The 285,735-nt window shown below is 30.9% G+C and overlaps 9 protein-coding genes and 1 long non-coding RNA gene across 16 annotated transcripts; 4 read left to right on the top strand and 6 right to left on the bottom strand.

Moving 5' to 3' along the window:
* Window positions 1-4,054: 4,054 nt before the first annotated feature.
* Window positions 4,055-7,245, top strand: LOC131846334 (small ribosomal subunit protein uS15m). Its single transcript, XM_059195615.1, has 5 exons — window positions 4,055-4,277; window positions 4,747-4,880; window positions 5,601-5,674; window positions 6,172-6,293; window positions 6,690-7,245. The coding sequence occupies exons 1-5, from the start codon at window positions 4,090-4,092 to the stop codon at window positions 6,991-6,993; spliced, it is 822 nt and encodes a 273-aa protein (XP_059051598.1). The 5' UTR covers window positions 4,055-4,089; the 3' UTR covers window positions 6,994-7,245.
* Window positions 7,246-7,981: 736 nt separating this feature from the next.
* LOC131846315 (SH3 domain-containing protein Dlish) lies at window positions 7,982-11,868 on the bottom strand. Its single transcript, XM_059195592.1, has 7 exons — window positions 11,711-11,868; window positions 11,292-11,485; window positions 10,566-10,753; window positions 10,007-10,173; window positions 9,367-9,465; window positions 8,684-8,844; window positions 7,982-8,409 (listed from the first exon to the last, which is right to left on the bottom strand). Exons 1-7 carry the CDS (start codon window positions 11,757-11,759, stop codon window positions 8,245-8,247), a joined length of 1,023 nt encoding a protein of 340 aa, XP_059051575.1. The 5' UTR covers window positions 11,760-11,868; the 3' UTR covers window positions 7,982-8,244.
* A 1,709-nt stretch (window positions 11,869-13,577) lies between these two features.
* LOC131846083 (rabphilin-3A) lies at window positions 13,578-51,725 on the bottom strand. Of its 2 annotated transcripts, none has more exons than XM_059195304.1 (9): window positions 51,558-51,725; window positions 40,448-40,593; window positions 36,455-36,599; window positions 32,311-32,479; window positions 28,685-28,816; window positions 16,397-16,748; window positions 15,847-15,991; window positions 15,105-15,338; window positions 13,578-14,733 (listed from the first exon to the last, which is right to left on the bottom strand). In XM_059195304.1, exons 1-9 carry the CDS (start codon window positions 51,623-51,625, stop codon window positions 14,436-14,438), a joined length of 1,689 nt encoding a protein of 562 aa, XP_059051287.1. In that variant the 5' UTR covers window positions 51,626-51,725; the 3' UTR covers window positions 13,578-14,435. The 2 variants fall into 2 exon arrangements, with proteins under 2 accessions (XP_059051287.1, XP_059051294.1); XM_059195311.1 differs by having other exon boundaries at window positions 28,685-28,813.
* A 1,647-nt stretch (window positions 51,726-53,372) lies between these two features.
* On the top strand, window positions 53,373-81,011 carry LOC131845987 (RILP-like protein homolog). 3 transcript variants are annotated; one of them, XM_059195194.1, is made up of 9 exons: window positions 53,373-53,752; window positions 62,538-62,655; window positions 64,570-64,709; window positions 72,969-73,043; window positions 73,778-73,876; window positions 77,025-77,206; window positions 77,658-77,783; window positions 79,796-79,889; window positions 80,806-80,890. In XM_059195194.1, exons 1-8 carry the CDS (start codon window positions 53,453-53,455, stop codon window positions 79,860-79,862), a joined length of 1,107 nt encoding a protein of 368 aa, XP_059051177.1. In that variant the 5' UTR covers window positions 53,373-53,452; the 3' UTR covers window positions 79,863-79,889; window positions 80,806-80,890. The 3 variants fall into 3 exon arrangements, with proteins under 3 accessions (XP_059051177.1, XP_059051168.1, XP_059051159.1); XM_059195185.1 differs by lacking the exon at window positions 79,796-79,889 and having other exon boundaries at window positions 77,661-77,783; window positions 80,806-81,011; XM_059195176.1 differs by lacking the exon at window positions 79,796-79,889 and having other exon boundaries at window positions 80,806-81,011.
* A 10,776-nt stretch (window positions 81,012-91,787) lies between these two features.
* Window positions 91,788-172,469, top strand: LOC131845534 (nuclear speckle splicing regulatory protein 1). Of its 3 annotated transcripts, none has more exons than XM_059194621.1 (9): window positions 91,788-92,066; window positions 110,959-110,978; window positions 124,303-124,349; window positions 137,550-137,588; window positions 149,146-149,342; window positions 150,763-150,944; window positions 159,411-159,670; window positions 161,391-161,618; window positions 170,102-172,469. In XM_059194621.1, the coding sequence occupies exons 5-9, from the start codon at window positions 149,178-149,180 to the stop codon at window positions 171,214-171,216; spliced, it is 1,950 nt and encodes a 649-aa protein (XP_059050604.1). In that variant the 5' UTR covers window positions 91,788-92,066; window positions 110,959-110,978; window positions 124,303-124,349; window positions 137,550-137,588; window positions 149,146-149,177; the 3' UTR covers window positions 171,217-172,469. The 3 variants fall into 3 exon arrangements, with proteins under 3 accessions (XP_059050604.1, XP_059050589.1, XP_059050596.1); XM_059194606.1 differs by having other exon boundaries at window positions 159,411-159,685; XM_059194613.1 differs by lacking the exon at window positions 110,959-110,978 and having other exon boundaries at window positions 159,411-159,685.
* A 1,426-nt stretch (window positions 172,470-173,895) lies between these two features.
* Window positions 173,896-218,698, bottom strand: LOC131846690 (uncharacterized). The gene is made up of 8 exons (XM_059196057.1): window positions 218,373-218,698; window positions 185,962-186,037; window positions 182,336-182,551; window positions 180,448-181,868; window positions 179,242-180,075; window positions 177,761-177,970; window positions 177,157-177,317; window positions 173,896-176,410 (listed from the first exon to the last, which is right to left on the bottom strand). The coding sequence occupies exons 3-8, from the start codon at window positions 182,549-182,551 to the stop codon at window positions 176,130-176,132; spliced, it is 3,123 nt and encodes a 1,040-aa protein (XP_059052040.1). The 5' UTR covers window positions 185,962-186,037; window positions 218,373-218,698; the 3' UTR covers window positions 173,896-176,129.
* Window positions 218,699-226,492: 7,794 nt separating this feature from the next.
* Window positions 226,493-257,423, bottom strand: LOC131847465 (uncharacterized). 2 transcript variants are annotated; one of them, XM_059197056.1, is made up of 3 exons: window positions 256,085-257,406; window positions 228,787-228,920; window positions 226,493-228,431 (listed from the first exon to the last, which is right to left on the bottom strand). In XM_059197056.1, the coding sequence occupies exons 1-3, from the start codon at window positions 257,273-257,275 to the stop codon at window positions 228,428-228,430; spliced, it is 1,329 nt and encodes a 442-aa protein (XP_059053039.1). In that variant the 5' UTR covers window positions 257,276-257,406; the 3' UTR covers window positions 226,493-228,427. The 2 variants fall into 2 exon arrangements, with proteins under 2 accessions (XP_059053039.1, XP_059053046.1); XM_059197063.1 differs by lacking the exon at window positions 226,493-228,431 and having other exon boundaries at window positions 228,783-228,920; window positions 256,085-257,423.
* An 18-nt stretch (window positions 257,424-257,441) lies between these two features.
* Window positions 257,442-265,384, top strand: LOC131847584 (uncharacterized). The gene is made up of 4 exons (XR_009357719.1): window positions 257,442-257,513; window positions 260,059-260,251; window positions 260,508-260,653; window positions 265,308-265,384. It is a non-coding gene; the product is annotated as an uncharacterized LOC131847584 (long non-coding RNA).
* LOC131847439 (protein Red) lies at window positions 260,709-273,214 on the bottom strand. Its single transcript, XM_059197031.1, has 11 exons — window positions 272,982-273,214; window positions 272,406-272,603; window positions 268,882-268,945; window positions 268,723-268,797; window positions 268,039-268,146; window positions 266,963-267,027; window positions 266,107-266,350; window positions 265,293-265,440; window positions 263,308-263,514; window positions 262,675-262,841; window positions 260,709-260,830 (listed from the first exon to the last, which is right to left on the bottom strand). Exons 1-11 carry the CDS (start codon window positions 273,128-273,130, stop codon window positions 260,756-260,758), a joined length of 1,500 nt encoding a protein of 499 aa, XP_059053014.1. The 5' UTR covers window positions 273,131-273,214; the 3' UTR covers window positions 260,709-260,755.
* Window positions 273,215-274,085: 871 nt separating this feature from the next.
* Window positions 274,086-276,277, bottom strand: LOC131847573 (macrophage migration inhibitory factor-like). Its single transcript, XM_059197170.1, has 3 exons — window positions 275,979-276,277; window positions 275,107-275,279; window positions 274,086-274,691 (listed from the first exon to the last, which is right to left on the bottom strand). The coding sequence occupies exons 1-3, from the start codon at window positions 276,084-276,086 to the stop codon at window positions 274,613-274,615; spliced, it is 360 nt and encodes a 119-aa protein (XP_059053153.1). The 5' UTR covers window positions 276,087-276,277; the 3' UTR covers window positions 274,086-274,612.
* Between the last annotated feature and the right edge of the window lie 9,458 nt (window positions 276,278-285,735).

The raw sequence follows: 285,735 nt of genomic DNA, 5'->3' as shown, positions 1-285,735 counted from the left end.
TGCGTTGTAACTTGGTGCGGGTGACAGTTACTAATTTAATGATTTAATATATTAAGAATGTGGTACTGTTGAAATATTAAATCATAATTTGTAAATCGCGGCAACTTTTAAGAATGAAACGCAACGTTAATTTAACTGTCACCCGCACCATGCTATAGCGCACATAGTATAGAGTACTAAACATTGAGCAAGTAATCATTACGTTTGAAGGTTCGGTATCGCATTATGCAAGGGGTACAGCCTAGTTAGACTTACAGAGTATAGAATGTCAGTCTGATAGTTTCTGTGATCTGACTGATCTCAGATCTGTGGAAGTATTAATTTTTGAGTTTTTAGTCGCTTCTATTTTAATTAAAAATTTAATTTAATAATATTTCATTATACAAAAAAAAAATATGTATTTGTTTGTTTCTTAAGCAGTTTTATTTGAAATCGGCAAACATATAATTTCAATTCAAAAATCTCGTGCCAAAATTTGGCTTCATAATACCACAGATAACATAATATTACATACAGATACCCCATCCCATACAAGAAAATGGTTCCTTCCTAACTCGGGCTATTCTTCGGGCTATTTTATTTCGCCACCGTAGCCGCTAGATGTCGCTAGATCTGAAGCAGTTCGGATTACTAGTGGGTGCTTAGTAACAAAGCATGAAAATAGATGGCAGTCAATTCAGTCTACATGACATCTGTTTTGCAAAGATATGTATATAATAGATATGTAGGTAACTGTATCGTGTACCTCATTAGGGACGATTCAAGATTCAATGTAAATGTGTAGGTATAATATCGTTAGCCGACACTCTGAGCTATGGCTTATGTGCCAATGTATATACCTATTATGTTATGGTTTATTTTACATTCCATGCCTATTTTTTTGATATGTTGTAACGCGTCTGCGCTATACGTATAGCCTGATTTTGATACGTTTATACTCGTACGTATCAAAATCGGGCTATACGATTTTTTATTTTAATCGTTATATGTATGAGACTGATTTTAGCTACAATTAATTTACTGGTATATACCTCATGTATTCTACGATGTACCCCTCTTTTACCTAATGAGAATTCCGCTATATCTTATATATAAATTTTGTATCACAGTGTTAGTTGCCATATTTCTCCCACATTTTGATGAAATTTGATATGTATACTTGCCAGGTCTGAGGTAGGGTTGTTATCTATTTTTTATACCCCTAAGTCATATGGGTGGCCTACCACGAAAAAATATTTTTTTGTATTATGGACAATTTTTTATTTATTTATAATGTTACATTGAAAATACATACACGCCTAAATTTTCACCCGTCTTTCACCAACCCCTATTTTTAATAGCGATATTCTTACAAATATTATAAATGCTAAAGTAACTCAGTCTGTCTGTTTGTCTCGCTTTCACGCCAAAACTACTGAACTGATTTAATTGAAATTTGGTAGACAGATAATGTAGACCCTGAGAAAGGCTACTTTTTAATGCGAAAAAGTATTGAAAGGGGAAATGAAAGGCTATATGAGGATATCGTAATTTTTAAAGTCAGATCTTGTAAGATTAAGTGAACAGGGTCGGTCTAGGTTTTTCATTATTAGAAATGTGTAACGGGGTAACACGTTATTTAGTGCGAAATTGTGTATATTACAATAAAATTTAACGAGAAAATATTATAATGATGTCACTGGGACACTCATTGCCTTACTACTATATCGTCCGTTAGTCGCGAACTTTCTGGAAACACGAGAGGCGCGCTCCTATTGGTCGGTCGGCGCGGTTACCGCGCGTAGATGAGTAGATGAGGTACCTAGACGAGTCTCACGGCGCCGCAGCGTAAGTACTTACTATACATACGTAGTATATGGGTACATATGGGTGTTACAAATGTTTTTATTACGAGTAATATTACTGTGTTATCTAAGCAAGTAATGTGTGCTTATTTTGAACTTGATAACATTCTGAATTACTCGTATATCTTTCAATATCTTTAGCGGTATAAACCAGGTTATGTACTACTACTAGTATTGTTAGTGAGGGATAAAGTTGATGAACAAAAATAAAACAATATTCGTATTAAAAATATATTCATCTAATATTTTTGGCATTATTTTTAAGTTTCTTCCAAATACAAGGGGTCTGACATGGGGTGTTATGTACCTACATTAAAAGATACTTTTTGAAATGTATGTACCTACATTAAAAGATAATTTTTGAAATATATGAAAGAAACGTATTGTATGAAATTTTTGAAATGTGTGAAATGTATGTACCTACATTAAAAGATAATTTTTGAAATATATGAAAGAAACGTATTGTATGAAATTTTTGAAATGTGTGAAATGTATGTACCTACATTAAAAGATAATTTTTGAAATGTATGAAAGAAATGTATTGTATGAAATTTTTGAAATGTATGAAATGTAAGGACCTACATTAAAAGATAATTTTTGAAATGTAAGAAATTTTTGGAATGTATGAAATGTATGAAATAAATGTATGTACCTACATTAAAAGATAATTTTTGACATGTATGAAATGTATATACCTACATTAAAATATAATTTTTGAAATGTATGAGATGTATGAAAGAAATGTATGTACCTACATTAGAAGATAATTTTTGACATGTATGAAATGTATGAACCTACATTAAAATATAATTTTTGAAATGTATGAGATGTATGAAAAAAATGTATGTACCTACATAAAAAGTTCATTTTTGAAATGTATTAAATGTATGTAAGAAATGTATGTACCTACATTAAAAGATAATTTTTGACATGTATGAAAAGTATGTACCTACATTAAAATATAATTTTTGAAATGTATGAAATGTATGAAAGAAATGTATGTATGTACCTACATTAGAAGATAATTTTTGACATGTATGAAATGTATGTACCTACATTAAAATATAATTTTTTAAATGTATGAGATGTATGAAAGAAATGTATGTACCTACATAAAAAGTTCATTTTTGAAATGTATGAAATGTATGAAAGAAATGTATGTACCTACATTAAAAGATAATTTTTGACATGTATGAAATGTATGAAAGAAATGTGTGTACCTACATTAAAAGATAATTTTTGACATGTATGAAATGTATGAAAGAAATGTATGTACCTACATTAAAATATATTTTTTGAAATGTATGCACCGTACAATAACAATACACGTTAAACATCATACCACACAGTCATACGCAAGTTAAAAACAAACTGCTATGATATTAATGAGAAAGGAAAATCAACTTTATGGCATTCGAGTTAGGGTCGATTTCTCTCTTTTTTTTAAATACTATTTTAATCTTACCAGTTGCCAGTATTCGCAGACAGCTACGATTCGTACTCGATATTTTAAATTATTATGTAATCGATTTTTCAGTACAAATGTAAATAACCAACGATACTAATAATGTACTACTATATTCCGTTCTTTGAAACGGAACACTGCTATAATACAAAATAATGAAAATTTACTGTTCACAACGACTCATTAAAAGCATCATCGAATAATGCGCTGTAATAAAATCCTGTTATCGATTATTCAAAAAAATCGATAATACATGTAGTTATTTTTAATATGACAACACTTCATACAGAAGTATTATTGGAAATAGTATTACTTGCTTGTTCGGCTATTTTTAATTTACTTAAAAATTTTTTATATGTTTAATTTACAATAATAATATATTAAGTGCTTATTATTGGAAAATATAAAACAGACATTTAATTAGGCCGATACAAATGACGACAATGCCATCTATGAAAGCATTTTGAAAACATTGAGCCCCATATTAGCACTGATTAAAGTGTAATTAAGTACTGGAAAATAACAAAATGAGTAAATATATGAAAATTACTTTTCTAAACGCATTATTTCATTTTAACATGTATATATAACTTTTTAAAAATTGATTAAACATTTTTGAAAACACAGTTTTGTTTTTTAAAATGTTTGCAAAACTATGAAGAATTCCATCGATACCAATCACGCCATCTATATGCAACTTTTAGCAATAATAATGGCTACTTCCTCATTGAGTGCCACTATAATACTACATTTTATAGAATTTAAGTGAGAATATTCAGAATGTTACGTCGTTTCTCGGCTACATTTATACAAAGTCGGGGCATAAAACACCAAGTAAAAATTAAATGGGTTCGACCTGCCTATGTGCCGGCTTACAAACCTGAAAAATCTGGTGACTTAGAGAATATAGCCAACATTCCGCAGGGTGCTCTAGGAAAGGACTACGCGCTAAGCGATGAAATAAAAGAGTAAGTATTTAGATAAATGCATAATTTAAGTCCAATATTTGTAATTCAGACATAATAGATTATTTGAAATAGGTTAAATTGAGAGAATTAGAATTAATTTTCTATTTCCAAAAAATACTATTAATTGGTTCTATCACAAAAATGTCTACACTACATACTTATACAAATGGGTTCTACCATTGTTATTTTCCTGTCAATTCACAATAGTACCTGACTGACTATATACACTCATATTGTCTTACACTGGTGCCTTAACCTACCATGTTTCATTGTGTTCTTAAACCATCCCAGATCCCATTGAAATACACACAAAATTTCATCTAAAACATTGCCATAAACAGTGTCTAAAGGATATAAGACAAACATAAATACAGAATAATTATAATACTACATGTATTATAATTATTCTGTATATTAATTTAACAACATATTATGTATATTAATTTATTTTTAATTAATTTGTTCACAGTGCACCAGAATCTGTGAAAAAAATATTTTCTGTTGCTCATCTAGGCCAAAAAGAATACAATGCTCTAGTGACAAAGGATTTGATTGATAGAGTACGACGACATAACTATGATGAGAACACTGCTGAGACTAGAAGTAAGATAATTAGAATTAAAGTCTTTATTAAACTCTTTAATTTAATCAAAACTCATATGGGGCCATCCATAAATGGAGTTTTTGTGACTTATCCAATTCACATACATTTTAATACTTAGATATATTTGATTTTTAAATGGGACATATTGAAATGTAGAACCATCTCACCCTCATATCACATAATACCTGTTTTGTCATACTTCAAGCCCCCTTAATCATAATTATGTGACATATCATATAAAATATGTATGGTCCCTAAATTCTGCAACATGGAAAGTGGATTTACTTAATACATTAATAGTATTTAGAAGAAAATAACATAACCATACTATTCTTCATAAGGAAATATTATTTATTGCCTTATTATATAAATGGTTCATGCATGTTGTATGGAACATTGTGTGCTTGTTTAAAAGCAAATATATTAGATGTTTGTTTTATAAATTCATTTCCATGCCTATAAGTTAGGCGATCACCGTTTTTATGTTACTTTCTAGGTTTACTTTTAATCCATACATCATATTTTTATATGATTATAGTTACTATAGTAAAGTAAAGCATTATTTTCTGTAAGGTATATATTTCTAATGTAATACATGACCTTTGTTGGTAATACGAAAATTAATCAAGGATATTATTGTAGCAAAAAAACTAATTTACTGTATAACAATCTGCATATCACAGTAAACATAACTTAATTCTTTAATTTAATCATTCCAGTTGCAAGACTCACTGGACATATAAGATGTCTACAAGAAACCATGGAAAAGTATCCCAAAAATGTCAAGGCAAAGGTATATATGTATAAATATAAAAGTATATTTCAATATACTCAGTGTGAGGGCATATAATGCCATGTTCATCCAGATATGTGATATAAACAATTCCTTTGACTACTCCATCTAAAATTATATTGCTTCCATGACTAAGAATATAATTGTTGTATATATTATATACATATATGTAGTAACTATTTATTACTTCATTCTTAACTGTAGAATTAAGCCTTAAGGCTTAATTCTACAGTAAGTTCTTAACTGTAGAATTAAGCCTTAAGGCTTAATTCTACAGTTAAGAATGAAAGAAATAGTTATGTTAAATAATCTCAATCAAATTAAATTGTTATAACTATTATTGTATTCAAATTGTTTTTAAAGATATAATGTTTTTCCTTTCCTTTTACTTAATGATTTTTGTCACATTTTTTATCTAGTTATTTACTTTCAAATCACTATTATATGTATATATATAGACCACTAACAAATAATAAAACATTTTTCTGACATTTCAGCAAACAGTCCAAGAACTGATTGATAAGAGGAAAAAGATGCTCAAATATCTACGACAATATGATTATAAAAAATTTGAATGGCTGTTAGAAAAACTGAATATTGAATACAAGGGTCATCCAGAGTATGTATATATTAAAAATAACACATATAACATTCCTTAATAATTTAAAATGCTTAAAAAATATAAATAAATTATCCATGTAGCATATTAATATTATAAAGAATAGCAGTAGACAAAACTAGAGATGTATTTAAGGATAGAGGCAGTTGCAACTGTCTATGATATGGATAATACTTGAAAGTCAACAGATCTCCAGGCAAATCATCATTGTTATGGAGTTATATGCACAAAAATTCATGTTAATTATGTTATACCTATACAAGTACTATACATTATACAATATAACTAACATTTATAAATAAATAAATAAATGTGCCTGTTAGTTACTTTAAAAAAATATTTTACATTTTACCAACTATGATGTGCAAATTTTGTAAGACTTTAATTTTTTTACAGTACTTTTCATAAATTGTCAAGAAAAGAATCACTAAGAAAACTTACAGAAATGCACTGTGAGGATATTCGTAATAAGAAATTGACAGATTATAGGAATCTATTAGAAAGTCAGCAGGGTCCATTTCTAAGCTCAAAGCTTGAAGCTTTGAAGTTCATAAAGAGTGAACAGACAGAATTGCAACTTGCAGTCACTGTTTCGGACCAAGACATTAAAAAGGTGGAACAACAATTAGAAGAATGGACAATAAAAGATCAAATCAAGCAACAGTCTATGAAAAGAAAAAAGCAAGTTATTTTAGATTAACTTTGGTTTTATGTATAATGTGACTAATAGGAAATATATCTAAGTTGTAGAAAAATTGTTTGTAATTATATTTTCTGTTGTGGCCTGAACAATTTAGTTTTGTTTACAACCTTAAAAAGTAGATTGTCTTGTACTAAAGTGTATTAAATGTACGTCAAGATACTGTGAGTACAGTTTGCCGAGATGAATATCGAGCGAGTTCCCGTAGTAGCAACAAACGAAGACGTGTGAAGGTAGACGCATATGTCTGCCCATAAAAAGATTTCATTTTCACTCTACCCGCTCCTCTTCAATTTACCCGTGATCATGGTAGTTAAAACACTGTCGAAATATCGGGAACTCAGCAAATAAATATAAAACGTGGTAAGATCCCGTGATTTTTACTAATTATACGTATAAATAATGACCGCGTCAAGTTTAAAACAGTATAGATAGTCTTGGTTGCCATTTGTAATTTTATTTCGCCATTTTACAGAAACACAGATTACTTGTATAACATTTATTTTCAAGAATTACATTAATAATCTTAAAATATTTAATTAGACATTGTCATTCTTATAAAAAGCGTAATGTCAAAATCAGTCGAATTTGGACGGATCATTTACATAAATGCTGTTTTTATAATACTTATTGTATATCCTAAATATAAAAATCAATTATAAGAAACTTAGTGTGTATTAAGGAAGACAATTTTGTTTAATATATTATACATAATAAAAATTGACCATAATTTTAAGGGCTAAGTAAAGCATTAGAGATTCTAACTTTTAGGAAAACAAGAATACAATATACATACTTAATGGCAAAACAAATTTATTCATTACCTTATAATGAAAATCAAAATAAGAAATCAGCATAGTCACCTATTGTAAAACACTACGCGTTGCTTTATAGTATACGCGATACTTATCATAATTCATTGTGTACATTTTCCTTGTATCCTTTTGAGATCTAATTTTGTTCTTTACTATTTTTTATTTAGTAATGAATTACTAAATAAAAAATAGTAAAGAAGAAAATTAGATCTCAACTCAAAAACTCTAAAGGGCCAAACATGACATGTAGAGTCTTGTACTACGTACTCCTAAATGTCACAATAGTCCACCACATAAATGCTTATGTGGTGAACTATTGTAATGCGCTTTCCCGAATCGAAGAACCCCTGAGAATAAGCTAATAATAATTCTTGTTGTACTAAAAATTTCACCAAGTTAATTTGCGTGTTCATGTTTTTCGATATACAATTGGATGTCAGAGTGACGTTGTATGCGGCGCACGCGCATATGCGGTTGGTATGAAGCCGGAGCGGCGTGATTTGGGGGCGTGGGCCCACAACCAGCCCTCCACTGTTTGCTGGGTTAAGTCTGCATATACCCACTCGCCTCTTTTTACTGACAGATCATCTGGGGCTTGTGCCTGCAATACATTTATAATTATATATAGTTTTTATAAAAGTAGTACTTGTAAATATTCGGGGATACAAAGCCTCGGTGGTCTAGAGGTTTAGCACACCGTACCGCCTTACTTCCGAACGTCGCGGGTTCGATAAATCGCACTGTACAAAATTTATATTCAAGAGTATGATTGTCTGGTTGTTGTCATTATATATATATCTATTATTTGAGGTTATAAATTATTAAGCAGCAAAAGTTATTTTTAAGTGAATTAAAATTAAAAAATGGAAATATACCTTGTAATCATAAAGCATGACTAGTTCAGTTCCATGATATCGCCCGTCAGTGTCCTGTTGCGTAGTTGTTGTATTCAGGCTGGTATTGTTTGTCATTATAGTAGTGTTCGGGTTCGATACCGGCGGAGAATTAATTTGTTGCGAATTATCTTGTTGAGCAGCTGTAATAGGATTGTTGATAGTAGAGAATTCAATATTACCTTTTCTGGTAGTTTATTTGCATATTTTTAGTATTAAAATATTGATAGTGCATATTATTACCAAATTTTTATGCTAATATTATAAAGAGATTTAGTAGTGAGGAAAGTAAACTTCGGAACCACTACACAGATTTTTAAGAACATCTTACTTTCTATATTTTTTTATAAGTAAATAATTCTAGTGATCTAGACATATATTATGCTATTTATACAAAGCCCACATAGTTACGAGCACAGGGACCAAGCCCATTTGGAATAAAGAAAATAAAAATTGTATAAAAGAAATATGTTTTATAAATAGGTATATAACTCTTTTCTGAATGTAACATATTTTATCTGTTTTTTACTGTTCTTAACAGGGTTGGTAGGCGAAGGTACATGTGATGAACACACCTAACTTTACAATCTTCTAACAGCTCAAGTGTTTTATATCACAAGATATAATTTACTTGAAAGAACTACTGTATTACTGAAACTACTAACTTTGGACTACTGCAGGATAAACAAAGCCGGATGGTATAAATCCTTCTTGACCATCACTCCTCACTATCCAGTACCAGTCTGGATCTTCTCTGTTGAGAACTAAAAAAAAAAGTAAGGAAAAGTATTTAAAAATATGTGTTTAAACATTTTTAGGTAACAGTTGCAATAGCATATGCTGGTGGTCACTCTATTCTTCCAAATTTGAATTTATAATGAATCTGTATTATTGTAAACATGTATGACATTAATTTGGAAAGAATACAAGAATATACAAGCTTCTTCTAGTTTCTTGTCAGTTCTTCTCATCTCAAAATTATACCAAACTGACGGTAGATTTGACATATCATAAGAGTCTGTAATAGACCTACATGAATAAAGATATTTTAATTTTTTTTAATTTGAGTCAGTGAGTCGGCAACTAACTCTTATAACCAATTTCCTATCAGATGATACCTTGTAAAATGATGCTAAGCATCACATAGGGTATCCAAGCTTTTACATCTATTTGGTGGATAATATAATTTAACAGTTTAGCACTAGCACCCCTCAAGGGTGGTAATGCAAAAGTTCTCTCTGGGTTTATGGAAAGTTTTATTTTAATTTGAAATGTCTAATAATTGTTCCTTAAAATAAAACATACCCGTAACAAATTCTCCTCTCTCCACATCTACATCATTCTCATCTCTTGCTGTGAATGTGTACAATACTACATAGCGGCCAGAAGGATCCTTGCTAAATGGACATGCTTCACCTTCACTTCCGAGTTCTGAGTGTCCATCATTTGTTGCCCCATCTGATACTGATAACCTATGGGAAATAACTAATCTTAAAATATATTTGTAACATTTTGATATACATTTTTTAAAATAAATGGTACAAGCAAAATAATCTTAAGTAAAAAGGTCATAGATATATACTGTTTTATTCTAACTTGTTTCTCTTCTATTCTTCCTCTTCCTTCTGTTATTGTTTATAACAAAATTACTCGAATAATCAGTCTTAATTGTAAATGTATTGTAAAAAAAGTAATATTAAATTATTTAATTGCTATTTTTGGAATGATATAGTGAGAATGAAAATAATTTTACTTTCTGCTGTAAAAGTGGGCTTCTTTTTCCCCACATATTTATGTATTTAATAGTACTATAATAGCCAAACTTACTACTACTACCTACATTTTGTCATTTAGGTTTACTTACTGGGATACATCTCTGTGTGCTAAGTCCGTAGGGGATCGACTTCTTGGCAACTTTTTCTTCAAATCATGGTGTTCACATGGGGCACAATATGAATGTGGAATGAAACCCTCTCTTCTTGATTCAGCCACTATTACATATACCCAATCATTCTCCCTGTATAATACATTAACAATTTGTCCCCGTTTTACCTGAAATATAAAAAATAATGTAATTTAAATAATACATAAGATTAACATTGTATTGTAGTTAAGGTATAAACACTACACACATATTCTGCAAATAAATTATTTGATTTTTTACAAAGGTGAAATTTTGTGATTAGCATGGATGTTTGTCACTCTTTCATACAAAAAGTACTAAACAGATTTTAATGAAACTGTACAGTAATATAGCTTATACATCAGAATAACACATAGGCTATAATAAACTCCATGTACTTAAAATGTGGGCACAGAGAATGTAACATATACTGTAAAAGAGGCTATATAATAAACATAAAATCTTGTTTGGTACTATTGAAGGGTGAAGTGTGGCAGTAAAATTACAGGGTTCAAAAGCATCTTAGTATGGAGTAATAGCAATGCATGAGAGGTTCCACAGGCAACACATGATGATATGTGTTTGGTACTGTTCAAGTTTAAGGTGGGGCAACAGCTTGACAATAAAATGTTAAAAGTGATGTTTCAAAAAATTGTTTCTATGAAATATGCATATGCTGTTACATACCTCAAGTTCATCATCCACACAAGGCGCAAAGTCATGTAACACCACCATTTTAGAATCTGGACTTAAGCCATGTTCCTTTTCAATTCCCACACGAACTAAAGTTTCAATACTGGCAGATCCGGTGATTCTGCCCATTCCAGGGCTCAGCCCTGAATTTGGTCTCGACGGATCCTTATCTGAGTCTCCACTATTCGCTGGAATTAGTATTGGAATGTGTGTTTTATTGAATACATACGTGTGGTCTCAAAGTTAAGATTTCGTAAATAAAAATTTGGTAAATATACATTAAGATGAAATAATACGAAATCTGTAATATAGGTGTCAATAATATTTCTCCATAATAAATTATTAAATTTATTTATGCTTAATTATGTTGAAAGTTTGAGGTCAATGACTTGAGTTCTAGAAATTTTACTTACATTTCTTTTTCTTCCCCCTTCTAATTCGCACTGGACATAAGAATGCCATGGTTAATACAATTTATATTATCACATTACTCTCATGGAATTAATATTAACGCAGTAGTAAATATTTTTAGTTTGCCCACCAAAGTTTTGCTTGAGTATTCACGTTCACGCACAGTTTTCACATAATTCCAAAGCTGTCAAAATCCAACAACAAGTTTTATAAACGTCAGTGAGTCATCAGTATTTAGCAAATAATCACTAAGCTACCTCCATCATAAAACTTCCAATCGTTAAATGTTATATTCACACACAGCCTTATTTTCTATTTAATATCCGTTTATTTCTCTAAATTAAACACCGATACAGGTATTACACTAAATGTAATTTTTGATGGATGAACATGAAATTGTATACCCGTTTAGAGCCCTTTGCAGTTGTGCCAATTTTAGTCAAATGAAACTATAAAGAGCAACTTCGACCAATAGGGTTAGAATAGTTCGAAAATAAGATATTCTAGGTAAGTAGGTATATATAAACTAGGTATATCGATTGTAAAATAATAATGCTAAGGAGAAAACATACATGACGACTTTCATCCCCGATGGAGTAGTCAGAAGCATTGGAAATTATCGACGTCATGGTGGACGGTTCGCATTACGTTGGGTATATAGGGGCCAACCTACCATCCTCGGATTAATTTTTAATGTTGTTATCGGTGTTTCCTTCAACGGAGCGTTAGCCCGTAAACGACTCATTTTTTGTTTAGTGCCACACACACTACAATATAATACATATTTCAATATCGTTAAATCACAAAATTGAATGAAAATTTTACAATTTATAATACATAAAAAAAATTATACATGTTTTATTTATGTTAAGGAGATCTAAAATTATATTTTAGTTATTTAGGTCATGCGTCCGTATGTATCAATCTTCGGAGCAGCTTAACTGATTTGAATGCTGATTACCTACTGATATAAAATTGCGTCTCGTAAAATTTCGTTGTTTAATATAAAAAAACTTACTTACAGTTAGAAAAAATAAAAAACAAATATTATTTTAAAAATATTTACTCATAATGTGTTTAGGAAACTACTATGACAAAGGCAGTCAATTCATTATTTTGCAACAGGGTTATTACAATATCAAAATTTTAAAATTTGGCACAATTTGAAACACATTTTAAATTATTTATAAAAATAATTTAAACACTTTTAGTGACTATAATACTTTCATACAGAGTACGGCGGAGTACCCTGAGAAGATAATCTTCCACAGATACTCCACATTTTTTTAAATATAACAACATCAACATATCTACTTATTAATTTAAATTTATAATTATATAGAGGCTTGTATACCTACATACATACTTAATTTCTAATTTTATCTATTATAAATAACAATAGAATTTATTTGGCATTTACTATAAATATACAATTTTTATTAATAGTAAGTAAATATTATTATTTTGAATTTAATTAATATATTAAGTAATTATCTAAAACACTAGTGTTATGGGCTAATGAATGATTTAACTTAAATATATTGTACCACACAGGTATGGAAAATAAAATAGCATAGACTTTGGCCCTTGTCACATTACCTAACAGTCGAAAATAATAAATTCAAATATTTAAAAAAAAACTAGGACAAAGTAGGTACTAACTACGAAGTTGAAACTGGGCCGGGAGTAAACTGACTACCAGAATAGGTTAAGAATTTTTTTTCAAATGTCTGTGTAAATTTATATTCTTCGATTGACGATTGTACATGTTTAAAACAATATACAATACCAACAATACATTAGATATTTGAATATCCTAACACTAGCACCATTCAGTTACGAAGCTCTCATTCCCATAGGTATACTTTTTGTGTATTAGAGACGTACACATAAAATAATAATAATATGTATATATACATATACATTATAAATAATCCGCACATTTATAATATTAGCGTGACTAGCTGCAACTTCAGGTTTAATACGAATTAACATAAAAAGTAATTTTAATACGAAACTAAATTAATGTTACGTTTGGCTTATGCGTAATTGAGGCAAAGATCAAAGTTTATTTATATTTTTACTAAATTTTTGTATATAAAAAAACACCTACCGAATTCATTACTTTGTTTCAACATTTTAAGACTTTATTCAAAATTTATTTATGTTATTTCAATATAAAAAAATAAATTTCATTTAAGGTATATAAGAATATATTCTAGGAATACGTATACAATTTCTGATTATCGAGCAGATACTAATTTTTTAAAAGTACCACACTTCTCAGTATACATTTTTTTAAATTTAGCAGACAGTTTGTCATTATCCTACAATAAATAAATAGTAAAAATGAAAGTAATGTACGTATGCATAAAAAAGTTTATTATTATGTTAAACTCGGCGAAATATTTTTGTTTGGATATCATGTGCTTATTGATGGGAACTGACCAGTAAATAGTCTATGATATCATTAACGTGTTAATTAATTTTGCACATTGTTAATTAATTCGCGATCTCTCAATATAGTTCGTAGCTCTTTTGATAACTAGTTCGTTATTATAGTTCGTCTGCTTCCGACTCGATCAGCTAGTCAACCTATCTGTATGTATTATTTTCTACAAATATGTTTTCTTGTTTTTTAGCAAGTCTGTGTTTTATCAAACGAACTATGTTTTGGGAACGCGCTCTTCCGAACTAGTCCGTTCGCGAACTACACAAGCCTAGTTCTTATAAATGTTGTGTATCCGTCAAGGAATGCCACTGTTCATGACGATGATCCGGGAATTTTATGCAGTCCATCCAGTGCTTCAGTCTTCTGCCCTTACTGCTAAAGCCCAAAATCAGACTGCCGAGGAAGTCATTGGGTTTCCCGTAATCTTTGTCCCAAACTGTCAGTGTTAGATTTTGGCGGGAAAGCTCAGTTGGACGTGTTTCAAAGAGAAACTCTTCGTTCCACACTGGATTCAGGTTACGCCATTTGATTGATGTTTTATGCTTTTTGTGGTACGGATCAGGATCTAAATGTCTGAAATATTAAGATTAAGTAAGATTTACCTTTTAATTTATTTAAAGTATACCTTCTAACCGTCGCCATATTTAATTTTAAATTGCAATCGAGTTAGTGTCATTTCTCGATTGTTACTATTTACCGAACTATAGATATACGCTGTTACTAATAATTCGCATAGGAAAGAGATTAAAGCATTATAAATGCGAATATGTAAGTCATATATTATATGATTAATATATTAAAATGTTACAAATATAATGATATAATTCATAGTTATACATAAATGCGAACCATACAACTGCATCTCTCAAATCAATGAATTAAATCTGTTACAATTGATAATTTTTGTAACAGCATTACATAATTAATAAGATAAATATACTTACAATTTAACAAATGGATCTGAAAAGCCATTACTGTCTTGAGGAGGTAAATCCGCAGCTCTACACAAAGTGACAACCAACGCCCTCTTCTTGGTACTGTAACATAGTGCCAGCAAGATTCTGGGACCTGCAGGTTCTGTGCCGGTCGCCCCCGATAGTGCAAGGCGTAATTGCGCGGGATTTTTCGCGCATTCTCGTAACGCTACTGTTGCTGAACCCATCTCATCACATCCGTATCTGTAAAGGCAATGAATGTGGAGTATTTTTTTGTAACGAGAATGATAAAACACCTAACGGCCGGTCTGGTGTAAAATGGCGCATATACGAGTACCACAACTGTGTGGTACTCGTATATATATACCTTGTATAAGAGGTATCAAACGTCACATCGTCATGAGGACACCAGGATGTGACGCCCGCTACGTACGTTTACTTAACCCTTGCAAATAATGGTATTGTAGGAAAATTGCAAGCTACGGATGCTTGCAATTTTCCTTGAAACCAGAACACAATGTATTTGGGAGAGAAATGGACGAAACAGAGGTATCCACACAGAAAATTTTCTCTAAAGTCTACTTTGGTAAATATAATTTCAAGACGTTTTTATATTTTGGAGAGAGATGAAAAAGTCTTTCCCTTCGACAAAATGTTTGCATGAAGATTACTAATGATTGTAGTTTTACATGTATTTACTGAGTTGGTGAGATGATGAAACGTAAAAGTATAATATTTCTATTGTACGTACCTATCGTCATCAAACAATACGATTTCTAGTGATTTTGTTGAGAGATCAGATTCAGTGATGCCGAAGAAATGTAGCGTTTCATTGTACTCTGGATTTTTGGTCTTGTGTACGGTCTTCGTTCGTAATCTGTTGGAGTAGATGCCTTCTGAAACGTAATAGAATGAAACAGGTTTATGATTTTAAATAACTATCTTGTCTGCTTTAAGACACAAGTCGGATGATGACATTTCCTAAATTTTATCGACTACTCCAAAGTAAAAATACGTACCTTTCTTTCACCGTAATTTATGGTATTGTTATTATTACCTCATTCAATATTATATCATGAGCCATTGATTAATCAGTAATATAAGGTAAGTAAAATTATATTTGTCAAAAAATTTTTTTTGTTGGAATACCTAGATTTTGTACCTATTATAATTATTAATTAAGAGAACCTAAGAGATATGCATTCAATTTTCGAATGTTATAAAGGCTTTGTTGAAGCCCGTATCAAGATAGAAGAAGTACATTATATTAATATCGAGGTCATTTTACTATTGATCCTTACCTCTAGGCAAGACTTCTAATCTACAGAACGGATCTGAGAGACCTGTCATGTCCATGCCGATCAATCCTCTAGCTCGCAACACAGTTACAGCTAGTGAAGATGTACCATTATCGTATGCTAATTTAATTTCCAAAGTGCCAAATCCCGCATCAGGTATTGTTGTGGGTCTTTCAATTTGTGTAGGTTTGGCAAGTTCTTTTCTTGCACTCCGAAGACTGTACGCACTCCCTTTACTGCTGGTTCGTTTTAGGGCTGCTAAGGGTCGCTGGTTGAGGCTATCTGTGCGATGCAAACTAAGACCGCTAACACCGTGGGATAGGATGTCGGTTTCGTTCCAGTCGTAATGGGTGTCCTGAAGAAAAATAACGAAGTTAAAATTTACCGTAGCAAGTCACAGGAAAACTGGGTCCCTTCCTCGCACGGCGAATGGTTGTAACGTTCCGTGAGGAAGTACAATCTGCGGCAATTCTTGACACCAACAGAAAACGAATTTTATTTTGACCACTAACACTTTGAAGTTCACGCAATATATTATATATTTAGCTGTTTTCTAAAATGAATGTCTAACTCAAATAGAAATCATAATAAGAAATAATGATGGGAGTACAATTCTAAACAAATATTTAATCAATTAAAATATTTTACTCATCCTTTTCATATTTATTGATATGGGAGACTAAACTCAAAGTTATTTTAATGTTATGTAAATTAACAGTACAAAGATCAGGTTTAAGTAAATGAAAATGAATATTAAACGTTTAATATTAATATAGTTTGATGAAAGACTTTTGAAGGCAGAAAGGCATAAGTTTTTAAGTAAATTAATTCCAAATTCCCGTCTAGGTAAACAGTAAAGGTAAAGTAGAACTTTTAAAATTCATCTGGTCCGAAATTAAACATTTATTACGTACACCACGTATTATACTAGTGTAATAATTATACAGTGAATAAAATAATTAACATAATTGAATTATTTTGTTCCAAGTGTAATCTTAATAATAACACAGCTAACATAATAATAATAATTATCTTAGGACAATTTATACATCGTCCCTATACTGTGTTAGGGGTACTATACATCTTATATAAATACGTAGAATTTGTTTTGTAATATTATGCATAATACACCCAGACTAATACTAAATCATAGTCATCAATACAAGTGATGTACCGTGCAAGGAATCAAACCTGCGACCATCGAAAGTAGTAGTTTGTTAAATATACTAGACAACAGAGGATGTAAAAGAAGGATTTTATTTGAAGGTTTTATTGCAAGCTCGCCTCAATAAAAACTGTTTTTGTGTGAGGTTTAATTTTAGAACTAAATCAGGTTGTTTAATGGCGATGCAAACTATTATAAAACATGATGTTAATTACTCTGTGATACTACCCTTATTTATCTACTGTTAATTATGACTTTCGTGTCAGAGTTCGAAGTTTCCTACTTTCAAACTGAAATAACATACGGTTGGCTGCTCGAGACAAACTGGGTAGGGTTTTATTAACTTTGGCGACATGCTAGTTATCGGGAGTTCATTGACCGGCTGCATGTGTAGCAGTAAGGAGTAAATTTATTATTATTTTCCTGAACAATTGTTATTATTATTATAAAATTATTGTGAATTTACTAATAGTATCCAATATATTATTGTAATTCAGTAGACGGACTAAAACATCAGTTAGTTGCATTTTTCCAGAGGTTAAATATTAATTAATCGTTCGTATTTGAAAATATTCTATCGCCTATGTTCATCAGGGATGATGTAGGTATGCAGGTCTATTCAATGCAAACAAACAAACAGTAAAATCTTTCTTCTTTATAATATTATTGTAATAGATTAATTAATAAAAATACAGCTGTGACCAAACTGGTTACCAATCAACTTTATGTATAGGCTCTATGTCCAAACGCTGAATTTCAGTAGAAATGGTGGGAGTAGCAGATGGGATTTATGAAACAAATTAAATCGTGTAGGTGCTTTAATGTATATGTAAATATTCTTTCTTTATATTGCTATTAATATGCGATGACGATGGTGGTTGGTGTGTCTATTATTTGATGCTTGCGTGCTGTGATTTATTAATATACCTATGTAGATATAATGAACCTGAATTTCTATTAAAATCGCTTAAATACCTTTTGAATTTCATCATATACTTCTTCCTAATGCTACTCATTTGGGGTCGGCCTAATATGTTTTTCTCTTCCATTCATCCCTTTTCGTAGTGATCTCATTATTTACTCCGTTTCTTGCCGTATCATCTTTCACACAGTCCATCCATCACGTTTTCGGCCTTTCTCTGCCCTTATAACCATCCACATTCATATGTACCTAATACATTTTTTTTAAATATTGTCTTCATTCCTAGGCCAGATGATTACTTTTCAACTTCTCTGACACAAAATTAAATTCCTTTGGAATTTGTCCGTTACAAGACATCATATCTTATCGTATTAAAATGTTAGGTTACATATAAACTATTTCTTACAAATTTGTAATTTCATTGCTGAATTATTCTAGATGATTATTATATAATTATAAATAATACAACAATTAAATCAAGTCTTATAAAGAATATTTAATATACCTGGAAGTATTCAAAAGAATTTTATGCGCATTTTTTAAAGTTCACAAGATGTTGAGCATGATTTGCGTGTAAGAGACATCTGTCACAGTCACTCGGTAGATACGGGAAAATTGTAAAGGTACGGTACGGTAATGCAGTGAATCTAGACTTATACATATAATATAAATTAAATGACGTCATTTCATCATTTCACGATATTATTCTCGGTAAAACTCGAGAACGGGTTGACCACTTTGGCCGGTAATTATAATTTTAAATATTTGTGGAAGTCGAAAATAAGCTTAAAAAGGTGACAAAATATTAAAGCATTGCAATTTTACTATTTTAAAAAGAAAAATTATATTTTACCATACAACTGGTAGACAGGTTGCATTTAGAAATAGGTTGCAAATTTTGTAACCAAACTTACAAAGAGAAATTTAGATATTACTTTCCATACTTGTTTATTTTATTGTATGTATGTTTTAGTTACTACCAAAGCAGATATTTTTTGTCCATTTTTGTTTGAATTGACGTAACTTTCTTTTTAAAATCTTTCGGAGATACAGGAAAATTTTAAATATGCTGTAGTATTAGACTACCGTTAAGATGTGGGTAATATTTATACCATATACGAGGCATTACATATTAATATGATGTTAGTGGTGCTCTTCATGCATATAGGCGATAGCTACCACTTACCATCAGATATGTCGTCAGTCATTTCATTAAGTACGTAAAAAAAGGTACCGAAATTTTATTACCAATCTAAATTAAATGGTCGTTAAGAGTCCCATTTGCATGTCATACCGTGGAAATAAATGTTTGAAATAAAATATAACTCAATCCACATCAGATTGAGTTATAGCTACTGTCAAATTGATTGATTACTCACACATATCCATGTAGGTTATTTTAAACATATGAATATTTCTTTACATGCCAGTAACAGTTCTACTGAAACTTCATTACTCATGAAACATATAGATATTGATCTTAACACGAGCCAACATTTTATGCACTGTTCTCATGGAAATTTTTTTAGAAGAAAGGCTTCTAACTATAAAGTATTGAATAACTATGAATCAAATGTATTATATATTTGTATAGTAGGGACCTTTCGCATTATTACTATGCCAAAATAGTTTTTCTTTGTTACTTCACATATTTAGCTACGCTCATTTCAAATAATTTCTATATAAAGAATACTTGAAATTCAATTGTTTGATGTTAAATTACTTTGTCTAAGCATTGACCAATAACTATTACGAAACTAATTATACTTTGTTCATATATTGTGCACTGCGGTTAGGTGAACGGTTGTACGGGTATATTCAGTATGTGTATTTCAAAACATAATAGCTAAGTATTTACTGAAAAGCTGTATGCATAAATTCGAAACAATGGTCATGTAGTTTCAGAAAGTCATACAAATTATAACTTTGTAAATTCATTAAAATCTTAGAGTACACGCAACACAGTTATTAGTCGTTTAAAACTTTGAATAAGTATTGTACGTAAAGTTGGAAACAATTGGCCTTTCTAAGTTGAAGTTCATTGGTTCGAACTAAACTGAGGGAGAATGGACAGTTAATACGGTTCGCATAGTCTATATTGACCTGGATAATTTTTTGTCTCCAATTCTGCTGAATCTGTGAAATTGCTACTAAAATGTTTACTATTTTCTATAATTAGAAGAGATTTCCGAAATAGACTGTACGAAACCCTAAGTATGTAATGGGATAAGGCAATAATGCCGGCAATGATGATGATGATGTCATCATCATCATCACTCTGCTTAATTTGGGATTAGATAGCCTTTTATGTAAAAGTCTATCTAATCCCAAATTAAGCAGAGTCCCTATTGTGGGCAATCAGTTATTTTTATTGGTATATATTTTTGTGCCCAAGCCTATATGAATACATACATTCTATTGAATTACATGGTTCTGGTCTTTAATTATTATGCCTTTTAATTGCTTTTAAGGGTTCTGAGTAGGGCCGTGAGAGATAGTATTGATGCAGTGTTATATGTGGTCGTTTGCCGTGAAATAGCAATGTTAAAGTATAATATCGTGTATTTCGACGAACTTCATAAGAGAGGAACGTGTAATTCATCCGTATATTTCAAATGACTGACTGACTATAACGAGAAGATATCCTTTACCTAAAAACTGTCTTGGTTGGCAACCTAAAACCACAGACAAGTTAATATTACGTACCTACTAAAACTTAAAAGTGAAATAGTCAATGGAATATTTACCTTACAAATATAACATTATCCTTCTAATCTGAGAAAAATCATAATAAGAAGTTTGTTATAACATAGTTAGTTAAATGTCTATAATGACCAAAGGATTGTCTGTCATTACCTAAAAAAAGTGCTTTTTGTTTTCTTATATTTTTAGGCAAAGGATTTTAATGCAGTTATCAGCAATAGATAGAGTGATTCAAGAGGATAGTTTATATGTATAATACATGTGTGTTATTAGTATAGCATAAACCGAGAAATTTAAAAATATTGTAATTCACCTATGCGAACCCGGGGCAGCTGGAACTAGTGGAATATATGTAAATAGCACAACACATAAGTGAACAGGAAACCTAGGAGAAAATGCAAGTAAGTTAAATATTGATATATTAAAACATGTATTTCCGAGGGCTAATTTGTAATTGGCTGGTCTACGATCCACTTTCAAATAAAGAAGCAATATTTATTCGTAATTTGATTTTGTTTCGTTTGAATTCTACATCAATTATGTACATAAAATATATTTTCGTAATAAAGATTGAAAATTTAATTAAACATTTTACAGTTTACAATCATAATGGAAACAATGAATCTTTATTTATTGTTTATGTTTAGCTCTCTAGGTTTAAATAGCTAAAGTGATTTTTTTGATGAGTAATTGTTGCAATAATGTTATGCTATGCTATGTTTATTTGTTAAGAACAATGATATTGTACAATAATATATTCCATTAGTAGGTACGTTTAGATCTACACGTTTCACTTAAGAGAAGACATGCAAAAGTTTATATGTTTGATTATACTTTTATTCCGATGAAAGTTACAATAGTAAATTAATACTATACTATATCGTTTCTAAAGTCACAGTAATGTATCATTCCATAGTTAGGCCATTTATCAAAATAGTGAAATAAAAAAAAAATCTTAAAATACCTCAATACAATATAATTAAAATACGTCAATTCTGAAATAAAATATTAAACCATAATTGATTTAGTACTATTAAATTCCCTTTAAAATAGAATTCGAATGAGAAGTTCTCACGTAATACACAAAAACATGTTATAAAACATATGCAGGAGCAATATATACATAACATGGTCTATTTAATTACAAATCTTATACCATTTTTAGATCAAACCTTGTTAACTACCTTGATTCGTCTATAAATGTATCAATTTACAGAATATGGATTTCGGCACGTGTCTTCGTATCTCTAAACGAAATTGATAGTGCATCCATGTTTGATTTTTTGGCCATCCCTAATAAATAAACGGCGCCCTCAATTAACTTGGAATCAATAAAACTCTCAATGAGTGTCCCCCCATACCCCAATTGTGCCAAATGGCCTCTATCCCCTTTTCAAACCGTTGCTGGATATTATGACGCAAATGTGACGTCGTGACGCGACGGCACAGCCTATAAAGTCATATCCTCCTTACATATAACTGTTTATAAGTATCAGCGACATAAACTGAAAGAAGCAATCTGCACTCGCAAACTTAAAAGAACTTTGTTAGATACGTAGCATGTTTTTAAATTGGTTAAATTACTACGACTTCCAACAACAGTTGTAATTTTCGAATTATTTTATCATCAAAATTAACTACAAATATATTGTCAAGCTCCAATAAGAATTAGTTATTAAGATATATGTAGACAGATAATTATTTATCGATACATTTTTGAATTAAAAAATGGTCTTGACTATACAATCTATTTTCATGTCTTTCGTGAATAGGTAGGAAATAGACAGATTGACACGCTTTCATATTTATAATGCTAATATTGATTATCAATTTTTATATATCACTATTTTGGCTACAATTTCTTGATCACTGTAATAACGGGTATAGAGAGAGAGAGAGAGAGCTTCCACAGAGGATGAATAACGCTTTGTCCATTATATGTATTTGTAGGGATATTTAACAAAAATAATAGATATTCAGTAGTTTGTAAACTATATAAAATCTGATTCAATTCTAGGATACACCATAAGGTGTTCAGCGCAGTGTAAGTATAAGTATAAGTAAAGTATAAGTTCTTATTCATTTAATGACGATTAATAATATGTTACAAATTAATTTCATGCGAAAACTAATTTCGTAGGTGATATATTTTCATATACACAGTTATTTCTAGGAAAATCTACTGCCTATAGTTAAAATCTTTACTCGGTATTATTACCGATAGCAGATTCATATCACGTTTAGTAACGATGAAATTTGTTGTCAAACAATAGTAAACTAGAAATTGCACGGTGCACGTGAATATGCACTTATTACAATATTCGAGGCTTATTCGTGAAATTTATATGCTGTATAAATATTGTTTATTTTTATTTAATTATTATATTTGCTTTTAAGAGAAGAGTATAGTAGTCTACAATAATCACGAAACCTTGGTATACGATCTTATTTACCAAGTTTCCCTTCTTATGCATCATTTTTACAGTACTATTTTCTTATTTAGATATAAGTGAAGTGAGTGCATGAATCTGTCACATAAAAGATGCTGGACACGTATCTCTAATAAGTTTGGTACACAAATAGACATCCAAAGTGTATATACTATATTTTCTACCCAAATAACGCAAGTAACGCCGTTGCATGCCTACAGCTAGTAAAAAATATTGATTATGCTGTTTGTTAGAATCACATCAATTAGTACTTTATTGCTAGATTATTACATATTTTCTTATGACTGTATTGTCGCCGAACATGGAACACGGTTCTCCACTTGACCCACAAAAGAACCGCTGAATCAAAGAATGCTTTTAGTTTTGTATAGCAGTTATTTGTATGCTATTTACAAAATACAATGGTCATTGGGAAAATCAACCGTACAATAATAGCTTTTGTATATAAAATATCTCATATTATAATGCAATCCTTTTTGTGCACACCAAATTTGTCAAACGTACCTACCCTACTTCTCTTAATTTCTTCTCATTTTTATGCAGGTGATAAATAATGTGGGTAGGCACGTGTGAAATGGTTTGATTCTTTTATCTATAAATTGATGTTACAAACAGATAATTGGGAAAAGATTGAATGGATGTGAAATGGCCCATAATACAAATAGTCTATCTAGGAAAACAACATAAAGATTTATATTCGTAAAAAATATATTGTTCTCTGATAAGTATGAGTATGTTTCCCATATTTATCATTGGACAATGTCCTATTTTTACCGATGATTTCTCAACAATGTATGTAGGTATAAAATAAAGCTACTGACTTAAACCTTGTTGTTTTTCATGATATATCCTCGAGCAACATAAGTCTGTTAACTCCAGAGTTGTAAACTAAATCGTCTAACTGTCACATTCTTGCCCCTTTTCCAATATACAAAATATTGGAAAAGGGGCAAGAATGTGACAGTTAGAGAGAGAGAGAGAGTTATTTAACACATACTTTTAGGAACAGTGGAAAATTTATTTATAAGTTTTCGTACTTTAAAATCTCGCACCTCATTGTACGTGGGTAAATACGTCCTCGTGTCGTACGCACTGTATAATAATTTTATTATTCAGCTTTCAGACTAATTTGTAACGCGAACGTGAGACTCCTTTCTGTTCGCCACGTGAGGGCGCGGTCTGTCTCACGTGCTTCTCTTTAGAATCTAATATCAACCCATCAATTGACAGATAGAAATAGCTGAATGCCTAATTACTTAATAGCATATACAGATGAATAGGAAACGAGAATTTCTGTAGAAAGTGAGGTATCTATATTGGTATGGCCTGAGACACTTTCTAGTAGACTTAGGCATTATGTATCACTGGGACAGGGGTGCTAGTCTTGAGGGAGAAATTGCCCCAACTAAATAGAACCGGAATCATGCGCGTATACTCACATACTTAAATAGGACCTAAATACCTTTCCCCACAGTAAAAAAGGCATTAAGTCATGGTTAACATAGATATTATATACCTATTAACTTGTATTGTATTAGGCAGTTACTACATCTACTCAATACTGTGAATTTATAATATTGGGTGTATTAAAAAGGAATACTAAAAAAATATAAGTCTCTTTGTACGTCAATTTAATAACTCATATACTTTGTTAACTAAGTGACCTATTTTTATGCAATTGGAATGGCAAAAAGCTAATGCTCACCCCATGGTAAGTAGCAAACGTCGCCTACACACAGTACCAGCACTACAATAATCATATGATCATGTGATTCCCATGGTAATCCTAATGCGTTGCCATTCCTTTGGACTGAAATATTATGCGTCCGTACTTTGTATTTGTGCACTTACTATTTTATTCTTACACATGCTACATTCATTACATTTTTATACTGTTGTTATTACTAAAAGTTATAAAATAAATAGTTTATGAAAAAATACAGTAGAAAAGAAAAAGAACCTATCAAAGGAATATAACCTTACAGATGTAAGTTAAGGATTATATAAAAATGGGTATAAAGTTTAACCAACTACATAATATGAATATATATGACAAGGATATTGGGTGGCCTTCCTCTGTATATCTCGTCATGAGTGTGAGATTTACCTATCGATTGTTACAAAATTCATTACAATCGGTTGACTGCCTCAATGGTTTGGGACTTTTGGGGTGTAGAGAAACTACACAAAACATGTTTATCACAGCTACCTATTGTGTAGAGTTGGTGTTGTGAAGTTATGAGACATTGATTCTACATGTTGTACATATTGTGTTTTTTATACTCCTTCGGAATAAATAATGTTACATTGTAATAAAACTATATCAAGCTGAAAATTGTACAACAAATTATATTTTTAGGAAAAGTTGTTTCAGAGAAACAAAAAGAATGTGGACTAGACACAAGAAAGGTGTGTGTGTAACTAACTAGTAGGTACTCTGTGCCTACTTAAATGCTCGAAGTTCGATTTTCAATATACAAGTTTACACCTACTATGTTCATCTGGAAGCAAAATTTAATATGTTAAAATATTTACTATAATAGGTACAGTGGTTTTAGATATTATCTTTCTACTATTGTTATACATAAACTCAAAACAGTGACAGCGACTTTGTTTTATACTTTGTAATGATTTGCGCCAAAGGACATTGAATGATATGGTGTACAAAACACATCCTTCCGTCACATGTTCCATTTAGTAGTATATATACCTACGTACTATAAAGGTTAGAATAAAAAATGTAATGTTATTATTCAATCCATATGAATGTCCTCTCTTTCACTGTACCTACACAAAAAGTCAATTATAAATGACTTTTTCTACAAAAGGGCTTACAGTAGTCCATTATTGCTCTTGAAAGGAAACATGTAAGAATACTGGCTATTATAAAATGTAAGTACTTAACCATTGACACCCAATATAAGCTTTCAACGCTGCAAAACATTTAAGAATTTTTATAACACTGAAAATACTCTAGTTCTGCTGAATTATTTTGTAGCCTCCAAATGATTTAAAGAGTATAAAAAAGAGAACCATACGTAATTCGACTACGTAAATAGAATGCCCTAAACCTTCGGATTTACAAAAGTAAACTAAATTAATATGACAGAATTAACATGCGGCCGTAATTTAACTGCGACAGAGAAAATCCAGTGAAATTAATTTAATTTAGTTTAATGGGGCACCGAAATCCATTATGTCTATTTATAAATAAACGAGTCACCCCCAAAGAGACAGCTCAGGAGATTTGCAATAAACTAAGCCCCATTTCTTTGAAAAGCTTTTATGAGCGTTCCTTATATAATGTCGGCCAGTCAAGTAAGGTATAGTATTAAATCTTGACGTCTGTTTACGCCATCGATCAACTGGGCCTTGAAATTGGGAGAACCTATTTTATTAAACACTAGTTGTGACCTTGACTTTGTGCGCCCGTGCATTTGTAAACGATAAATAAAACGACAAAAATAAAACGAAAATCTATGTTTTTATTAGTAAACTAATTAATTCTCACTAATAATTGTTACACCAATACATTTTCATCCTAAAGCTACAAACATACATATTAACGAAATCTCATCACGACAATTGGTGGTGAAAATCGTGCACTAATACAACTATAATAAAACCAACGAATTTCATTTAATTTGAACTGGTATTTACTATACAATTAACATTAATGCTTTTTATACAAATCACGTAAGTGCTGTACAAATCACTCTATATACATATTTAGGTACATATATACAGTCACAAGTACTATACAAATTTAAGATTGTTAATAATTACTTTCGAGATACTGTAATGGCAATGAAACTTTTAAGGCATTGTATCACACTTCAAAGTAGTAATTGTAATAGTACTAATTAAAAAAAATATTAGGCATCGATCATTTGTATAACTGAAATTATTACAAAGCATCATTTAAAAGCTTAGCTAACTCAAAAATAGAGAACAAATAATTTAATTCTCTACTATTTTTCAGTTATAAAATATTTAGCTTTAGTACAATTATGTATAATGTGTAATGTACTGCCATGTAGTTTAATCAATATTAAATATCATATTTAGTTATTAATAATGTATATATATACATTTATTACCGACTGGTGAGTTACTTTACTTTACGTGACCATATTCATAGAAAGAGTATCTATTAACATTCATTCTATGGCGCTTGCATGTTCTTGAAAATTATTTTGCAGAGTGGATTTTTTTGAGCGTATATTTGTCAAAAAGATTGTTATTTCCACATGAGAAAAGCCGAGTACAGATTCTCTTCTGAACGTTCACGTTTTCCTGTAAAACCTTTGATGCTTCAAAAAATTCGTCAATTTTTAGACTGTGTAAGCAACTCTACAAACGCAGAGACTCTGTGTATAAATATCAATAGAGAATTCAAATAAGCAATGGATACGCGAAATATTCATATTGATAGTTTATTTGTACCTTAAATGCATGTATTAATATTTTTTTGTATACACAGTCATTTTTTTACATTTTAAATCAAAAGCTGAAAACCATACGTTATAAAAAATGGTAAATAAATCCGATTTATATGATACTAGCTACTCGCCCCGGCTTCGCACGGGTGTACATGTATTATATATATAAACCGTCCTCTTGAATCACTCTAACTATTAACAAAAACCGCTTCAAAAACCGTTACGTGGTTTTAAAGATTTAAGCATACATAGGAACAGACAGCGACAGCGAGTTTGTTTTAAACTATGTAATGATGTTCAGATAAAATAATATTAGATATTTACTTACTTTATCATTCATATAAAACACACGTAAAAAACTTTCGTAAGTAAGTTTTAAAATAAAGCCATCACTCACTTTAGAAAAACTAAGTGAACAATACAAATACATATAACAAACATACGAATTCAGCGATTTCATACTATAATACTTATAGACCTTTGAAATTTTAAGCCCTAACTTTGAACCTGTGTGGAGATTGGGCCACCAGTATACAGAAATCTATTTAAAATTAAAAATTAAAGCTATTATTTGTATCAGATATTCAGACAAACAAATAAGATACTTACGTGGGGTGATCCTATAGATTTTCTATGGTCGTTGTTGCTTGCCTGCCTGGAGAACGAGGGAGCATGTATGCTTAGTGGAGAACCTGGTTCTGAATCAGTCTTGCCTTCGTTACTACTGTTACCACCGTCCTGCTGAAACGAAACATAAATTTACACTGTTTGTTTATTTTAGTTTAAACACTGCTTTAAAGGGAGAAAACTTTATTCTGAGATTCTTTTTGAACCCACGTATAACTGAGCACTTTATTTATTCTTGTGTCTATTAATCCTATATTTTTACTTACATATTAATGAAGATTGTTAAAAGATTTAACTTTCACTCTGCTTAAAAAGACGTAATAAATCAGAATGAATACCCCTGGATAATTAACACAACGCCATTTAGTCCCACGGCAAGCAAAGCTTGTGTTATAAATACTAGACAACTGATATAAATTCATAATTTTTTAGTAAACACATACATAATTTTCTATGCGAAAACACCCATACCGATACAAACAATCATATGTATGCTACCGCTAGACTACCGAGGGCGACAAAAAATATATAATAATGTTAAGTAACAGTAAGTTGGTAATAAATAAAATTTTATGGAAAATAAGACTAATTTGACATAACAATGCAATGATGTAGCTATGTGTAGCATAATTCGTTACTACTTATTGTTAGTGATGAAACCTCTTTGTACTATTACGTGTATAAAATTTAAATATAATAATGAAATATGACTCTAATTTCTTATATTTACCACTGCACTCACTCACTCTATTCGCTGCACTGTACTTACTAATAAAAACAAAATTTGGGGATAGAAGTGAAGCAGAATCTAGTATAAAGCAAAACAAAGACTAATATTGCTATACAAAGGCAAACAGAGTAGGTATTTAATAATTATACCAATTTTCGATGGACGACATAAAATATTAAAAAATCATAATAGAGTTATTATATTAAGCTTCAAGCCAATAGTGTATTCTTCTATATTAATTAATTACGATAAAAGATACCTTATATCATCTTTATAAATAAAATGACGTAATTTTAAATATAATTTATAGAAGTACTAGCGCAAACCCGCGACTGCGAATATTTTTTATTATGTATATAAATATATATAAATAAAATTTAAAGAATAAAAGTAGCCTAAATGGCTTATAAAAAGCCACCACCATTAGCTATGTGCGAGTGTCCCGTCTAAATCGATCCAGCTGTTTCAGAGATTAGCCAGTACAAACAGACAGAGTGAAAAACAGACAAATTTACTTTATGTAAGCACTGTATTTTAGTGAAATAGAAAATTTTGTGAAAAGCTGTTAATTTGCAATTATAAGCAGATATAAAGTATTTTATTTATTTGTATATATTTAAATTGATACATACATTACAAAGTGTGGCTTCTAAATATTTCATAACAACATTTATGCACTTATCTATATGAAAGTTTGAAGACAAGTCCATTACAGTAATATAGACGTGTCATACGTGTCAGCATACATAAAGTTTCAGCTTTCTCAGTCAACAAGACTGACGTGCAGTATCAGTATTATGTTAGAATACAAAGAGTTATACTAAAGTATAGCTATTACATTCAAATTACTTAAATATACAAAAGTAAAATTTAAGCACAAAAATAAGTTTCATTTTCATAAGAGGATATTTTTTATGATCTTTTTACTTTGCAATAATAAATGTACCTTTGACAGAATACAAAAAGATACATTTTAAATACTTAATTACAATTCTAATTTAGTAGTTACGTTTGTATAACTCGTTTGTATTTAAATATTCGAAATAGAAGAGAAAATGTAGCATCGACTACGAAAATACATTATCTCTTTACGTAGCTAACTCTCGTTGACTTATTATATTGTTGTTAATATAAATTGTAGATAGAAAATGAAACGAATATATTATACTGTTGTATTTTGCATCTAAGTACAGTTCAAGGCTGCAATAAATGCAGAAAAGCTGGTATAGCTTAACTTGTTACATAATTTTAGTGCTAATGGTATGTAATAAAATCCACTCTGTAGTGTAAGCAGCCAGATATTGCATATGTAGTCGCATGAGATATTTATGTCGTAACAGAGTCTTCTTGTAAATTTTGTTATGATTTTATACCATTCTAAAATATTTTTCCGAAGTAATTCAATTTACAATAAAATATGGTTAAATAAATATTTGGAGTCATTTATAAAATAGTAGACATTTAATTTCATTTACTAATTCTAGAATTCAGAATAACTGCCATATATACACGAATATTTATTACGTTGATCTAATAAAAGTACATTTTATTTCAGTATAGAAAAATGCCATTTCTAGCGATATTACTGGGAGATGTCTAAAACAATAAAGCAACAGGGGACTTTCTGATGAATTATGAACATATAGTTCATTTATCTTGTCTAAAGATCTATCTGAACTATAATAATAAAACATAATAAGAATTGTATTTGAAAGATAATATTTTTTATGGCAAACTAGTAGGCAAGATACACTATAATATAGTAATATTATAATGTACGTACCCTAGTTTTAATGACATCCGAATTACAAGAATCCTAGGGACCTATTCCGAAATCACATATTCAAATGTTAGAATGTAAATACCTAAACAGTGAAATTGACAGTTAAATTAAAATTGTTGGGTGTAGAGTAAGATATTGAATGTTAAATATAGTTTAATCGGTCCGAATAGGACATCCGTACCAGGGTTGTAGCATAAAATATTAAAGGGTCGTATATTAGCTTAATTTGGCTTTAAAACCTCATATCATGAGGTCAATATCTCGTACAAACATGTATGAAGATGGAAATGGCCACGTTATGAATATCATCAATATGTCGTAAGGTTACTAAATTTACTCTCTAATCTCATACTTCATCGTATTTTGATCTTTTTCTGTAGGTCAAAACCTGGTACAAATTCGTACAAGGATGAAAATCTCCTCGTAGCGAAGGACGAGTTTTTTCGTACGATTGGCAGCTTTGGTCCGTACTGATCACATCCAGTGAAGTTTTTAATAGAAAATGTCCGAACTTTTGTCAGATCCTCGCACTTGTTATTTAGTAGTATGTAGTAGTCCCCTCGTTCGATTATCGCATGAGCAAACTTAGGAAATTAACTTTCTCGTTATGTGTGATATGACTTCTGTCAGCAACTAATAGCCATCGAAGGACTTGATAAATATTAGTGATATCTCGGGCACTTCGATTATGACTTATAAGTTTTATAAAAAAATAAAATAGTAATATAATATAAATAGTTTGGATATTTTATATAAAAAGTGAATAGCGCAGTCCTCAAGAGATCATTTTTTTATTTTAAATTTAATTCAACTACAATAATAAAAATTTAACTACAATAACATGTACCATTTAGGGGATTATAACAGACGTACTTTACTTTGAATTGCAAGGTGAATTGTGTCAGTTACTTGAATAATACATATATAACAACATCAACTATCTTTTGTAGTATTTTTTAGTCAACTTCAAAAGAGAAAAAAATATAGATATTAAAATTCATCACTGTACAAAATTATGGAGGTAAATATTACACGATTTCCTTTTAAAAGTAGGTATTTTTTGTTACGAGTAAATGTTCATTTATATGTACATACCTGTAGAGCCCGCGCCAGTTCCAAATCATTATACCGTCCCGTTGCCCTTCTCTCCGGTAGAATGTACTTTGGCAAAGACTTAAAAAACCAAGCTCCCGACTTCTTCCACATCTCCCTAGTCTCCGCACAAAGGTTGCACATGTACTGCTCTCTGGAACGAATGGGAGATCTACTCCCCAATGTTTTTTATTTATATATTATTTACTGAGGTAAAAATTATACATTTTTGCTATGTACCTATTTCTGCAGCCAAGGAGGTTCTTTTGTAAGCTGTAACTGTTAGTGTAATAAAAATAAAAAAAAACTTTACTTATCTTCTATGTAAGCGGTGTACAAGGAAAATAAATCTACAGGCCATTTTGTGCAAGATGACCCGTGATAAAATTGTTTGTTTTGTGATTAATTAGTACGTGATTTATCTCGAAATAGAGATACGATATATTTCCAGCTACCATAAATCTATACAAACTAATGGCGACATTATTAAAGAGTCTAAATATATTAAGAACATCTTCCTTAATTTCAGTTTTATTTAAAACTAGCGCCCTCAGCTGCTTAGGGGTGCAAATATACTAGTAATAATCTCATCATCCATTACAACCAGATTCATTTTAGTTATAAAAACAATTCTTTATAATATTAATATATTTCTTGTCATATAAGTTTACATGAATAAGTTTTTAGTTCTAAATATATATAATAATAATATTTAAAAGTAATGAAAATAACAAGTAAAACGCGATTTCTGACTAAATAAATATAATATACGGGTAACTTGGTTCACAGTTTTCTTCGATAGTCCTGATCATCAAATAGGGTTCTACAGAATGCTAGCTGTCTCCTAATTCATACTCAGGTAAGAGTACTTGTTGTACTCGTTTACTCTTGCTTCGTAGGCACTTGTTTGCTCTAGAGCCGAAGACATTACATTCCTTTTTTTTTTAATGGATGTTTTTATAAATGGATGTTTAATATGTCCATACATATTATTCTCTTATGTATATATAGTATTTACACAAAATATTAAATTTGTATAATTTTAAATTGCTCACAAAAGAAAAATAACAGAATTACTTTCAGATTTTTCTTACCTAAACCGACATTTCAAATCAGTAATTAGATTTTTCTACAATACAACATATTTATAAGTGTAAGCTGAAGTAAGCTTCATATTATAATGAGATATATTATTGAAAATGATTAATATAACTAGATACTCTATAGACTTAAAGAATAAATAAAAAAAATATTAGTCACGTCTCTTCTACAGTAATTACAATATGCTACTAAAGATAGAATTAATTGATTTAATAACTAGACAAGTTTAAAAATAGCGTCATATTGTTCATTGATTCTATGGAGAAGCACTGCGGCTTCGCGATTGATAAAAATTAATTAATAAAGTAAGCAGATTGAATTTCTTTGAACAATTTAATTTACGTATACGACAGTATAAACAAGTTTGATTGCTCGATACACACCTAAAAATTAAATATCTATCCCACCTTTAGAACATAGTAAACAATTTAGTATATAAAGGTTTGCTTATATTGTACCCTACACCTATATACTTTTTTATTAAATTGAATATAATTAAAATATAATATGTGTAGGTAGATATTTAAATAAATTTGATATAATTAATTTTGTACGTAGGCGTAAAATACGAGTACTTGTTAGAATGTTGAGTTTTTAAATTTCGGAAATATAATTAGACAGTTAAAATGAAGTTTCTAATTTAAGTTTCAAAAATTAGATATTGATAACCGTATAAAAATCATATTATACTTATTATAATAGAAAGGATTACTATTTCTGTTGTGAAATATTATCACAATTATTCATACTAAACAGTATTAATTTAAAAGTAGATAGGTATGTCTCTTCGTTGCCTTTACAAGACTAAAAGGCTGAACGGATATTAATGAAATTTATAATCAAAATAGATTTTAACATGATAACAGAGATACTATGTTTCTTCTTCGAAAATAAAATGAAAATTTTAGTAAAGGAAGTCGCTTTTTCGAAGTCGCTGAGTTTATATATACCCATAAATACAGTATATATAGATAGAAATAGTACAATTTTTTCTTAACTTTTCTGAGATCATTTAGTGAAATATGCCGCTCCGGAAAAGAACCGTTCTCACCGCCGCCCCCGTCATTTTCGAGTACGGCCGCTGACGTAAGGAATAGAAACCTTAGATATGCAAAATGTAACATTATGTTTTCCTATACACCATAGCTTCAAAATCTAAAGGAATATTATAAATGCGAAAGTGTATCTTTCTGTTTGTTATTTCTTCTTGACTAAACGGCTGAACGGATCTTAATGAAATTTTACGTGCAGATAGATTTTCACAAAAACAGACATTAGACATAGGGAATTATTTTAGTTTAAATACCATATAAATAAAAATAATTTTTAATGAATTCTATTCTCAATTTATAGAAAGTAATAAATAAATTACAGTTGATTATCAATATTGCTTTCCCGTTGTTATAATTGTTTCGTGAGAAATCAGTTTATATACCAGTGCTAGAACAAGATTTAATACAATCGCTTTATACATGCTAGTAGAATAAAGTAAAAATATCTTTTCCCGTTATTATTGATTCATAAGGAAGGTTTCGGGAGCTCCACTCTGCCTATGTCTATATTTACCTAGTAACCTGCTCCTTGTTAATAATTAGACGCTCGGTAACTATTTCAAGGTTTTGTAAAAGGTTTTTAAGGGCGCAAGTATTTTTACTTGCCGTTAATTATGAAGTAACGTTTATAAATAAAGGTTTATTAGAGATATAATTTTTTATATGTTTATTTCTGATAGGACTTATATAAATATAAGAAGTTGAGCAAAAATGAGACGTGAAGTAAGAATTTATTGACATAAGTCTCCTTACCCTAAGGGTCTACTCCGAAATTAATAACCCAAATGTTCATATCCGGACTGTACTCTATCAAACTTTGCATTGCTTTATCACTGATATCCGGGTCTGAATTACATAACATTGTTATTAACAATTCTCAAGTCATCCGAATTAAATAAAAAAAGATGTCTCTTTGAAATTAGACAACAGTGGTATTTTAGACATTAAATGTACATACATTTAATGTCTAAAATACCACTGTTGTCTAATTTCATTAGGTCGTATATAGCAAGAACTAAAAATACCGACACAATTGCAGAATTTTGTTATTTACCGATTAGTGCAAATTGAAATATCATAATTTTTATATTCACTGCTCTTATTCATGATTATACCTATAACAATATTTAAAAAATTGTCTAACAACATTAATTAGACCTCAGAAATATTTGGGGTTTAGTATCAAATTATCAAGTAAAAATTCATATATATTATTGTTAGGAATTAGTATTTATTGTATGGTTTGCATTATGTGGGTTATAATTAACATGTGTTCTAAATTCTAAATCACGATAATGATTTATACGTTGTCTCTTGGGCAAACCCCGGCAAATACCTCGGCCCGAACCCGAGTCTCCGTGGAAAGGTTTTCACATGACTAACTGTATATAAGTAGGTATCTCAAACCGCACTTTAGTTATAAGACATTGTTTTTTTTTAAAACTTTTCTGGAAACTCACTTGAAGAAAAATGTAATTTATAATAAATAAAAATGTAAATGTACCTATACTCGTACTCTTATAATCTTTCAAATAGTGAAAAACAAATATTTCTATAACTGCTCTAAGGGGATATATTAGGTAAGTCAAATTGCTTTCGAAGATTATATCCTGCATTTATAAAATCATTTATTGTGTTATTATACAGACAATATATTATTTAATGAACCAATGATGAAGATGTAGCGGTTATGAATAACGAAAATAAAAAAGTTAAGATCTCTAGAACCCAACAAATGCGGTTCCAACAATCCTGGGCCGCATTCCATAAAAAGATCAACTAAAACTACATTACAGACAGTATATACCTTATTGTCATAGCTTTATTCACAATAGGTTACATACACATTACACATACATTTACATACAACCAGTTCTACCTATACTTCACTACAGTTCTTAACTTTATTATTATGACGTTAACACCCATAGTCGTTAATTTTTATGCCGCTGTTATTATTGTAAATAGAGATGTTATTACGAAGTAGTTCTTACCTATGTAGAGGAGTCTCTATGACGCATTTTGGACAGGCGGACTGGTTGCATATCGCACAGGTCCTTAAAGGAGCTAAAAGCCTCGCTGTTTCACCGCACACCAAACATGACCTAGGAGCAGGGCCTTGTGCCGACCGTCGCATTCCTGTGTTTGAAAATAAAATATGTTAAATCGTTTCAAACCTCAGTCATAAAGTTTTTCATAGTTTCAACTATACGTGTATGTCCATTTTATTATTGTATTTGACCCTACGGTCTAGGTTAGATATAGACATAGGATACTAGTTTAAAATTATTGAAATGACAAACGAGCTCCTTATAGATTTTTTAATGTTTATTTAACAAACAGTATCATTAGAACCACCAGTATCACTGGGACCTATTCTTTTAAATTCATATTTTTTTGTTATATTTCAGGACAAACCCTGCTCAGTTTGGGTCGTCTCAACTAAGAAGAGCTTGCACTACGGTACATGACAACTGATGTAATTTTTTACATACATTTTATTTAAATACGTATAAAATATACATAGAAAACATCCAAACCAATACAATCCCACTCAATCCTATAATTGTTTGTACCGTGCATGGAATCAAATCCGCTGCTATTGAAACTAAGGCGGTGTGATAAAAAGGTAGACCAAGAGGCTGTGCGTCGTGTTCTTTATTTTAATTTAGATAATATAATAAAATAATCAGTAGGTACTAATTCTATGAAGGTTTTTTTTATATTACTTACTAATACTTCTCTGTATGTTATAGTCAATATATGTACCTACATATATAAAATGTGTTAAAAACTTAGAAAATGTGATGCGGATGAAGTATCGGTTTATATAGTATATTATATAGTTTTATTATTTTTATTTCTCCAGCTGTTAACTGGTTTAGGCATATATTTTTTTAAATTTTATATTACATGTATACTAGTCTATCAGTATTATGCCCACATGAATTATTAACATTTTAGAAAGACAAATTAAACCTATTGAAATAAGTATATATTCTACAACATAAATAGTTAAAAAAAATCTGTAATAAAAATATTTTGCCATTACACTTATAAATAGTCTTTATAAAAGTGGGATATAATGAAAAAATAGATAATTCTTTGATAAAAAAAACTCTATCATTTATTAAGAAATAATTGACAGTGATACTGTAACTAGGTGGTACGTATTTTCATTTGAATAGATGCTAATGAAGAAGCTTTCATTTCATTAATTTATTAAATTGCGGCTCAGAGCAGACAATTTTATTATTCCTACGCAAATTGGCCCGGAAGCACTCATGATAATAGAGTTTTGAGAAATAATCAACCGCCTATATTGGTGACCTTTTCTAAATAGAATTATCCTTAATAACTTTGTATGTAATACCTATATGTAATAGTATGCTTCATTAAGTACAAGCTACTCTCGCGACTTCGTATTCGAAATTACAATAAATAAATAAAAACTAATACCTACTAATATCATCTCGCAAGGATGCTTACTATATTATCAGAGAAAACTGCATTCAAACATAGGTTAAAACAAACCTGAGAGTAGTATGTACAAATGCATTTTTTTCGTCTTAATGTGTAGTGCAATAGTTTTTAATCTTGCTTCACAACTTACTTTACTTTCATTCTCATTTCAGAGTGATTGTTGTAATGTAATGCTAGTCAATAATCGCGAAATAAAAGCGCAAATCTATAACTATATTTTTTTAAAGAATAGTACTATACATTTTGTTAAAGTTAGTCTATCCGCATCATGTATAAAACATACAAATATGTATACGAAAGTCTCAATAGTATCATACAATATTATTAAGATTAAATACAGTATATTATATAGTACCCAATTTAATAATACGACATATAACAAATATAAACAGAAATAAAACAGAATAATGTTTGTTTACATAAGACATAAATATTTTGTTGATTGTTTTCTACTGAACTAAGCAAATACAGTCCTGGAGTTGAGAAAGAAAAATACCTTTCTTTCTCAGTCGAACGGTTCAGTTTGTTGGCATGGAAGTTTTTTTTATAGTGACGTCTTGTTTTAAATTTACATTATAATTTATACAGTGGTTAATAATAGATGTGAAAAATATAAAGTAAATATATATTGACGGCTCTAGCTGTAATTATGTTTAGTAGGTTTAGATTATTGGATATTTTACAGCCTACGTGCAGCCTATCTTTTTTGAAATGGATGAAGATAGTATATGGTGCATTTACCTGCGGTAACGATATAACGGTTGTGGATCATGAGTGAAGGATGATAGGAGAAGTATGAAGTCAGGTCGTTACAGTGGAGAATTCACGCAAAAAGCGACCTAACATGCTACATAGCTAGTCATTTTCTCACGCTTACACTATACATTATTAAATCAGTAGATATTACATTCAAGTAATTATATTATAGAGATACTTGTATCAATTAGAGGTTATAATATAGGAAAGTAATTGTTTTATTAATTGTTACTAATTGCTTTTTATTCTTTTTAAACATAAATCGTTTACAGTTTTAAACATAAATTAGTTAACAGACTTTTAAAAGAGGTGGTTTCGCAGTTACACTGTTTTTTTACTACTTTGTATTATACTATGATGCGAATCTATATTTTTTCCAATTGACAGGAACATGTACTTGCCATATACCTAATAGAATTGATGTTTGGATTAACTCGGAAATCACTATGCAATGAGAATCATTAATTGACACATCGAGTAAATACCCAAAGAATAGAGTCTATATGAGAACTGGATATTTTTTGATGTAGAGATTATTTTGGAAAGTTAAGAAGTAAATTAAATATACATACATATATTTTTCTTTATTTAAACAATATACCTATATATAAGATCTATATTATGGATAAGTTTACCTCTTATTGCCGCTTATTAATTTTATTCCCTAATTACTTTGAGTGCAAAAAAGTATGTATATTTTTATTATAAATACTCTGAAGGCACAGCCTTCTGTAATTTATAAATGTTAGTTATTTACATATGTTTAGGATTACCCCTTGCCTCTCATGTCTCATCCCACATAATTGGTCATGAATAATTCTTATTAAAGTTTAGCAAAACAGACACAAATTCAAGATAAAATGTTCTCCCGTTGACCGTACTTTGAATACTTTTAATGGTGGGGGTTCTTTTTGTGGAAGCAAATAATGCCCACTTAATAGATATTGACATCGATGTTGACATCAATCTACAAGTATAAATATAGAATGAAAAATACATATAGATGTCGAAAAACATCAGTGTTGCGAACCCCTTGGCTTATTTGTGTTCTTATTTTTTTGGTTAGAACGTATCTTGTTTTATTGCGACCTCCCACTATGAAAACACGGATATTTACTCATTAAACATTTACTATTTTTATAAAATGTTATTATTGTATGGAAACTTAATATTGTTGTGACTGAAATGATAAAAGCAGTAATTCATAAAATTGTAGAAAAATCTTACTTAAATTTTTAAATATTTGTAAAAAAAAACGAACTCAAACAACTGGAATAGATCAATTTTTAGCGATAAGGCCGCCTTTGTCTTATTTATTATTGTTTTTTTTATCATTTTATATATAACTATATACTCTCTCTGGCTTCGCCCAGGTGTACATGCATTATATATATAAACCTTCCTCTAGAATCACTCTATCTATTAAAAAAACCACTGCAAAATCCGTTGCGTAGGTTTAAAAATTTAAGCATACATAAGGACAGACAGCGATAGCGACTTTATTTTATACTATGTAATGATTGTGTGTGTAACTGTATTTTCTGTGACAAATACAGAGTTTCATTCATAACGCAAAAGGTCTCACTCCCTTATATTATGCGATATTTTTTGCGTGGACATGATATGATATAATAACATATCATGTCCACCCAAAAAATACAGTCGAATCGAACCCTATTTTTTAGGCCAGATAGTAAAGGGGGAAATAGAAAACTTCCTTATTGCTAACACTTTCAAGATTAATTCACCTTCAAGTCTGGCGACTAGACGACCAACTCGCCTGGCCTCGACCTCGTCCAGCTTTTCAGCTCGCTTGACAACTGCGGCGATGGCCTCCCGCTCGCCCAGCGTCAGCGGGGGCTCGCTGCGTGCGGCGCTCCATCCAGTCCTGAGTCTGTAACAACGTACCTATTAAGGCATTGCTAAATATATTTATATCTATGCACAAATACTTCGACTTTGCACCCATGTACTACTATTTAATGTATTTATGTGTTCTATAAACTGAAATTATTTATACGTTTGTTCAAATATTTTCTTTATTATAAACCATCTTTTACTTAATTACAAATACAGTAAAAACAAAATAAAACAGAATATGAAGACTTAAAAATATAAACGTACTCACTATCTCTATCATTATTATTATAATACCCTCAGGCTAGAAATACACATACTAGTAAATACATAAACAATTTTGTGGTAACAAGGCTAGTAAAGATGTAATTAGTTTATGTATTGTCAACATAAATTGTCTATCCATCAAGTTTTTACAGATAAGATACATTTTTTATTACAACAGTTTAGTAAGTTCATATTTCTAAATTTCTAATGTTTTGTCCTGTATGTAACTCTTTTTATTGGATAAAAAATATTTTTGTTCATCTATAATTGTAATAACAAACAACCTTATGGTCCACTTGATACTAACTATTACCCGTCGCATATACCTATGCATGGAGAACCCATGATTGACCACTCATGCGATGTCATTCCAGACGATTGAGATGTCATGTCTTGTAATATTACTGCCTTATTTCATTCTTCAACTGATATACAGCCTACAAAGTAAGTTGTTCTAAGGCTGTAATACGTTAAGATACTCAAGCAGACTGCTTCTTACAAAGTGTATGTTGGCAAAAAATGTACTCTATATATATTTATAAGTAGGTTTGTTATAGGGAGAGTGAGCATCGATTACAAGTATTGACGTACTGATAGATAACGAACTTATAGGGTTCCGTTTGAGTTTTCAGAATACGAAACCTAAAAATAGATATATCGAAAAATAGGTATAAAAATATGCCATATGCTTATATTTTAACCCGTTACATATATCTCCGATTATCCGTGACATCTTAGGTTTCAACAGTGTAAAGTACAAAATATATCTACTAAGCTACTCATGTCTATTGGCATAGTAGGTATATTCTGGAGAACATCTTGTTTCCATAATTCGTGTCAATACCTTGATGTTTTTCCAAGTTATACAATACTGATAATTATACCCGAATAAATAACTAATACGTCCTCTACACACAACTAAAATCAGGAATAATATTGGGAATAAAATAGGCTTCGATTTCACTACACACGAGGTGATCTAGAAAGTGATGCAGGCTGCTCACCACCACTGGTCTTATATTGCACTTGATTTTATTATCGTGTGTAGGATCTTAAAGGTTCATCAAAATTTTGAACGGCATAATAAATGATATTGTTAGACTACATATAGTATGAAATATAATTATTTAGATAGACGAACAAGCGGATATAGGTATATAAGTGGCGTGTTTTGAATTAGCATGTTAAAAATATCTTTTTGAGTAATAACATCGATTACGAGTCAAATACATGGTACGTCGTTACACTTTATCTCCCCTTCGGATTATGATAGCGAGTTTCAATCAATAAAATTGCAAATATATCTCTGCTGTTGTTTTTCAATTTTTATTCATAATGCCATTTACATGTCTTAAATCGTATAACACGTGTTGTAAATTAGAAAATAAAGCCCGAGTTATGAAAGCGTTACAAAGTTTTTATTGAGTTTATTTCAAAACATAATCGAACTCTTTCAATATTTATGCAGATTAGTTAAGCAATTTCAGGGGTCTACTACGAAATAACATAACCAAAGTTTCGAAGATTCGGATATTTTCTAGTTGTACTTATCCGGTATAATCAAATATAATCACTTGCCTTCTAAGAAACAATAACATAATTGTATAAAAACAAATTCTTAACCTCAATTGTTTGCTATTTCCACTATCTACTTGAAAAAAGTTGAAATCCCTGGCAAGTAAATGAGAACATAGTTCGAATAGAAGTAGATAGAAGATAAAGTATAGAATATATACCATAGAAATAGAAATGGGGTAACTAATTATTATAATTTAAATATTACTTTTGGAAGTACTCTTTGCCAGAATTCAAGTGACTACATTTAACTAGACTAGATGTAATGAATACTACTGTACATCAAACAATCATGATAATTTGAATTAGAACAATGTATGTAAGTTGGCTCGACTACCATTAGATTCGATTATTCTGAGTAGTCAATTCGAAATAAAACCCCTGATTTTCGCACAATCTATATCATAAAATGTTTGTTTACGCACATAAACACACATTTTGTAATAGGTATAAGTTGTTCGCTTGATTAGACCTGGGAAAATGTTGTTTTGATGTTATGGTTAAGTCAATTTGTCAGAAACGTGTGGATATCATTATGCAAAACTAGTGTCTTTGATTTTATTTGCTATGAATAAGAATAAATCGTCCTTTGTTTATTTTAATTACACGCGTCTCACTTAGATTGTGGGATGAACTACCAGTCGATGGTTTCGCGAGACACTACGGGATTTTACAACAAGGATATATTAAGGTTTCGGCGTCCATAAGTTAACTTAGCCATTTACCGTATGCTTATTTTCCACCTACGTAGCATATAAAAAAAATGTATATTATTTTGTATATCCAGGTAACTGCCGTTTGAAGTTAAATCTAGTTTGTAGCTCGTAAGTTCTACTTTGCGCAAACAGGCAGAAATGGTAGTTTAATACTGAACGGAACTCCATAACATGTTTAATTGTTTTTGTTCCTAAAGCTACTGTAGCAATACGTATTCAATAAGGATTTGTCACATATTGCTGTATCTACATTGTTCCCCTAGCCACCTACTGAGAAATGAAAAGAATGGTCTTTTCCTACTTCATAACCACACGAAGATTTAGTGGAATTACGGGCTATAAAAAGCAATATATATAAAATTACTACTTTCCTTGACCTCAAGGATTGTGTCACGAGAATTCCCAGGGCAAGGGTATTGTTACTGATCGCCTTGACGTCACCCGCATTTCAGACACTTTGTTTGTGTCCACATGTAACTCTTGAAATCATAAATATAAATCGTAAACTGTATCTTCTATAATAATAAATACGTATAGACAACAATATAATCGTGAAATTTTAAATATACTAATAATAGGTGAATATCGATACTAAATCTATGAAAATAAAGTACTCATATCATTTGGAAAAAAACCACCTGAATCTGATACATTACATACATTTGGCGAGAAAGTCACGTAACTTACAAGAAGGAAATTCAGTCGAATTGACAAGCTTATACAGAATATATTCGTTAATAAAATATTCCGTAAGGTACGCGAGATTGCGTTTTATCAAAATTTTGCGTTGCATATTTTTTTTCGTTATATATTTTTTTCGTATTATATACAATAATTTGGATGCTTGAATGCGTAAATAATCTAAAAAAAGAGAGATGAAATTTTTGAAACCCACAAAAATAATTACAATAAGATTGGATCGTAAATAATCCAATACAATCCATAAATAACTATGTTAGTATATAAAGACTGTATTGCAGTTATTCAGAACAAGTTACTCTTACATTTAGACAAAAATAAATAAATATAGCTTTGTAAAGTATACAATTTTAGATATAGATACATATATACTAAAGCTATATAACAAATCACGTAGATGTTGCCCGACAGATTGCATATATAAGAATATTCTACAATAATTATTACAATGCAAGATGTGATAACAACAATAACAATGACACATGTAGTGTGGCCATTGAAATTCCAAAGCAAATAAACTGAATAATTTTCATATTATGTATAGTATCCATAGATATCCACGGTAACTATGTGCCTTATATGTGTGCATCTATTATATATAATCATATCGAAATCAACATTTATTCATATTTCAAATACAATATAAAGACACAATAACATTAGATTAGGCACGTCATTCGTTTCTTAAAGAGTAACGTACTATAGTGTACAAATGTACTAGGAGAATATCATATATACTATGTAAGTAATATATATTATAAAAAAAATTCTTTAATGTTGACCTGACAGATTAGAATTAGAATGGCAAAGAAGTTGACAGTTCACATGATGGTAGGTGGGTAGGTGGTAACCATCTCTACTATCATACTCCAATGCCATACTTCAATTTTGTTTTAAAAATATAACTAACCATTAATTTCTTTGTGTTGTACACATTACTATTTAACAAATTGGAAAAACTGTATCAGTCAACAACCTAATAGATGTATATATGTACATTAATATTCATTAATTCTGTCATAAAACGCAATTTGACATAGGTGATGACAACATAATCTCCAGTTAGCACAGTTTATAATTGACACCAACTACCAGCTCCTACTCTCTTGTAGCCACATAATAGGTTAATAATTTTGTGAAACTAAAAGTTAACAATATCTATCTATAGATATATACTCGTATACACATATCTTATTAATGTTATAAACGTGAAAGTTATATGGATGGATGGAGTATGGACGGATGTTTGATACTCTTTCACGAAAAAACTACTGAACGGCTTTTGATAAAACTTTACAGCAATATAGCTATACATCAGAATAAGTTTTAAGGCTATAAATTTCACGCGAGTAAAACCGCGGGCACAGATAGTATATAATAAAAATGTAACGCATCAGTCTATAGGTGAAATATAAATGAGACAAAATATAAAATTATCAAACTATGACATTTTAAACGTGAACTCATAACAATCGTTACAGATTTTTATCTGTTGGTCTACGCGTTTATAATCTTTGTAAAAATCATTTAAGTTATAAATGATTTTTCTGCAGTTTTTACTAATGTTTAGCTTTATTTCTTGTGTTTGTTTTATTCCAATTTGTTTACGCGCCGAAAAGTTATACCGGTACGAATTTGCGGGCTCAGCTAGTACAGAATAAATAAATAACCCTACAAATTCACGCACAAAGGCCCAGATGAGAGGCTAAATGCGGAGAATAGAGTCCATATTACAACCCTACAAATTCTATACATACAGTCACCTGTAAAGGGTTTGCATCGCTTTCAGTTTGAATGGTACTGCGATGTATATTTAAGGTACTGTAATATATTACAATATATTAATGTTAAGGAATATTTAATTATAGAGAAATTTTCATTTCGCCCAACTAAATATCCATCCCACGAAAATATTTTGACTCACATTTAAAAAAAAAATGGATTATATTGTAGGTATTTATTACATTATATTATAATTTTTATTTAAGAAAAAAGAGTGTGGATGCGTTTAAAAAGTTAGAACATTATTTAATAACCGTGAAACAATGTTTTATAATTACATCTGGAATAAATTGTTTTAGCTTGGCAATTGGATATCGTTAGAAGCACATTACTAACAGATGGGACACAATTTAATTTAAAATTACAATTCTTTTTGCCATTATGTTAGAGATTTTTTCATTTGTTTCAATTCCAGGGAAATGTTTTATTGTAGGCGCCCCAAGGAGTATTTGTCCAGACCCTATTAGTGACTAAGCGATGACTCACCGTATTTTTATATATATGCATAATATCACAAAAAGCTATTTAAAACAATTGGGTATTTATTATAGGAGTAACCAAACAATCATAGAGAAATGTACGATGAATATTTTGTTAGATATGAGAATTTCAATTTCCTTTTAAGAAAATTCAGCAACTAAATAGCTTACTAAAACAGCATTGTTTATAAATTTGTCTAGGACTAGTGGTCCGCCTCGCCTTCGCCCGGGTGTTGTCATTATTGAAATGCTTGCAGATAAAGATAACTTTATGTACTTCTGTATTCTTTAGATGAGTTCGACAATACCTACATAAAAAAGCGACGCCAATATGTTACAACATTACTAAATCAACAGAGGAGTCCCTTAGAAAACTAATCATGAGAATAGGTTTATGGAATTGACCGGATTTTACTTTTTTGTGGGTAGATAGTAACTTGTCAATCAGTCGTCAATACGCGGACGAAGTCGTGGGCCAAACTAGTGTTATATAATATGTACAAATCCACTCTGCTGTGTATCTTGTATCGTTGTATCTTGTACCACCTACTAAGGTGGTAGAAGAAAGAAACCTTGAAAACATATATATTATACGGAAGACCCGACATTTTTTTACCTGTTGAATACAAAATATACAGGAATGTCTGCAAACATAAATCCCAGTAAAAAAATAATATAAATTAAGTACCGTGTAACGAGCTTAACAAAAAGAAAATGTTTACTAGATAAAATATTAAAATAATGAGCAACGTATACTAAAATATAAAAACCGCAACTGCCTCTGCCTCTCGCACTAAGTAGGAATGGAACTTGCATCAGATCAGTGTCATTACCTATGAATATGCTAATACCCTCAACTTTGGTCCCATCGAAGACTAAACGGACTGATAAATTCCATTTTTTCTTTATCTTCTTTTAAATGTATTTTAAACAAATTATATGACAGTGGCGTTACATGGATCGTCGTCGATTGTCTAGATATAAAAATATCAGCGAAAATAATACAGAATTGGCAAACCATAAAAAGGTAGTCGTATTAAAATTTGAAATTACATCTATGACATCACTAGTTATTTCTTACTTATGTATATATAACGAGTGAAATATTAAAATTATATTTTATGACTAATATTTTATTATGACTAATACTATATTAATTTACACGAGGATGAAGGAAAAATAGTTTTACATTATTCTACTTAGATAATAGGATATTGGGTTACGGTTGACGAAGGGTGCGTCTCGAGTCGGGTGTTATTTATTGGAAAAAAGTCATACTGGGTTTGAAGTGATTTATATGGGATCGTATAATCGTTAGTGTCATGTGTAAATATGATTCCAATGTCTGAGACATTTTAAATAATTAGTAGGTACTATAGATTTGTAGATGTCTCATTGGAAGACAGTATGTATGTAGATATACTTGTTGGAATTATGAAAATTCCTTCGCGAATATTAAAAAGACCTGACGACTCGAACATTTGTCTTGAAATTTTGCACCATATTAATTTCGGTAAATATTTTTTTGAATTGAGCTTTCACGGCGGTTTCGTACAAATGCGTAAAAGTTGTGTTGTGTTGTGTCCACCCTTTCTTTTAATTTTATATTGAAGTAGCTCAACATATCTATCTTTTAGCCGAAAAGGATATATCTACATAAAGGTAAAAGAGCATTCCAATCTCGGAGATAAGGGGCATTAGACGGCTTAGTGCTCGGCTTCAGGCTGACTTCGAGTATCCATTGTTGGGAGATCAAATATATCAAGTGACTACTACTATAGTGAATTGTTTATTAAAGAACAGTAATTCCTGTATTTCTAGTACCACCATTTTGAAATAAATGATTTCCCTAAATATCATGACTTGGTTTATTTAATTATTTACATACTGCGCCGACCCCACATAATGGGATAAAGGCAAGGCAATGATGATTTACACAAACGAATAGAAATGTTGTTCTATACTGAATAGAGTCGACAATTATGTATAGTGTACTAAACAGCACAAAAAAAAACTATGTTTTCTATAGATAAACACATAGATTTTAGCATCATACGAAGCTTGGTGATGTAATAAATGTCAAGGGAAAGATCTCTATCTATCTTTCCCATGACCTTTATTACATCACCAAGCAAAAGAAAAATTATAAAGTATCTGCAATAGATGGCACAGTATTTAGTGGGCGGTAGTGAACAGGAATTTGTTTATCAATATCAAAGGATTAGGCACGTCGCACAATATATAGCTATAGTATGTACCTATCATATTCTAAAAATATGTTACAAGTAACGGAGCTGCTTATTAATTTTAATTACCTACTTATTATTACGAATTTAAAGAACTTGGTATAAACCTCGTAGGGGAATTAGGGGCGAAACAACTTTGCTAAAGTTACGAAATACACTTTGTAACTTCATCAAAATTTTTGACCAAGTCTTTTTAATGTAGTTGCCAGGATTATACCAATTAATTATTACAAATTTGGAAAGTTATTACAGGTATTCATAATTAGCTCAGCTTGCGACTTCGTACGCGTAGGAATAATATATTTTTTCTAAGTGTTTAAAATAAAACACCCACAAATTTATTATTATGTGACAGTTACCAATATATTAGTGAAAATTGTAGCTAATTCAATTGAGCCGCAGCTGAGCCGTAACCGTAGTTAACGTGCATAAAAAATAAAAAATCCAACAATAATTGCCATGGGTTCTATAAAGTTGATAATGACTCCAGTACTGCTTAGTTAGTCTTATATATCTTTCATGTACAAACTGCGATTAGTTACATAAACATATAAATATATTTAGCAATTTTAATATTGTATTTTACTTTGATGACTTACTATGTGCTAATGACTATAAAGTATTATAAATTGAATCCTCCGCACAATTACATTAATTGACTTCTCGGATATATTCTGTTGTATGTACTTTCCTTTACAGACATTGCACGGTAAATAAGCGACAGAATCTAATAAATTGTCAAGTTCTTGTGAATTCTGATTTGTAAACTATAAATTGTATTTATCGTCTTCATTTTAATACATGGTCATTTTATACCTATAATATATACATATCTTTTCAATAATCTCCCCTTCTATCATTTTTATACTAACCCCATGCATGCGTTCTTTATTATAAGACTTAAAGGAATACAAAAATGTCCATGTCAATCGCTCTTGTCTATGTATTTTTTCAATTTTTATGTCGTATAAACTTGATAAGAGCTTTTCATTATATAGTATAAAACAAAGTCGCTGTTTGTCCCTATGAATACTTAAATCTTTAAAACTACGCCATGGATATTGAAGCGGTTTTTTAATAGATAGAATGATTCTAGAGGAAGGTTTATCTATATAATACATGTATACCCGGGCGAAGCTGGGGCGAGTAGCTAGGAAGTATATAAAAAATATTTTGTACTTTGTCCTTTCTTTATTTCATTACTTTAAGGCAACTTCTTTCTTTCTACATTTCCAAGTTATTACATATACACTCATTCTTCTTTTAATCTCACTTCACTTTCTAGATTATATTTAGGTATCAACTAAATCAGGCGTTGTGCTAAACTGGTCTAATTTAACACTCAATCAGATGATACTGACAAGTAAGAAGAAATGTGATAAACAATGAGAAATACAAAAGAATCTGACGATGATCTAAATGCGCATAGAACCTTTATGGTTCCTCGATGTGAATGGACTGTAACACAAACAGGAAACGGATACGATACAGCACAAAGGGAGATAAGTGAATTACGCGTATGTAACATGCAGTGCAAGGCCAATACCGTCTGAATAATCCATGTTGACATAGCCTCGGAGTATTTTTAGAAACATATTGTTTTTCCTTTCCCAAAAGGCATTTAAATCAACTGAGTTCACAAAAATAGATGCAAATGTATTAGATACTGGTTTTTACCCGCGATTTCGCTGTTTTACTGCTTTTTAGATAAAAGATATGTCCATCCTTATGGTACAATATACCTGCATACCAAATTTCATTAACATCCATTCAACTGTATAGTCGCGAAAATATAACAAACAGACACACTTTTTCCTTTTTAATGTACACAAGGAAATATTTTATTATAAATTATCGACAAGTATCTCCACTATTCACCACTAATTAAAGTAATTAGGTATAATTCCAAAGAGCCTTAATAAATATCACAGGACAATTTCACACAGCGTCATCTAATCCAAAGCTAAGTAGAGCTTGTGTTATGTGTACTAGACGACTGATACAAATATATAGGTATATTTTTTGTAAATATATACATAAAATACATATGATCAAAACAGATAGAAACAATTGAAATCCTGAATACAAATGTATACGAACCTGCGCCCTGCGACATTTAATTTTATTTGTAAAAGAGATTTCCTATGTGCCTTAGTATTACTATGTAATATTATGTTATCTGTGGTATTACTCTTAAGTACTTAAGTACTACCTACGCTTGTCGGCAAGATACTTTACTACATTATTGAGATACTTCGTGGGTAAAAATACCACTCTTTTTAAACTATTCAAAAAACCGAAAGATTTGGTTAACAATATCTGTGTATAAATATGACAGTAAAAAACTATTAAAATAATAGTATAATATATATTTTTCTGTGTTTAATATTTTTTTTTATGATTTTGATTTCGAATATATAGTGTAACAAATTACATTGCAGAGAGGGTCTTGTCAGCTAGGCGATTGCCTTTACTTAAACAGTAACAACACCAGAGATGTGGGTACAAATTAGGTACACTGTGATGCCAGTTTTAATTACACTACACTTCCTGGAGCATGGGGTGTCCTGTCTCCATAACCTGCTTGTCATGTATAGCTGTTTTAAGTAGATATGCTAGGCCTGTGCTCCCCCATTTCATTGCCATCTCGTACATTTCATGGTATGACACAATAGTTTGAATGAATGCTCATCTAATGCACTGGAGCCCTGCCAGCTATTACCGTTAATGTACCATTCCATAATTATACATAATAATAATAATATTTCCATCGGAAATAAATGATATAAAGGTAAGATTTTGTTCAAAGCCACCCCTCGGTGTGAACTACCTACAAATACACTTTGAGGCCTTAACCTTTAGCTACTTCATTTCCACGTGTTTCTATTATGAGCTATAAATAACTGTTTATCGTTTTTTTTTTATAAGAACATAAAATGTTAACATTTAGCTTTTCAATTTTACGCAACTACTTAAATAAAACGAACATATGAGACGAAATTTGTTTAAGTATAAGAAGAGTACCTAACTATCACGATAACTTTACGTATAACAAAAACAAAAAAACGAAGTATCTATAAGTATTTATCTATAGATATTTATAACTAGATTAAAATGAGACCGTACTTCAGTAATTATTTAGGTAGAATAATTAAACTGTTAAATAATTTATTATTCAAATTTAAGCAAGTACCTATAAAAGTTTTTACGAGTTTTTAATACCAATAATTTACTTACTTGGCTCGCAACGAAAGCTGTCGGTCGTTAGGACAAACGAATTTGTTAGCTTTACTTTGATAGTTCATAATTTGTTCTCGAACAATAAATTTAATAAGCCTGAATTGTAGTAAACAACAGCTAAGAATTTAAAAATGCGCGCGAAAGTCGTCCCGCGCGTTCGCGCCTGTTGATTCCATCCAACTGTTGCTTCTCGTGAATCTCGCATGGTGTAGACTGTGGAGTGGTGAGTGGAGGCTGCTAATAATCGATATTTTAACAGCGCTCTTAGAAATAGTAACGTGTGTGGCGAATCTCGTCATTTTCATGAAATAGAACCCTTTCTTCAGATTGGCTGCAAATTTATGTCGTAGCTACCTGCTTTAGAGGCAATCTATGCAGCGACATAGCTATCTAATTATGAAAATAAAATTGGTAAACTATATGAAGTAGTAACATGTTTATATTTTTATATCTAATAGTCAACTGATTATTATATAATTACGTTACGATTTCATATTACCACTATTTTACTGATTAATTCATTCAAGTATTGTATTAAGCATTTAATGAACTAACAAAAACGTTAAACATGATAAGATTAATATACAACCAAAATAAAGTATTTTGGTTCCACAAAGAGATAATAAAATTGAAAATCTATTAATTTTTTAAGTAGGAGAGAAGAAAATCGTCTGGTCTATTATATAAAAATATGTTTCATTATATGTAGACAGAACAATGAACTTTACAGGTTCGATTTCATAATTCATTGAGTGATGATAAGATTCAATAGGTTAATTTTTTATTTTTTAGTCATGGATAACATAGAAATAATTCTAGGTACTAAATACAATGTAGTACATACAAATAAGTTGATTTAATTAACTCACACACCAGTATGAGCTGTCAAAGAAATACCCACTATGTTAATAACAGTGTAAAATTTAACTTTATTATTTCAGGAATAATGTCTCACTAGAGTAATAATTTGTAGTAACCTGCTCGGTGTATTTATTCTAACATTTACAATATATCCGTTCATCCATACAGTATGTTGATGTAGTTGTACGGTTTCGGAACCAATGAATTAATAATACTTGACAATATCTGTTGTTGATATTCATGTTTACAAAAAGCTTAATTCATATAAGTATCAAACTATGGTATAAAGTGAGAATTGCTATTGCTTGCATTATATATTCATGCGGCAAGAAAAACTTAGTCTACCTTGCCGAACAAAGAACCACTGAGAAAATAATCACTACATTTACTTATTTTTTTTATCAATCACACGAAATTAAATCACCTAGCTAATAAGTAAATAAAACAATCAAATAGATAATCATAATCCTTAGTTTCGGTACGCCGCGTCGCGGCGCCGTAGTAAGAAAAATGTTAATCCTAAATACAAAACAACATTTTTTGTTTTTTTACTAACTTCATTAATACATAAAATATATTCTAAAAATATCTTTTGTGATTTCATAAAGAAACTATACAATTTTTATATTCTTTATACCTTGGCAATATAATTTTGTACTGGTAAACGTGTGAAGGAAATAGAAAGTTCGAAGTGGAATTCTCACTCGTCACTCATTACTTATTTCGTCACTGAATAAAAAATTGTGTTTTACCGCTTGGACATAAGATTTAAATTCTTTTGCTATGCATATCACGTGCAGCTTCTAGTTACGTAGTGAATGAAAAAATTGTTACTTTATCATTACTCTGTCTAATAGATACTACAATAATACTACTCTGTATAATTTGACGTTCCTAATTTCTTTCGTTCTCCGTGTCATTTATGTTTTTTTTTAGTAATAATGGCGCACTTGCCAAAAGTGGTTATGGTGGATAGTTTTCTGTAATCTTTATTTTATGTTGTGTTGTGAAGTGAAAACAAGGTGATTTTAATGCCGTACCCAAGACGTTTCTCCGCCAAGATGCCAGACTACGACGACGATGTAACAGTTGTCGATGTTTACGATTTGGCATCGGACATTGGCAAGGAATGTGAAATAATTATCGAAAAATATGGCCCTGACGCTGTAACAGCTTTATTGCCGAAGGTGATAAATGCACTGGAGCTGCTGGAGAACTTGGCGGTGCGTAATGAGAAGGAGAATCAGGCGCTACAGGAGTTGACGGCAAAAATATCACAATTGGAAAACGACAAGATAGAGAAGGCTGAGTACAGGCAACGGTTCGAAAAGGTACGTATCAAAAGGTCATTGTTTATTAAATTGGTTGTTTAGTGCGTGCTGCTGAATTGAATGTATGAAATATTCGTTGTTTCGACACTTGCATTGAGTGCAGTTGCAAAAGCATGAAGCGGCGCTCCTATTGCGCGACATTGACATCAGAGCCATCAGACGCCTCGCTGCACGATTATAATTACCTAGACACTAAATTTGTGCGTGTCTCACTTCGATATACTACTGCTGACAGCTCTCGTTATGTTATTATTAGGTAGTGTATCTGTGTATATAACTACAAAAATTTTTCGACATAACTATCTATTAATGATAGATTACGTTGTATGTAAATTTTCTTATATCTATAGTTCTTTATTTTTTCCAAAATAAACATTATAATATTATTGATATGCTTTATTAGTATCCTTATGTCTTTATTTCCTGTAAATTATTATTTAATCCAAATTCAAAGCTTCTTTTAGATAATAGATGTATTAGTTAGTTATATATGTATATGTTACTTATAATTCTGCATATCAATCTCTGAGTTAACATGTCCTTTAGACACAAAGGCTTCCTCCAGCTTTTTCCATGTGTTCCTATCTTTTTCCAATCATAGCCACAGTGAGCCGGCAATCATTCTAAGCTCGTAAATTTTGATTATTTAATTAGTTAATATAATATGTTTTTATGTTTTAAATATAATCTGTTATATTATGATTTATTAGTTCAAAAAAGTATTATATACTAATTTATTGAAATTAGTAATTAACAACAACTAAGTAATCTTCCAGTTAAAATTGTTCATAAAAAAATTACTTAAAAAATATCAAATTTGTATTATAAAAAATGTATAAGTTAGGTAAGTATAAAAATATCACATAAAGAATAAAGACAAAAAACTTTTCAATTGAAAGAGGTTTTTTTTATATTCACATTTAATGACTTAAAAAATCCTCATGGAATTTTACATTTGGAATGGAGAATTTACATTCTGTATTTATATTACAAGTAATCATGATCACATAACTCAGAATATAAATATGCATATTGCAGCACATACAAATCAGAAATCAAAACAATTGAGGTATAAGTACTTGAGGAATACTATCAAAACATAAAACATAAATTGAAACAATGTAAGTTGACTTACAGTCATGACTGACGTTCCTAGACTGCCTAATCAAAGAAACATACAAACTGAAGGAAAAACAATGTGACATTGTGATGTCAGCCTCCCTTTTCACAGCTTTGATTTTATTTGTCAGATATCCACTAAAATACAAAACCAAAAATGGACACAAACCACAGATTATAAACAATCAAAAGTGGCAATTCCAGAAATAAGACGTAGCACCTACACCACATCTGTTCATAGTATCCAACTGATTGCAGGATAGGCACAGAAAAAAAAAATCCCGAAATAAATCAACACTAACAAAACGGCTAGTAAACCTTAACAAGAAAATCTTCAATATCCATTTAATTTGAAAAAATACTTATACTGAAGGTGAAGAAATGGTTGCTCACATTTTTCTTGTATGTGTAGCAGTAACTATACAGTGTACACAAATCCTCGGAATAGTGCGGTTGGTCTGTGAAGTCTGTGAATCCACCAGGAGCTTTCTGTAGTTCTGGGAGGAGCTAGGTTCATCATACTCAGCTGCTGCTTGCTACATGACAACAGCCCAAACGAGAGGCTAAATGTGTGTATGTAGTCCAACATGCAATACATTGTGTGATAATGAAGTGGACAATATATAAAATTAATTTGAAATCAGTTTTTGTACAATATTCTCCAGGAATTAACAGGGATAGTTTTCAAAGGGGAACATGTGGAGGTCAACCGGACATAGTACATTTCTACAGCCTGCAAGGCTTTAGTGAAGAACTAACAATGGAAATTAAATGAAAATAAAAAAATAACTTCTATGGAAACAATGGAACAGAGAAAAATAGAAAATGTGGAGGTTTATACATATTTTCTATTTTACTCTTATTGAAGTGGACCTCATTAAGTAGGTAACAAAAGGCTATAATGAATTAGGGTACATTATGAATTTATTATGAGTGTTTTGTAACTACAAATACATGTTTTAATATAATTGTGTCCCCAGTGTATATTGTTAGTGCAAATGGGTGTAACATACCATTATCATCCACAAAGAATATATATATACACATAGTATCATATTGATAGACAGTATTATATCTATATATAATATAATAACTGTCATATGAATACTATCGGTTGATATTCCATTTGAAATAAATCTAGAAACCTATGTGTATGAATTGGTAATTTACAGACCAATAAAATATTTTTATGGTTAATTGAACAATTTCATTGAATATTTCCTTTCATGTAGGTTGTAGGTATTTACTCAGATTAATCACACATGTATATTATGTTGCATATATGCATAGTATACATATATCAATTAAATAGGAGTATGTATACACTTAATGTATCAACTACTTTTCTTAGAGATAGTACAGATAGTTTTCTTACGAGGATATGCTATGTTTTAACTCAAATAAATGAGACAAAGTTGAAAGAACAGCTAGATTTTAAAAACATCTTTTCTAATATTTCAAGTACGAAAATGTGTCTGTCTGCGTTGGTTACTTTTCACGTGTTCAACAAATTTAAACGAAATTTTACATGAAAATAGATAGAATCGTAGATAAGCTAGTAATGCAAGAGTATAATAGTTTTTATGGAAACTCACTATTCATCCAGAATATTTATTGCGATATTTGGAAACGGTTAACACAATTAAATATAATAAGTACATATACATTATATTATACCTCTCTGAATAGTGATATTTTATGGATTATTTAAACAGGTATATAATGAGAAAATAAACACACAAATTTGATTCCTTTAGAAAGTATGGAAAATATTTGTGTATTTAATATCATCATGATTGCCTTATGATGCCATGTCCACAAATAAGCTCTGCTAATATTGTCTGGGTTAGTTTGCGTTAGAAAGTTCTCTCTGCATGATCTTAGAGTTTGATATCGAATATCGTGTACCTTTCACTGTACTTTAATTTAATGGAACGGCTTTATCAGCGGTCATATTTTTTATAGGTTTTTTCAGTAAATCATGAAATACGTTTATAAAATTATATTTCTAATTAATCGTATAAAATAGCTTTACATCCAGATATTGTGGTTACACGCAGTAGAAGCTCTGTGTTCACCTCGTTCGATCAATAAGTTCACACGCAAACTGCAAATTGGAAAATATAAAACTATTATAACATTATGCCTACTGAAATCGTATATTTTTTTGCACTAAAACATTAAGACTAGCCGTTACATGACATGTAATGAAATAATATCAAATGAAAAAATAATGATCAGATTGCATCCAAAATGTCTAACTGTCGCATAAAACTACGAAAAACATACGTACAAATTGAAGGCATCTATTTATTTAAAACAATAAAAAGCTAAATAATTCTCGTTCATTTAATTTCTGAATTATTCTAATTACTAAAACAAATGTATGAGAAAAGTCCTACAACAGATTTATATTGATTGAGTTTTAGTACTTAATGCGAATTTGTTATCTAATTTTATTATCAGCAATCAATATGATTGAGTGCCGTATACCATAAATATGGGTTCATAAATCATACATACGAGTATCATATTACTTGAAATAACTTTTTAGTAAATACTTAAATTTTATACATAACATATTTTGCTTAGTACTTGAAGTAATTAAAATTAGTCGAGTGAAATATTCTCAATAAAAATTAGGCTTAATATATTTTATCACCATACATCTAGACTGATAATTAAAAAGGAAAAACTGTATTTTGTATGTTTATTTGTAATAGATAAACTAAAAATAAACATATCGCGCGCATATGACAGTATTCGTAGATGCCATAAGTTGCTTTAAACAAACGTAAATACGTTTGTTTATGCAAGCGAGCTTCATAATTGATGATATGATGTGTCTGAATATTTGTGCTGTCCCCTTATGTTATTTTGGGAACTCGCATAAAATGTATACCTTTAATATCTCTTTCTATGCATAAATGCCTGTACCAAAGAATCTGATTTTATCATACCAGGAAACAAATAATCTGAATTTATTTTTAATAGATTAAGTATATAAGATAACATTAAAACGATATCAAATAAATTTATCAGAGATAACCAATTTGGACTCGTGGAATGAGGTTAACTATAAAGTGTTTATTATAGAAGTGCTTCTGTTAGTTTGGTATGCAACACTGACGCATTCCGCGTTCAACGACATTCTATGTTGACATAGTATTATAAATAAAAGGTGTAAGTAGTAGATGTTATAAAGTATGAACAAATATGAAAATTAAAGTGTTTTGTCTTCTAATTATTAAACTTGAAAACTAAGAGAATCCTTATATCATCTAAATACATCTTAACCAATTCCTATGCATCTCTTTTCTGTGCCGTTTATTTTAGTATGCTCTTGGTCTATCTCGTTAAGAATCGGTTTTTTCGAAGTACCCTTAAAATAAGAGGGTTTCTATTGGAACAATATTTTTAAGAGTAGATATGTTTGTATTGTCTTCTACTTCAGAATTAAATTAATTACTATCGATAAAGTACACTCTACTGTTCGCTACATATACATAATTATTGTCAGATTTAATAGTCAAGCGTCTTGTGAAACAATCTATATTTATTTCTTATGAAATAAAATTCTTAATTTTGTTACGATTGTTTACAACAGTGGTTGTTAAACTTTCAGCGATGATTGTGATCATTTGTCAAATTTTTTGTCACGCTGTCATCATGTTTAAGGGTTCCATAGAGTTCCTAAATATTAGTTAAAAAGTTTGCTCTTAGAATTATAGAATCCTATATTTTATATCATAGCTCGTAGACATATTTTTCAAAGCTAACAGATTTTTCATTTTATTTTTATTTTTGTCCTATTTAAGGAATGGTCGTGGACCAATACCTACGATATGGACCTCAGACCACCGGTTAATAACCACTGGTTCGAGTTTGTTTAATATTGAGGTCTATAAATGCCATTTTTTTAAGACATAATTAAAAAAAAAAGATTTAATTACATGTAAAGAGTCAAAGTTCCTAAAATGTAAATAAATATTTGACTATCTTAACACACATAATATACTTGTTCTGTTTGTTTATTTTTTGCCCTGCTTATACTTCAAAATATTAAAATATGCATAATGGTCCTGGTAGAATTCTTTGCTGTTGTTATGTAAACAAAGATGTTGAGAGAGTTTCATTATGACAACCTAAAGCTCAAGTCCTTTACTTTTTCTGTGAATATATCCATAATTATGCAATGTTTTGCATATTTTAATTAGAATAACTTTTTAGCTGTTTATTTTTGTAAAAGCATTGTATTTCAGCTTGATTTAAAAATAGATTGTAATATAAAAACAAATCCCAAAATAAACATAAACCTACATATTTTTATTAATCTGTGCACTGAACTGGACGGTAGGGAAGAAAATAAAATTATAATGTATAAAATTTAACGTTCATAAGCGGCTAAAATATCCTACATGAATAAATGATTTTGGAATTTTGAATTTTGATTATTAATTTACAATGCAATCAAAAATAGCATGCGACATATAATCACTTATTAAATTTCCTTACTTTGGGTCATTTGTTATCTTGTATTATGTATTTATCGTTAGAAGCTTTAGACGAAAGGTTATGTTGACTGGAAAACAAATTGGTAATTATAATTAATTTAAATTAGTCCTTTCTAATGGATTTCAGCATAAAATGTTGCTAAATTGTTTATTATTGTACGTTCCTAATGGGATGAACAATAATATACTATTGTTTCTAGTAAATATAATTATTTAATGTTTAATGCGTCACTTCTTCAAACATTTTTCGATAATATTTCAGTTTGTAAGGTTAAAATATCTTTGTCACCATACAAAAACAAAAATCCATCGCTTTGTTGATTATGTTTAGAGTTATTCTTAAATAAGATTTCAGTTTGGAATGTTAATATTATACCATGTTAGTGCGTCTTATTAAATAATACCTCTGTACTTTACAACTGACTGATATTTCTTAAGGTCGAATTTAGAATATGACGTCTTGCGTTATCAGCCAACTATTATATTATTATTCAATATTGTATCTCAATTTGTGTAGTAAATCAGTTCATTTACATGAATTATTCAAAGTGATTTACTTATTGTATATAATGAATGCTATCTGCATTTCTACTTTGGGTTTTGAATGAATAATAATAATGTTCCTTAAAGACTATTACATGGTATATTGTGTATATCATTTGTCATTGTTAATTGTTGACGTAACGTTGAACGCCCCTTCATTCGATCCCTCGTCCAATTTAAACGGGGATAGAAATTAAGACGATAAGAGTTGGCAGTTGTTCAGATTTTATAAGTTTTTCCGCGGGTTTGGAGTGCCATCTGCACTCGCCCTCTTTCGACCAGTCAAGCTGTAAAGACTAGAGCTGCGGCCAACAGCATTAAAGTAGTCCAAAAAAAACTAGCGTTGAACGCAACTCTTGCCATGCTCGCATATCGCTGGGTATATTTGAATCCAACGAGCTTTACTCTGTCTCTCGGATTAATATTTGACTTGCTACAAGTCAGTCAGGAATAGAAATTAATACACATAGATTTTTAGTTTTAGCCCGATTCGAACTCACAACGTATTGGTCTAAGTCGGAGCATAAACAATTGTGCCACGGCGCTCTCATAGGTTTTAGGTTGCTCTCTTGGGTTTTAAAATAAATTATGTAGTCGTATTTTCATAAGTGTCCATGCAAGCGAAACAGTCAGTTTACACCGTTTTATAATAACACGTTGTTACAGTGAGGGGCCCATGGTCATAATATTACAAATATTACAGCAGACACGAAATACTTGTGTTACATTACACGACACAACTGATTGAGAAAATGTTGTGTTAATATTGCATAACGCTGTCTGTTAATGTAGACAAACTAACGGCATCCGTCATGCATATCAAATTATGTTATTTCTTTACACCCTGATTACCTATCAGTTTTTGTTGATATGATTTAAGAAATAAAAATATTGCCTTTTATTTTATAGAATAAAGAATATGTTTTTCTTAAGTAGTAGTGCGATGGCGTATGTTTTGTTTACTGTGCCGTTTATTTTTTTATGGATGATAATGGAATGGTTTTTCCGTCGGCACTAACGTTTTACGCTGGCGGGGCACCAGTGGAGGATGATAAGATGAGCACGAAGTCAGGTCACTTAGCCCTTTGTGACAAATTCACCAAGAATTTATCACGATGGTTTTCAGGGGGAACCGCGTGGAAGTTAACCTGATATAGCTAGCAATAAGATCATCAATCTACGTTACTAAAAATCCCTTTTCCCCCTGTGCCGTTATATTTAAATCACAAAGCAACTTATTCTATGAATCACGTAGTGACGGACAGCTCATTTGATTTTTCTTCTATTTCATTTATTATGATTATCATAATAATACAATTTTTACAATATAATATGTGGCTAGTAAAGGTATTACTAAATATGTTACTATCAAATTTCAAATTGGTCGATTACTAGAAACAGTGTTATTAAAATATGCAAGTTTTTTCGAGAACTGGTGCTGAACAATAAGTCATATATAAAGTTAACAACAAATACATAATGATCGGTGAAGGTGAGCGTTGAAGTAAGTCGGCACGGGGTCTCTTAAATCTACACCCGGGTCACAAGTCCCGGGAACTGCTCGTTTCGAGCTCGCTTGCTCAATCGTGCAAGTTTCCCTCTCGATCTCAGAAGTTCGTGTTGGTGAAAATGAAATAATTAAAATGAATGAACTTACACTATCTATTGCAATGTAAAAAGGTTACAAAGATTTATCCATAGAAACAATATACTGTACCTCCACTCCACTCTTGTGTTTTTTTTTTCAATCATACGCCGAATACACTGGACATTATATTTAATAGAATAGAATAGAATAGAAATCATGTATTCAAATAAACTTACATTGAAGCACTTTTGAATAGTCATTACATTTTTTTTAATCTACCGCTCGTTTGGAAAGCTGTCTCATCACAAGAAGAACGAGCAAGAAACTTGCGTGTTGCTCTTTTAAATAATTTTATTATTACTTTACATTTTTAAGTTTAAGTGTGTGAATACAAACCACCAATTAGCACTAATTCAATTAAATACTCAAAAAGAAAAAATATTGAATACATAACCAACTGGTTAAACAATTAATAAGAGGAAATCAGTCATAGTGATTAGAGCAGACCAGTCCCTACAAGCAGCACCCGTTCACGAGTATGACGGATGAGCCAGCCATCACTGCGCTCGACCATATTTTAGGGAGCCCAATGACCCGGCCCACCACGCCGCCACAAGTCTGGACATTTTAGTGAGCATGACTTCTCAAAACACTAGACCACGTCAAAGCTACTCACAATTGCCATCTGATAGTTATAGTATTCACATTTTACATAAGAATGCATGCGGCAATTATTACAAAAACCGCTACGCTTTCATATTTCTAAAATCAATCAATTAAATCAAGAAAGCAATGAGAAAATAAAATTATAACGTTGTATATTATAATATTGTATATATAAGCATTTTATTCTGCATATAAATGATTTGATTTGATTTATTATAGCTATATATAGTAAAGGTGATATGAGTGAACACAGATTTACGTATTCTCAGTACTTGGAATATTGTTATTTTCAACCTTGGAACTGATTTGTACTGTTATGTTTTGTGTTAAATTTAATTTAATACTTTTGTCGTAGGAAATAGAAGCAATCGAGGAACAATGGCGTAATGAATCTGCAGAATTGGTGACGGCTGTAGCGAGGCTTCAGGATGAGAATAAACGCTTGAGGCGGACCATAAATGCACCTACAGACGGTTAGTGAAAAAGTATATACATATAATATAACCAATTCTATACATATACAAAAAAAAAAATAACTGGTCGTTGTCTGTGCATGGAAAACATATGAGAAAAAATATTAACCGATATTTGTACGGTTTTTACTAAAGTATTCAGGCAAGCTTCACTTTAAAATTATTGTTTTATTCGAATAGATAGTAATACAAAAGGCGTCTATTCATACATTACGTACTCGTACCATATACCGTATATTATAGATATTATTAATGGAGCTGGTATTGATAGCGGCTATCTTTATCAGGGTAAAGTTTAGTTTATATTTTAACTGGTGATGGTTCAGACTTGGGTAGGTGACACTACAGTGTCTAATGATTATGGATTCATTGACCATATTGTCAATGAATCCATAATCATCCACATTCATCTTGCTTTTCTGACTTCTCTATGTCTCCCTCCTAGGAATCTAGTGAAAAGATATCTGGATATTATATTTCTGAATTAGATATGATTATAAATATATACAATAATAGTATGTATACTTTAGTTCCATTGTCTCCTAATTTTAGTTCATTACTGTAATTGCCTATGTTAGTTGATTAGTCTTACAAAGTAATTTAAATATATCTTTAATTACTTGCTATTAACACATTTTCAAAAACTAATAGAACGTGTTGAAGTTTGGACGTAAATATATGTCTAAGTAGATAGATGGTTCCAAGTAAAGGTCACAGGGAAATGTCCAACGCCTATAGACATATAAATGTATTTCAGCTGTCAAATGATAGGTTTGTAAGATGTGTTTCGGTCGAAGAGTGGGATAATGCAGTGAAGTTATAGGATATAGGAGACATGACATCATATGTCTCTCTGCCGGAATGCTAAGGCATGAGTGATGCGGACGTCACATGTTGACATGACGTGATGTTCATGGTGCAGTTCCTGTATATGGTATGGTTACCATTTCCGGTTGTTTGATGTATAATACCTATGCTATCCTGATATATTTCAGTGTGGTTACAATATGTAACGTTATTGTTTGTAAATAGTAATGTTTACAAATCATACGTCTATCTATTTTCTGGCCACTGAACAAGATTTAGATTATTTGGAGCAGATATGCCAAGGCGTATCTCCGTCAAATCTGCGGAATACAAAACAAACATAACATGAACATATGAACACAGTGAGTCACACATAGTGAGTACGACAAAATAATGAGTTGTCTCTATTTAGTTTAATAGTGACAAAGTCAGTTTTAGAGTTACACAAAGTGTAATATTGTATATATGTTTACCTGAATGTCTGTTTGTCTCGCGAAATGAGATAAGTATTTGATTACCATAATATAGGACACGGTAACCATATACCATCAGATGGGCCGTATGCTTGTTTGCCACCATAGTAGTAAAAAAAAATATACAATAATTTTACGTAATGTAAAAGATGTTTCTTTAAGCGTTAGTCTGTCTGTATGGATATTAACTAGATTATTTGTTATGTTTAAGGAGTTTACCAGACTAAATTACGCCACAACCGTTTACGTATCTTATTACAGTAGGCATGTAATATTATCCTTAATATTATACTGATTAATCATATTATTTGAAAACTGTCAAGTTGTCGGGAAATGTCGGAAGACTCCAAAACCGAATGCCATAAATGGGAGGAAAATAAGCAACTGTCAATTTGTTACTATGATAGAGACTTATTAAAACTGTGCGAGCCTGTTTAGAAATGTTGGGGCGAAGCCGCGAACTATTATAGTAATAGAAAAAAGCAACTAAGAAAATATTATGTTTATTAGAGCAAATTGTAAAACAACGCGTAAATAGAAATAAATAAAAGATTCTGAATAAAACTACAGTTAAAGAAATATTTCAATATCAATGTTAAGAATACCATATTGAATATTATCTATTATGTAACAGGTACAAGTGCTCCACCTTCGCCAGCACGGGAACATGATCAGGAAGTGCTATCGCGATTGAGCAGCACGGCGGAGAAGCAGCGAGCGACACTGCGTCACCAGGAGTTGCAGCTACAAGAGAAACAGCAACTAATTGATGGTGTGAGTATTATATAAAGTTAACTTATCATAAAAAAATATTATGGTAGCTACTTTTGTATCACTTATCTCAGCCGCTAAACTACTTGCTTTTGTAAGCTGATTTGGTTGAAGGATGAAGCGAGGTGAGCTATATGGCAGTGAATATACAATACAGAAGCGTGATACCTTAGTCATCCGGAATGACATCGCATGAGTGGTAACACTGGCATCCGATTGGTCGTCTGGATCTGGCTATTCCTATTACATAAAAAAGTCTTTAATGATATCCATTCTTAAATATTTTACTTTTTAATGTGCCCAAGTATTCATAATTTAAGTATTTTTTACCTATACACATCTGAATTTTCAGATATTAAATTTATTTCGAAATTATAAAAAATATATAATTTTTAAAGATATAGTGTGTTGTACATAGAAAAATACAGGCTAAAATAATTGAAATAATAGGCACTTGTAATTAAAAATCGTTTAAAACTTTATTGATAAATTATATTGCTAATATTGCTGCAAATTCTATCTAAATAAATCACGGGATCGATCTGTTTACTAATGAGAATGTTAAAGAAAACATTACAGAGATTCTCTTTTCAATTTATAACATGATAAGAATTTAGGAAATGATTTGCAAAGTAAAAATCGCAAAGTAAACGCGAATATAAATTAGATTAATGTTTTATTCATATCATGGATTTTGTATTAATTTCAAAGTTTCTTAAACGTTGGTAGATTTCATCATCTTTTGCTCAATGCCATATATGATATGAGTATTTCATTATATCAATTATCGTGGGTCATCGCTGTTTATTTGGACACGCTGTCTTTTGATAACTTTTAAAATGCGCATACTTGCATTTTGGTATCCTAAATATGGATAATTGGTTCAAACTGATATGAATTTATTTTTTATATTGATTTAACTCTTGTATAAGAACAAATTCGTGAAAAGTTCTTATTATTTCAACTATATATAGTTTGAATTGGTGGTTGTTTGAAGTGAAAAATAAACATGTCGGTCTACTGAAAAGTAATTCGCACCGATAACATTATTTCACTGTCTCGCTATTTTTATACTCTTGAATTGTAGAATAACTAACTGGCATTGTTAATTACTTTATCCTAATTACATTTCGAAGGAGTTGTACAAAATTTGATTGGTTTGAAAATCGATATAGTGATTTAACTTATATTTCTTATCTATATTATTATTCTTAATCCTATATGAATATTCTCTACTTCTATGCACTGTGATAAGGTTTTACACACAATAAGATAACAGCTGATTGATAGTTGATTAGATGCGTGCTATGGCATGTAGCCAGTAGATAACTGAGGTCACTTAAGGTCGTTTAACACCATGAACAGAGATAGCAAGTGTTTAGCACTTATATATGCGTGTTTACACAATACGTAATATAATTTACATATGTATGTACATAATGAAATTACTAGGGTCCGTCCTAATTTTGCACTTTTCATTAATTGAAATTTTTTTACTTATTTTTTTATTTATTTTTTTAATTTTAATTTTAAAAGGGTTGTCTAATATTTTATAATATAGCCTTTGTTACTCAGGGATGATGTAGCATTCTAGTGTTGAATTTGTTTTTAAAATTGTCCAGTAATTATTGATATTATTCGTCACGTTGCTGTAGTGCGCGCATGCGCTTGTTTTGATATTGGTATCAATAAAAACTATCTACAAATTTTAAGAGTTTAAGTAAATTGGAGAGTTAGTAAATTTTAATAAAATTTGTTTGTGTAATTTCGGAATTTAAACATCGTGACTCGAGAATTTTATATCTAACAGAATGTATGTATTACTTTAATATTACTGCAAGAATTTCACTAATTGATCGGTTATTTGTTTGGTTTATATATAGTAGCAACATAAGTTATTACAATCTAACACAAAACTTGTAGATTACGTTAATCGATGAATTTGTCGTCACTTATTATTATAGATAGAATTATTCAGTGTATTATAAATAAATCTTATATATAACTCCTCCGAAACGGATTGACCGATTCAAAATTTTGACTTGACCGAATGAAATTTTGTGAGCGTATTGCGTAGGTCTGAGAATCGGCCAACATCTATTTTTCATCCCCCTAAATTTTAGGGGTAGTCCACCCCTAATTTATTTTTTTATTTTTTAGACAAATTTTTTAGTTTCTATTTTCTTATGATACAACATACAAAAATACATACAATCCTAAATTTTCACCCTTCAATCCCTATTTTTTTATAGCGTTATTAATTTACATGGCAAAACATCGTTTGCCGGGACAGTGTATATATGTAATCATATCTAATAATAATCATATCTAATTCAGAAATATAATATCCAGATATCTTTTCTGTATGTAGATTTATTTATCTATACATCTATACGTATAAATAAAATTGGAGTGTCTGATTGTAATATTGAAAGAACCGTTTTTTATTACATGCTTATGAATATATATATTATATATATATACAAACAACATTTTTAATGTTGCTAATCTCTGAAATGGCTGGACCGATTTTGACGGGACTTTTTTGCCAGGTAGCTGATGTAATAAGTAAGAGTAATTTAGGCTACTTTTCGACGAAGTCGCGAGAACAGCTAGTAAAACATATAAATGGACAGTGGTAATGTAAAGCTGTGATTTTATAATAATATAAAAAATGTGTCCAACAAAACGTAATCACTACTGTTTGTTTAAAAAGGATGTAGGCAAATCTATATTCGCTTCAGCAGGAGGCTAACCACAACATTTTGATGTCTGTCTTTACGTCCGTTCTTCTTTTCACTTTAATTGAATTAAACTTTTTATTAATTTATTGTCATCTGCTGAATGTGGTAAAATTTACCCTGTTAGGTATGTAAAACCATTGTCAATATAACGGAATTAAATAACTCTGATAAAACATCACTAATACTCATGAATACAAATGTTTTTGTCGTGCGAGGATATGAACCAATTATCAAGGGAAGTCTGTGGTGTGCTAAACTGCTAGACCACCGAGGCCGTCAAATTATATACGAGTACATATATATACCTACATCATCATGTTACTAGTAGAGAAAGTAATGACAACGAAAGTTAACAATTACGACAGTATATCGACATTAATGAATGTTTTTTACCAGATAATATATAATCAATATATTTCAATCTTTGTAACCTTGATTTTTTACAGCTTTCGATGAAATTTCACAAGGTATACAATACGTTAGAATGTTTGTTTTCAATAATATTACTGTGACAAATTGAAGTATAGCTAGTTTTATTATTCAACTAAATATAATACGTAATCAATATCTTATTATATATATTCTTTAACAAAAATCTGCAGATTTTGCCAAGCCGAAGCGATAACGCCACTACATATCCTATTTGGTTGTAGCCCACTCATGCATAAAAATATTGAAATTGAATCATGAAATATCTACTTTGGAAAGTTTACACTCTATGCTGAGGAGATAAAAACCATCGCTCCTAAGAATATCCTTCAATTCTTGTCCTTGACTGGTCTCGGTAGCGAACTCTGAAAAAGGGCGAGCACAATGGATTTATGTACGTCGCAATAACCCAAATTGGGGGTCCAATAAAAAAATTCTTAATGTAACTGATATAGAAACTCTCAAGTAATTTTAATTTTTCATCATATCAAATTAGAACACTGGTAAAACTAGTGCACCGTTCAAACAATCAATTTTCTCGATTCTAGGACACAACGATATCTACTTATGCAGTTTTGACATTATCTGATTCTGTTCAATTTGATAACAAAGCAGTCCAAATATTTTGACCTATGTGATATATCCAAATTTCAAACTATCATTATTTACGTGTATCTACATACCATACATCATAAACTATTTGTTAATTTTTTCTTGCATATACATGGTATGTAGGGCTAGAGCTGTCATTTTGACGGAAATGATCTGTCCTCGGCACCATGATAATTTTTCCTCTAATGTGATTTGTCCAAATCGTTGAATTTATATTGTAGAAAAGTCATAGGTATGTGTTTAATAGGACCTATTTATGTATATTTAAGTGCCTCCATGATACATCAATGAGATAGTTTTACGACCTTTCCGCCAGTCCCCTATGTGATAGATACTGCTGACCTTTAAGTTTTATAGCGTCTTTACGTCCTGGGCAATTAAGTTGAAAGTATGCCATTTTGCACTTAGACCATAAAGCATTCTAAGCTTATTAAGTTGACCCAGTTTGATGATTATGAATATTAAAGGATTAGTTTGCTTGGGGACTATAAATAGACTATCAATAAATGAAACTAGTAAATTAGTTACTTAACATCTACAAACTTAGTTGAAGGACGCTAAAGCATCAGTAAAGACGAATTAAACTAGTTTGTTGATTGACTAATTACTAATAAAATTCGTAGCCAAATGTTTTCTTCATCACGATATATTATTGGATACATCATACAATAATATACATCAATGGGCCCAGAACATTATTTACTCTTAGGAGGAGAGCCTATGCCTAACAATAGAACGATTACGCGTTGTCATGATGATGCTTATGAGTATACTTGTGTATACTACTACTTTGTGTATACTGTTAAACAATAATATAGTCGAGTTGAACAAGAACTACTTGTCTGTAATAAAATTAACATTTTACACCTATCATCCAATTCAATTCAATTTATGGTCTTAACAGGAAGCGCTACTCGCTCATGCCAGGATATGTTCGATATCTCACACCCAGAGTTAGACTATGTTCGAAGTCGTCTAACTCTGGGTGTGAGATATCGAAGGTGCGTGGGTGGGTACATAGGTCTCACCTATTTTCGCCACCAAGTATCTTTTTGTATAAAGAATTATAATATTACAACAATTATTAATTTAATTAAAACTACAAGTTATGAAGCCGTCTTAATACTACGGAATGTATGAGGGGTGCTATCGGAATATGATCACGTTATATTTGTAGTGTTGTTCATGAAAATGTATTATGAGCATATTATAGTTTAAAAAATTAAGAACAATCAGAAATGGTACATACATAAATATAGACCACACACAGGTAATAGGTGATACGCGCACTAATAATGCTAAATCCTAATGTATATCAAATGATAAAGAAAAATGACTCAAAAATTTGATATGACAATTTATTGAGAAGTTTACTTTCAGTACTATACAATGATAGTCACAAAGGGAAACATATGTGCTACAGGTACATACACCTGTAGCACTCGGTTTACACTTTAGTATTCTGCAGAATTAGATAATAACAAACATTCATAAAAATAGTACGATTATTCATTATCAGTAATACGATATATGTGTCGTACGTATGCATAGATAATAATGTTAATAGATATGTACATACATATCGGAGTATATACACACAAGTCATTAATACAGTTGGTATCTCGTGTATTGTTTTCGTAAATAACTTGACTGTTGATTTGGAGACATAATATATGTTAGTTCTAGACATAACATGATTATTATGTAAACTTAATGACTTTGTATACTTAACTCTCCCTTTCTACTTTATTTAAGGAAATGCACTCTTTTTAGCAGAGACATGCAATAAGTTCTTACAAAACATTTAAGTTAATTCTTTGTGAGTATAATATCGATAATAATAATTTGATTCGTATGTAGCAGTGCCAGCGATAATGTGACTCATCATTATTCAATGTGTCATAGAAATATTATGTCATCAGGCTTCATCTTAATAGTTACTTAAATATTATATAGTGTTTTAAATTTGACGAGGTCCTTATTTATACGTACAATTATGAAAAATCACTGGACCACCACAATTTATTTATATTGATTGAGTTCCCGATATTTCAGCAGTTGATCCCCCATGATCACGGGTAAACTGAAGATATTGTGAGTATAGTTGCCGGGATAAGTATCGAGCTAGTTTCAGTAGTAGGCCAAATGAAGACTTGTGCAGGTAGAGGAATATGTCTGCCCATAAAAGATTTTATTTACCAATTAAATGCAGCTCTTCTGTTTACCTGTAATCATGGATGTTGTAACAATGCCGAAATATCGGAAATTGAATAAAAATAAATAAAACGTGGTAAGCTCCCATGATTTTACCCAAACAGTATTTATGCTATGATCAATTAAATTAAATTAATATATTATTATAGCTATACGAGATGTTTCATTAAATTTAACAGATAAATAACGGCGAACCTATATTTCTTTAATAAAATGATAAAATTTCAGCTGAATTGGAATACTTAGAAAATAATTAATTAGACTAGTAGTCACTAATAAATCCTTTGAACTTTATAAAACAGCTTCGGTTTTCTATATTTTAGAAATGTTAGAACTTCTATAGAGCCTGTCTAAGGTTATCTTAAGGATAAAACTTTGTAACATTAATTAATCAAGCTTATTTAATTAATCAGTAAATGAACATAAATATTTCGACTAAAATATCCGTTTTATTCTTTGATCACCGTCTACCACAATTACTCAGTTATTTCTTGCTTTTATAATAATTGTTCTTCGGACGAGTGGGAAGAGGTACTCAGCTCACCTAGTCCTAAGAGTTTCATTTAGGAGTATGTAAATGAAATACTTAGGACTAGGTGAGCGCACGACTTCTTATCTGTGATACTCGGAATAATAATAGTTTACATCTTTTTGTTTGTACACCAATTAGAATAAAACTATCACTACATTTTAAGAGAAGTTTGTACAATACTTTACCGAAAAGTGCGCCCAAATTAGTTAAGTCTGTAAACATAAACATTCAGCCAAACAGGCAAAAAATGTAACAATCCTTGTGTTGGATTTTATTACGTTGATAAAGACACCTATCTTAGTTTATGTCACATATATTTTATGTACAGACAGCGATCATCAGTATTTTTTTATACGTATTAATTGCAATAAAATCATACTTTTCTTAATCTTTGAATAAATTTATTATAATATGATATAATGAAACTTTAATATATTCATTAGCAATGTTTCAGATTATTTAGCTGTTTTTCATAAGTTTTTTATAGGTATTAAATTATTCCGTGCCAAATTCTTTAGCAACTTTGTTTTGTACTTCTGTTTTGTCAATTGTTTGAACACAGAATTCAAATGTTATCAGATAGTATAAGCAGGGACTTTACGTGTATATTTTACCCCTATTTAGGACAAATAATAACAAAATGCATGCATATACGACATTTATCTATACAGTTATAGGTCTATCTAGCTAATATATTGCTATTTGACACCATTAGCTTTGCATATTCATTCCAAAGACTTGTTTGTACGGGTAATAAGTGTTCCCTAGGGCGACCGGTCGGCTCACTATTCAACGTTTTATAGTTCCGACGTGGTGCCCTATATAATGTGGCAATTTTCCAGAATGCTAGTGACAAAATAAGCAACTAAAAATATAAGAAATATTTGTTATCTAACAGTGCTCTCGCCATTATTCACGTGATCAGGGCATATTGATTGATCGAGATAAAAATAGTATATGGTAATTTCCTTCCTAGTACACGTAGTATGTAAAAAATAGTATGATGGATTGAGCTATTCAAGAGTAGAGGTGTAACAAACATCTTAGTTTCACATTTATTAGGATTTTATTTTTGTTGTTCTTTTACAACAAATATTTATTGTACCTTTTAACAAATAAAGATAAATCTATAATCTTTACTAGATCAAAGCGGCCTCTTGTTTTATTTATCATATCAGCATCAAACAAACAAAACAATAAATACCTACTTTAAAACTGTCAATAACAATGTTAAGTAAAATAACAGTGTAATAAAGAAAATATTGTTCAAAACCCCAACGAAGACGTATCAGAAATGGAGAATAGATATCTTATCCATTGATGTATAAAAATAAATAAGCAGTATTATGGTACAATAATAAGTAATCTGTAGAATTAGTTTTATAGATATTTGGTATTTTAGAATTTATAACAAGGTCTTTATTAAATTTTTAAATGCTTTTAAGTTTTTTATTCTTTAGTAAATTAAATAAAACCGAAAACAATCGTTATGAAGTATTGATTATTGTTTATCAGTATTAACACCGGCTGACTTATAAACTCTCTTATAATATAAAGTTATATCAGATAACTCTCAATCTTGATACGTGCGTACTATCATATGTTTTTACATTTAACACTCGTATTTTTTATACGATACAATATACTATAGAGTTGTAGTATAATATCATTCTATAAATAGTACATTCGGTATTGTTTGTGATTAATATGGCCATTTTGGAAATATTACAGTTGTCCAATCAAGTGGAGAAGTTGGCACAAGTAAGCCGCGATCTACGGCGGAAACACAAGCAGTTACAGAATCAGGTATGTTTTATATGAAACAAATTGTAATAATCAAGAAGAACAGCACCGTGGGCATATATCTATCTATATGGCAGTGTAGCCTATATGAGACATAGGGAATTACTTAAAAGCTTACCTAAAGGTTGTAATAGCATAAATGTCAACATATATTTCTATTTCCTAGAACAATACTAAAGTCGAAAGATTTCATTCTGTTTACTTTTTCTTTCTTTCATGTACATAGTTATATGACTGTATTTTATAAATTAAATACCATTATTGAACCTTCATTAAATCGTTGATTTCGCACATTGAGACAAGCATGATACTTTCGTAAAGTATAGCGTTCTTGTTATCCGCTAACAGTACGATTAATAAGGTAAAACGTCTGTGTGGTAATATGGTGAAGCGGGAAGGGAATACAGTAGAACAAGAACTAAAGACAAGCAAGTATCAACTAAACGTTATATTTGTCGCATTTTCTTCTAGATGTATTAATTTAGATAAAAGAGAATATAGAATTTCTATACGTAATTTTAAAAGTTGTCTCTCTTTTATTTTTTGTAAATACTGCACAATATATATAGAAAACACCCAGACTTAATTCTGTGTCAGATTGTTTATCATACTTATTAATACTAATATTTGCGAGGAATTGAATCTGGCGGCGTGCGGTTATGAACTTCCTAATTTAATTTCTAACGATTATCGTCTTGATAAATGAGAATAAATACTACGATTTTTTTTACTTTCAGATGCGCTTAGTTTGTGAGGAGCGTTCAGAACTAACAGCTATAGTTCAATCGCAACAACGGGATATCGCCGCGCTCCAGCAGGCCGATGCACAAAACAAGGTAGATATTGGTCAATATAAAACATAATTAATAACGTGATTTATATTAATGTAAATTCATTAAGTATATAATTATTATATTATACTCCAGCTACCCGCTCCGGCTTCGCTCGTGTGTACTTATATTATATATCTTATAAACCTTCCTCTTGAATGACTCTACCTACTTCGGATAACTGAACAGTTGCGTAGTTTAAAAGTTCTAAGCGAACAGATAGCGGAAGCGACTTCGTTATATACTATGTGAAAAAGTCACTACTAAATGACTAAATGGATCTTTGACATGTTTGCATAATGAGGATAAATATTGGTTACCTTTAATCTCAAAATAGCAGACGAAGTCGCTAGTAAAAGCTGGTAAACAATGTTTAGTATGCTATGTAGAGTTAAGAATGACAAGATGTTTATCGCATGTTGTTTCAGCGGCTACCAAACCATTGTTTGTATGTTTAACCGCTTGCAGCCTAGCTCACCTTAAAATGAACCTTCCAGATGGTGTGTTACGAATATGCATTTAAATGCAATTAATATTATCTATATATATAAATAAAAGTGTAGTGTCTGTTTGTAATATTGAAATAACAATTTTTTACTACATGCATATGAATATAAATACATCAAAATTTGCCTGTCTGTTTGTTCCGCCTAATATCTGAAATGGCTGGACCGATTTTGACGTCACTTTTATTGGCAGGTAGCTGATGTAATAAGGAGTAACTAAGGCTACTTTTATTTTAGAAAATGATATTTTATTTTAGAACAATAAAGTTAAATTCCACGTGGACATATAAATCTAAAGTTTTTGCCCAGTTAACATTTGTAAACAGTCGTCTGCGTGGTTTGCCTAGTCTCACCTATTTCAGTTGCTAATCGGCTTGCTTTGGTTGAGATAAGGTAGTGTAATTATAGGGTACGAGACATGACTGAGTTCTAGACGGTGGTTACAACTCACGTGGGTTTTGCCATTCCTATTACGTAAAAAAGAATATGTAATAATATCATATCTATTTATCATATCTATCCTCTTTATAATATTAGTATAGATAACGTAATCAATGTTTTGGATTAAGTATTGTTTAAAAAAAAGACATTAACATTAACATTGTTTGTAATGTTATGTATATAAAGAACTTATAATAATAACAAGTAATCCTGGACAATTAACACAGCGACATCTAGGCGCTCTATCCTAATCAGGCTATCTCAATGTAAGCTGAGCTTGTGTTATGGGTACTAGACAACTGACATATATACTTAGTTTTTTTTTTGTAAATACATATATAATATACATAGAAAACACCCAGACCGACACAAACAATCATACTCCTGAATTCAAATATTTGCACCGTGTGAGGAAACGAACCCTCAACCTTCGGAAATAAAGCGCTACACCAACGAGGTCGTGAATTTATAACTATAACAATGTTCTTTATGTAAACAATGTTTAATTAAAGGTTGCTTTTTTAATCAATATTCAAATTAGATGTCGTGCCGTACAATACCATTCATTTTTACGGAATCCATACAAATATTTCTACTTGGTCTGCCACATGCAATTATGCGATTGTAATGCGGAATGGTGGTCGTTGCACACGACACGATGGATCAGAAATGATTTTATACAATGGACTTTCCCAATTGGCATAAATGGTTTAGTTGTATATTAGTTTCTGTTACAATATTGAAAACTAATTGTAACGCAATAATATTTTTAATAATAAAATACGTTTACATAGTGAATACGAATTTTGTAATTTGAAAGACTTTCTGAAATTTAAATTATTTTAGTCTATTATTAAGTAGCTAGCGGCCCCGGCTTCGCAAATGTGTACATGTATTATACAATCTTCTTTCTCCATCCCTTCCTATTGAATCACTCTATCTATTACTAAAAACAATTTAATAAAATATCATAATAAAAAGATCTAAGTGAATTGACAGTGGGAGCCACTTCATTTTATACTTTGTAAAGATTGTCCACATTATTAAGTTTACTGACTAGTTGTTGATCACAACTTCGCTATTTACAATTATTTTACACTTAACTTTTTAACTGATAACGGTAAATAATCATGTGTCACTAAATTCCTGTATTGAGTTAGATTTTTGATTGTAGTCTTATCAATTAAATACAATGTAGTAATCAACATAGTTTCAAATATATTCAATTACTCTATCTATTTTTTGTATATGTAGTCTTTTTGTAGATATTGTTTACGAATTTCATGTTTGAGAATCATTTCTCGATATATACGAGGTAGACTTCGTACAATGTCGCTTACATGGGTATCTATTTCTACGCTTTCAGTTGCCAGGCAGGTTGTTTTTTTTATACACACAAATGTAAAGAAAAACAAAATATAATCATCAAGCCACATAACTCCTCAGCAGTTGCGTCTGCAGCAAAAGTGCTTAACTTAATACTAATTTATAATGACACACATACACACATAGATATTCATATATACATATTACTGTAGAACCAGGTATCTTATGCTACATAATATAACGCTTTGTACGCTATGTTTTAGTTTAAGTAGAAACGGTAATGATATTATTGAGTAGCATGGCATGGTAGCATGATATCCAGTTTGGAAATGCATGAGGCGTACCACAGGCGTCACATGAGTGTGTAACGTCCCTGGTGCTGTTCTTGTAAATATATATCAACTGCCTGCATGGTTTAGCATACCGCATTAGTTCCTATGGTTGCGGGTTCAATTCGATTTCTCGCACACGGTACAAAAATTTGTTTCATGATTATGATTATGATTGTTTCTATCGATTTGGATATGGTCTATGTATAATTCGAATATATTTACAAAAAGAATGTGTATGTATTTGTATCAGTTGTCTAGTACTCATAACACAAGCTCTAAGTATAGCTTAACTTCGGATATTATTATCTCTACATAGTATAAAAAAAGTCGCCGCCGTCTGTCTTTTTTATCTTATATCTTAAATTAATCAACGGATTTTAATGAACTTTTCAGCAATAGATAATGATAAAAGAGGAAGGTTTATATGTATAACACATGCAAGTGGAGAAAAAAGCCGGGGAAAGTCGCTAGTTATTATATAAGGGACAGTTGTCATCAGGTGTGCCGTCTATTTGATATCTGAGTTACATGAAAATAATATTGTTATAGAAATGTGCTGCATGCGGCGCGGCGACACCTGATGGGTACGACGACGAGGATCAGTCTTCCAAGCCGACATTCAGCGTACGCGAGTTACGCGCCATATTACATGAGAGGAACGAGTTGAAGTTAAAGCTCAATAGAGCCGAAGAACAGCTGCAGGCGTTGCAAGTTGAACCGCAACCAGATAGGTAACGATATGTTTAATAAATCTAACTATTCCGAAATTTGGTACTATGTAGCTTTTTTTTTACAAAATCTTAAGAATAAATTCCGGACATTCAGATCTCCCACAGAACAGTATACTCCCACCTCGGAGAAGAAAGTAATAAGTGTATTAGAATTTTGTGGTCTATTGGATTTATTCCTGAAATTAGAGGAATAATATTTTACAATCAAAATAACATCAGAAAGGTCTGATGTTATTTTAATTAACTACTAACACCATTCCACTTAACCACTAACATTCATCTAAAATTAATATTATCTGTCTGTTCGTTATTGGCAAGTAAATACGTGTTATATTCCTGATGATGTATAGGCGATTTTTACTTTGTATCATAGGGGTCATGTTAGATTTTCTAATTTCATAAAAAAATGTCAGTTGTAAATGTAATACAGCATATCTACTTATTATTATAGCAGTTCAGATACATCGCCGTCTTTGAGCACGATAGCAGCGGAAGAGGAAGAGGCGCCGGTACAGGGCCCGTTACCCGCGGAGCCTGACGACGCCCCCTGGAAGAAGAGCGGTGGAATTAGGAAGTTGTGAGTACACGCACTACTGCACTCGCTTATCTCGCCACAAATACAGCTCAATTATTAAAATATCGATATAAAGGCATATTTGTTAGTATATCCAAAAGGCCCTGCCCCATTTCTACTAATCATAATAACATGGAAGTCGTTCTGTTCTTACTTGTATCATTACAAACAAATAGGATAGGAGCACATTGAAGTTAATAAATCACTACTAAATCGCTAATTACTAACAAAGTAAACATGACAAAGGCATCACAGTTTTCACACTCCTTCGCTCTCTGTTCTATTGGGCGTATTTAATGTTAAATGGTTAAGTAGTAGATTAGGGATGGCCAACCAATGCAATAATACGAATGTCAACGATATATGATATTTTGGGCATGCTATTGATTAAACCAATTTGCATTTTATTTCAAAATAATACAGTTCACTATGTATTTTGTTTTGTAGTAAATAAAGAGCTTTCTGTTGATACAGTATTATAGTTTTTTTTTCAATAATCGTTTGTGATCTCATTAAACATTTCGTTGGTACATAAAGGCACGCCAGCCCTGTGTTAGTATATGATGTAATCGTCATATTGTCTGTGGCGTAATGAGACTAAAACTTGTGTTCATTCTAAATCTTTATTATAAAAATCGTATTTAGAATTTTGTATTATAGACAATTTGTTAAATATACGCATGAAATACTAATGTGTAGCTAATATTGCATGTATGAATTTTTTCTGTCGTGACATACATGTAATATTTAGTGTCTATGCCTATTTAATTTTTTTTTATGTCTTCACGCCTAAGTCTATCAAAGAATACTGAGGATTTTTTTCACAACAATTAAATATCGTTCTCTTTAGGCCTGTTACGCGTTAAAATTACAAAATATATATTTTGAAATTACAGGTAGATTAATTTACATGTAAATATTGTATTGTGTTGTTGTTGATTTAGCATATGGCCTTATTTTTGATGGTCGTGGATTCTTTTCTAGTACGATACGAATCTTTCAATTATGCGCCTGAAATTTATCAATTTTTTTCTATAACTTATTTAGTACCTAATGAAGGTGATATTGCACCCTCAGTTTGGGAATAAATGCGCTGTGTGATTGTCCTGTGTTATTATTATTATAGTTTAACCATGAAACTAGGACATTTAGACAGGACATTATTCGTTTATTACAATTAATTGTATGGTAACTAATAAATTAATACTTAGAAGTCAAATAAATAACAGATTCAATCATCAAAAGTGGTCGGTGATGGTGGTAGTTGCTCTGCACTATATACTCGTGTGAAGTATAAGAATATATTTGTGTGTATATAATATGTATTCATTGGTGTTGTAGTCCTTTTCCTTGGTGTCCGGTCATCATATTACACTGTGCTTTATTTGGTTCTGGTACATTTTTCTCCTATTTTGTTTTCAAGTTGGGGTTATAGAAATACGCATGACAATTTAAGTATTTCTTTAAATATTAAATTTATTGTCACTTGTTCAAATTATTTTTATGTGTTTTAGGTATATTTTGTTAAGGAAAATGAGACCAGGGCCGAAAGAGATCTCACGTAAAAACACAACATCGTAACATTAGGCACGGAGCACGATTTTGCATGGAGTTTTAAATGATACACGGACGCTTATCCGCTTTACAACTTTACCCCCTTTACCTCTCCTTCATTATGTATTCTTCTAAAAATCATATAATTGTTTTGTTTCATATCACAGATCATCATTTTGTAATATTTTGTCATTAACATGAAACGATTGTAATTAACATTTTTTGTCATTTATTTAAATGCACTATTTCATTCATATCGGACAAATATTTTTATCGATTTTTTTTTTTATTTCAAGAAGTGTCGTTAACATTTATAAAAATATTCTTAATAACGAGCACTAATATTATGTATTATCACCGTTTTTGTTTCACATTTGTCCTTAAATATGGGTTGTATGTATTATATTTTTAATTTTGTATCTATCCCTGTGTCCCTCGCCCGTCCCGCCCGTCCCATGCAGGTTCCTGTTGGCGCTGCGGTCGCGAGCCAGCCCGCCGCATCGGATCTCTTTCGGCCCCTGGTACTGAGCCGGCTCGACGCTGGCCCGTCCTCCGGTACGTCACTACTACACATAACATACCAATAACTTTTTAAAACCGTTCTAAATTCGAATTTAGAAAACATTTTCTACAAATAGGATATATTAGCCACTTACATTTATTTATTTCTACCAGCCAGTTCAAAGCTGAAAAAAAATATTGGTAATTATCCGTATACATTATCGGTTTAAGTGTATGTAAAAATTATGTATTTTTTTTTGTGTATAACCTTTAACATTTTAAATATTATCTCAAACCTAAAACGTATAATATAAAAATTAAGCACGTTTGTCTCCTAACGCGAAACTTTATATGTAACTCGACAAAATTATTTTGATGTTTAAAGAATATCACATGAACAATGGTTAAAGAACAGTACGACAAATTGTTCTTGTTCTCACACAATCGGCTAAAGTTCAATAATTTGTTACCAGTAATTATTTTGACTATGCTTTAATTTTGTATTCCAAACAGAAATAAATAACAGTTATTTTAAGTACATACTCCAATGTTTTGTCTCAAACTCGTGATTTTTTCTAAAACATTTTACTTTTTTTTACTGGTATGTTATTTGTAGTAGCTGAGTGAATTAATATTCTATTTTAACTTCAACTAACGAAATGGAGTCAAAAATGGATTAAAATGGGCCTGGGTTCGATGGTTATTTAACTTTGCATGTATATTATGTTGCCAAGTACAAATAAGAATAAATCTAATTTCGACATTTTTTGTTTTTAGGTTAAACTTTTTCTTTGCAATCGATTTGCGTTTTTGTCTTGTAATTCACGAGTTATGAATGGGATTGTTTTAACACTAACTAGATGCTGGTAATTGCCATCCTTATTGCTAATACGTTTAAGTGCTGTATTCCCAATAACAATAAGTTGCCGTGTTTTATAAGTGTCTTAAAAAATGTAACGACTGTTTACAGTTTTCGCAAGCTCTTTGCTGAGTCTGATATCACCGTGGGATCGTTCCCCCGGCGCTCGCTATCCTCGCTTGCTAGCAAGATGTCCTCGGCCGGTGGCGCCCCCACCGCCCCCGCGTAGGCACTCATACCCCACCAACACCACCACCATCCTCACCTCATACATCACAACACCGAAATACAGACACTACTTGGACACAAGAAACCCACAGTCGAAACTAGACCTGAGACAAGAAATACTCAACACGGATCTTCACAAACAAGAGTGGGATACATGGCTAGGCAAATTCGAAGAGGAAGATGAATTTGTCACAACACGCACCGACAGGTTCAATCACGATATACTGTTGAAAAGATCCGTATCCCTCGATGGTGGTCTGGACATAAGAAACTATCTGCAGAATATTGGTTCGGATTGGTCAGGGAGTAGCATAGCGTCGTCATGGACTGTACACTCGGACAGTTACGAAGACATCCCACCTCCGCATTATGTAAAGAAAAGCAGGCGGGCATTTTCTGATATTGACACCGCGTTCTTTGGTCGCAGTTTAGCGTTATCGGTACTGAGGTCGAGTTATAAAGGAGTCGATATGGGATATAGTAGTGTATGCCCGCGATTAAAGAAGTTGCGGAAAACCTATTCATTCAATGAATCTTTCGATGATATGATAGTATCGAATAGTATCGATGAATGCGGGCAGCAGTACAATGAGGATGAAATTGAAGTTAGTAAGCCTTTTTATAGGAGTATCTCATTAGATACAACTAACAACAGAAGTGACGAAAGTGATCGAGAAGACGATAGGAGAAGAAGTTATACTAATAGAAAACTGTCACATCAAGGAAGTAAGAAATCTAATGACGATTTGAGACGAATGGTTTTGGTAAAACGGAACTCTAGTAATTTCGACAGCTGCGAAAATATTTTAACTTATGATCATATAAATACACGTCGCCGGTCGACAGAATTCAAAGCAGAGTCCTCACATTCAGCTGTTGTGTGTCTCAGAGGCACTTATAAGGATGCAAGGCCTAGTGGGCTGAGAGACTTAAACAGTAAAAGATCTTTACACGCTGTAGAATATAATCAACAGGAAGTGTCTACAATATTGTCCAGGGAAGTCAATGATAGCAGTGAGGCCAAATATGAACAATTAGATACAAATGCTTCCACTTTGGTAGATCTAAGTAAAAAGTGTGACTGTCGAATTTGTGTAGAGGAAGAGAAGGAAAATAAAAAGTCCTTAATTAGTAGGTTACTACGCAGACTGTTTTTTAAGTTACTTTCATGTAGGAATTTGACACTTTGGGATGAAAATAATAACATGAATGATAGGGAAATGTACAACTGTTTCATCCACTTAATAAAGTTGATGATTGGCCTTTGGTTGAGACATTTAGATCACAATTGATATATAAGAGCTTTATATCAACAAAATGCTAACATTCTAGATAAGAATAAAATTGTTAAATAAATGTTGTTCTGGAATTTTTGTAGGAATAAATGTTTTTCTGATACTGGGATTCTTAAGTTAAATATTGTTATCAATATTTCTTGTAGAACTAAACAAATGTTTCTTGAACAATTATGAATATAATGCCTCGCTAAATGTTAACGAGTCTTGGAGTCGTCAAAAAATTTAATTGGGGATGAAATATAGTGATATGCCATTCAGGTTTAAATATGTATAACTATGTTCTGTAGTGTATTTACGAAACCCTTGGTAAATTAGTCTCAATCCAAACTTCTTGATCTAGTAGCGCCAGAGATGTGAAACATGTCAATTTCCTATTCGTACTATTACTAAAATAAACTGCACAGAAATAATATAAGAGATGGTGCAGGTACGTGAAAAAGGTTAAATGTTTATATTTATATTAGTCAAAATCTTGTTCAAGACATTTTATTACATCCTACAACTTGATTGTTGGTATTTTGTGCAGTTTATTTTAACGATAAACGTTCTTAGTGTGACTGTAAGAATGAATTATTCGTCATGGTGTAAATATATAATGAAATGTTATAATACATTCAGTTTTTATGAAGTATCCAATAGTAATAAAAGGTATATATTTTCCTTAGTGCATAATTTGTAATCAGAATTGAAATTTGGAGATAGTAAAGACATTTATTTACTGTGTCATGACATTGTAGTCCACAGGATGACATGAGTCATTCCTGAGGACTACAATGTAATTAATATATGTGGTGCTGTTCATATATATGGACAAATATGGCGACTTAGCATTAGGTGGGCCATCTGCTTGTATGACGTTACTGTCATGAAATGAAAATATGTATTAGTATTATGATGACGCCTTTTTTTGGTGAAGAAAAAATAATATTACTAACATTAAAATTGAACGTATTATAACAGGAGGGGAATATATGATGCGACTGACTTTAAGATTGTATTGTATGTAATATTACATATAAAATATATGATATGGTAGTGTGGAACTATTATATATATAATGGGGTATAAGTTTTGGCCGTATTTCCATCGTATCATATTTCCATCTTAATATTTAACATCACTACATACTGTTTTTTTTTTATATTATTACTGTTACTTACATGACAATATTATAATTTAATTTTACGTAGCAAAGTGTAACTCAATAAAATTAATTCCATTCCTGTATATTGAGTCACATTACAGTATATAAAAATAGTTATCTAAATGAAAGTAGATATTTAATAAGTTACTCAAGTGCAACTAGTTGACAATCTTCTTGCTGAAAGAAAAACTAATATATGTACATCCACTTGTATTTAAAGTATTATATGCAATTGTTACTCTTTTTTGCTTAGCAAAATAAAAATATCATTAGCCAATGTCGGCCTACAGAAACCGGTTGTCAATGTACGATGGCAATGCGGCCGTAGGGCTATTTCGCCACTTTCGAGTTAAAGGAAAGTGACTTTAATTGGATGGATTTATTTTTCTGCCTCAAAAGTGGTGATATCGGCTCTTACATTCCTTAAATGTTTATACGGATATTTATAAGTCAGCGTTGTGTGATCTATTTGATGTTTTATATAATTTAATCAATTATAAATGTTTTGTCAAATCGGGCACACGGTAATTTTATTTATATTTATGCATGCATTTAATGGTGTTTAATGGTGTGAAGATACCATACGTCTATAGATTGAATATATTATGAATCAAACCTCCGGTATGGTATTATGCAGATCTCACAAATTCATGCATATATTTAATGTTACTACTTGGCTCTAAATTAGGCTCGTTAAAATGTAATTAACTCTGACTAAATTAAAAAGGAACTTATATATATTTTATAATGTTTAAAAATTTATTAAAACAGCATTCATTCTCAATAAATAATTTTTGTAAAAACAAAAAAAGTAATTCAGTGGAAGTAGAAATATTTATTTTATCATATACATTGTGGTACTAACATTTTCCATCTATATATTCTGTTATATTTTATTCGAGCCTTTCTCGTCTTATGATTGTTAAAGTTGCCGTGTAACTTTATAACTACTTTAGCTAGTTTTAAATGGATCACGCAACAATGATTAAGATTTGACTTAAATTGTTGAGAATATTATGTAGTTTTGGAAGCGTGAGTGCCATCGTCTAATTATTTTGTCTTATAATTTGCGCGTTGTTGTTTTGTTTTAGAATCGGACCAATAAAAAGTAACATATCTTCCATCATCGAATTATTCACATTTTCTTACAAATATTCTCGAAATATATTCGTGTTTATGTACTCGAACTGCACACGCATTCAATGTTTATTATTTATACGCACCATACCTATACAGTCCCGGATTAACTATTAGATCCGTGTAGGCAACTATCTAGAGGTCCCGCATTGGCTACGGCTGAAAATGTTTCATAGAATGAAAATAATTAGAATAATTCTATCCTCAATGACAATATGTAGGTAATTGAATTTAAGTTATTTGAAGTTATAAATTCTTTTTTCGATGCTGTTAGTTCATTATATTTTATATCTACTTAAATAACATCGAGCTACGTCTTTATAATACTTTTTTCAAATAGATATGCGACCCTTCATAGTTAATCTGGTCCTGACTATATTTAATGATTGGATCTCATGGCCTAACATCATAGGTAGTGTATATTTTCTTTGTTATTTCTATAACGATGAAGTATTTAAGTTACCAAATAAATAGCCTAATGTTGTGTAGGTGGTCTTAATAAAAGTATTTATTTAATTATAAAATCAATTTTAGCACTCGACAATAAGTTTCCACAAAATGAAACACTAACACACTGCATATCGTACACTGAATATAATGCTGCATTAATTTTAACATTAAAGTTTTCTTCCATAAATTTGTAATTTTGAGTTAATACAGTATTATGTTAAATGTTCGATATACTAACAAGTAATTTGTAATATTACAACGTTAGACATTAGCCTAGACTAGATAAACGAATAGAACATTTTCCATGAAGATATTAAAATTCCTAGACTAGAACTGTTTGCTATATAACATGATAGATATTAAGGTTAAGAATCCAATATATTATTATTATCATCACGCGTTTGTTTTATATGTATTGTATATATATTTCCATCTGTACGTGTACTAAACACATGTTTTTAGATATGAGTATCTATATAAAAATGTTATTCAACATATTGTTCTTAGATCAGAGTATTTTGATAGCGTGGTGAAATATCATAAAATCAGTAATGTAGATAGACGTGTGACATAATGTGAGGCTGTTTGTATTCAATATAAGTAATAATAAGCGACTTATATCATCTGTATGTGAAAGTAGAATTTTGTTAAGTACTACATTACATTAAACATGGATTGCGTTATGTAAATCTCTTCAGTATTTTGTTGAAATAAGATGCATTTCGTGTTTTTATATTATTACAGTTGATGAATGTAAATATCATCACAGTGTTTACCATTCCAATTATTTTCATGGAATTTATGTTCGTATCCCAGAAACACAATTTTAATATTGATAGTTGTAAATGTTTAATTGTGTTGTGTTACAACAATATGGAATCAGTAGAACTAAAATATAACTTGTTATGTTGCTCGATAATTTATGCTACAATTTAATTGTTTTTTTTTAATTTAATTTTCAATATATGAGAGTTATGGTTACAATGTCATTTAATTTTCAATTTCTAGTCACAGTACAACTGGTACTAGATTTAGGATGTATTAATCCATTAGAAAAAGTTGAAGAATAAATTAGTAAACTTGTCTTATATATTAAAACAGACAATTATTGTTATATTTATAAAATAAATGTCTGTGTGTATAATTATTGTTTTCAACAAAAAATAAATAAGAAACTTCCGAATATACTCATCTAGTATATAAAAATGTAGCCTAAATTATAATTATTACAATATATATATTTATTTCAATGTCTTTATTGATTAAAATATTTTACTAATTTATTCTTACCATTTAAAAATGTACCACAAACACGAATTTAACTTAATTGGGTTTCGGGAACACTAACATCAAGATTTCTATAATGTATAGTCGATATATTCGATTAGTACAAGATTGGTACTATGTTTTTTTTATATTTTACTATCTTACATTGGAGGTTTTGTTTTTCCGTAGTTTTAATGAATGTTGTAAAGACATTAATTATTGGTACCTACCTATTATATAAGTTGACGGTGTCAAAGTAATTATATATCTGTTTATATTAAGAACATTTGTTTTATTTGTATTGCCATTTCGATTTTACAAATTAGTAGTTTTTGTTTGTTTATCACAGAACTAGGTGATAGTACATACTTCCACATCCTGTTTGAAAATTTAAATAATTCCAATCAAGATAATAATTCAGTTATCATAGAGTAATCATCAGAATTCTTTAATCGATACCTGCTAATACTATGTAGGTATGAGTATCTGTCTCTATATTACCTTTTCTGCTGCTTTTAAGCTGAATGGATCTCAATAAAATTAGACATGAATATAGATTGTACAAGATTAGGCACAAGCCGTCTTTCAATCAGAAAAGTTAATCGGTGCGTGAAATAGGGGATAAAAGTGTATGTAAGAGCCAATACTTATTACGATTTAGTTTCTATAGCAGGTACCTATTAGGCAGGTACTCCCAGATATTTGGTAGACTGATAAGGCTCCCGATATGTCAGGACTAGATTTAGTTCTCTACTCATCGTATGAACGAATATATTAATAGGCCCAATTTCTTAAACATGTCAAACCCTTAGTACCTTCCGTTAAATATCTATTCTATAGATAACCCATGCACATAAAATATTGCATAGGTTATCTTTTTCACGATAACATCAGATTTTTTTGTGTCTATATATGTATATCAATAATATGGATTTATAACATAAAAAAATCGTATAAAAATAAAAAACTAGATTGCCAGGCCAGGTCATACACAAGAAAATCATATGTTATCAGAATCTGAAAGTATAAACTTATAAGGACTAGTTATTTATATATTGCGATGTGTGACTGTATGTCCGCTTGTTCCATTTTCACGGCTATGACTTGAACTTGGTCAGATGTCGATTTCATTTTTTGCCTACTTATATTCTATGATTATCTTCGACAAGTAGTCACAATTATTTTATGCACCATGACTTCTCACTGTAAGTTATTTCCGAGGCATGTAATTATTAATTTACATATGGTAAGAAGAAACAGGTTGTAACTATGAAACTGGTTTGTTTTTTAATAAGACTAGGTGTTATCTTGGAATATTAAGTTAGAAGTACAAAACTAAGATGAGTAATGAAGTATTAAATATATATATGTTAATGAATAAATTTATTTTTTGTGTCAAGAATTAGGAGCATCGGTAAGTACCTATGTAATAAAAATATTCACAATGGTACAGAGTAGTTTGGAAAATATAAAATCATAGCATGAAAATGCGAGATATTTACTATTACTACTTAGTAGTAGTGAATATATGAAATTATATTTGATACTTATCTATAATATAAAGTACTACCTACTTGAAGCCGCATATTCTGTTTTGCATATTGTGTAGATCTCCTATCTTGATAGAAACGATGATCTCATGGCGCATTAATTCAACACGATATCTTCATAGATTTGGTTTTTATAAATAGGGATTACACTATTTATTTGCTTAACACAAAATAACTTTTTTAATCTAAAACATATTTATGTACGAGAAATTAAACAGTAAAAAATATAAATATGAACACTAGTGTATACCTATGTAAATATTTAGAAGAAATCAAGCTTTTTATTTAGTCATACCTTAGCTTCATGTATTCAGTATTGTACAAAATATGTATTATAATTTACAAAAAAATGTGACGCACTATTCAACTGAGTTGTAAGAGTTTACCTTTTAGCTATCTGATATTTAACTAGATATTAACCCCAAATATAAAGTTTAAGATCGACGTAACTATTGTTGGTGGCTGCCACTACTACAGCACTCCAGGCTGTACGATGGGCACAATGCATATAGTTTTGAACTCTAGTCTCGATATGTCATGTCTCATCATCTGCTTATCACGACGTCAGGGTCAGCGTAATGCGTTTTTCTCTTCCATTTATGCTGCCATCTCGTTTCTCACTCCCTTTCTTAAAATGTCGAGATCTACGAATTCATTATAACTTAAGTTTAATAATTTTCAATTTTTATAACTTAGTATATAACTTATGTTTTTAAGAAAGGCAGTAAATTTTGATACCTATTTTTATGAAAAAGGGGGTAAATATCTCAGAACGGATCCGGGTCTTAGAGTGGTCTCGTCTTGGTTACACTTGTACGTGTATATCGCCAGTCTATAATTTAAGAATTATCAGCGTACACAGGACCGGTTCTGGTCAAGTTCATGGCAGGTTGTGACCCACATATGGGAACTTTCTTTGGATCGTAAAAAATTCGTCCCACACACAAGATGACAGATTCGGTGGACGAATATTTATCATTGTCGGATGTCGCATGCCTATTCTCTTTTGTCAAGATAAATATGATGGCCGGGGTGGACATTTTTTAAACTTGTAAATTTTCAGGTGAAAGGTATTTCAGAGAATTTGTCTGTTACTTTTTTATTTGTTACCTTTGCTAATGTCTAACTAACTGCAAAATATAGCAAATTCGATTCGTATTCGATTGTACCTTATTTGTTTAAACATATGCGATTTTTAATACCTACATATGACGGACTTTTGAGTTTTGACATCTTCTGGATTTTGATCTCCAAATCATTTGGCCTTTGACATTGTTGTCTTTTATCGTAATGCCTTACGAAACATTCCATTATTCTGCAGTTCACATTTATATCAAAGCTCTAAGTTGATCACAATTATAGTAAAGGTGGTATTCAGATTCACTTTATTATAAAATCTGAAATAATACGTCCAATGAGATGCCAAAGTATTGACTAACAGAGGTGACAAAAGCATAGCTATGTTTGTAACTTAAAACAGACCTACCCTCTTATCCAATACTGATGCCCTGCGCGATAAATCACTGCATCAGGCTAACACATCATTCCATCACCGTCCACAAACGAAAAAAAGATCATCCACTTATAGGAACAACACCAGTACCTATCCTAGTAGTAGTGGAACCTTAATGGATTATTGTGATGTTAATGACGTGACTTAATGTGACAGTTTTTATGGTGAAACGCAATAAATATATGTAATTATAGTGATGTTATTATATTAACAGATCTTCCTGTTTTGAACTTGTTTCGAGAAGTTGACAACTTTCCACTAGCGTAGAATGTTGATTCAGACAATAATAGTGTGCTCAGAACTTTTAGCTTTAATGTATTCAAATTTCTATTACACTGAGGATTTATGGATAATGCTTGCTACACACATATTACTACTTATTAACAGTTCCAGTGGCTACATTGTTTTCAGTGCTTTTGATGTCTACCTAGTTTCGTTTCTATTTACACGACTGCCTAAAAAGGAGTGTACTGTTTTTAACGTTTTGTTTCTAAGTAGGTACGTTAGTTTCTTTAGGTGACCGTTTATAACAGTAAAGAACTTAATATTGTTGCAGAATTGAATGAATGTGCTGTTATATGGTACTTTATTTGGTAGGTTATAGGAAATACTTCTGGGTTTTGTGTGTTAGTTGAGAAAGGGTCTAATATACCTACGTTGCGAAAGTATTTATTTATTATTATTATATGGATATTTTTATTTACTCAAATGTTTTAAATGAAATGAAAAAAAAAATACCAAATGAATAAGTAACTTATAATGTTACTAAGATAAAGTCGCGTTCGACATTAACTACGCATTAACAAACGCGAACATAATAAAACCCACATAAGTGCGTGAAGACGTATATAAAAAATAACTTGAATAACCTTGAATTTCATTGAGGTCCTCATTAGGCTTTCCACAGATTTGAGTCTAGAATTCAAAACGGAAGAAGGAAGTCTAAAATAATGACCTGAAACATTTCATACCATTTATAATTAGTTACATAAATTGAAATTACGTGTCTATTCAGCGTAACAAGGTAATTAGTACCGTTGTTTTATTTCTCATTGGGTATAAATTACGTCTCACATTAATTTATCAATATCTAAAAGTATGTTTTTCACATATGTTTTCACTTCCCTATAAGATATGACGTCTAGCTTAAGTAACTAAAGTGCAACAGTTTCTGCCTCAATCTTGCAAGTACTTTAATTCTTTCTTCATTTACTGCAAGACATTTTTATGTCTTAAGAGATTTTAAGAGATTATTTATATTTAAGAGATTTATCTCTTCCATTGTATATTATGTTTCTATATTTTGGTCTCTGTTTAATCAACTTGGACAAAGTTTGGCCTATATCTTACTTTAAATCTTTTCACCTTTATTAGATCCGTCAAGAAATCTGTCCGTCCTAACCATCAATCGTACACTACGAAATAATTTTGAAGTGGAGGCAACAGACTAGATACTATACAAGATAATTTTCACTTATACATTTTCTTTCTAAAAACATGTTTCTAGTGAGATTGTGCGTAATGGTCACTTAAAACACGAAAGTTTCATTTATAACTAATTGGATTTTTTTATAGGAAATGAACTATCCCCTCGAGCGTTTTTAGCCAGTGCATGACAGATTACTATTGCTTTAACTGAAAGTACAAAACAACGAGTACTCCAATGCTTCGAAGCGGGCAGTGTATTAGATAAATTACTATTTAATTTTGACAAATGCCTTGTGCATTTCTAGGGCATCTATAATTATTGATATATAATTTTATTGTGGTTAGGTGTCCATCTCAAGAACTATTCAGCTTGTAAGGTGTGTTGAGATGTTTTGGTGGATAGATGGATCGTAGAGAGGTGTGTGACTGCCGGCCGAATATCGAGGCCGCTCCGCGGGATGTCGGCGGTTATGTACCGATTGAGTCGATTTGATACTTGATACAGATATTATTATTTTGGAATGCTTATGTAATTAACTTTTTTTATTGTTTTGTTATGCTAGTTTTAGTTAGTTTTATACTTATTGTTTGTTCTTTTGTAACGTTCCAAAGTATAAACGCTATATAGAAATTCAATACATTAAATTTAATATTATTATTGCTTGTTTAGTTGAACGCATAGATCTATGTTATCTATATTATTTAAATTAAATACAAGTCGTTTATGTATACTTTTTTATTTAAATGTATATATTTATTTAGTATACCAAATTTTATGCTTAACAGTATATAGAAAATAGATATAAATATTAAATACTCTGTAGGCATATGCTGTATATTTTTGAGATACTGCACTAAATAAATAAAGGTATTTTTTAATTTAGAGCAAGTAAGATATAAAAATGCAATTATATTTTTTGCAATTGAAGTTTTGAGTAATAATATAGGATGATGGAAATGACGTTTCTTGCAATGATTAAGATCTGTTAACCGGCCGTCTCCGTACCAAAGGTGAGCTCTGCGCTGCGCGAGCGCAGCGAGTGACGTGTCTTCAATTCTCTTCCTTCAGTGAACCGCGAACTGCGACGCAGGTATAACGTATACTGCTGCTGTGAATAAATAAACCATTTAAAAGTAATTGCTAATTGGTGTTGGTAATTGAACATAGTGTGAGATCAAACGCGTTAATAAAAACTAAATTGATACTCTTAAGAACGTCAGTTTATAAGCTTCCAAAAGTTTTTAACGCAAGGACAGTGCTATGAAAGTTTCGTTGCAGGTCAAATAAAGTGGTTATTATTCTTGGTAAAATTTGCTAATTCCGGAATTGTTTGGTGTTTATAACGCAGATTACTAAAGTAAGTGGTATATAAACTTTGAATTGTTTTAAATTTCATTAATACTATTAGTAGTTTCGTAGGGAATCTTTTCTAAATTATTGTAGAACTTATACAGATGCATCGGCCAGTGCATTCGTAGTCAGACGTTTCTAAATGTAACTTGTATAGCGAATTATGGCGACCCTTAGTTGCCTACAGATTTCCGATTTCGATTCCGATTAAAATATTACATTAAGTAACTAATAACAAGAACATTAAGAATCTATCAGCATTCTAATGAACTGCGCCTTTGAAAGATTTGTTATGACACAGTTAAATAGAAAGTTACAAAAATATTGGTACCTATAGTCAGCCAATATGCATATTATATTACCGCAAAAACAAGAATTTGCGGAAGTAAGGCCAGTTGCGTTAGTAGTTTAGATTTGCGTTCGTAGATTCGATTCCAGCGAAACAAATGTAGGTACCAACCAGTTTCCGATATTTGTAGGTACGTGCAATCATTAAATAAAATTCCACTGCAAGACACGGGTTTCATTTGAAAAGAGACTACTACCACATTGGCCATGTGGTTTGGTATACGGTTGTATCTGGAATGTTTCTTATATTGCTGTTGTATTATGTATTTCGTTTCTCTAGTAGTTATTTACGATATCTTGGAAAAATTTTTAAAAAATAGGATTGCTCCGAGAGGAATTTGCTTCGAATCTCATACTCACATAAAATTATATAAAAATATTCGTCTACCGACATCGGATATGTTCTAAGAAATTACCTAACATACTTTCCAATACACTGTGTAATACTATAAGTGAGTAGGTAACTAATTCTATCAGGTACTGTGATAAGTAAATGCTTAACTAACTTTAAATTTGATAATTTTTTTGTGGGTTGTTAAATTTTAACTACTCGGTTATTTACGAGAAGCTTCACGACAGGCCCCGACGAGATTTTGTAACCAGACTATAAGAAGAATATTCCTCAAGTTACTAACCTGTTCAAATTTGGCGATTTCTGCACCTGCATTATAACGTGGTCAACGGAACTGCACAATCAACCACAACATGTCTTATCTTTATTTTAGAAGTCTATAAACCATCTTTTGTGTTCTACAATCGCTAAGGTAAAACATATGTGTCATATATATATACGTGTTAATGATAAGGCTGGATAGCATGAGCCTAATCCACCTCTTGAAATATCGACTCGGAAGGAATATACAATAACGCGGGAATGATTTATGATTCCCAACACTATAGTAAGACGTTTCTTATTAAACCAGTGAGAAATTTACCTATTTCAATTTTTCATAACAGTTTATTTGAAATATAGTAATTGGTAATTGGGCATAATAGTAAAAAAAATTAAAATTTCTGTTCCATCTGTAGATAACGATTGATGGGTTAGTCTACGGTTACTACTTACTATTAGTTGAGTTGTAAACTTGTTTGCCATTCTAATTACATAAAAATAATTCATATGTCTAATCCCACGCTAAACAGAGTTCGTGTTGTGGGTAACTCATAGAAATTCTTAAATATTGACTTATTTTTGTACATAAACACTCAGAGCAATACAATCATATACATGAATACAAATGTTTATACCATGAGAGATAGCGAATCTGTGACCCTCGGAAGTAACCCGGAGTGCTAAACCGTTAGACCCTATGGTCTATCTAGGCCGTCATAGTCTATTCTAAATTAAAAATATAAAGTCAAGAATACGGTACGAAATAAACTTGAATCAGAATACAAGAACTTTGAGAGTTTAATTAAAGTATTACAAAGTATCTGTGGCTGGTATTGTTGTATCCTTTAGTTGCCTATAAGTTATAAATAAGTTAACAAAGGAAAAATTACAAGCTTGTTGCCTAAGACCGTTGACAAAGTGCCGCCGCGCTCCAACTGTGAAATCGTATTAAGTGAATGTCATTTTAGCAATGTGATTTGTAGGGTTCAAAAGAATTTCAATAACTTGTTGATACAGAATTAATTCTTAATTGCAACTGTCTGTTTGTACATATACAGCATTTTTTAATTGTAAGTAAATAAATAAATACCACAATCTATTTGATCCGGTTCTCAGGATAGGTTAGTCCGAGTTATTCAGAAGTCTTATGAAATCATGCTGTACTATAGTTTCACATATAATCATAATAATGTAAAGTGGTACAACTATTATTTAAAAGAATAAGAAACCAGATCTGGTAAAAGATGCACAGATTTTGTTTTTTTATTATCACAAAATTTATGTATTATTTGTAAATAAGTTAAATTTTTGTTAAGGAAATATAGTCAACAGACTATATTAATTTTGACATTTATGTTTATATTATATCTTAGCACAAGTCACGTCCAATCTCTTGCTTTGTACACAATTACAATGTTAGCAATACAGTCTATTGCTATGTATAATATTTGTAAACAAGTCTACCTACAATACATGCCGCACTATAAAAATGTCAAAACAAGAAATATGATAGATACCAATGGTTCTTTGTTTAATTGTGTTGACAAACAAAGCAATATTGACATTGGCATGTTATTAAACGTAACAGTCCATAAAGCGACGTAAAAAATATTAAGTATAACTCACTAAGATATATAAAACATTTTCTTATTTATATATTCATATGCCTATATTTGTTTTAATATATTTAGTACAGTATCTTTTTTATATATTTATTATAATATATGTAGAATTGTTCATATATTAACCTTTTCTTATTAAATATATTACCTGTACATAGTAATATTATATTTATATTTAACTCTTGCACTACCATTATCCGTTAAATACTTCTACCAGTGGCACTCAATGAGGAAGTAGCCATTATTATTGCTAAAAGTTGCATATAGATGGCGTGATTGGTATCGATGGAATTCTTCATAGTTTTGCAAACGTTTTAAAAAACAGAACTGTGTTTTCAAAAATGTTTAATCAATTTTTAAAAAGTTATATATACATGTTAAAATGAAATAATGCGTTTAGAAAAGTAATTTTCATATATTTACTCATTTTGTTATTTTCCAGTACTTAATTACACTTTAATCAGTGCTAATATGGGGCTCAATGTTTTCAAAATGCTTTCATAGATGGCATTGTCGTCATTTGTATCGGCCTAATTAAATGTCTTTTTTATATTTTCCAATAATAAGCACTTAATATATTATTATTGTAAATTAAACATATAAAAATTTTTTAAGTAAATTAAAAATAGCCGAACAAGCAAGTAATACTATTTCCAATAATACTTACGTATGAAGTGTTGTCATATTAAAAATAAATACATGTATTATCGATTTTTTTGAATAATCGATAACAGGATTTTATTACAACGCATTATTCGATGATGCTTTTAATGAGTCGTTGTGAACAGTAAATTTTCATTATTATGTATTATAGCAGTGTTCCGTTTCAAAGAACGGAATATAGTAGTACATTATTAGTGTCGTTGGTTATTTACATTTGTACTGAATAATCGATTACATAATAATTTAAAATATCGAGTACGAATCGTAGCTGTCTTCGAATACTGGCAACTGGTAAGATTAAAATAGTATTTAAAAAAAGAGATAAATCGACCCTAACTCGAATACCATAAAGTTGATTTTCCTTTCTCATTAATATATCATAGCAGTTTGTTTTTAACTTGCGTATGACTCTGTGGTATGATGCTTAACGTGTATTGTTATTGTACGGTGCATACATTTCAAAAATTATATTTTAATGTAGGTACATACATTTCATACATGTCAAAAATTATCTTTTAATGTAGGTACACACATTTCTTTCATACATTTCATACATGTCAAAAATTATCTTTTAATGTAGGTACATACATTTCTTTCATACATTTCATACATTTCAAAAATGAACTTTTTATGTAGGTACATACATTTCATACATGTCAAAAATTATCTTCTAATGTAGGTACATACATACATTTATTTCATACATTTCATACATTTCAAAAATGAACTTTTTATGTAGGTACATACATTTCTTTCATACATCTCATACATTTCAAAAATTATATTTTAATGTAGGTACATACATTTCATACATGTCAAAAATTATCTTTTAATGTAGGTACATACATTTCATACATTTCAAAAAGTATCTTTTAATGTAGGTACATAACACCCCATGTCAGACCCCTTGTATTTGGAAGAAACTTAAAAATAATGCCAAAAATATTAGATGAATATATTTTTAATACGAATATTGTTTTATTTTTGTTCATCAACTTCATCCCGCACTAACAATACTAGTAGTAGTACATAACCTGGTTTATACCGCTAAAGATATTGAAAGATATACGAGTAATTCAGAATGTTATCAAGTTCAAAATAAGCACACATTACTTGCTTTAGATAACAGAGTAATATTACTCGTAATAAAAACATTTGTAACACCCATATGTATACTACGTATGTATAGTAAGTACTTACGCTGCGGCGCCGTGAGGCTCGTCTACCTCATCTACTAACCAATAGGAGCGCGCCTCTCGTGTTTCCAGAAAGTTCGCGACTAACGGACGATATAGTAGTAAGGCAATGAGTGTCCCAGTGACATCATTATAATATTTTCTCGTTAAATTTTATTGTAATATACACAATTTCGCACTAAATAACGTGTTACCCCGTTACACATTTCTAATAATGAAAAACCTAGACCGACACTGTTCACTTAATCTTACAAGATCTGACTTTAAAAATTACGATATCCTCATATAGCCTTTCATTTCCCCTTTCAATACTTTTTCGCATTAAAAAGTAGCCTTTCTCAGGGTCTACATTATCTGTCTACCAAATTTCAATTAAATCAGTTCAGTAGTTTTGGCGTAGTAGACTAAGTTACTTTAGCATTTATAATATTTGTAAGAATATCGCTATTAAAAATAGGGGTTGGTGAAAGACGGGTGAAAATTTAGGCGTGTATGTATTTTCAATGTAACATTATAAATAAATAAAAAATTGTCCATAATACAAAAAAATATTTTTTCGGGGTAGGCCACCCCTATGACTTAGGGGTATAAAAAATAGATAACAACCCTACCTCAGACCTGGCAAGTATACATATCAAATTTCATCAAAATGTGGGAGAAATATGGCAACTAACACTGTGATACAAAATTTATATATAAGATATAGCGGAATTCTCATTAGGGAAAAGAGGGGTACATCGTAGAATACATGAGGTATATACCAGTAAATTAATTGTAGCTAAAACCAGTCTCTTACACATAACGATTGAAATAAAAAATCATATAGCCCGATTTTGATACGTACGAGTATAAAAGTATCAAAGTCGGGCTATACGTATAGCGCAGACGCGTTACAACATATCAAAAAAATAGGCATGGAATGTAAAATAAACCATAACATAATAGGTATATACATTGGCACATAAGCCATATCTGCAGAGTGTCGGCTAACGATATTATACCTACACATTTACATTGAATCTTGAATCGTCCCTAATGAGGTACACGATACAGTTACCTACATATCTATTATATACATATCTTTGCAAAACAGATGTCATGTAGACTGAATTGACTGCCATCTATTTTCATGCTTTGTTACTAAGCACCCACTAGTAATCCGAACTGCTTCAGATCTAGAGACATCTAGCGGCTACGGTGGCGAAATAAAATAGCCCGAAGAATAGCCCGAGTTAGGAAGGAACCATTTTCTTGTATGGGATGGGGTATCTGTATGTAATATTATGTTATCTGTGCTTCTACTATCACAGCATTATGTTTTGCTGGAAGGGATTTCTTTCAGAGATAATCCCACCTTTGCTCACAATTTTTTTTATAAATATGTTGTATTGAGGGATTCAGGATTGTTAGTACTGGGGTTTAGTGTCCCCATTGCTAGCAATGTACCATGTTAGGTCTACCTCCACGCGGTTCCCCTTGAAAACCATTGTGGTTAATTCCTGGTTATTTAGTCACGATGGGCAAACTGACCCGACCTCATGCTCAACTCATCATTTTCCACTGGTGCCGTAAACCGTTAGCGCAGGCACCATTCCATTATCATCCATGAAAAAAAAACTATCTTGTATTTTATTATATATAAGTGTAATAAATATCATTTAATAAATTATATGCTTGCTATAGAATTAAATGTACTCAAGAATTCAAGTTCTGATGTATTTATAAATGTACTAATTTACGCATTTACGCGCGGTAATAGTAGTGTAATAATCCTCTTATGGGGGCGAGACCGTGACCATTAGTGGTAAGTTATGAGTTATGGTCAGGATGATGATGGTAATGATAATTTATCACCATATTTTATTCTATATCTCAAAGTTAGGATATAAAATGCTAGTTTGATATAGGTGTCAGTAATATTTCTGTGGACTAAAAGACATCAACGGCAGCGGGACTAATTTTTATTACGTTAAGTGCGTACTAATAAAATTCCGCTGCTTCACTCACTCACACTATGCCTATTATCACAGTAGTACTTCCAAAAAGTATTTTTTAATCTTTAAGTTACTATCATTACTATCCTAAAAATGAAAGATGTAACTAAAATGAAATATATTTAATTACAAAAAATAATCTTCAATTAATGTTCCAATGTGAATAAAATTGATTGATAATATATTAAAGTTTATCAATCAATTTCAGAAAGAAAAATTGATTGATTTGATTGATTGAAATACATTATATATATTAGGAGCTCAATACATATCAATGTTACTTGATATTATGACCTTAAATATACACAAAACCTTGTCATTCAAAAACAATATCTTAACTAGCAGTGTGAGTCAGTCACCTTACTGCGCCCACTTGATTTCACATTTTGCAGTCGAGCAAAAACTGAGCGATTTGCAAACAACTCAGTCGATCACTTTAGATCAATTAACTGCATTTTTTATTAATCAACTATCACGATTGTATAGCAATAGACTGAAATTATTAAGTGCGTTTGCCTAACACTGACAATCTTAGTGGTTCAGCACTGAATCGCGTCAATGCGATCAGTGACCTGTCAGGAAATCATTTTAAAAATCAAATATCAACTATTTTTACCCTTCTTTTCTTTCTTATATGAGTATGACAAGGCAGAAATATTTGAAATGTTGATTTTCATATACTAATGCATCTGTTTTTGTCATGAAGACATTCATGTCGATCAGAAAACAAAAATTTTTATAATAATATAAGTTTATTCATTATTCCGAAGTATAGGACCTAAAATATGTGTGATAAAATCCGAATTTATCACACATATTTTAGGTCCATATTAAGAAGAGATATTACAGGAAGCAAGTGATAGTAATATTTCACACCCTATATTATTATATTTATAAAACAACCATATCTATTAACTCTTTATTGTAAATTGTATACAATGACAATTCAAAACTAGTACCTTACACTTATAAACAAAACTGAACCCACAACCAATCCACGTTTCAACTGTGTATTAAAAAGCTACACCACCAAGGTTGATCGGTAAGTAGTGCATTGTCCGACTCAAAAGGCATAAATTAATGGAAGGGAAAGTGATACCATTTTATATCTGAAATTTTCTCAAGTGCGTCAGCACATTGGCCAATCATATCATTTATTTCATAAATCAAATTCAAATTCAAAATATCTTTCTTCATGTAGTCAGTCATCTGCTGTCAGCTTTTTTTTCCAGACATCACACATAAATAAAAGGTAGCCTGTCTATTCTTCCCTGCTAAAGTTTAACATAAAAAAAAATTCAGATGGAAAACTCTGAACATACATAGGCTACGATATAAATGGCACAATGACAGGATATGTCTGCCAAAATGTTGGCGTTTAATTCAACAGATAAAGCACTAAGAAGTAATAAAAAAGACACACACATTCACATTATGATATTATACGGCCTCGGTAGTCTAACTAACTATACCGTCTTATTTCCGATGGTCGCGGGTTTGATTCCTCGCACGCCATAAACATATGTATTTCTGAGTATGATTGTTTGTATCGTTCTGGGTGTTTTCTATGTATAATTTTACATATAGTATTTACGGAAAAAAACATCTAAGTATTTATATTATTAATTGTCGTATTAATTGTCTAGTACTCATAATAAAGCTTTAGCTAGCTTAACTTGGGTCTAGATGGCGTTGTGTGAATTGTACTGAGATAATTATAATTATATTGATAGTATAACTCTGTTGTATAAGTGATACCAATTATGGCAGTCTGGGTCTATCACCCCTTTGATAGTATCATAATATGCCATGCCATGAAGATTCTCTTATAAGCAACCGCTAACGTGAGAAAGAAAGTCAGAAAGTTAAATTGTGTGTAAGCGAAATGGCTATACAAATGAACACTTTCGAGTTTCGCCGAAAATGTAACTTATGATAAACTCAACGATAATGCGACATTTTTTCGCCGTTTCAAGTATCATATGTGAATATATCTTTTATTTATTTACTGTTAACTGTAAATGACCAAGTCGGCGATGCTCACAAAATAAACATTTATATTATATGTTTCTAGTTTAATGTGTAGAACATTAACATTTTTACCGTCGACTGTCGGCATATAGTCAGTAATTGATTGTTCAATATGATGAATAATGTCGTAGAATTTAATCATAATAAGATCTAATTTGGATTCAGCTATATGGCAGATCCCAGGCAGGTCTATATAAAATATTTATATACTACGACACTGTTCTCTTGAAAAACAGCTCATATTATACGATGATAGTGTAACTCTCTATAGGTGAAATAGTTGAAAGTAATATTTTTTTGACTTTATATATTACAAGCTGATCCATTCGATTTCGTCTGCATTATATTTTCTCTAACCATGCAATGGTTTTCATTCCAACTCCACCCCTAGTGGTCGTATCATTATGTTGTATCGCCTCTAGCTTCCCACGATTAATGGGCTTTCAACACAAAAAAAAATTGAAATGGAATCGGTAATACAGGAGATTATCCTGAATATAGAAAAACACTTTACTTCTTTATAGTATTAATGTAAATGAGAAAGCAAATCTTTCCTCTGTATACCTAATATTAGTTGAAATAACAGGTATATGTTACCTCCTGGTGGATGGACGGGTCAATACCTTACCATAAAATACTTAAATTCAATGTTGTTTCTATCCAACACAACTATATCTCACTATATTCATTTCCTTGCACCACGTATACCTTTCTCTCTCTTATACCGGTAATAGTAAACTGGAAATTATCTCACACCACACATACATTATGAAAACTAGTCATTTCGTGATGCTGCATCCAATTTTTGTTCTAAATAAAAATGTAATACTACTCTTCCATGTTTGTGATGTCTCTTCTTTTGAATAAACACAAATAATTTCAAAATTTTCGAAATTACTATAGCTTTCATAGCACAATTAGGAAGAAGAATAATGTATAATTATTCAACATTATATTGTGAGATTAACCATAAACTAAAGTTGTTTCATTAGATAAAATATGCATATCCTCTAGCGCTGCCGTATTATTTTTAACCTACTCGTATATATATAGACATACTTCGGATATAAACATGTTCAATAATGTAGTAGAAAGTCACACTTCCCTATACATGTTATCATCTCTCTCATCTAAAGGAAGTAATGTGCTGATAATATCTATCTACATTTTATCGCGAATCAAACATTGTCATGAAACGATATTGCAATCTACTCGTGTATGTGAACTCAGGCATGCTGTTATTTTTATTGATATGAATGGATTTATAAGTCTGTCTGTCTAACATTTATGAGTAATAACATTCTAAAGGACTACTCATATGTCTAAAACTCAGGTAAGCATACTGATTATAAAATGTAAAACCCGTACTAACCATTTTTAAAATTTGTCAGTTGGATATTGGAGGGTTCGTACATTCATTATGAGAAATTAATATAATGGATTTTTACATACTTTTATAACTTGCTGGTGGCAGCCTTGAAGAAATTATATGTTTTGTATAATAAATCGATCAAGATTGACCCTTCTATTTAATTATTTACGTATAATAATAGAGATCATAATAACGTAATTACAGTCGTTGATTCATTATTTTGGATGAGATTTTCAGTTTTAATTAATATACTTTAGTTTAAGGATACGTTGTCTTCACTTCATTTCATACCTATGAATGTAGTATGAACACATACAGCTACTCGCATAAGTCATTTAATCAACACAGAGAGGCTGGTGTATTAGTTAATTAATGGGTTGTAATGATGATGAGATGTATGATTGTAAATATTTTTAAACTTAAAAATTATTCTTAAACTTAAAGTTTATTACCATAAAATTATTCATTTTAAGACCCGGTTCACAATATAAATAATCTATAGTGAAATGTAACAAAAATATTTTCCTTAAAAAATTTAGACTTTGTCTATGAATTTGAGTTTCAGGACTTCTCTCAACAAAATTGTTTGTGCATTCTTTATGATTAGCAAAATGATCTACAATCTGTTTCATGGATCGTTTTACAAGATCACGACTCGAAGTCGCTACTTATTTCCGTGAGTGCCGAGCATGCCACTGGCCGCCGGTTACGTAACTGCACCGTAACAAATGACATTAACGGACTACAATGCCTTGTTGAATGCCGATAAAATATAAGTACATATGAAATTAAAGCGCATAAATAAATATTCGTTGTGACAAAAACGGTATGATATTATCTAATATATAAAAATCTCATGTCTCAGGGTTTATTATTTCAAAACGGATCGACTGGTATATATTTGGTAGATCTGGAAATAGATCGTAGGCTATTTTTATACCCGGGACAACGACATTGTTGTAGTATCATATAAAGATTAACACATTGGTAAGACTAACTATAACTTTTTCTGTTTAGATGGTTGTGAAGAGTATAGTGTCGATTGTATTAGACCGCTAAAAGTAAATTCAATTTGAAATTCGTAATAAGTTAAACGGGCCTTTTACCTAATATTATGGTCTGAGTTATGTTTGATCTGAGAAACCCGAAGGGAGTACCAACACGTACTTTTTTACTTTTATTATGTATAAATAAGCTATAGTCTTTGCATTTAACAGTTCAGATTCAGTTAAGATTCAAATTTTTTTTTGTATTAGAAAACAGAACAGAAAGACAGTTTTTTTATATTCTTAAAGTTTAAATATTAACGTTTATAACATGCAATTGGTCGTTGTTATTACATGTGTCTATACATACAGTAAATGTGTATATAGACGATTGACTACAAAGAATACTTCATTATCTTAAACAAAACAATATTACATACAGTCTACCTATCGCTTTAACCGTTAACGCAATAAATCATATACATTTACAAGCCTATTCATGCAATTATTTCGTCACTTCCATCTCGGAAACATACGACATTTATCGCTTTAAAAATAAAGGTCATAATACAACAACACCATAGTAAGTATAATATAATCTATTACATAATTTATTTTATCTTATCCGATGTCGATCTATCACGCACTTTCTCGTTGATTAAGCACAAGTATTTATTACTTTATTGATATACTGGTGCGTTGGAAAGTTACCAATTCTATGATGACTGACGTATCATTCAATCAGTTGATTGACTATGATGTAACATCATTAGAAAAGCCCTTTACAATAATTGTTAATAGTGTAGCTTTAAATTCATGTACCCATTTTTCAATCAGTTTGATAGAGAATTATTATGAACCAGCTGAGCCTGCGACTTGGAACCCTTATACATTTTTTATTTGTAAACCAATTGAAATAAAATAAACGCTATTTTCATTCAAGCCTATCACTACATTAGTGAAAAAATTACCGGTAATGGTAATCGTATCGTAAATCGGTTATTTCGTTTGAGATTAGCGCGCACAAACACACAGATTAACAGGCCAAAAATTATAAAAAGTTTTGAGTTCTTTTACTTTGAAGCCCTCGAGTAATATTTTATTCATGTATGTTTCGTGTAGTGATAAATTACATTATATTATAGGTAGATGTTTTTCTTTGCCTAACTAGAGCATAATATAGCAGTAAATAAATGTATATCACCATTATGAAGTCAATAAGACTATACTATATTGCCACATAGGTGAGTGTTCGCTGCCGCTAAATATAGATGGAATGTAAGAATCCTAATGCAAAACGACTAGGGTGAAAACCTTTAAAGATTCTTGGTTGGTGTATTGGAATATAAGATACTGGTATTAGGTACATAAACAGCGTACGTAACGAATAGTTTATTTCTATGCTAAGTTATACCTGTACATATATATTTTTAATTCTATACATTGTGTTATAAAATTACGCTTTAAATTGTTGCTAAAGATTTGATGTATTTAATTTATATATACATATACCTGGATACAGGTGTGATACAGGTCAAGTGAACACATTTAACATTCAATCCCAGTGTGTTAATCAGTCCGATTAAAATAGTTTCAAAATTATTTTGATCTAAAAGCAGTCTAATGTTTTTGTATTTTCTCTAATCAAAAAAGCCTACAGAGACATCATGGCTGCCAAGACACGCTACATATTGATACGAAATGCCTCAACGTCTCGTTTCAACGTGTAGCATATCTTTATCGTTACTGTTTCCATAATTCCGGTTACATATTTGTCTTTAAAAAAAACACCAATTTCATACTTTCACGATGCATTTATTTATTATCTAGATAAAATTTCAACGAGAATCATCAGATAAAAGCAATATGATGGCGTTAAGTGTTTTAGTATGAGAAGTGTCATCTGTGTAACAGTTTTCGCTGCACGACGCCGGATGCAAGCGCGGACATGGAATACTAAACGATAGTATTACATCCGGGCCGTACATGGATATCTATAGACCTATAATAGTAAACTTTATACTTTTAAGTGTATCAATGATTAATTTTAGAACGGTGTACACTGTCGGGGCGTCAGTGGGGGATGATAGGATGAGCTAGTTAAGTCAAGCCAGTTATTACGACTATTATGATTAAGGAGGATCGTGTAGCACCAGACGTGGATATTGTTTTTAATGTGGTTACTATTTCCTAGTAACCACCATTAAAAATGGCCCCTCCCCCTCTCCGTAGCACTTATATTTTGTATTTTTATCCTATGTTATATCTTATATTCCAATGACACGAAGTAGTCCCTAATATTCATAAGCATTACCTTTAAGCCGGGTAAAAGTACAAATAGGCCTTGCTAACTGTTTATAACTGAAATCGTGCCGATTGACAGCGACTTCCGTCGTTGTGGTGCCTTTATATGGAGATCTGCTGGGTCCAATGACCCATAGCTTGCAATTGGGACACCCGCATTTTGCTTGGCGAATGGTCAGTTTGTGTATGGCCAACACCATAAGTTGCTCAATAAATTTCGAAGATATGATGTCATTCTGCCTTTTATAAAATATTAGTGTAATGCATTGAAGGTTGTTTTGTAGTTTAAAAATTAAATTCTTGATAAAGTTGTCCTAAAAACCGACATGAACAATGACGAAGTTAATAGGAATAGAATCAAACGTAGAATGAGAAATTGAATCATCTTATTTTTAATTAGCGTCATAGCGACAATAGCCAATAACAATACACACAGAAAAATAGTAGATTTCCTTTATTAAAAATTATTACCGATGAGCCATCATTTTATTTCTATGACAAATATCCACAATTGTTTTGTTTTGTGCATTAGAAACACGTGTTACTGTTTTTAAGTTAAGAGAAGAAACACGTAACTAGTCGCGAACAGTAATTGTTTGTTTGTTTTATACTATTATACTTAAATAATAAATATATAAATATTATATTTGTTTAAAATAACGAAAAATGTAAAAGGTCTCTGTAATATAATTACAAATAAATATTTAGGTAAGAAACAATAATAATGAACTGTTTTAAATTTGACGCGGTCATTATTTATATGTATAATTAGTATAAATCACGGGATCTTTCATGAATAAAAATAAAACCTGTGATTTTTACTAATTATTCGATAAAATAATAGTGAAATTTCAAAAAAGTATTGCGAAAGTTATTAACAGCTTTGGAGATTACTTACTACAAATTAAAATATTTAACCTTCCTTCAAGGATTCATTGTCGTACTATATATACTACGGAAATACTTCTTTATCACTAAAACACATACAACGGATGATAACACATTGTATCGGCAATGTAAATAAACTAAGCATGGTCGAGTCACTGTTATATCTAACTTTTTCATACAACCAGTAGGTGCTACTGTTTTGTGAATAGAAATAGGTATGTATTATTTATATTATAGTAATAATAAAAATATATATATTTTAATAAACATATAATTTAATAACAAAGAAATATTCTCATTTAGAAGTTTTTTTAATGTAGGTGTATACTTACAAAAGAAAATAAGTTTACTTATTAGTTGTCTGGAACTCATAGTCATAGCCCAAACCCAAGCCTCACTTGGTTTGGAACTACATGGCCGCTGTGTCAGTTTCAATAATTATCATAACTGTAATTGAAATGAGGCATCATTAAAAATCCTAACCGAATGACTGTGGAATACTTTGTATATATACAAAATTGTTAAAACACTCCACTAAGCCATAGAATTCGCTTTGAGTGCAATATAAATTGCTGTTGTAATGCATTAAGTAGTTCCCACCTACAAATCGAAGAAAATGCATTAGAATTCGTCACAAACCACTGATGTTAAAGATTAGGAAATTACAAGTCTCGCTCCATATCACATAGAAACAAGAATGAATTCTAGACAATTTGTAGGTACATTGTGTCTAGAGCATTTGATCCTATCTGTGGTTCAGTTGACAACCTGTTACCGTTTATTGCAATTGTCGTCTTATCTTCACGCTACCGCTTTTGAGTTCAAGGTCTAATTATCAAGTATGTTTTTGTTTTTATGTCTATTTAAGTTTTATTAGAAAATGTCGTGATTGCTTGGTGGTTTACTAGTCGCAACTTAGACTTGTAGAGGTTGTGAGATCAAATCTAAACTACAGAATAAATCTTTGCATTTTTCATTAATTCTCCGGTGATATCAAAACTCATAACAAACTAAACTATTCCTGGACCTAGCTGAAGCCCCTGCTACTGAAACTGAAATATGTCGAGCGAAACGAGAACATGTCAAGTCTTGTGTTCACCACTATAGTGAGAATTGGCAAGACCTCTGATTGTACCACCTGGGATGACAGTCGTAATATATATTAATTATTATATTTATCAAAATTTTATGTAACATAAATACTAAGTACAATTATGATTTCACACTTATTGCTTACTTTAATTTGTGAAATATGTAATCAATAATAAGGTTTAATTTAATTTGTGTCATTGGATTTTTTCATCTCAATCCAAAGGAAAATGAGGCAAGTTATAACTAAAAAAGGCAATAAGCGAATGCCCGAGTGGTTAAATTAACCCAAATATAACTTTCCATCGGTATTTAATAAACGATTAAAGAAAGAAAGTAGCTCTTAACGCTGATATGTATGTTTATTGTCGATCTTAAACTTCCAAATATTAAACACGTTATAAATAATTGTAATTGTTTATCGGTGAAGTTCATTAAATAATTCTTCATTGAAAGAAAACAAGTTCATTAATAAACCTTTATGTTTCATTAATAAACTGTTTATCCAATATGTATGATATTATACAATTATAGATATTATACAATTCACTAAGCGCAATTTAGTCCCTAGATGAAGTCCCTAGGTAAAGGGACTTTATCTGTCCCTAGGTAAAGATTGTACTACTACTTAACTACTACAAAACAATTGATAAACTGGTATTACTACGAAGCAACTGAAAGAATTTTATACGTATAATTAGTCAAAATCACGAGATTTTACCACGGTTTGTTTTTATTGAGTTCCCGATATTTGGGCAGTGTTTCAGACTCCTTGTTCAAGGGTAAACTGAAGAGCAGCGTGTAGATGATAAATAAAATCTTTTATGGGCAGACATATTCGTCTATTATACATATAAATAATGACCGTGTCAAATTTAAAACAATATGTATATAAAGCGATAGACATAATTTTTTTTTGGAAAATTACTAATAATCATACAAGTTTGAATCGTGCTAGAATCGAACACGTGACATCGGAAGTAAGACTGTGAGCTGAACCATTTATTAAACATATCAGTTGTATAATTAGAACTGATGCTGTTATTATAGAATTATATAGGAAGGTAACTAAGTACTATAGATACTTCTTCTTTCAACAAAAGTTAGCAAAAATTTGTTTCAATTATAATTTTCATTTACGTTTTCTTAATTTTTTACTAATTTAAGAATTGATGTTTTGATACTGTTTATTTTGAACCAATATACATATAGGTAGTTGACGGAATTTTTTATCATAAATTTCGTCAACTACCTATTTATAAAATTTCCTCGAGTATTTGACCATTTAATTGCCCAATGTACATGGGATACCAGTACCAGTTCTAAACAAGTTCAGATATTTCCCAACCTTACCGACCTTGATACATGAACGGTATCAAATTAATGTCTGTTCTAATATTGCAGCAATTTCAAATAAAATTGCATATATTGCAATATTGCTAGAATGTGATTAATTACAAAAATGCACATATGTAGGTAAGTATGGTGGCGAATATCACTAGCTTAGTTAATATTATTATAAATTACATCAATATTTGTTGAATTTTTGTATGTAAATTTATACGTATTGTATATTTTTAAATCGGTAATAACGATGCACCCGCCTGCGCTGACGGTACACGCCGGGATACCAAGGGAAAATAATAGTATCAATCAGGTCAGCTAGCCTTTCGCCCATTACTTTCCGTGTGGAAATGGACATAAAACAGTATATTACTCTCAATAGGGCTACTTCTAATTTTTCCTAATAACCCCCCTTTCCGCCCCGTGTTATAATTGATGATAACTAATGTTATACACTCGTAAATAGAATAAGGCATAAGCAGGGTTTGTCGTTAAGGGGATTATATCATTGCAATATTATTCCATGATCTATATATATTATAAAACAAATCTTCCCGCCACGTCTGTCTGTATGTTCACGATAACCACAAAACTACTGAAGTGATTTCTGAGGAAGGTTTAGGTATATAATTCTTTAAAGTTTTGTATAAATAAATGTAATTTAATACCCGTTAGACACCGGGGCGGCTTATTATATGTATGTTTAAAAATATTTTTGATTCAAAAGATATCCCACGTTTCCTTATAATATTTAGCATACTGAGGTATTAAAACAAATTTGGGTGAAACGTTAACAACCTCCGTTTAGATAACATTGTATGAATAAATATATAAACGTGATATCACACAAATACAAACCGACTGAAGTATTCTGTGGTAGAACCTTCCAGAAATAAACTGGTTACTTGTTTATGTTACTAGTATAATATACCAATAATATGTTAATTCTATACATCGGGAAGCAGTAATCCGTTCCTGGCCTTATTATAATTTAGGGACCTGATAATCAGTGCAAATACTGATATTCTGTCTGTCTGTTATATTTTCACAATTAAACAACTGAATTGAAAATTTAATTATATCACATAGGTTGACATAGGCCATCTTATATCCATAAAAAATAATCTGGAAGAGGTAAAATAGGGGACTAAAGTTATGTGCAGTCGATGTCAGGGGTAACAGCTAACGTATTTATATTAGTCAGCATTTGCAATTACCATGACTATGTTCGAGAAGTGCAGTTTTTTATAAAATAAAACTTGATCGCATTTGAGTATGAACCGCCGTCAATTTAAAAGAAACCAAAACTAAATATATACTTGTCAGATTTTAAGAAGAATCTTATATTTAATGCTACTTTTCAACTTGACTGTTTAATCGAGCATGTCCATTGCCTCGAGCGTCACGAGTGTGTACGTAAAAGGCGCTCGACTTTCACCGTGGGATGAGTCTGCTTCACTCGACTTCATGTGGAACTAAGTTTTTTCTTTCTACTCGGGCTCGAGGTTACAGTGCCTCTTTCCCATAATTGTTTTAGTAGGTAACCTATTAATTCTTTTTACTCACATGCCAAAAAGGAGGGTAATGTTTTCGGCTGTGAGTATATAAATGTAATGTTTGCAACATGGTTGACTGTTAGAAAATACCTTTACGTGTTATGTTTGCAATGTTACGTTCTGTATGAGTATATGAAAGTTCAATACACATACAAATATCGCGCTCTCTTATTACATTATTACAGTAAATCAAATATTTAAAAAAATCGATATAAAGTTTTAAATTCTGATGTTGTAATTATAACTTTAGACTAGATTCATTTGTAATCGTGGGAGTAGTACATACTTCTGCACTAGTATCTGTCTTTTTTTATATTTGAATGTTAACAATACACCACGCACCATAGGCTATAGATATAACAAATAGGAAATTTGCGTAGACATAAATAATATAGATGTCTTTCGCTTGAAGAATAGAGTTACAGTACTGACTAGGAACTGAAAATCCAACTTACAAAATCAGTTTTTTAACTCGTTCCTATAATATAATCTATTAGATAACTAGTTATCTGTATTTGTTTTATGAGTTTATGGCATATCTAATCAAAGAACAGTAAACATTAGGAGCACTTTTAAACTACTGCACCTAGATATTTAGAGTTGTTTCATCGTGTGCAAATAAATACGTTTATTGAAAAAATATATTTTCAGCATAGTCATGAAACCAATACTTATGCAAATTCTCATGGAATCTCTAGAACTGTTTTGTTGTGAAAGTGGAACGGACTAACTCACTTTCGCCTTTATCTTATTAGTAATTATTACGTATTACATATACTTGAATAGGTAAGACCAATTATACAGTAATTGTAGAAGTGGATATGATAGTTAGTTTAGTTAATTTGCCACATCAATTGTACAAATTTTAATCAGATTGTTTTTCTTTTTTACAGATTAATCATCTGAATATTATGTAAGTACCTACCTATTATTTAAATAATATATGTATAAATTGTAACTGTATAATGAAATGGTTTTGAGGAGAACTGAAACTAATTGGAGCAGTTTAACGTATTGCCTAATCGTGCGATAGCTGCGGGTTCGATCCTCGTCTGTAAACTGCCAGTACATAGGTACTATCAATTGTTTATTATCTATATGACAAGCTTTACTTAATATGATATTGGTTGGTACTGTAATAAAATTAATTTATATACTATATTCAGAAAAATTATTTATTATGATTTATATAGTTCGAGCCATTATTTTTAAAATTTGGTTTAATGTTTCTAAATAAACTAACTTTTCTTCTTGAATTATTAATTTATTATTTATTTTGTTTATTGGTATACTATAAATTTTAGAGAGAAAAACTGTTATATTTTTTAAATTATTATATGTTTTTAATTTATGTGAAATCACAGTAGAAACCACAAAATTCTAGAATTACAAACAACCGACCAGCCTTGCATCAATACCAACAAATTAATTTTTAAAATAAACTTGTAGAACTATTATAGGCTATATTATATTTTAGTTATATTATAGGCGGTGCTAATTCTATTAAAAAGTATTATTAATTACTCTGTGTGAGCATGAAAAGTTGCTGAAAGTGGTCGTCGTCACTTACTCGTATGCGCATATCAACAACAAAATAAAACATTAACAACCTATTCATGTTTTATTTCGATTTAATATTTCTTTTTCCTATGTTAATTTTAACATTTTTTTAATAAATCGTTTTACATTCCGTAATATAAAGACATTTTTTTTTGCCTGAAACGAACAGTCCACACTACACCTCTCACGCATTGTCATACATGCATAAAATGTTACGCCTATTTATTAATGATTACTTTTCTTGCTAGTTACATATTGGTAAATCGCTATTCTCGCATACTAAATATTTGTCAATTTACATAACGTACGCAGATCTTTACACGTAATTTCATCTTGTTGCTTGATTAGTACGGCACCGGAATGTTACTTAACACATTTTTGAAATATTTGATGATGCAAGAAGCTTGAACATTATTAAAAATAATCAACTCGTTAAATTGAGAATTCTTTTTGTAAGGATGATGATTTAACTGTGTTGTTTTTTTGCGTATGTGTAATGATAGAATAATTCTTATAAATTGTAGTGAATTATACGATTGTTAATACTCCAAATAAATAGGGGTTCGTCTCGCAGTATGTATTTAACCGTAATTTAATCTAAAAAGCACATTAACCACTCTGTAATAAAAGTGACCCAAGGATGTAATAAGACAGAATAGACCTCCGAATTTGCCCCCGTATTCGTCGTGTAAACCTGTAAAGGCCAGCTGCGCAACAACAATTAGAATAATATAAAAAAATCAGACATCCTTTATCCTGTTATTTGTAGTCAGCGCAGTATGCCATCTTGTTCCTTTATTTACATTAAATATTTCTCTTAGAAAGCGGTGTGTAAATCGAACACTACACTACTACTATCACCTTACTTGTTTACAATATTTTTACACGAATGTAAATTCACAAACATTCCCACAGTAAGTGATTATTTATTATATCACAACGTACGGCCATATAGGTTTACATAGTTCGAAAACGTGTGAAATATAAACACGCGAGAAAGCAGGCTTCAGTAAATCCACACTGTTGACGCACGTAATGCGAAATAGTTGTCCGGTAACTGCGACCGCCTGAGCTTTCCATAGTGAATAACCATCCCACATAAAATAATGAAAATATTCTTAATATGACTGTATATTTTACGTGATATCTTCACATGTATATTCTATATCGACACTCTATGTATCATGTTTTTTAAACCAGTTATTCTTGTGTTGTATTTATACTCAATATGTGATAATTGAGGGTTTATCTTGTTTTGAGGTAGGGTTGAGGTAGGGTTTATTTTGATTTTCTAAAGTAATTCTAAAATTGTTATCTAGTGGTAAGAGTTTACGGTCTGTTAGTCTCATATTTATTATGTCACGAATAAAACATTTAAGTGTAATGTACCTTCAGAGGTAAAGGTCTTTTTTACTTACATAACAAACGTAAATATTTGATTTGTATTATTATTAAAATGTAAATATTTTATATGTAGATTTGTAAGATTTTTATTACTCCATCAGACTAAAAATATACAGATATGTTATATCCCCAGATTACCGTGTAGACATTTGTTCCTTTAAAACTCAAACGAAATCATAGGGATGCATGCTATTCAACTACTATACACACTGTTGGTACTAATAATGTATATAATTAGTATGGAATTAAAATGTGTTTTGTAGACTTAGATACGCCTAAATTATTAGTATAAAATAAATGTAATAAGCAAATCGAAAATAGTCTATTAATCTGTTAATTATGCTTATATTGGTAGATGTCATTGAAACATTGAATCTCTAAATGCTAATGAATATTATAAATTTGTTTGTAATCACATTACATTTTATTACCATATTGATTTTTATTTAGATGAGAAATTTTATTAGAAACCATTTTCGGCCAAAGTTATTATAAAATGGAAATACTTATAGCTTTAATAGAATTAAAAATACAATATTTTATGTATAAAACATTTCCGTAAATAAACGTGGCATGTTAAGATAAGTAAAGTTTATTTCTTCCTCCATACTTCTATACTAATATTAGTTATATTGATATAGAAGTATAATATAGAGGACTATTATTATAACTGTGAAACTGTATTTGTCTGTTTACGACTAAATGGCTGAACGGATCCTAATGAAATTTGACTACAGAAGATAGATTATATCACAATACATTCAAAGGTCTATTATCTCAAAAAAAGCAGACAATGTCGGGAATAACAGTTAGTATAATGTAAAAAAATATTAAATATCCCATAAGCTTCTTACTATCCACGCATCACGACACTGTATCACACTTGTCATGAATGCTAGTCCGGTAGGTATTCAGTGAAAGTTTCTGATGATTCATTTATTATTGATAACAACTATGTTATTTTTCATGTATTTATCTCTCTTAAATACATTTTTATAACATTTTCAACATAACAAAAATATTTTAGGCAAATAATCTTATTCTAAATTATAACCAGAAATAGCCAAAGAATAAAGTAGGAACTATCACTCTTATGGAATCTACAATCAGTTCAGTAATTTGAACTATCATTTTCATTCCTGCGTTGAAAATGTAACAAGATCGCGTGTGAAGAAAGTTAATTACCTACTGTAGAGTAAATTTTACTTGTTAATTAATTATCGTTTATGTCCATAAATTGTGTTAATATACGATTTTATTAATCTGTAAGTGTAGCAATTACAGGTGTGTTTTGTCTATAAAAATTCTTTTCTTATGCTGCGAAATATTTTTTTTTTATACTCCATGTTAGTCTAACAAGACGAAGGAAATGTACACGTATACTTCCATCGATTATAAATATTACATATTTTAACAACGGAATGTGAGTATGCAACTCATGATATGGTAAAAACATTTGTTTAACTTCTTAACTTTATTGGTTACATTTACAAATTTTTTAACAGAAACTTTCTGTTAGATATTATTTATTTACATTCTGTTAAATTATTTCCTCAGTATACTTAATACTAGCTGTTAACTGCGACTTTGTTTGACTTTTTGAGTTAAAAGATAACTTATGTCCGTATTATATATTTATCTGCATGTCAAAATACATTAAGGTCCATTCAACCGGTCAGTAGTGAAGAGCCAACAGACATACACATTTTCAATATTATAAATTAGTATAGATAAATTCAAGAGCTGAAAACACAATGTAAAACAATACATTATTTTCAATTTAGGGTATAAATTAATTGTACGGAGCAAAGCAGGTCAACAGAATGTTGTTTATGTAAACGACTTCACTATTTTGGGTATTTATAGGTAATTTTAATTTATTTTATTAACACTAGGTGGTGTTGTTTTAAATTTTAAAACGCGCTATTAAGCTGTTTTCTGTTTTAAATACCTGTCCATACATTACTTAAATAAAAAATCTTATTCCTATTGAATGAATTCAATAGAAACATTCTAATCTTCTTGATCTCACCTTTTTGAACTCACGGTACCGAGTTCTTCATGCAACTTCATGCTTTTGGCATTGGCGATATCCATACGACATGTTTGCCAAAGATCGTCCCTGTTTTGTGCCTAGTTGTTAATCTGTAACCACATTTTTTATAATACCATGACGAAGTTAGGCTTAATCTTATCGAGAGCATAACAACACGACAATTAAACTATGTTAGACACAGGTGAATCTTAAATGATGCGCACGGCACTAAACTATTTTTATTATCCGTTGAATTGGGACTGGTTTGTGATTAACTAGTTCTATAAAAACTTGATATTATGATGTCGCCTATATTTTGTATTATATATTATGTACAGATACTACCTATATTAATATCTTAGAAAAGTTCTAAGTCGCCATCGCCGAACCGAAATTAATAAGAATATAAAACTTAGTGATAAAATATATTATTGATACAGCATGACAAAGTACAAGAATAGTGTTAGAGTAACATTTATTAATAGTTTATATGGAAGTTTTAAGTTGACATAAAACTTAGAAACCTATGTATTATACTTTGGATAACCATCTCCTGGAATAGGCAATGGCTGTTTGATCGTGTATTATTAATGGTACCTTCTATTCAGCTGATTGTACGTAATATTTTAACTGCAAATATTTCTTAAGATTAACGGCTACCATATCTCTCATATCGTTTTATGAAAATCAGGTAAAACATTACGCAGAAAAAATTATGAATAAAATTCAATACAATTTGAAATTGTAATTATAAATTACAATAATAGATGCAATATTTATTTATTTACGTTTTGTGATTACCTACTGGAATGTCTCGGAAAGCTCATTTGTAAGACTGGACTAGACAACCAAAACCAAGGAACTTCTGGATGTTTTGTTTAAAGCATAGTTATTCCCTATTGTATTTTCAAACACTAATAAATGCAACTAAAATATGCTTTATCAAAGCATAGTTTCGTTTAAATTTTGCTTGACCGAGAATCAAACCAACCCATTTACGCAAGCAACATGCCTATCACTGGGTAACTAAGGTTGTAAATAACAGATCAGTCATTGCACAATATGACCACCATGGTCAGGAATGTTGCCGTTCATTGTTGACCCTTATCAAATCATGTTAACCACTGCTCGGCAGACCTTGTGAAATAAGTTCATTGATCACTAGCAACACTAATCACGCACCGTTGTGGGCGGATTACATTCTGTCAGTTGAACGTCAATCAATGTAAAAATGATTTTTATTGATCAAGAAATACCTTAGTATACTCCGTTTTAGATGTCCTTAGCTTATCGTACATAAGTTGTATTAGTATTGCTATGTTTTAAGTGTCTTTAGCTTAGGGTACCTAAAAGATTTGCAGGACACCTTCTCGATGTAAAATATCTATTATTAACCTAGCAAACCCCCTAGGTCCTCCACCCTTCTACGTATTAATATGGTTACAATTATTGTAGAGATATCCAAGTGACTTTAAGCAGCCAAATTACACGTTATTAGTGAAAGAAAAAGTTGGTAAAATAATCTTAAATTCGTTAAATGTTTTCTGACCCGTTACATACAAAACATAAAATAGTTTTTGTTCATAATATTAACTATAGTTATAGTTAATATTATGAATAGTAGTAGTATTAATTATATTTAAGGTTCTTAATAATCCTAATATGAATAAAATAAATTCACTCAGATTGTCCCTAGTACACTGCAATATACAATATATATAGGACAATCTAGGTGCCAGCTTATATTCACATAACGATTTCAGTTGAGATAAACACATAACCGTGTTTATTACAACTGAAATCGTGTTTCAAATATTTCGTAGGTACCTACTATTAAGTCAACCTTTGTATTTGTTCAACTTTACATTTTATTTGTACAGTGATTAGTGCCAAGGCAAAACAGATAATTAAGTACTCGTTAACTTTCCTCAAGAGAAAGAAACATTGATATTTAATAGTAGGAAGTAGTAAGAAACAATCGCAAGGAAGACATGTATATGATTATTTGTATAAAAGTGAATGTGTTAAACAATGAAGTTATGTATTCATTAGAAGAATATTTAATCAGTTGTAAAGATTGAACTGACGTATGCAAATTGAGTAACACATTAATAGGTATGTTTATGTATTGTATAATTTATTACACATTAATTGAGCAATATGCCTATTAATTTCTAGGAGTTACATTACGTTATCGTAAGCATATAACTGATAACGATGCAAACTATGTGATTATATTGTACTAACATTTTATTAACGAAATTACCAAGTTATTTATTACTTGATGTCACTGAAATTATCTTAGATATTTTCAATAAAACTTGGATATTATCTTCGGCTTTAGCTGAAAACTTTTAATTTTGAAGTATACTTTGATTTAATTTATTATTGTATTTTTTTAATATTGTAAAATAATACAAGTTCTCAATTTAATTTACTTTTATTGTATATATGATAATGGAAGAGTCTCGGAAATTATTTTTAAATAGAAAGCATCTACGCTCATGGTGATCTATATTAGTTTTTTATCAAGGGTTTTCTTTAATCGGATTGTTAGTTATTATTAATAAGAAACTATTACCCTTCCTACCATCGTAAAAGGTGGAATGCAGAATGTAGATATTCCATTAGTTTAGTATTAAATAGTAGATAATTTATTTACTGTTAATTTACAAAACATAACATGCATAATTAATTAATACTCTGAAATCGCAACGAAAGACGGGAATCATAGACGTCACTGTGTACCTAATTAGTATTTTTTGTCTACGGTAATAATTTTTGTTACAGCAGTCATAATGTCATCGTTGTGGGTTATCATCCTCTTCTCATTTCAGATTCCAGTAGTTTATATATATAGTACTATTTTATGAAACTTCTATGTTTTATCCAGTTAATATGCAGTGGCCACACTCTACTTGATTCACTTTTACTATTAACATTCACGCGATGCGGTGAAAACAATCGATTTGTCTGTCCGCATGTAATATGTATATGTAAATACTTTCACGCGTATACCATACAGTTTAACATCGTATAGGTAACAAATAATTGATTTATAATTCTTTATGTTAATATATATGTTTTTGTGTTGGCAATAAACTCAATAACTAGCTACTATTGATTGCATACGGGTTTTATTCATCAATAGAGTGATTGCTAAGGAAGGCCTTAATATATAATTCGCTAAGTTTTTGTTCAAATTAATTGAAATATCTAACCCTTGCGAGGCTGGAACGAATCGCTAGTGCTTATTTATATATAATTACAAAAAAACTAATATAGACCCTTGAAATAATAGTACCCGAACAAAATTCGGTCGAGTCGCTAGTTGTATGAACAGACCGCCAACTAAACAATAGTATTATTAAAAATTACGTACAAGTTACGTACATAAATGTTGCATCTCTTATGTAAAATACTGAATTAACTAACCCAATGCCTAGATACTGTAATTATATATTTCATAATCATAATACATGGATTGGTCAGTTTCTGTTTAGGAAACGACTACTTTGTGGTTAAGATAACTTAATGTTATACTTAACGACTGGATTCCATAATAACACTTATATTTATGTGTAAAAAAGGTCAGTTTTCTTTGCATGTGTGCTTAATCTCGATACTGGCACTAATGACACGAGTAAATCCTAAATGACTGTAGATTTATACATTTAATTATTCTAGAATGTTTTTATAATATAATATATTGCCGGCTTGTAAAAATTATCTGGTACTTATCTAAAATATTCCATCCAAGCGTGTAGTGCAAACTCGTTTAGCCTGTAGTGTTTTGGTACAGTTATGTAGAAAATTAATAATTCAAACATATTTATATACCAGTTTCTGCTCTGAAAATATGGATCTCTAAAAAAAAGGAGAACGAAGCACGATTGATGCGACTTACTATAATATAGCCTTAGGAAGGATCAAAGAATATAAAATGCAGTATCTAAAAAAAATATGACAACTAATAGAGGAACAGAGTTAATTAGTTATATATTTATAGTATGGTTATAATGTACTTATGTTATTGTTTAATAACTAAGGTAATAAAATAAACACGATAAACACAAAAGACAATATAAAAATAGATGATTTTTTTTGTATAGGTTGTAAATTAATTTATGGCTTAAAAACCTAAATAAGTCATTCATAATTCCCGACTGTATTAAATAATATATAAGAAAATAAAATGTGCCTTACATATAACTAAATTATAGCGCCATAACACTTTTCTGACTATTTGTATTTTTGGGTAACCTTTTTTTGGAACAGGTAGGTGTGTCCGGCACCTTAATGTTACGGCTTCGATTCTCGATTGCGTGCCTCGTGCCTTTGGTATTTTAATACGTTCTTTGTGGCTTTTTATGTGACTTCGTGTTGGGTTCGCTCTTCCCAGATTAGCGTTCGGTTTTGTGCAGGATTCTGGAATTTTATATATCTGGAATTTTTATTATATATAATCATTATTTTAAATATTTATTTTATCTAATGCTTTTGGTTTTAGCTGGTATTTATAGCTTCAGTGTATGAAAATAGGGGCAAGTGCATATGGCACTCTAAACACGTAGGACTTAAAGAGCGGCTGAAGGTCAATTCCTGCCTGTCAGATACGACTTCTGTCCGCAGGCTCCAATTGAAATTCGAACCTTAGCTTAGGAAATCGTAAATCGATCCTGGTTTGAATGGAGCAGGAGACCGCCTGGAAGGTATAAGTAGCCTTTGTTAAGATTCTTTTACCCGTACTGTATGTATATTTTAATGTATTCAATGGAATCCTTATAGGTTCTGTAGAAAATATTATACTTCTACTCAATTATTTAAGTTCGATGCCAGGTTATTTGGTTTCTCATAGCATGTACGAATATTATATAATTCATATAAATTGTATGAAGATTTGTTGGATTAAAGATTTCTTTTTATATTTAAGATGCTTCTAGGTTAGTTGTCGTATGTTTTCCAAATATGGACTGTTTGATATAGGCGCGGTCGTGAATAATCTGACCTCTTGATAAAGTGGTCGATAAAAAAGGTTTATACTATGCTATACCAGATGGTGCAGTTTTGTAGTATTTATGACTGGTTTAAACCTAATCAGTTTATACAAATAGCATTATTTCGATATTTTGTTTATGAAAACATACCACAATATTGTTTTCATTTTCTTGTCTTAATGAAAATATTATAATTGATAATTTGAATTCAAGGAATAGACTTTCAGAGAATTTTATCCAAACTCTTTTTGATTGACTCTGATCATATGAGTTTGTCTTCTTAATAATTGAAAGTATTTGATCTTTTGTAATGTAACGATTTTTAATCTTCAATTTCAAGTATATCAATCTGAAATTCGGTTGGCGACCTATAAAGAACCAAAACATTGTCCGATTTGTCAGGCACTTGGCCGACTTGCGGTATTAGTATCGAGTGAATTACGATACGATTCTTCCGGAAAATCGATGTAAGCGGTTGCGCAATCGACTCAATATCGATTTACAATATCGTGATTTGTTTTTTTTGTCCAACGCATATTTTGGTGAATATATCGAGTAATACCTACTTACAACAATGTTATTTAGTTTATGATGTGGTTGAGGCAAATTGTTAACAAATCTAATTCTTTTAATGAAAATAAACATTAAAAATAAATTAACCTCTAAAATAAATGTATTGTTCGATAAATCTATTATCTCTTTTTATACGTTTATTTCAGTTTATATTGTTTGCATGTATAATTCCAGTATGTTATTATCTAATTTGTATACGTAATAATCAATTTGGTACGGTACTATGCTTACTGCTAGGTAGAGTATGCTTTTATTTGAGAAATATACTACAAATTTTAATGACCATTGTAATATTTAAGGACATGTATTCACTGTAAGATTGTTAAATAAACAAATCTTTCAATTGTTGTGTATCTACGTACTTATATATGGAATTTTTAGCTTCGACTTCAAAAGGTCTAACTCTGATGCTATTAAATAAATTAATATCAATAAAAGACTGATTTTCAGAACTTCATTTCGAATCTTCACGATACATTTAGATACTTCTATATTATTTCACTACGATTGAAGCTACATAGAATTAAGGAAAGTTCTCATGTATCTTTGTTAAGATATAGACGTGATTGAATTTAATGTTAGAAATCTCTCTCCGTTCATCCCGATCACATCTCTTACAATTTTGCTGTCATTTCAGATGCTTCGCGGCAAATCCTAATATTCAAAATATCATAGACGCTAACTTTGCGTAAATAGATGAAGCTTACACCTAAAAACTACTAGACAGCTCCGTATGAAATTTTGTACATAGATAGATCATAATCTAGATTATTCTATATTACTTTCTACCCGAATTAATGTAATCAACGTTGAGGTATAGAGCTAGATTTAAAAAAAATAACAAACTCTGTCAATACAAAGTACGCATTGGTCGGTGAAATGAGGTCTACATACATTTGCTTGAGGCTTGACCTCTCCACCTTGGCGAAAGCGAGCAAGGTTGGTAAATAATAGTCGCTGAGATAGGAATGTCTATACTCACATTTAGTGCTTGGAAACTTGCCACTAACAAACTGTTGAAGTCCCGCACTTTGCGTATTTTATTAAATTGAATAGCAACCTGGAAATATCACTTGCGTGAACTCCACAGCCTGCCGTTGAATTTTCTATAAGTATTAGGATATATTTTATCTTCCGAAATCATATTAGAATTAATGCCATCAAACTAATATTATACATGCGAAACTGTGTCTGTCTACCTGCTATAATCTGAATAGATTGATTTCGCATACGAGTATGTCCTTACAAATATGTATGTTTAATGTTACTATAATAAAAAAAATTGTCCTTATTCAAATAATTGACGTAATTTTCTTATATAAGTATCTATGGTAATAAAAAATATTATTTCGCAAATAATATAAAGAAATAATAGTACATAAAAAAATGTATAACCTTGTATAGGTAAGTCCTGTTTGGAACTATTCGACTCGATAATTATGATTAGCAACTTTTTTTTACAAGAAAACATAAACTAAGTAATATCTAATCTATTATGAAGTAACTATTATTAAATAAACTAATAAGAGACCGTCATGATTTAGTGATTTATTACCCTGACTTAGACCGAAAAGTTTGTGAGTTCAATTCTGACCGACACCTTATTTGTATATTAGGCATATGTCTGGATTGACAGTCATGAAGATTGACATACATATATATATATGTTATCAGGGAATGCGGTATATCTGTATACGTAGATAGTTCACAGTCCGTGATAGGAATCCATTGTTTGGTTGGTGCCATGCTTGCCGTGTGGTGGTTTGTAAGTGGTCGCCCTCCACTCAAGGTGAGGCGGTCGACTGACCGGTTGCATTCCATACACTACTTCGTTTTTTACCATTGTTGCCTGACGAAAAACCATTGCTCCTTAAACATTAGAGAACGGGATACATTACTCCGCTTCCAAAATCTGGAGATTCTCAATTAGACTGATATGATGCATGTGTGTATACGCCATAAAATCGCAAAATTTGTATTGATTTTGATAATTACATTTGCAATTAATAGAGTGACAACGAAAGTAGGTTTATGGTAATACTAAAAACAAATGAGTAGTTGCGTTAGTTTTTTACAGAAAATGTTGTATAATATATCTAAAACTAAAATATATCCCAAGCTTTGGAAACTAATTATAACTCTATTATTTATACATTGATAACTACTTATTTGCCATAGTTTCTCCTATAGTTGCTATTTATATAGTATATAGAAGGTGTGCGTAGAAATAAGCGTTTAATATAAATTTAATTCTATAGAACGCGGAACTAATTTTATGTTGCTTCATTTATATTTAACGTTCTGTAATTAAAGAAACATGTTTTGTAAATTCATTATTAAATATTCAACAAACGAATAATTAAATTTAGTTATTTACTAAACTAACTATGCCCGCGGTTTTACCCGCGTTAAATTTGAATGAATTTGATGTATAAGCTAAATTACTGTTATCAAAATTCGTTGAGTAGTTTTAGCGTGTCTTTCACGCTAAAACTATTCATACCAAACATACGAGTACATCCATCCATACTTAGAAACTATCGCGTTTATAATATTAGTCAAATGTATCTATTAGGAATATATACCAGTTCTCTCTATGGATGTATATAAATACATATATATGAATACATAGTTAAGTACAGAAATTCTCTAATTAAGGATCTATAGAACAGAGATCTACAGATAGATATGGAGTTGGCACATTAGTGCAGGCCTGGCCAATTAACGTCTGAATCATGCGAAATCGACTCGAGTCGCACTCTCTCGTAGTGAATACTAAGTGAATAATATAAATAGAATTCGAGAAACTTATTGATGGCGATACCAATCGCAATACGATTGTAAATTCTAGAATTCTCAGTTTAAATTTATGCATGCATGGAAGTTTTATACTGAAGTGAGTGCTTAGTAAACATAACGTAAAACATTATATTCGCTAAAATTACGCATAAATTGAATGTTTATCCATTTCAGATGAATGTAAATTATGTTATCGTGACTGTAAATATATAAACAAATTTCTTTTTTGTTTTTGGGGTAAACAAACCATCAATCCATTGAAGAACTCGAGTACGTCTGTTTTATAGAGATAAACGTTGTATACAAGGCGAAATACAAAATTCCATTTGCACGAGTAGCAAGTGAAACTTATGTTATGGATAATGAAATGAGTGAGGGTATTTACCTGCCCAAACCGTATTTACGGTTCCCATCAGTGGAAAATTTAAGACGCGATTGAATCCGGGAAAATTAGGCCCACATGGTGAATTCGTCTGGAATTAATCACAATTGTTTCTGACATTATAGGTACATAACTTGGAATGGGCCCACTGCTTCCCATTACTAACAGTGTAGGGAAATATTGCAAGTGAAACTTAGTAAATATATTTAAATGGATGCGCTGTATATATACGACCAATTTCTCTCGGTTTTACACACAACTCGATACAGCCCGAGGTCAAACAACCCAGCAAACAAAATGCAAATTTGCTTATGACCGCGTATCTGAGGAATTCATGTCGGGCCACAAGGACATTTCTCAAAAGAAATAGAAGTCGTAATTTTGCGGATATGTCGTTTTCAAATTAATGAACACACACGGTAGTTTATGCAAATGTACCTTTGTTTTCTTTTCATATATTGACAAAATGGTGTATCTTTCTTTACAGAGTTTAAAAAGATCTGGAGGCGGCTCTACTGTACTGAAAAGTTCTTGGTAAGTGAGTTTTGTCCTTCTTTATTATATGTAATTTATATTATATAGTTTTGAATCTGGTATTTTTATAGACCGATTAACATGGATCCTGGACCTGGTAATTAATCCTGTCACTCTGGAATAATGTACGTTACAAACAGTTAAACAACAAAAGGATTTAATTATCTCGTACATAGACAGCCTTAAAGAATATGTCTCATTTAATTTAAAATATTACGAGTTGATGCGATCGAAGCTATTGGAAAGAAATAGTTTATATTGCATGATAGCCGTCTAGTCTTGAACTAGCCAGAGCTTGTGTTGTGGGTGCTAGACAACTGATAGAATAACTTAGATGCCTTTTTTTTGTACTTACGTACATACATATAAAACACACCGACCAATACAAACAATCATATTCATGAATACAAATGTTTGCATCGTGCGAGGGATCGAACCCGCGACCATTCTAAGTAAAATTGTGTGCAAAACAGGCAGACCACCAAGGCCGTCTACTAGTCATTTCTTGTTTTCTATTTATATTACTTAAAATACACAGTAATGTTTACATTATATTAGGTACAGATACGTTATCTGCAATCACCAAATATGTAACTATTACAAGACACACATTTTTGGATATACGCATATTTGGTCTAAACTTTGCAAATATTTGTTTCAAGGCGGCTTCTGATGTCATTATAGTCGGAAAAGAGAGGCAGTTTGCCTTCAATACGCCTGCCTACTGTTAAAATATATTTCTTCTATTACTATTTATTACTGAATAATTGTTCTTTGTGTTTTATCACTATTATGCGCGGATTTGTCTGCTTTTTATTTTAAAAAAATAATTGCATATCAGGCCTACTCTACAATCTTTAGGTTATATTTTATTATATTTCATTGTGATCCGCTCGGCTGTATCGTGAAAAGGTTAGAGATAGACAGAAAGACGGATATACGTTTAATATATTAGTATGCATTTTTAACTTATTTTCAACTGAAATAGCTAACCAAACTGAACGATTGGGATATGGTAAACTATATTGATGTGCATAAGTGGGGAAAATGTATATAGGTATCACCTTTTCCTTACAAATTTTAAACGGATTTTGATCTTTTTTCAGTCAAAAGAATTTACTGCAGTAATAAATAGCCTGTAGGTACTGTATAAAATACCGATAATTATGCCTAAAATAATAATTGTTAGTTATAAAATAGTTTATTAATTTGGTAGCTATAAGAGAAGGGCTTAGTCTGCAAGTTTCGTATTGCATACAGAGTAACTTAACGGTTCAACCATTAAACTATTCAACCGGCATATTATTATAACGGTTAATTTTGATACCTACAAATTAACATTGATAAATAATAAATTATGAATGTATGGAAACAGTTTAGAAGTATTACGCGACCTAGATTTTATTGGTATCAATACATTATAAGGTAGATTAGGAGGTATTAAATTATTACTAATTAATTCATTGTTATCGTTAGATTTTTTTATTGTGACCAATTATTAACATAGATAAGTAGTTGCACTTACCTCTCACCACTTTCCGCATAGAAATATAAAATAACATACTGCCTATGTCATTGACTACTAATTAACTCACTACTATGTAATTTTTATAGTTTTCTATAAGCGTAATATTTTTAATTTTGGTCAAGTATATTTTAAATGTGTCCATTACAAACAGGTATAAAAATAATCTTTCTCCTCTTTTTTAAATTTTTTTCCGATTTATAATATTATTATAGAATAATATGACTATTAGAAAAGTAAACAGATGCAACGCTATGATTTCAGATTTTATTACCACAAAAGTTATTTTTGAATCATTTATTTTTATTTAAAATAAATTATTAACTAAGTTAGTATTTGTGGTATGTGAAAAGGTTAATGATTCTACTAACCGTTATGAAATTTGGCATTCCTGTAGCATTCAGAATGAAGATATGGGTTACTCTTTTTCTCGATAAATCAAAATATCCCAATTACGTGGACGTAATCACGGGCATACTAGGAAGTATTGTCGTACACAATGATTATTTTATATGAAACTTTTGCGACTTTTGATCTTATAGTGGTTTTACATACTATCTCACCTATTAATGGTTGATCAGGAGATCAAATCGAGGATTGGATTGTAGGATAATAGACGGAAAAGAGTAGTCATGATTGTAACAATTGTTATTGACCTGGATGTTTATCAGCCTAACATACATAGTAGCAGAACTACTCTGCTTAATTTCGGACTAATTAACGTTGTTTATATGTCCCGGATTATTTGTTGTTCATTTAAAAAATAATAAACAAACAAATTAGCAAACCCGTCTAGAAATCTATGGAACCTGCTTACTCTATAACAACTCTTTTATGATTATTTCATTCATGATCACTATCGAAAAGGTCGTAAAATAATGATATGATAATGTGACACTAAAGCCCTGCCCCGTAAATTTAAATTCTAATATAACGCAATATTCACCGATTTCCGCTAAATGAGTTCCACTTTATAATTGGTTTGCAAAATTATTGCAACAAGATTCGCATGCCAAACTCGTAGGCACCTCGAGAATACATACCTATAGAATTTCTCATACGAATATGTGAAATGCGTATAATTATTAGATTTTGTAATTCCTCATGTGAAATACGAAGCTTATGAAGCAGTAATCTTTTAAAGATATATTTGTAATGGGTAAAAATACTTAAACAATTTAAAAAATCTTTCTGGAAGGTTTTCAGGGAGTAACATATTTAGCTGTAATTTATTTTGCTTTACATTATGTTTAATAATATTTTGGTATATACGGATGAGTGTATATATATATTATTGATATTAAAAATCCTTCAGTTAAAATATATTTTGTTACATGATCAATTACTGAAAGTAATTTGACGAGATATTTTATCACATATAGGTGTTTTCTAGCAATTTTCAACCTTGGGCAATATAGTATAGAGTTGTAAATGTTGGAATGAAAACTAATTCCAATGTTGGATGACGTAATGAAAAAGATGCCTTGAAGTCACAATGGTTACGCCTTTCAATCATTCTCTAATTTGACTCCTAAATTTATTGAAAGTTAATTGATGGATCATCCGCCCATGTTATGTTTAAATAATGATAATTAATACGTGAAGGTTTTACATTCATATATGTACGTCAGTTAAAGAATAATGAATATATACTAGTCGAAAAAAATTAAGTACATAATTGTTATATGTACAAACATTATGGTACTCATATGATTTACCGAGGTATTCTTTGTAAAATGTCATTGTTGTTCCGGCTAATCTCTGAAATGGCTGGACCAATTTTGACGGGACTTTTTTTGGCAGGTAGCTGATGTAATAAGGAGTAACTTAGGCTACTTTTATTTTAGAAAAATAAAATTAAATTCCATGTGGACAAAGTCGCGGGAACATCTAGTAGATAATATAATAGTTGACTTATGGAGACAATATTTCTGATATTTGGAAGACACTTGAAGTAGTGCTGTATCTTCTAGATAAGCGCGGAATGCGAAAAATGTATGATAAATATTTACCTACTAGGTTGAAAAAATAAAAATATATAAAAACAAACTAGCTAGTCATTTTAGTGAAACTAGTAGCTTTCAACCATCTGGCGCATTATATATAAATTATTTAGACTCTAGCTTATTTAACTAACTTTGCCTAGTACTACCTAATGTACTTACCTCTATCTAAATTAATGGAATGAAATAACTCTAAATATTTTCAACATGTTTATTATTATTCTAGTAATATAACATTAATTAATCATTTCTATTGATAAATATTTATGCTCCTAATTATGATGATAGTTTGTGGAATGGTAATACTCGTGGTAATATTTGCGCGCGAAAGCTTTGATTTTTTTAATTTATTTGTATGTAATATATAAATTCAAAACCTAATAAGAGCAGAAAGAATTATATGTATTCCACGCAATATGAGCAATATAAGTTTATATCTAGAATGATGAGAACTGGTATATCTGAATAGATCGTCAGTGTAGTCAAATGAATGAACTACCTGGTACTCTCTAAATTTTCTCTAAAATACATTTTTTTAAATATGTACTTCGACGGTAATATGTAACTGATAACTTGTTTATTTAAGACATCTTGTGCACATTTATCATTCGATTTAGATAGAAAGATTGTTTTCTCGAGACATTTTAGGTCTACATTGATTTTGTCACAGGTCAAAAACAACCACAACCCTTAACTTCAATTTCTCCCCCACTTTGGGGAAAAACCCTCCAAATTGGCATCACTGGTTGTGAACTCATGGCGTGTCGAAAGACCAAACCGTTCGACAAGTGGCGGCATGCTGTTGCGTTAATGATCATAAAAAAGTATTCAAATCGATTCACGTATTTTGATCATGACTGGTTCCACGAACATTGTAGGCCAAAGAGTAGATTAGATGTAGATGGACATTTATTTTTTAAACTGTGACGCTAAAGACGGATGTTAGATATAACTTTAAAATGTCTATTATATATGTAGTAGTCGAGATGTTTATAAGAAATAATTTATGAAGATCCATTCTGTCATTTGACATCAATACATTTTCTAGTTGGACTGTAGGAATATTACCAATTTTTATGTCGGGGTATATTATGTTTTTTATTAATTTGAACTCGTTTATTGCTATACATATACGTAGGTACCATCGTCTTTAATATTATTAGATAGCTTATATATTAAATATCTCCAAGCAACGAAAGAATACAAGCGAGTATCAAATAGTACTTAGCCAATCATAACTTTATTTTATATTATTTTTATATTACTTATTTATAAAAACCTAATTATATAAATTTTATAATTGTTATGTACGTACATTACTTCCGTTGCCAAAAGTTCTTAATTAACAAAATTATTTTTTTAAATCGGACATTTCTCCATCTACGTAATATCACCATCATATATTCTGTATCTATCATAAATGACAAAACTAATGAAAATACTTAAATTGTAACAAAAGTACTAATAAAGATATCCTAAACATTCACCGACTTCAAAGAGTGTAAATATATAATACAATAACTGACTGTGATATTAACTTTTCTTATACCTATCATCATGATATGTTAGTAATCATGTTGTTCATATTATTATTATCAATATTATATATCAATATTATCTTAAATTGATACCGATGTCTTTGTTGGGTGGTAAAATAGTTGTGGTTAACCAGTGGTAACCAATAATTGTATAGTAAGTGTAACAGAACTTCTGTACGTGTAACATACTATCTATTCTCTGTCCTATTCTAACAGGGATCGAAATTGCGTCTGCCTATGCTTAGGTGCAAACCCCTATTGGTGCCTTCATAGAACAACAGACGTATCAGTCAGGTTTTTCCTTCAACCGCTCCATAATTTCTTGTGCAGGTTTAGTAATTTTTGCGTAATTTTGGTACAGTGAAATAAAAAAAGATCCTTTGAATCCAGGACTATTATTTGTATATCTTTCAGTTCATTAAAACATCCAAAAGTATAAAAGTCAGGTAGAATGCTCATAAATCTAAATCACTTTCACCAAACAATAAAGAAGCAATCTGAAAATAATTTTTAAACGTTTCATCAATATAAATTTAGTGTTATAGCGCGGTATTCCAAAACGCTTCTATAGAAAAGTTGATCAGTTTCAGATTTTAATCTCGGTATCGTCTAACCGTGTATAGACACTCACAAAAAACACTCACAAAATGGAAATATAGATAATCTTAATACAAATCAACATAACAACACAAGCATATTAATGGGACAAATACAATTTCGCATTCGAAGGGTCGAATAAATTTAAAGCATTTTATTTTATTGTTAAAAACCATTCGAATAAAGTAAATTACCTAATACAATAAACTCCCTTAGAAATAACTAACTCGTCGTCGCTCCATTCAACATCAACTTGCTCTATTTATATAGAGCAAGTTGATATTGAATGGAGCGACGACCTCTGAGGTCGAAAGTCATTCGCAAATGTTTCAGTACCGTTTTAGTGACACTATAACAACATTATGTGACGAGATGTTTCTCAGATGATGTCAGTCTCAGTCTCTCACCAACATCTAAAAATCCATTTAAAATAAATATAGTTGAAGCTTGTATATACTTTAATTTCGTAATACAAATATAACCTAATTTTAAGTATTAAACTTCTAGCGAGGTCCACTTTGCACAAAGTGTACGTGGCTACATCTATCTCACCAATTGCTGATGTCTAGCAATATGCTGTATGCTGCGTTTGAAGTGTCAATATGGCAAATTACAGAGTATTAGTACTCCAGAATGCCACTTGAGTGGTGCAACACAGTATTATATGATGACGTGATGTCCATATAACTTAAAAACTCGAATTTTGTATTCCTTAATATTTTATTGTGACTACATATAGTAAATTTCTACTTTGCGTAAGCCTCTCTATCGCATATATTGTCTTATAAGCTTTATTTTAATATGAAGGGTTACAGAATGAAATTACATAACAGTCCTCAGGAATGACGGTGTATGAGGAGGTAAAACCAGCGTCATATGATGACGTGATATATATGCTGCTGTTTGTATATTTAGGTTATCATTATTCCTCAGGTGTCATCAGCTTGTGTGCAGTTCCAGTTACGTAAAAACATTAAAGATGAGATGTAATAGTTGACTATGTGGTTCGGTCTATGGCATAATCCATTTGCAGCGATTAGTCTATGTCAACACCTCGGCGCAGAGTAACGGGCTCGGTCGATGACAGCGGCTCACACATTGGCCGCTTGCGCCCGCATCTGTTCCGCCATAGCTTTTTGCGGTCTGCCTACCATTCTGTTTTTCTCTTATTTTACTTTTATTTTTTACTATTACGATATTGAAATATATTTTGTATTATATAATAATATCACAGGACAAATAACATAGCGTCATGTAGCCCCAAGATAAGCAGAGGTTGTGTTATGCGGGCAAGACAACTGTTATAAATACTTTTTTTTTGTAACTACATAATATACTTAACTAACAAACAAGAAAACACCCAAACCGATACAAATAATCACATTCTTGAATACAAATGTTTACACTGTACGAGGAATCGAATCAGCGGACATCAGAAGACAAGCGATGTGCTAAACCGCTAGACAACCGAGGCCGTCAAATATATTGTTTTTGAACATATTTTGTATCGTATACATACTGTTAATTATTATAAAATAATGTCAGTGTCTGTCTGCATGTTACCTTTTTACAACACCTTAAGTCGTCTTGCGTATCCTAATAAAAACGTAGTGAATGAGAGAATGTATTGAAGAAGGCGAACATAGCGTATATCTTATTTCAGAAATGTTCTGGAACGGTATGAAATTGGGAATAAAAGTTTAGGTAGACTAAGTCGCGAAAAACAGGGCGTTATAAATACGATAATATGTCAATCCGTCTACAACATTTTCATGACCGAAAGGACCTTAATCCAATTCGACTTTAAGATAATGCTTTATATCATAGACAGTTAATTTTTATTTCAAAATAATCTATAAATTGGTAAAATAGAAGATAAACGTTTATGCAGACCCTATCGCAGATGTAGCTAGTATCAGTAATATCAATAATAGGATTGCAATAGTGAACCCGATTGCAATAGGTACCTTAGTGTTATATATAGGGTTTATGATTTCATGTTTCACACAAAATCGTAGGTCAAAAAACTTGAGAAGTACCTACTTAGTTCATTACGGTGAAATCTTACATGCATTACATTTAGATTAATTACTACGAATTTTTTGCCTTAAGCTATAAAACTTTCTTCCAAGTCTGGTCCACAAATGATTTAACTGTAAATCGACCGCTTGACCAATCAGTATAGCAACCAACATTTTGATGAAACGTATTTTATTCATCTGCTGAACTATAAATTATAAATATATAACAAAGGAGAGTTATATATTTATTCTAATCACAATTTTCAATCCAATACATTGCTGAAGTATTATTTCAAGACTAAATCAATAACAACACTGTCAATTATTTTTAATTGACCACGAAATATTAAATTTTTATTTAATAATTGAGTGTGTAATTGCCAAAACCAATATTAAAACCAAATGATTTGAGTCGGAATTAATTTCCAAAATAGACCGACTGATCGTCAGTCCTTTGCTTCAAATGTTTCCAGTATCACATTCCAATGTTGGCGGAATTAAAGTAAGTCTATAATTCTAGTTCAATAACTAGTCTATGTTGCTGTATATATACAAATATTTCAATTTTCCATTAGCCAAGTAATGGAGAATGATAATGAGCCTATAAATTCAAGTCCTATGATGGTGATGACATAGGAAAAACTATGAATTAAGCATGGTATTTCTATATGTAAGTAACTATACGTTCCTTCACCTATGTCTAGTTCCAGACCGGTCTAGACTTGTTTAGAGCTAGATTTATACGCAGGAAGTGCACAATTAGACCTTGAATTAGATAAGGTAGGTTTAGTGATTATGCGCTTTTTGTCCAATTACGTGAGCCATAAAAGGCATGAAAATAGTTACGTGTACAGTATTTTGATTAAGTATATAAATTTAAGGGAATAAAGTGAATAGAATCACTAGAAGTATCCAACTCAATAGCAGTATCCTTCCCTTTACATTATTTCTAGATTAAGATTGGTGGTGAATTAGTTTTGTCTTCATTATTTCGGTTTTCAAATTCATCCATTTTAAGCTTATTATTTGGTTTATTTGGTTATAACCAAATAATAAGCTTAAAATTAAAGAAACGAGAAAGAGTGGATATGTCTTCACATAATTTTGTTACTTTGAACTTAAAATAAAGTAATAATAATTAAAGTAATTGTTTTTTGTATACATTTGAAGTGTAAAATGTATTCGTATTTTATATTATAGGCGCCAATGATTTGAAATTATTCTAACCTATACCTACAAAGACAGGTACAATTACCGAGTCGCCTAACGTATGATTTTAGTCGCAAGCACCACAAATTATATCTTAATGACTATACTATTACACGGTAAGGAATGTACGGAGTTATTTGTGCGTGCCGAGAACCGAACCTTGGACCATTTGATAGCATGATAGCTACGTTCTTGCATGTACGAGATATACAGAACAATTGTTATTTCTTGTACGGTCGGCAGGCTGTTGTTATCTCATTTAGTCATTTAATTCAGTATTATTGTATACAAAATTTAATAAAGATAATATTCATACCTATGTATCATTTAATCATATTAATATATTGATTGTTTTAATCTAACTTTGACACACACGTTACAGCAAACGTGACATACTATAAGAAACAGAAATAAATAATCAGACTAGTATCATTTCAGTACTAAAAATTCAAAAGGATGTTTCCACATATCCTGCTTCTTCCCTATAAAAGAAAACATATTACGCGGACCCCAAAAAAATATATTTTGAATATATATATAATAATTAAATAATAAAACTATCGTTACTAAATAATACCGATTCATAAGGACGAAACTTGTTGCGTGATAGTGCATTTTTCATATGATTATCCTTAAGCATATGAAAAATGCACTCGCATCTGATGGAGGGTTCTTACCTTATTTTTGTTGTGAAGATTAACATATGTGATTTTTATTACTGACGTACTAGATATTTATTTTCTTATGCTATGTTCCACCAATTCGACCCTTTTGTAACTTTAACATGTAATGGCTAACTAATTAACAAAATAGATATTTTTTTCGGTATTACTTTAGAGGTTAGTATTAAAAGCTGCCGCAAAAAATATAGTTCTCAGTTTTTACAGTTTCTAACACTGTAAAAAAAATTATAAAAATAATTTTATTAGTTTATCGATAGTTATATATGGTTTGAAGAACATATCTAGAATTGGTATTGAAAAGAAACCGACCCCCATTATTTTTGCCTTACTTTTTAGGTTAGGTGTGAGATTGAGTGTATAGTTATTTTACATGAAAAACAATAAAATTAGGTAAGAACCCTTCATCAGATGCGAGTGCAGTTTTCGTATGCTTAACCTGCTGGATCTTTTGTTAGTCGAACTCGATTTGTATGCTATCTGTACAATGTGACCACGGTTTGTGAGAATTTCATAATATCGCTCTAACATAAGCGTGGGTCTGGGCAGCCATAATAAAAATAGCGTACATTTGGTTTAACTGCCTATTTCATTATTATCTTCAATGAGGAGATAACATTTCGACACATACATAATTGCAATACACATTATACTAATCTTAATTATTGCGCTCACTATTACTGTGAATTATTTTGTATGTTACTCATATTCTACTATTGTTAGGAATATAAAGTTCGCTTTGTTTGACTTTGGGACAGGTTTAATAGCTTTGATCTGGCTTGTGTTATTTCAATATTTGGCAAACGTGTAATTAATTTTATGTGGCAAATATTCACGTGAAATTGTGTTTGAGAATGTTAAGAAGTTTGCCAATATCAAGACATCTACTAATAATTATTTTAGAACGTTAATTTGTTTACTATCTCGACTTACACGATTCAAATATGGTCACAAAATAAACTTTTGTGTTAATTTTATATTTCTAACTGAAGACCAAGCAGAGGGCAGCTATATTGCATTTATATAAATGTCATATATTGCATTTATTATAACGTCGACAGTTGCCTATGATATATAGTATATTATTATAGTTTTTGTAAAGAAATCAGAAAATTTGAATACACTCATAAGTGTATTCAAATTTTCGGGATATAAAGAGGTTAACGGTTCTTCTATCCAAACTAATTGATAGTATAATTAATACTCAATAAAAATAATTCAATTTCTATTTTGCGCAGTAGCTTCCACTATTGCCAAGAATAGTAGTTTTTAATCCGACGGGAACAGTTTTGAAGTTCCACACGAAACCGTGGAATTTCTATGTAATTAGTTGCTGGCAACTTCGCACAATGGAGATATAATGCATTCTTAAGGAGGAAATAGATTGTTCACAAAATTGAATTTATTTTACCTTAAGTGTACAATACTAATAACTCTACTTTATTTCATCTCAAAAAATAGATAATTCAAATGCTGAAATATATTTTCATTAATATAGGTTGATTTCCTTTAAAATATACACACCTACACAGAATTCAGCCACCTTCTTTTATAAATTTAATTAATATTATAATTCAATAGTTTAGTTTGTAAGGCACTTGAGTGAAATTATTAAATCTATATGATAGAAAATGATGTCGTGGATAAAGATAGAAAGGAAACTGGTCGACAGGATATTGATTTCAATGATTGATTGTGACACTCTAAATTCACTATGATAATAACTAAACAGAAAAAAATACTTATGTACATTTAATAAAATTCTATTGTCAATAACTTCTTTACAAGGTATAGAAGATATGATATACCAGCGAACTTCTTTATTCCTGTTACATTAGGTACTAGGTATATACATTTTAAAATTGTTTATTTTTCACGCGTCGTATCAATCTTACTATATATATTTTCCATAATAAACCCATAGAAACTGTCATTAGCCATATTCGATACCATCGCTTCAGAAAGAACATTCAAGTTATATGGATGTATGGTATTAAAAATAAAAATAAATACTAAAGAAGTTTCATACAACAACAATCACAATATAACCTATGTTTTTAATATATCTTCAAAACATATAGCGCAATCATAAAATGTATTGCCGGCTTTTTGTTATGGCCAAAAAGACGCGTTACTCTGATGTTAAAACAAAAAAGACTAACAAACAATGGTACTTTATTTCGAACGTGATTATCTAACACACCATTACACACCATAGAGAAATAAACAAAGAAACACTATGGTAGGTTATATTAGAAAGTTTTAAATAAATGTCGTTATTGTAGTATTTGATTTGTCGAATTCGTATATATCATGAAATGTGAAGCATTTTGCTAAATATCACTTGATATTACTGCTACTAGTCACATTTTCACATATAAAAATGATTAAAAAAGTCCAAGTCCGAACAGTATTTTTTTTAAAACGGCATATTAATTCGGTTATTCTTTTTTTAAGATTCGGCATCGAATACTTTTTTTTTCAATAACATAATATCATCATGTTGGATCCGTCTTGATGTCATAATATTGTTGTCACAATTAAAGTTCTTTTGTACAAGTCTTATATTATCTGTTAAAATACCGTTTTTTGATCAATCAACATATTTGTTAAGGCACTAATACTGTGTATACATATTGTCGCTTAATGCGAAATTTAATGTTATAATACTTATTTCTTTCTTTAATAATTTTAAGACCACAAAAGCTTCTTTAATCTCATTCTGTTTTGAAAACGTTTGAAAGCCAGGAGTTATGTACGTGTAACAATGTACATCATGCCTAGTTTTCGTGCTAATAGCTTTACTTATCAAGCTCAACGACCCCGCGATAACGTTACCTGTTTCTGCTCTTAGTACATAGATAAGGAACTTCTAAGTTATACTAATCTATTTACATTTTATGATTACTCAGACCCGGCAATGTCCGCCGCTGCTAGCCTTTACTCTCCGCCACATAAACTACTTGAAGCATCACATAAAAGAAAAGATATTTATATAATACCTCCGTTTTTATTCGTTAATTGCCTCTTTCGTGAGATAGTACATAAAATCCGAATAAAAGAGCACTGTGAATTATGCCACAAGAAAGTATTACCGGGATAAAGAGTATGCTGTATGTAAATTTAGATTAGATTGTGGTTAAATTATTTTTAAATGTAACGATAATGTAGTCTAAATTTACATATAAAGTATACAAAACATGAAGGTGGAAACTTCATTGTACACATTCAACATCTTAGACTGATGGGATTAACAGACGTAAATGTTGTTAGTTATTTTGTCAGAAAAAGGCATATATGTTGTTTTTTATTAATGTAACTAGAACGCCAAATAATCTGATATACCTGGTGGTAAGTGACAACCGTCGCCTATAAACTGAAATTGTTACCATTCTGAAACTAGGATGCTATACCTCCACACTTGTAATTCCACTGCCATATCTCACCTTCCATCTGAAACACAGTACCAAAATACACAGCGGGACACCCGTAGAGTTCTTTAAAGCTTGCCTCTATTATAAAAGCTATCTCTACCTTTGGTATTTTTCAAAGTACAATTTGCAGCAGAAGAACAATTATTTATATTTTTAATTATTATGTGCTTATCACTTTTATTTTTTGTTTCAGATCGTTCAGCTTTTAAAAGGATACACAACAATTGCAAAGGTAAGATTTAATAGGTTAACTGTATCTTTTCTAGATATTAAATAAGAATAGAATTAGCCAAACTAAAAATAAAAAACGATGTAGTATGATAAGCATAAATCTGGAACTTGATTCCCACCAAATCTACTCCAAAAACAGTATGAGCTGTCAAAGAAATACCCACTATGTTAATAACAGTGTAGAATTTCACATTATTGTATTAGGCATAACGTCTCACTTCGAAGTATTACTTTAAAGTGACATGCTCGGTGGATTTGCCTTGACATTTACAATGTATCCGTTCATCGATTCGACAGCATGCAATATATTGGAAAGTAATTAGTAGGTACACAACCATTGTATACATATATTAACATTATTTATACTGCTTTTTTAAAGCAGTGATGTTAGTTGTTCTTCTTTTACAGCAATATTTAATATTGATGCACATAATTTTTTTAATAAATATTATATTTATATGCTACCAGTCTTCCATTCACAGTTTATGTATGCCACCTTATGATTGTAAACACCGCTGGTTTATATATATCTCGCGTAATTGTGACTGCATTATAATTCTTACACTATAACGTATTAATTTTGTATAGTTTATATTTTATCTAAATAAAATCGGCTGATATCAGCAGCTTGCTTTGTAAGCTGTTTGATGGGTGCAGTATGTATGTAACAAACTACTTAGTCCTCAGAAAAGACATGAAATGAACCCCACATTTATGAATACTACCGTTACCACTTTCCATCGGGTGGACCGACAGATTCTGTGCCGTTCGAAATTCAGAAAAAGAAATATACTTGCATTCACTGTCATTGTCTAACAAGGAAATTACAAGATGCAAAAACACTACTATAAGGTTACTTCCAACGCGACATCACTGCACAATAATTAACAATTATTTCCCGTCACATTTCCCACTTTCATTTAACGTTGATGTATAAAAATCACGCGTTGATCAGAGCTAGGGTTATCATCTGCTATTAAGTGTCAGTATTAATAGTATACTTATTTTTAAACTTTCACGATTAGTACACAATATTAATATAGTTAAACGAGTTTTAATAGGAATCCTTTTACGTTAAATAATATTTACTATGAAATGTATCGTGTTTAAACTTATTTAGCTATATTACCAATAATTGATGTTGTAATTTAAAAAAACACAGATTCATTTATGGGAACATATTTAAAAATAAAACTTGACCATAGAAACTTGCAACCATACAATATTGTACTCAAACTTTGTTGTTGTATTCTTAATACATACTTGCTAGCAATCATCATTATTATCATTCGTCATAACGTCATAAATATTCATGGAACATTTAAGTACCTATTAAGCATTATTTTAAAAAACAAAGTATTTCACAAATTAACACTTTAGGAAGTACAATTATGTCCATTCAATAAATGGTATACGTTCTTTGAGAAACCTTAAAATTCTTAATGAAGTTGAAATTTGAAAGATGTCTTTTAATTTAAATAACAGCGGTCATAAGCTGATTTGTTTTGAAGCCGTCCTTCTGTTATTTTATCTGTACCTACTAATAATATAAAAAGGAAAGATTTCTTTTGTATAATTGGTCGATTTATAAAATAGTATTTCCTATAGAAATCTACATCATCCACGAGTAACATAGACTATTCCATGCGGGCAGCATCGCAAAATACATATAGCTAGTTTAAGATATTGCTAATAAATTTTAGGCACTGCACTAATAATCCATCAAGTGCAAATTGTGTTAGCACTCTGAGGGCACGGTACTATAAATATGAATAATTGAAAATATTTACTTTTATTCATAAAAGTCTCTATTTTTAATTTCGGAGTGCGAGTAGGTACAATTTGCATTTGTCGGATTCTTTGTTTTTTATTATAACCTTGTTACCCTATGGTACATTACATTACAGCCAGGATATATGGCGAAAAATATAAACATTATAACAATATTAACACAACAAGGCATTTGAATGGTGTCACAAAAAATACATTACCATATATCATAGGATGTTACACCATGGCCAGTTTAAATTTGATTCTTCCGTTCATGGATACTTATTGAATGAAACATTGTTTTTATATTGACATACAGTATAATCGTAGAGGGTATGCCAAGCTAAAAGCCAGGTGCAGTAGCCATTAAAAAGAATTAGTTTCATGTTTGTTCATGTTTCATGAAACGGAGTGGAAATCTGAAAATCGACTTGATTGACATTTTATACAAATAGAATATGGTTACAGTTTGTGTGACGATTTTGTAAATTACTAGCTGTTGCCCGCGACATCTCATAACGGGAAAATACGGGATGACAGTTTGTACAAATTGTATACACAAAGTTTCAATCCCCTTTCCCATAATATTGTTGAGATAAAATATAGTTTATCCCCGTCTTCATGATACAGGAGTCTTCATTTTACATGAAATTTCATTAAGATTCGGTCATCTGTTTAATCGTGAAAAGATAACAAACAGACAGACAGATTTTCGCATTTGTAATATTAGATAGCCATACAATTTATAGTTTTCTAATTGGAGAAAAATTTAAATTTCACTAATGTTATCACTGCCTTCGTCTATTAAACTTATACCCTTTACGACTGATCCTGTATCTCTATGGATACTAAGTAAAGATCAGAATACTAAATAATCGTAGTTTCATTCAATGTCTTCTACAGAATCTCTTAACGTAACTTTTAAAGCCGGATACAGAGCAAACTACACTCTCATCTTACAAAATAAATAAAAACAAATAGTTTATTACGTTGTTTAGCCACACACTGCTACACGGCGATCACGATTTAATCGTGTCGGCAAACATATTTGACTCGTTTTGTTTTTGTACACTTAGCTTGTGTAATATACATATGCCAAAAACATCATATGCACTGCTTACTTAATCATGTAACAAGACTCGTTGCCAAAATTAGGATTTGATAAAATATACATTTAACATCTTTAAATACTAAATTATTGTAAATTTATGACCATACTAGATGTTACTCGCGACTGTGTCTCCATTTTTTTTATAAAGGTTAGCCTATGTCCATCCTCGTGATACAATCCATCTTCATGTTCATTTGATTAATATTCCATTCACCGTTTACTCGACAAAAAGTAATAAAGAGACATACACAATTTCGTAATTATAATACTAGTATGGATATCAAGTACATTATAACAGTAATTTTAAATAATATTAGAGAGTAATAAAGATTTCAGACCAAGTGGTCAATCATCAAATCTGCGGCGACCCGAGCTAGTGAGACCGTTAGCTATGTTGCTTCAGACGAACCTACCGTTACCGTCACATTTAGCGGTTATGTAAGCGCGTACAACCTTGATTTAATTACCGCGATGTTAGTTACAGTACGATATTATCGCGACAACTGTTTATGGGTGACGGTGGTAACGGTAACAATCCATACAAAGGTCACGATCGATTGGAATCCATCAAAATACTACATTCCAACTTTTTTTTACTACAAAAATGTCTAAATACGAGTGCTTCTGAGCAGCAGAGGGACAGATAATTAAGTAAGTTTGTAAAAGAAAGAATATTTAATAATTACTTAATTATATAGAATTACTATTAAATTCTATATATTAAATATTCAATCTGAGCAAAATGGATATAACCTAATGGTGTAATGTAAATTCGACAATTAATATGATAATGCAGTGCAGTACGACATAACGAGTTGTTATTATACGCCAATGACAATAAAAACAAATGAATGTTGGCTCTTTTTAAACATCAATGGTGAAAGAAAAAAAGAATAAAAATATTAATTTAAAAAAATATGTAACACACTCAGCGACAAACTTTTGTATAAAATTGAGGCACATGTGTGTTCGATTGTCGAAAATTGAGTACGTTGGACTTCCTGTATTATCGTATGTTCTTTCATTGTTTTAGTAAAAAAAATCTAGCTTTATATTACCTACATAGGCAATACTAAGTAGCGATTAATTTATGGTACAAAACGAGGCTATGCCAAACTTACGTATTCTACGTTACCGCATAAAGTAAAAAATACAATTGTTATGATGACCCCTACAATGCTGAGTGCAATAACATACCGCACAATTTATGACGCCCTGGTGATACTGTCGTCACGGTCGAGGGCATCGTGGTAATTGCTTCTTTAATAACAACATTACTGTGATGCTAGTGTTGTACTGAAAAGGTCTGCGTCTGAGATGGTATGAGATTTATTAGAGGAATGCAGTTATGTACGTATCATCTTTAACATCCTTGTGTTAAGAAGAATATTGCCTTAAAATTGTTTCAATAATTTTACACAATTACGATAAAAACAATATATGAAGAACAAACGAAGATATCGCAAATAATTTGATCTAAACAAAATTGTCGATAAATATATCATAAGCAATATTAAGCAACCTCTTCAATTATATCGAAAAGTCGGTACCTACATACTTAATGTCTTAAAATTATATTGTTTAATTATATGTTGGTTGTTTATTATTTAATGATATTGACATATTCTGTCATTGACATTCCTTGATTACATTCGATTGATTAATTTTACACATAGTGGGAGGGCTTTATGTGAAAATACAATAATTTATCAATTATAAATAATAATATACTGTAATATTTTCATATAACTATAATATGTGTGATCGTATTAGTTACATACCAATATAATTTGAATTAACCTCTGAAAATATTATATTCCAAACTCCACAATTAGTTCAATCGAATACCTCCTCTTTTTAAATTTGCATGGCCGTCGACAACATATGCCGTTAAATTTCTAGTCAGGAAGACGGTTTGTATGGTCATAAAAAAAATTTCGTACATAAATTTGTATCAGACATTTTCTATATATATTTGCTATTATTTTGCCACTATGCATATTAGGTATAAAATTCCCTACAATTTTCAAACATAAAGCAATTTTCTCTAAACAAGCTAGTTGGGTAAAATAGATCTGAATGAATGCATAAAGGCTACAATCAAGCATATGAGATTCGACCGCGTGCCCTCAATAACAGACAAGTATTTATTTCGTTATCCCCAGCTTATTATTTATTGTGAACTATTCATGAACTTCACATTGTTGGCACAAATTACCGGGCAATGAGCGCAATCATAATTATATTGTCTGTTGTGAAATGAATCAAGCGTCGACGCCATTTTATTTATAATTCAATCGAAATTTAAAAAGAGAACTATTTATTTCCCGCGTTTATGTCACAGCGAAGTTATTACTCAACTTACGACTGTGTAGATTCGTATAGTGATTACCAAGTGTTATACAAGGGGTGTTTAATATTTTATTTATGCCTAATAAGTCTATGCTTTTTGGAATGAAGGTGTCCCAAGATTAAGGTGTAGATAATTTTTCCTTCATGTTCTGATAGATTGGAGGTATTTGTGACAAAACAAAAATAATTTTCATATTTTAATTCGGGGATATAATTCGTTTTAATAACTCTAATAAGAAAAAATATACATACAGATATAACCTTCGCGTAGTAGCAAGAGTAGTTTGGGTGATAGTTGAAATTTCGCTAATTATTGGTGTAAAAGACGCGTATTTAATGAAAAGTCAATCTACTAAACATATTGAATATAGAGTCTTTTTGTTATTTAAACAGTAATAACATAACGTATACCTATTACTTAAGGATAGAATCACACGAATACTGAAAAGATGAACATGGAATGAGAAGGATGGAATATAATTTAATTCTGTCACGGTGCTGTATTTCTTACTGTGATTCATAATAATGAAAACAATCATTATTACAGTGAAAGCACAGATAACATAATATTACATAACAGAGTCGATACTTTTGACAATTGTCATATAATTACACAACAATAGATGCGGAGGGCTTATGATGTAACAAAAATATTGATTTTTTTTATTTGTAAAAGATCAAAGTGATATCTTAATTATATCATCATAATTCAATGATGTAGAACGGAACGGATATTCTCGTGTAGATTGGCACCTTGAGGTCTTATAAAGTCAAGAGAATAAATTTAGGTCATGTCGTTGTGTTACCTCGTGCAAAATATCAAATCTTAATTTTTAAAAGTTTATGTTATAAGTATTATATCAAAAATTTTATGAATAATAAACTCTACTGGACTGAAACTAGGTAGTTCTTGTCTTGAGTGTCCGTCAAATGAGAGCCTCAACAATTAAAGATGACTCACAAATCACTGTCTCTTAATTACTGCTGTATAGATTTCAACTGCAAATTATACTACAGAAAAGTTTATATTACCGAGAAATATCTATATGATCCCATGTACACATTAAGTCTCCTTTTATTTCCAGGACAGTTAATATTCAGACATATTATTTAAAAAAATCTTCATATTTTTTTTTTATTATATTCATGAGACGACATAGTTATTTAATTTCTGTATTTATATACCTACACAGTTATTCAGTAGGTAGGTGTTAAAATAATTATAAAAATCTCTATAGGAAGTACATGTCAGTCTTAATCACACATACATTTTGATGGCAACATGCAAAAACTAATTGCTAGTTCCCACATTACACAAAGCCAAAATAGCATCGCAAGAACATACACAATGACATATTGTCATATGCACACCATTTGCATATAATAAGTATTTAATAATGTGCGTGGATGTTGGTATTTTCTTACGATTATCGAATAATTATTTCTACATATTTTTTGAGTTACTAACCTAACTGATGGGTGAGTCATAGCAGTAAAATTACATGGTACGTAGGCATGATGTCTTAGTACACAAGAATGGCAAGGCGTGAGGGATGTAGTAAAGCCATAATTTATTTTGTTACATCTGTGGTGCTGATTACGACTATAAAGGTAGATATCATAGCTTGTTTACCGTTCCAATAATATAAAAATTATAAACAACTAAAATTATAAGTCAATAATTACCCATTTTAGACATACTAAACAAGTATAGACATATTAAGTATATATAATAATTAAACCATAAATAATTCATTATAGAAACTAATCACGTTGCTGCTTTCAACACTGCAGTGTCCTAAATATCATACTCAATTAAGAACCGTTTTAAACTCATACAAATAACTACAGCTCAGCTGATAAAACTAAAATTCATAACGGTACTTCCTCGTGTCTCGGGGCGAACGGTCATCACAAACACGAACAAAAACATTAAAAATAGCAACTGTAGCGGTACAGACAAAGTACAAAAAGCACGTAATTACTTTGAACATCTAAGTACCTTAGAATATGTTAGTCACCGCAGCTTAATCAGAACTTGGTTTTCTTTAACAGTCCCCGCTTTAAAAGAATCCTAAATATAGAGGCTGCTATCTTATATAGACCCTATTAGGATTGCTCTAGCTCTTGAGAATTTGCATGGAAGAGTAGACAATGGAGTTCTTGATGATCTTTTTTTTTAATAAAAAAAAAAACAAATTTATTTTTCTTACACAATGAGGTGTAAGATATGCTAATTTAAATTAGCGTCTAATTTTGTAAAGATTATACACACTATATCACTGTCATTATCAATATAATAAAATGCAATTCTTCATAAGTAGTGTATAAATGAACTCTAATGTTTTATAGCGCATCTCGTGCTATACAGGTTCGCCTAGTGCGGGTCCAATAAATGACATGTGTGTTGTTTTGATATTTAAATAAATAAATTAAAAAACCCTGTCATTAACCTAATAGTGGCGTGGGTGAAATCTTCATTATTTCTTTTTATGTAACTAGATGGCAACAAGCCCATCTTATGGTAAGTGGTAATCGTCATAACCATCCCTATACCTCACATCTTGTAAAGATTTAACTAATGGTTCTAATTATTTGAAACATTACAAGATGTGAGGTATATGGTAGGGTAGGTACCAACCCTCATGAGTTTGCTTAACGGAGGTCTAAGATACCATTCCTCCAAACCGTATAATTTCATTGCCATCCAGCCCTTCAATCCTAAAATATAGTTTATAAAATAAGCTGATTGGCGGCAGAAATAAGCCAGACAGACGTTTTAATGTGCATACTTTATTTCATGTTCTTAAGAAAAATAAATATAGAAGGGGAAATAATGATCAAGATTTTATTCTCCCTTTATCCTTCTCTTAACACAATACTTAACTGAATACCTTTAATAAAATTTGATGCTTTCAAATTTCACACGGTCACAGTCGCCACCGACTTACTTTAATAAAAAAAATACACCTTCCACAAATTGTCATTATTGGCGATAGATAGAATTATATAATAACTTCCTTTAATAATATAACAACATCAATCATTTTTGGCATCTGATATTTTATAAATCTCAAGTAATCTCAACGTAATGGGAATGACGAGTCAATTTACCGCAATAGCACAAATCATTTCGTATTGTAGATGACGGTTTATTGCGAAAATATTCTATAGTTAAGCTGTCCGTTCACGGTGATGCGGATTGATTCAACCATATATATTATAGTATATCGCGAGTAGCACCATGCCAAGTAAGGGGATGTTCTCTAAGGGTTTTAGGACACCGAGACCATCAAAAGTAATAATAATTATAGGCAAACAATAAAATATACTATAACAACATACAATACTATTATTATTTTAAGTTTTATATATTATCTGTTACTTTAATAAAAATAGTGTTAAAAAAATACATTATCAGAATACAGTGATTACAGGTTTTAAGAATATTAAATATTATGTGGTGTTGTGTATTCAGGCGCATGAAGTCATGTGAATTTTGCATATATCTCTAGTCAAACTTATATATTTACCCAAATGACCATTACGTTAGGCAAATATACCATAAACCACCTATTGACTTGATTCGAATATCAAACAAATGAAACGTTAAGTATTAAATATTATAATTGAAGCCGTATGACCGTGTATAGATTTCTTTAGAGTGATACTCAAGATGTGTTGTACCTCCAGCACTAATCAGTTCCGCTATTCGGGTCATTAGAACAGTTTTTGTTAAGTGTACAGTTTGCTCCATTCACTAATCTTGAAACTTAAAAAATTGTGTTTACAATGCTCAGAACTCAATACACACATCTTATTATATATATTTGATCTTAATTCATAAATATATATGTCTTTGTAATTATTTGATTGCCCTTTTGTATTCGTCTGTTACGAAATATTTTTTTTGGCTGACTTTAAAAGACTTTGACAAGTCCATCTAAAATATCATCTCTTTTGCTTTTATTGTTTTATTCTTTGACTCAAACTGCTCAAAAATAAGTCTATACTTTTATTACTAGGTCGATACTAAATAAGTTTATATATATATAACGTGGTTAATTTCCGGCACACTACACAGTATTTTTTTCCTAATTTGAAAGTTATATTATTGAACGTGACCTGTGTATTACATGTTGTTAAACCAGTCGGAGACGTCTCGCGTCTCTAGATTTTCATAATTAATATATTTTGTATACAATAACATTGTATCTTCGTGAGATTTACTTTGTTAACACAAAATAGTGACCGAGGTGACTTGTGAAATCAGAAGCGATCTAAATTATTAACAAAATTTTGTTAAACAATTAAAATATATTTCAAGGTTCCGTAGTGCCGCAATCACGTACGTGAGAAAATTCATAATAAACAAACGCCCCTGTTGTGTACACTGCCCTTATTTCGAAATATATTGCGTGAGACTATAAATACAAGGCGATTTGTTAAGTGACCACATCCTACTTAATTTTAATATACTACGGCAATCGAATCTATAACTATAATTTAAATTAATAGTCACAGTCATAATAAATTGCGGATGATTTTTTTAATGTATAGTATTATATAGGTGCATGTCAATTGTAAATAATTCTTATTCCTTTTACTCAAAACTTAAATGATACATAATATAATAAGGTACTTATTAGGGAATCTTGATTATTTATAATAATATTATAAAACTATGACGCCACGTGAACAACGTCTGTTTACCTATTTGTATGTTAATGTTCCATGTGAAAACGGCAGAAGTAATTACAGTTAAAGAAATCTATTCCTTAGATTTCTTTCATTATTAGTATCTTTCCTATTAATTTTTAGTTACGTCATCTACAAGTGTTAATTAATATATATTAATAAAATAACAGATGGCGTTGTCTTTACTTATATTTGTTTGATTATTAATAACAGATGCACCTATATATACACGCAGACGACGTCGTAGGCATTACTAGTTAAAATATACGAGGACAAGTTAAAATATATGAATATTCGACTTCGACTGTGATTTAAATGAATAGTCACAGTCATAATAATTTGTTATTGTGGGTGTCTTTTTAATATACATGTTCATGGTAAAATAGTTCGTATTCCTTATACACAAAGTTTAAATGATAAATATTTAAATAAGGTACTTATTAGAGAATAGATAATAATATAACAAGGTATGTCCGTGTCACATAATTTTAGTGTTAAACACGCTACGCAGTATTTTATACAAAAACTCGTCTGGGCTTCATTTATGTCAGCTTGCATTTATGGTAAATGGCTGGAATTTATGGAACTATTAAGTTACCTACTTAGTTATTAAACAGTATCTTATACTTATAATGTAATCGGTTATATGTATTTGTGTCATAGGTGTTACCCTATTTAGTGAAAAAAGTACGTGATTGGAATATATACCTTCTAATGTAGTTAAAGAAATCAGCTATTTCTATGCAATGCTGGTAAATCTTTTTGGACGACACTTTTATTTTTGTTTATTATCATTGGCCTTATTTAAATAGTGACCTAAAAGCACAGGTTACTTAATCGTTTAACAGTTTATTCTTATTATAACGGACATATATTCTTGTCTAGCTTTTATATGGTATGAATCTTAAATGAAAGCGAATACAGAATCAATTTCATAAAGTTAACTTACTAAAGTAAGTGCAATTTAGGAAATTAGAGAATTGTGTGTTCATTTCTGCAAAGTAACCGACCTGTTATTTTCCTAGAACCTGGCCTTTAGAAATATATATTATTCTTTTGTATTAGGGATATATTTCAGAAGTAGTATTTGTGAAAGCGTCGTGGTCTAGTAGTTTACTACCCCGATTTACAGATATCAAAGGTCGTCAGATCAAATCTGGCCGACATCAAACTTTATATGTCTGTTTAAATTGCTGAAACTTTTTTGATTGTAAACTCGATAACAAATCATACTGGATTAAAATTTCTTCTGTGTAATGTGGGCATGCCAAGTGTTGCATTGACAATGACGTTGACTGTTGAGATTGCCTCTGATGACCCCATCATGTAATACAGTCGTAAGGATACATTATTACTAGATAGATATAATATGAATTTGTTAGTTTTACACAATAATAGAAAATACATATAAACAGTGAATAAAAACATATGTATAAATAGTTAATTATAGTATTAACTATATAATATGACGGTATTGCAGAAAGTAAAGCTATCTTAGGGTAAGCTATTACATGTAAGAAAGTTGGAGATATAACAGGAAAATAATACCATATTGCATATATAAATTGATATTATAATAATATTGGTAGATATTAATGATTGTAAGTAAAAATCATTCTTGTTACAGGTACTCAACAATGACATAAGGCCTCCTTCAAAATGGCATTACGATTAAAGAAAGACATAAAAAAAGCATCGTACTACGTGTGGTTTCTTGGAGCGCAAGAGTCACGCGGCCTCAGGGGGGAGGAATTTGCGATACCGGCCATAAGGATCCTAGAGGAGAGGGCGAGAGATTTGGAGCCTTTCAAAGTCACTTTACAGGTCAGTATTTGAAACAATTTTCAATATCTCGTAGATCGCAAATCATCACAAGTTCTATCTAAACGTCATATTGTATTGTTGGCTACCACCTATTGTTACTATTACTTTAGTTATTACCGGTTGTTATATAGTATAACAACCGGTAATAACTAAAGTAATAGTATGAATGGAATGATGAAATTGGTTAAATATATAATTTTAAATATTTGTTATATATAATATAGTATTATGTTATAATGTTCGCTTTTGCAATAACATATACTGGTGTTGACTCTATTCTCCCAAATTTAAATTAAAAATGAATTTGTATTATTGTAAACATGTACAACATTTATTTAAAAATATTTAATTTATTCATGAATATATTTAAATTACTTGTATGTAAGTTAAAACTCTAATTTAGATACTTCATATCTCTAACAGATATGATGATACAGAATTATCTGTTATTTTATATATGCCAAAAATAACATTGCCTAATTAAAAACTTTGACTGTTACTGTTAACTAGTTATCTCTTAACTAGTACTCAAATATTCAATAATTCGCCTCATTGAGTATGACTTGTTACTTATCCCTACTATAGAATAGAATTGATTGAGTGACTTAATAAAATTAACTGAACTACAAACAATAGAAATAAGTCTCGACTACACCGTCTAGACTTACAGCATGTTTTTTTTCTTTAAATTACAAAGTAAATAACTCGCAAAATGTGCGTGAAAGTAATTTATGATGTTCTAAATGATTTATACTGTGGTATCATGTAATACTTCACTTATACTGCTGCGTTGCACAACAGAAACAAACTGCTCGCAAGATCGTGTTAATTTCATAATTAAGTTATGACAGTGAGGTAAATTATGTTCTATGCTAAAGTTTTCAGAATGCAAGTTATTTTCAAAACGGTTATATAATATCGTTTTAAGTTATCTGCAAATTGTCCTACGGCAGATATTCCCATGGATCTTCAGCGATAATTTTACTTACATCATATGGTCGCTATCGTAGTCTCTCGAATCATCACGGACTATCTGACTGGAGATACATGTGGTATTCTAGAACTATAAAGTTGATGAACATCAAAAGATTTTGTTTAAGAAGTAGAAGTGCAGTGCTTCTGGAGTGGACAATCCGACATTCTTGCCCAGAACCGTAAATAGGTCCAAACAATCAGTTTGGACCTATTTACGCTTCTCCGAATTCTACGCATCAGTGATCTTTTGCACAATATGGCTTGAAAGCCATTAAACCACCCCATTCTGCAAAACCAACAGCATCCTAAGTCCATTATTTTATCAGTTCTTGTAAGAGTTGTAAGACTAAACTTGTAAGGCAAGAATAAAGACCAAAAAGAAAAGCATTTCTAAATTGGTATTTAAGGTTTTTTAGTTTATTAAATACTGTGTTATTTTCCTCAGGTGTCTCATAAAGGGTTGAAGATAATACAGAACGTTACATCAAAAGGCAAGCAACAGACGATCAAACATTTCATACCTCATGGCAGTATCACCAGCGCGGTGGTGCAGGGCGACGTAGTGGCCTGCGTTCTTCTACTCTACAATCCCTTAACCGGTTGTCCTGTTCATGTACACGCTTACAGGTCAGTTAACAAATATAATAAGTACTAAAAACTATTTATAGTAAAGCATAAGTATTTGTAGTTCATTAAATTGTTGTAGATATAAAATAACATAATACTTTCTAAGAAGTGGAGAACAAATTACTACGGCTCGTTTAGGAAAACATTAAAGTTATTGGTTGGTTGAAAAATATTTATATTTTTAAATGATCTCCTTACGTCACAATCAAATTGCACTAACTAATATAAAAAAATAGAGTGATATTAGGAATAGGTTTATATATTAGTTATACCAGATAAGTACCAACCTTTCACAATATACGTTAAATGTTTTGGACTACCCAAAAATGTATAACACCGTAACACACACAAAATTAGATAATATGGTGATGCCATAAAATCATCTAAATATCGTTTCATAATGTCTAATCTAGAACTATCTGTAGTATCTTTGTTAGAACTTCTACAAGGTCTCGTATTTCACACCAAACCTTAAGCATTAATTACTTGATACTGCATTAGTTCTCCCATATTTACAAGGTTTCACTTAACAGAACAGAATATCACGATTATACATAAACTTATTTACTAGCTCATTGGGTCAAGGTGAAGATTTTTCTGATAATAATTTATGGCTCCAAATAGTAGGTTTATAATATAAGAGGAGGTTTAGATAATCTGTAAATTGTTTTGTTTTTAGATTCTGTATATTGCATTATCTATATCTTACAAATCATCATCATGATCGTCTTACCCATTGTCGTTTGAGGTCGGTTTAGTATGTTTTCTCTTCCAATGATCACTATTTGTATTCACTTTGTTGTCCTGAGAATATTATTATTGTATATGTATATACAAACCAAATTTCGTCAAACGATAACATATTATTTATTCCAATTTTAAACTTCTGAGAGACTCACTATGAATCATATACGTCCTCGTAACATATATAACTTAAATATACATATATAACTTATATATAACTTAAATGTCAGGTATATTCCATTATGTTTTTTAAAACAATACTATAAATAATTACCTAACAGTTACTCTTACAGTGGATTAAATTAAAATTCTCGATTCAGCCATTAGTATTGATATTGTCTTAATTTTTTTCTCGCCTACTATCTTTCTAACTGTATTAGTATGTCTGGTATTCGGGTAAAATATCTTTTGTACTAATCTATAATAAAATCTATCTTTCAACCAAATTTCATCCGAATCCATCTAGTCATTTTGTACGAAACAAATATCTATCCCCACTAACTTTCTCGTTTGTAATGTAAGTAGATTAGTACGATTTAGGTCACTAAGGTCCAAGAAAGATAAAATTAACAAACATGTCCATATAATCAAGATGGTTCATTATTCCTTCAATTTATGCTTATATTTTTTTTATATGGAATTATTTCTTAATGTGATATTGTACAATATCACAGGAAGGAATAATTCCTTATTAAAAAAAAAACAATTTACTACTTGTAATTAAATCTAGCCTTTAGTATACGATAGAAGTAGTAACCTGGAATACCGTTAGATCCGGTAGCCATCTCCATTAGCAAGTTTATGATAGCACCTACCTGTTATGGCGACCTGGTACCATATCAGCTGTATACAGTTTTCCTTTGTCACCTTGTAATACATACTCGTACTATTCCTCCAAATCCTTGCATTTGTTTGATTCGAGTACAAAAAATCAACAGATAAACTGTACTCGTGATTATTTTGTAATAGGTATCATAGGAGTGTCCATCACTTTACAGTTGATTAACAACCAAGTGCTAGAAAAATATTTAATAAGACATATATGACATTTTGCTCTTTCGACCTTTATTCATTGTAAATGTCAAACAAATTGTGAGTAATCAATACGGTACACTGTTTAAACATTAGAATTACATTAAATGATACTTTGATTATTATAACTATAGTATTGTAATTTGAATAATGAAATAAGAAAACATTATAGTAATCAATAAAAAAATTGTATATAAAATAGTAAAATGACTGAAATTGTACGATTAAAAAAATAACTCTGTTTAATACAAGGCAGTACATAGTACCTACCTCACTAGCATATGAAAGGTACACTCCAGTTAAAATGTTAGTTTAAATATTCGAATAATTACTATTGATCTTTTGTTTATTCCTATTCTATTTACAAAATGAAAAAAAAAGCAAAAAATTGCCTCCATTTTTGGTACCATTTTGATCAATCCTTTTAAAATTTAGCATACATGTAGTACCTTTTTGGGAAAGACAGGGATAGGGATATAGCCATTTTTAGATCAGTTAATCGAGACAAGCTGATCATTGACAAAGTATTGATACTCAATTGTAAATATAAATAGAATTGCTAACAATCTTCAATTTCTTAAATAGGTTCACGTTATAATAGTATAGAAATTGTATTAATTTAGAATATCAGGCGGGTTTTAGACTTGCAAAACGAGAAAACAAAGGGTTTACCATCTTCACCTGACATTTAAAGCATTTGAATACATGTCGCAACTTCAATGAAGCTGTATGCTAAAGCAACTTTACGGTGTTGCAACCAATACTTTTCCAAATTACTGTTCCAATCTTTGTATATTAGTTTTTTTTTATTTAGCTTATTTATTAACTTTTTATTCTTAAAAATACTCCATACCTAGTACCTGTAGGTAGAGATATTGTTCTAATCCTTTCATTTTATTGTATTCATTATATGAATACTATTATTTATAAATTTGAATCCATTTTTAGGTTATACAAAACCATTTCTCATAATTTTGATATATTTTTTACATTTGTACTCGGTATGTCTTACATGCGACTTTATAACTTTTGTCGTAATAATATCTAAGTTAGAATCTTAATAAAGAAAGTTGGCAACCCTATAATGGCATTTCACGTTTCTGCACCCAGCATCCGCCGAGGTCACGGGTAGCGACATCTGTGTGCAACTTGTGAGGAATCTGTGACAAGGACTATTATAGAAAAGTGTCCGTTTTCATCACCATGGCGATCGAACTAGTGTCAATACTAATAAGGTTTTCAGTATATCATTCGATACTTGCGTTTTAAATTTGTCGTTTTCAAAGTTACCTTGTACTTTGTCATTATTACGCAAATTAAATGTCAGGTATATTCCATTATATTTTTTAAAACAATACTATAAATAATTACCTAACAGTTACTCTTACAGTGGATTAAATTAAAATTCTCGATTCAGCCATTAGCATTGATATTGTCTTAATTTTTTTTCTCGCCTACTATCTTTCTAACTGTATTAGTATGTCTGGTATTCGGGTAAAATATCTTTTGTACTAATCTATAATAAAATCTATCTTTCAACCAAATTTCATTCGAATCCATCTAGTCATTTTGTACGAAACAAATATCTATCCCCACTAACTTTCTCGTTTGTAATGTAAGTAGATTAGTACGATTTAGGTCACTAAGGTCCAAGAAAGACAAAATTAACAAACATGTCCATATAATCAAGATGGTTCATTATTCCTTCAATTTATGCTTATATTTTTTTTATATGGAATTATTTCTTAATGTGATATTGTACAATATCACAGGAAGGAATATTTCCTTATGAAAAAAAAACAATTTACTACTTGTAATTAAATCTGGCCTTTAGTATACGATAGAAGTAGTAACCTGGAATACCGTTAGATCCGGTAGCTATCTCCATTAGCAAGTTTATGATAGCACCTACCTGTTATAGCGACCTGGTAGTTCCAAGCAGGATGTACTTGCTAGTATATTATTGAGAGGAATCTATTAAAATAATAGTTATATCTACATATATGTGTAGAACATACATACAAACATATATCTGTAACTCTCGCTCTCGCCAAAAACGCGTAAGGCAGCTATTACATATACATCCGTGTCTATGTAAGGTTCAATTAGCGACCTCTCATTAACAAATTCGTACACTAACCTGTAACTCCGAATAATACATTACATACTACTGTATCTACATAGTTTAAAATTAATAATGAAAAGTTTTGTTCTCTTTAATGTTCACTTTCTAATTTTTTTAATATTCTAAGAATTTTTAGTTCAAAGGTGAATAGACGTGACAAAAGAACAAGACAATACATCTTCCACTTGATACTTCATCCAATGAAATCAATAGTCTTAAATTAATCAATCAATACCGACAACGTAACAGTGTTTTACTATCCTTTCACTACAGTTGTTCAACTGATCACGTACGATACGTATTATTTACGCATTACCAATTCACGCTGTTTTTGACACTTATTTAAATGCGGCAGAGATATAGACGAACAGACAAAAAGTTAGCAAAACTTTCACCAATATTGTCACCTGTCAAAGAAAAAATACATTGTCGGTAACAATGAAACACGTTTGGGTGCTAAAAAACGACTCAATGGGCCGTTAACAAACCATGAAGTGAAAATTAAAAATGTTGGTGGCTTTTGTGTCTTTTATATTATTTTGTCTTATAGTGTTACAATCCAAAGTTACGATTAGATTTCCGGGTTTGCTTTTTTCTTTGTTAAACATCTTTAAGTTGTTTAACGGAAATAGTCTTGGTATTTAATGTTTTTGTTTATGTAATTACGAAGACCATTGCGTTAGAGTATTACGTTTATGCAATTAATTAAAGTGCTTTATTGTATTTATAAATATCTTTTTAAATCTGTTAAATATTGAACTATTAGGATTTTGTCACTTTTCTGAAACTTAATTATTTTACACAAAGCTATAAGTTAATATATAAGCATATAAATTTGTCCCTCCACTGCCCATGTCTGCTTTTTGTTTCTACCTAATAGTTAGCAGTTACAAAATGCCATAACTGTATAATATTTTAAAGTACAATGAATAATAAATCATTAAAATACACCTATGTGATTTATTCTAAGTTAATAAACTGATACAGGTTAACTGTCATACATTCATCGCTTAAAAATATCTTTAATTACAACAATATATAACTTCATAATGTCATAAACTGACCGAAAAGTAAAAAGAATTGAATAGACATTATTATGACTATGACAACTAACTACCTATCGGAATAATGTATGTTCACATTCGGCTTTCAATGCATGATTAGTGGTTAATATTATTAATAGTATGTGAATAAATAAGTAGTACGCGTCATGTTAGCCTGCCCAAGTACAAGCGTCGTTGAATCAGCCTTGACTTTAAAATGTCGGCATTCTTGGATCGTCTCTACTCTTTATATACGATCATTTACGATCCTTGTTTGTTCCTCAAAGAGTAAAGTGCAGCTAGGCTATGTATCGTCATATCTATAAATGTTTTATTAATTTGATCATGCCATGTTTTTTCGTTTATTGTAGCTATGTAATCTTATAAAGACAGTATCGAAGTCTGTAATAAGGACCTTGCTACCATTGTCGCGATTGATGATACTCCCGCACCAGTTCTTTTTCAAACTTTACAATCTTGTTCTCATTGTATTGGCTTAAGCTTATCAATAATCAGACGTATGGGAAGCACCTGCATATAATAAAATATTTGAAGTTAACTGGAACAAAACAAGGTTTATTATATAAAATATTTAATAATCAACACTCCATAAATAATTATCATTTTTCTTTGAATTAAAAACCGTGCCAAAAATTTAATCAAAATACCTACCTAATTCCAGCAAAGATTCCTCAAAAGCGATAATGTATCCAATTGATATTATAAATGGGTACGTTTATCATTTTATTTATTTTCAGATCAAGTCGTATCTTCTTTTTTGGCAATTTATTCTTCCTTTTACAGTATCAATGATTGACTTTTGCCTTTCTTTCGCCGATTTTGAATCACAGTCATCCATCCAAGAGTCGAAGGTGCACTCATATACTGTCGTTTTCTGCTAACCTCCGAAATTAATCTTTTAACAGTATAATTAAACTCTGAAATACTTTTTTGAACCAGTGCCGTATAGTCATCTTGCGAGGATGGAAAGATGGCTGATTGTTACTCTTTCATTTAAAAAAGAATAAATTTTGGCCCATTGGTAACTTATATTTTAGTATAAAACATAGGATACGTTATAACCGTACTGACTGGAACACTTGCTTAAAATTACAACTAGTCTGATGTATTCCCTGGCACTTTAAATAGCAACCACTACAAGTAACGTAAATAAACAAAAGCAAATCGACATTATTAGAAATGAATAGTAATTTCGAACAATCCCACATGTTTGCATACGAAGTGGAGCCCACTCGGTGTCTTGCTACATACTGTGACATAGCCTGTTCACTTTGACATACATAATAATAGATGATTAAGTCACATGCTATACTTGCTAAATGCCATTCCAATACTGTGTAATTTCCTGTGCGGCAGCTGTTAACGGCTGTAAATATATGTAATTGACATTTAGTTCATACCATTAAAGCTATTTAAGTCAATTGATCACTATGATCGGTAAACTGTCCTTAAGTGACAATAATTGTTAAATTACACTTTGCACTAAGTGTCATCGAGTATTAGCAGATACATAAAAAGCCAATCATCTTCAACATGTAACTTATTGAAGTCTATAGTACGTACTAAATATAGCAAACGTCTAGTATGTAAACGTATTATTTATAAATAAGGTAACATTTGTAATCACTTTTAGAAGTACAGAAAAGACAAAAAAAATTTCAGACTAGGTAAACCTTTTATAAAATTATTGTATAATATAATATTTTTTGAACATATAGAATTATTTGAATATTTTTTGTACAATTATTCTTTTATCTTTGAAATCAAGAGCGTCGTGGTCTACTGATTTAGTACACTGACTTAGATATATCAAAATAAAATCACAATCAGAAGTTAGATTTAAAATGTGTGATTTTAAATCTGACTTCGACACAAAACAAAATATGTTTTTATTTATGTTTCTGACTAATTTCTCTGGTGAAATAAATACAATTAACAAACTAAAAATTATATAATGTAAGATACTGCGGTGGGCTTGCCACCTGCCATGTTAAATTCATATATATCCAGCGAAATGTGGGCAGTTAAATGTAAACCTTCACCCTGACTGTATATTTATTTTATTTATATGTATGACCTTGAAATGAAGTCTTTTATGCTTATAAATAATAATTTGTATGTTTGTAGTCGTAATGTTTGATACTGTAAATCCTTAGCTTTACAAATTCCAATGTGGGCGGTAGCAAATTTAAATAAAGTATGGCATTGCAACTCAAACATAATTAAGCAGCTTATGAAACAACCAAACAAGTTCAAACAATAAGTGGAGCACTTATTACCATAACAATGTAATGAATATCATGCTTAGTAACTTTAAGATACAACTATTACATAATATTTTTACCGGCACGTCAATGGCATTTAGTGTTGAGGGCCCAACACGCCCATGGGCGTTTAACAACGTTGAACACAAGCATACTCGTGTGTGCTCGATAGTTTATGCTTGGTTGCTTGAAATCCTTCGATCTTACGACATATCCGTCGGAACAATTTGCTTTTAGAATGTTACTGCTGTCACCCGGTATTGCAAAAATATTTATGTACTCTCTTGTACAAGATTTCCAATAGCATAGTATCATATATCGCAGAGACGTGACGGTCGAAACGCCCACACAATTGGCAGTAGCAAATAACTAACAATCGTCTAAACGTCGGTATGATTAATAATTATTGAGAACTATAATGCAGATGCAGCTTATCTCTCAGACAGTAAATCTCTCAAAAGGATAAAGGTTTCCATGTTTTTATAACATTTCACCTCTCTCCTCCTCTAGGTTGTCTAGAAGAGATCGATAATATATATATTTTTTCTATCTAATCTATCTATTTAACGTATATTTATCTACCGTGTATAGTGTCTCTTGCTCGATATCTATCCAACATCAAAATATTATTTCACATCGTACAAGTAGATCATGATATTACATTTTCAACCAACAAACAAAACTTTACTGTGTTGTAGTATTAGTATAGAACCATTTAATAAAAGAATGTAATGGCAAGAGCGGGAAGTGGCATGAGTTATATATGTGTGTAACTATTACTAGAGACCAAATCACCAGGTAATCGTTCAACTTTGACATTACATATCCCACGTAAGCACATTGTACTGACAAACATATCGCATCACGACTTGTCAACATTACTCAAGATGTACTCTTTTTGATAATAAGTACTTTCATAAATAGACGTTATATATACTTAGTGGACAGAAAAGGCATATGACTAAATCAGTAATAAAATGTTACATAATAATAGCTCTCTCAGTATGAAAATTATATCATATAGATAACTTGCAATAAACCTACCTAAAGAATATATAGGAGACGTTTACAATTTTCCGTAACGCGAACCGTTTATTTGTACAAGTATGATATTAAAATGATTTTAGATATATATTAATAATTAAAAATTTAGTGGAATATTAAATTTAAAATTTATATTTTATGAATTTAAAGTCTATTAAGTATTTGTGTTCTAATATAGATTGTATCTTTACAGATGTGACTCCGACCATACAGCAGAAATGCTGTATACCCATCTCCAAGCTTTAATCGAAAGACCGGAAAACCAGAAAAAGTTCGCTGACATTGAACGCAAACTGCAAATGAGGGGTGCTCTGCCCGCTATTAAAAAACCACCAGATTCCTCACTAGGAAGTGAAGTCTCAAGAGAATCAGACTCTGGTAGTAACGAAGAGCGATGCGTCGCAAATTTATACGACAGTCTCGCTGCGGAGCTGAAACAAAAACTGTCAACAGGTAAAAAAGGAATAGGTCAGTTCGTGTTTCTATATTTAGCTAGGTGTTCGCTTTCACGCAATTTTGTATGTGCACAATATAGCTGGTATATGGGTATGTATTTAAGTATTGTATAATTATATTATACAGTGTAGTACTACATCTATAAAACATATTATAGGACCTTTTAAATCATAAGTTATCATTTACTGGTGAAGTATTTTATACAAAATACCAGGAGTGTGGCTAACCTTAGGCCTCAAGAGCGACAACGAGAAACAATGAAAGCTTTTCAGAACATCTATACTAGAGGTGCTGAAAGTCTTTAATTTAAAAAAATTAACACCTCATTTAAATATACTAATAAAATATAGGTTTTATAAGCACAACTTCCTATTATATAATGCCGGTATTATTCTCCGATTTTTGGAACTATTGAGTGGTAGATAAAAAACAAATTGTTATGACTATTCAAAAGAAATTTTTATTTGAATAAATGATTTTCTATTCTATTCTATTCTATTCTATTCTAATGCTGTTGGCTGCAGGTGGCCTTTACAGCTTCACTAATATATGTTATACTAGCGACTCCCCCGAATTCGCACGAGTGTACATGTATTGTATATATATATACATATATAAACCTTCCTCTAGATGCACTCTATCTATTTAAAAAAATCGCGTTAAATTCCGTTGCTTAGTTTTAAAGATTTAAGTATACATAGGGACAGACAGCGTCAGCGACTTTACTTTATACTATGTAATGATTACATTTTTTGTATTACGGTAGTGTAACTCTATATTCTTTATAAGAGGATAGAAAACACGTTTTCGAGTGTTTGTATATCATTTTAAATATTTATTTGTGATCCTACCTCTTGCTCTCCACATCATAAAACATCGCGGGTATTTTCCAAAGAGACCGCCAACGAAGGAGAGCATTGTCAAATAAATCTTTTTATTGTTATTTTGGGTGGTAACGACTTGAATTTTGTTAATTTTTGTTTCAATATACCAAAATTGACGTACAGAAAGCGATAATAATTCAGTTGGCACAGTGTTTTTATTTTTTCGAAATTATAAGGATTTGTATTGATTATTTACTATAATATATTAAATCTTATTTTTATTTCATAAATATATGTCACATTGATGTACATAGAAATCATATGAAACATATGTAAAATATTGATTACCACATGGGATATAGTAAATTATATGAGCCATATATATATGTAAAAAAATTGCACTAGTTCTATTGTGGACAAAAATGAACGTATTATAGCATTGTTTCATATTTTATTCATGGTTGTTAAAAATTGTACACTTTAAATGTATATATTAAATAAATGTAGATATTTTCCATGAAAATCTTTTTATCACGTGTCGACTAGTTACCAGAATATTTTTAAGCTTCGAAATATAGGGAGCTCTTATCCCGACTCGTTAAATAATATTTTCATGTTAAACAATTATTATACATATATAGAACATAATATTTTAATTAGAAAAGTCCCCTCCATATAACGTGTACGAAAGTATTTTGTGTTGACAAAGTGATAACATATATTTTTTGCTAATTAATATTTATGTGCTAATTATATTGCATTTATGTAGTAGCAAATTTACTGTATTCTCAAATATATATAGTATAATTATTATGTTGCGCTGATGTATGCTTTCAGCTACCTTGACTAAAGTCAGTGTTGTGTACGGTACTGATAATATTGATATTTTCCAGGCAAAAGTCCCATATTACTACCCCCCCGCGACTACGACACAGTTCATCGACAGAAGGGTAACTTGAATAATATTGACACGCGACGCTGTCTCAACCAGAACATTGTAGGTGTGAACGCAAGGCGTAAGCTGGAGTCATCTGGAGGTAGTTCTGGTATTGGCAGTGATCTGGCGCCGTCACCAGAGAGAAACGACTATACGAGACAACATGACAACCATAGTACAAGCGGTAAGAGGACTATTTAATATTTTCTAAGGAAGAGAGAGGGATTCTTTGTTCGAATTTTGCCTTATATAATATTGCCGTCTCGTTCACACAACACCATCTAGTTCCAAACTAACCCAAGTTTGTGTTATAGGTGATAATAATTAGATAGATTTGTAAATACATACATAATGTACACAGAATACATTCTGACCAATTCAAACAATTATACTCATAAATACAAATATTTGTATTATGCGAGGAATCGAACCCGTGATCATTGGAAGTAAGCCAGTATGCTAAATGGACCACCGAGGCTATCAATATTATTTACTTCCATGCACTTTGTATTGTAAATATGACATTATAATAATAGGGTACTAATAAATTTAGTTCTTAGCCGCCAAGAATTCCAAGCAGCTATGGTGCTGTATTATGGTTTGAAGAGTGATAGGTGGCAGTGAAAATACAAGGTACGATAGCAGAACAACTTTATATTCGGGAATGGCGCCTAAGGTGTTCCACAGGCGTATTTTCTTACATCCATATGCTATACGCCGACAATTACCAATTTTTGCCAAAAAACACTGATGGCACGTCAGTTTGTTTGTCATTTCACTTATGTAAAAAATCATCTCGACATATCACCGTCTCTCTTGTAGACAGAGAGGTCTATCCTCGCAAGTGAAAGATTTCCAATCTGGGACGTGATTGATATAGGATTTTATTTCGAGTTTTTCTTTTATGGTCTCGGTGTATTTGCATTTTAGTGTATATTATCGATTTTTTAATATCAGCAATAAAATAAAATTTTAGTTCCTAGCAGTAATTTGGTATGGTACAACTGTTAGTTCACAAAAAAAAGTTACAGAAAGAACTTATATGGGAAAAATTAGCACAATTGCCGACATTTTCCATAGGATAAATCAAATTTTCGTAAGCGAATTCGAATACACTAAAAAATTTACACAAAATTATGTAGATAAATAGACGAAGTAATAAAATACAATATTATTTTGACTCTTTTAAATTGCATTTACTTTATTAAATCCGTTACTCGCGTTTACTTTTTTAAACATAGTAACTATTTTAAATCCTATAATTTATGTATACATTGCATGTAGGAAATTAATATAAGCAGGTATATTATTTTTAATATACAAAAACTTATGGAATATAATCATTATTCTATTTGTCCTTACTTGAATTTTGAATTGTCACAAGCGCCGACAGATCTTTTTTGCGATATTAACTTATATTGACTATAAAATAATGATCTCATTAGCGTGATTCAAGCATTAAACAGTATTCAAAAGCGGTAATGACTTTGTGACTCTACTCAATTAGCTAAATTGCAGTAGTTTGTGAAACCAACAAGCTACAATACTCTTGCGCAGTTTGAGATCTATTGTTTTGGCGGCAAATTGTTTAATGGAGGAAGATATAAACATAATAGGTGTTGTGAGCTATTGACGTAACATTCGTATTTTTTCTTAGGTAATGAAACAAAATCTGGCAAGTGCAGGCTGAACTCGCTTAAATCTTCCAAAATACACTCAAAATTATTGATACTACTGCTTTAGTATAGCTTCAATTTAATTTCTAGCAAAGCATAGCTTTTATATAGTCATATTTTTAATTAGACGAAGTCAACTGACGTTTACTGTGTTGTCAGTATTTGATGAAATAAAAATAGTGTTGTGACAAAGTGAATCATTGAAAAAACTCCTGAATTAATGGAATTGCCTCGATTGTCTAGTGAATAGTTAGTGTGCCGAACTGCCGATATCGGGTACGGGGTTTGAATTTTAGCCGTGCTTTATACATACCAACGAGTTTACGACGATTATGTTCCTATTGTATCTACCTATACTGAATACCGAGTATTTTAAACGTAAAGAAAAAATTGCGTGGAAACTTTTAAGACTGTCCTAATTACAATTCATAATGTAATTGAAACTATAGATGTACAAAATATAACAATATATAACATAATATAGTTAGGTAATAAAAATAAAAAACTGCGCTTATTACAAAATTTGTTTTTATTCATCATCAGATAAAAAAATCATTGTCGCTTTCAGTGACATTAATTATAAATCTGTCTAAAAATTGATAATAATTTATCTTTGAAACAGTGTTTCGCTCCACGTTTCTCCGGAGACTTAAATTGTTCACTTTGTATTATTTTAATACATTGTAGACTGAGGTCACACCAATTCCCAAAATGTCAGCTGTTTTCGAAATACATTTGTTTTTTTGGGAGCCTCAATAGGTAATAGTGAAGCAGCTTTCTCAAATACGTATTTGTAGACGTTTTGTATCATAAGTTTTTCGGTAACGTCTTTCTTGGAGACAAGCTTTGGCTTGACGTGCTTGGTTGAGGATCCATATTGTTTGTATGAAACAATATAGTAAATATACAATATACCCAACAATTACCACAAACACAACATGAGGAAAAACTTAACAAAACAGCGTGAGCGCAAAAAAAACATTGGTGCTCTCAGACCAGAGGTTAGAAGCCGAATTACGAACAAAATGGCGACCGACGCTCGCGACGTTGATTTGTGTTGGCACTAGTAGCCGCGCGCTTTGTAATAAGCCGCCAAAAAACTGATTGTAGTTACTAGTAACTTATATCAGAGCACTTTTATACAATTTTCTTTTGTAGTTTGAAATGATTAACTATTCACACTCATTGTTCATTTATCTGACCGAGAACTGAACGCATTACTATTAATTTAAATATGGCAACATTATTTTACAATGTGACATTAGCTACTGTCAGCTAGCTTCGTCTAATTAAAAATACGACTATAGTAATATTTGTATGTAAATGTGGGTTCATTTTCTTCCTGGTAAACGATTGATCTGAAAGTTCCTCAGTTATCTAAGTTTGGTGACAATACAATAGTAAGATGCATCTAGCTTTTCTGTCTGAAGCTGGAAAGATAATAAAAATTTTGCAAAAAAACATTGATTTCTTTGCGGTTCGGATAATCAATTTGCCTCGAAATCGTAGCTTAATATTATATGTTTTATTGAATTTATTAAACGAAATTATAACATATCAGTTAAAAAAAATCAAACAAATTGTTACTCTAAATTAATATATTGTAGCGCTGGCAATATATATGTACATAAAGAACAGGCATCGAATGCAAACCCAGTTGCCAAATTTTGTTTGTTTGACGTCGCAGTTGTTTATGACTCATTAATTCATCAAAATCATTATCCCAGAATAACTAAAACCTTATAAACTCGTGACTGCACAAAAAAGATTCCACGATTTCCTGTAGAAGAACATTATGTTGATGCCATCATTATTGCTTGTTATTTAAATTATAGGTATTTTGTTACAATTGATTTCTCGCTATGTTCATTAGAATAATAAGAATGTATGTTCAGATTGTATTCCACAAATAAATAGGTGCTCATAACTATATTCTTGTGCATTAATGATGACATAGGATATTCAACCACAAAATAATACCCGACTTATATTACATCGAAATTAGTTTAGTAGTCGGTAGGAAACATCAGAAAGGGACGTTAAAAAACTAACAAAACCTGTCAATTATATATTATAATTATATAATAAACTCATTAGTCAGTTAAATACAGTCTCTTTCAATATACTTTTCTTTTGAAGTCGGTTTAGACTATATTTAGTATATTTATTGTTATTACATTTTGTTTGGTCTCTACTCAACTTCTGAGATAAAAATTACTGTCGTATAATAAAACTCACATTTAATGTAAACAACCATAAATATATAATTAATAGTTGAAAAAATAGATACAAAAATAATAGACTTGTACCTAATTTTTATTTTTACCTAGTGGTTAATTAAGACATTTCGTAATGAAGCAGCTTTGACAAAAATAGTAGAAATCCGGCTTGTACAAAAGATGGCGTCACTGTTCGTGATCCTTTGCTTCATGTTTACATCATAGTTCAGCTTAATAATAATATCGTAATTTTATATAAAAAATATACATGCCAATTTATGTGTCTTAGTTCGTAATGATTAATTTATATAACTTTTATTTTATTTAAACTATTCAATACGTTATGTGACCACTTTTACTATGAAAGAAATTAATTAGTAAACAAATTAAATTATACATAGTAAGTAAACTTCGTAGCGTAAAAAAGGGTGTAGCTAACAAATGAAATCAAAGGAATTGTCGATTCATATTCAAATATTATTTAAAACTAGCTACTCGCCTCAGCTTCGCACGGGTATAAATGTATTATATATATACATATATAAACATTATTTTATAATATATTATTTATATATATACAAACCTTCCTCTAGAATCACTTTATGTATTACAAAATCCGTTGCGTAGTTTTAAAGATTTAAGCATACACAGGGACAGACACCGACAGCGACTTTGTTTTATACTATGCAATGATAATGATACAATAATAATCATAAATAAATATAACATCAAAAATCTCGTTGAAAGCCATACCTTAAAATACATACGCGTAGGTACATACATTTTTACGTGAAGTGTCTCGAGTTAAATCTAGTAGGTATATCAATATACCCTGGTCATATATTATTTATGATATCAATGTAATCCCGATGCATTGGCTTCAAAAGTCGACCTGCCGATGGTAAAACGAAAGTAAACGCAGTAACTACACTATGCAAGAATATTACTTTGCAAAGCAAAGACCATTCAATATATCACAATGTTGCATGTGGTGCTTACTAAATAGCGGAAATAGCGCATATTTAAACTTTCTTATTTCAATCGAATTAATTTACGAATAAATAGTGAAGAGGCGAGAACTTTCCAATTTTTGTTCAAGGCATGTTCAATTACATAACAAAAGTTTATAAGATGCGATAAATATTAAAAATTAATCAGACAGATATTAAATAAATTACTCGTTCAGTAAGACTTATCGGCTTTCGATTCGACTTAAAAATATATAAAATTTTATTTGAAGGTGTCTCAAATGAAATATTCCAAGTACCTACATATGAATATAGTGTTGCCCTGAACATACTAAATTGATTAGACACTCACGACGTCGATGTGGTAAGTGGTACAAAACATGTTTCTTATAATTGAAGACCGCTAACGACTCTGGCAGCTTTGAGTCGACGACTTGAAATTTTAAATTTCCATATTTAAATGGAAGATAAGAGACACCCGAAAGTGAAACACATAAAAACGAACATGCAATAACATCAAATACTGTATTTTATGTTACTAATTTGTCAGAACTTAATTTAAAAATACAACCTAAATAAGTAACCGTTTCGTCACTGAAGTTACGTTACTTTTGTTTCATATAATATTTTCTTAATCTATAATCTTGCTTCCGTGTATCGATTCTTATTTGTGCCACTTCTTTTAATTCATTAATAATCCATCCATACAAATTATATTTTATTATCACAATATCATTATTAAGATATATCAATTTAAATAACTTTATATTGTGACGAACCTGAAATATAAAAAACACTGTGAAATATAAATACAAAATGGAATCTCGTGTTTTGCCTTAACATCATGAAGGGTATGGAGTATAAATTTAAATTTATACGATTAAAATAGTAATAAAAATATTTATAGAGACAGTACAACAATACAAGTGGTTTGGATTTTAACATCGGAGTATATGAATGTCTTAAAATTTTGTATGCATTCAATCTCGCATAAATTGTAACAAAAATCTAAAGGCCATCGTTCGAATATGATGGACTTAAGTCATGTCATAATGTTCACTATATATGCATCTATAAGTATTACTTTAGGACTATATGTCTCAAGTTAATGGTGAACAGAATTTAATAAAAAATTATGAATTTTGGAAAATCGACCATAAGCTAGAAACTGTTGATTGAATAACAGAAAACGATATCAAATCATCATTAGAGGACATACAATCAACAATGAATAAAACCTTATTTCTAAATTCGAAATCTATTATTGTATAAATCAGCTATGAAGAAAGACTACAATACTTTTTGTTCAAGTAACGATTTGCCAAGAATCTGTTGCGATATGTATTCAAAGAACTCACGGGTTTCCTTGTTATACATGAATTTTAATGATATATAAATATATATATATATATATATCATGGCAGATTTAACAAGGCTGACCCAGCAAACTTTATAATTATTAATGTTAGTACTTTAACATTGCTATTATACATAAATAGCAGTTGAGTGTAGAAGCGTGAAAATTAAGAGTATATGTATATAATGTATATAATAATATATGTATTTTATTTATTATATGTATACTATCTGTATTTTTTATGCCTAATCATACAATAAATAAAAATTTAAATACACAATCCATGTAACATGGGATAGACCACCCTTATCACTTATAGGGTTTACGTCTTATTCTCAGATATACCGAATAAACATACAAAATGTCATAACAATCTGAATAAAAAAAAGTTTTGTTACAAACAATGAGACTGAACATAATTTATTTGATTTACTTACATCACTTAAGACTTTTATCTTTTATACATTGTTTAATACGAACAAAAAAGTTTCAAATTTAGAAATGGCGAAACAAATATGTATAATATAAACTAGTATTTAGAATATTATCTATTTCGTAGATAACCCGGCAATGGCTTCAAAGCGTGACGATAAAAAACACTTGGTGAGAAACATAGTATAAGTAGTAATTAAGCTACATAGATGAAGATGAATGAAACAGTGTTTTGTATGTTAAAAAGCTTGTAAGGAAGTAAGGCTGTTATTATTGTACAGTACATATTAGAAAATACGATACGAACTCTCCGTTGCTGATATTATAAAAAGATATTGAATGACATCGGTTATCTTAATATAATATCTATACAACCACTAATACGATCAATTTAGAAGTTATTACCTAATTTTATACACGTGTTAGCTCACGTACCTTACCGCGTTACAGATCGCATTGCAACATTTATTTTGTATATGTAACAAAAAATTAAAATTTTATAACATTATCCCATGTGAAAAATAATCTTATATGATGATAAAAAGGAAAATAAATAAAGTTCTGTAACATATTAAAGTATATGAGAGACAATTTGTTTGGTTTTTCAGCTCTTAGTAACTTAATGGCAACAGTCGCATCTAAAAAAACAAGTAAGAAGTACACAAGTACATAAATGTATACAAGCAAGTATGTGTACATGCATTGCTACGACTATTTGTGAACGAATCTAAGTTAGGAGATCAAATATTAACAGAATACTTAAAAGCATAGCTTTAATGTTACTGGCGGCAGGATTAGATGAGACAAAGGTATCCACTACTTTGTACAAAGTGTCCGTCTTATATATTCGGCCATAAAATAATCGAAATAACTAAAGTAAAATAATATTATCACTACGATAAAAACTCTAAGGTTATAAATACGTGATGCATAGTGTTAAAAATCCTTTGTTACTTACACTTCTACGCAAATGTATTTTGCCTTTGCTCTCAAACAGTTCAAGAACATAAATTCACCTTCATGCCATGAGTATCAAGTCAATGGTATAGTACATTGAATGCATTACAATTCTAACGATCTATTGTGTAACGATATTACCACTTCGGCAACTTGTTTACTCTCTTTTTTATCACATTCTGCTTATTTATTTTTTCTATAGCATTATTTCAATTGAATTTTTTTAAAAGGGGCACATGGAAAAATCTTCTTAAGGGGATCTAATCAAAGTAATAACAAACCCAAATTACAATAAAATGTAAATGAATTACATTATAAATAATTACCTCTCTATCGATATTTTTTTCGACAAATACCTATACCTAAATGCAATAGTTTTGCAATTAGATTTTTTTAAGCAGATAATATGATCACACTGCTTTTATGTTAATATTACCTACCTAGAAATGTAAAATGTTAATATATAAGCAGTGTGATCTTTCTCTCTTTAATAAAATATGCATCGCTCCATACCATCAGCTGAATACATTCTGTAAAAAGTAGTAGTAGATAGTAGGCATACAAAGTGAGTAGAGAAAAGCCGCAGCGAAATTATTTTTATTGTTATCGTCACTGTAGTGTTCAAAGGGAACTAGATCAACACGGCACAACAATAAAACGAAACTTCATGTATCACCGCCTTACCTAAATTCCATACAATTAAAAGCGCGCGCTTTTAGCCAAGATGGCGACAGATAAGACTAAGTGGCAACACGTGGGAGCGCGGCAGGTTCTTTTCTATGTCAATTTGTGTTTAGAAACAAGTTTAGCAAAAGGCATTTCAGAGATGAGTTCAAATCCCGTTAGTCGTGAAAAGTGTAAAGCTGTTTTAATGACAATAGGTCAAGTCGAAAGGCAATGTTTGCGAAGTGCCATGCATAAAATTACGATGCCAAAGTGTGCTACCGGAGCACAAAATGGTTAGATTATCCATATAAGTACTAACCTCAATACGACTAATCAATATATGTAGTTCGAATACATGCATTATGATTTATGTTAAATTTCATTGATTACAGAGGAAGACTGGGCTGAGAGCACTGCCTACATGATGCACGAAGCATTTGAAGCATCGCCACCTCGCCGTGCTGTCTCGCCTCGACGCACATCGCCCGGACGCCGGGCACTATCTCCCCATAGCTATGAAAGGGCACCTGCTTATAACGATGATTATAATGAACAATATCATGACCAAGTAGCCCCCTTCCGCGAACAAACCGCATTCGATCGCAGATTCCGCCATGAATCCCTTGAACGTGTCAACAAAGATAAAACAGATAAATTCAATGATGATACACCAAATTATAGGAGGAGATATATTGCAGATACAAAACCATCTAACCGGAGCATAGACAGAATTGAGGACCGTCGATTTGGCAAACTTCAAAGAGGAGCTAGTGAAGGAAGCTTGAAATTAGCTGAAGCCTCACCCAAAGATCGATTCAACGTAGCAAAAGAGAAATTTATGAATCTAGAAAGGGAAAGATTCAACAGAGAACTCGAACAACATATGGCTATTAGAAGGAGTATTCTAGAAAGGAACAGTCGTTCGACTTCTTCCCCCGAGGAAGAAAGAAGGGACGAGCGACAGGAGCGTCACAGAGACCTGAGTTCCCGGAGAGAACCTGAACGTTCTCATCGAGATTTAGAGCGTTCTCATAGGGAGCCAGAAAGACGCAAAGATACCGAAAGGATTCGTGACCTAGATACAAGAGATTTGGGTCATAGGGAAATGGAAAGACTTCCACGAGTTGGAAGGAAGCGCGACGATTTGAAACGATATGAATATGGGACAGAGGATTATTTAAATAGAATTGAACCTAAACCTCATAGGGATGATTTCGACAGATACAGAGAGAGAAGGGAATTAGATCGACGTATAGATGAAGATGAAATAATTGACCCTGTTTTAGATGACAGGAGAAGAGACTGGAACGATAGACAGAGAGCGTTCAGCCGTTCACGACTACTTGATGACCAACGTCAGTCATACGCGGAAGGGGACAGAGACAGATACTACGACAGAGACTATCGGGACTTCCGTGAACTGGCTGAGAGGCAGCCCGCTAAATTCCGGCACAGTTACGCGGAACCCATACCCAGGGGCCGTCTCGGCACAGTCAGACCATATTGAATGAAATGCCATAATAGTGTTTTACCAGCGTATCTGTATATTCTGGAAAAATATATTAAATTAGTTCGTAATTCCTACATGACTAATAAAAAGTAGTCGATTATGACTTAGTATAAATAGTTCAGCCGTAACATTCGTGAATTTGATTTTTAAGAAATATATATTTCATAATATTTATGTTCTTCCATTTTTTTTTTCGTTCGATCAATATGGGTTATAATAATTCTCAGAATTTATAAATAAACAGTTAATCATTATCTAAATGACTACAAAAAATTGCTGAACTAATTTATATGGATAATAGAAGTTAATTATTTGAAACCGTACCTAATGACAGAGTTTATATTAACTACATGTAATAGATCTGACGAGACATCAGAATACACTAAGTGTATTCAGTATTAAATATTATAGTCATTTAAATCCTTATAAGTGCCTATCCAATAGTAAATAAATGTATTTATGCTATAAATACTCAATTGAGCAGTTAATAGGTATCAAAAAATATTATTGTAAATATAAATTATATCCCAAATAGAGTATACGTTTAACAAATATTAATTAATATAATATGATTATTTCATTACATTATTGTTATCTTAATATAGATATTTCGCAATACGGTTGACAATAATAATAACAGATATTAATGACATACAAATTATTTCGTGAAATTATATTATTCCAAATATAAGTAATGTTCGTAACATTGTAGATGATTTTATTATATTCAATTTATTTTTTATTTCATAAACTATTATAAATTTTGAACTGTCAACTAAGATTGTTGCACCAAATAATTAACTTTGTTGGTATTTCATTATATTTAATTAAAATATATCAGTAAAATGACAATAGATGTAAAACTAAATCCATGTTTGCAAATTATAATTGAACAATATTGTCGTTTTTTTACATGTAAATATATGTAAAGGAACTGCTAGTCCATCTTCTAATGAATATATGTCACCATAAATTATATTATTAGTTCATATATTTGAACTTGTAATAAGATTTTGAAATCATCATCGTCATTTTATATAAACGCGTTGACCTGTTGATTTCCCTTTATTATCATGTTATATGAAGAAAAATACAACGAGATTATGAAATAAATAATTTTAATATATTTGTTGTACCTATTTTTTAAATCTATTATTACATTATAAAGATATACTTAAATTATGTACCTAGCACCAGTGACATCAAATCAAAATTCATTGATGTACTGTCTATGTTTGTAATATAGAAATAAAATTATTACATATGAAACTCGCTTTTTATTTATAATTTATTAGAAATAAAAAAAAGGTTTAATATTAAACTAATGAGAGTCAGGAATATAGAGTACATTAGGTACGTAACAAATGATTTCGATTATGTTGTTCTAAAGAATTGAACTGTAGGTTCTATTCTACATATTTGTCTCGAAAAGATTTATCAAAAATAAAAGTTTTTATAATGTTGTACTACTGGAATTTATATTAGACTCAAAATTGTAACAATTTCATCCTATATATATTTATATAACTGCAAGAAATTCATACATTGCAAATTAACACAAGCATAAACCCTATTATAGAGAGAAGATTTAATTTGTTACAGATCAACTAGCATACCTTATGGATTTAAATAAGAGTGGATATGTTTACGTGTAGGTAAAGAAACAGGAATCTGGTAACATTACATCATTTCTAATTCCAAACATGGCATCGGTGGCAAGTTTTTACTAAGAAACTAACGGAATTTAAACTAGTCTGATTAGGTATAAATATGTAGCAATACTGCGTCTTAACATACCTGACTGTGTGTCCTACATAGTCTTAAGTGTACATAATTATTTTTACTACGACATAAAACATTAATAAATTGTGTAATTAACTTATGGTTTCTCCATATCATCCTGGTTCAAAAATGTCCCTAATAATTGCAGTGTATAAGGTAAAAATTCTAAACCATTTTTTATGACACTACTGCCTGCGCAGGGCCTATGAAATCCAATCAAAAATGATTTATATGTATTTGACAAATGTCAAATACATATGAATTACGTTCACATGTGGGTAAAATTACCCACATGTGAACGTAATTTTTTTAGTATCAAGCAATCAATCTTTATTCCCTGTCCAGTTTAATAGATTCAATTGAGAAGAATTGGCAAGAAACTTAACTGGATTCATAGATACATAACATTACACTAGTAATACGTAATGCTTGATACCTGGAAGTAATTAAATTGTGGAATGAACTACTTGCCGAAGTTTTCTCTAAAAAATGCAGCATGGAGTTTTTCAAGGATATTAAGGTTTCTTAAACAGCAACGCGCTGGTGACATCACTAGTTTTTCAAACATCTATAGACTTCGGTAACAATTTACCATCAGATGGGCCGTATGCTCTATTGCCGTTATAGTAATATATAATATATAAAAAAATTAACCGTTCCATTGACATGTACAACATTACTCTTGATATACGCACCTATGTAATTAACAATGAAATGATACAACAGTAATTTTTTAAGAAAAAGATTTATTTTTCCAATTAATGTATCTGTGTATCTACGCACCTATATTTACAGTAGGTATGATATTGCACTCGGCTATAAGCCAGCACTTACAACTATAAAATATTGCACCAATAAATTGCACAGTTCAGTGTAAGATCAACGAAATACATCTAGGCTTATTACTAAATGTTAAACTAAGACAATAGACGTAACTATGAAACGATGTTTTTAACAAAGCACCAATTTCACTTTAACGTATGAAAGTATATATGTATAGATAAGAATTAGGTATTTATGTTGATCAATAGTATTGACCTACTTAATACCATTTGTTTGATATTTCTTGAAAATATTTGTATTAATCATTATTAAAAATTAATACTCATTGTTATTTTGGCTATTCCAATTAATTATTTGCAATTAGGAACTTGTTTTTCTATTTGTGCGGTTTACTTACTTACTTCTTATAATAACAGTGAATTCTTTTTGTTGTTGAACATTAAATTGACATAGGTACTCATAAAAACACATTACTATAAAATTAATAATCCATACTAATATTATAAATGCGAAAGTATATGTGTTTGTCTGTCTGTTATTTTTTCTTTCAGAAAACAGATCATCATGAAAGAAGTTTAGATATCCGAAAGGACTAGCATATATGTACTGTGCTTTGTATTAAAATAAAGCAGACATAGTGGCGGGTAATATATAACTAGTTACAAATAAATACATATCACATAAAAAAACTGGTGATATTGGCGCTTTACCTACTTTAAAAACGCATCAATGAGTCATTGCTGTTTCATTTTGTCAGGCGCATGTACATATGTGATTCATATGTCTGGACATTAAGGTAACAATAAGCAACTAGCTAACGAATATAATAAAACAAAAATTCAATAGTATTACTTTACATAGATTTTTTATAACCAAATTACGCAGCCAGTGCAGTGCATTGACTAATCCAATGGTATATTAAGATGAATATTCATGCTTATTATATTTACATTGAAATTAATAAAATACTTTTGGTAATGCTGTAATTAATTACAAATATAAAAGTACTTTACACACTTATAATAAACACCAAATTCCACTAATAATTTAGAAAATTGATGTAATTTATAAAACAATATTACATATCTTAAACAAAACACCGTTTCATAGTACTAAATGCGCACCAAGTACAAAAAAAAACAATGAAAAATAAACTAGAAGTAACTATGTGACTCAATATATTGCACATTATATGTAATAAACGTTATTTTCGTCAATAAATAACTACATACATATTTATATTTACTAACAATCGATATACTTATAATCCTTATTATATGAATAAGGTGGTATACGTCTACAACGACACATACTATGAAATTAATATAATGTATGTGAAGTTATACGAATGGTAGATATATTGTTTATTGATCAATCTCCTTGTTAAGAAGTAGGTTGTTAGTCATGTTGTTTAATTTTGGTATGATAAATATTACAAAGTGAAGTTCTAAATATAAACTAATGAAATAGTTTTGTTAAAAGATTCATCTTCTTTTAAAGAAATCTAATTTGATGAATCTGCTTAATTTGTTATTAAGACTATTGTCGTCATTCCAAATACTGTAGGAAAAAATATAAATTTTAATATTATTCTGTACGGACAATAAAATAAAGGAAATAAAATTATGAGATTGCAGATTCAAATATACATGATTATTTAGATAAAAATGTATAAATAATTAAACATCACTAAAATAGCTACCTTTATATAAAAGCCTGCGAATGGACGACTTTCTGTCTGTGGAGAATACCATTCTGCAACATTTTGAATATGCCGGTATGGATTTCTAAGGACTTGTAGAAAAATTAGTGTTTTCCACTCCTTTTCTTCGTTCTTGTAATCCTTTTAAATCCAATATCAACGAACAAAAAGCACACAAAGATTTACCATAAAATAAAACATTATTTACCATAAAATGATCCGTGTTACACTGGTTAACAACATAAGTAATAAAATTGTTTGTATAGACAATTCTGTAATATAATGGAAAATGTAACTATATAATAAGGTATATGTAACTGTATGTACCCATTCAGAAAAAATTCTAGGCGATAAGAATTGTTACTACTAGACCACATACAGAATATTGGCCTGCACAAATGAAATATATATGTTGCTGGCAGCTTCTTATATTACTATTATATACTTCTTACTATTTTTATAATTTTTACCTCACTTTTGACTTATTTGTGAGCCCTCTTGTATAATAATACACATAAATATACATATTATATGTATGTGTATTTTTTTATTAAATAATTGTAGTATTCCCGCTCCAGTTACAACATCTTTGTGTGCTTTAAAGTTTAAAAAAATATTGAATGTGATTGTGTTCACTGTTAGGCTATGGTAGATAACCTAAGGTATCCTCGAGACTGGCGTTTCTGCTGAGCGGACGGTGGTCGAACATCCTGGCCAGGGGGGGCGGCCGGGTGGGGAGCGGCGGGGAGGGGGGCAGGGGGAGCGCTCGGGACCTCCGGCCACCGCCCGCCCCCCCACAACTAGCAGCCACCAACGAGCGGACGTCCGTGCGCTGCGAGAGGCGAACGTCCGCGAACAGTGCTGCCATTTCTGCAGACTTCTTTACGCTTAGTGCGTCGTGAGAGCCGGCGCCTGTACTCCTCACTGGGGAGCGACAGAGAATTTGTAGAGGGTAATTAAAAATTAAACTGGAATTGCGGAATAAGACACATGACATCTTTATCGTCTGGAAAGGAAATAGTTTTCTCTTTTAATCTAATACTCAGTAGACTGGTTTTAGTATTCCTATTATTTTAAATAAAATCAAAGATAGATATCATACAATCTGCTTGGGTTTCCACAATCCTCCATCTCATCAGTTATAGTTGTAAAATGGCTTGCCTTCTAAGTTATGTTTCAGTTGAAGAATGAGAAAAAGTCAGTGTAATTACAGAATATGGATGCATGAAAAAGCAACGCCTAAGGATATGTCTCGTGTATATGCGTCAATGGTCTATTCATGTACCTATAAAGGCAACAGTTGCTATTTACAGGTGGATCGTCAACTTGACTGACATTGTACTTACACAACATAGTGCTTAGATAGTGACTTCTAAAAGATCTTGGCCTGTCTTGAACTGCAGTAAATTCTATACAAGAACGTGTAGCAGCACTAGCAGGCTCCTAACAGACTTGCTGGGGAGGAAGAGAAATATGAGGGGAATTGACATACGTTGACAAAGGGACCCCTTATACCTACCCGGATCAAAAAACCCGGAAAATCGTAAACTTATAGTTTTCGTCCCTGCCACACGATAGAGCCGCATGGTGAATCCGCGGAATGCTAAGAAGTTCATCTCATAAATATATGATGGTTATGTAAGGACATTTAAAACTTTGGAGCGACCTACCAGTGAGCCGTTGCATATTTCGAGTGCGCGTGTCGCGTGCTTTGTTCTGCAGCAGTAACTCGTAGTCGAGAGCCAAGCTGTCCGAGCTGCGCGCGCGTCGGGTGCGTTCTTCTTTGCCGTCACGACTGTCGCGCCTCGCACGTGACATACCACCACTAGATCTGAAAAAGATACGGAAACAAATGTTTCTATATTTATCATAATTGCCTTGCCTTTATCCCATTATATGGAATCGACACAGATCCGACAGAACTACAACAAGTGAGAGAGAGAAAAACTACAACAACTAACAACAGGAATTAGTAGAAGAAGATGACAGTATGTCATCTTCTTCTACTGATTCCTGTCGGCCATCATATCTGAGCATACTCTCCTTTTATACATATCATCTTTCACACTATTCAAATTATTTATGTTGATGTTTTTTTTTTATTTTAATAGCAAGCTGAAGCGAATTAGGGTTGCGGGTTGAATAATTTCAGAATGAAATTAGTAACATTACTCTCTTAGTTGCCATAAAAATTAAATGTTTTCTTGTTCATATTACAACAACGTCAATTAATAATATTAAATATAAAAATATAAACATTATAATAATAATTACCGATTCCGGCTTCCGTTGGTGCCATCGTACTCATTGAATGCACGTTTCAGTCTATCAGAGTAGGTTCTTTGCGATGGACTGCGCAGGTATTCTAGACTTTGTGAACTTTGCATTATAGTGCGTCTCGGACCTACGCAGTAGCACTTGTTACTATCAGCACAACTTTCAGAATCGCAAGAGCAGTAGCTGTAATCTGCGTCGTACACTTCCCTACAAATTAAGAGATATTATTAAACAGAAAACAAAATCTTGTCAAAAAAGTTAATTTTCATAACGAAGAGAAAATATAAATGGACCATGACTGTCCTACAACGTGTATTTATACCTAATGGTTAGTTGGTAAGGAATACTAAATGGCTAATGCTGATCCTATATATACAAGTTTTATTATACAATAAATAAAAAGAAAATTAGCATACAAAAGAAAACAATATATATCAATAAGACCACTTTCTTCCCTGCTTCATTCTTCAATCTATTGTTCTATTTTTCAATGTATTTACTTTTAAAGTTGGTGCAATAAAACATTATAAATAAATAAAATACAAAATAAAACCGAAGTCGTAGTTTCTGTATTTTTCAGGTAGGCACATTCTGTATTTTTTATGTAATAAGACTGGCAAACGCTGACGATCCACATGATAGCAAGCGGTAGCCGTTGTCTGTTTACATGAACAGCACCACGAATGTCACGATATTATGTGACGTGATATCACTCATAGATTGTCATTCTGGAGGACTAAGATGATGCCTCCAAATCCTGTAATTACATTGCCTTATCTTTAACGGAAACATAGTTTACAAAGTAAGCTTTATATAAACTATTGCTGAAATAGATTTGCCTGATGTATTCACGTAGACGACTTTTTATAAAGTCTCTCAGATAAAAATGTTTAGCGATTCCTCTTTAGATAAATTACTGGGGTTATCATTTTTTACTCTTTATGTTAGACAAAATTTGAACCAGAGGATGTCCTTAAAAATTCATAGTCAACTGTAAATAATTATAATTTGGTTCAGTTACTCATAAGGCGTCGCAAGCTGCGGACGCGTCATGCTCTGATTGATACCGCGCACATTTCATTTCTACAGCCAATACATTTTTTTTATAATGAACCATAAATAACAACAAACAAGGCACGAATTCCTTTAACGATAATAGCGACAATTCTATACATGTAATGTAATTAAAGCAACAGTCATTCCACAAAGATGCGCATCTAATAGAGCTACATGAAATATAAAAGAAGAACAAACGAAAGTATAGAAATTTTGGTAACTTAATAAACAGAAATTTAAAGTTATTTATAAACGCCTTCAAAAATAAATATCAATACATAAATAAATGTAATTAAAAGTCAGTTTGTGTTTTTAAAATACTTAAGATAGCAATAAAAGAAATCGGCAGATTTAAATTACTTTTGGAATTAAATTACAATACAATACAAAAAATAAATACACAACAATTCTAAGATACTCACCTTAAACAATCTTTACAGCTTTTACTTTTACTTAATATTTTAGATTTTGACGCTTCTCTTTTTTCATCTGCGGCTGAGCAATAGCATTTCTCTTGACAATCACCCTTTAATGAACAGTAACAGCGATCTACACAACTTTCCGATTCACATTCGGAACATGAGACATATCCGCTTGAACTGTTACGATTTTGGCATCCTAGACGATTACTTAATGTTAAGAAATCAGAATCTTCAGATGTGGATGTCCTTTCTCCAGGCCTCGAAACCTTTCCATTTCGTTTTGATACATGAACCATTTTATCAGTTCGCTTAGAGGTACGTTGTCTCATTGCTTGTCTCTTCGCTGACGGTAAAACTGATTCCTTCGGCCGAAACTGCCTCAAGTCATAACTGGATGTAGACACTGAACTTTCCGAGATAGGTTCTTTAGGCTTAGCAATTTCATAACCTAATGAGTCTAGTGGTGACTGCTGCTTCTCTTTTCTTCTCATGTCTTTCCCAAATGGCATGCGAAATACCATTCGTAGACCACTAGCTCCTTTCAACATCTTTCTTCTTTTATTTTGAAATAGACTATTTCTTCGTAAAATCTTTTTCTTCTGCTTCTTCATTATAGCTTTACTATGCTGAAATATTTCATCTTTTGTTAGTGTCACTGCTAATTTTAAAAGAAATTCTTTATAAATTGGTTTTAAATCGTTGAAGGACATTCCTTCTGCATCTATTATGGCATTAAGGATTTCGTCCATAGAATGTAAGTTCTCCTGAACTTTAAATTCACTGAAAAGCTCGTTGAACCCTAACGGAGACCCACCTCCCTTTTTCCCATTATTCCTGAAAAAAAATTCAATACATATTTAATGCCTCAATCTAATGCCATATAACTGGTTAAAAACGACTAGAGTATTATACTGGATCAGAGGAATGTATAACGGATGCGGTTGCATTAGCACAATTACTGACATGCAAGTTGGTGAAACACTCCACTAAACCCGCATTTCATTCGCTTCTCGTTAGTGAGATATGTAGTTTGACGGAGTAAATTAATCAAGGGAATAATCAAAGCAAATTAAAAGAGAGATGTCAGTGTCCGGACTATGATTAGAAAGGAAATAATATCGTTCATGCGTTTCAGTGAAATTACTAGGAACATGCTACATAATAGTATGTAATGCATTGTAATTAAAAACTGACAGTGACACATACCTATGTCCAATTGACTTGTACCTGGTTAGACCTCCAGCATTCAAAAAGCTACCAGATCGTGGTATAGCTACTTTGGTTAATATATCTCCAGAATCGTTGAGTGATTTTCTTCCACTCTGGCTTCTTCTTAGCGGCTCTTTAGGTAGTTCCGGTGGAGATTCTACTGGAGGCTTAGAAGGCACAGGTGGAGGTACAGTTGGTGGTCTCTGAATATTTTTCCGTCTTTCTAATTCCCTAAAAAGTTCAATTTTTTCGGAAATTTTACTTCGGACTGAAGATTCATTACTACTTTGAGATTTATGCAGATTTTGAATTTTAGTAATACTGGGATTTACATTACGTCTTTCTACAGACTTTTTGGACCCTTGAGTGTCACTGCCACTTGTATCGTTATGTTTTATGGAATCTAATTTAGCTTTTACTTCTTCCACAGTAATTCTTTTCGATTCTATAAAAGGGACAGTCGGAGGTGGTGGAAGATGTGGCAAAATATCTATTGATAGTTTTTTAACCCTTTCTAGTTTCGGTTTCTCGTTAAAAGATTCACTAGCAGAGAATCCATCTGCTCTGTCGCTATCTCCACTTAGTGACGACGTACTTCGTTTTTTGCGTGGTGGCCTGCAAGGAGGAATGTCGTCCGGAGGTAGACTACTCGCTACACTCATACAACTTACTCCATTTCGATTCTTTAATTTCTTTTTATCATTGTGACCCTGTCGACTCATGTGTGACATCAGAGACTTGTATAGGGTAGCCGCTATTACAATAGCGTCTTCCGTCGTTTGACATACAAACCCATGACACTCCAGTTGCTTAGCGACGCCGATTTTCCTCATCACAACAGCGAAAAGTGGTGAATGCGAATTTTCGTTGTGGGAGAGGATGTACTTTTTGTCAGGTAAATCTAATGTTTTAAATAGGGCAGGTCTGTCAATATTATCAGGATCTGTTATTAGAGGTAAGAATGCGTAACTCAGTTCGCGACTATCTGTTTCTAAAGGTTGAACAACAAATTTTACTGCGGACCAAACAGCTATTGTTGGAAAAGGATTCAATTGTTCTAAATCGCCCTTTTCTCCTTTGTATCGTACTTTTAAACCGCTTTTAGATATTTCCAATCGGCCTGTTAAAGTACTTTTATGTCGGAAGTTTCTTCTATACGCAAAGTACAAATCTTTTAGTGGGGTTTGGAGTCCCGACAAACTTGTGACTTTACTTTGTAGAGGGGTCGAACCAAGATAATGAACACTGAACACATGGACCCCAATATTTTCCGAGGACTGCCTGGACTCCCCCGTCATTTCTGCAAACATCCTCTCTATACGATCTTGCACTGTGTTATTGATCTTGTTAATTTTATTCTGACAGTAATCGTCATCATCTTCATATATCGTCGCTTTGCTTTCATGTGTTGAACTGATCTGTAATACACACAAAATACTTTCCTTTAATAAAATATTTACTAATTAGTTAATTATCAACGTAATTAGTTAGGGCTATCTTAGTAGATGAAAGTAGTCGTAGTATCCGATAATCTCTAATATTTACATAATTTCTTTAGTCATACATATATTTAAATTTAGTTACCCGCGACTGTGTATAGAGTTTTTTGATAAATGGTTAGACTATGTACGGATATTCTTTACCGTTTAGGCGTTACCAGTACGAGTTCTATATAAAGTTAACCATGAAATGAGCAAAATCCAGACATAAAGTCCCTTTATCACATTTTTTTAAGTAGCAGTGTTACGTACAATCTAGAAGAGCTTCACAATAATTTTTAGGATAAGCTTAATAAGTACCAGTTACAATTTTCCATCCGGTCTGTTGCTTGCTAGTATGCGATTCCTAATAGTAACTTTAAAATATAAGGTAAGATGCTCATTACCTTACTATCTCTCCTCCCTAACTCGTGCGCATTTAAAGGAGGCCCGTAATGCGGCAGACTGACAACCGACCGGCTGTCGTCGAAAAGCGCGTCGATCTTCTGTTTGTAGAGAGAGAGTGAGGAGACGCTAGGCGCGCGGGAGCGACGCGGCTCATCGTCGCGATCGCCCAGGTGGAACCCACCACACGCCGTGCTGTCGTTATCGCATGTCACCATCTACAAATATTACATAAAATATTATTCATTGATTTAGAAGTATAAATTTGGAAATCACTGTTTTTCATTCCTAGCAACGCCGCCTGACGCCTGACGTAACCTTATCCTATTATCTTCCACAGGTAATTATAGACTGTCATCGACATCTAAGAAATTTCGTCAATTATGCAATAATTGCCCTTTTAAATCTCATAGTAATTTCATCACAAAGTAATTCAGTTGAGCGGAATATAACCTTAATGTATATTAGACATAATTTACGAAGTTACACTCAAAACTCAAAACTAATTTCAAATTATATAAATAGTACGAATTATTTTTGTAAATAAAATTTGCTACAATAACGAAGTGCAAAATATTTTTTTCCTCAACCGATCTTATAAAGCAAAAAGAATCATAAAACTTTGAGTAGTCGGGTAGGTAGTTGATGTGTGTTGCAGCTAGCGGAATAATTTTATTCAAGTGAAATCGCCGCATGAAAAATATTTTGTATACTCACATTTTTTTTATTACTCTACGTAAATACTTGTACAATATATTATTAGTAATTATGATAATAGGAATAACGCACATTAATTTTCATTATTAATAATTAACTTTTTGCCATAATATGTTACTTAAAAAAGGGTGTGGCATACAATTGTAGTGGAATCCATACATTCTAGACGATCAAATAATAGATTCATACAAAACGATATACTGGTAGTAGTTGATAACATAATCAGAAGTATGTTCGCCTGCACTAGGTTAATCTATATGAACATAGTATGGACGGCCCTACCAATAATTGCCCATTGTCCATCAGGCAAATTCCTACATTATTTGTTACATCCAGTAATAAAAAGCGGCCTAATAGTAGATGACATAACTAGGTGTTGAAATTGTGCTTCTTTTATTAAAAGGTAACAAATCATCCACATAAATGATCAAAAACAGGCAATGGTTATCAGTTACGTGCCTTACACATGATAATGCACGCAACGGTTCTCGGCGGTAAAAAACTGTTGCTGGTTGCAAATACTGCTAACCTACCACTACCAATATTTAATATCGTGCAGGTGTGCGCAAACCCATGACCATTTATTAATAGTGACATATAGAATCAAGTGCACAAACTTATAAACATATATGTATAACATTTAAGACTACACTTCGAAAAGTAAATGAAAAGTGGAACAGTCTTACACGATTAGCCCAATAGTGCGGTCGGCCACAATGGCAAACAAATGTTTAGTAAGTAACAATATATATAGTAAATGATCATTACAGATATTCCTTTTTCTCATAGACAATATTGGATTAACTCAAAATTTATAATCTTTGGAAAATCCACTCAATTTTTATTTTAAAATCTATTTTCATAAGTTTCATGTATTGAATCCGTCGTTCTAAATGAGTACCAATAGCGCCATCTTTTTTTAAACATGTAATATAAAAGTAATATTAACTAATGTTGATACTTTTCTTTCATCAATCTATATTTTCAATGGCAAAATATAGTCGCGCACGCCATCTCTATCACTGGAAATCGCGTATGTGGCAATATTGATGCGCACATTTTGATCTCCACACGCACACTATAGCGTTTCCACAATATAATACGATACTGAGTTACTGATAGCCTACATCATTATGCCAGTCTGTTTCATCTACATATTCCCGATATGGAATCGATGGATTGGCGCTTGATAACGCTTTTAGTCGGATATTATGAAATTGTTCAAACAACGAGGATCTACGGAACTAATCGTATAGATATGGAATCTTCAATTACGAGATTGACTTCACCTTGCCAGTTTGAAAGTCTCAATAGACTGTGAAAGTAGTTAGGTCGCTGTAAACATGACCTGTTGATGAGAGGTGCCACTTCTCGAAAGTCTTATGAGTGCGGGCATAGTTAGAAACCATTATATCCCATTTGTCCTGCGCTTTTATGCTCATCGTCCTGCACGAAGGAAAACTTGAACAAAGAGACGGTTCTACAAATGTCGCTAAGTTTTAGAATAAACATAGGTTGACATTGACACCTTATTTCTAAATTACATATGATTTTAATGATTTTGTAAGTACCTACATCACAAGATTCATACAAGTTAATATAGATTGCATCATATATTAACCTATATGTAGTTCATATGATAATGTAACCAGCTTTTAACGGTTTACTAGAGAACTTGGATCGATGTAGTAACTTTAATGAAATTAACTAATCTGTTTAATAATTAAGTAATCATCACTTGTATAGAACACGCAACTGTATCGAATTATTCGTATCGATGTTTGTGTAATGTTCAGTAATCTAATAAACCAATTACTAAGGTACCGGCTTATATGATTTCCATTGTGCTAATAAAGGTGTAGTAATCCCAACACTGGTCGTTACACAATATAAAAAAATCTATGCAACTATATTCTTGTAATGTAAATAAGTATTTCATGTGCATAAAATTCTTTTAATACGACTTGAATGGCAAACAAGGTATCAGTCTCATGGTAAGTGGTACCAAACCGTTGCCTACACACATAATTCTTCCGGAATGGCAACATGAGAGATACCAAATGCTGTTCATTTGGTTTCTCTCGAGTTGCCATTCTGGAAGACTAATTGCAAGATGTTATGTCTCCGCATCCTGTAATTTCGCTGCTTGGTGGTTGCTGCCACGTACACGACTTTGTAGAAAGATATTTTTTTAGGCCTAACTGACGTAAAGCGGCAACCTCCGACTATATAGAAAACAGCATTATACCTATAGCTATATCATAATTAGAGTCATGCAAATATTATGGACTAACTACATATAGAATAGTGTTTACTACAGTATTCGTTAAATTAAAACAAAACAATGTTACTCAGTCAATTATATGTATATGTTAGCGGAGAAGTAATTTACATATCAAGAAGTGGTTCCGGTTCGATTCCTGCAGCGGAACGAATAATTGTGTAAATAAAATACTGAACCTACCTGTCTGATGATCACAGGTTAAGGAGTTATTGAAATTGATTGTACAAAACAATTGTCAAGTAGGCTTTAGGCAATTTTTGGCAAAAATTATAGCATTGTAATTATATAACACATTCTGTAATCTGTACATGTTCAGAGATCAATGGAATTTCCATTGATCTATGAACATAAACAGATAGCAGGGATACAGGTACCAGGATAAGTTAAAATTGTTAAGATAAGTTAAGATATATACATATATCTGATATCTAGTCCCAATGCTGTGTTTTTTTAATTTAACTGGAAATTAGAATGGTAAACATTAAAGCGACAATTGATTTTATCCTTACCAATATTTAGGCGCAAATGTAGCAAATGGTTGCTGCAAGAACAATCCCTCGTTTTAGTATTGTAATCTATTAAAACTTTTAAATTAAATATTATCAATATATAGTATTTTGAACTTACTTCTCCACGTGTTTATGGGCCCAGGGCCCAAAAGTTGTTAGCATTTTGACACACTTTCGCCCGTTATCCCGAACACCTGAAAAGACAATGAAAATATATTTTATACAAGTTTTCACCTCCGGCTTCGTCCAAATGAAAATGAATAACGTATATTATTTCCCATTTAAAATATTAAATGGTAATTGCATGCCCTTATGCAGTCAACATATAATTAAGTAAAACCAATTATTATCACGAATAAGGCGTTGCTTGAATCAAAGTTGGTATATATTATTTCAATATATATAATAGTTAAAAAAATTTAATTGTTCCGTAAATAGGTATTTACCCTGTAATATAGTTTAGACAAAATTATATAGTAGTAGGTTGTTATAAATTATCACCCTGCCCAGTGGTATCTTCGTAAAAGAAATCTTTGTTTTCTCTTCAGTTTTTTTTATTATACCTACTTAATATTTGTAAATTACACAATCAGGCGCTTACAAAATTATATAATACATTTATAGTACATGAAATCAATATAAATGAGTATATATTTTTTAAAACGTTTTTAGTAAAATACATTATTTCATTTATATTATTATATTATTTTCCCCCGACCACCACCGGTCCACCGACAAGAGCATCACTCTTAAATTATGAATGAATAAAAACTACAATATTAATAAAGGAATGACAAATTGTCAACCAAGCGCCGCGAACTCCTTTTATATTCTTATTATTTTGAAGTTTCTTTAATTTTACAACACTTTTTCATGTTCTTTGTCTTTGAATATTTAATTTTTTTGACCAAAAAAATTTAATATGTGTATGCAGTAGTTTGAAACCCTACAGTCCACCAGTCTACTCGTATTAAGGTTACCCCTACACCATACGCAATATATTAATGTATGTATTAATATTGTTCATAATTTCAAATCTGATATAAACAATATTTCTCTATAACTACAGTTTCTTAAATACGTATAGGACACGAAAAGTTAAAAGAGATAAACGTTTATTATGCAACACACGACGTACCCAAGCGTAGTTAATTCAAAGATTAAGTAAAATATAAATTAACTCACAACCATAGTTCACAGAGGCAATTTTACTTTTAATCGCTGATAAAACTATTATGTCTTTATTTAACTATGCAAATGAAGATTATAAACAACGTAAGCGAAAGTGTTTTTTTTTTTTAAATGGTGAATAAGTCAATTTATCAAACTAAAATATTTGAGAAAATACGATAAGCAGTTAAATAAAATCGGTTTTAGTGTAATCTTAACTTATTTCATTAGCATTGGGTTTATAGTGTGTCATATATTTTGAAATATTGATATTATGGAGTCTTAGCAGTTAACTTTTAGGTTTTTTTTTTTATTATAGAAGATCTTTATTAAATTTAATAATTTACTTTCGCAATTAGTTACCTTTTATTATCCGCTTATTTTCTTATTTTTTTAGATAAATGGGATCCCATATACTCCCTTCCCTTTCCTTCCCTTCCAAACATTAAAATCAAACACTAACTGTCGGGTACAGTTTCGCATGTGTAATAGGTACTAGTATAGATGGATAATCTTTTATTAATACTCTTAAGTATATTTTTATCGCACATTATGGAAATTTAATCGTTACGATATTACACAATTAATTATAATAGTTAAACCACCTACGAGTACGTGCACAATTTTTACTATCATAAATATCATTACAACGGTAGACTGAAAAAGTGAGTTATAAATACGAGAAAAACTAACAATCCTGAAACGCGATAATGTGGGTAGCAATTTCCAACAGCATGAGCATATATAACAAATCGTAGCGTGAGAATACATGGAATTCCAGCGACCCAAAGCCACCGCGGCGACGCATTGGAATGTCAGTTTTGCACAGATTTGATAAATTTACACGCGGAGAGGAAGAGCAAAAATTAATTGTTAGTAGACATCGCAAAATGCTCTGTACACTAATGCGCGAAGCACTTTTGTGTTGTCATTCCTGAGGACAAAAACTTACACTATGATTACACTGGAATGTTAAAGTCTAATTGTAAGCCAAAATTTATTGTTACATATACTATAGACGACACTTTCGGCCACTTCTAAATTTCATATTTTTCTTCTGCCATCTAATAACGATATATTTTCAGTTGGCTTTTTTGTGATATCTATTTTTGTTTAAGTATTTTATTAATTTTAATAATAACTACACGTAAACGTTAATTATAAAATCGATTAAAAATCTGACTTCCGTCGTTAACAATTGGATTTAATCACAATACTGAACCGATTCTAATAACAATGGGACCAATCTGAAAACATTATCTTTAAAAAAGGTTTATTTTTTCGGTTCGTAATTGACAGAGTTCTTAGTTTCAAACATTTTTTCATTTGTTATTGAGTCGACTAAAAATGGGTTTGTATAATATTTTGTTTTTTTTATACGTTCTTTGAGGATTTTTTAGATCTTTACATCACTTTAATACTATAGAATACATCAGTAACACCACAGAAAAACTATTATTATATGGTAACGCCGCGCCGATACACTTCAACTGTATGTGCATTGAAACATCTGAATACAATAAATTGAATAAATACGTTAAAATATAGTTATCACCTGCGATATCCGCTACCTCTAAGTAAAATTGTTAATTCTGCCTTATTACCATCGATGAACGCCAGATAACTCGATCGCTGAAAGCAATAGTTAACACTGTTCTAGCCTTTCTTATTATCTCCTTGGTGGTATATAAAGATAAGTACTTATACTGTATTTTCGATTTCTGACATTTTATACAGACAGGTTCCTTCATTTTCTACAAAGTCGTTTGTAAGGATTTGCAGTTATATATATAATAGTTACCCTGTTTATCCCTTGAAACAACTTTGCAAGCTTTGTTCTCGTGTGAAGAGAAAGAAATATGGTAGTGCAATTACTACGTAAGAAAGCATAATATATATAAGGCAACATCTGAGAGGTACATATTGCTATGTATATAGGTTTTAGCATCATAAATAATCTTTTTGTAGCCACAAAATGTACCAACTAATGCGAAATTGTTGAAAACTAACCTAAAATAGTAATTATACCACAAATATTCTTCTATATCCAATATCCCAAAGCTTTAAGCAGCTACTTTCAAAACAATTTATCAGTGAACGCAAATATAAATGCCGTTGTGGATAGCCTTTTGTTTATGCAAATGCGTTTGTAAAGTAATGAAAGTACAGTTTACAAACACTTATAGACTCTAGTCTTACCTACAAGGTGTTACCTGTATGTACCTAATGGCGTGTTTGTAGAATTGTGTAGAAATCCTTATCCTCAGTAAAAGCTATGTATTTGAACTGAAATAAATTAAGAAATATATTTCATAAATAATATATTTCTGTTCAAATACATAGTTTTCTATATTAGAATCATTAGTAGGTTTTTCTGTAGTAAATTATACATAAATCTAAGACTGACTATTTATTATTTGTTAGTGTTTAATTTAGAATAAAAATTTATATAGACTACTTTTTATTCATTTATACTTATCCTATTAATAGGCCACGGCCACGGGCTGGTAGCTGTCGGTTCCATCCATTATTTGCTAATGCCCCGCCTACATACCATTAGCAACAAAAGTACCTACTTAGACTTTAGGTACCTATCTATACTCAATTTCTAATAATTATGCTATGCAAACTCACTAAAAAGAGTAAAATCCATTACCACTTGACTTTTGCTTCTGCGGTTTGCCGAAAAATATATTTTTAAAACTCTACGCAAGTCATTGACATTACTTCATATTCAATAAATATTACGCTATTGATACAAATTGTTATTAATCCCTCACCAACATCGCCATATATTTAAAGTACGATTATATACGATTGTTAATATTGTGACTTAATCTGATGCAATAGACATATAAAATGACATTTCTCCATATTCAAAGGTTGTTAAATGCTAATTTATTCACTAGAAACTTGAATAACCAATCTTATAATGAGACAATTTATACCATTTTGACACTTGTATATCTTTTAACGTCAATTAATTAAATGTTGGGTCTCAAAGCTTTAATTTTCCAAGTACTTCAAATGTACTTAGTATTAGCTTGGGTATTAAAAATAAAGTTTGTTTCCGACAAGTATAACAGACATTTGGAAATAAACAAGGATTTAATAAATGAAAATCAAACAAACATAAAATCCTTATCCATTTTGATTCTTAATGGAATTCTTCTCTGGAATATGTGACAAATGTTGACACACTCAGTGTCCCAAAGAAGACCTACCCTCAAGGGAACGAGAGCCATCCCATTTGAATTTTAATCTCTTGCCAACTTTACGTAAATGCTATTTAACTTATGAATATCGATATAGAGAAATCGAGGAAACATAGCGACGTATAATTACTATAAAAGACAAGGAATATTATGGCAAGACAGGTGCAGTTCCAAAGATTAATGAAGTTTGACCGCAAACGAATCAATCTGTATAGCGGAATATGATCTTTGTTTAAAACCCACGCTGTGCGGTATACGTATATTTGTACTGTCTTCAGATATACTACATTTGTTTACGTAATAAGTTCGACGACCGAAAACCTCGCACTTAAGTTAATCGTCATTACTAGAGAACGGTCATATTTTCATTGTGTAAGTATTTGCGAAAGCATACTTGCTAAATAGTAAGTAAGTAACGTTAAATGAATTAGATATTGCAGGATAGGAGATTGCAATGGTAGAAATCACTTAAGCCATATTTCATATTCGTAGTATTTCATCCTTTCTAAACCTTAATTGAGAAATACAAACAATTGTCTTCATCATTAAATGTAAATTCTACAACAATTAAAACAACCAATTTATTAAAATGTACAACGATCAGACAGTTTCTGTCGATAACTAATTTATATTTTATCTCCATAGGAAGAGAAATAAATCACTGCATATTCATTAAAGCCAAAGATCAGAACTATTAGTAACATGGTCATATTATGTTTGTTCGGATATTAATGTAATACAACCTTTGTTTCGGTAGAAATAGAGACCTATAAATAATAATAAAATTAACAAATAGCATAACTATTTAATTAATGACACTTGTCCGACCTTTCAACTGAAAGGTCTGACAATGGTCATTAATTAAGTTAAGTATGTTTCGGTAGCGATTATTTCACCTGATTGACAAGTTAAATAATATTTAGACGTTATAATCAGTTATTGACTTGAGATTCACACTTTATTTTCATATATAAATATCGTTTAATTTAAAATATCAGGAATCATTCCATCTTTACAGGTACAGAAATACTGTTAAATCTATGAATAAACGAGGTAGTCCAATTTGTCTATAAAATATGTATAATAAATACGTAGAAGAAACGGTCAGAGATTAGATAGAAGATTAATGTGTTTTATATTGATAAGTAGACATACTATCACATTAATCTTTCTTCTAATATATGGAGACAAGTGCCCTGATTGATTATGTCTAGTCTTCCTACTGAGGTAATCTAGTAAATAATCATATGTAATGGTTGTGTCCTATAAGTACATATTTAATAAAATTATTACTATAATTATTTTAAATTAAAATTTATAAAGTATGAGTGTAAAAAAAAAATTGTGAAGTGCAACCTTTCGACGCGTTCGCCTTAATTATAGTATGCCAGTTAAGAAGCTGATGTATCTTACCTATTTGTTTTTATTAATAGATAATTAAAAAAAATCTGGATAAATATGGAGTAATACATAGTTTTGTTTTTAGGTATATCCGTTTGTATTGGTTTGTGCAATATTGAGTGTATTTTCAGTAAACTGCCTAAATACAGTTTTCAAAATATATTCTATATTTTAGAAACTGTATTATGGCAGTTAAGTTCTAAGAAGATGCTTTCAGTTATGACAATGGTTCTCTTATACCTATATAGATATAATACCACTGTGGCCTAGTTAGGTCACCATCGTGTACCTACACTGAAATATAGATATATATACATATTTAATCTGGCAACATTGAACTCACGGTTTTATACTGCCAGAACCAAAATTTAAATAACATTAACGATTCTAATAAAAAATATCATAAAGTAGGCTCAACCTACCAGGTTAGGCTGAAAGTACTCTTAGCAACATAAGACCAAATCGAGTTTTATGTCCTTATAACGGAAAATTTATTGGAAATAAAACTCCTCTGTCTACCTAACATTAAATTACAGTTGAAGGCAATATTTACCTTTTAATTTGGTACACACGTATAAAATCATTTTAGTTCCTACAATACACGTACCAACTAGTAAGCATAGCAATGCCTATGTCAGGTGAATTGTATCCCACTGTTCCATTTCCGCCCATACTAATACTTATTATAAATGTGAAAGTGGGTCGCTCTGTCTATCTGTTTGATTACTACCATTTCAATAATAAACGGCTGAACTGCTCTTTAAAAATGGTATCACGATTATAGACATAGACTGATCTGATAGGCATTTTATCCAAAAAAGTAGACTATGTATTTATGAGTTATATTATTATAGGAATTTTTAAACATTAATTATCCAAAGGATATTTGTTGTTGTTTGTGTGCAATTAATATTGTATAACGCATATATTGGTAATTTTATATATACAGCTTATATCTGTGCACAAGTTATCTTTTACAATCTACAAAAAAGCAGGTGTATGTTTGTACACAGGTATGGTGCAATAAATTAAATGACTAGAAAATTCATTGCATAATATAAATTATTATAGTAATGTTATAACAAGCGCATAGCATTAGTTTTTCCAGCTATAATAAGAGGACAATTTTGTATCAAATTCAATCGCAAGATTGCATTCATTGCAACATTATAACGGAGAAACACCGCTAACTTGCAGCAACAACCCTAATACGGGCCAGCGTATACAGTTACATCTACCCTACTTCCACCACTAAATGTGTAGTGAAAACTTAAATGAAAACGGAACTTGGTTTATTAGAACTAAATACTATATATATTCTGTATTCATAAAAATTATGTATCATTTAACATATATGATATGACGTTACGTACATAGTTACTTGAATGAATACTCCAAAAGGCTATTGCTATTGAGTAAAAATAAAATATGCATCACGACTTGAATGCGATATTCAATAAGGGCCCTCCTTATTGAATATCGCAATATAATAAAGACATAAGGAAATTAGATCTGCTTTGAAAAGTATACACTCTATCCTGAGGAGATAAAAACCATTGCTCCTATTGAGTTTATGTATTTTTAAATGTAAATATTTTTTTTTATTTTTAATGGATTAACAAGCTCGAATTACTTGTATTTTTAGTATTAAACTAAGTGCGTCTTTTACAATGATATTATTAACACTTAAACGGACCATTCTGCAATATCCTTCAATTATTTTCCCTCACGGATCTAGGTAGCGAACTTTGATAAAAGGCGAGCACAATAGATCTATGCCGGCCGCAGTGTTACAGGTCTTAACAACTGACAATAGCCCAAAACCTCCAATGAACAAAAAAATTGCCCATAGTGCCCATACATGTATATAGGCTACGAACACTATCTCTCAGGCCTCTCCTATTATTAAAAATTTAATTAAAAAAAACTTATGTACAAAATTATATAGTTCCGGAATTAAAGTTTTTTGGCCCAATGGCGCTGGTGTCAAGGACGTTGAAGCTTTTATATTCTTGGTAAAACGGGTAAAACAATACGGAGAATTCCACGTACACTTCGAGAATTATGAACTCATAGTCATAGAGTACTTCAATCTTTAATCACAACAACAACAGTGAGTTGTTAGTCTTGTCATATAACATAGACAAATTTTGCAGAAAATATTCCACTATATTCTAGAATCGAACATCACTTTAATTTCAAATTAATGATATGGCTTCTTAAACCAAATAAAATACAATAATACTTAGCTGTATGCAAGTAAGGCATAAACTTTCACTTTTGTTAAAATTGCCTTTATTATCTTTGTAATTCTGAAGTTAATCGAATCATGTTTCAGATTGAGATGTTTATAACCATGAGTCAAATAATTTTGTCAATAAAATACAAATTAAAAAAAACACAACTTTTGCCATCTTTCGGCGCATTATTTACATTATATTTGGTGTACCGTTACATCGCCAAAGTGCATTGAATGCGTAAATTTATTTTAAAAGTCGAAGCTGTGTGCAAAAAGAGTCTTGGCCTGCTTGCTCTTTAAAAAATATACTATCAAATGTTTTCTTCAAGATTTATCTTAAAAGTCTTATATGAACCATTTATGCGTACTTACAGCGGGGGGAGGCTGTTTTTAGAACGGTAACCCCATTACCTACAATGCATTATGTTAAGTCAGTCGATCTCTACGTGGTAATTAACCACGATGAATTTCCAGGGGGAAACCATCGTGGTTAATTCCTTGAATTAGTGATGGTTTTAACACGATAGTTAGACATTCCTGACCTCATGCTCGTCTTCTCGTCCTTTATCGGTTCACAGCCAGCTTTTACCGATTGCATAGGAGAAAGTATCTCTAGCTCTATCTCCATCTCCAATTTAAATTTAAATAAAATACGTGTCTATATGTACCACGTTGATGTGTTAATTATGCAAAAAAGATCGAAAAGTATGATAAATTTATTGCCAATTAACTAAAGTTACGTGTTCGAGTATTAATTCCATAGTTACTAGTATCGACAGCTAAACGAACAAGAATAACCTGTAGCTGTACACTACATTAAAATACATAGATATATACCGAAGAATAATATTAATATTAAATGCACTTTAATTCTAACTTACTCTCTTTATTATCTACTTACGCATTACAGATTTCCATCATGCTCGTGTAAATGGCAAAACGCCACACTTTGTGTAGGAAAAGCGTGAATATCTAAACCTACATATTTAGGCGATGTAAAATGTTCACTTATATGAGCAATGAACTCTCTACGATTTTATTACTTCATTAAACTTGCAATGGTCGTACAAAACAAACCGTCCTAGGCATAAACAAGTTACCAACAAGTTAATATTTACAAGTTTTCACAACTATCGTGACGTGCTTTACCTACTCGCTTTCACTGACGTGACAACTTTTCTGCAAATATCATTTTATTGTACCGCTTCATTTCCTATATGTCACATTTCATCTGTATTATATTTGCATATTGTCATAACGTCAACGTATCTAATTGGACATCAGTCGATGACTAGAAAATATTCAATGTTGTTAATAAATGTTATTAAGTAATACTGAAACCGTATATTTTTTTACAATTTACACAACGTCATCTAGTCCCATGACACTAGACAATGTATAAAAAAAAATATTGGACAACTGATACTTAAATACATTTGAGGTGTGCTAAGCTGGTAAACCACCGAGACCGTAAACGTTAATCAAATGACAACATTAAAGATGAGCCGGCGGAATTTCATACACATATGATCGCTGAAAAGAGTAATTAACATAACCAGTAAAGTATTACTTTAAGAAAAATCGCTTTTATTACTTATAAAATCACACATGATCCTAAAGAACAGATAAAATAAGTATGTATGTATAAGTTTTCTATGTATGTATGTAAACATTATAATGTTGCATTTTTAAATATGGCTTTTAAATCAAAGAATATATTTAAGAGTAGTCGTCGTAACTATCAACATAGAAAGTTGGTAACCAAAAATTCCACCACAATGTAGACAACTAGTGGGTTGTCCACGAAAGGCGTCTCTTACAAAAAAAATTGAATATTTTAGTCAAATTTTCAGTTTAGTAAGGCAATCGTGATTTTCAAATAATGATAAATAGGTCTCATAACTGACTTAAATCCATTGTATGTAAATATGTATCAAAGGCAAGTAGGAATCTACAGAAGAAAAAACTAGTTTGGTGTTGTAATAAGACTAGACAACGTTTTTTGGATTTTGGACAATGTTATACAAGTGTTGTTGTTGTGACAAGTTGACAACAATATCTTATAAAACGATATCATTTAAAATTATTGTAGCAGGATTCCCCTAAGATGAACTGTTAATAATATCTAGATTAATAGATAGAAATTATAATTACACGATAATAAGTTCCAAGGTATGAGTATATACTCGTATGTTAAATTAGATAAAAATAAGGATTATTACCATGGAATATCATCTTTTACTACGTAGATTGGTGACAATACGTAGATTTTTTTTACTGATTTATCTTACGCTCTCAGAGTAACAATTTAACCCGCTCTATGTGATAGATAAGATATTTCTATAAAACAATATAACTTAAACATCCGTTAGAACAAAATAGGTCCAGCTATGAAAGGAAAACTGCAAGCAATAAATCTGGACGAATCTAGGTTTATAGGTTGACCCATACTAGTTTCATCTGGGTTTAAACCATTTACTAGTGCTTTATAACGAGATTGTCTGTTAAGATGCTAATTTTATTAAATTACATTACGTTTTAACCATTTTATTTACGATAATGTAAGTACATGTGGTAAACTAATTTCATTGGTCTTCAGAGGAGTGTGTACGTGCAATAAAATTACAATGTAGGTATTCCTCAGTTTTAATTCTAACTCTATTGCTTTTCCCCATACCCAAGCGCGATAACGTTACTTTCAATCGAAATTTTATCGTAAATATTTAGTTTCAACACTACTCCGTTAACAATATTGTTACAGTAAATAGGTAGATAATATTTATTTCGTTATTCTGAAATCTGAACATACATTATAATTCCAATATCTTAGGGGGAAGGGGGTTGTTAGTAATGTGACCTCTCGACATTGCTAGCAATGGACCATGTCAGATTGACATCCACGCGGTTCCACCTAGAATTTATCACGATGGACTAACTGACCTGATGTTCGTCTTATCATCCTCCACTGGTACCCGCTAGCGTAAATCATCGTAGTCAGGTGCACTGCTTTGGGTTTTTCGTACAAATGAACTAAAGAGTTTTGCTGTGATTGAAATTCTAAAACATTTTTTTTAAAGAAAGTCTGGCTAATGTTATACATTGATATTAGTTGCCTTATTCTATAAACAAAATTTCTTCGAGTTTAATTAGCTTTACATTGTAGAAATATTTTATTTATTAGTAACACGTTTGTACGAAGTCGAGGAAATGCAGCTTTAATACATTATTTAGTTAATATGTATTAAATTTATTTATTGAAAAAAAATAAACCACTAAACATAATTAAGTAATAACTACTATGGGAACGACAAGACTAGAGCGCTATTATTATATCATGACGAACATAGAAAAATACGCTTGAGTCTTTCTTTTTGTAGTCGGTTGAAATTAGTAGTAACATTGGCCTTCAACGGTAAAAGGTAAAATCGAAGTGCATCGAACAATCACTATAAATCAATCATTAAAAAAAAATACTTGTCACGATTTTGAATTACACCTAGATATTTAAATACTGCAGTGTCATTAAAAAAGTAATTTCAAAATATATAACTGTCGAAGCTAGAAATGTAACCATTAAATTAACAGGTATAATTTGGAAACCAAAAATTATACAAATAATACAATGACTTCATACAATAATACGCTCCTGGCTTTATACAAGTACCCGGTAATTTCTGTGCCATACCAATTCTAACCGGATCATTAAGTTCAGATTCAGTAATAAACAATTAAATTTAATAATCAATTGGTAGACATGAATTAGTAATAGAATATATGAATACTATATTCTATAATTAGAATTTAGTATTTTCACAATAACTCGCGTAACCTGTAAAATTAATAACTCCTTATCATATGAACAAAACAAATCATATCTTAACGTTCAACTGAATACTACATAAATATAAAAGAGAGAAAGCCTTCACACTTCCCTTTTTATCAATAAATAAATATGGATGTATTGGATCAAATTTCAATGATCTTAACGTTATGTACCAGTTAACCTTTGGGAAGAGAAATACTCGTCGGCATTTTACAAGGTGGAATAGAGGGCATTCCTTTACTCTGCAATGAAACGTTATATAGTATATTAAAAGATGCAATGAAATGTCATATTAACTCATTGTAATTGAAGAACTATTAAGGTCAAATTATGTCGTAATGTAGAGCTTTAAAAACCCTCATTTTGCCAAAGGTACTTTTAATAGTAGATTATTAGCAATTATTATTTAATAAAGCATACAAACGTATTAAATATTAGTCATGAAGCAACATTTTTGCTTTGGTTGTATTTTCATCGATAGTACTTAATTTAAAGATACATCTAAACATTACTTGTCCTCCAGACATACGCAATATGATTAATTCACAAGTAGTTGACATTTTATGGCCGCAATATTTATTTCATTTTGTTCTCATTTACTCATGGTGTGTAGTATAGCACACTTCCACACATAAAAAGAATCAATGATATCCTGTTCTCAACTTCTGCAATTATATATGTATATATACATACAACACAGATACAAGTAAAAAAATACGGTACAATACGAAAAACGATGACAAAGACGATATATATTTCGTAGAAACTTAATATAAAAATCCTTATTTATAAACAAGCTACAACCATAATATGAGCGTTTAGATAACACAACTGTTATATAAGATTATTTAAATTCACAAATACATATGTTTAAAGAAATATTAAAACTTACATGACTAAATTAAAATATAATCATAAAAATCATATTATTTATGATTTATTAGCAAAATTTACGCATATAGTTGTTAGTTATTTCACCAGTAAATATATATGTCATAGGCTTATTCAGCCTTGCGCAATTTATTGGTTAGGTTACTTAAAATTATTAAACTACATGTCAAATATATATTAAATAAAACCTGGAAACACTATTATGAATAGTATTATAATCACATAATATTATCCGAAAATAGTAGTAGTATCCGTATATCAAATTATGCAGCCCTTGATTATTAGTTAAAGTGCCTCGAAAAATTCGTGTTATCTTTTCACTTTCTTCACGTATACTAGTATATCAGTTCTCACTTGATTGTATATCATCCAACGTATCTCTTTTTTCTTTTTAATCTACTCGTCTTCATATTTAAAACTTTCTTTAGAACATGACTTTCAATTTCGCATATATATAAACATTATACCAAAATAAATTGTTACCTTGCAACTTTTCGCTAACGCTTAATTATTATTTTAAATAATTTAAAAAAGGAAGAAGTTGTAATTATTAATCATATTTATTCGCATTCGTTTACTTACTTTTGTGTGTAATCGACTTTAATTTTTTTTCCATTATATCCGTTGCAGAACTCTCTTTTTTATAGCAATGTAGCCCATAATAGTTAATTACATGAAAATAGATAATTAATATTTAAGTTCTAAGATTATAGGTAATAATATAAGTTCTAAGATTATAAACATCTATGAGACATCTTATTTGTTAAGATAAACACGCCCAAATTTAATAGAGTTGCATTGTTTTACTAGAAAGCCAAGAGTACCACCATCATACTACTTCGGTAGTACAAAATTATTGCATTATCATCATTGTTACGTATGTTAAATATTATTTCAATCAGATGCCCGCAAATGCTTGAATTTACACATTTTGAACCGAAAAGAGATACCTACGAAGCAAGTTAAAAGTATGTAAGATATGTAACATGATAAACACATTCCACTAGCTAATATGCGAATTCATAACTAAAAACTTTAAGTGTTTTCATACTATATATGTATATATACCAATATTTCACTAACATTATTAAAAATATTAGTGAAAGTGATTACATATCAATTCTCTTTATATCAATACAAACCGCATATACTCTTTCTCTGTTATTTGTTTATAAACAGATATTTCAGAAATAATTTACGATATCGCTAATTTGTATTTTTTTATACTTGATATGTTAATAAGGAATTATCTTGACATTGATCTCTATTATGTTGCAAATTTAATTGCAACAAATTAACATTTCGTTTCATTAGTATTTTAGATACATTCCTAAGAAAAGTAGTAGTACTTAGGATTCTATAAAAAAATATTAAAACTCTGACGTAAAAAAACAGAAATGTTATTTTGAAAATTTTGTCCAAGGTGAAGGAATCTATTTTAGTTTTGCCATGTTTTTGGTCTAGGCCCCAAGATTCGTCAGTAGATTATAGCATATATAGCCAAATATATATTTGAATTATATTTATTTCTTTATTATCAAATTCTTACTTTTGCAGAAGCTTATAAAATAAAGTATCCAGTTGTATTATCCATTTAATGATTCGTGCAAACTTTCTAACTTTAAATGACCTTGGTGGTTCAACACGTTATCTTTCTGTGGTCACGGATTCGATCCCCGCACAATATCTACATGTGTATAGTGAAATTTTTTGCTCATTTCAATAATATATTTTCATTTGAACGGTACATTACATTATTCGAGATTAACAGAGACATTAAAGGAGAGCGACTGTACCCTTATAAAACAAATCTTAAAATATATAGAAAAAGAGATAGATGGACTGTGTGAAAGAAGATACGGTAAGAAAACGAGTAAATAACGAGATGACTGCGAACAGAGATGAATGGAAAACAAGAACATAATACACCGACCCCAACTAAATGGGATAAGGAAGAAGCAAATTTCAATATATTACTTTTTAAATATGTACCAATTTAAGAAGTAATTAAAGTAAATATCCCGTACTACTACTAACTGCTAATATAGTTACCTATTAGATACCATTTAATAAGTATAAAATAACACTACCAAAATCAGAGCAGCTTACAATACTTATAATTTTGTGTGTGTACGTGCCGTAACATTAAACAAATTAGTATAATAAATCTCCATTTTTCCACTTGCATTTGATTGTATTCAAGATAAGATCATGGGGAGAAAGTTACAATAATGAGATATGCCTAGTAAATTTCCTTACTTAAATACTCACCTACAAGCAACTTACATAAAACAAAGTGATAATAGATTTGTTTTCATTCTGATCATCATTCATTCACTTATATTTAATGAATTTATCCATGTAAATTTTATTTGTCTGAATATATTTTAACCGTATACATAAAAAAAAAATTAAATCAGAAATAAATTAAAAATAATATTTAAGTAATATGATGAAAGATTTTTGATACTAGTTTCTTTTTACATACAGTACATACAGTACATTTATATTTTTCACTGGATTTTTACTTAATCCTCGTATGTATAATAACGAGGCTCATCATACAAACAAGCGACATGGTTGTAGCTTTTTTCATATGTAACAGAACCAATTACCATAAATTTTGTATACCTGCATGCAATATCTATATACTTTAGTAAACGTCCCTCTAGTCATAAATATCTATAATGACAGACAGACAAAGGAAATATGTAGATGGAGCAAAAAAAATATGATTACTATCTTTGCTTCCGTTGCTTTCCGGGTCTTCTGAAAATGCTACTCGAACCGCAATTAACAGGCAGATAAAAAATATGAAGGTAATCGACTTTTGTAGAGCAAAACATTTTATTATCATTAGTGAACCCTTAGTGAGAGCGTAACATTGACCCACTGAATATATAGTCACTACGGTCGCTATGTTCTACAATTGTTTTTAATTTACTAACTCATCTCACGCAAGCCTTACAGTATACAGTTATCGATGAATATACTTGTGGCAGTTTCACCATTTAATTCTAAAATAGTTTAAAAATATTCTATTAAACTACCAAAGTCCGTCGTCTGTCTATTTTGAGTAAGCAATTTTTTTCAATATTCCTAAATGCTTATTAAAAGTCCTTTTATATATAACTAAAACTTTAATCATATAAATGAGTTGATTGATGATGTACAATTTTATAGCAAAACATAAGGTAAATCTGTAATTGTAAATTATAATAATAAATCTATTTATAAATAGATTTATATATTAGATTGGCTATAGGTATAAACTCAGGTATTACTAGATTGATGTCCGCCCAGCGGTGGTTTTTAGTTAGTGTATCTAACCTGTAGTTATATACTTGCATATGCTGGAGGAGATTCAGCATATGCGAGCCATCATAATACAACAAAATACAGTTTTACTATGAATTAATAAAGTTTGGGATTCTGTGAAGTTATTTTTAGATATTTGTTACTGAATAACAACAGATGCGCCATATATAGACAAACATATTAACATATATACATAACTTGTTGCAGATGATCATTTTAGTTCGCTATAAAAAACAAAACTATTTATTAGAGAAGTCGAAAATTGACAATTAATTCAGTGGCCGGATCTTCTAACTGATATGTACAATAATACGAAATACTAAAGTACCACGCAAAAGTAAAACAACACTCCATTAAAATGTACTTTTTAAGTCATGCTACTTTTACTGAGGTAATCTTTGAAGACAGCCGTCTGCTTTGTATACCTACAACTATATTTCGATCAAAGTGTGAGTAGTATCACATGATATTATGATGTCAGTAGTACTACCCATTTATATACCGAGGTACTGATTACCATTTACCATCAGATTGTCCAGCAGCTTGCTGGCTATTCCAGTTACATATAAAAAAACACTACAATCGCCAATTCTGAACTAATTTAATCCTTTGGAATGTAACATATACATACAACTAAAAAACACAAATTATCTTTAAACAGTCAGACTTAGATAAAAAATGACCATACAAAGTAACAGTACTTAAAACTAGAACTGGACTTAATTATAGACTGCCTACCAACATATGTTAAAAAGTCGAGTAAGAAATTACTAAATAGATAGTTACTAAAAAACTTATCCATTCACATAACAGACCTAATTATGTATCCAACGGCCAACAAAGCTAAAATTAATAACTATTAAGAAACATATCGGTACGTAATAACATACAACTGCGCATTTTCTAATATGAGAGACAAGAAATGTGCGCAGGTGTTTCAAAGTATTTATCTCGAAAACACGATATAACATACAAATAAAAAAGAAAATATATGAACATTTGTACAATATATGTACATTATGGATGTGATGTTATAATTCTATATGTTACTGGACGTTTGTTATTTATAATTTAATTTAAACAAAATATAAAGAACGCTGAAATTAGTAGTTGTAAATAATGCCTGCATTGTGTTGTATTTTATAACGGTTACTTATTTATATATGTATTTTACTTATGTTAAATACATAAATAGACACTATCAATGATGAATCATGTTACGGCGGCGCGTTTTCTTTTTATATTCTCTGATGTATGGGTGGATGTTACATGATTGTCTATTATATTTATGGCTAATTAATTCGGAAATAGTAGTATTTTGAATACAAATCCTGTTCAACCTACTTTACAAAGATGTTTTCAATTGTTACATAAAAATTATGAATATAATATCTTTACCAATTAAGGCAGATTTTGATAATGTTTATTATTATCATCAGAAACTTTAATATATTAAAAAGTACTAAATTCCGTGGAATATACAAATTCATTATAAAGTCAAATCACTCAATGATGTCAGTACAGTCAGTGTCTAATAAATATCAATAAATACGTACAATAAACAGAAAAGCTGCTTCTGTTTATTGTATGTATTTATTGATATTTATTAGACACTTCTTCAATAAAATATTAATATGGAAAAAAAGATATAAATAAATTATTATGTCGTTGAATCCCGATTATTTTATAAACCAATTAACATTCTAAGTCAGAAACCGGCTGCGCCTCTCGCTGACTATTACATGTTAAATAATAGGTACCTACGTAACTGTCGATTATCCAAAAATATAAATTTTCTCTCATCCATACGGCCCTCTACATTCTTATTATTAGTTTACCACGTATGCAGTGAAATACATACCTCTACGTGATTAATTATTGTTTGGTATGCCTAAAACGTAAATTATTGGTTTTCAATAAATACTGCTTTCCGTTATAAAATACGATTAAATAACTTAAAATATCCGTATAAAAAATGTTTATGTCTGCAATTACCGGCCAGATAATTGGTATTCTTCGTATATTATGCAGAATTTGCTTATGTACCTATCGTCCTTATAATATATAATATCAATAAGCTTACTACTAGAATACAGTTTGTTCTCCAGAGTTTAATATATTTTAACGTTTCGAAAAATTAATAAGATCATAAATTAAATGGTACCTGTTACCTGATAATAACAGTATTAGAATGTAATAGTATCTTATCTGTGGTATTAGGTATAATTGGCATTTAAATTACTGAGTAAATCATTGCAGTAATTTTGAAATGAAAATAAATTGCTATGAAGGAAGTTTCATCCTATTTTTCTAGCGATTTCTACTTTTCGTGAGGATCTCTGATACCACGCATCACAGATTATCTTCTCAATATAAATTAATATTTATTTGGCAATAAAACAATATGAAATTTAATCAAAATTAGAGCAATATGAAAGTGAACAAATTCTATAGGTTATCAAATAAAATATCAGAATCCGTGCAAAGTTGGCAAATAGAATATCAATCACCTAAAATACTAATAAAAGAACCATCACGAAAGAGTCCCTTCTTTCTTCCTTTTTGGAAACAATTAATCATTTTAATATCTACTAATATTAAAATCAAATGTATTTTAACAAACTTAACCCATAAATGACTAAATGAGCTTTTTATAACACTTAAAATAGTTTTGTTTATACTTCAGATGGTCGTAATTAGCCTTCACTGTTATGACTTCTACTCTTACATTACGCTAATCATTTGGAAACAAAAAGCAGCTTGTTGTAACTGTAAAATAAAGGTTAACCTACATCCAATTAGTATTTTAACCTTCAATTACAACGGCAGATGAAAAAGTGCTATTTAAGATAGGTTTATAATCACCTGTTTATTATATGAAATTGTGAAACCTTTCAATATATCTACGTCTATAAGTCTAAAATACATTACATTTTAATTTTACGATTTTACCGATTGTTTATGTTCAATTCAGCATTTACAAAATATTTAACGATAAGGCGGGCTTGACTTATTTTGTTCAAACTGTTCTTTGACTTTACATTATTCTTAAAACCAATCAATTTACATAAAGGAATTATGAATATTACAGAAGACAGAATATAAAGATAATTCATTTACTTATCTACTGAAAAAAAATTATGTCCATTTTTGACACTTAATAGTTTAAACCTATAGGCGAAATGCAAGGTTAATATACTCGTATGGTTAGGTACACATTTATCTTTCACTTCATTTTTATTCTAGTTCTTCATTATTCAGCTCAGTCACTCAAGATTTTGCTCTATAGACAATTACATAAAATGTCCAAAATATTTTTAAGTTAAAAAGTAGACAAACCGCTTTTTGTCAAAACATTTAAAACAGATCACGAGAAATGTCCTCGACTTTTCTTAAAAGGTAGATCTTATAACTAACATTATACGACACTATATTCTGGTGCAATAAACAAGAATTTTGAATATTTATATTAAACACTTTTTAAAAACAAGGTTTTATACATAGTGGTCGGCCTTGTGGTAATATTTAGCCTCCGTAATCAGACTAATACTCGTTTTTAGCTAATTAAGTTTCGAGAAAAATCTGAAGAGCTGGAACTACCTATAGAATAGCCAAGAGGAAGAAGAAGATCGTTAGTAATGGGACTAATGCACCACTGCAAGTCAGGTCAAACCCTTTGAAAACCTATCATAGTTAATTTCTTTGGATTCACTGGAACTCACTACCCCCAGGTAGGTAAATATTTTTAATATCATAAATAATATTTATGTAGAGTTAGAGAGTAGGAAAGATGTAGGTTATAACAGTGATAACTATGTTCAAGAACATGCCCGACTTCTTTAGATAATTATATTTTTCAGGTAAGTTAACTATTAGCTTAAAAAATACAGACTGAATGGGAATAAGCGTTCATAATACGCCGGCAAGTATACAATATTATAGAAGAGTCGTCAAGAAACTTGTTTTCTATTAGATAAAACTGATAACGGATAAAACCAAAATAGTACTCGTATAGCTTTGCTACCTGTTTATTTTAAATCTTGCAGTACATACACTCAACCATAAAGATGTCTACATATTGTTATATCTATTCCTACCCCATTACTTATTCATTTTTCCATTCAGCCATAACACTAAGTATCTATTGTGAGGTCAGTAACCGAACGCATATAAAACAAAGTTAATAAAAATTTCTGAAGTAGCAAGGGAAAGCAAAATCTGGAATTTTTATTTCATTATTATAAAATATTATATTATGTTAGTGGATTAAATATTATAGTAACAATTCGTTTATTGACAGATACTACAGTCAGTGACAGTTTTATAGGTATATAATTAATAAATCGGTAAAATTAATAAAATAATGGCTGAATATGAACTTAATGATGTACTTATTTAATTGATGAAATATGATAACTACGTGAAGTTACATTGCTATTTATACATAGAACATACAATACCTACTGCAGAAAATAGCATTGATTCCTTATGACTTGTATATGTATAGGTTGTTTATTGAACTCGCTCAATTAATGATATAAATATAAAAGTAAGTTATTTCTTAATCATTTATTTTGTCATAAACAGTAGCACAAAATAATAATAATTCGATTTCATACACTTCTTTTTATAATTACCAATAAATTAATTAATTTCCAATTTCTATATGATAGGTTTTAGTAGTTTAATGATAAAAATATAATATATTTACAAGCTAACAATGGCATATAATTTACCTAAGTATAGTTAAACTACATTAACGATAATATGTCCAACAGTCCTGCCCCTCGTTCTATATAATATGTAGTTCTAACAAGCGTACTAAGTAGCACGAATGAGCAAACAAGATCTCCGAGAAACCGCATGGAGAGAGTCACGCCAACGTTTTATAAGATATATACATTACCTATGTATACATATATATAATAGACGTCGAATTTACTAAAGTGTTACTATAATTGTAATTGTGAAATATATTTAAAACCAAACATATACAAATAATTCCGTACTCTACAATAACACACCTAAGCAGGAAATCATACCTTTAAAATCACCCAAATAAACGTTTCCGGTTTTAATAAACTCTAGGAATTTTAACAACTCCTTGTCATCTATTATATAATACACACTTTATAAATTAATGCTACAGTAATCAACAATTTTTTAATAAATCTTCTTACAATAAATTAACATGGCGCGATCGATTAGCGAAAACAAATCTCGAAACATTAAACATAAATTGATGACATTTAACTATATTTCTTAGAGCTTGTTTGTGTTACATTATAAACTATCGGAAGTCTTATAATAATGTGTGTGCGTTTATATAGCTGATACGTAATTATATTTTTAAAATCATTATAAACTTATCATCATTCGAAGTGTTTCATTGTTATTATATTATTTTTATAGTAGAAATGAAAATTATAATTTTAATAGGTTTTGAACATACGGTATATTATGTATTTGTAGCTGCAATATTGCTGTAGATGCAAAGTATGACAACAGTAATGTAATAAATTTAAAGCTGCACTTCAACTCGTAAGTAGCAATGTAAGACCTAGTTTCAATGGGTCATTCAGCTGACATGACCATTCATTGTAGGTTTTAGATTTTTTATATTATAAAGTGTAAAATAAAAAGTTGTTTTAAGTATTTCAGTTAAACAAGTAAAAGTGTATACTAAGTAAAGTTTTAAATTGTAAATGCAACATTTACCAACTTTCAAAAAGATATTTAACACACGTTTTACTCACATGAAATGTATTAGCCACATAAACATTTGGATTCCTGCCATAATACTGTGTATAAATTTGAAAATCCAATACATTGCCATTGACGTGATGTGATTAAAATATATATTTGTTACTCTAACATACCTATATGAAATATTTATAACATTTCCCCTTTATTACGTAGTACTTTACTTATCATAAGATAGTGTTGTTAAGTTTTGTAATGAAATCCTTTATAGTTAGTAGAAAACACTCGATTCCATTCCTCTTTAGAGTAAGCAGAGTTTATGGACCTCAGTGACGGACTTCTAAAAATATGATGTTTTTCAGTTTCATAATACTTTCTAATAATAGAATTTATTTGCGACCTCTATAATCATAACTTTTACTGATATTATAATTTATGATACATATACACGTATATAATAATAATGTTCGCGCTTACGGATTGATTATGGTACCTCCTACCTACACAGTATCTGCAGCATATATCATGATATTGAGAAATGTATTGAAATTCCGATTTTTCCACATTTCCCTAATTCTACCATATTATGCGTCAATTATATTTTACATGAATATAAAGTATAATAAAAATATTTTTTTTTATGATGTATAAGAAACTACTTTAAACATAAAGGAGGTATTCATTTATATATGTATGTAATTCAATATGTCATAGTAAGTAATTAAGTGTAGTGCTTATCTTATTTTCCATCCTTAAGTTGAAATGCTAGTAAAGAAAGCTACTAAAGTTTCCAAATGAACAAAAATATGTCAAATATCTACTATATCTTATTGATAAATTTCAATAAAATAGTTCAATAAAAAATAAAGGAATCTCAATTATATTATTTTATATAAAATAAAATCGTGATGAGGTGAAAACTGTTTATCTGTACGTATGTTAAGATGTCACATAAAAGCTGCTGTAGAAATTGGGATGAATTTTCAAAGAATATGTTCTTAAATGTGTTCAACAAGATTCTTTTTTAAATTATTAATATAATATTAGCGTTATATAAATTATTTATTTATTTTCGTCGTTTGATTATCGTCTGTTAATTGACTATGTACACGCGAACGACGTTGAGGGCATCACTAGTTTTAAATAATGTAACTTAACTATTACGAGTACACACTTGCCAGATTTTATTTTATATTACAACACTTACTTACCTAATGTATGTGTAATGTTATTGTAATATGAAAAATCATACACCATGAATAATGCAATAGTGAGAAGCAAAGCTTTGTTCACTTTGTAGGTGGAATATAATCGAATATAAGAAAACAACTATAGTTATATAAACGTCAGGCCTACGACCCAAACGGGGCAGTTAGAGACATAATCATCTGTGGATGTTATAGTAAATTTGATATTTCATTAAACATATTTGTAGTCGACATTTTTGGTCTCGTATAAAGGGTACGCCTTTATAACCAACTAGATGTTCGTCTGCACATCTTTCATTCCCCTTCCAGATTTTTATTAATATAACAAATAGCCTGTATTAATAAAATCTTCAATTGGAATGTTCATCTAATAACCCGTTTAGTCGTGAATAGATATCAAACAGACACATTTTTACATTTACGTGATGCAATCTTATTAGGAGGAGAAGCTATGTTTTACCATTACACCGACAGAATATTTTTGTTCTGTTATCGCAACGCTCGCCATTCACAGGAAATTGACCACACGCTGGCACCTAAATGATCTCAGACAGTGAGACTTCAGAGGAACTATCTTCCGAAGTTTTGTCGATAGATTACAACATGAGGTTTTTTAAGATTTAGGAAAAGGATATATTAGGGTTTCCTAAGGGTCGGCAACACGCACGTGATACACCTGGTCTTTCAGACGTCTATAGGCTACGGTAACCGTTTACCATCAGATGAGCCGTCTGCTTATTTGCCAGCGTCCAGTTATTTGCCCAGTCCAAAATAAAATAAAATTTAGTCAATTTCTATATATTTTTTTAAATTTGTGTATATAATTTATTATTATAGGATATTTGTATATTTCAAATATACAAATACCATACAGATGTCCCCGAAAATAGAGAATTTTGCAAAAAAATTAGATATTTCGCCACGGTCGTTCAGCACATTATATATTTCCGTAATGTATACATTTCCTACTACAATATTAAAGTTACAACACTATGTTATTATGTTGCTTATTAATAAAATGTAGATTACATATATATACGTACTGTTTCCTAGCATTAACGCTCAGATGATTTCACAAGAATGTATCGGTGCGCAGCTTTGGTGCGCAGTATTCCGGCTGAGGAGATCTGGCAGAAAGTATTAATTTCCAGCCGCTCTAGAAAGTCTGGACTGGACATGATGTATAGTCATAGATAAAGTTAAGATAACTTACCACAATCTATTCCATCCGGCGTTTTAATACATTTTGCATGTCGTAATTTGCTATTAGTGTGTTTTATTAAACTAGATAATTGATTTATACAATTGTACTAATTGTACAAATATTGTACAATCTTGGTATCCTCAATAGGGAGATGTGAATTAAATGAAATAAATATACCTCAAGTATAATTCAAATAAATATATGCATATCGCACTCCTAATATAATACCTAGTATTATATTAGCAGTGCGATATATAGATATTAAATCAAAAATTTATATATTTAACTTAACGTTGAAACTTGAGAATGGATTTTCCAATTTTTGTATTAATCCTTGTATTACTATATACTCCTACTTATACTACTTATATTACTTGTGCGATATCGAAAATATAAAACTTGAAGACTAAACTATGATTAAATTGAACATTCATTCTCTGTGCCAATCTCGGAACTAAAACACCGAATCCTGCCTATTTTCTTTTTAGCCAACAATAAGATCTCAACACAAACATGTTTTGTATAATTTATTACATTATCCCTAAATTTATAATTACTAAAAATCTATTTTTTCGTCAACAGAACATTTTGATGGATACAACTGACCTACATATGTACTCTCGAACCCAAATATTATAATTCCTAAAATACGTCTATGTAAACAAATACATATAGAATATGATTAGTTTTTTTAAAAAAATGAAAGCTTCAATTCTCTAAGTACTAAGTTTCACCGAACAGTAGTTCGGTCTATAAATAAGTATTATAAAGTATACCATATTAGTAACCTTCTTTATGCCTGTTAAAAATACTATAGTAGCCAATCAAGAAATTCATTGATAAAGATGATTAACATGCAGTCCTATTTTATCTCTAACATCATTCTTATTAAAACGACCCCTGACCTCCGCTTTCGCTGATACTGACTTTTTATTTAGATTACTGACACAAAAGAAATGACAACAATGAAACTTCCGCATCGTCATATTGTACCATGTGAGTTAAATCCCAACACTGCTTACCTTGACCGACTCCCGCCAAAAAATGACAGTTACGTGACGCAGTGTCAAGAGACACGGAATCACAATAGAAGCACAAGGACGTGCCTTTATTTTTACAGCTGACAAAATATTCTCAATTCAAACTGTACTTTTTAGATATTAGGTACTGTATGCTTATAAAATAGTCTGTCTTAATTGTCACCAGTCAATCTAAAAAGCTGATATTTATGATAACGTATATTCGAATAGATCTATTCCATCACGTAAACTTCCGCTAATAAAAAAACCCCTGAATAAGGGAAACAAAAATTGATATGCATATATAAACTCGTCGAAAAGAACTTAGTATATACGTAAATAAAAAAGATAGAATACTAAAAATTTGTTGCACCGTATCATTCCAGATACGATTTTGAATATTGTGTGTATATGTGTAAATGGATGGGATCAACCTACATATGATAAACAGAAATCGTAATTAATAAATATAAACAAATTTGATTATTTCTAACGGTTTTATTCTTTTACAAATGCTATGAGAACGGCCATCTCTTTCGATCTTCATAATAAAATCAAATCCAATAATCAATTTAACGGTGATTGTTACGGGCCTGTTATAAAGAATTTGATACACACTAACCTAGTGCATGTTACTGGATGTAAAGCGCTTAGGAAACCTTCTAAAAATGTACATACATACTCGTATGTATATATATCTGGGACATCGCGTGCATGAGGATGTTACATTTTCAAACTATTATACTTACCAACACTTGGAAAATTTATTACAGAGATTTGTACTTATAACATTAACTGAATAATTATATTTACGACGTTTATAGGCTTTACCGATTTTTAATAGTATAATAACGCAGTTAGAAGGTATAAAGTAAAGTAATAACATATTTAATGTAATTTATTTATGTAGTAGAATAGAAATACTAGATGTATTTAAATGATATATTGACTGATAATTCAATTAATTATTTTTGTTTCGTGTGACTCTACTGCTGAAGTTTTGAGAATATAAGTACCTACGTTACAAATCTATGAATCTATCTTACTAATATTATAAACCCGAAAGTTTGTGAGTATGGATAGACGGATGAATGGATGTTTGTTACTATTTGACACAAAAACTACTGATTGGATTTTAATGAAACTATACAGTTATTTATCAGAATAATATAGGCTATTAATTTAAGGAGGATGAAAACGCGGACATAATTAGTATGAATAAAAGGATAGATATAGTTATAAATTTAATTGCTTTTATATTAAATTAAAAAATATAAATCTATTTTTTAAATAAAAATAATTTTTTGAACATCATTTTATTACTATTTAACAATTTAATAATTACTTTTACTAATTAATTTAGTCACACAATAAACTTTTCCCGTAGTACCAAGAGACAATTCTTAGGATTAAGAAATTAAGCATAAAAATTTGTTTAAAATATTTGTATAAAAAAAGTACAGTCAAATTGGAAATCTCCTCTTTTTGATTTGGTTGAAAATATATATTTTTTCTATTAATAACTATAATGTATCTTTTAAAGAATACAAATAGGAGTTTCCTACCTAGACAGGTAGATAGGTGAATTAGATATGTAATACATCTTTACTGTCACCCAAAAGACATTATTCAGCTGAACAGATACTTTCTCTGTATCCTATTTATCATAAAATTTTAAAGTGATCGTCACTATGATACTTTTTAATCTTTTAATATCCATTGACCCAACACTGATGAAATGATGAGTGTCAAATATTTGTTTGTTAAAACTACAAGTCATAGTGGGAAAGTGTGTTCGCATTTAATGAGCACTAGACATCATTTCGCTATTGGACAAAGTCAAATCTACACTCAGTAATGTAGTAACTGCCTAGATTATTGGATTTTTGTACTGGTTATTGCCCATGTTTTACCTGTGTTATGTCGTTAACTTGAAATTTCAAAAATCTTTCAAAACAGCATAGGTTAATAAAGAAACATATTAAATTTTAGCTTTTTTGTACTTGCTAATAGTAATTTGATTAGCATTGAGATAAAATGGTTTAAATTCAACGAATACACAAAAATAGATACGGTATTGAAGGTAGAACTTCTACAAAAGTTCTAGAACATTTTTTCATGTTTTGTCTGTCTACCTGTTCAAACACACAAATTTAATATTTGTGTGTTTGAACTAGCTAACTAGCTATATCCGAGATTTCATCTGCACTCGCCCCCTAACCGTACCCCGTCCGGTGAAGCTGTAAAGGCCAGCTGCGGCCAACAACATTAGAGAAAACCGAAAAAAAAATCTAATATATAAACTATATTATTGCAAAGTTTCATTAAAATTCATTTAGTAATTTTTGCGTGACAGACTAACAAACATCCATTCATCCGTTTATCCATTCACAATTCAAACATTCGCGTTTATTATATTAGTAAGATATATAAAGATAAATAAAAGCCTAAAACCCAACAAATGGACAGTTAACATAAATTTTGTTTTAAACGCAAAATAGCTTACCGTTTCGGATAAGATGCTGTGGTACTTACAAGGCAAGTCATACATGAAAGTGCCATAATGTAGGGCGCGATTCACAAATGTATGATACTATTTGTATATCTCTGTTAACACTCTTATTACAATAGATTAGAGTTGATATTAAGGTTTTATAAATATAGGAATCTGAGACATATCTGCGAATAGTCTAATGCGACGAAATCGGTAAATTTAGCTGTCATGGTTTCATTTTTATTTTACAACTAGTTAATACGCATGACGATGAAAGTTAAGTATTAATAAAACATATCATATCTATTATGTGTAGAAAGACTTTTATTATAAAAAAGATACCAAATACTAAATTCACGAAGGAAACTGCACAATTTTTCATATTATTTGTACCTATACCTAAACCTATGTAATATTATCTATCTTATCTGTGCTAGAACATAGAGTCAAGAATTCAAATATTTCAGAAATACAATTGCTTAATTCTTATTGCAAATGGACATATTGTTTAAATCTATGTAATCCTACAATGACAGCTAATGTGTAAAATAAATTCATGTTTATTTATTTAAAATACTTTATATTTTTTCAAATTTTTGAAAAGATTACAATAATGAAAACAATATTTATCTAGGACTATAAAAATCAAACTAAACAAAGGCAGACCTTTCACCGGTTAAAATGAAATTGTTATTATCGTATTTTAAATTTATTGCAAAAGATAGTTGTCATATTATTATTTTACCACTACATTTAGATTGTTGTATGTATGTGGCAAAAATTAGTAAACAATTATATTATTAGAAGAAAATAAATTAATTTAGGTACTAATTAAAGTTATACAATCACATTCCGGCATGATTTAATGGGGTGGAAAGTACAACAGAAGCAATAGAAGTAATTAGCAAATATAAATTCAAGGTTTAACCTCTTTATTATACGCAAATTAAAATACTGTAGGTAAACATCGTAGGCACTCTGTGTATAGTAATAAGTAATGGTAATCCTATAAAAAGTTTCTGACTGTAAGTGGCAAGCATTACTATCCTACAGGTATGCCTTCACCTTTGTGTCTATTCGAAATTGAATTAAAAAGGATAGGAAAATTAATTGATGTAAGGCGTTGAAACAAATCCGTTTTAATTTCCTACGTAAAAATGTAGTGAGCACTTTTCTCCTTACGTACGGTGAACGGTTAACTTTCGGAATTACACGCATCTCGCCGAGATTTACCGCGCGACGTGACAGAGATGAGCTGGCCATCAACATTCATACATAAATTAGTTTGTTTACGTCAAATAAATTTCTTATTAATTAGATTAATTTATTTTAATTAAATGAACCAATTTAGAAACTCTTTTCGCAAAATATTAAGATATTTCAATGGCACAACTATAATTTATGGGATCGTAAAATTTATTAGCTATTAGGTGTCCTTTTTACGACTTACTCTATCAAATAAACGTGTGTTAGTAGTCGTATACGCCATATCTGCATAATAAAACTATTATATGTCTGTACATTGAAAATATTATAAAGTTGAGACTCTTGGCCAAGTAGTTCTCTACCCAGGATAACAGAGCCTAGACTTTTTAAAATGGTAAAATAAACAGTAATACACTAATCATCATTGCAATCATTCATGCATTCTTTATTTTAAAATATATGATATGTGCGTGTGTTTGTCACTTAAATCACACTCGTCCAAATCTAAATATTGGTGGATCGATTTTCATAAAATTTTGTGTGCATACTTCAATGTTTATAAGATAATGTACCTAATGATAATACTAAAGCCCTGTCAATTCACACTGCAGCATCTAGTTCCAAACTAAGGCAAGCTAAGGTTGCTTTGCAACTAATAAAAATACTTATCTAAATACATAACCCAAACACCCAGACAATCGCCAAGCGGTAATAAGGCGATGTGTATATGTATTACATCGTAGACATAGTATGAAGATGCATTAAATGTATAAATAGAATTTTTTATTAATATGTAAGAAAAGATATCTGGACTCTGATATAATTGGAACTGCATTCCAAAAAAATTGTCATCCATATATGGTAGATATAGCTTTGATATATAGACTGAAATATATTAGATATAAATATTATTAATATTTTAATTTAACTGAAACTATTTTTAACATTCATGGCAATTGCTGTATTCATATTAGTATTAAATTAAAGTAATAAAATATTAATATTAGACAGAGTCAAAAAATTCTATATGTCAATATTATGCATTAATCACGTATATATTGTCACTAAAACAAATAAAAAAATACAAATTGACATTTATAACCATTCGTAATATAATTAGTAAGTAAGAAAATAATAATATCAGAATGATGTCTACCTTTCCAACGCTCTGTTACGTTTGGTATTAATTATTACTAAATTATTATAATGTACACCTAGATATCTACTATAGACACATGTAATAACGCTAGGTCATAATATTTTTTCTATTAAAGAAAGTGATGACTTCAAACATTTATTCACTAGCCTCGTTTTTTTCAATTACTTCTCCAATCGTCAACCTTTTCACATTATTTATAATATCACAAACCAGTTTGATCCCACCAATAAGTAACGCAAAAATGGCGATATTATCGCACTATAGTGCTTTAAACTATAGACAAAACAAATTCTGAATTCGGTTAATCTACCTACACCTACATATACTAAAATATATAATATTATAGTTCAACAATTAAAGCCGTTGTTCAAAACTATATTAAGTCTATAAAAACATATACTTAACTTCCTTCATTATTATTACATAAAAACCGGTAGTGTTGTTTCTATAATACACAATTCGATATTTTCGGTCTATGAATTATAATTATACCATAACTAGTTTGCTATTTAAATTGACATTTATGCGTTTCATATTAAAATTAGGTCGTAGGTATTGACTTATTAAAGCGTAGTACCTATTACATAAGGAATTTTACATATGTTTAGCCAACTTTAAAATAATGCTTCTCTATTCGAGTAAAGTAATACTAACTTTGTGAACATGTTTAAATATTTTGAACCATGGATGCCAACCTTACGAGAATTATGAAGTACATTCATATTACATTTTTATACGAGATGTTAACCTATAATAATTGGTGAAATTATGATGATGTACGAGTTAAAATAGTCAAATTGAGCTAATATATAAGATTTTATAGGATTCTTTATTTTTTTGTATGGTAGAATCATTCTAAAAAGACAAACTTAAGTCCTTTCAGGTTTTATATAAAAAAATAAATAAAAACAAAACAGGCAACTCTATTCTGAGCCGACTTTGAAGCTTAATGTAGATGATATAATATCATTGCTTTTTTACACATTAACTCTAGAAAGGGTTCTTCTCTTACCAGTTAAAAAGGCTAACAATAATTTCATACCCACACATGCCTACCTACCTAATAAGTAAAGTTCAATCTTTATTGGATATTAGAGAAAGTTTTCTGTAGTCGTAGATTACTTAGACGATTACTTAATAAATTAATTTGAAGTAAATAAAAATAAATTAAATTGAAGATATATGAATTTGACATACTTATCTATCCATTCTTCTTTAAAATATATACCTATTGTCATAAGGTCGATATGACTGACTCTATATAATTAAATAATGTGCTGCGTACGTATTATTTGTTCCCTCTTATATTATTATACTATTCATAAAACTTACTTACTACTTAATATTCAGTAGTAGTAGTAGTAGTATGCTATTGCAACACAAATAAGCCAAGAAATTTCTCTCATGATCCTATATTGTGATCCTACCACTTGAGATGCAGTGAAGATCTTACAAGATCTTGCCTCATTTTTCTTTGTAGTTATATATATCTACATTTCTATGGTTTGAACATAGACTGATATCTACTACTACTACCACATACTAGTAGGACTCAGGCTAACCTCTATGCGGTAAAAACTGTCGTTTTTAATTCAGTGATGGTATCACTGGTGGTTCTGTTGGTTGCACAACTTATACCTTAACGACATAAGCGAAATCACCTTCAATCATTTCGATTACATATATAATAATGTAATATACGAATAGCCTTAATTATTGGCAGATAAATAACATAAAGTTTTGACTATAAACCTATAAGTACCTTAAAAACTTATTTGCACAAGAATACATTAAAACTATAATTGTATATGATAACATGAAACGATGAGTGTATGTACAATATGATCAGTAATAGAAAAACGATGGCACAAGTTGATTTACCGGTGTGCGCGTGCTCGAAGCAAAAAGCTCATAACTGTATATCCACAGTCACACCAGTAACTAGATTACATCTCTCATCAACGTAATAACACGCAAAGACCGCGATCCTATCTTTACTCATATTAATTTTTTTATCACAATTTATTTATATTAATTATCTATACATACTTACTACAAAAACTTGATGTTACCAGCAATATCCTCTGCTTTTTTTTTTAGATGAAAGATAACCCATAACCGATCTAATAATACAAGCTTTCATCACAGAAATTTCATTAAAAAACGGTGAGCCGTAGTGAAAAAGTTACATACAAACAGACAGACAGATATAGTTTCTCATTTATAATGTTATATAGTATAGAAGTATCGATGAATGAAATAGCTTATAGAGAACAATTTCTTATAGATATAATATTTTGTTAGACAAGATATCATTTTTCTGAAGTACAAAAAAAGATATAGGCATATATATAAATATGCTTTTAATCCTTTATGTACTGATATACTTATCTCAATCTTGTTCCAAGAAAAAGCATAAAAATAATTATATTTCTTTTGGGCGAAGTATGAAAATAAAGTTATTAAATTTAACACTTACCATAATAAAATCCGAAATCGTGCCACGATGTTATGGAAATCCGAAATTAACCTGTAAATCAGCAGTTAATGAACAATAAACCGAAACTTGTTTTGTAATAAACAAATTATATTTTTAGTTCGAAAGGACACGGATAATATCACTCAAGTAAAGGACACATCACTCCAGATTATTCCTTTCCAAATTCGAATTACGCGGTTAAAAGCCATAAACAAATTTTAGTCGTCATCTGGTGATTTATAACTTTAATTACTACGCGCGTGCCAGTGACATGCGTGTACAGTTCGTTCAGAAGTGTGTCGCGAGGGATGCGTGCTATGAACGCGCCGGACGGTGGTCAACTGCTTCAAGTTGATCTTACTGCATATGCGCGTTGGACCTTATTGCAAGTTATCTACTAGCCCATTTCTCATCTTAACAAAATTAAAATTTCTTTAGAAATAGGTAATATGCGGAAATAAATTTAAGAAATATTCAATACAAAAATTAATATAACGATTTTTTTATTAGTCACACATCGCATACAAACATACATACATTACACGTTTTAAACTTTCACCTACACGGAAAATCGTTAATGATTATCATATTATCATCAAAGGTACTCGTTATTAGGTGTTTAAAATAGGAACTAAAGTTAAACTTCAACAGTATAGAAACTTTCACTTTTTAAATTTTTAGACGCCAAAGACCATTTCTAATGAATGTGTGAGTGGTGCATGTCTATTCTTTAGAACGTTGAGTCATAAATTATAAATTAGTTTACTTAACATCAATCTCACTATCCTGTAATTTTCTACGTGATGTACCCATATTTATTCAGACGAAAAATATTTAATTTATATCTATTTGACTTTAAATAAATGATTGCGCTATAATAATGTTTTAAAATCTTTTCATATTGTTAAAATTATAATACATGCATTATTGGTTTATAAAGATGATTAATTTTAATTTTTCGTAACTCTAAAACGCATTTATGCCTAAACAAACTACTTAACTATTAACTTATGTATCAATTGTATTTATGAACTTTACTCTACAAATAACATGTCAGACCGAGTCCATCTGTTATTAACAAACCTATCACAGCTAAACTAATTAGAAAATTACGTCATGTACTTTAAATATAAAATGTCTTAACTCTAAAGACAAAATGTCTGCCCAAAACAACCGAATTTAAAATTTACTTTGCTAGATTACTTGCTGTTTTTTAGTGGATGATAATAGTATAGAGCATTTTTGTACGCTAACGGTATGATAGGATTAGAATGGAGGATGAAGTGAGTTCAGTTAGCTCCTAGCGTTGAATTTAGCATATATTACATTAATATTACGTTAGGTTTCCAGAAGAACGGCGAAGAGATTGATAACAGTCATTACCATCAATAGGTTCTTCATTTTCCTTTATTATTATTTATTACCTACAACTTTTATTAATTATAGACAACAGAGTAGTAAAATTAAGAAAAAAACAGTAAAGGACTAAGTACCCTTACGTACTAGTTTCTTAATCAATAGTATCGTTACGTTAAACAACGCATCATTTTCATTTAGACCATCATTATTCTCGTTTGTAATTCATAAAGTATGTTATTCTTCTTTTTAAACCCTGAATATTTAGCCTTGTTTGTTTACACCGCTACTACTGAAGCTATGCATTATGTATTTATAATACAATTTTTTTATGTACTCGTACTATGTAATATAAGTAAATGTCACCTGTAAATAAATTATTTTGACTTTAACTATGATTTTAGTAACTAGGGGACTTAAAATAAACACGTAACTACAGTAACCATCAGTAATTAGATAACTACTTACAGTAACAGTGTAACTGCAGTAACTAGTAACAACAAATATTCCAGTGTACTAGATATTTTTTACCCGGTACGTACAAATTGCTTAATTAAATATTAATTTATTGTTTACACGTACATTTATATGTTATGTATTTATAAATTCTAATACATTTACATTATAAATCCGGGGGGAATTAATACAAATAGATATGGATATATAAACGAAAGTTCGCTTTAAACCATTTCAGTTGTAACAATGTACTAGGATTAGTGAGTCTAATTAGTTGCTTAATTGGTTTTCATAGCAAGTCGTAGACTCCATTTATTCATTATGAGTTTCACTTGTGAAATTATTGTTATATACTTACTTATATAAGTATACATTAAATGCGCTCGATATATTCTGAGCAGCAAATCATCACGAGTCATAATATAGAAAAAATTAAAGTATGTGAATATATCTCTTTAAGATGACTTTAAAAGATCAGTCTGGCCGTTTGATATATATGATTTGCATGTGGCAAAGGCGATAATTTAAGTAATGTTAGGTGAAGCTATTTCATATCATGTATTCAAAAAATCTACATCAATTCTTGCACAAAAAATCCATTAATACTTATAATCGAATAACAAATACTATAAAGTACCTATACCTTTCTTGTTCCTTCCTGTTCCTGCAACTGTTATACAACAGGAATTAGAAATTAATAGTATGACATTTTTAAATTTCAACATTATTATTTATATGGTGAGAGAACAAGAAAGTACATTACGCCACGAATATTCAATAAAATTTATAACGAAAAAGATTGTTCAAGTAAAGAAATATTTAAATTTAAATTGAAAAGATGGTTACTCGAAAAAATGCAGTAGTATAAGTTCTATATTATAGTTAAATTGTAAATTAAGTATAAGTAAAAATGAGTGTCCTTATTCGCCAACAAACTGCAAAGCAGTTTGGCGATAATTGTAAAAACAAATTGTATATATGTAATACTTATAAATAAAAAAAATATTTCATTAGCGGCCTCAAAAATAAGTTTCACACTTCTAACTTCATAAATGTCGAATTTATAATACATAAAAACATTCATCCCCTATTTTATTTTACCCTCTTAAAGGTAACATTTTTACAAACTTTGATAGTGTTTTTATTTATATTAAACAACAACCTCAAAAATAAGTTTTAAGCTCCTAACTTCAAAAATGACGAATTTACATAAAAATTTCATCCCCTATTTTTTTTTACCCCCTTAAAGGTAACATTTTTATAAACTTTGAGGGCCTATTTATTTATATTTAATCAACAGCCTAAAAAATCAGTTTCTATCTTCAAAAATGACGAATTTACATAAAAACTTTTGCCCTCTATTTTATTTAACCCCCTAATGGTAATTTTATTACAAGAATGTCAGATTTATTTATATTTAATTAACAGCCTGAAAAATAAGTTTCAAGCTTCTAGCTTCAGCAATGACGAATTTACATATAAAAATTATCCCCTAATTTATTTAACCCCCTTAAGGATATTTTTTTCTAAAACTTTGTCATATTTATTTATATTTAATTAGCAGCCTCAAAAAAACGTTTCAGGCTTCTAGCTTAAAAATTGACGATTCTTCCATACAATCTTTCATTCCCAATTTCATCCCCTTACAACCCTTTTTTCGCATTCAAAAGTAGCATATGTCCTTTCTCAGGATCTAGACTATATGTGTACCAAATTTCATTTAAATCGGTTCAGTGGTTTTGGTGTGAAAGCGAGACACACAGACACACAGAGTTACTTTCGCATTTATAATATTAGTATGTAATATTATATTACTGTGATATTACTATGATACTGTGATATTAGTAAGTAAGGATATTAGTAAGCATGTGCTTGCACATGCTTACTAATATCCTTACTTAATATTAATATTCTTACTTATGCCTTGGCATAGAGCACTAATCATCTGGTGGACCGTCTGTTTCTTTCCCATTCCAGTTAAATAAAAAAAATATTCACCTTAATAAAAAAAAACAGATCTACGATCCATTCTTACCGGTACTGTGGTAAACGTTCGAGTCCATTATAGCGATATTTGTTTATCAACCGTTAGACACACATTCATTACTTACTGCTCTTTAATCATAGCTAGCCAGTATACCAACTACGATCATCGATATTAACGTTGATTAAGTTTCTAACTAGATCAACCGTATCTCTAATAATGCTTAAGATTTATTGCTCAAGTCGGACGTTAGTCATTATGTATTAGATACACCATACACCAGCGATCGCAGCTTGGATTGCGCGAATAATTTTTTTTGGTAGCGAAATGAGGAGGATATAGTTATTATAATTGTCTCTATTTCCTGCAAATAGTTCGAATAATAATCTTGGAATAAAGGTACCATAATTACTATTTGTGCATTTATACCACAGGTAGACTTTCTACAATTGTGAGAACTCTGTCTTGCCTCCGTAATTCTGCAGCCAGCAGCTTGATTTGGAAGCTGTGTTATGGTTTGCAGTGTATCTTCTGAGAGTAGGCTAGAAGATATAGAACAGTATACATATGTAATAATATATCCTTATTACAAATTATAGAAACATAACAACTTAGTTCTTAGAAATGTATATGTATGCTGTTAACTTAATTAAATTTGTATAAATGAATTATTATATAAAAAAAGAAATATAATTTCATAAGTGGTAGTACAGACGTTATCATATATTTTAAGGTGTCTATGATTACATTTCCTTAACATGCTATTCATTTATTAACGCGGAGGTTGCCGCTTTTCATGAAGTAGGTTAGGTTGTTTCTTATTTCAGCCACATAAAATACTATTATAATATATTTTTCACAAGTTTAGTATAGTAATGGTACAGTAATATAATGAAGTTATCTAACTTATTTCATTATGCTAGTTTGCCAGCATCGTAGTATATGAAAAAAAATTATGAGTTAAATCTTGCACACACCATCAAAAGCCAAATAAGATGCTAACAGGAGACTGATATCTTAAAGAATATCGCTCTATTTGAAATTCTACATTAATTACAGGAGTCCTTAATCTAAAAGAAACTCTACCAATCTCTAACACATGACCATAATCGAACTGTGTACATAACAATCTACAGCTAACATCACCAACTCTCGACGATCCTTGCTACGTATCCAAATATAAACGAAAAATATTTTCCATAATATGTAAACCACCGGGTTACCAGTGCATCATCAGACGTCATAACAGCCATATGTACTATTCATTCTGCCAATCGTCTCATTTTTGTGATTAGCACAAAAATGAGACGACATTTATTTTACTTAGATCTTACCTAAGTGGAGTGTTAACGATAATGTTTACAATGTGCACGTTAAACATTATCGTTAACACTCCACTTAGGTAAGATTATAGTAGTCAAATAAACTCACAGTAGGTATATATAGTGTATATTTTTAAAATTCTGTAGTTTACTGACATTTATTATGTTTCAATAATTTATTTTCCATAAAACCATACTGTATACTTAATATGAGATACGGAGATGTGTTTCTATGTAGATTTATTACCTCTGCACTATAAATTACAAAGTATATGTTCATAAATTATTTACGTTATCATGCTCTTTTATGGGTTTTGTTAATTTGATTACTATTAACAGCTAAAAGGATACTCATTTTACTTTATAAACAGTTAACTGGGTCCAATCAATAGATTAAAATTTTCATAAATATAGTTCCTAGGATTTGAGTTACTTATTTCTAATCTGTAATAAATTCTCAAGTAAATAAATAATACCTACAATAGTAACTGGTATTACTGTGTTGCCTTAGTTTCCTAGTTATATTAAATACCTATAATATACTCAAATACATTTTTAGTATATTAATCTAAGAGTTTTCTCCACAAAACTAACATAACAATTTTATATTACCTATTTTGCTTTACATTGATGAAATAAATAACCTGTTTTGTACAACTAAAGACATCTGCAAGCAGTTGCTTGAACTTTGTAGTAACTCGCAATCGTAATTTATTCACCAACTTTCTATCTATACGTACATACATCCACAAAGCATATCTATTAAAAGCTAATATCCACGTATAGATGGCGCTGTATCGTTTTTTAGAATATATGTGGCCTTATATAAATATATATATATATACCAGCTGGAGTATATCTATATATATTTAGTAGCGTAGTAGTAGTAGTAATATTTATATAAAAATCTATACAGTAGCTTCTGCGTGAAGAGTAACAAACATCCATCCCTACTCACAAACTTTCGCATTTATAATAAAATGTAGATTTTTTTTACTAGATATGGTCATTTAACACTGAATGTGGGTATATTCGTAACAGATATGCTAAAGTAGTTCTTGCTATATACACTCGATGTATATAGCAAGAACTACCTTAGCATATCTATTATGATGTACATATATCTACCATACAAAATGTATTAAGACGACTTTATCTAAAAATTAGCCTCTAATTTTTCAATGTTTTATTAGTTATTCTACTATTCTTTCCGAGGCAGACTTAATCCAGTTGGTCGAAGTTAATAAAAATCACATAATCCACTCCTGTGTAACTATGTAACATTATCTTATCTCTCCTTACTGCAACCCGACTTTGTTTAACTAGACTGTGACCTACCTAAATTACGTCAATGAAATAAAAAGAACGTGATTAAAATCTACATTTATTGAAATAATATAAAAATTGGATACATCGTTGTTTACTCGTTGAAACCTCACATTATTTTCATTATATACATAGGGTAATATTTTAATATAATACATTTACATTGCTGCGATTACTCTCAATTAAATTATAGTAAAAACAAGATAACATTAATGGCACGTATAGCCTACATTATTTTCATGATAAAATACTCTTCCACTACGGTGAATACTCTTGATTATAACTATTTACATAAAAAATATAGAAAGTAAAATAATAATTAATCAAAAATACAGTACCCAAAGAACAATTTTCCTAGTTGTGGGCAATGGAATAATGAATTTGACGTTGTAAACGTTTTACGACAACAAATGCATTTTATCAACGAAATTTAATATCTATCTACGATGCTGGTGATCACACAAAGAGATTAAAATAATACCGAGTATAGTATACAGCCTACTGATAAAATACATAACCATTTGAATAATCGAATTACATGTTTAATTTTCGACAACTCTTAAATTATCATATTACGTATTGTTCAACACACAACAATGAAAAACATCTGTTGCTTAGAAAAGAATCAAATTTTGTATTTTAAATATTATTTTTGTTTCGTAGAAGGAAATACAATACTAAACAGAATTAATTTAATTACTTATACTTTTCATACAGTACATAATCCATATGTGCTGTAAAATAATACATTTATTAAATAATGTTAAGATGGTATTATTATAGAAATTTAATAGAAATTAGTCCTTTTAAAATAAAACCGACAAAAATAATAATATATTGAAGTCCAAATTCGATTCTTTTTGTAGCAATTGCAATAAATTCTAAATCTTCTCAAACAACTACATGAAACCATAAAATTTTTAGAGCTTTATTCACTATTCTTAACTCTAGAATGGCTTTTGAAGATTGAAGTGGTTTCTGTAATGTAATGCAATAATCCGTAAGTAAAAAATATATAGGTATATACAATAATAATCAAGGAAGACTCAAATATAGGACAAGCGACACCTATGCATAAAAATGCATTATTATTTACATAATAAGGCATTTTTTATTTAAATGAATATAAAATATTTACATCACATAATGACTTCACCCGATTAATAACAATAAAAGAATTACCTAGTCTTACAAATTGTATTTTAAAGTTCTGCCTAATTTAACGAACATGACGATAGAACTTAAATTAATTATGTTCTATTTTTGTACAATAAAGTCTTCGTTAAATGGCTAAGTAGCTACTTTTATCCATAGAAGAATTTTTTTGACTTCATCGTGAGATGTATAAATTTAATTCATAGACAATTATATTTTTTATATTTTCGGAAGTATTAGAATAAAATGGCCAAATTAATCAATATTAAATATTTAAAAATAAATTATTAATTTTAAAACAAATATGAACATTGAAGACACGGATTAATATTATTATTATAAATAACTACAGATCATAGCCACCTTAGATTCATACCCAATTGAAACAATTACATATACATAGTACCATGACAAGTAGACTCTCTAGTAGACTCCCCGCCATCTAAGAAAACATTGTAGTTAACACCTGATGACTTCGCTACAATGGGCTCAACTAACTTCAAGCTCATGCTATATATAATCTTACCACTGGCACCTACAGGGTATAACTACAACCCTACTCACACGCGGGTGCGCCATTCCTTTACCATCTATTAAAAATAAGCACAACATATTCAAATGTTACCAACGTCTACCTTATTCATCGAATCAATAATACTTTATGGATGCAATTTTCTGTTATGTAAAACCGCTGTTTATAAAACGCTGTTTTTTTAGTTTTCTTTTATACCTCAATAATTGCATATATTCAAGGACAACAGTTATTTTAACATATCAATGGGTATAACTATTATTATAATATATCTTCGTTATTCTTATCCATTAATTATTTTCTTCTTGACAAACAAATTTTCAATAATCAATGTTGTATTAGCAAGTGAACATTATTTCTGTGTACATATTTTGAAGTTATTACATAGAAGGGGTCACTGAGAATCTAAAAACAGACAAGTAAGTTACTTAGTTTAATATGTATCCACGTATTCGTTGTATTATGGAAATTGATTCAGTTATTTATAAATACGTACATCATTTTATGTCTAGACATTCCTTTGCATAATATTCATAATTCACATACAATAAGTTTGAGATATTTTATCAGTTATGCATCGAGCATCAAATAGTAGGCCCTTTAATTTCTACAACAAACTCTGTTGTGTTGTGGTAGACATATTGATGTACGCGATGAACTACCAGGTTGTAGTCTTGGTTAGACCATACTATCAAACCAAGTTTTCTGAATCGGCTTGAAGTTGGGTGCATTGAGATACACCCACCTCAGAATATCGCTGTAGTATCAGGCATTTGATGGAATCCAGCGCCATTCATTTATTTATTTCGTATAGAGCTAATCACATATGTTTATTTATGTTCTATATATTTACGAAATAAATATTAATAAGTACAAATCATTTGTTATATTTTTATCAGATCGTTAAAATAACTAGCTAAAATTATAAAATGAAATTTGATATAGTAAAATATAAAGTTATGTACACTTCTTGAAATAATACAACATCTAGATCCGAATTCTGGTAAAGTGAAAACGATAGCGATTAATTTAAAAGTAAAAAAGTGCATGACGACTTATAAATATTTATTTAGCCTGATCAGAAGCTTAATTATATAAAATTAACAACAATTCTCAATTGTTTTAAACGTATTAAAATCAATAAATATGATTTTTTTTTATAAGGCATTTGAGAATTTCAGACTAGAAAGCGAATAGACGAATTTGACAGGTCCACTGCCGTCTCTAGTCGTATAATAAGACGCTAAAAACATCGTCGAAAGAATGGAAACTCAAAAATAATATTATATGAGTAAATATCCAATTTCTATAATGTCTACAACTATCTGAAATGGTCCGTACATAATTACAAATTTGTAATTTTTAACTTATTTCAAATGACAATTATTAATAATAGCATTATATAAGCCGCATGGATGTGGACATATCCTATCATTAATATTGCTTTTGCGATTTTCTACGAACCATTTGAGAGTTCCAGATGAAAGCTACGATGCACGGCTACTGAGATATAGTCCTTACATAAATACAAATTGTAGGTTGAAATCTATTCCAAATGATAATTGTTAGTTACAGCGTTACATAATTAAGCTTCCAGATCGCGATCAGATCACACTTAGCACAAGAATTCGGACACTATACCAAGTAAATTTATAACTACACTACAATCGACTGTATTTAAACAAGTTCATGACTAATTGTAAAATTAAACATAATTCGATTTTGTAATCGACATGTGTGATTATTTATGCATCTACAACAATGCATTTAACATCGCTACGTAAGTTTGGACTACCAGCGAAAGAGAAGTATTTGGTTGATGTTCTATTCGTAATTTCTATTCAGGTTGCGATAATTTGAGCTTTCAGTGCCGCAAAAAGTCATCTCGTCAGAGAAATGGCACAGCGGCTGCCTAGGCATTGTGTTATCTGTAAATTAAAAAAATAAAACATTTAAAACCAAATCTGTTTATTATACCATTTTATTGTCGGAGTAAATTGCCTTGTCGGTCAACAATACATAATTTCAGGCCAATTTACTTCTGAATTTATTTTTTCTACTTCTGAATATATTTTTTAAATCTCAAGATACCTGAAAAGTTAATATTGGAGTAGAGTGGTTTACATACTCCTACTTACACTCCACTTATCACAACCAAAGGGCGTAATTTAAAATGTAATCATCACCAAATATTTTTATTTGGTTACCAGTTACAATCAGGTGGGACGTCAGATTGTTGCTATTTCAATAAAAATAAAAAAAGAATGTTAATAATGTAATTACCTGGGCGCATGTCTTGCTCTAAGCAGATGTGGTGGCACTTCCCGTCTCTCCACCTCGTCAGGGCCGAGCTGCAACCCGGCCACTAACTGCATGATCTCTCGCTCCTTCTTCAGTTCCTCACGACCGGATTCCACCTGGAAAATATTATAAATAAATATAAATGTTTTTGTATAAATAATTGATTTAATAATCGATTCACATTGTGTCATAGGAACAAATTTGGACATAGAGAGAAGACCTATAAGTATTCGCAGACATTGAAAATAAAACCTACTATTTAAATAGACATTAGATATATCTGTAAATTGCGTCAATTCAAATACGCGAAATCTTGGCTATTACTATGGACGACAGACACAACTAAGTATCAATGACCTCTAATCCTTATTCACTATTTCATTCGTTTTCATACTCATTTTATATATACCTGTGCACAATTTACAATCGCTATATTATAATACATCATAGATCAGTCTAAAGTCCACAGTATGTTTTAAAAGCATTAATGTGAACTATTTCTTTTATTCTTTCAAAAAAATTAAAAACTCATATTAATGTCATATTGTACAGGCAATATAATACAATACGTGCATGTATATATAACATGCCGCATTCGAAATAGTTAGCAGCTTAACTACGTGAGCGTATTTCATACATTGCATGCATTTTTCTGTACACGCATACCTTCTCGCATGCCGACTTATCTCAGTTATCATAAAACGAGTCGCACGTAAAATTGCCAATCGCTAAACGCATAAATGCGTTGATTACGCTTTACGAGTCAAAGCACGTAATACTTACGCAACTTGCCACGAAGCAAGACCGTAATGCGAATGATATAAACCGCAATGATCGTTTCCTCATTGAAAAAAAACGATCATCACAATTAACATTAATTGGCCAGATAAAATTCAAGCGTGGAATGTCCCAAACCAACTGCTAATACATATGATCATGAATAAAATGAATATTTTGTTTGTTGAATTGAATGATTTAATCTCAGCAACTACAGGTTAGAAAAAAAAATCTTTGTGTTGGATAGCTTACTTTCGATGAACGCTATGCAATATCATACTACGACCAAGAGAAGAGGAAGAGCAGCAATGAAAAATTATGAAAAACGATGAAAATGTAACGCAAGCGAAGTTATACGATTCAGCTAGTAATGCATAGTATATAAAGATAATGAATGGTGCAAATGAATAATCAGTATATTTATTTAGTCGAGTTCTTTCTGTATTGGAAAAAAATATTTAGCTTACTTTAGCGTTTATTATCGAAGTCCTGCTGTCATTACGATTTGTCTACTTTCTAAATCAAATGAACACATTCTATTACATTTTTTAGCGAAATAAAATGTTGAATAATAGAACCTGTTGCATAAATCTACAACACATAAATCTATTACGTATAATAACTTCAAGTTTTCAAAAACATATTTTGTAATTTAAGTACATTAGACGCTCTTATTATGCTTTCTATTAATCTATCGATAGTATCGTATACTAGTAGTTTTCAAAAACATTAAATACCTATTTAGATGATAAACCTTTGTTAATCGTTTTATATACCTAACTTATTATTGTGTATGTGCTCTAATTTTAGCTTCCATTTACTATATACGTTAGACGGTTCTGTGTGCACATAAAACTAACCTGATTTTTATGACACAATAAATAACTTGTAAATATTTGTTTTTGAATAAATATATAACTAAACTGACTCATTAGTATTGGAAACACCGAATACACTACGAAACTAACCTGAGATTGTGGTATCACCTCTGACCACGTTGAAGTAAAATATACAAACCCAGCAAAAAGTGAATACGTCAATTATTTCTAGAAAATATAACATATTCGTGGGATTCCTTGAAATACTTCATACTGCGAAATGCAACACTAACCAAATGTCCAATGAAATGAAAGTTACCTACTTTGTGAGTCAAGGAAGGCATTTCCTGTCCCTACCTATCTCATAAATGGCTATTTCTCTTCATTCCATGATCATTTTGAATATCTATTATAAATATGTGAATAATTATATATAAATATGTAATTTAAACAGTTCAAATATTTGTCACTATACCATCATTTTCACATCCAAAAAACTATAGATATCCTCTACGGCACCAACTGATTGCAGTAGATAATGTATTGTAGTAGGTATTATTTTAATGAAAAAAAAGAGAAAATTATATAATAATACAATTTTGTTAAATAATTTTCTATTTTATCTATAGTAGTAATATAAAAGAGACATAAAATTTGTAAGGTTATAATTTCTGGATTTGATAATCCAATTTTGAAATTTTATTTTAGTGTTACGTAGCTATAGGCTATACGATATCACTCTATCATAGCGTCAGAATCAATAGAAGCAGAGCTGCAATGAAAAGTGTTGCAAAAGCAGTGAAAATGGGACACGAAATTGCGCAGGTCAACTAGTTAATAATAACTCAGTATATTTAACTTTATTATAATTATTCAGTAAGTACACTAGAATTCTCATGGATTTAATGCTTTATTTTGTCGTTTGATTATTATCAATAATAATAATAATATCACAGAACAATTCACCCAGCGCCATCTAGGTTTAAGCTAAGCAGCAGAGTTTATGTTATGGATACTGGCCAATTAATAGATATAAATATATAGATACATATTGTTTTAAAATACATATTATGCATAGAATATATGACGTCAACAAATTACACGCAAATGTAACAGGCATCATTATATAATCAAGTGATGTTTCGTTAACATCCTATGGTAAAAAAAACACAATAATTATAATTTTATGAAGATGAACGTAACACTACGACTTGGCATTGACTGCATCATAACCATATGATTAATCTCCGCAAATTCTAAAAATATTACGAATCTAACCTTCAATCTTTAAATGTTATGAACCCTATTAACTGATAATAGTTCTCTGGTTAGTTAGTTATTAAGGAATTACTGCGATAAATCCAATTACAGACACTTTATGTAATCCATATTTCATAGACAATGAATAAAGTTAAAACAAAACAATGAACGAACAATCAAACATAATAGTAAACATAATCAAATTTCAATCTATAATGAAGTATGGAACTAACGCAGATCCCACACATCCAATAACATGACTTGAAGGTCCGGTGACATTTTATAACAAATCTCGTATTTATGTATCCGTGTTCCCGTGGTAATTTATGGAAATCCTTATTACAAATATTCAAAATAACCCTACAGGTTGAGACACTCATGGTAACCATCTATTTTGTGATTCCTGGACACTATGCCTCTATACTCTGTAACCTGTTATTTCACTATAATACTCACTTCTCAGACAGGAGCATAGTTTGCCAAGCAATATGGTTGACGGCAGAAATAGGTACTTTTGAAGGATCCAAGCAGACTTTGTAAAACTTAGTACGAAATCTTTGCTAACGTTCTGGTTTTAATTCGAGAATACATATAAATATGTATTTGTGTGAAAATGAATCATTACCAAGCTAGTGATGCGAGTATATTTGAACGAATGTCATACTTTCTACCGGCTACGTAAATATTGTATGTTTGAACTTCAGTTACGTACCTACCGTGTCTACTGATCACTATGCACAACAGCAACGCCACAACTAACTTGTTTTAATGAAGACTACTAATAATGTAGACTGCACTTTCGTTGCATATCACAAAATTTCTAATAGATCATTTATTATTAACAATAATAAAATCTACGTAAACTCTTTTACGAAATGTGGAGTTTCCTTCAGAGAGAATTCAAATATTGAGCTTAATTTCAAATGAAATTCACTACACATATTTTATCTCCGTCTAGAATTTATTACATTTTATGACACATATCTAATTTGTACTACAGACTTAAAAATATTACTGTTACATAAACGTAGGTGCCTACGTGTTTCTAACAGTAATATTTGTAACATAAATCATTTATTGAGAGAAAATATTATGTATACCTAATTACACAAAGTGTTTGGTAACACACATATTGCATAAAAATATGCAAAATCATCCATTAATACTGTTGTCGTTTTGATATTATTTGTATATGTTAATATATTTTTACGGTCATATTTACGAGTAGGTACCTATATTCGTAATAGAAACTGGTTTTCATGTTTTGAGTATATTCTTGGATATTTTGACAGCACTGACAAAACATACGAATTACGGTAAGCAGGTGGTATTTCCAAATTTTATCACTACTTATGTAAAACAGCTGAGATATAGTGCCCAACTGGTTACGTGAAGGAATGGAATCGCAAATTCACACTAATGTAAAATTATATAAAGCATCTTATCTACATTAATTTTAGTGTTTATTAATAATTGTTTTACTTTAAGAAGTAGCTATACTTGCCGCTCCTTTTTCGTATTCCGTCCGGGACCATAGTCCCCTCTAACATCTATTCACCTCTATGCCCCTCTATCCACTGAGTATTAATGTTGTAGATTTCGTCTACGCTCTAGTTTGCGAGAACTCTCACAAGGACGAATTACGCTACGAGATTCTTCACTCTTTAGCTCGTTGATAAAACACTCAAAATAACGCATCTCAAAGCAACAAGAATAACAATAAACCGAAGAGCAATAACATACCATAGGTAAACCCATAACTATGGGTTTACAACCTAAAAAACACTTTATAAGCTTAGAGGTTGGCTAGTCTTTCTCTGGCCAGAGCCGGGAGTGAACGAACTTATTTGCAAGAGAGCTACAAGATAAATTGAGTCACATAACTATTACGTTTTACTCTGTACTTTCTGTCAAGACAGATACGACTTCTTACGTTTCGTTGTTTTAATAAGTAATTGTTACGTAATAAACTGGATATAAACGATATAATATCCTGACATTCCGGATATTTTTCATTCACGGCTTTTTACTCAGTAGGTACCAAATTATTTTTACAATAATTACGAAACGATGAAGGAGACTTAAGGAAATGTTGTACGACTTTCATAACTACATTCACTTTATAAAATAGTGTAGATAATATTAATTTTTCTAACAAAATATTTTCTGTGTAATTCATTTATTTCAGCCTAAATAGGTTAATCTATATTGCCATACTAATGCATTTAAAATTTGCTACTTTTGTATAAAAATTACCATAAGCATCATATTTTGATGGTGCTCATTTTTGATTGATATTCTGTTCATACATATAAACGGTGATGGCCACTATCTCCTGATGGAAAGTGATAATCGTAAAAGTGACAATCTACCTGCAAATCTAGTTACGTAATACAGGCACTTTCCTCATTCTTAATTCAAGGGTAGTGAGAATAGATGACGAAAGTTGATGACCTTGAAATAGCTATATGTAGTAATATAATTAACAAATACCAATAATAAGGACGCAAGGTTAACTATCCATCCATAACAGTGGTATGGTAGTAGTAAGGTATTTTATACTATAAATGTAATAAGGATCGGATTCTGTTCTCTATATAATATAGGACTTGTGCAAGTCATATTTATTGATCACTATTCCTGCTGACCGGTACGGCCAAACTACTACAGTAGCAAAAAACTGTATATTTTATGTTATTATTATCATTTTTTTAATTAAGTAGAAGAAAGTTAGAAACTCCTCTAAACAAAATCAATGCCCCCTAGGCAATTGGAAGAAATTCTAATTAATGCGCTGCGTTACTTCACGAATAAAAGAACGAACCTGCATGTCCGCCGTCTCTCTTTATCATGCGATAGCCAAATGTTCGAAAATGAAATTGGCATAATCACAATTTAAAAATAATATAATAGCATTTAAATTTATTAATTAGAGTTATGACCGCAATGATGAAGTCATACTTAAGTACAATAAGTAAGTTTTTGATTTTGAGCATAGCTAATAGTATATTGTTGTCAACCATTCACAACCGGTGTAGTTAATTGACAAGTATTATAATATTGTTACACAAACAGGGCTAACCACTACTGATTAGGTATACAATTATATAAATGTAGAATAATATGATTGACATATTGCCACATCCAAATAATTCCTAAACAGAAACAATAATTACTATACATATGATGTAATTGTAAACTGCTTAAGTAATAATATGTTGTTAAAATATCTATAAATTAACAATTTTAGTGATACAATACTAAACTCCATAAGCAATCCATTTCCTTATGATAAATCTAATATAGTTTATCGACTGTAATAGGTAAATAAAAAATAACCATACTAAAAATTGTAACAAATAACTAATTTTGCAGCACAAAATAATTCATCTAACTTTATATGGAACCAATTCCACAGTAAATTATATTGATTACAACAACCTTAATTGATTGAGTTGCAATATTTTTTTCCCATAGTTATCACTTAACAAAAATAAGGTCTAATTCAAAATCTATTTCTTTAAAAAAACGGCTGAAAGTTACTTTGTTCCTATTAAAGCGCAAATATACATTTATGAATATTCTTTAAAATATGGGTTCAAATACCATTTCTATCTTACAAATATTGGAATAAGTGCACAAGAATATGATAAGTAGTGATCATAGACAGATTTCAAGTTTCTACATGTATACATTTCTAAGAAAACAGCCTGTGACAGACAGACATTTATGTGATCTTATGACTTATGAAATTTTCTCTTTTTTATACTCCATTGATCTATGGTACCTACATATGATAAAAGTCCACAGAAAAATAAATATATACTAAATAAAAAAATATTAAAAAAAATACAATTACATAATAAATAAAAACATACTTTAGTAACTGTTTTTGTTTGTCTGTTTCTCTGCTTATTTCTTTAAACTGATGTTGGTTTTTAAAAATATTTTTTATCAATATTCCGACAATTTCTCCCTGAAGGTCTATTTTATATTTTATATATATTCGACAGCCTTGGTGGTCTATTGGTTTAGCACACCGCTTTACTATCCGATGATCGTGGGTTCGATTCCTCGCACGGTACAAACATTTGTATTCATGAGTATAATTGTTGTATCGGTCTGGGTGTTTTGCTATGTATATTATGTATGTATTTACAAAAAAATCATCCATGTATTTATATCAGTTGTCTAGTACCCATAACACAAGCTCTGCTTAGCTTGAGACTAGGTGGCGCGGTGTGAATTGTCCTGAAATATTATTATTATTATATATACGTTTACATATTTTATAGTTATACGACTTTGCTCACATATCTACACTGTACAAATAATCAGTGATTAAGTTGCAGTATATGTATAGAATAGAATAGAATAGAATAGAAAATCATTTATTCAAATAAACTTAATTTAAGCACTTTTGAATAGTCATAACAATTTGTTTTTTATCTACCACTCGTTCGGAAAGCTGTCTCATCACAAGAAGAACGAGCAAGAAACTTGTGTGTTGCTCTTTTAAATAATCCTTGTAAGTTTACATTTACAAGTCGAAATGTGTGAATACAAACTAAAACTAATTAATGCAATAAGATTAAATCAGTCGTAGTGATAAGAGCAGACCAGTCCCTACAAGCAGCACTCGTTCACGAGTATGACGGATGAGCCAGCCATCACTGCGCTCGACCATATTTTAGGGAGCCCATTGACCCGGCCCACCACGCCGCCACATGTCTGGACATTTTAGTGAGCATGACTACTCATTCCACACGACCACGTCACAGCTACAAAAATTACTATATGGTAGTTACAGTATAGTATAGTATAGTTGCTCTATCATGCAGTTCATTTATTATTTAATTTATTTCAAGCGTATGAAAACGTGCAAAACATCACAATTTTAATATCGATCCATCGGCAGGAATTTAAGTATTTCTTTCCACAAGGTCTCTTGTCGTATCTGCCTAAAGATCTTAGAAACTTTCAACGTCATAGAAATGTAACTATTATTCATTGATATCGTATTGGAATGGTACAGAGGCCTTTGGCCAACCGGTAAGTCGATACCGCTACAAAAATATCAAACAGTTCAATAGTGACGTATGTAGGTCGACTATCGTTGCCCATTCACGCCTCGGAGCGCGACACTTCATTCAAGGTTACAGCTTTCACGCTGTCAGCTGGGATTAGCTATTTTATAGACTACTTATGTCTTGGAGGTATTCGAGTCTGTGTAAGGATAATTACTTATGCTTGTAAAAATGTCTAGGTAGTATAGACGATTGCAAAATATATTAATAATAGTTATAAAGCGATTACGTAAGTAATACAAAAGAAACTACGTACAAATGACACAATGCAATTGATGTGTAGGAGCCCCTTATTAATAGATACATACTGTAGTTGATATATAGGTATTTTATGGGATATTTTCACTCATGACGGGTCTCTCACCCGTAGATTGCAGTGCAACTGGCTGATGCAATGGGCTGATATAATACAATATTGTATTACTCTTACCCTAATGTTTTTTATAATATTACTCTATAAAGTCATAAATTGTTGTCAATAACTTTAGTATAATAAAAATGTTGATAAGAGACCATAGTATGGACTGGAAATTTGCCCCGTTTGCATTTAAAATCAGTCATAAAATCGTAACAACATTTTTCATAGTTTAAATTCCTTAAACTTGTAGTGTAACACTACATATACTATTTTAAAATAACTTTAAATTATTGTAATTATAACAATTATAGTTATTATATAATTATATAATATATATTAGTTGTGATGCAATATCAAAAAAGACTTTGATTAAATTATAATAGCATATTTCGAAAAACAACTTCTGAAATAAAATAGATAAGTAAATATAATTTAACATTATGATTATATAAGAAATTATAGCCACTAATAATTTGCAGGCAGTAATATTTCCTACCACAGCAACGACTTCCTATACAAAAGAAAGAAAACAATAGAACTACAAAAGCGAAACACAATACAAATTTGAAGAGCTGTTTAGAATTTTTTCTTAACCATTTCTTGTTTTCAATTAGGCATTTCATTGGTTTTATTCTCAAAACGACCGTAGCGGCGGCTGCCTTCCAAAATGTCTGCGCGAGAAAGTAAAATACACAAAAAAGTTGCCAGGCGAGTTTCTCCCGCCAAAACCGAGATCACTGACCGATTGACATTCAATACAGCCACCCAGTGCCTCAATACTGGAAAACGGCAATGAGAAATACGAATTTTTTATTTTACTGTGAATGGCCCACCTGTGTAGCACTATGGAGAATAAATTAATCATTTATTTCTAGCCTAAATTCCTATACTAGGCACCGTTTTTTAAACCATAGAATTATAGACCTGGTCTTTTGAATTTTATATCAGGAATGCAATAGGCTTTGAAAATATCAGGAATATCAGGCATAATATCGGGAAGACAATTCGTAAAAAAAATTCTTAGTAGAAGTAATATTTTGACAAGGTACAAGAGCTTTTCGAATAAAAATTGTAATAATTATTTATTCTTATTTATATTAAGAATTATTTATACATCTAAATAATTCTTAATATAAATAAGAATAAATAAATGTCATGTTTATTCACGCTTATAAATGCAATAGTGAAATTAGATATTTTACTCACTAAATCAATTCATTAGATTTAGGTACCTCCATACATAACTATTGCATAATTGCAATTTCGTTCAAGGTAATGTTAGCGGCCTTATTCTACAGAGGACTGTACGAGTACAAGCATATATTGTATATAATCCTCTGTGTTTAAATTCTATCGAGGTTAGAAGCTTTAATAAGCTCGTTTCAGGCTTAAGAATAGGTTACATTGTAAAGTAAATAAATGCATAAATTAGAATACTTCATTTATTAGTCTAGTTGTAGGACTACCGAATTCTTCATTTAAAGGTCATGTCGTAATAGTAATTTTACATATGTAATAGATTTATAATGTTAGAAGTTCTAATGTGTGTGCGTTCTATAATTTAACATATACGTATAATATTAATAGCTGTAGTGTTCAGGTTATTTTTATGTATTTAGTACATTTAATTTTTTTTTTATTATATGTAGCCACAGATATAAAAATATTATTTAATATTTATTATATGTACTAACTTTAAGTAATTAGCTTTATTATTATATACTTCATTATGAAGGCATGTACATTTTACAATACATACAATAAATAGAATTATGAAAAAATATATTCAAAAAAGAATTTCATTGTGAAAATGAATATTAGATACTTATTTAACATACTAGTAGAAAATACATAAATGGATCTCATGCATATAATTATAAGTTTCCTTTAATTACAAATGTAATTTAAAAATAACTTAGTCATAGTTTTATAAGGCTCGAAATTTGTAACGTTATATTCTATGCTACGTCATCTAAATATGAGCATTTCTTTCCCACGCGAAGACCAGTTATTCCGTGCCACAAATAGGTACTGTTTATACCTTACGCAATCTTCATTAATCAAATTAGCTTGACGAACCAGCATTTAGTTTTAGTACATCAGTGTTGGTGTATTAAAATACACAGATTTATAAAGTAACTTGTTCTGATTATGCTCTTTTATAGATGTAATCATATGTAAATTCCAACATAATTATTTTTATATAGTAATGTTGCCGGCAAATTTTGTGTAAAATAATTTTAAAATATTGTCGAAACTGTAATTTGACAGTAGATCGTAAAATGTTTAAAAACAGTAAATTTACAGCACCAAAACTCTAACGCAATAAGCCACTTTTGCCGTAATTTTGTATAAATGTATTAAAAGCTCATAGATCGACAAGAAGATATTGAAATCAAAGTTGAATAGGAGAATGTAGTAAATGTGATGTGTAATCCGAGGGTTCCATACAGGAAAAATTACCAGTGGATTTTTTTGGTTTTTGAAATGAATTATGATTATTTGACCAAATATTAAGAAAAATTATTTGATGTAAATATTTGGATACCTAGACATTATTTATATAGTAACTGTTATTATAAAGTTTAGACTATACTGTTATTTTTGTATAGAACCTTTTTGTGTACGGAAATTCTTTGAACGATATCCGCCTTAGTGAGGTTTGTGGAATAGGGTGTATCAGATTCGTATTTCTAATACCGCACATTATATCTCGATGTACTACAAAGCCGACACAAGAGAAAAAAAACCAAGGTCCTTCTCATCTCGGGTCATCTTGGATATCAAGCACGATCCCCGCAGCAGGACCTCCCTGCGTATCTTATTAGCAAGTTTCTATTTTTAAGTTACTGTGATAAAGTAACCATAAAATATATTACAATTTAATGCTCAATACATGTTGAAAACTAAGAACAGTTGCGTTGAACCATCTGAATTAATAAACCAAATATTTACAATTCGATGCAAATGAATATTATGTTTAACGGTATATATTTTCAATTTATCAGTTTGAGCTGAATTATTAATATATTCAAGATTCAACGAAGAAACAGTAATTTATTGCTGTCGGACATAAATATTATGATTATGGCCTACTCAGCAAATTTGCATGACTCTAATATGTAATACGACATAATATCTGCCGCATTATGCATGCATTCGAAAGTACCTATCTAATCACTAAGCATTAATAGTCATAAAAGGTGTGTATAAAATTATATTGTTCTAGCTACGGTAATTGGCGTGTTTATAACATATAATATTATAGAAAAATCATGAATAATTTAACAACATTTCTGAGAAATCTTATTAGTCAGGGTAAGAACATGCGAGGTTATCGTATATATCATTATATAGTATTAAAACACACTGAGCAAAGCCACTAAACTATTACTTAAATAACAAACGTGCATGTAAATGGTTCTTCATGTATGGGATTTTCAATTTAATATGTGAATATGTAAATAATGTTAACAAATTTACTTTAAAAAGGAAAGTTCAGGTGAATTTAATGCAATGGGGTTATTAGTCCTCGTTATTAACGAGCCCCTGTTGCCCTTGTCGACCATATTTGAACTCACAGCCTTTGTAATCAATAAATCTACCACCAATGAGTACAACACCACAAAGAAGAATCTTTAGGTAGTAGGTATCTCTAGCTTTACATAGAAATTGTATTTAATTAATTCCACGTTTACCCAATCTATAAATTGTTATACTTTCACTTATAACAATAATTAATAACAATTTCCACTTGAAAGTAAAAACAAAATAAACACTCCTGTAAGATATACATAAAAAAATGTATAAAATTGCGGTATATGACACGCAATGTGTGATTAATACGTCAATCATGTTTTATGATTGATATAATAATTAAGATTCTATGTAATTGCTTAAAAACGATGATTATCGCGATTTAGTTTACCGATTCCTATATAAATGTCTATATTACGGTTTCTAATTGACTGCGACAACTAAAATTTCACTTATAACGGTATTGCAAAAATGATAATTGGTTTCGTCATACAAACAAATTCGTGCAAATTAGTTTAACGCAACTAAACATGAAATATTTCTGAGTATTTCAATCCATCGAAATTATATCCTACACCAAACAAAGAGAGTAGAAAATAAAAAAATTTATTGTCATTAATCATGTACCTACATGCAATGACATTACTTTTATATGTATATAGTACTAGCTGTGTCCACGACTTTGTCCGCGTATTATAGTGACGAAATAAATAAAAAATATAAAATAATCTAAACCAAAATGCTAAAACATAAGTTTCAAGTTTCACAGTTCTAGCTTCAAAAATGTCGATATACCTTACAAACTTTAATCTCCCCTTTCAACCCTTATTTGCATTAAAAGTAGCCTATGTCCTTTCTCAGGATCTAGACTATCTCTGTATCAAATTTTGTTTAAATCGGTTTAGTAGTTATAGCGTGAAAGCGAGACAGGCAGACAGACAGAGTTACTTTCTCATTTATAATATTAAGTAAGTTTTATTATTAATAAATTTTGTGTAATTGGCATGTACATCAGGCAAAGTATTTATTATCATTAATTTACAAGTTGTAGATATATGTATAATAATAAAAATCAATTAGATTTAGAAAAACACAACTTTCTGAATCTTATGGTTATGTTTTCGTATATGCACTAACGAAAACTATTCAAATTTGTACATAAAATTTAAAGTCAAGAACAAGAGTAACCAATCTAATTAAAATCCTAGTTTGCACATGAACCTTTCTTTCAAGACGTTACCCGTCTTACAAAATATTAATTATATTAACATAGCTTTATGTATACCTCATATGTTAAAATACTTACTATGTATTATGAATGTAAAATTAATTCATTTATTTGTTACCTGTTGATGATCTAACACCGCCATCAATCATTATATTTGGGCATATACACTTTATGGAAGGGAAGAAGGGTATACCGCTAAAGAGTTACATTTTAGAGTAATGAATATATCCCGAACATGTGGACGAAGTTATAAGTAAAAACTGGTGTTATAATAGATGATACTTCTCACAGTAAGTATGTTACCACACCGGTGGTATCAAGAAATATTACTCAAGCGTCCAATTACCTCAATAATCGTGAAGTAGCTGGTAATTTCTGAAGTTTTGTCATATTTATAGTTTTAATGTCAGTCCTTTTCCTTCCAAATATTCATAGACTTCGGATAATTTTTTGTTTAAAGTATAATATAGTTGATGTCAATAACAATTCACGTACCTAAATAGTAGGTGCTAACTAATACTGATAATACTTAGATGGTTATAAATACTTCTCCTTGAAGCCATTTATGCGCGTCCAAATGAAGGTTAAATTAACTTTCAATAAATTTCTATTCCATTAACCTACAGGAAACGTAAATGCATAATAATTACCAGTCCCAATTACAAATCTCATTATGCATAATGTTGTTATAACCTACCTAATATATAGATTATTTATTATATATTTAAAATATATAATAAATAATCTATATATTTGGTATATAATATTTGCATTTAACTATGAGAATAAAATATTTTAATGGCCAAATCATTAACGTCCAATTTGTACTATTTGGATATAGACATTATATACACTTAACTTTTCTCTGACTATTTCTTTTAATGAATAACAATGGAATAATGGAATGGTGCACCCGTCTACGCTAACGGTTTATGCTGGCGAGGTACCAGTAAGACGATAAGATGAGCATGAGGTCTGGACCAGAAATTTATTCTTTTATATGGTTTCCAGGGGAACGGCGGCCATCTCACCGGCTTGATACGTACCCATAACCTTTAAGGCAAAGACGGGATAGCAAGCAACTGAGCCCCGACACTTACTTTATATGCCTACCAAAAAGAGTTGTTACAGGAGTTTATTTAAACAATATTTATGAGTTTTTATTGTCGACTGGTCTACGGAAGCTTGTATCCTGTACGTGAGCTGTCACGCACTTGACCTTGAGGAGCTAAAACTAGTTGGTGATATTTAACAAAGTTAGAGTAGAATAAAGACAAACGATTGTATTAAATTTTTTTGTTTAACTGTACACAACTGATGAAACTAACGGCTCACTTATAATGAAAAATAGCAAGCTTCGCGTCGTCTATAAAACAATTTCACAGACAGACCAACACACACAACACAACACAAAATGAATTTAAAATGACCGTGATATCTCTCATATATTATTGCCTTTGTAATTTGACAGGAATATCTCACCCTTCCAACCGATATAAAAAAACAAATATGATGCTTGTTAGCAGAAAAACGTGACCCAGAATTTCAGTAAGTAAATGACATCGTACAAATCTCTCTGTGTTAAAAGTTGATGATATGTATTTTAGACAATAACATCTCCAACATCTGTTTGTAGTTGAAAGTAAAGATACATATGGACTAGACACACATAATAATATGTATACATATTATTATTTATTATCTTGAATCTAACAGCCATTCATGTTTACAAATCATTAACCGGATTGATTACTATTGCCTGCTGTTATATTTCGTAAACCACATACCTCAATTAAAAAATAACTATCTATTAGTCATCTATTAATTACATACTAACTGTAACGAAATGGAAATCAGTTAGTTACGTCTATAACTAATTGGTACAGATACGACTATTTATCGATAGCCCATGAATATAATGTTTTAATTCACAGTTAATTAACCAGCACATCAGCACAAAGTACCAAAAGTTAGTGATTTATTTTGCAACCATGCTCGACAACCTACTGATACATGTTGTAAGTTAACAAATTAATCACTAAGATTTTACGATTAAGGTTCAGAATTCCATACAGCGATGGTGGACGGTTGCAATGTAGATACCTATAGTATTGGGTACGTAGCGGGTTCGTTCGAAACCCGCATTCCAATCGAGCGTGCCACTTGCGTGACATTTGCATTGCGTAGGCACCGCATCTATTCAGAATATGCAAAATGAAAGAGGATTATAATAGTTAATCAGCTTTTATTCCCGCACCTCAAGGTCTAAATTTAACAGTTGCTGTTAAAGTTAATCTGAGGGGGCCAAATATTAATAAATTTGTTAATACTATTTCAATGATCTAGTAACACAATGTCATATGTAAATCTATATGCCTATTCATCGTTATTAAAAACAAGTTATGCCGCGAGAATTTATTTTGCGTACGGTTTTTTTAACATTTTCTTCCATAGAAACCCTGTCTCACAGAATAATAACTAAAAAAGAAGAATTTACTAAATAGATGAAAAAGATATAGGTGTTATGCATCACTCTCTTACTAAGTTAGACAATCAAATGCTTAACATTAGCAAAGAGTATATAATAGTACTTAGTAATAGTTATTCTATGATAATAATTATTTATTTATTTATAAACTCTTTATTGCACCAATAGAATTAATACATAAGAATTATACAGAAAAGAGATATGGAAGTACAAAAGGCGGTCTTATCGCTAGAAGCAATCTCTTCCAGACAACCTTTAGGTAGAGAAAATACAACAAAAGTGGTAGGTGGCGCATGAATAGAATGGAAGAATATATATATAAATATATAATAGGGATAGGATAATAATACCAATAAATATTAGAAATTATCACACATTATATATACTATATATAATATATATATATACATAGATATAAAAATATAAATTTACAAAAATTACAAGCAATATATACATACATATATAAATATATAAATACACAGAAATACAAGTACAAAACAACAATGTCATATGCAAAGAAACAAGACACATAGCAAGAAGGAATACAGGGAGATTTAAGTGGAGAGGTAATGAGATTTAACCGAGCTCTTAAAAATGGGTAGTGATTGTGCGCTACGAATGGAGTAAGGTATAGAATTCCAAAGGCGAACAGCATGGACTGAGAAGGATTTACTGTAGAATGAGGAACTATGTGAAGGAGTTTTAAGGAGGAGGTAATTACTGAAATACATTATGTAACCTTTGTACGGTATTACAATAAATTATTTTAGTAATTTGCGGTAAAATGGCCAATGAGATCTATCTTCTAAACAAAGAAAATAGTTAAAATATATATATATATATCTTAATTGTACGTCTAATTATTCTAGTTCTAGTTGACCGCTCACAACATACTGTCCCTCGGACAACTGTCTATGTATCGGTAAATCCGCTAGAGTGATCGCGTGAGACCGTTGTCAAACAGGCCGCAATTGTTAATTGATCAAAAAATATATGTTACGGCTTTTGCTTTCTGGACCATGTCAGTACCTACCTAATTGATGGATCTACAGCAATGTCGATTTACAGAATAATATGCCGACCTTAAAACCTGGTTCATGACAAACTATCATTTTACTCAATTGTACATATATACATGTAGATAATCGCTTTTTGCACCGGAGGGGGAGGGGGACACAAAAGATATTAATTGATATTTATTGTTTGGGATATAATTCGCTTCTTTATCCGAAATATTACGATGATTGATTGAGCACTATGCAATGTTTATTTGTTCTCCGAGAATGAACTCTAAATATAATATCTCTATGTTTTGTAATGACAGTACAAACTAGACATAATATAACATAACTTGCAGATTCGATAGATTCGGATAACACACATGTACACACTATTATTATATAATGTTTTAAAATAAATATAAAATATCAAAGCCTTATCTAACAACTCAACTAACAAAACAAAGTAAGAAACGAAGAAGTACTACACAGGGTAAAAGAAAAAAGGCAGATATAGAACACAATAGAAAATAGACGAGGAAAAATGTTAGGACACTTGATACGGCACGATGATTTCATGAAAATTATTATTGAGCGGAAAATAGAAGGAAAGAAGGGGAGGGGAAGACCAAGGAATAGCTACATCAAACAAATTGAGGACAAAATGGGAGTCGTGTCGTATCAAGAATTAAAGAGCATGATGGAAGATCACGGAAAGTGGCAAGAGCTCCACCGACAAGAGCGTAAGCTCTTAAATTATGAATGAATGAATGAATGTAACAACTCAACACAAACAAGATCATTCCTAGAACTACGCCCCGGTGCGTCTAATTTTAGAGTGAGTGTTGCATCAAACTAGTTTATCCTGAAATCTCTATAACCGGCAGTGTGGTAGATATCAATTTTATCATAATTATACACTGTATTGCATACAGTATATTAATTGCATAATCATTATCGTATGTTTTATTTGATCAAACTTTTTGTTTCGAATTTGACAAGTAGGTACATACGGACTTTCTAGCAGTTTCGTTACAAAATTAGAAAAATATCTAAACTACAACTTACTAAATATAAACTTTGTGAGTTTCAATTAAGTTAACAGATCTTACATATTCACACATTTGTGAATTAATAATGATATGTATGTTACGCCACATATTGATTGACACTGATTATACTGATTCCCAAATTAATGAGTGAATTGCAAAATCAAGATATCATATAAGGTGTCCACATAGTAAAAATAAAAAAAAACTGTTTGATGTACGGGTACTTTCACATTTGATGCCTATCTCTATGTACGGATGTTGTAAGTTTACTGAATATACTGGTAATTACGATAAATACTTTTAATCATCTTAGTTGACAAGTCTGACCATGCATGAGAGGTACCACAAGCATTTCATGAAAATAGCTGTTTACCACTTACCACCATGTAGGCCAGCTTGTCCAATTTATTAATTCATTTATAATTAAAGAGCCACGCTCTTGTCGGTGGAGCTACCGCCACTTTCCACGATCTTCCATCATGCTCTTCATTCCATTTCAATTATATAAAAAAAAATATTCTACACATAGCTATGGCAGATTAATCTCCCGAATGCAAATTTGCAATAACATAAATAGTATTTCGTAACATGTTGATGCCTCATCACAATAACAAACAATTGACTCGAATAATGAGCGTTTGTCCGGTAAATTATTCATATTGGGTTCAACAAGTCGGTTGGAACGAACAAGAAAAACAATAGCTAGTATCCGAGTTAATAGCTCTGTACTTAGTTGTAACGAGATGGTAGGATTATCGAGATAAAGGTGAAATATTAGAACATTTGTGTGAAATTAATCATTTAATAATACCTAAGGATATATGACATTAGCACAATCTGAATCATAATATTCAAACCCAAGAAAGTAGAGGTTCTCAAGTCGTTTATGCGATTGTAGTTTTATTCATGATCTAAACTTATTTATATACTTATACTTACTCTATTAAAACAATTTTAATGGCGAATTGGATTGCGACATTTCTTACATTATTTCTGATATACGCTGTCGTTAGAACAAGATTCAGGTTATTATCAATTAATTATAACAATAAACAATAAACATTCATAAATAATAAACATTCTAATTGTTGAATAAAGTAGGTAATATTCAAATATACTAATTAAGTGTGTACGTATTAATATAATAAACCAACACTATACTGCGATCAAAAAATAAGGTGACAATATATATATATATATATATATATATATATATATATATATATATTAATCAAAGCAACAAAAAGAAGTTACATTAATGAAGCATGAACTAATTTTCATCATCGCAGTTTGCTTTCATTGAATATTTTGTATGCGTTTGAGCACAAAAGATGTTCGTCCTTGTAGAGGCGTCGCGTTTCGTTACACACGATGTCGTCGCATACATCGTGCACACAGAGCAGTTACTTACAGTACCAATTTACTTAAATTTGCAGACAATAATATATTTATCTTTACATGTAAAATCGTGACAAGATTTGTGTTATTGTTTTGCGAAAAAAAGAAATATTTACGATGAAATAGATATTCACTGAATATATTTTTAAATGTTACCCACATTACTAATACATAGCCTAACTTATGTTTTCTGTAGCCTAACGAAAGTTACATATATAAAGACAATACTTATTACTGTGTAATTAGTTAAGTAATATATGGTTTATTTATTGTTATAGTTTGTCAGACACTTGTGTTTTAATGAGAATATTGCGTCTTATCTTTAAATGCATAAAACAATGCCATCCGCCTTAGCATTGTGTCAAGATATTTAACTATGAGTTACAAATTATTTGAACGAAATACGCAGGTTTCACTATCATGCATATAAAATGCATTAAATATGTAATTAATTATAATAAATACTTATTGAACAAATATGTTTCATAATTAAGTTGTAAAAAAAAACTCTTACAACAACTTATAAATGTGGGCACATATATTGTGCCCGAACACAGTCGGGGCGCAATGACCTGACTATGTTAACTAACAAAGGTAAGAAATAGATATGTAAACGTGAAAAAAATGTATATTACTTACCTACTTCAATTAACACATACAACTAGACAATTAACATCGGTTGTTTCAAATGAAAGTAGTCAATAAGATAAAAACTTCACGGTCCGTTGGTCCGGGTGTGAGAAGTGAACAGCGGTGATTAATTAACAAATCATACGTACGTATGTATATGATGATTATGATGTGTACAGCGAAAGTAACGTAAACTTGCTACAGTGGTAAAACTTTGCAAACAACAGTAGAATAGAAGTAATCTTTATTCAAATGAACATAATATAACAGTCATTTTTATGATTCTACCGCTTTAATCGTAAGTATGGGTAAGAAACTCATTTTGTTGCTTTAGAAGCAAATGCCTAATTTTGAAACGTTTACATTTTATATAAATAATAACAACAACCAAGCAGTTAAATTCTAAAATAAGATGTCGATGTATTATATATACAATGTATTACAAACGACTTGTAAAATAGCCAGTCACTCTTACATTCAACCAATAACTGTATTTTAGAATCGCAATGACACGGTCCTACAGCATTATTATATACTGGTATAGTTTTAAAGAGACCTTAAAATGTTATGACTTCCGATAGAGAATAGTGCAAGAGGATGACATATTGTGTCGACTCTAATGGGATGTATACAAGACCATAATGATGGTAATTCCACCTTTCATCGAATTTTCCGGTTCATATACAGGTATACATTATATATGTAATTTATCAAAAGATTTGTTAACACCTAAACATTTATTTAATATGTATGCGAGTTGGTATGTAAATTCCCTATTGATTTTAATGAATATGAGATTTACATATTTGTAAGAACAACATGTTCTAATCTCTTAGTTGGAAAAGGACAGGAACAAAAAAATGTTTTATTATTTTAGCGAGTTTTGGATCTTATTCGACACGAAAATCAATTCTGCAATGATGATATTGTAATATTGTTAAAATAAATTAATAACTAAATAAAATTCTGATATAATTATTCATTTTATTGTAAATTGATTGCTAACTAATTAAGGCTATTAATAACTTTTAAGGTAGGACTCAAAATTTTACGATTAAATAATTATAGTATAAACTTCACTTTATAAAAAAAACTGTATATAGCTTATGATTATTTTTCAAAAATTTCATCCACTAATATATCAAAGAAATTGTAAGAATAATTATTTGTGTATATAATATATACATATACCTAAATATAATGATTGTATCGAAAATAAACTGACCAAAGTTACCGCTACGATAACCGGCTCTCCGGATGAATATACCATGAATATATTTAATCTACACGATAATATGTATATGAATAACTAGTTAATATACATCTTTTATTCAGACTTCTTTGCTTTGTAGCAATTTTTAAAACCATTGACCGTTGTCGGCATGCGACCGCTCAGCGTGGGAGGAAACTTATACCATCCTACACTCAACTCTTTAGTTCCTTAATTCACTGCAATAAAGATTATTTCGCAATGGCAAAACTAATGAAATTCAATAGTGAAGATGACAATGCGTCGGTCACACGAGGTTGAATCATTCTAAGTAAAGTAGTGCAGTGTAACTGTGGCTTGGGACTTGTAAAAAAGGGGGCTTGTGACTCTTGTCTTTAATCTAATCAAAACAACTTAAGACATGTATATCATGCATATCATTATAAATGTTTAATATACATATAATAATAAATGTTTGTATATTAGTCCACTACCATTGATTAGATTGTGATGAAACTTACGTATGTTATTCTGAGACACTCACGAAAATTTCTAACCCATAAAATATATAAAACTATATTTTTTTATGTTTACCTTTTCAAACTTTTTGCTTTAATGAGATATTTTGCAGTATAAACTAATAGAAATGTGCAAAAAGACTGGTTGTATAATATCATATTAAAAAGTAATTTCATATTACACAACGAAAACGAAACACATTTTTGCTTTATGCGGCGTTGCAAACCATTCCGGGTACAGCCACTGGCATATTATATATCGCATAATGCTAAACTGCAATAACGCGAAAATTACATATTTTGGGAAAATGACTTTCATAATTTATTAAATTTCAAGCTATTAATGTTGATATTCCGTAATTTGCAATTTGCATTTTTAAGTTATTATAGTTGTGTGTGCGATATTAGAAATAGTAAAATGAATGAGTACAGTTATGAAAGAGACAAAACAAGAGACAGAAGTAAAAAAAGACAAACATTAAGAGATATTTATCTTCCTTCTTTCAAAAAAGGTTTTCTATCTCCTGTATCTGCGTTTGATACCGCAAGGTCATAAGGTATGTCAATTAATAATCAATCATTGATATTAACAATATCCAAATTTCATGTTTTACTACATTTTATAGATATCAAAGTTAGAGTAGTTTAATTTTAGAATTTTAGGAATGTTGTGGGTGTATTTCATTAACAGGTTCGTAAATTACACATTTTGTTACTTATATAAGTACCTACATATATTTAATCTCATTGTTTCTAGATCAGACTTAATATATAATCACTCTTCTTCATACTAAGGAGTATCTAAAAGAGAAATGGTTAACTCTATGTCTAGCTTATTGTAATCATATGTTTTTACATTTGTGTACACAATTACGTGTACATATTTGTTTACGTAATTGTATTGACTTTGAGAGATACATAAATAGTTTTCATTTCATTAATTCACTAGTTATCGAATTGTTAAATAAACAAAATAATATGAATATTTCATAGACCTCACGTATTATAACAATAAATATAAATATGTTCAGCTTCGTGACACAACTCTTACCATTACGCTACGACGACCGCTACTGTACTAATACCAAAATCAAACTTTTCTTCACATATCTAATCAGTTACATAAAAGAGAGATCAAGTCACAAGTACCTAATACTATTGCACACACGTGAAAATATGAATTTGTCATAAGTATAACAAATGTGAAAGTTTGTAAGATTTTCAGGATTTTAATCAGATTTCCAATGTCACGACGTCATGGGTGAACATAATTATAATTATTTACTTATAAGATACTATAATTTATTCATCATAATAATGTAACTATTTAAATGGAAATATATATACCTATTTTGGGAGCATTTTAACCATAGTTTATTATAATATTTCTCGGTAGTTACATCGGAATAGATCAGATTATAATTTTCAACGAAAGAATATACATACTCAACATCTCATAGAATCAATAAAATTTAGTCAAAATATCAGAAGAATCAAAATCGATTCTGCAGCATTTCGTAATGCAGTTCTATTGACTCAATTGCAATATGAATCAATTTTCGAATAAGAAATACTTTACTACGTCTGAATTGCACTGAATTTGTACCTTTGCGTATAAAAGACATCAACGCACATCTTAATAAATGTTATCAGCATATTATGGGAAGGTCTAACATTAATTTCGATACATATTTACAATAAAGGTAAATCAATTTGTCAATACAATAATGGTTAATCAATTCGTCTGTTAAACTTTATTTTTTTGATTTCACTGCATACTAAGTAAATAAATATTATCATACCAAAACCGAATGTCATAATAGGAAATTATACCTGAATAAAATTGTACTATATATATAAGGATTAATACAATAATGTTTTAACATATTGATTTTGTACATAATAAACGGATTTATCCCTGTCTTCTTATAATGAAATAAAGCGCAATAAATACCTACCGAGTGAACACTTTTTGCTCAGTGATCACGTAAGCGTGATGAACTCATGCATAATTATTTTATGTTTTTAAAATTACTGACTAGCCATAACGTCTTTAGTTAAGGTTAAGGTGTCCGTATAATTAACGTAAAAGGTTACATACTTAAAATAGTTTGGTTTATTACTATTTGGAAATAGTCTCATGTATTATTAAGCAGTATTTGATATGAAGATTATATATATAATCAACAAATTATTTTATTACCTTTATTGTTTTGTAATCCTATTTTTACTCACTGACTGTTGCTTTCTATCAAACAAATTCGATAATCAAGCAGTTTAGCGCGCCGCGGCTGCTTTACTTCTGATGGTCGTGAGTTGGATTCTTCGCACGATGGAAACACAAAACATTTGTATTTATGAGTATGATTGATTGCATCGGCCTTGGTGTTTTCTATATATAATATATGTATGTATTCAACAAAACTCAAATAAGGAATACTTCCTATCAGTTGTTTAATACACAAGCTCTAGACAGCTTTGAATTAGATTGCTCAGTGTGAATAATAATCTTGGGTTATTATTATTAGATAGAATTTTCTGAAACAGTTTACTAGATACTAGTTATTTCATGAGTTTATTCATTACAATCAAACAAAAAACATTTATTCAATAATATTTCCTTTTGTTACAATATTAAATATTCTATACTTGTATGTTACGAAAATTAACGCCCAACAAAATCATTTACGGAATAAATCTGTAATGTAAACTTGTATATATTATAATAAACCTGCTAACAGTTGTATAACATATTTCCATATAAAAAGGCGTAACACATAATTTATCTGGTCTCGCTCAAACCGCGACGACGAATATAGAAAGGTGATTATAAAAAAAAATGACTCCACAGAGGAACATATATAACGTAACTTGAATTATCCTGTTTTACGAGGAAAATACAATTTTTAAATGTGTAAGTTTATATCGAGCGCACGCCACTTTTATAATATTAAATTATAAAAGTTATTTTCAATATAAATTTACTAGTTGTTTTCCAAAACTTAGTCTGTACAAATTTACATCCCCTAAAACTAAATTAGATATTAGGTTTCTTGTGACTATTTTTAAATGTAAGTAAAGAATAAATTACGCCAGTTCTAACTGAACTAAAGCGTTTTTATTTTAACAAACACTCGAGTATCTGTTTTTAACAGATTTTCCTCATTTTGTAATAATTTAAAAGAGTGTCTGTTAGGTTATATTTTTACTAGATACAACATTTTTTAATTAATTAGAACGACAAACAAGCTGAATGAAGCTGAATACCCGATAGTAAATAGTAATACGTCGCATATAACACGTTAAGTGTTATATGCGACGTATTACTATTTACTATATATATATCTCTCGCATATGAACAGTACTATAAACATCATGTGAACCCCATAATAGCACTCGAGCGTTGCCATTGCGCAGGTCTAAAATCCTCGTATCCCGTAATTTCATTGTCTTCTTTCAGAATTCAACCAAATAGATATAAGTTGCAAAGAAAGCGCTTGACTTGAAATAGGCGAGACTTAGGTACCCAATAAGAACGTTTTACAAAAACAAATACTAACTCGGTATAAATAAACCGAAACTAATATAATTATAATAATAATATTTCAGGACAGACAATTTACACAGCGCCATCTAGTCCTAAGCTAAGCAGAGCCTGTTTTACAGTTACAAGACAACTGATATAAATACATATATACTTTTTTGTAAATACATACTTAATATATGTAGAAAATACCCAGCTCGATACAAACAATATGATTGTTTCATGAAATGAAACATGTTTGAACCGTATGAAAAATCGAACCCGTGACCATCAAACGTAAAGCGGTGTGCTAAACCGCTAGACTACCGAGGTCTTCGATCAGTTCATATTTAAAACCTTTTTTTAAATGGAATATCGTTAACATAAGATTTACCGGTATACTCAAATACAAGTTAATTAAGCATGTAATTAATGTTGACTACGATAGCTAAGTTTCTTAGCTAATATGCTAACAATTGGTCTATCTCAATCTGGCGCTGTCTTAGATCTTATCAATCAAGTGTCACAATATGCCACCGTCATGTGAACTAAGTAATTACTTGTTTAACTTTAAGTATTTTTTAAGAACATATAAGTTCTTGCGTTCTAGATGTTGTAATCATTTTAAGCTTGCAAGTATAGATGTTGATGCTATAATTGCTATTATTTATTAAATAATATATCTACTAGCGTCCTAATGCGTTCAGTGTATATAAAGATTTCACCTTATTTAAAAATAATTTCTAAGCAAATTTCTATAAGAGACAGAATTATTATTAAAACAGGTAATATTTTTATATTTATACCTAGAATAGGCTAGGAATAGAAACTTTTTACTGTTTTATGGAAACGAGACATTTACCATGATAATTAAGAGTACCCGATATAGAGTACATATCTCAGTAAAAAATAACTTATTTAATTGAGAAGTATAAAAACATCTGTGAATAAAATAAATAATTTTTATTCAATTAATTTTGACAGCACTATCTATTCGATAATGCACCGGGCGGCAAAATATTTAATATTTATTTGTAAGTTTCATTTCGAAATTTCGCTTAGAAAAGGAATTCGAGTTATTTCCGCTCCTAGACAGATTATAATCATCAATTCGCATATTATAGCGCTTAATTTGTTCGCGTCGGTTAGATCTAAGTGAATCACTTAGTGAAATCCGTAGTGGTGTATGACTAGAATAAGACCACATTATATAAAAAATACTAAATGGTACTTCATATTGTAATTCGTACACTATTAAATTGTGTAGAATAATTTAACACCAAACCCCAATCGCATTTCCCACTTATTTTTTTAACCAACATTGATTTCTGCCTATTAACTCTTTGTACTGGATTTTATTTACTTATCTAACTTAAATAAAATGAAATAAAAAAAAAAATCTGTTTCTGGCTCCGAAAAAAATGGGTTATGGTTTTTAAGGAATTTAAAGTTCTAATTTTGAATCTTAGCGTGTAGCTAATGGCTATTACGATTGATCGCAAACAAACATGTAAGTGTAAATTAGGAATTAACGATTTTGTGACATAGTAATGACATCTCCTGTTCTCGTCTATGTAAAATAAAAATTGATCTAGTGATGAAAATGCTGAAGAGTTGAAGATAATCTTAAAATGTTTATATCAGCTACCTCGTGCTTGAACTCGTTCATTGTGCACAACGCACCTCTTTGTTTATTATTTATGTATTTTGTCTATTATTTTATACAGAAAAATATATATGACATTTGTCATTTCTTGTTCTGCTAATTATTATACTTTTGTACATAATATTATATTATTGCTTCCTAAAATCCATGTTTGCATAATTATATCTACCAGCCCCATATATATAGTCCTTCGTTCAGTTATTTTGGAAGTTGTACTCGTACATACATTGTAGGTATAAGCAATCAAATATCATACTTTCATAGGCACACGTTCAAAGTGATAATTCTTCTCTAAACGATCAGTTGACGTTCACTTCGGTAAGTCAGATAAGTCTATTATGTAGTAGGCAACAGGGCGACAATTAAGAAAGTACACATTACTATATTACTGACTGGCATAGCAATAGTTTCGTTCTATACAAACTCAATAGCATTTATAAAGTTTAAAGTATAAACGCATGTCTACAAAGTTGAAATATCAAATAAAATAAATACTCAATTCCTGTATATTGTTTTTCACCAGGCTGAATTTGTAATGTGAGGAATTTATTGGTAGAAAATCTGTAGTAAAACCATGACCCTATATCTACCAACGCTCATTCAAATTCGTTATTCCTACCATATCTGACAGATTTATAGTATCAAACAATGCTACTGAAGGAATACGAAAATATTAAGCTAATAAGAACATATCTTCTTCATCAATATTTTACTTTAAAACTTATATCTCACCTCAGGTGGAGCAGCAAACTTCAGATTAGCGAGAGATCCATGCGACCGACTTCTGTGTTCTTGTCTTATGCTGTATGAAAATGCTCGCTCATTCAGATGACCTTTTTTTCTGTATATACCGCCTGCGTCATCCACCGCCTCTAGTCCTGTCATACTCTGAGCAGCTTTCATAGCCGGTGGCGGAGGTTTTGAGCGTCTAGGATCAACTGTGGCATATTGTAATCGGCCCCTCGCTTGAGGGGGTCCTCCCATGTACGGACCTGGAGGCAAAGCAGCCGGCACACGACCCCTATGTCCTAACGTAGCAGGTCGAGCATGCGGCAGTGTCGCTGCTGGGTGTGCCACTAACACCATGGGATGTGCAGCCGCCCATGCTGGAGGCGCACGCCCCAAAGACCTGCCATTCATTACCGGCGCCGGCCCGGGCATAGTTGCATACAATTCATCGGCCGATGCAGATGACTTTTTCTTTATTTTCTTTGTAGTCGATTTCTTTTTGGGTTCCTCGGGCGGAGGCGGAGGCGGAGGCACAGACGCGGGCCGTGTGATCTGTCGAGGTCGCGGTGCTCGCGTAGGGTGCGGAATGTCGTCGCTTGCATCGTCACGTTCGACCTCTCCGACCCACACTTTATGATTTTCGTCGCCGTCGAAAACTTCAAGCTCCTCTTCGTGTTCGGGGGGTAGTTGCGATGGCGCCCGCTCTGCCTCCAAACGTTTCGCATATGAACTATCGGCGTAAGCATGAAAACAACATCGGACTAGTGCGTTGGCAGCCGCCTCACGGCGACATATAAAGGCGTGACATTCCAGTACCTTTATACCTTGAGTACGTCGTAAAACAGCCGCGAATAAAGGAGGACGTCGCGGGGCAGGCGCTCGAGCAAACGGTGAATCCAAGGGTAAAAATCTAGGCGCACCCTCTACGGTCACTCGACGAACAGCCGCGCAATAATGTAAACTTGATATAGGAAAAAACCTCGCCACTCTAGACCCGCTCTCATCAACATTTTCCAACAAGATGCCGTTCGACCAGACGGAGAGCCACGAGTCTATCCCGCCGGTGGTTGCTCCCTTTTCCGGATATAACTCACGTAAAGGTTCCTGAATACCTTGTAAGCCATCCTTGCTCTGTTGTGGCACTGCGGAGCCTAGATATAAGACACGGCACCTACAAATCGGAGTCGACTCCATTTCGTCACTGCACTGTCACAACATGTCACTAAATCACATGAAAACACTTATTTAGTTGGATGATATTGATTCAATCGTAAGGTACGTGCGGTGGCCGCGAGACGGGCGCGGGTCTGAGTGAGCGGAATTCAAGATGGCGCTTGAGGGGCATTGCGGGGAAGGCGGGCAGCGAACGGACGCGGGGTGCGGTTATACCTGCGCATACGCACCTGTGAAGACACCTCTGCGACGAGTATGGGTAGGTAGATGGATAGTGGCGACGAACCGGCATTGTGTCAAATGAATCGTCGCGAATTCGGCCGCATTTCTCTCAGCCGACTCGTCACCAACGTGACGGAATGCCAGCATTGGTCTTGTAGTGAAATCTGAAGGTCGGCCGGCCGATGGGAAATAATTATTTTCAATAGAGATTCATTACGTGCAACTTAAGCATACTTAATTACGGGGACAGCGCCAATCGATGTCAACAATATAAACAGATTTTTTATCGGATCACTCTACTTATTCTTGGTGCAAAATAAGTTTTCATTTATAGGTTACGTAAAACAAAATATCTGAAACGATGACGAAGGTAAAACATTATTACACAATGTTCTATTACAAATCAATTTTACTTAGTGTAAATAGAATCGACCCGAAACATTTCAAAACCTACTTATTATAATGCAGTGAAATATGAATGACAAAATTGAATAAATGTAACTGTTTTATTATTTTATATACCCATTTATTTTTACATAGATATTTTATTATATATATTTAATCAATGTAACATAGTAAAAATTAATGCACATTTTTTTTTTAAATACTTTATTAATATAATAATTTCGTATTTTGTCCTGGTACATTGGAATGATATACTGCAATAGATTTAGTGTGTTAAACTTTTTTAACATACGCAAATGGATACAGTAAACTTCACATAAAATACCTAAATCATGACATGAATAGGAAACAATGTACACTGTATCATAAAACTGAAATATGTTTTGGTATATTATATTAAATATGTAGTTGGTGATCGTTGATCTGAAGAAATAGCTATACCTATAATGAATTGGTTGTACATTTAACCACAATTTGAGAATTACCACCACACCTTACCACAGTCAGTTTCATAAATATTTAGAGAAATACTAGATGACCCCGCAAACGTTGTTGTGCCATATATTAAAATCGCTATTAAAAAATAGGGGTTGATGCTAGAAGGGTGAAAATTTAGGGTTGTATGTATTTTTAATACTACATTATAAATTTTCTCCAAAAAATTTAACATATATACATATATATACAGCATCACCGGACCATTTAACGTATGAGTTACATGATTACGCGTCGTAGTAGGGCAGAGTGGAGTCTGTTGAGACACGGGGTCTAGTGCGCCACCTATGATGTATCACATATGTATCACACACACGGTGCATGGTATCTACGAGCGGTTGACGTTAGAGGAAGCAGTGGGGTGCGGGACCTAAACTACTGTTGCTTTAATTGCCGGTCGCTATTTGGTTTAAGTGTACGAACGTAAAGTTGCAAGTTTGACCCTTAAAGTAAAAAAACATTGTTTCACTAAATTTTGGTTTAAAAATTCCGAATTTCATCATACGGCTATCAAGTAAGTATATTTTGATGTCAACATGGTTAATGTTAATGGCTTATATTTCAAAAATATATTATTTACAATTGATATTTAGTTATTTAACATATTAAATGTAATTCGGGGAAGGGGTCAATTGAGCCAAAATATTCGGGGTCAAATGAGCCATGTTCAAGTGACTCCTAATGATCCTAGTCTTTATTATTATATAATATTTCTACATTAAAAGTGTTTTTATTTTTTGTCCTTGAGTTTAGAGATACTAGGAGATTTTAATGCCCATCACACCGAGTGGCTCCGTTCTCGACTCGCTGACCATGCGGGGAGAACTGCTCACGAGTTTGCCCTAGCCTATGTATTCTCACAACTGGTTCATTCTCCAACGAGAATACCAGATATCGAGACCCATACGAGCTCATTACTTGACCTTCTGCTGACTACACGTCCGGACGGATATTCTGTGACCATGGAGGCACCACTTGATACTTCAGATCACCGCCCTATCCGATCTCAGGTACCGTGCACAAGTTCTGCCACATTCCGAACTCCTTGTCAACGTCATATGTGGCGAAAAAGCAACCGTGGTTTAATAGGTCATAAGAAGCCAGACAGGTTAAACACTGCTTATCAGGCTTGTACAACGGCTCGTTCCAACAGTGATGTTGGCGTATCTGATGCGAGGCGGAATTTAAATGCTGCATCTAAGTTTAGTAAGAGGATAATTGTTAGTGCCAAATTCTACTTCATCAGCAAAATTGGAAAGCGACTAGCACGACATCCTTCTGGCTATACTATTATATACCTATTGACTCAAATGACCCCGTTGGGTGGTTCAATAGACCCCGCCTGTGGGGTCTAATGAGCCATGTGACTTTTTTTTTTGTAAGAAACATTTAGTATAGTAAACAAAGAATTTTCCAAAGTTTTTTGATTTCAAAATGCGGTTAAATAATTAAACTACTGATTTAAGAATAATTCATTACTTATTTCTTCTTTGAATGGAACTTACACTGATTTGAATAAAATCCTGATCTAGTGACCCCGCTCTGCCCTACTTTCAATGCAAGGTTCTTCTTGCCATCACGGAGTCGTCATCTTGTTTGCCATTTTAATTACATGAGATATACAAAATTTCTTCATTGAAAACTTAATTAAATAAAATAATAAATAAATAATTTCTTTTTAGATACGCGTCGATGTTAATGTACAAAATCGTCAGCATGGGCACTACCTTCACTTATTTCTTTCACTAAACTGCCAATATGAAGGGTGCATATAGCAGAAAATTTATTTCTCTGCTACATTTCACTCTTCATATGATATGAAGGCCTGATACCCTAGTCCTTAGGAATGGCAACTCATCATCATTCCACATTTTTGTAAGTACACTTGTTTCAATTTTCATTTCGGTGAGCAGACGTCTGAATATTGGGACGCATACATATTATTTAGATACAGAATGGGAAAAACATTATAATAGGTTATTATATATTATTTTTGATAGCATAAGTCTAGAATGCTGTAAGTTTTTACCACGCACTACCACATTATAGAATCACCTTCCAGCACCTTCCAGCTTTCCGAAACGATATGATATTGAAACCTTAAAAAAAAGAGATTATTCTTTCTTAAAAGACCGGCGACGCACTTGCAATTTCCCTGGTGTTGCTTGGGTGTACATGGGCGGCGGTAATCACTTACCATCGAGTGAGCCGCAAGCTTGTTTACAGCCTATATAATAGAAGAAAAGGTGTAGGATGACCTCCACTTAAGGTACTTACGTAAGTAGAACTTACGAGTGAAAAACTTTGTAATGAATAAAAAAATTAAAAGGCACTACGACAGTAGCTTTAATTATATTACATATTAGGTAAAAATGTACATTAATATTTCTGCGCCTTGTAACCCGGCTCATCTGTATGTTGCGGTGCTTTACGCTTCTGTATTATATTTTGAATCTGTGGACAAAACATTACATTTATTATATATATATCTAAATATATATAACTCAAAGGTGACTGACGTAGTGATCTGTCAACGCACAGCCCAAACCACTGGAGTGATCGGGCTTAAATTTGGCATGCAGGTAGATATTACGACGTAGGCATACGCTAAGAAAGGATTTTGATTAATTCTACCTCCAAGGGGATAAAATAGGGGATGAAAGTTTGTATGAAACTTTGTCAATTTTAAACCGATCGGGCTGAGACTTTGCATGCATAAAGCTACTATGACGTAGGCTTCCCCTAAAAAAGAATTTTGATAAATTCCACCCCTAAGGGGATAAATTAACGCGAGCGAAGCCGCGGGCAAAAGCTAGTATATATATATATATATATATATATATAGCCATGTAATCTATAGTATATAAATGAAAACTGTTGTAAGTTTGTTCCCTATATCATCCCTAAACTATTGATCAAATTGTAATGAAACTTTGATAGAATATTCTGATACGCGAGAATTTTGCTCTGCAAAACAATATAAACAATAGATAAGTGTATGTTTTTCTTTGTGATATTTCGCAATATAAATAGTAAGGAACAATTAAAAAATAATTCGACATTATATAAGATAATCAATATCCTTTGACTTTATGTAGAATGCAGAAAAAGTCAGTGCACCTATTACGTCAAAAAATTTTTCATCGTAAAGAAATTAATAAAATTTATTACGTATGACACGGCGCCACCTTTTTTTTATGTATTTAGGACTAACAAACAGTAATACAATATTATATATACATACAATGTGTGATGAGACGAAAGATAAATGTATACCCAACGACGTTAATCACAGTTTACTTAAGACAATAATTATATAATCATGCAAATTTGTTTAGAGTAGTGGTGAATTTTATACAAAGTTACAAATATCGACTCAAAATGCAACTTATTTGTTAATATAAAGAAAGCGTAAAATGAAATAAAATAAAATAATAATAATAAATTAAAAAAAAAGGAATTACTAAGAATAAAAATTAACATATATTAACTTAAGTGGGTATGTGACAAAGTCTGACCAACCATCTTTTTAAATAATGATGGTCTAGTAGCAAATATATATATATATATTAGAGAACTTATTATTATATGCTTTAACAATTCTATTAATTGGTGACCGAGTACCAGAGTTTGTACGACATCTGTTAATAGCGAACAATTCCTGTTTTCTTGACGTTCTCATTTGTGCTCGCGATGGAACTCGCTAACTTATCTGGTTTGTCAAAGAAGTGCAATCATATTTATCATATTTATTTATTTTGTCTCAAATTAAGCTGAGTTTATAATATGGGTGCTGAAAACTGACACCTAAATATATTAGTATTTGTATTCTCACGAAGGCTCAATAGGCGTCCACAGATATAATGATGAATACGATAAATTGCAAGACCGCTTCGAAGATGGGTTGGAAGTTGAGGAAGAAATTTAATACAATATAAACACGACAGCGAAACGTAATGATTGCAAAAATAGAAGATATGATGAATACAAACACTGGCAATAGGCGAGGACCGCGACGAAGATTGATTGGAAGCTGAGGCAAAAATTTTATAATAATATAAAAAGCCTGTGTTTATATTATTATAAAATTTTTGCCTCACCTTCCAATCCATCTTCGTCACGGTCCTAAGACAAAAATTTTATAATAATATAAAAAAGCCTGTGTTTATATTATTATAAAATTTTTGCCTCAACTTCCAATCCATCTTCGTCGCGGAAATTTCAATTTTGACAAAATAATGTTGAATTAAGAACCTCTTTTTTAAATTGGCTTTGAACAACAACATTGTATACTGTACCTGCTGCCATTCTCTATCAAGTTCAGCTTTCTCGCTCTTGTCTTTCGTCTTCCTTGTCTTGCGGCCGTCTTGAGTCTTAACGCCGTACTGGAACGCCGCCTTTGGTAACGCCTCCTTGCTGCTCATGTACGCCGAGTACTCCTCTTGCGTATCGAAATCCCATCGACCTAAGGTGGAGTAAAACTTAATAAACTTAGTATTAGGTTAAACTGAAGTACAATACTATATACAAATATATTACTGCACTAGTAGTTCAAAGATAGCAGTACATAGCAATATATGTTTTCAACATAATTGTCATACCATTATAACGTTACCTATATGTCATTAAGATGATATTATTGATTGCTAAAATTTACAACAAATATATCTGCTCTAAAGTATGTGGTGTGAATATATATATATAATTTTTTTTTTTTATTTTAGTCTTTTATATTTTATATATAAACTCGATAAATTGGTTATTTTTATAGTCTTAAACAGATTAGAGAAAACCTATAAATCATATACACAATAATACATGACAAGATCCAACAAATTATAATAATGTCAAATTATAAGTATATAAAATTTTAATAAAATTTTAAATCACATGCAATGCTTATACTGCGTTTGAACAATTAAATCCCTCACCTATGGGGCCTTTCTTGTTGCCAGCATCCATCTTTGTGTAATCGACCTCATCGTCAGAATCATCAATTGCGTCATCCATTTCGCGAAGTCCAGGATAGCACTCAGCGTAGCCTTCTGGTTCAGCCGCCAATCGTGAGAGTAGCGCGGCTGATCGTTTGTCTCTTTCCTCCGCTGTCGGTACCGCACGTCGTATCACGGGGCCCGGACCTGTTGAAATTTATTTGTAATAAAAATAATATAGCCTTTCTTCCAAAGAAAGTTTATTTATATATTATAAAAAACTAGCAGCTTACAATCCAATACATTATACAGTTCATTTTTTAGATAAAGATAAAATATACATGTATAATATTCAGTGCGGAACCACCGATACTGTAATCGTTATTACATTTTCTATTAGTGATCTTTTTTTTTTTTAAATACAATTTTCCACAGACATATTCGTCCGTGTCTTTTTTAATTTACTTTAATATTATTATATTTATTTAATTTCCACTTTTGTACAACTCCAGCCGAGATGTTACAATTTGCCTAACAGTGGCACCGAGGCAGACCTTATCCGTCTGGCCCAGAACCACCGCTGGCCGGCCAGGTGAGTTGACAACATGCATTGTCACCTATCTTTATTTAGATTTACCAATATGCATATACAATTATATAAATCTTACACTACTACTAATTTCATAGTTTTCATTACATTGTGTTGTATTGTTACATTATGAATTCTTACATTGCATATACAATTATATGAAATCTTATTTTAACACTATTTTCAAAGTTCACTATTTGTTATAGTCCAGGTTTTGTTTAATTATTGATTGTTTAATTTCATAGTTCACTTTTTGTCGTAATTCAGTAATTTTTTTTTTCTTTTCCTTTTTTTCATTATACTTTTAGCGAACATGTTCCGGCCTTTCCAGTCCAAAGCGCCTCGCCGATGCATCAGCTGTTCCGGTTTTCTATGTGCTGATTATTTTAGCGCAATCAGCGCATCAACGATCGCCCTGTCTCTATTTTTAATCGCCATCTGCAGGGAGTACTCACGAATGTCTGAGTGAGTCGCGCCTTCGGCCTCTTGTATAAAACGAGCAACTGCGTCTTCTCGATTTCTCGTATAATATACGGAGTCGCCTGTGTGCCTGGTGATGGCTACCACGGCATGAGAGTAGCTGCCATGCACTTCCAAGGGTTTACTTCTAGTATTGATGATAATAACCCTCTCCGATGTCAGTCCCTGGGCCTCATGAATCGTCAGCACTTTAGACTCCTCGTCCATTCCATATCCCTCGGATATTAGCTTTGCTTTCTCCGCTTGGGTATGAACCAGGTATAGAGTCCTGCTTTGGTCCGATGGTATGACCTTGCTGTCGTATTCCATGAGCCTCAGCGACCTAGTCCGGAGGTTGGTCGAGTATATCACGTTGTATACTTCTCTCAGGGCATACGCTACGTCCAAGGGGTTTCTGTGAGTGCATAGTAACTCCCTAGTAATACCTGCTGATTTGTTAGGTCGCTCGTAGGTAATTTCAAATAGGTTATGCCTATCTATAAAGGGGAGTTGATTTACGTCGCCAATAAGCAGGACATCTTTTGCTTTGGCCATTTCTGCTGCTAGCACTATGGCCCCAAAGTGGTTCATAAGGGCTTCATCCACTAGTATGCGGGACACATTTGTATTTTCCCTTTTGCCGTTAACCAACAAGTCTATTAGAGATCAAATTCCATCGTTATTGTAGTCACGTTGCGACATGTGTTTCACCTCTGAACGAGTCATGATAAGGCAACGAATTGAGCTCGGATATAGCTTCAGATTTCCGCACTGAATATTTGTGAACTCACACATGCACATGGTAGCGGAATTGGATAAAATAATACAATAATCCATTAAGTAATGAAATGGACTTCCATAAAATAACACGTAATTCGATAAAATATATAAAACTTCTAAATTACAATACAAATACAAACTAGAAATTACAATGTACCTTCATCTTTTTCAGTTTCTATCGGCTTGTCGAAGTAACCAGTGCGGGGCCGTTCCTCGCGTCGGTCCGCGCGCCTGTCAGCTGCAACGTAATCTCCAATTTCGCCATATATTGAGTCATCAGCTCGGCCTTTCTCATTAGCTTTATCCTGTAGAATGATTTTTTTATTTTATTTATATTCTTTATTGCCCCAGATACAGAAAATAATTAAAAGAATAAATTATACAAAAGGAGGTCTTGTCAGACTACCTTTGGTTAGAGAATGTAAATAAAGATAATAAATACGGTAAATGATTTTAAAATGTTAATAATAATAATCATATTCTAGTTCCCGCATAGATGAAAAATAAAGATACAATTTTTACTATATTATTTTGTCTTCATTTATGGTCCCAGTGAGACTAAAAAAGGGACATATATTTGGAGTTGCGAATAATAGATGTAAAAAGGAATCGTAGAGGTGCGACTCTTTGCTAACGATTGTCGGTCAGGTATAGTAGTTATAAAAAACCAATTCACTTTTTCGTACGGACTGTTATCGAATATTATGTAAACAAAATGTTCTAGGGGAATGGGATTGTGTGGTCTAATGAACCCATTGCTAGCAATATACCCAGTCAGGTTGACCTCCACGCGGCCCCCTGGAAATCCTCATGATATGTTCCGGGTGAATTTATCACGATGGGCTCACTGACCTGAATTCACCCTTATCCTATCATACTCCACTGGCGCCTCGGCATTCCATTACCTTCAATTATAAAAAAATGTTATAGAAATTATTGAAATAAACAAATGAAGCAGTATACCTACTTACCTTGGTTTTTTTTAGTTTCCTATGTCTCCCATGCCGGAGATACGAGAATATCTGTGCAAGTTTGTCTAGGACATCATCATTAGCGCTGGACGCGGAGCTACGCTCGTCAGCCTCTGGGACGTCGGCTTTGCTGCGAGTCAACGTGGTTGGAATGTCACTGTCCGCTGCACCTTCCTCTTCCAGTTCTACAACGTAAGCCATACGCCCTGGCGCAAAGAGCTCGTTTCGTGTAACCTTCTTATTTCTAGAACAATTCAATTCTGATACAGGTGTGTCTAACTGAAAACACACTAATTGGTAAAAAGCTTTTTAAAATTACAAAATGACAAGAGAGAAGGAATGTTCTGACTATACAATTCATCATTCTATAATTAACAATCATTTTATTATATAAATTAATTAAAAAAATATGATCCTATCAATAAAACATTATTAATAAATAAATATAATGTATTGTATTTTATTCTTCAGGATGTCAATGCCTCATGCGTTGTACAACAGACCTGAGGATGTGTTTTGCGGTCTGTTCTACATTTACAGCATTAAGCAACAGTTGCTGTTTACCACTATGTGTCGTCATCTACCATCGTCTACTTTGCCATACCAATTATATAATCCTTATATTTAACTGGGGCTATTCGAAGGTGATGTGCGCCTACTAACAGTTACTAATTTAATAATAATAGACCAGGACAAGACAACATACTGATGAATAAAAATGTTTTATTTAAAAAAAAGACTGAATGGTAACTAGCTAGACCACCGAGGCCGTCGATGTCTTTAATCAGCTGATTTATAATCTGCATTTCAACTTTGTTGATATTGAAAAATTTTTTAATTAAAATGTCATACTTACTTTTGTTCCATAATCATGTTGTAAATATTCTTTCCCATTGGAGTTTTAAATTGCATTTCTTCATCCTAGAATGTATAATAATATAAATAACTGTGAAACATAATTGTGAAAGTGAGTTTGATGTTAGCAAAAAACATCATGAAATTTGTCATATACAGAATTTGAGATAAACATAGGCAACTTTTTATTCTATTCAAGTGGATATGTCACAGGTTAAGCCTAGTAATATAATTTAACCTCTATGGAATATTTCAGAATGCTGATGTCAGTATTATCCGCACATTCACGTTTTAGTTGCACAGAAGATTATGAATGAAATTCTATCAATTCAATCTGACTACATTTGTAACCGTATCTACAAGACTACAAGCAATATTATAGTAGATACTAGGGTTGACGGATAGGGAGGGTTGAGGGTAGGGATGATGGATAGATACACCGTCTATCGTCTACGTCGTCAATCCCACACACCAAAGATTTTTCCACACAGTAAAAAAAGGGGGGAGTTGACTATGTTACCAGACAAACAATAAAAAGATCATAGATACTAGATAGGATAACATTAGGTGCCTTTCTCTAGTTTATATTGAGTCCTTAAGCCTAATATTACACAAATTTACCTAATTATCATTTTTTTAATTTTATGCCCGTTTGTCTGTGCAATCATCTTAGAAACGGAATTTCCGATTTACGTTAGGCTTTCACCAATGTGTAGAGGTAAGTGTCGCATAGAATTTAATATTTTTTTTATCCCAAAGTAGTTTACAAATATAAAAATAATCTTATATATAAAATTCTCTTGTCACAGTTTTCGTTCCCATACTCCTCCGAAACGGCTTGACCGATTCTCATGAAATTTTATGAGCGTATTGAGTAGGTCTGAGAATCGGCCAACATCTATTTTTCATCCCCCTAAATGTTAGGGGTAGTCCACCCCTAAATTTTTTTTTTATTTTAAGGCAAAACAACGTTTGCCGAGACAGCTAGTAATATATAAACTTAAAACTATTGTTATTTAGAATACTACGGTACGAAATCGCGGGCTAAGCTAGTTCTTAGTATAATTAATTACTTACCACCACCACAACTTCTTTCTTCTCTTTAACAGGTTCAACAGGCACAGTAACTAGTCTCTCCATTTCCGCTTCTTGCTCTTGCTCTCGAGTTTGTATTTCAGAACGAACCTATCATTAACAATTCCATCAATATAACAGAAATTAATGTTTGTAAAGAATAATGTAAAACAAGTCATCTTCCTTTCTCTGTTCAGTAACTAAATAATACTTCAATTATTTCAATGAATATTCTGGTTTGAAAGAGGAATGAATAATAATAAGCCTGGACAAATCACACAGCTTGTATTATGGATACTTGACAAATGATAGTAAACACTTAAATACATTTATTACTTATTCTTAATATACATAGACATACAATTCTATTCATATATACAAATGTTTGTATACAAGACAAGGAATTCAACCTGAAATGATTATACCATTAGCAGCAAAGCACAGTGCTAAATCTTTAGACCACCAAGGCCTTTTAAGCAAGTACGTTAGATAAATAACTGTACAGAGTACCTTGGTACTCAAATCTGGTAATTCATAAGAGATCCCATGAGCATCAAAGTGTATTTTGTGATATGTGAGTGTCATATGTGCACTCATTCTTGCTATATTTTTCACAGATGGTGACATTCTATCAGGTATTTCATTTCAGTTACATAAAAAACCTTTTCTTGTACATTACAGATTTACCTTTTGTAAAAGGGCGTAATCAAGACCTTTGACCAAGTGAGTGTGTTCCATGTCACCACCAAGATATTTTGATTCCTGAAAAATAAATAGCATTTAAACATGTACAAATGCATAATGCATGGATGAGAACATTTATCTGTAACAGTAAGAATATCATACCTGAATTAATTGTCTTCTCCTTTCTTTAGCATCCATTCCCGATTTTAAATCTGGTGCAACAGCTCTAAAAAGCAAATTTATTTTTTAGAGGCATAAAATATTAAATCTAGTCTTGTATACAAATTTATTATTAATAATAGTACTAGTAATATTTTATACAAAAATTACTATAATTGCCAAGTATTCGTGCACATAAAACTCTCTTTACCATTTTTCTAAAGTATGTTTTTTTTTTTCCTCTTTTCTTATCTGCAATCAGTCCCGGAACTATGAGCAGATTTTTTGGGTGTGGGATCTAAGAATGGAGTGTCCACCCCAGCGGGCGAATCTACTCCTTAAGCATACTGCAAACATTACACAATGTCGCTTCTTTTTAGTCGCTTGGGGTAAAGTATTTGTAGTAATTGAGCAACCAGTTGATTCGGGTGGTCACATAGTCGCTTTTTATATTTTTCTTTACAATTGAGGATCTCCTCCTTTACTGTCAGTACGCCAAGTTCCTTGTGAATTTCGTTGTTGGTGATGTACCAAGGGACACCCGATATTGTTCTCAGTATAATATTTTGGGCCCTTTGAATGATGTTAACATTTGACTTTGACGCACTTCCCCAAAGTTGTAAGCCGTATGTCCATACAGGTGTTAGAATGGACTTATAAATCAGTAGTTTATTGTCAATAGACAGTTTTGTATTTCGACCCATAAGCCAGTAAAGGTTTTTAAAGCGAATCATTAAGCATTCTCTCTTGGTTTTAATATGTTCCCTCCAATTCAAACGGCGGTCAAGGTGTACTCCAAGATACTTAACATTGTCCTTATGTGGTAGAGCATAATCTCCCAATCGTACTGGTGGACAATTTCCACGTTTTAGAGTAAAGGTGACTTGGACAGATTTTGTAATGCTGGTCTTGACTTTGCAACCACCTATAGATGTGATCCAGGCCATTCTGGAGAATGGTTGAAGCCATGTCAGGTGTTTTATTACTAGCTAGCAATGCAGTATCATCCGCAAAGGTGGCTATAGTGACACCTTTCACTTCCGGAATGTCCGCTGTATATATGAGGTATAACATAGGACCGAGAATTGACCCCTGTGGCACTCCAGCTTTGATCTCATAGAATGATGATGTTTCTCCAGATTCCCTTACCTGAAAGAGTCTTTGTAGCAGGTAAGATCTTAGTAGGAGGTAATAACTGTGTGACAGGTTATTCCTGATTTTATATAGTAGTCCCTCATGCCATACCCGATCGAACGCTTGCTGTATGTCAAGAAAAGCAGCCGAACAGTATTCTTTGTTTTCGAGAGTCATTCGAATTCTATCACAGACCCTGTGAACCTGTTCCACAGTTGAGTGTTGATGCCGGAAACCGAACTGGTGATCAGGAATAATTTTTTTTTGTGCAAGTTGAGAATGGATTCTTCGCAGAAGTATCTTCTCAAAAAGCTTGGACAAGATTGGAAGGAGGCTAATGGGTCTATAGGATGCGGCTTCCTGAGAAGGTTTTCCAGGTTTCTGTATCATGGTGATGGTTGAGACCTTCCATAGCTCTGGAAAGTGCTGAACTCTTATAATACCATTAAACAGAATGGTTAGGAAAATTACAGCTTTTCTTGGCAATTGGCATAGCACTTCTTTGGTGAGAAGATCAAAACCAGGAGCCTTTTTATCTTTAAGAGACTTTATGGTCCTCCAAAGCTCTCGTACTGTTACAGGCATTGGTGGGAGGTCTAATTATAGATCTTGGTTTAGGACTGAATTCACATTGTTCTCAAATCCCTCATTAGGTACGTGATTCGGGATGAATACCTCAGATAGGTGTTTGGCAAAAATATTGGCCTTTTCTTTACTTGTTCTAGCCCAGATATTGTTTTCTGTTCTTATGGGAGGCTTGGTTTGTTGTGGTCTTTTAAATGATTTCGTATATTTCCATAATGAGTAATCTGTAGAAACAGTAGGCGTCAGTGCCTCTAATTTTCGCTGTAATGTGTAGTTTTTGTGCTCCTGTATCATTGTTCTTAGTTCCACAATAGCTCTATTTAAAATAGTTTTATCTTCAGCACATCTGCTTCGATGCCACTGAATGAGTCCCAGTCTGTATTTTTATTACCGATGATTTCTGGTCTTTCCCGAACTATTATGTTAACACAGTTAAGATAACAGGGCTGTGATCAGATGAACTGTCCAGACATGTCTCCGCTTTAAAGTAATGCTGAGACATTCCTTTAATCATAAAAAAATCCAGCAAGTCCGGCATTTTGTGTGGATCAGATGGCCAGTATGTTGGTTCCCCGGTAGAGATGGATGTCAAGTTATTTTTTTCTGCACTTGATTTAAGTTGTCTACCTCTTGTTGTAGTTAATCGAGAGCCCCAGTATGTGTGTTTTGCATTATAATCACCTCCTGCAATAAATCTTCCTCCAAGAGTGCTGTAGAATTGGGAGAAGCTCTCCTCGTCTATTTTATGTCTGGGTGGGCAGTATATAGAAGAGATGTTAAAGAAGCCATGTTTGTCTTCCACTGCTACTGTAGTTGCCTGAATATGTTCAGTTTCGTAATTTGCCATTACATGGTGTTTAATAGTTTCTCGGATTACATTTGCAGTTCCACCATGAGAGGTACCATCTGGGTGGTTAGTCAAGTAAGTGCAGTAGCCTTTAAATTTTACATTGCTAAAGTTTGTGCAGTGAGTCTCAGTGATCAGAATTATGTCAAGCTTGTATTCGTTCTGCAGTATAGCTACGTCGTGTTGGTTTGGAGTCAATCCATTGATGTTCCAGGTTGCTAATCGAAAGACAGTCACTTTGTGAGTTTTTCGACAAGTTTGGCTATGAGCCCCATAAGGGTAGTCATTTGTTGTAAGATTATTTCAAATCGCTCGGCTTGTTTTACGAGTAATTGCTGTATAGTATCATTTATGTGTTTTGGAGGAGAGGATTTAAAAGATTCAGTTATATGTTGGATATCAGTCTTCAATGTATCTGCATAAGTTCGTTTAGTATAGTCAACATTAGCTTGTGGTAGTTTGTGGTGGTAAAGTATGTTAATGGAATATTGTGACCTTATATACTAATGGTGTATGCTGACAAATCTCAATATGATGAGACAAGAAAATGACAAGTTGGGCATAGGGTCCCACTAGGGCTAAGTGACCCACTTAGTTCATAGTGATAAAATCACCAGATATTCACCTGCTGGCTTCCAGGGGGAACTATGTGGAGGTTGACCTAACCTAAGTCAATGTAAATAGTAATTTAATAATTATCGCCACCATTCCTAACAATGACCGTGTCAGATAGATCTCAATATGAAATACCTCCCTGGAAATCAAGTTTAATTACTGATGAATTCAGTGAGATGAGATTTAGGTCAGATCTGTTAGCCCATTATGGCTAACAGATCTGACCTAAATCTCATCTCACCATCCTCCACTGGTGCCTTAGAAGGATACCATTCACTTATCATTTATTAATTAGGGAAATATATTTACACTACATTATGTGAAGAATGTAATTTAATAGTCTAACCTGTATGCACTGCTAGTGTTACTAGTAGGATCAGCAGGGCCTAACTCATTTAGACCATCTCGTCTCTCTCTAGCTCTGTCTCTATACTTTTCAGCCAATTCAGCAAGTTTATTGTCTTCCTGTTTTTTTAAGGCAGCATAATAAGATTTCTTTTTTCTTCGTAACTCACTTTTGTTTTCTGATGGTGGAGGCATTGACCTGTAACGGAGTGATACAAGCATATTAGCATTTGATCAATATAACAATGTATTGTTGCATTACACACTGAGATAAGAAATAATAATGATAACCCAGGATAATTCCCACAGCACCATAAAATCCATCCACACCAGCATCTATTGAAGGAATTGTACATTGTTTTTGTAGTTCTTACTCTAGAATAACCACCTGAATAGGTTCATGTTCCTAACTCCTATAGTAAAAGAAGTATTGCTTGAGCAATATAATAGCATATATACTACTACATCAATACTGGAACTGGACTGGGGAAAATAAATAAACCTGACATATGCAAAAGTGTTCTAGAAGAACTTATTATTTTAATTTATTTTAGTTTTATTATATCACAAGTTATACCCAGAGTTGGCCATCGCCTCCCGAACAGAACCGACAGGATGAGCGCCTCCGGACGGAGTCGCCCGTGGAGTCATCAATAGCTTTCTGAAGTCTTCATTTGTAAGCCTTTGAGAGGCTGGAGTATCCTCAACACTTCTGTGTTCCTCCATGATGTATTCAAGTAAAAGTAATACAGGCCAAACCTAGTTATTCTGTAAGTATTTGATTTAAAACTACTTTAATCAACGCCTGCAAAGGAAGAGAAAAGTAGGAGCGCTATCATAAACATAAATTATAATTATAAAAAATACCATTTAAAAGTAATTCATATATTATTATTTACAGCTATTTGAGTAAGAGTAAGAGTAAGACGTAATAAACTCTTTAAAACATTACTATAATTAATCATATGTACTTTTAACATAAAATTAACGAAAACTGAGAGCAAAGAATATACTACAGAGAGTAAGTAATAAATACTCTGTGGTAGTTTTTTTTAAGATTGTTACGGCCCTGGAATCTTCATTTAATCAAATTTGCAAGATTACTTGCTTTCATACAAATTTAAACTTTGTTATAAATCTGCGAAATTAAGCAAAATAAGAAATAAAGTATCTACTTTCTCATGCGAATTTGCTCCAGCCGTCCCGAATTCGGGGGCAATCCTCGCTAGCCCCATCATTATCGGGACAAAGGTCTAGTTTCTAGAGTTATAAGACGTAAAAATGCGTCTACAACACATAGTCACATAATTCAGGTATTGCGAGTGTTAATTTGATTAATGCTTAAAAACTTATAATTATACAAGCGTTAAAAAACGTATCAGTAATTCAATTTCTGAAAGTAAAACTAATATGCTATAAATAAAAACTCATATCTAGCTGTACCTTAGTGATGCTAATACTTATGCTATACATGACAAAGGATTATTAAATAAAGACAAAATAAACAAAATAATTCTTTATTCTTAAAAATGCTTTTCGTATTGTATTGATGATATTGTTGTTTTTCCTCAAACAGTAAAATATAGGAAAATTAAATGTAAGATATTTTAATGCTAGGCCATTTAAATCTATGATAATCAAAGGAGCTACACAACGGTCCATTTTGATGCATTGCAAAATTCGTAAACACAAGGCAGCAAGCCTTGGCAAATGACAAAGTGAATCTATCAAAAGAAATTCAATATCAAAATGGTCAGTACATAAATTGTTTTGTAGTGAACAAGAGTACCAACAATACAACCACATGGTCAAAAATCTTCTTAGAAAAATGTACATAAATTTTTTGTGCTTAGTTAATAATTATATAGCATTATACATAATTGTTTACCAGAGCGAACCAATTTTAAGTAATCATACATAAAAATTGATAAAAAAAAATAATTATTTTTTAATGTAGACATTATATGATAAAATATAAAAATCCACATACTTTAAGAAATACCTTAAAAATTACCTATATAGATCTATTTATAATTATATATAATATATAATAACAATGGTTAATAGATTTTCGTTCACCAGTGGATGTCTTCCAGGCTGAAATGATGATGATGATGATGAATAATTTTTTGTAGGATAATATATACTTACAAATAGGTATAATAAAATTTATATGATCAAAGAAAAATAGATGTTACAAGAAGATTATTAACCAAATATAGCATGGAAAGTAGTTCCCTTAAATCCCACATTACCTGTGGGTTCATCTTGGAATGTTATGTACATCCTGAAAGTAAAATTATAATTTAAGTAAATTGGTAAATACATACCTAAAATCAAATAGTGTATCAATCTATAATCACTGATTCTTGCTAATTGAAACTTTTGCATAACATTGTCATTTTAATTTAATAGATGCAAAACGAAATTCACTACTTGGCCTGAAATTCACAAACTTGATGAAATATTTCACTCAATAGAAAGTATATTTCAGGTTTTGAAAATTGTGCACCAAATCATATATTTATAATTCATATGTTTATATTATATGAGCATAATTGTTGCAGTAATGTTAATTGAAAGAAAAGTTCCAAATAATATTATTAAATATATGCCAGTACTGACAGTGATGCACAGACACATCTTTAGAGACACCTATGTCCAGTAGTGGATTGTTATGGCATTAGGTTATAAATAATTACCTATCTGAAGTAACACCTAATTCCTTTTCAACCAATTCAAACAGAACTTTAGCATGTTTTTTGTTTTGTTCCACTCCAAGTGCCCCAATTGACATTAGATTAGCAATTGCACAAGGTTCTGTACTGCCTCCAAAACTCATGAGTACATCTGGGACAACACTCACCACACAGTACTGGAAAAAGAATATAATAAAAATAAATAAATAATTTACTTTATTAAAAAGCATAGTAAAGAGAGTCGACTGTAGTATTATATTTAAAATCATAGTGGTACAACACCAGTAGTAAATGATTGGCTGGGAGTAAAATAAAGTAAGTTTTGTTGAGTAGAAATCAACTAATCCGGTTTTGAAGAACTACTACGAAATGCTACAACTCCTAACTGGTATGCTGCTGAATTCATGCAAGACAATAGGACAAAATGACATGAAGTCAGGTCAGTTAATCAATCATAGTAAATTCGTCAGAAACTAACCAAAATGGTTTTCATTTGGAACCATGGTACATTGCTAACAATGAGGCCACTAAAACCCTATTACAAACAGTCCTCTTGTCCCAGCAGTTATCATTTGGTAAACAACCAATTGAAATACAGTATGAATCATATAATAAAGTCTTTACATATCATGTCATCCTCCATTTTCTATGCCTATATCTATAGGCATAGAAAACAGAGGATGACTTTTTAATTACACATCAGATTTTAATACAGTTTTCAGCACTAGACAGTGATTGAAGAAGAAGTTTCGTATGTATAATACATGAATATTTGGGAACAGGAAACCCGATATTAATTTTTTTTTAATGCACGCCGCCAAGCCGGCTCCGGTCGCTAGTTAATAGAAAGTAGAATAGTAATAAAAATCAATAACCTGTTCTGGTTTCCCAAGTGCTTTAGCTAATACCGGGATAGCTTTTGAAACAAAGTCCAGAGGAACTTTGTTTCGGGGTAAATTGGTTTCTATTCTGAAGTGCGGCATTTTATAACAGTTGTTTTGCAGATATCAATAAGATCACGAACAATTGTAAACGTATAACGATATAAAAGTATGACTATTAGAATTCTTTTACAAACTAAATAACTAGATGATTATGAATATTTATACTTGAAAATTCAAAGTTCACTGTGTTAGACTTACAGAAAACTAATCAGATTAGTGCTCTGTGGACTTGACACTTGGCGGACAAATCCACTTGTACGTACTGAGCTATTTAAGAGGCCTATTACAAAATGATGCCGCTCAACTTTAGGTTTAATCGCATGGATTTACGCACACACACAGTAATACACGCACACAGACGCAAATAAACGTGTAGCTCAATCGGTGTGGATTTAGTATGAACCATTTTGATCCTTGTAATATTTTAATTAATAATGTGATATGTTTCTACTTAACTGAGTAACATAAACTACTTATTGGATTTTTTTAAATAACGTGATTTATCTTAATTATCAAAGTGCTAATAATGACCATATTTTTTTATTATATTATTCCTAGAGGGTTGATGTCAGGATGCTGGCCGATTGTACAACTAAAAGCCAAAACCTTAAGTAGAGAAAAAAAGGCGGGAAACATAGAATTTGGTGGTCGTGTTTTTTTGATAAGATTTAAATAAAAATTTAATAGTGATCAGTTAAGTTAGATATTGTAGATATTTTCACTCTTTTATATATATTTTATTTGTTTATTAGTGTAATTATAGTAGCTGTAACATAGGTAAGTCATAATTATTTAATTTATATATGGACCCTCCTGAGGATCCTGGGGGCACAGGCCCTCAGGTGGGCCTCCACGTAACTATTAGCAATAATGAAAATGATTCCATGGATACTGATTGCTCTTTTACCCTAGTGGAGAATTTGAAAGTTAAACGAAAACGTATATCTGCTACTCATGTGTGTAAACACTGTAACAAAAAGCGAAGAAGAAATCGCGGTTCTAAAGGAAACTCTAAAAATCAAGAGAACACTTGTCAATGCGCTGTTGTAAATGAAGGTGATCAACCTTCTTCTAATACATGTACAAATATAGAGGATAATGAGAATAAGGTCGAGCAACCTCCTGTGACATGTGCAAATAATGAGGATAAAATGGATAATGCTGGTTCAAGTCAGTTACGACCATCAGTAGCTAGGCTTTATTATCAATTAGGTGATGCGGCACCTTATGTAGTCCATATCCAAAAGGAGCAGTCTTCGCCGGATGACAGAATTACTGTACACCCAATTGCCTTTGGTCGCCTCTTAAAAAATTGTGCTTATAAAAATGTTATTAATGGTAGTTTGAAAAAAATTGGTAGGAATAGACTAGCTTTGTCATTCTCTAATTTTATTGATGCCAATTCCTTCATTGACTGTGACCGTTTAAAACAACAGAACTATAAAGCATTTGTTCCCTCTTTTAATCTTACTAGAATAGGAATTATTAAGGGTGTTCCCTCAAACTGGTCCCCTGAAGAGGTAATAAGTAACATTTCTGTCCCACTTGGCTGTGGAGAAATACTTAAAGTTAGAAGGATTAGACGTAAGAATATTATTAATGGTGAATCCATATTTGTTGACACAGAAACTGTTATTATAACTTTTGATGGTCAAATACTTCCTAAACGTGTATTTATGTGTTACAACTCATTACCTGTAGATATTTACATATACCCAACAATACAATGTTATAACTGTTGTCGATATGGTCATGTTAAGGATCAATGCCGTTCTACACCACGGTGCTATAAATGTAGTAAAGGACATTCAGGTGAAAACTGTACGCAGCAAGAAGACTTCTGCTGCTGTCTATGTCTTGGTGATCATCAAGCTAACAGTAAAAACTGCCCGGAACTATGGAGACAAAAAGCAATAAAAGAAACTATGGCTAAAAGCTGTATATCTTATGCAGAAGCCAGCAAATTGCATGGTCCTGTAACAAAATCATATGCTGACACAGTTAAAACTAATTCTTCTATCATAACTGCGGAACATTTAAATAATACTAAACCCCAAAATACTCTATCTTCTAATATAATCAATAGATCATATAAAAAAACCATTGTACAAAAACCCCGTCAATCTCCAAAATTATCACATGGTTATGATGTAAACATGCATAAGCAATTAATAAAAGATTATAATCCTCCTACTCCTGCAGATGGCTGCGGTTATAAATCTGTAGCTGATCAGAATTTACCAAATCAATTTACAGAATTAATCATGGCTTTAATTAAATTGCTGACTGAGTCTAATTCTATTGTACCGTCCAACGCTGCTTCTCTATTTAGTGCTCTTCTTCAAATCTTCAACAACAATGGCTCCATTGGCCAAAGTTCTCCAGTGGAACTGTCGTAGTATTATTAATAAAAAAAAATAATTATTTCATATTTTAAATAAAAATAAACCTTTTATTTGTGCCCTTCAGGAGACATGGCTGAAACCCATATCTACTTTTAAGATACCGGGTTATGCTTGTCTCAGAGAAGATAGGACAGATGGGTATGGTGGTGTCGCTATACTCGTCCGACATTTAGTTCCTTATTCACATATACCTATTGATCATAGCAGTAATTTTTCCATATTAGCTGTCCAAGTTAACAACATTTGTTATGTATCTTTATATATACCTCATCCATCAACTTCTATTTTTAATGAACTTAATAATATTCTTTCTGCCCTTCCCAAACCTTTATTAATACTAGGAGATTTAAATTCACAACATCAGTCCTGGGGTAGTACAACAAACAATTCATATGGCCACCAAGTTTTAGAAATATTAGATACCCTTAACCTGTGTGTATTAAATACTGGCCAACCTACACGTCGTACTCCACCTAATGAAGGAAATAGTGTTCCTGATCTTTCCATCTGTTCACCTACTCTTGCAACATCCCTTACTTGGTGCCCCTTGTCACTGTCATTTGGGAGTGATCATTTCCCTCTTATTATTTCTTTTCCTTTTATTGATAAACCACTACCAAAATATGAACCAAGGATGAAATATAAGCTAAATAATGCTGATTGGGATACTTTCAATAACGTCATTGCATCTAAAATCTCATCACTGCCTATTATTACTCAAGGCACTGAAACCATTTGCTCTAATGCATTCACTGAAGTATTAATACAGGCTGCTAATGAAGTTTTTCCTAAAAAATCTTCTTCTAAGAATACAATACCTTCACCACCATGGTGGGACAGTGAATGTACTGAAGCTATTAGGAAAAGAAAAAATGCTGAAAAACAATACAATTTACACTCTACATTGGAAAACTTTGATATCTTCTGTAATATATCCAGAACTACCCGTAAATTGTTAAGAGATAAGAAATTAACAGGTTGGAAGAAATTCTGTTCATCTATTTCTCCCAATGTGAATGCATCTATAGTCTGGAATAATATAAGAAGATTTAGAAGTGCATTCCACGATTCTAAATCAAATGTACTTCCTCCTCATATGGTTGAATGTTTCCTAGACAAGTTAGCCCCTCCCTCAGTTCCTGAAAAAGTTTTGTTGGATAAAGTTGTAATTACCTCTGATATAGACAATTTCTCTAAATTAAATGCTCCATTTTCGTTACCAGAGCTTAAAGGAGTACTTACAAAAGTTAAAGATTCTGCACCTGGAGAAGATGGAATACCATATTCTTTTTTTTCACACTTAGATAGTACATCTCTCTCCTATTTCTTAGATATCATTAACTCAATTATGATATCTGGTAATATTCCTGCTTTATGGAAGACTCAAAATATAATCCCCATTCTAAAACCTGACAAAACTCCATCTGACATTGCTTCCTACCGTCCTTTAGCGCTATCTTCAGTTCTGCTTAAACTGTCAGAACATCTGATCAAAAACCGTCTGGAATGGTATATTGAAAGTAACCACTATTTATCAGATAGTCAATATGGCTTTAGAAGAGGGAAATGTACTCTTGATAGTTTAAGTTTGTTTATAACGGATATTCGTTTAGCCTTTTCCAGAAATGACTCTGTACTTGCAACCTTTTTAGACATAGAATCTGCTTATGATAATGTTTCTTTGCCAATACTTAAGCAGAAACTTGATATATTACATATTCCAGTTAGACTGTCAACTTTTATAATTAATATTCTTACTGAAAGAACTATTATTATAAATTCTGATGACACTGGAATCTCATCTAGAGTAGTATGGAAAGGACTCCCACAAGGTTCAGTTCTTAGCCCCTTATTATACAACCTATACACTTATGATTTAGAAAAGGCTGTTTTAAGTAATATGAATAATAATGTTTTTATTTTACAATATGCAGACGATCTGCTTTTTTATGCCATAGACAAATCTGTTCAAAAATGCTGTTTGAATTTGACATCTGCATTAAAATATCTAAAGCTTTGGTTTGATCAGAATGCATTGCAGTTGTCACTTAACAAAAGCAATGCAGTTTTGTTCTCCAGAATGCGTATGCCTCCTCCTATTTCTATATATTATAATAATTGTCTTTTACCTGTAAAAAGTCAAAGCAAATTTTTAGGAGTAATACTAGATTCAAAACTAAGTGGACTTCCCCATTGCGAATACATTACTTTAAGATGTGAACGATTATTAAATATTCTTCGATGTTTGTCTGGAACTTGGTGGGGCGCTCATCCGTGTTCACTCAAACTGTTATATAACGCCATTATTAGAAGTATATTGGATTACGGCACATTTCTACTAGAGCCGGGTAGCTCAGCTGGTCTTAAAAAACTGGATGGCATACAATCAAAGGCTTTACGAATTGTAACTAGGGCTATGCGATCAAGCCCTATAAATGCATTGCAAGTGGAATGCTCAGATCCGCCATTGTATTTAAGACGTCAATATCTTTCTGATAAATTTTTATTTCGCAGTGCACAATGTACTACTCATCCCCTATTTAGTAAATTAAAATTATTATCTAATTATATTAATAATTCTGAATACTGGCGCCATAAATCTATTCCTTGTATTATAAAGAGCTTCCAGAAATTTTCATCTCTTACATCTCCTACTCATCGTTCACAATATTTTCCCATCTTCTGTACGAATTATGAATCATTAATTCTTGAACCAAGTATAATTTTTGACCTTAATATTCATAAAAATCACGACTCAAATATAGAATTTAACTCAACTGTAGACAAGAAATGGCGGAATTGGCACCGAATTTTTGTGATGCATCTAAACATCATCCAACTGGATGTGTTGGGATCGGAGTTTACCATTCAAAATATAAAATAGTCCAAAAAATAAAACTTCCTCCAGAAACATCTGTATTTACTGGTGAATGTTTTGGTATTTACAAAGCTCTCGAATATATATTAATTATGAAACTTCAGCAAACAATAGTGTGTACTGATTCCAGAAGTGCACTGTTAGCTCTTCAAAAATTTCCATTTAAATCAAATATTAATTATCCTATTATCATAGAAATCAGAAAATTGCTGCAGTTATGTAACTCGAGGGGGTTCTCTGTCTCGCTTACGTGGATTCCAGGACATACTGGCATACATGGGAATGAGATAGCAGATCGCTTAGCGAACGAGGCAATTGGATGCGGTGATATTGTTCCATATAAAAATTATTGTCATGATCTGGCTGCTCTCCCAGGATTATATCTACATAATGCTTGGAGTGAATTTTGGCCTAATAGCTGCCAGAATAAGGCACGACATTATTTTAACATTCAACCAACTATTCAGTTTAAACCTTGGTTCTTCAAAATTAATTTGAACAAAAGCGAGACTACGTCAATAATTAGAATGAGATTGGGGCATGTATGCTCTCCTGCACATCTAGCTAAGCTAAAAATTGTAGATAATGATATATGTAGCTGTGGTACAGAAGTGGGTGACTTGAACCATATCATTTTCAGTTGTCCTCTGTATGATCATTCCTACCTTTTTAATGATCTCCTATCTCACCGAATTCCTTTACCTACATCAATTCCAATTTTATTATATCTTAATGATATTGATGTGTATAAAAGTATTTCGATTTTTCTAAGTAGTAATAATATAAAATTGTAAATATAAAACTGACTGCCTCTATATAAATATATCATATGTAAATAGTTGTCTGTTAATATATTAAGGTCTTATATAAGTATAATGACATATTGTATATAATTAATATGTATAGTGTAGTACCTTAGTCTAATCCTTATAATTAATCCTATTGTCAACTTACCTGATCCTTTAAACCTATCGTCCAAAATTTCCTTTACCTGAACTACTGTTTCCCAAATTTTGTATATTGGCAAATGCACAGACGTGCCAAGCCATAAAGAAAAAGAAAAAAAAAAAAAAAAAAAAAAAAAAAAAACCTTAAGTAATATGAGTAACAAATAATTGGGATAAGGACAGGAAGATGAAATTACTATAACATAAATTTACTAATTAATTCTTCTTACATATTAATTCAGTTTATTTATTAATAGATACAATATAATTTATTATAAGAGTCGGATACATTATTGCCATATTCACTTGTTCTAAATATTATACTTAGCAAATAATTATTTTATTTATATATAATAGTTGTGTTTTCAAGGCTTTGTTTTGATTTAAAGGTCCCATCCTTATATGTATATTAGGTGTGTCCGCGACTTCGTCAGCGTGGTATAATGAAATTGACCAAATAAAGGAAATATATTTAGATTATAACCTAAAAAAGTTTCTTTGTTTCACTTAAACAATGACGATACTTTTATACAACCTTTCATCTCCGCTTTTAATCCCTTACAATACTTTTTTCTCAGGGTATACTATCTGTGTATATGTATATCTATCTATATAGACTACCTGTGTATATATATGGTAGTGAATTTACAAGGTACAGGGGAATAACACCCGAGTTTTCAGGAATGGCAACGCATGAGGGAAACAATGTGCTGATATGAACATGTCAGGTACTGCTCATGTATATAGGCGACGGTTACCCCTTTCCATCAGGAGAGCCGTCAGCTTGTTTGCCATTCTAAGTTGTAAAAAAAAGCTTCAACTGCTATTATTGCTGTTCCTGCATCATTGACGTCGCCGCATGATATTGGCTGATATTGCAGCTTCTCGTTCTTGGTTGGCCGATTCTTGATTCTTGATAAATAATTAATTGTTAATGTCAAACCTTTTTATAAATTATTACAAGACGCCTCATTGATTATATGTAATGAAATCACCATGAGCTATAGAGATTTTGGACAGAACCTTAAAAGACCTTAGAAACACCTCTGCTCTCATTGGCGGGATTACTTTTATACTTTTGCTGGAGATTTCTGAAAGACTCTCTGTGTCATTAACATCGTCTCCCTTATGGACTTTAATTGAAAGTTTAAAACTACTGACAAATTTGAGAGCTCATTTTTATGGAAGCACAGATAGTGATTTCCCACACTAAATGCTCAAACTTGAGGAAGGAATTTCTCAAAAGCATGATCCAGTCATGAAATTTAAGCCCGCCGAACATGTGCATTGGATATATTGCTTACTAAAGAATTGAAAGACAATTTAATTGTAGACATTTATAACCGGTTGATGATTATGGCAAAGTTTTGTTGAAATTTCGGGTTTAATTATGATCAATTTTTTAGATATTTAAGTTGAAAATGAAAAAAAGGACGATGCTGTCTCAATTTATAAAGTAATTATCAAGTTTTAGTAAAGATATCATATCAATTTATGTTTGTTTATTAATGAACGACGACCCCAAACTTCTGTCATTTAGCGTTTTTGAATAAACTATTTTAGAAATTAGGAAGACTAACAAAGAGAAAATTAACATTTCAAAGATGTTGTTTTTAAGATTAGATATCTATCTATATAATTCAGGAATCAAAATGTATATCCGACTCTTAATTTCTTAGAACCAGAACCCCAAAGACACTGCTTTTAGGCCAAAAAATGTGAAAGGCCTCTTAAGCGGATGTTTTATTTTTACTTTAATTTTGTCTTAAAAATACATATGTATTTTGGTGCTTTATTACTTCATAGACATGCTTTTATTTAAATTATCTATTTAATATTTTGTTTGCGTTAATAGCAAATACTAGCACTAGTAAATCATAAAAGAAAATCAAGTGGCCGCTTTGAAATCATGGTCAACAAGTTCGAGCCTGTGTTAAATAGTCCGCGGAGATTTGACGCTAGATATATACTGGTATTATAGTCGTCGCTTGGTGCAATCGATAATTTATAAATTTTTAAAAGATTCTATCCAATGTTTACAACTGAAATCATCGTTATCGTCGATTATAAATTATAACCATGGACTATACCATAACATTTTACTGACATAGGTACCAAGTGGGAGCCTCTTACATAACGTTTTTTACTTCCAAGTATACTAATCCCCTATTGCCTCGAATTTACCGCCCATTAAAGCAAATTTTTCTTTATCTGACAATTTTATTATCTGTGTAACTTATAAAGATCACAATGCATACAGAGTGGATAATGCAGGGAGTGGATATTCATGACAAAGACAAACTGGTCTTAAACTAAACAGTAATGACCCGTTTCATAACAGAATTCGTATCGTCCATGTGTATGAGAAATGAACTTTAATGGCTTGGTATAAGGTAGTAGTATTGTTAGATGCTATATATTGTCTATGGTAGGTGATTTACGTAAACGGAAAACTCAGTGACGTTCTCATTATAATGATATTAATGTCGATAACTATTTTTGATCCATCACTAATAAATTTCTATATAAAAATTAGAACATTTTGTGTTTGTTTACATTAATTACATCATATATATCTTGATTACATAAATCACTTATGTATATGTTAATTATGTGCCAATATATCGTCTAATTATAACTATTATTGTTCTTATTTGATTATTTTGACCATGTTATCAGCAATATTCCACAATAAGTAAGAAATGTCTTTAATACAGCGATTTTTTTAAATAAGGAGATACTATAATAATATACCTAAATAAGGATATAGACATCAATAATATACCTCGATTATCGAGTTCTAGTTAACTTCAGTTAGCATCTCTATTTAATACATGATATTTTTATAGTGTGTATACCTATTGCTATATACTGTTTTTTATCGGTGTTGTACATTGATCGTATAATAACGTATCGTTTTTCTTGTCTTATCGCTTACTTTTGTAGACTGTACTGAGTTGATTGCACACTCTATTCAGTATAAGGAAATAACTAAGTTTTTTTTATACATTAGTATTGTATATTGTGGAAATATAATAGATAATAACTCCAGATCGTATTTTATTAAATTTTATACATCGTGACATTTGTGTATAGACGTAAAAACAGTAAAGTAAGTGTACCAGAGGACAGAGTGATTTTAATATTCTTTGTTGTGTGTGTGTCATAAATGTTATCGTTATTGTACCTAGACATTTCTACTTTATGTTATATTGTAATTTTGCGCAATTATTATCCAAACATAGTTAAAGGCATTATATAGTTTCAGGTCTGTGGTTTCAGATAATTCTACGTTGAATATTTAGCTGTATACTTTGGTTACTTCAAACTTTTGTAGCAATGGGCGGAAACGGATCAAAAAGTACAACGTAAGTGTAATGTCCCACTATAACAACTAATCTATTGTAATTATATTTAAATAAGTACTAAAAAATAAAGCTTACAGATTGATACAAACA

Source organism: Achroia grisella, unplaced genomic scaffold (assembly GCF_030625045.1).
Source record: "Achroia grisella isolate CSIRO2021 unplaced genomic scaffold, CSIRO_AGI_Agris_v1 utg109, whole genome shotgun sequence".
Taxonomy (NCBI): Eukaryota; Metazoa; Arthropoda; class Insecta; order Lepidoptera; family Pyralidae; genus Achroia; species Achroia grisella.
Note: the sequence above shows the minus strand (reverse complement) of the source record. Positions and strands in the feature narration are given on the sequence as shown.

What these genes read in the sequence shown, in the direction of transcription:
- LOC131846690 (XM_059196057.1), bottom strand. Translation starts at nt 182,551, where the DNA reads ATGGTGACATGCGATAACGACAGCACGGCGTGTGGTGGGTTCCACCTG. An exon ending in AGCTGTAAAGATTGTTTAAG is followed by an intron (nt 177,971 to 179,241) that starts GTGAGTATCTTA and finishes CTTAATTTGTAG; the next exon opens with GGAAGTGTACGACGCAGATT. An exon ending in AAATATGCAACGGCTCACTG is followed by an intron (nt 176,411 to 177,156) that starts GTAGGTCGCTCC and finishes GTCGCTCCCCAG; the next exon opens with TGAGGAGTACAGGCGCCGGC.
- LOC131846083 (XM_059195304.1), bottom strand. Translation starts at nt 51,625, where the DNA reads ATGAACTATCAAAGTAAAGCTAACAAATTCGTTTGTCCTAACGACCGA. An exon ending in TCTAGTCGCCAGACTTGAAG is followed by an intron (nt 36,600 to 40,447) that starts GTGAATTAATCT and finishes TTTCAAACACAG; the next exon opens with GAATGCGACGGTCGGCACAA. An exon ending in ATTAGAAGTCTTGCCTAGAG is followed by an intron (nt 15,992 to 16,396) that starts GTAAGGATCAAT and finishes ATTACGTTTCAG; the next exon opens with AAGGCATCTACTCCAACAGA.
- LOC131846334 (XM_059195615.1), top strand. Translation starts at nt 4,090, where the DNA reads ATGTTACGTCGTTTCTCGGCTACATTTATACAAAGTCGGGGCATAAAA. An exon ending in GAACACTGCTGAGACTAGAA is followed by an intron (nt 4,881 to 5,600) that starts GTAAGATAATTA and finishes TAATCATTCCAG; the next exon opens with TTGCAAGACTCACTGGACAT. An exon ending in GAATACAAGGGTCATCCAGA is followed by an intron (nt 6,294 to 6,689) that starts GTATGTATATAT and finishes ATTTTTTTACAG; the next exon opens with TACTTTTCATAAATTGTCAA.
- LOC131847439 (XM_059197031.1), bottom strand. Translation starts at nt 273,130, where the DNA reads ATGGAGGAACACAGAAGTGTTGAGGATACTCCAGCCTCTCAAAGGCTT. An exon ending in ATTACGCCCTTTTACAAAAG is followed by an intron (nt 268,147 to 268,722) that starts GTAAATCTGTAA and finishes TGTTAATGATAG; the next exon opens with GTTCGTTCTGAAATACAAAC. An exon ending in AACATGATTATGGAACAAAA is followed by an intron (nt 266,351 to 266,962) that starts GTAAGTATGACA and finishes GAATTGTTCTAG; the next exon opens with AAATAAGAAGGTTACACGAA.
- LOC131847465 (XM_059197063.1), bottom strand. Translation starts at nt 257,275, where the DNA reads ATGGAGTCGACTCCGATTTGTAGGTGCCGTGTCTTATATCTAGGCTCC. An exon ending in AGTTTGCTGCTCCACCTGAG is followed by an intron (nt 228,921 to 256,084) that starts GTGAGATATAAG and finishes AATATTTTCCAG; the next exon opens with GTGGAATCCGGTCGTGAGGA.
- LOC131847573 (XM_059197170.1), bottom strand. Translation starts at nt 276,086, where the DNA reads ATGCCGCACTTCAGAATAGAAACCAATTTACCCCGAAACAAAGTTCCT. An exon ending in CACTTGGGAAACCAGAACAG is followed by an intron (nt 275,280 to 275,978) that starts GTTATTGATTTT and finishes TTCTTTTTCCAG; the next exon opens with TACTGTGTGGTGAGTGTTGT. An exon ending in TTAGGTGTTACTTCAGATAG is followed by an intron (nt 274,692 to 275,106) that starts GTAATTATTTAT and finishes TTTTACTTTCAG; the next exon opens with GATGTACATAACATTCCAAG.
- LOC131845534 (XM_059194613.1), top strand. Translation starts at nt 149,178, where the DNA reads ATGGCATTACGATTAAAGAAAGACATAAAAAAAGCATCGTACTACGTG. An exon ending in GTTCATGTACACGCTTACAG is followed by an intron (nt 150,945 to 159,410) that starts GTCAGTTAACAA and finishes GTATCTTTACAG; the next exon opens with ATGTGACTCCGACCATACAG. An exon ending in AACAGGTAAAAAAGGAATAG is followed by an intron (nt 159,686 to 161,390) that starts GTCAGTTCGTGT and finishes GATATTTTCCAG; the next exon opens with GCAAAAGTCCCATATTACTA.
- LOC131845987 (XM_059195176.1), top strand. Translation starts at nt 53,453, where the DNA reads ATGCCGTACCCAAGACGTTTCTCCGCCAAGATGCCAGACTACGACGAC. An exon ending in ACAGGCAACGGTTCGAAAAG is followed by an intron (nt 53,753 to 62,537) that starts GTACGTATCAAA and finishes CTTTTGTCGTAG; the next exon opens with GAAATAGAAGCAATCGAGGA. An exon ending in CATAAATGCACCTACAGACG is followed by an intron (nt 62,656 to 64,569) that starts GTTAGTGAAAAA and finishes ATTATGTAACAG; the next exon opens with GTACAAGTGCTCCACCTTCG.
- LOC131846315 (XM_059195592.1), bottom strand. Translation starts at nt 11,759, where the DNA reads ATGGCATTCTTATGTCCAGTGCGAATTAGAAGGGGGAAGAAAAAGAAA. An exon ending in GTGTGGATGATGAACTTGAG is followed by an intron (nt 10,754 to 11,291) that starts GTATGTAACAGC and finishes TTTATATTTCAG; the next exon opens with GTAAAACGGGGACAAATTGT. An exon ending in TCATGCTTTATGATTACAAG is followed by an intron (nt 8,410 to 8,683) that starts GTATATTTCCAT and finishes AATGTATTGCAG; the next exon opens with GCACAAGCCCCAGATGATCT.